This window comes from Oryctolagus cuniculus, chromosome 10, assembly GCF_964237555.1.
Source record: "Oryctolagus cuniculus chromosome 10, mOryCun1.1, whole genome shotgun sequence".
Lineage (NCBI taxonomy): Eukaryota > Metazoa > Chordata > Mammalia > Lagomorpha > Leporidae > Oryctolagus > Oryctolagus cuniculus.
Genome location: NC_091441.1, coordinates 16,597,903 through 16,825,761, shown reverse-complemented (window position 1 = coordinate 16,825,761; position 227,859 = coordinate 16,597,903). Strand labels below are relative to the sequence as shown.

The following is a 227,859-nucleotide window of genomic DNA, read 5'->3' as shown; positions in this document are numbered from 1 at the left end:
CCCATCTGCTTCTACTCTTGATTAAACGGCCAGGGGAAGATTCTCACGACAAGCAAATATTTTCTGGCTGTTGCCTAAAAGCAACAATTTTTTTATTATCACTGCTTCCCTTCCAATTGCTAGTGCTTTTAATGGAATTGCAGTAGTAATGTTGTCCCAAGGTGATGGGCTACTACGACTGAGTCATATCCTCGGATTCTGTTTCTTTTATTAAACAACAAGTGGGACACAGGCTCATCTCATGAATGCTAATGGGATCGAGATCGTTGCCCACTGGAAAAACGCGTTCTAATTGAGTGGCGAGAAAGCGCGCCTTGCCACACTGAACAAAAGGAAATCAATAGACTTCAAAGGATTAGAGTTCCCAGAGGCGGGAGGCGTAAGAGAAGTAATGCTGGGTTATCAACCTAGTGGTTTTGAAAACTATTTCAAAAACTCTCCTTCCATATATATACATATATAGATATATAGCTAGAGATACACACACACACACACACACACACACACGAGGGGCTCATGTAAGCATCGTATTTTTCTTGTCAATGAAATGTCAAAGCAACTTGACCAAGTGTTCGGGTGAGCACGTGGTTGCAGCCTCATTATGCACACTCTGCAAGCTTGCTTAACGATCAGCTACTTATTTTCCTCAAAGACCTGGCATCTTCCTAAATGGGAATCAGGCCAGGGTATTTATTTAAGCTTTTCAGGCTTAGTTATCCCTCCTGTCCAAACCCTCCTCCCTCCCAACATCGCCAACTGCCTGTGACATGCTTGGGTGCCCCATGGCCTTTGTCATGTGTCCCTCCCAAAGGAAAGACAGATTCCAGCCCCCTTTCTCTGTCTCTCCACCTCTACATCAAGAAGAGATCCCTGCAATTTACCTTGATTATTTGTGCAAAATGAAAACAGCCACGGGCAAGGTGAGTTAGCAACTGCTTCCCATGTAAGAGGCACAACACAGTGATACGGGCAGCTGGGCAGGCATCTGAAGCACGGCTCTTACACTGAGGCTATTGATAGGCACATCTTGCCTTCCAAAGGAATCCAAGCAGTAGCACTGCAGCTTGCAGAATCTTCATGCAATATGCTAGAGGGTAATGTTGTATGCAAGTGGGTTGCTTTATTAGCCTTGGCCTTGTGGCCGTGAGAGAGAAGCACAGCCAGAGAGGAGAGGGCTGTGCACTTGCTGAATCAGGTATCGATCGAGCACTGCCATGTGCCAGCTAGCAAGCACTAGCTTTTCTAAAAGACTAAAGCAAGCCACCACCTCCTCTCTGCAAGGACAGGCTTTTGTGGACAAGGCAATATTTATGTTCATTCCTCTTGACCATAGACAGTAAGGCACAATTTACTGCAAGTTGTATTGTTCAAATGACTACACTAGGGTTATAGGCAGGAATTCTTCTGCGGCTGTTGGGAGGGCTGTGACCAGACGTGAAGTCTTTCTTTATATACGTGGTTCAGCCAATTACCAGCATTTAGCTACTGAATTCTCAGGGAGGGTATTTGGTTCAGCGGCTAAGTCAGTGCTGGCACTCACATCCTGCATCAGAGTGCGCGGCTGGAGCACTGGCTCCTCCGCTTTCGATCCAGCTTCCTGTTCATGCATCCTGGGAGGCAGATGATGGCTCAAGTACTTGGATCACTGCCACCCACATGCGAGACCAGGATGGAGTTCCTGTCTCCTGATGCCAGCCTGACACAGCCCTAGCTGTTGCAGGCATTTGGAGAATAAACCAATGGATAAAAGATCTCTGTCTCTCTGAAAATAAATAATTTTTAAAAGAATTTCCAGAATTCTGACACCCCCCCCCACCCCGCCGCCTTAAAAACATTTCTAACCATCTCGCCACTCACAGACAAAGGAGACAGTATAAAAACAGCCAGACATGTGTTAGGCAGAGTGACACGGGGCACCTGCAGCTCCAGGTGCTCTGGGGATCAGAAATCCAAAGATATCCAAAAGCTCTCCCCTTGCCGTCGTCTACTATGAAGGCTGTAGGTGGGTGTTTATTTCCTTGTGGCTAGAAGTGTCTGAGTCACATGGTTCTAGCCAATGTGATAAAGGGAAAGTCATGAGCGGAGCTCTCAGGGAAGTCTGCTGAGGGGATGGGTTGCAAGGCACAGCTCCTTACCCAGCGTCCTTTGGCCCTCTCCTTCCCCCCTTGTCTCCTAGGAACCCCTGGGGATACAGCAGCCATTGAGACATGAAAATTAAAGCCACCCTTAAGGAGAACAAGGAGGATAACAAGGAGGACTTGTCCTCATTGGCATTTGGAAGTGTGATACTTGTCCAGGGGCATTTGCCTCCAGAACGTTCCGTTGCCTATAACAAATTGACCCATCATTAGATGAAATCTTGTCTGTTAAGTGTTCTGTTGCTTGCAGCTCTGTGCCGCCCTGATGGGTGCATTTACTCTGTGCGTTCAACATCTGCCAGCTCTGCTCTGTCCTGCCACTTATCCCAGGGACAGGTGTTTGGATCCATCTCTGCACGCCTCTCTGGGCTTGTACTGCTGCTACCATTCTCAGCCAAATCTGTCCTTTGCCAAAGTTTGAGAACTGCAATGATTAATTCTTTTTTTAAAAAAAATATTTATTTATTTATCTGAAAGACAGAGTTACAGAGAGAGAAAGGGAGAGAGAAAGAGAGAGCGAGAGATGTCCTCCATCTGCTGGTTCATTCCCCAAATGGCCACAACAGCAAGAGCTGGGCCAATCTAAAGCCAGGAGCCAGGAGCTTCCTCTGGGTTTTCCACATGGGTTCAGGGGCCCAAAGACTTGGGCCATCTTCCACTGCTTTCCCAGGCCACAGCAGAGAGCTGGATGGGAAGTGGAGCAGTCAGGCCTCAAACCAGTGCCCATGTGGGATGCCAACACTGCAGGCCAGGGCTTTAACCTGCTGTGCCACAGCACTGGCCCTGCAGTGATTAATTCTAGTTTTGCTTGCAATTTAAATTCTGAAATCTTCATTAACATTGCATGTGTTTTTACTTGGTGAGATATTGTTACTAGGAATGGGGGGGAAAGAAAATGTTTTCCTTACTCCCACACAGCACTGCTGACACTTCTAGCCAGCAACTCCCCAACACACACAAACTGAGTACTCTTAGTTCTGACTCTATCTACCTGGAGATTAACAGAAACCACAGGTTAGGGGCTCAGTCCTACTGAATAGAGTTCAAGTTCAAGCCTCAGGTTGTGACTTGTACTTCTGACCAACCAGCTATAAATTGAGGTTCCCATGATCGTTTTCTTGGATTCACTGAATTTGCTGAGCAGTGCACAGACCTCAGGGAAACACTTCACTTAACATTTACCCATTTCCTCTAAAAGAGGTTACAAAGGATATAATGAACAGCCAGTTGGAGGAGACGCAAGAGGATGAGCGAGCAGGGAGAAAGCTTCCAGGCCCTCTCTAGAGCGCCGTGCTCCAGGAACTTCCACGTGTTCAGCCACCCGGAAGCTCTGAATACTGTCCTTTAGGGTTCTTATGGATGCTCCATTATGTAACGCAGTTGATTGACTCATTGGCTACTGGAGATCAACTTAACCTTCAGTTCCTCTCCCCTCCTGGAGATTTGCAGTGGATCAGGAAATCTCAACCCTCTAATCACGACTTGGTTTTCCAGGGACCAGCCCCCATCCTAAAGCTATTTAGGGATCCCCAGCTACCCGTCATCTCTGTATACAAAAGATATCTATTACTCTGGAAAGTCCAAACTTGTTGGAATTGTAGCTTAGGAAACAGGACAAATATCAAATATATATTTCACAATATCACAATAGTGCATGATTTTTCTAGGTTTATTTTTAAATCTACCTTTCTTTCTAGTATTCTACCTTACTTTTGTAAACAAAGATCTTATGATTTCCACCCAGAGATTGCCATAGGGGCCAATTCCATCTATTCTTTCAACCACTAGGTGAAAATGTCTTTGAAGACCATCCTCTACACACAACTCTTTCCAAAAGCCCCCCTGTAGACAACAGTTTTCATTCGGAACTCTTGTAACAGACTCCACAAGCTAGTTGAAAGACAACAGCTCCTGCTTGCTAAAGCCCCATAAATATTTGATGACCCAATCTTAGTTCCTAGGGATGAAACCACTTTGTACAATATCAAATTGTCCCCAAAGACTCTTCTGTCTGAGCGATTGGCTCCAGTCATTTTACTTATCATTTGAGGCATCACATCTGCCCCTTGGGACATCTGGCATAAATCGATAAGAAGCAATTTGTCAATTGTATAACATGTGGTTTATTTGTAATTATCTTAAAACCACTGTGTGCACATGATCTGTATGTGGAAATGACTGAGAAGTACCATTGCTTGACATTGTAAAGTATTCCTAGAGAGAAGCTAAATACTGCCCAAGAGCCACATCTAGAGAAAACAGCAAAGAGAAGGAGTAAAAGCTACAGTTACATGGCGCTTGCTATATGCCAGGCTGTCCTGCATGCTTAAATGCAACAATTCACTTAATCTTCACAATAATACTATCAGGTAGGTACTAGCATTATCTTTTAATACAAATGAAGATATCAAGACACAGAAAAGAACAGATACCAAATGATAGTGAAATTGGAAGGCAGACAACTCCAAAGTCAATGTCTTTCCCACTGTATTTTGCCACACATGATGGATACGCTCTTTGACGGTCCCGCATGATCCACTCTCCCTGTACTCACGCCAGTTGTGATCTCCTCCCCTCAGTTGTGGTTAGGATCTGTGACTTGCTTTTAATCAATGGAACATGACAAAGACGATAGGACTTACTTCCACAGTTACATCACATGCAGAACAAGAGGTGACATCTGGTCAAGGACCAGCAAGGAACAGAAGCCCTCAGTCCAACAACACTCCAGGACCTGAATTCTGTGAGCAACCAGCAGCAGAGCTCGGGAGGAGATCCTTCCTCAGCTGAGTCTTTGAATAGGCTGCAGCTCCATCCCACACATTATTACAGCCCTGTGAGAGTCCATGAGGAAGAGGACCCTCACGACCCACAGGAACTGAGCTAATCAGCGTATGTTGTTGTATGCTGCTGTGTCTGTGTCGACTTCTTGTGCAGCCATAAATAACTCACACGCTGCCTCTTGTCATAACGCTTACTTTGGAGTATAGAATTGGCCAATCAAGTTCATTGTTTATCATTGTTTTTGGTTAAAAGCCTAAGAAAAATGCACCAAATGGAGTCTAGGTGCAGGTGCAGGATGAAATCAACGCTGTGATGTCTGTGAGAAGAAGACAGCTGACTGTCTACCACGGCAGCCCCTCCCATGGTTGTTAACACCTGCCCTTGAGGCTATGGGGGAAAAGCACTGGAAAAGAGCAGGCTCCAAAGAGATGCATCTTACATGTTTTCGAGGCAATTGTCAACAGCCCAAAGTTTCCAAAGTCTTACTTGTGAGAACGACATAGTTTTTGCTGTCATGCTGCATTATGCACAGTGAGTGAGCAATTGGGAGCGAAGAAAGGGCTGGTGGCCTAGGATACAGAAGAGCAGAGGCATAACCCAGACCCAGGGAGGTGTCCACTGGTGCAGAAGCAAGCATCTGGAAGTGGGGCATCAGCACAAAAGAGCAGGATCTGAGTGGGTTCGAGAGATCAGGCGGGTACCCAAGGTCGGGTAAATCATGGGCTGAGGAAAAAGTTGATAAGCAGAAGCAGAAAGGCAGTAAGAGTGTGCAACAGCAGAATGAACTGACAGGAAATAGAGTCAGTCCTTTGCACCTGTGGGTTCTGTATCCAAGGATTCAATCAACCAGAGATGGAAAACACTGGGGAAAGAAGTAGTACATTGTTGTTCATGTGTACCGTGTAGCTAAGCCTACAATGGTTGCTTCAGTACCAAACATGTACAGATCTTTTTTCTTGATCTTATTCCCTAAACAATATGGTATACCAACTATTTACATTGCATTTCAGTGACTATACCGAATTTCCATTGTATTAGATATTATAAGCAATCTAGAGCTGATGTGAAGTACACAGAGGGTGTGTGTAGCTTAAATGCTAATACTACTCCATTTTATATAAGGGGCTGAGCATCCATGGATTTGTGTTTCCTCCAGGGGCCTTGAGGCCAATCCCCAGGGACAGCGAGTGAGCCCAGCACACAGCAGAAGGAAAGGCCTTGGTGACTCAGTGCTCCATTCAGCCTCAACCCAGTCAAAGGCAGGCACTTCAGAGCGTCTCAGGAACCAGTCCTGAAGCAAGGCTGACCAAGAGCCTTGTGGGGGAGAGAAATGAGACACCCCCGCCCCCAGGCTGGAGAAGAAGTGAGGGGCCAGAGAAAAGGTATGGCTATTGACCTAGTGACTTCGCCTGTTGGCTGTAGCATATCATTGATTCTCCATTTCAGCATTCTAGACCATTCTTTTCCAGGACTTTCAGGAAAGAAGAATGAACCTGCTATCCTTGGTGCTGGAATGGCTCTTCACAGACATCTCCCCTTATCCTCTCAGTTTGCTAAAAGAAAATGGAAATCGAGAGTGGCCAGCCATGTGACCAAGTTCACAAAGCTGGTGGGTGGCGGTGTTAGAAGCAGGGTGTCAGCTGGGCATGGCTGCTGATTAATCGGTGGGAGTTTGAGAGCCTGAGTGGCCAGCATATCGCATAGCTGAGTGCTAAATGGCACCGTCATGCCATTTATATGCTAGAGGACTTGCAAAGATCCATGAAAGAGTGCAGGGGTAATTAGAGAAGACTCAAAAAGATTCAATCCAATCCAGGCCCCAAGGAATAAGGAACTCTGTCTTTTTCTAATCAAGCCTAAATTTAATCAGAATCTCTAACCTCTTCCTCATCAGCGCGAGAACCTTAAACACTTGAACATCTCTCAGGACTTCCCCTACTACCTGTCTTCCAAAATGTTTGTCTATTATGTTGTATGTAGGAGTTTTAAATAGGCATCTTATTTTCAGCAAGCAAACCAACATGTATCAACAATGTCTTTGCTCCCCACTGCTCCATTCCAGGCTCCTGGGTGTCTTCCCTTCTGCGGGAAGCATGCACACCTCGCAGCTCTTCCAGCGAGAGTCTCTGACAGCCGACACGTGCAGCCTTGGCGTCCAGCAATGCCTTCTCTCCCCTCCCTCACGACCAATAGACCGATACTTTCCTTAAGGAAACAATTCTTGTAGCATGCACTCTTAGTGCTGAAGAGGCTGCTGCCAATCTGACGGCCATTCCTTTGTAGCTATTGGAACTTTTCCCACTACTCGTAAGATTTTCCTCTTTATTCCCCACGTTTGGTCATTACACTCCGCTTGCTCCTGACATCATTCCACCTCTGTTTAAAGGCCACCTCTTAGGCAAAGTTGTCCTCAACTGTCCCAGCTAAAACAGGAAAGTCTTTCACTCTCATTTACTTTTCCTTCATGGAACTACGTACGCATGGATGTATACCGTATATACCTAGAATGTATGCGTGTGTTCCATATCACGTGTCTTAGAGATGTGTGTGCTCTCCCACTGACTCCTGCATTCCCAGAACAACACCTGGCAATAAATAGCTCCTGACAAATGAACAACGTTACCTGGATGTGGGGTTTCCTTGTAGTTGTTGAATTCACCCAGTGTCAAGTGCTTTCAATCTTAATATCTCAGTCTGGAAACTGTGGCCATTTCATAGATTGAGTGGTTTAGGACTTTCATGTTAGTCACAGTTCTCCAGAGGAGCAGAACCAAAAGGGAATAAATGTGGACAGAGAGAGAAATTGACAGAGAGAGATTATTGTTAAGGAGTTGGTTCATGCAATTGTAGGGGTTTGGTAAGCCCTAAATCTGTGGGGGGCAGTAAGCGAAAGATGGAGAAGAGTCTTTTTTTTTTTTTTTTTTTTTTTGACAGGTAGAGTTATAGACAGTGAGAGAGAGACAGAGAAAGGTCTTCCTTCCATTGGTTCACTCCCCAAATGGTCTCTACAGCCGACGCTGCACCGATCTGAAGCCAGGAGCCAGGTGCCTCCTCCTGGTCTCCCACGTGGGTGCAGGGGCCCAAGCACCCAGGCCATCCTCCACTGCCCTCCCGGGCCACATCAGAGAACTGGACTGGAAGAGGGCAGCTGGGACTAGAACCCGGCGCCCATATGGGATGCCGGTGCCGCAGGCGGAGGATTAACCAAGTGAGCCATGGTGTCGGCCCCAAGAAGAGTCCTTTTAATCTAGGGTAATCTGCTGGCAGAATTCTCTTCTTTTCCAGGGGCCCCAGTCTTTCTTAAAATTAATTAATTGGGCCAGAGCTGTGACGTACTGGGTAAAGCCGCCACCTGCAGTGCCAGCATCCCATATGGACACCAGTTTGAGTCCCAGCTGCTCCACTTCCAATCCAGCTCTCTGCTATGGCCTGGGAAAGCAATAGAAGATGGCCCAAGTCCTTGGGTACCTGCACCCATGTGGGAGACCCAGAAGAAGCTCCTGGCTCCTGGCTTCAGATCGGCGCAGCTCCAACCATTGTGGCCATTTGGGGAGTGAACCAGCAGATGGAGGACCTCTCTCTCTCTGCCTCTGCCTCTCTGTAACTCTGCTTTTCAAATAAATAAATACATCTTGAAATAAAAAAGTCCACTGATCTAAATGTTAATCTCATCTGAAAAATGTCTTCATGGAAACATTCAGAATAATGCCCGACTAATATTTGGGTGCCACGGAGTGGCCATGTTGACATGCAGAATTAACTGTCACAGGCTGCTGCCACGTGGAAAGCGCTGTTGTGCCACCGGCTTGCTCCTGCTCGCACGGCACCTCTCTTCCCTCCTGGAGTTACCATGCATCCAGCACTCCTCTTTCCAGTGGAGTTGTTGCAAGACCACGTCTCTGGCTTCATGCAGAGACTCCTGCGCCCACTAGAGGCAGGCCAGGCCTTGCAGACTGTCCAATGTCCCCCTCCCCTTATCCGGTCGTGAGTACCTCGCGCCACCCCCACCTCCATCACTGAGTCTTTCTGCAGTCAAGTTCACGGAGGTTTTCCCCTTGTTTCAGAGTGGCACTGAGTATTTTTTGTTTCAAGCCACATTTCCTCTTGTGCAGCTGACATAGAAGGTGAGAGTGAACACGCTGTTGTGGCATCACGATGGGACGAGAACCGGTGAGAATTAACTCCTACATGAGAAATGCTAAGGCGACATAGGGGGAAGAAGCCAGGGTACAGATGGGAGGAGCCTGTTCCATGCTGAAGGAAGCCAAGAGCCCTTCCTGAACATTCTCACACGTGAGCACCTGCTACAGGCTGGGAGCTGTGCAGCGCTGGAGATGGTGACTCCAAGATATACAGGCTCGTGTGCTGAGCGAGCCAAGCTGAAGGGAGTGTGCTTCACTCCATAGTGACACATGGGGTTTCATAAGGAAAGGCCAGATTTCAAAGTGCATTTAAATCTAGTAAGAGTTTTTGACTCCGCTTCCTAAAACGGACAGCTGCAGGTTTGGGGCGCATGGGGGATTATATGCTGACCATGGAAACCAGAATTAGAGGATCAGGTAGGTGTAGATGGTGCAATTCATGGTGAGTCTCAGAAAATATCAATTTACATCCCTAGAGTAATTTTTTTCACTTTCTTTTTTTTTAAGTCTGAAAAACCTTGGTATTATCTCCTTTTTAAGATTTTATTTATTTCTTTCAGAGATAGGGTTATATAGAGAGAGGTAGAGGCAGAGAGAGAAGTCTTCCACCTGCTGGTTCACTTCCCAAATGGCCACAACAGTCGGAGCTGGAACGATCCAAAAACAGGAGTTTCTTCTGGATTTCCTACGTGGTGCAGGGGCCCAAGCACTTGGGCCATCTTCTACTACTTTCCCAGGCCTGGACTGGAACTGGCGCCCATATCGGGTACCAACACTGCACCAACACTGCAGACAGAAGCTTAGCCCACTATTCACAGTACTGGCCAGCTCCCTCCTCTCACTTTCAAAGTGTCCTATTTGAATACCAAATTACAAGATCCCCTAGCTAGACATTCAAAGTAGAAGACTTCTCGGTGTTCATGCTTAGAGTACATGGTGCCAGACACATGTAAAATGCAATTCACCATCTGTCAAAAAAAAAATGAGTGGCTTGGTGCCAGCACTGTGGTGCAACAGGTTATGTCGCCACTTTTGAATCCAGCATCTCATAGCAAAGTGCCAGTTTGAACCCTGACTGCTCTGCTTCCAACACAGCTTTCGGATGATGAACCTGGAAAGGTAACAGATGATGGCTCAAGTACCTGGCCTCTGCCACCCATGTGGGAGACCCAGATGGAGCTCCTGGCTCCTGGCTTCAGTCTGGCCCAGCCCTGGCTGTTGCAGGCATGTGGGGAGTCAACCAATAGATGGAACATATCTCTCTCTCTCTCTCTGTCACTCTATCTTTAAAATAAATAAGTAAATATTTTCAAAAATTAAAAAAAATAATAACTTGAACAAAGGAATCAGAAAGAGCAGTTTTGGGGGCTGGCACTGTGTGTGGTGCATAGAGCCACCACCTGCAGTGCCGGCATCCCATGTGGGCGCAAGTTTGAGTCCTGGCTGCTCCCCTTCCAATCCAGCTCTCTGCTATGGCCTGGGAAAGTAGTGGGAAATGGCCCAAGTCCTTGGGCTCCTGCACCCAGTGGGAATCCTGGAAGAAGCTCCTGGCTTCTGGCTTTGGATCGGCACAGCTCTGGCCATTGTGGCCTTCTGGAGAGTGAACCAGAGGATGAAAGACCTCTCTCTCTCTCTCTCTGCCTCTCAGTAACTCTGCCTTTTGAAGAAACAGATGAATCTGAGAAAGAAAGAAAGAAAGAAAGAAAGAAAGAAAGAAAGAAAGAAAGAAAGAAAGAAAGAAAGAAAGAAAGAAAGAAAGAAACGAAGGAAAGAAAAGAAAGAAAGAAATTAAGAGCAGTTTTGAAGGCAATAAGAGATCAAAGGCCGTGGAGTATTGTGAAACAGCTTCAAGGAGGAGGCTGGGCAAATAGAGTCTGGCGTTCCAGGGAACGCGGGTACACTGGAAGAACTGAAGGGAACACAGGTTCACGGGAACACAGATAATTCTAGGTCTGGGGCAGGGCAAGTACAAGGCAAGGCCAGAACAACTGGGGCCAATAAGTCAGAAAGTCTGAAAGACTCCTGGATATATTTCAAAAGCACCCAGGAGGCTGGCACTGTGGTGCAGCAGGTTAAAGTCCCGGCCTACAGCGCCAGCATCCCGTATGGGCACTGGTTCGAATCCCGGCTGCTCCAAGTCCAGCTCCCTGCTAATTTTCCTGGGATAGCAGTAGAAGATGGCCCAAGTCCTTGGGCCTCTGCACCCACGAGGGAGATCTGGAAGAAGCTCCTGACTCCTGACTCCTGGCTCCTGGCTCCTGGCTCCTGGCTCCTGGCTCTGGATCAACTCAGCTCCAGCTGTTTTGGCCATGTGGGGAGTGAACCAGTGATGGAAGACCTCTCTGTCTCTACCTTGCTCTATAACTGTCTTTCAAATAAATAAAATAAATCTTTAAAAAAAGAAAGCACCAAGAAGCTGAGTAAAAGCCCCCGATCCCACCACTGGCCACATGTGTGTTGATTTTACCATCACAAAGAATAATGATGGCTTCAGGTTGTAAAAGAGAAGAAAAGGGAATAAATCTGTAGTCCATTCTGGTATTAATACGGACAAAGAGCAAGAAAATTAATCTCTTTTCTACATAAGAAAGCTGGCTAATAAGTGTAGCAGGAACTTAAAAATTTCCACTTCACAATCATCACTTCAGTAATTCGTTGAGGCAAGGATAATCACTGCAGATTAAAACTACTGAATGAAAAGCTTGGGAGCAGGATGCTTGCATGTTCTCAAAACCCAACTTGTTAATCATAAATGGGAAAAGATGCTTTTACAAAAACATTGGCAAGCAACATAGGAACGAAAATCAACCTCACAAATAATGGGACAAATCTGACATCATGGTGTGATGCAACTGGAAGTACACAGCATTATTTATGCAGTATTCCTGCCAGAATTCAAAACAAAGCTGCAATGTTTAACCTGAAGCAAGAGGGAACCTTCAGGAAAGTCCAGTATGAGACATTCTCCCAGACAATCAGCCTGAAAGCTGCAGAAATGTCAACTGTTAGGGAATTTAAGAGGCTAGAACATCCTAAGATGTAGATTAGGAGACCAAAGAAAAGTAAAAGCAATGACAATGCAAGAAACTTATGTGGATCCTAAGTTAAAAAAAAATATGGGGGCTGGTGCTGTGGCGCAGTGGGTAAAGCTGCCGCCTGCAGTGCCAGCATCCCATATGGGCACCAGTTCAAGTCCCAGCTGGTCCACTTCTGATCCAGCTCTCCTTTATGGCCTGGGAAAGCAGTAGAGGATGGCCCAAGTCCTTGGGCCCTGCACCCACATGGGAGACCCAGAAAAAGCTCCTGGCTCCTGACTTCAGATCAGCTCAGCTCCAGTTGTTGTGGCCAATTGGGGAGTGAACCAGTGGATGGAAGACCTTTCTCTCTCTCTCTCTCTCTCTCTCTCTCTCTCTCTGCCTCTCCTTCTCTCTCTGTGTAACACTGCCTTTCAAATAAATAAATAAATAAATACGAACAACAAAACTTCAAAGACTGTTGGAGGAGCAAATTCAGGGTTTTGAATATGGACTGTTTAGTGATCTTATTGAATCCATGTTAAATTCCTTAAGATCCACAAAATATTGCAGTGAATGGTATTTTTTAGGAGATACATGCTTAAGTATCATAGTGGAGTATTTGGAATGAAGCATTTAAATGAAATATCATGACAATTACAAATTTCTTTCAAAATGTTTTGCCCAAATGTATGTACACACACATGTGCACACACACAGCACACACATGTGTGCACATGCAGCCAGACAGGAGGTGGTAGACAGCAAACATGGCAAAATCTTAACAGTTGGGTGAACTAAGCTGAAAGATTCATTGTTCTGTTCTTTCAGCTTTTCTTTTCCAGGCTAAAACATGTAGGTAAAAGCCATGTGGTGACAATGAAGAGGGCAGCTGTAGGTTTTACTGATGCAGCTAATTTGGAAGGCAGAGAGAAATCAATTGCCACAGGTCAAGAAGGTAACAGAGAGAAAAATGGTAAAAGTACAGACTGTCAATAAGAATGAGGTTGGAGAAATAAGACAGTCACCAAAGAAATAAATAGGATCAAATGGAAGTTTCTTGACTAATTCTTTTTAAGTAGAATTGTGTAAGGGTTTGACAGTAGAGGAAGAGGAATGAAGTGGCTGATGACAGTGAGAGGGAAGGATGAACCAACCTGGGAGAGCAATGTCTTGCCTACATGTTGGGAACCTTGTCTTGGATACCCTGAGTCACTTGTACCCTAGGATAGAGGGTAAAAGCCTGTCCTCATTCCCCAACCTCAAAAAGCTATTCTGGGATTTCTTCCATGTACTGGAATTTTCTCCTGCAGCCATTCCAGCCCAGCATGTGCTACAGATTTCTGCACCATGGATCAGAGAGACATCTACATGAAAGGGTTGGAGAGACATCTCCAGGAATGGGTCATAGACATGTACATGAGTGAGTCAGAGGGACATCTACAGTCACGAATTGGAGAAACTTCTACAATGATTTTACCTAAAGTTCATTTATTAATAACTCCCTGAAGAGACTATTAACATTATATTCATACACAGTTCATTCTTACATTAAGAATTCTTACTTAATTTTACTTAGCATCTGTTCATTTAGTATTTAATGATCTTACCACCACCACTCCCTTCATATAAACACAAATATGCACATCAATTTTTCTGCTCATTCTCCCAACATAGCCGAATCACAATTTCTGTTTAAATCAATATTCTTTTTCTTTTAAATTTTTTTATTTGACAGGTAGAGTTATAGACAGTGAGAGAGAGAGAGAGAGAGAGACAGAGAAAGGTCTTCCTTCCATTGATTCACTCCCCAAATGGCCGCCACAGTCAGCGCTGCACCCATCTGAAGCCAGGAGCCAGGAGCTTCCTCCTGGTCTCCCATGTGGGTGCAGGGGCCCAAGCACCTGGGCCATCCTCCACTGCCCTCCTGGGCCACAGCAGAGAGCTGGACTGGAAGAGGAGCAACCGGAACTAGAACCCGGCACCCATATGGGATGCCGGTGCCACAGGCGGAGGATTAACCAAGTGAGCCACAGTGCCAGCCTAAATCAATATTCATCACTTACATTTTTATTTATCACATTACTTTAGTAAGCACTTATATAAAATTCAGTATGTGCTAGGCACCTAAGTGCTCTATAAACATCAACTTCAGTCCTTATTAGAATATATAAGCATTATTTACAACTAAGTTATGAAGCTTATGGAGATGGAATTTAATTTCCTGTCCAGTGTTTTATTTCATAATTAAAAAAAAATCTTTCCTCCTCCCATTTTGAACTCTTTGTCTTTCTGTTCTACTTTCTGAGAGAATTTCTTGGCTTATCTTTTCAACTTTCTGTTGATTAAGTTCCTGCTATTATACTTTGGATTTCCAAATTGTTCTCTGTTCTTTGTTATAGCATCCTGATCTTGTTTCATAAATTCAGTATCTTCTCAAGCATCTCTGAAAGTTTTAGGGTTTTGATGTTGCTTTAAAGTTTTCTTTGTTCCTTGTATTGCATATGGGGTGTATGTGTGAGTGTATGTGTTCCTAGATTGATTACTTTAGACTCTATGTTAGAAGCTTTCCTCAAATATATGGTGGTCCCCACCCTCCGTTAATGTTTAGGAGTAAAACTCCACCAAGTTGATTGGAAGTCTGTGTACATGGGGAGATCCTGACTAATCATGGGCCTCACCCAGTCATTTTCTTGCTCACCCCTCCAATATTAGTAGAAGATATCTTCTCTTGGGCCAGTTCATTTCCTTAAAGATGGTTCTTCCAGTCTCCTACATGGGCAGGGTAAGTCTGCCTGCCTGGGGACCAAGCAGGGGTAGGGACTGCAGATAACAACAGGGAGTGTGGAGTTTTCCATTAAAAGCTCCCTGTTCTCTGCAATTCAGTTTCTGCTGGCAAGAAGACCTCCTGTCTTCTGCCAGAGGGAGAAGGAGAGCAGCTTTCTGATGGAGCGAGGGGCTGGAAGCCTCGACTAGGTTGGAGTGGGAGTCTCAATATGCCTTATAAAGACTTTCAGCCAATACTCGGCTCACCCTGAACCTCAGGATTTAGAGACACCTTGGATAGGTATAAAATCAGCTTTCTTCCTTCAGTCATCAGAGTAGCAGATCTCAATGAGTGACTTTTAACTCCTTGAGAGTCTAGAAGCAACAGAATTCCAGAAGTAGGGGATTGTGGGAGTGAGCAGAGTTTCACACATTGGTTAATTTGGGAATAAACTCGAGGTGCCTTAGAGCCCAGTACAAGGACTCTCCTGGTACCTTCATCTCAATGCCTTCACTTACTGTAGATCAGGGTTACTAATGCAAAAATCCAAGGTCGCTTATTTGCATATCTAAAAGCTGTTTATAATGGCTACACAACAACAGTGAGAATGGAAGGGGCCTACATATGGCCCTAAGTAAGTCATGGTATAATAGCACACTGGCCTCCACATATAGTGAAACACTAGGCGACTTCAACAGGGTATGCAAAAATGGAATTAAAACCCAGGCACATTTTCCATGAACTTTTTGAAGCCCCTCATAAAGTCAAAAATCGAAACAGCTCTCTCTCTCAGTCTCTCTACCTTTCAAATAAAATGAGAATTAATGAATTTATTAAGAAATCAAAACAGTATAATTCTAAAGTCAACACACACATACTCCCTGTATATACACAGAAAAGTTTTCAAAATACACAGTGAGAAACTTAACAGTTTTATCCCTGAGACAGTCAGGTCAGGAAGATACAGCCAGAAGGAAGATGTGCCTTTTATTTTACAAAGTTTGAAACTTTGTTTCCATGAACACATCACTTTTTAATCATTTTAAAATATTTTTCATTTTTTAAAATTGTAGTAAAATACATACAACATAAAACTTACTATCTTAACCTTTAAAAATTTATTTGTTTATGTATTCCAAAGAAAGAGAGACTGAGAGAGAGCTGCCATGAGTGTTTTACTCCCTAAATGCCCCCAAGAGCCAGGATTAGGCAGGAGCTGAGAATTCAATCCAGGCCTCCCATGTGGATATCAGAACCCATTTACTTAGGTCACCAGCACTGCCTGCCGGGGTCCACATCAGTAGGAAGCTATGGTCAAGAGCCGGAGCTGGACATCAAGCCCAAGTACTCTGATATGTCTACAGTTTCTGTACACCCAGAACCCTATGGCAGAGGCACGTGGTATAAGACATGGATCTGTACCTATACTGTAAACTGTTTTTGCAGATCTTGATCTATTAATGCTCAGGTACCTGTATCTACCAGAGAGCAGTGCTGTCCTTTAGCTATTGCTTTATTACACCGAAGTCCGTGTTGCCTGGGGTATCTCCTGTGTGTCCCATCGTCTTTGGCTTTATCTTCACTTTTTCCCCTACCCACCACCTCCAAAGACCTTTCCTATGTTTGTTTTCTGTATAAAATGTATTCTATTGTAGAATAAATAGTTACCAAAAATAGATAAACGCCTCTAGTGGCTACTGAACAACTATTTGGAAGAATTTCAATGTTTTAGCAACTTGGTGATTGTTCCATGCATATAAACAGTATAATGGCTTGCAATTTGTTCTACCCAACTGTCAACCAAGACCCAACAGTCCACTCCTTAGAGGAAACTCTGTGTTTGCCCTTTGGATGACTGTTTAACCTTGTTGTATAAATATATCTAACATTGGTCCTTTATTTTATTTATTTATTTTTTGACAGGCAGAGTGGACAGTGAGAGAGAGAGACAGACAAAGAGAAAGGTCTTCCTTTTCCGTTGGTTCACCACCACCACCCCCCCCCCCAATGACCTGCTGTGGCCTGCGCACCACGCTGTTCCAAAGCCAGGAGCCAGGTGCTTCTCCCCGTCTCCCATGCAAGTGCAGGGCCCAAGGACTTGGGCCATCCTCCACTGCACTCCCGGGCCACAGCAGAGAGCTATGGTCCTTTATTTTGAAACAACTCCAGTAAAACCAGGGCTCCCCATAGATCCTATAACACAGAGCCCACAGCTTTGGGGCAGGTAGAAAGATGTCATTTGTGTTTGTTCTGTGCCAGTGCCTATCTCCGCATTGGTGCATGAAGCAGATGAATTGCAGTGTGCATCTGTTCCAGGGAGCTACTGGGAACTGCTCTGAGAATGTCAACCCCACCTGACCCTTACTTGTTCCTTCCTCAAGCAGTACCCAGTGGGACAGCAACTAAGTCATCGCAGTCTGTCACCCAATTTTGAGGGGGGTATATGAGTCACTTTCCCAGCACTTGGGGGACCTCAAATCCTTCTGCTAATGCTGTAGTATACACAGATGTTACAAACTGGCTGTGCTGGATTGAATAATGTCCCTCCCTAAATGCATGTTTCTTATCCCTTCTAAACAGGTAGTCCAGCTGATGTGTGACTTCATAGAGCTCCAGGTAGATAGTAAGAGGGAAACAGTCACAGTGTGAAACGCCAAACAGACCAGGTCAAGAATACGTGGTAAAGGTCATATTGTCCTCGCACACAGCAACTGCCAAGACCTTTCACACACCACCAGAGCTGCAGATAAATTTCAATTTTAGACACTCAGCGTCAACAGCCTGGAACGATTGTCCATGTTGCTGGCAACCATTAACAATTAAAAATACTTCAGTTTGCCATGGAAACAGAACCAACATACCAGTTATTATCAATAGCTTCTCATCCTGAAACCCAAATCCAACTCTGATTTCCATAATTATCTAGAATTGATTCTAAAAAGTCCTCAGAAGATCCAACATTTTTTTTAAACCAAAGGCAAATTGAAGTAATCCTTCTCCATACCTGCCTGCCAACACTGCCTCAGCTTGTTCTCAGGACTCCCATCCAGGAGAGGAAAATGCAGTCATTGTGCAGTAGGCTATGCCCAGGAACAGAAAGTAAGGATTACATCATGTGCACAGGGCCAGGAGCCTTACACTCCCAGACAAATCTAGCCTTGTGTAACAGCAGGTTCTTAAAGGGCACGAGTGAAAAGCTAGGAACATTTTGCCTTTCAGAGCAAGGCCCCTACGTCACCCAGTCCTGGGCTCTGGTACTGAATATTGGCCTGAATGACAGAAGGAAAACATGCCTCAAGACTTTCTTTCCTCCAGACAGATAGGTTCTGCCTGCAGGATTCAGCATCTCCCTTAATTCCTGCCGTGAGCAGAATTACCTGTGGCTATGGATCAGACTGTGGTGCAAGTCCAGGCCTGAAGCACTGCCCTCGGTCACAGCGTTCACGGCCTGCCCTGAGCCACTTTCCTAGGGGCTCTATTCTGACTCCCTTTCTCCTGCTGATAGCCAACCTCGGGTCTTTGCCACTAATATCAACAGCAACCCTCCCGCGGCCTCATGTCTTCATTTAGCTCTCCCTTTCTCCTGTCTTCACAGTCAAGCCTTGGAAATGGTGCTCAGGGTTTGCCATGGACTTCAGCTCCTGGTCAATCCCTAGACCACAGCATCCGTCTGTCATTCCCCAGCACTGCACTTACACTGCCTGGGATAACATGACCACAACTTAGGAACTATCAAGTACAGCAGCTCCTTCCCAGGCCTCATTATTTTTTCACATTATGTCATAATTCAGATTATTCATCACTGTTTGCTTTGACATCTCTTTCCATTTAGCTTTCACACTACCATGCCCCATATCTCTGGCCACTCATGGTGTTTCATCTGCTGATTCTTTTTCTTCCATTTGCCTCCCACATTTTCAGGTGCCCTTAGATCACATCTTTGTTCTTCCTGGCCATGTCCTCCATTTACAATTGGATCATTATTATCCACAGTCAAGGTTTTCTCACCACAGGATGGGTTTGCCAACTACAGACAAATCTCCATCTACAGCCATCATTTCCAGGCCCCGCCTTCATTTGGTCATCTGCCTACTGATATTATTTGTTGGGTTTTACATATACCCAATAAAAACAATTTGTTGGTTGTATACCCAATAAAAACAATTTGTTCAGGGCCAGATATTTTCTTTACTCCAATATTGATTTCTCTTCTAATATTTCATTTCCTTGGTTTTGGTGAATATTAGTGAAGCCATAACACTGAATGTCTGTTTTGACCTCTCCAACTTTATCTACCTCTCGCCTACCCCAAACTGTTTGCCAAATTCTACATTCCAAAGCAGTAAACTCATCTCTCTGTAGTTGCTTTCAGCTCTAGCCATCATAATTTGTCACCAGTCATTGCATTACTTCCAATGGCTTTCCCTACTTGCAATTTTATTTTTTCTAATTGATATTGCAACTGGAATTTGATTTCTAAAGAGGTTGATTGCTGGCTTTAAATTACTCACCTCTCTATTCAAAGTACAATTCAAATCTTTATTATAACTGTCATGACCTTCATAAGTCTACCCTTATCGCTTCTCTGATCTCAAATGTCAATATCCTCTAACACATCCATCCAAACAAGATGTACTTGTTGTCCATGTCTTTGTCTTTCAAATACCCTCTACCTGCAACACCTTTGACCACTTCCCCCTGGCCAATGGCTACCACCTTTCAGGACCCAGCTCACTCATCTCCTCCTCCAGGAAGTCTTTCCTCTGACCAACCCCCAGAATAAAATAGGAGCCTTTTCATGAGCTACCAAGCGTCCTGTCCTCGCTGGTATTATAAGCACTTGCCCAACATTGTGGTCATTGTTTGCGACTTCTTCCCTACCAGGTTATGAGCAGCTTCAGGGCAGAAATCACGTTTTGTTCACTTCTGTCTGCAGAGCCTAGCCCAATGCTTGGCAAAGGTTTTTTTTTAATCCATGAACAGAATAAACAAAGTAAGATGGAGATGTGCCCATGGCTAAGAATACAAAGAACCATAGTCTTGGAGACCACAAAGAAAAAAACAGTAGACTCTACAAAGTTGGTTTAGAGAGGAGTTTAAAGCTCAAGCTATTACACACGGTAATGGGGCTCTTTATATAAATGGGCTATGTTAGGACTGTAGTAATATGTACATTCATTGAGCACTCGTTCTGTACATCATTACACCTTAATCTAAAAATCTGGCAGCACCATTGTGCATGGTGAACAAAACAGATAACTCCGCCCTTCTTCCTACTGCTCTGTCCATATGATTTAAAGTTGATGATTGCAATGTCTTTTCTCTGTACACCACTCACCATCTTAGGTGATTTATTTGTATTTCCACTGAGTCTTCATATCAACCCCATTGCACAAACAGAAAGAGAACTCAAGCAGCTGTGGTATTTTTGCTCTAAGTCATATATACAGTGTGTGACTAAGCAAAGGATTTAGTCCAAAGCCCCTGATTACTCTTCCTGCTCTGGATCATCAGACTCTAACAATACAAATTCAACTTGAAAATCATTTGTATTCTACCTAGATATTTGGTTATTGGAGCCTCCAGATAATTCCAAAAGTTATAAAGGATTATTTCAGCTATTCTTGCATAGGTAGTACTGTTAGTCTAGGGAGGAGGACTCAGAACAAAAATCGATCCCCAAAAACATGGAAGTTTTTCAAGTGAGCATTTATGTACCGAGAAAGTGTGGATATTAAGGTGATTTATCTCCCTCTTCTGGCCTTTGGAGCCTGGAGAATGGAGGATTAAATGGGTTTGAGAGGTAAGAACCTTACCTTGAGCAAGTGCTGTGCTTCAGGTAGCTTGCCTAGTCATTCGCAAAAGGCAATGATCTTCCGAAGTGGCATGAGTGTGATTGGTATACAAGAGGCCACTTGCTACTTGGAGCAGCAAAGTTATTCAAGGTGTTCAGAAAAATAAATCTGTATCCCATGGAAGTGTTCTTTAATGAATGAATTATGCAGAGGGAAGGGGAATTTTATTGCAATATTCACTTTGAGAGAAGAGAGAGAGCCTGAGAAAGACATAAATGGAAGCGGTCAAATCTCCAGCAAAAAGGGCAACTGCTTTTTCATTGTGATCCCACAAGGCCTTCCAGATTCCCTAGGAAGAAAAAGATTTGCTTCAGTGGAAAACTAGACATTGTCTACAGTATACCCTTCCCTGTGATCAGTTCCTGATTCTATAGGAAATATTTTACATCCCTGTGAAGTGTAGCTAATGGACAGCGATGCAAAATAATCTCACCTATAGACATGCAAATGAGCTCTTTCTGGCAGAGAGATCACACTTCCTTATAGGAAAACCAATTTTTCCTCCATTTGCACATTCATTTCAATGTTCCTTTACTTAAAAAAAAAATTCTATTCCTTGCTGGTTATAACATCTGCCTAGATCTCTAATGATGAGTAAAGTAAAATGAGTTCGATATTATATCCTTATGGGAGTTAGGAATTTACCTTTTTAGAAACTTACCTTTTCACACTTTGTGACGGAGAACTGCCCAGTGCCCATTACTCCTTGATCCAGCTCTGAACTGCGCCTCAAGTTTTGAGATGCCCAAGTGCCAAGCTTCAGATTATGGCTCTTGTGTTGGGAGAAGATTGTGTTCACACTCGGAAGACTGGAGGGTCCCCCGGCCATGCCCTTGGGTTAACGGACAGCTCCTTTGGTGCTCTGCTCAAAAGTTGAGCTTTCCAATAATGTGAAAAAGGGCATAAGGGTTTTCACTGGCTTTATTGAAATTTAATTTATTTATATTTAAAATGCATCCTTTTTAGTGTGGTATGTGATGAGCTTCAACAAATGTATACAGTTGTCTACCATCACTACAATCAAGATGTCAAACTTTTTTTTTAAGATTTTATTTATTTATTTGAGAGGTAAAGTTATAGACAGTGAGAGGGATAAACAGAGAGAAAGGTCTCCCATCTGCTGGCTCACTCCCCAAATGGCTGCAACATTTGGAGCTGAGCCGATCCGAAGCCAGGAGCTTCTTTGGGTCTCCATGTGAGTGCAGGGGCCCAAGGACTTGGGCCATCTTCTACTGCTTTCCCAGGCCACAGCAGAGAGCTGGATCAGAAGAGGAGCAGCCGGGACTAGAACCAGCACCCATATGGGATGCTGGCGCTTCAGGCCAGGGCATTAACCCACTGTGCCACAGCACCAGCTAGATACATAAATTTACAAGAACAAAAGAAATCTAGCCCTAACCATGTACTCCCCTTGCACCAGGTCGGACAGACGCTAACCACTGAAGACACCTCTGAGGCCCATGGGTCTGGAGATGGCATGGGCAGAATCCACACGAACAAGTTCACCGCCGAGAATTCCTCCGTCGTTGATCTGCCTTCCTACAAGTTGCCACCCTCAGAAACGAATTCCTTTGCCTTTGCCTTTGCCTTGCCATATCTCTAAAAATGCATCATTGTTGAAGATGCGCTCGAGGAGTACCCATTCCTTGTGTGTCTGTCAGGTATGTACACAATACCCAGGTTAACAGGCACCTGTTTGCTTTTCCCTCGTTAATCTATTTTCTGTTACAGGAGTCTGCTCCAGCTCCCACTGAACCGATTACCGTACCAGCAGATGGAGGTCCCTTGCTGTTCTGAGGACAACTTCCTCAGGCTTCCAGGAGAGTCCCAATTTCCAGTATATGTTTCCCAGACCTACAACGCCAGTCGCAGAATAAACCTGCTGTCTCTAACTGCATGTGCCCCGGTCAACCTCGTGCTGGGCTGGTCTCCTGCTCATGACGGCCCCGCTCGGCTCCACCCTAAAGCCCAGACCGCCCCTGACCGTCTTCTCTGTCGAGCCCTATTAAAGGAGTGCATTAGGCTGTCACCCACAGCAGCATTGCTGTAGCCTGCTCTCGGCCTCCCCTGCTCCAGCCATTGCTATGGTGACCAGGTGTGCGCAGGCTCTGCCAGCTTCCTGCAGCCACAGAGTGTCTCCTGTCAGTCTTCTCCCTCAGCTCCTGCTGCCCAGCCTTCTCCAGCTCAGCGTTTGTCTATTTCTCTCAAAAACAACTGGCAAGTGCCTGTCCACTCTTGCCCTATCCTGGAGATTTCTTACACCAAGTCTTCTCCCTCGGCTCCTGCTGCCAGCCCTGAGCATCTCTGACAAGGAACTGCTTTGCACTCACAGGAACCACCTGGAAGCGGGTGTAAGAGGTATGAGGGGGCCAGGAGCCTAGAACTCCGCCTGGATTTCCCACATGGGTGGCAGGGACCCAAGTACTTGGGTCACCTTCTGCTGCTTTCCAGGCATGTTAGGGAACTGGGTTGGAAGTGGAGCAGCAGGTCTCAAACTGGCACTCATATGGAATACTGGCATTGCAGGTAGTAGTTTAACCCACTGTGCCATAACGCCAGCCCCGTATAAGAGCACTTGAAACAATTTATAGAAAATGAAATTAAGAGATAAGTTTATTTGCATGGAAAAAATTTGAAATCCATTTATGCAGGAGGTCCTGAAAAAGTTCATGGAAAATGCGCATTATAAAAAAAACTGCATGGATTTCAAAAAAATTTTTTGCATCCAAATAGCGTTATTTGCTTTCATTTCTCCGTAAGAAGTATCTTGATATTGGATGTGTGTATGTATGTGTACAGTGCTTTTTCCCAGCTTTTCTAATTTTGGATTTAGTCATTGATACACTGATTCATTCAACCCCACTCAACCAGCCAGTAATTGAACCTTGTTTCCTCCCAGCTTATGCAATTGTTGCACAATTCAGATTTTGCCTATATAAAAATCACTGCTAGGTTATCACCCTGTATTTCAAAGGTGTAGAACCTGCAACACAAACATTTATGCACATAATCTCATTTAAAAGAGTTCTCACTCTTGAAACCCCCAAGGTGTTTTCATATGCAATAGCTTTTTTTTTCTACTCCAAATCAGTTGTCTTGGGTTTACAAATGCCTTCCACTCTTGCTATATCTTGGTGGCTTTTTGTATAAGACTGAAAAACACAACGATAAAGATACAGGGGCTGATGTTGTGGCATAGCAGGTTAAGCCTCTACCTGCTATACTCACATCCCAAATGAATGCAGGTTTGAGTCCCAGCTGCTCCACTTCCAATACAGCTCCCTTCTGATGCACCTGAGAAAGCAGCAGAAGAGGGTCCAAGTGCTTGGGCCCCTGCAGCAATGTGGGAGAACCAGAAGAAGCTCCTGGCTCCTGACTTCACCCTGGCCCAGCGTTTGTGGCCACGTGGGTAGTGAAACAGCAAGAGGAATATCTCTTTATATCTCTGTAATTTTGCCTTTTAAATAAATAAATTAAATAAGTCTTTTTTAAAAAAAAAAAAAGGATAAAGACACAAAAACCCTGGAAATAACATGAATTGGTGCAATGGAAAACCCCACAGGAGTGCCAAGAACCTGAAGGCAAAAAGCTGTTGGGGGCTGCTGCCTCCCCAAGCCCTGGCTTCCTGGCACTAGTCTGCCTTCCAGCTCAGTGTGTGTTTTATGCAGAACACAGTCTTCTCCACGTCTCTCACATGCTATCAGCACCTTCTGGAACAACAGGTAAAGGTCAGGTTTGCATGCGTCACAGCTTACAGTACCTGCCTGGGAAGTCTAAAGTTTCCATCTCTCCCAAGACACCAGCAGGGCTGTCAGTTGTTTGTTCCTAGGAGTCTCTGGTACTGATGAGTGGCCTTGTGAAAAAGTCTCCTCCATCCTGTTGATTCTTCTAAAAATCATTTATTTATTTATTTGAGAGGGAGAGAGACAGAGTGCTACCATCTGCTGATTCACTTCCCAAATGCCCACAATGCTGGGAGCCTGGAGCTCAACCCAGGTCTCCCATGTGGCTGGCAGGAATCCATCTCCCTGAGCCATCACCTGCTGCCTCCCAGGGTGCACTTTAGAAAGAACGCAACAATCAGGAGCCAGAGCTGGGGCTCGAACCCAGGCAGTCCAGTGTGGGACAGAGGCGTCTTCACTGGTGTCTTAATCACGAGGCCAAGCACCCACATCTATTCTGTTTAGCTTATCCTGTTACATAATCCTGCAGAAAATGCAAGATCAAAGACCCCGGAGGCCTTAGCTGCAGTCAGAGCACAGAAGCACAGAGCAGCAGTGACTCCCTGGGGAAGAGTGGTGAGCACGGGTCCCGCGGGGGCCTCCCCTGGATTCGAAGGCATTTTGTACTCTATCACACGAAAGGAAGCACACATTGCCCACAGCCAGACAACTCCAGGGGCGCCCCTCCCAGCTTTTCTGGCTGATCAGCAACTGCAGGGTTCTGCCCCAGCACACTGCACTGGAAGCCGTAGTGTTCAGACATGGCTAGCAGCTCGCCTGAATAAGGGCAAACCACACAGACCTCTCCTGAAGCCAGGACAGGTGGAGGAGTGTGAGCTTGACTGACCGGTCTTCCGGCTGGGCAGGGGGGTCAGGGATGGTTTAAGAATGGAGGGAGGGCCGGCGCTGTGGTGTAGCGGGTAAAGCTACCACCTGCAGTGCTAGCATCCCATGTGGGCGCTGGTTTGAGTCCCAGCTGCTCCACTTCCCATCCAGCTCTCTGCTATGGCCTGGGAAAACAGTAGAACATGGCCCAAGTCCTTGGGTCCCTGCACCCATGTGGGAGACCTGGAGGAGGCTCCTGGCTCCTGGTTTTGGATTGGCTCAGCTCTGGACATTAAGGCCATTTGGGGAGTGAACCAGCGGACAGAAGATCTCTCTCTCTCTCTCTCTCTCTCTCTCCCCCATTCTCTTTCTGTAATTCTGACTTTCAAATAAATAAATAAAATCTTTTAAAAAAATAGAGGGGCTCACTTCCCAGAGTGGACACCCCCTCTTCTACAGCCCTGTGCCATTCCTGACACTGTCTACACATCTGGAGCCTAAAGTTAAGCGAACAATCAGCACTGAACAAAAAGGGTGAGATTTTGTCTGTGTGCCTGGAAAAGTCATCATTGGCCTTTAGACCAGCAGGGGGACACGGAGTGTCCATTCCTTCCAGTCCTCTGTGTGTGTGGCACACGTCCTTGATTCATAAAGCTCTTAACATGAAGTGGTGTCTGGGCCCACAGGTGCGCTGGAGGTGAGGAAGGAGAGGGCCTGGAATAGACCTAGAGATGGCCCCCAACACGGCTCCCCTTCCCATTCCCCTGCTCCAGGTCAGGATGGGCAAGTGTGAGCAGTTCCTCAGCTCCTCTCCCCTAAGGGACTTCAGACGGGAGCAGGGACTTCGGACGATTGTTAGAGGCACAAGGCTGGGAAATGACCAAGTCAGGTATTTGCTAAGCTATTTAATGAGGCTGCATAAGCAATAAGAAGAGGTTGATAGGGTTTTAGGGCCTTGGAGGTTTCCAGGGTGAATTAAAGAAAGCAGTGGAGTAAGAAGAGGGTGGATTTAAAAATTAACCTGTGTGTGAATGTACTATGTTCGGAACAGGAATTAAAAAGCAAACAAGGATTAATTGATCCCTCCTCCTTCCAAACCAGGACGCTGGCATTTCAGGAGCAAAATTGATTGGTTGAGAATACACTCTGCTGAGTAATTAAACAAGGAGGCCAATCAATTCTGCATAGCTGGGAGTTAGACACCCACTGACGAGCTAACACAGGAACCCAGGAGGGGACTGAGTTGCTGGTGGACTCACGCGAGACTGGATCTTAAGGTTTCTGCATCAAAAAAGATGAAGCAACACTTTGCTCTGCTCACCTTTCTTGCTTTAAAAACTTCTGTGATTCAGTATTAGCTCTGGCAAAAAGAAGGATCTCCACTTGGAGCATTTCTCCTGTTGACAGGTGACAGATGTAAAGGACCCAATTTGTGATTACATGGTTCGCTTACGTAACTGCAATTAAGCTGCCTGTCAAGTTCACGTCGCCAAATAAAAAATTACAACCAAGTTACTTATTAGCTACCTTGAACCTGTCTCCCTAAGAGCTAGAAAGCTAGCCAGAGAGCTTGTTTACAACACAGCTAGAGCGATCTGCCTTGCTGTTTGTTGTGGTTTTAAAAATCCCCGGGTCATCCCGTGTATGTGTGTGTGTGTGTGTGTGTGTGTGTGTGTGTATACCAACACCTGCAGCTGCCCAGGGATGTGTAGGGACTAAACAGACCAACAGGCCCAGCAGCCACCTGCAGGGACACACAGCTCCGCACGGGAGGACCTTGTTCCAACTCTCCCACAAACCAAAGCCCTGGCCTTGGTTTTAGTACCCAGCAGGTGGAGGTAGGGAATGATAAGGCTCAGGTCCAAGGTAGAGGCAGAAAGGGCTCTCCTTAAGAGCTCTTGAAGAGGCTGGCATTGTGGCACAATAGAGTAAGTCTCCGCCTGCAGTGCCGGCATCCCATATGGGCACTGGTTCCAGTCCCGGCTGTTCCACTTCGATCCAGCTCTCTGCTATGGCCTGGGAAAGCCATAGAAGATGGCCCACCTGAACCCATGGGGGAGACCTGGAAGAAGCTCCTGGCTCCTGGTTTCAGGTTGGCACAACTCTGGCCTTTGCGGCCAGTTGAGGAGTGAACCAGCAGACCGAAGACCTCGCTCTCTGCCTCTCCCTCTCTCTCTCATTCTGTAACTCTGCCCCTCAAATAAATAAACAAATTTTGTTTTAAAACGTATAATAAATCTTGAGAAGAACTCATCAGGGGAAAGCCCTGTTATGAAGGGGGGCAGGAGGGCTTAGGGCAGGGAGATGACCGAGGCTCATTCGGGTGCTGCTGCTGTGTTTTGGTCTCGGATTTCCCGAGGAGGAGGTGGAGAAGGAGACTCCGGGGAACAGGTCATCACTGGCCCAGTGACTAAGGGGCTCATGCAGGATTTCCTGAACTCCTGGGCTCTTCTAGCAAAAACTCATTTCTTCTATTCCTTGCTATCCACTCGTGGATTATAAGCTTTCTGTTGGGGAGAATGAGGAAGAAGCTGACCCTGCAGCAAAGTGCTCCTGGAGACACAATCAGCGAAAACATAGCAGAGGGGGACGTCAAGTGTATCCAAGGAGGGATGGGTTAGGGGACTTACGGGGGTGGGCAGGTGCTCTGTATCTTGGGAGATCCGTATTATCAAATCTGGAGTCATCCACCAACACAGTGATTACCAGGGCTGGGGTGGGAGGCGGGGGATGCTCGCGGTGGATGCAGGACTAGCGACTGTTCTTCACGCTACTAGAGTATGTGCTTACATGTCAAAATGGCAAATTTTATGCTTTTCTCACATAATTCCTGTGAACACACGGCCTACTACTGTGGCTTCTCCACATTTGAAAAAAAAAAAAATGTTAAGGAGGATGCCAAAAAGATAAAGACTTCAAGGAATTGGAGATGTGCCTGTATGCACTCTGCTCAAAGAACATGTCAGCCCAGGTCCCTGTGCCGCCAGCCTGCTGTGTGTGCATCTGCCTCGGGGCCGTGGCCCCAAATCCAGGCAAAGGTGCTGAGAGGCCTGAGGGTCGCTTCCTGGCCTCCAACCACTTTCCCTTCTGCTTCTCCTGTCCCCCACCCCTCCAGCCCCCCACATCCTTCCTTCTTTCTTTCCTGATTCCAGGAGAGGAGCTAATACACTCATTCACATGGAGGTGTGAGGGTCTGAGAGGTCCTGGGCAGCACACCCAGGGACATTTACATGTTACCTGGTGGCTAAGCCGTCAGCAGAAGAAATAAACCGATGGAAGTGGGGCACAGTTCGCAACCTCACCCGTTCTTTTCCCCAGGCTGTGACTTTGATGCTCAAAAGCAGATGAGGCTTCTAATCAGATTCTCCCTGCACCTCTCAGACTCTCTCAACTTGAGAAAATTATTTCCCAAAGTCTCTGTCCCTGGTCAGTCCCTGGGTCAGGCACTACTTTCAAAAGCCCAGATCATAGTCACACCCATCAGAGCTCCATGCCAAGTGAAGTTGCTCATTAGAAATTGCCCCAAGGCACCGTCTAGATCTGTCAAGGTCTACTTAGAAACAAAAGGCTGAGGCCAAAGGAAAGGTTGGGGCTTCGCTTATGGAGAACAGAGCCAGCCTAGGCCTGAGGGCAATTTATTACTAATCCTGAGTGGCTCCAACCACATGGAGACCACATGGACATTGGCAAAGAGCACAAGGAAAGTTCTATCTTCACTCATGCCTGCAGCCTGCCCTGGAACAAAAGAGCAGTTTCCTTAAACACAAACATGGGCGGTGGTGACTCTGGGAGGGAAACAGCCTCTCTTCCATATCGAATCTGAGCCAGCAGGGGCCAGGCCCGGGAATCTGTGCTTCTCAAACACTCCTTAGGAGACTTGGAAACCACCAGACAATACTAAAGGGACAGCAAATTAAAAGCCAAAGCCAAGGGCTCTGTGTTAGCTTCCCCAATGTGGTATCATCAACAATAGAGAATGTGCTATTTATCTAATGTATTGACTGCTTTTTCAAAACAGCAGGAAAACGCTGAGATAGGAGACCAGTGTCCAACAAAATGGCTCTAAATGACCATAAAGGGTCTATTGTATGGTGCTCCAAAGAGTCACCAAGTGTCAGCATTGACACATCCAGAGAAAATTGATTCTACGGCTCAGAGCTTCCTCCTCTCCTTGGGGCACAGGAATCTCCTTACTCAAGCTAACTGACCAGCAGGAGGCCCTTCTTGTCTCTGAGTAGGGGATTTTGAGAGGTGAAACGGGAGCCCCCAATGAGAAGGGAAGGCCCAAGAAGTCTGCAACCAGAGTGAGGACCCACGTGCCTAGCTATCTGGCCAGGATGGCTCTTGGTGGACAGGGAGCTACATCTCTCCCAGGTAAGGAGTCAACATTAGCACCCACCAGGACAAGAGGCCTACCTGGGAGGGAGAGACCAGCTCCCTCCACCTGAGGACCTACCTGCTGTCTCCTGAGCCTGCCTCTCATTGCTGTTGGCCCTCTTGGACGGCTCCCCCAGCCTCTCTCTTTTTTCCCAGCTTCCCAGCCTTCCAGTCTTTGCATCTAAGAGGTTCATGAAAAAAGAAATCACTTGGGGTCTGAAAATCTGAGTCCATGACTCGTGGCCGTGGGACTCTGCACACATCACTGATGCTTTCTCATAGCTCTGAACCCACTCCCGTGCTGGGCTGTTGTGAGGGTCAGACGCACTCTGGCAGATGCACTTTGCAAATTTATTGATGTCTACATACGGTGGTTGTATTTCTCACATACCCTTTTGCTGCCCTATTCCATCAGCCACCGACTCTTAGGTCCCTCCCACATTCTTGCTCTCCTGCCTTTGTTGCTACCACTGTCCACCACGCCTCCTCCTTCCAGCTGAGCTGCACACCACTGGCTCACTGCATAGCAATGGGTGCTTTGTCTCCAGGGGGTGAAGGGGGTGAGGGCCATCATTACCTCCAGCCCCACTACCTCCCAGTCAGGTGACCTGTTACAAAAGCAAGCCCCAGACCAAATTCTGACACACGGTGATGTTTCTCAGCTACAGGAACTGAAACAGCAGCCCTGCCTGGTGTGTGAACTCAGCAACCATCAGGTCACTTGGTTTGCCCAGCTCTGTCCTTTCACTAGAAGCAGACGTGACAAGGAGCAGCAGGATTGTGTTAATTGTAGGGATGACAGAATTCTCCCGAAGCAAATGGACACTGCGTTTAGTGGAAGTCTTGGACCTGGGGGCCACTTATTTTCTCCTGCACAGCAAGGCAGGATGCCTGGATGACTTTCTAACCAGTCCAACAGACATTTATCCCACCAATGAAAAAAAAAAAAGTCCTCACTGCTATGCTAATTAGCAAAACTTCCAGGGTTCATTGGAAATAATTGTAACCGAAGCACTGGAATACAACAGAACTACCCCTAAATGCCCCAGAGCCTTCAGAAATGTCACGTGTAAAATAACTGTTCTTAGAGTATCAGTCAAATTCAAGCATATGTCTTTAACATATTGTTTAAGTGGAATTGCTTTAAAATAAACTGTACAAGAAGGATGTACTTTTCTCTGAAGGGAGAAGAGAACTTCCACTTTGCTTATGGCCAAGTCCAAATACTGATGGAGTCTGTAGTCACAAAAGGCTTCCATAGCCTTGGCAGTCCATGGCAAGAGCCTTGGATGATCACTGACATCATAAATAAGAGTGTTAATTGTTAAAGGAGCAACAGACATCACTGTGCACTTACTCCCCATGTAGGACCTCCATTCTTAATGAGTTGTACTATGAGAATTAACTGCAAAACTTGTTCTCAAATTGTACTCTATATGTTGTGTGGGGGGGGTGCAAACTGTTGAAATCTGTACTTAACATAGAGTTGGTCCTCTGTATACAAAATTAAATTAAAATGAGCTATAATGAAGAAGGGGATGGGAGAGGGAGAAGGGGGTGGGACAGGAGTCAGGGTGGGACGGTGGTATGGGAGAAAGAACCACTATATTCCTAAAATTGCACCTATGAAAAATGCATTCATTAAATAAAAGCCTTAAAAATAAACTGTATATAATATAATAATGTTCTCTTAGTCCATTTGGGCTACTGTAATGAAATACCATAAACTGCACAGCCTATAAACAGCAGAATTCTGTTTCTCTTGGTTCTGCAAGTTCAAGATCAAGATTCCTGGCTCAAACCTGGAAACTTCACATTGTGAGCTCACACGGTGGAAGGGGCCAGCTAGCTCTCTGGGAACTCTCTTACTAGGGCACTAACCCCACTCATGAAGGCTCCACCCCAGGGACCTATCACTCACAGAGGCCCCACCTCCTGATGTATCTCCTTGGGGGTCAGGGTTTAAACACGTGATTTTGGGTGGACATAAATATCCAGACTTCCATGAATGTCAAATGTAGACTTTCACTTCTCCTTTCTCCTGTAAACATATGCCACAGATTTTAACCCATTATTCTTCTTCCTCCGACCTCAAGTAAAGCCAGTCACCTGTGACAGTATCCCATCCTGAACTGGTGCCATGTTACTTTTCCCTTCAGCGACTCAGCAAACACTTGATGTCCTAGCAATCAAAACTTGTGTGAGCTGGGAGGGCAGGTGGTGTGACTTCAAGGGACTCCCAGTCTGGAGAGGAGGCAGAAGCTGAGACTGAGAATGAGGCAGTGACACCAAGGGATGTACAGGTTACCATGGAAACCCCAAAGAGGCTCTTCTGGGACAGAAAATGTCCAGGGATACTGCATTCTAGAGCATGGGGTGAGAGCTGGACTGAGCCGTGCAGAATGAGTGAGAGTTAGGCTACGGTACAGCGAGCACTCTTGGTGAAGAAGACAAAATAATAAAATGCTATTAAGCCCACACTCTGCCTCAGGCCGTCCTGTAGGAGGGCCATGAACACGATGAATGAAATCTGAAATTGTGTACATCAATTCGCTTTTTCCTCATAACCACACCCTGAGAGATACTATTATTCTCTCCGTTTTACAGATAAGAAACTAACGCTGAGAGCATTGAAGTAGCTTGTCTAAGTCGTATGGTTGAGAAATGGCAAGGGCAGGATTTGAACCCCGGCCTTTCTGACTCCTGAGAGATTATACTACAGCCTATTAAGCATTGACACACAGCAACTCGCTGCAGCTGAAACCGATCAAGACAGAACAGCGTGCAGTCAAGTTGGAGAGGGACGGCAGCCAGACAGGGTTCATGATCCATTTTCTGGTCCAGAGTTAGCCACCTCCATCTATCACCGTTCTGTTTCAGGGTTAAATGCTCAACAGGGGCTTGATAGAGTTGAGCGACTGAATTTAGAGGAAATGGATTTCCAGTACAAGTTGTTGAACCCCACTGCCTGGATAGTGAGCGAATCATCCTGTCTTTATAAAAAGAGCAGATGGGGCCGGCGCTGTGGTGTAGTGGGTAAAGCCACTGCCCGCAGCTCTGGCATCTCATATGGGCAACTTAGACAAGCTACTTCCTGGCTGCTCCACGTCTGACCCAGCTCTCTGCTATGGCCTGAGAAAGCAGTAGAGGATGGCCCAGGTCCTTGGGCTCCTCTCCTGGCTCCTGGCTTCGGATCAGCACAGCTCCAGCAGTGTGGTCATCTAGGGAGTGAACCAGTGGATGGAAGACCTCTCTCTCTCTCTCTCTCTCTCTCTCTCTCCCTCTGCCTCTGCCTCTCTGTAACTCTGCCTTTCAAATAAAATAAATAAATCTTTAAAAAGAAATAAAATAAAATGAGATTTCCTTTTAAAAATAGGACTTCCAGCACATCCAACATCAACAGATATTTGAGTGTCCTCCATGAGAACACACACTGGTGCAGGCAGTGGTAATTCAGCCGGGAATAAAATAGACAAGGTCCCTCTGTTAGAAAGCTTAAATCTTCTCCTAACTTGACCTCTCTTGTTAAGAAAAATGCCAGGGAAATAACAGCCAACTGTCCACCAACCCTGGTAGTTGGGCCTGGGACCCGCCTCTGCTTGATCCCAGTGTACCAGGCTCAGGCCCAAGGCCCCTAGCCTCTCTGCCAGACCCCCACACCTACAGGGCCCAAGCTGGTCATTCACCTGGCCAGCAAGTGCTTGTGATTTCTCTGAAGTGCCCTAAGCAGGGAAGGGTAGCACCTGCTGCGTCATCACTGTGCCCAGAGCCCTGTATGCTTTGGCCTAAGAGCTCAGCTGTGAGCCAGGCAGTGGGGTGTTTCCCCTAAGAAGAATGCACCTCTATTCAAACTCACTCTGCAGGAGTGCCCACAGCGCCAAAAAGGAACAAGGGAAAAGAACCCAAAACACAGCAGTGGGTGTGGAGGCTAGTGTTCAGACCTCCTGCTCTGTCCTAATCTGAACCCAAACGCACTGAACATGGCCACTGGAAATACCCCCAGGCTGTGTCTGAGCAGAGGTGGCGGGGGAGGAAGCACCCGGAAGGCAGGGGCTCTTTCCTCCCAGATCCAGGCTGGGTAGAGTGAGGACAAAGCAAGTGCTCCACTGGAGGGCAGGGAGTGTCTCGCTCGCTAGTGTGGGGCCTTGTATGGCCTCCAGCGGGGTCTTCCGACCAGCAGCCCGGGTTCCCTGAGTAGACTCTTTGCACGGCCCACCCTGGGTGATCAGTTTGCTGAACTGCGTGCGGCCTCAGACCCACCATCAGCCTTTCCTTAGAGCCCTCCCCAGCCTCAGGCCTGCACCTCCCTTCCCCTCCCTTATAGACCATGACCTTGTCCCCAAGTTGCTCCACTCCTCCCCCAGCCCAAGCTGAGCCAACGGTGCCTGCCAGGGGCTGCCTCCTGGGGCTTCCAGGGGGCAGAGGAGGTCAGATGTCCACAGTGCCAAGGTCTCCTGGCCTCAGCGTTGAGACCTGGGCTCCTTTCTCCTCCTCCTTGGGTCCTGCTCTGTGAGACCACAATGATGAGAGACCTTTATTTCCTGGAATGGAACACATTGCCTGCTCCAAACATAAGGTGCTTCCCCGGACTGAGGCTGCCCAAGGTGCTTGTGCCCTACCCGGTCCTCTTGTCTGACTGCCACCGTGACCTAAGCCTGGATTTGGCACATTTTCTGTAAAGGGTCAAGCAGTAAATGTTTCAGGCTTTGCTGGCCACGTGTGATCTCTGTTGCAAGTCAGGAGATTTCAGACAGGCTGCTCCACGGTGAGCGTCCCTGTCGGGGTCATGACAATGTCACCATCCAAGGAGCCGACACCTAGGAGCCTAATTCACTGAAAGAGGTACTTCACCAAGAGGGAGCAGGCTTTCTCATCAAACTTGTGCTTTTAAAAAGTAGATTTCCTTGTCAAAACAAACTTGACAATTTATTAAATACCATTCTAGAATGACCACTGCACTGGTCGTGTTACCAAATCATTGAGGATCTCCTAGGTGCTACATGCTATGTGTCGCAATCCACGTGTTCTCTACTTTGATTCCTGCAGCTGCCCCCATTGGAGACACCAAAGCAATCCAGGACCAGCTGAGGTCATGCTGTCCCTTGATAGTGAAATAAAACTGGCTTCATCTCTGTCAAATCCACTGGGAAAGCCAGGATCTGGCAAGTTCCCAGAAGCTGAAATGTACAAGGCAGGTCTGGCTCTGCATTTCCTCTGTCTACCTACCTGTCACCTATTTGTCTCCACACCCCGACATAGCGCTCCTGTTTGTGGCCCAAGACCTGGAACATGGCTCTTCTCTGTGATTGCATTCCAAATGCATTCACGCGGTAGCTTTGAGTGGAAGCCAACTTCACTGAAGACTGAACACAATGGAGAGACTTGGCTTTGAAGTGGCACAATGCCACATCTACCAGTTTCTATGAACTTGGGCCCTAGCCACCCATTTTCTGAGGATTTGGCCACCCTACCAACTCCTGAGAGTTGCTCACATTCCGAGAGCCTCCCTCCCTCACGAGGAGTTCTTTGCTTTCTCTGTCTCTGGACTCATCCTCTCCCCTTCTTCCAAACCTGATTTAGCCCCTCACCGTGCACCAGGCACTTCCTGTCCCTCTGTGAGTGTCCCAGGGGGCATCACTCCGCTCTTCATCTCCTGTCCGCTTGCCACAGTCAGCACAATGAAGAGGCCCAGAGACTGTATTTCTCTCTGATAGTAGTATATCTACTGCAAAAAGCAGAAGTCGCAACCGGCAGCTTCTAAGCACCCCTTTCTGTCTCTGTGAAATCCACAGTCCTACTCGGAGTCGCCCAGCGGAAAAGGGTCAGAGGTCAGTTGATTTAGGAGCCTGAGTCACTGTGCCGGCCCCTACGTTAGCGGTTCTCAAATTTGAATGCTGCTGAGAATTACCCAATAATATACAATAAAATAATATATAATAATAAAATAATAGACAATAAAAATACGAGTCACTGTGTCCCTACCCATCAAGGTTGCTGATTCAGGAGGTCAGGATGGAGGCTGAGAACACATATTTCTTTCTTTTTTTAAAAAAACAATTTATTTAATCTGAAAGGCAGAGTTACAGAGAAGCAGAGGCAGAGAGAAAGAGAGCTTCCATATGCTGGTTTACTCCCTAGACGGCCGCAACAGCTGGAGCTGAGCTAATCGGAAGCCAGGAGCCAGGAGCTTCTTCTGCATCTTCCATGCTGTTGCAGGGGCTCAAGCACTTGGGCCGTCTTCCACTACTTTCCCAGGCCATAGCAGAGAGCTGGATCAGAAGAAAAGCGCCGGCGCTGCGGCTCATTAGGCTAATCTTCCGCCTTATGGTGCCGGCACACAGGGTTCTAGTCCCGGTCGGGGCGCCGGATTCTGTCCCGGTTGCCCCTCTTCCAGGCCAGCTCTCTGCTGGGGCCCAGGAAGGCAGTGGAGGATGGCCCAAGTCCTTGGGCCCTGCACCCCATGGGAGACCAGGAGAAGCACCTGGCTCCTGCCATCCAATCAGCGCGGTGCACTGGCCGCAGCGCGCTGGCCGTGGCGGCCATTGGAGGGTGAACCAACGGCAAAGGAAGACCTTTCTCTCTGTCTCTCTCTCTCTCACTGTCCACTCTGCCTGTCAAAAAAAAAAAAAAAAAAAAAAAAAAAAGAAGAAGAAGAGCAGCTGGGACACGAACCAGCCCCCATATGGGATGCCAACACTGCAGGCGGAGGCTTTACCTACTACGCCACAGCATGGGCCCAAGAACACACATTTCTAACAAGCTCTTGGGGTTGTTGGTCCAGGCACCACACTCTGAGAAGCAGGATACTAGACCAGGTATGGTCTTAAGCCAGGGTGTGTGTGAGGCAGAGGGAATGGGAGTCGGGGAACGGAAGTGGATATAAGTGGTACCCTTCGACCGCTTCTTCACAGTCCTGAAATGCTGCATCTATTATTTCATACCGTGCAAGCTTTACATGTAGTCTTGACCACAACACACTTTTTAAAGCATTTTTTAATTTGTTTTCATCTTATTTAGAAGGCAGAGAGAGAGAGGGATGGAAAGACATCTTCCATCCGCTGGTTCACTCCCCAAATGCCTGCAACAGCCAGGGCTGGGCCAGGAGGAAGCCAGCAGCCTGGAGCTCTGTGTCTTTCACATGGGTGGCAGGGGCAGCCATCTGCTACCTCCCAGGGTGCACATTATCAGGAAGCTGAACAGGAGGCGGAAGATCCAGGATTCAAACCAGAAACTGAGATGGGACGCAGGTGTCCCAAACAGTGACTAAATCATTGTGCCACACGCCTGCCCTGGGCTGAACACTATCTAATTATATTTGCATACCACATTTCTTTATAGGCACACAGGTTGTCTCCATTTCTTAGCTATTGTGAGTTATGCTGCAATCATAACACACTTTTTTAAAGAATTCCCACCCTGGGGCTTTGTGTTCTGGTGACTGGTGTTGCTTTATACCATTTTATTGCCCTTCAAGAGCTGACAAACTACCGCCCCGTGCAGCCCTCACCTGTCTGTACACAGTTAAACAGACTAACAGGAATCTCATTTTGTGCTATATGAAAATTATATAAAATTCCAATTTCAGGTCCATAAATAAAGTTTTACTGGGACACGGTCATGCCCATTCTCTGACATCGTCTGTGGCTGAGCTCCTATTACACTAAGATATTTAGAGTCATCTCATGGCCTCTTACAGAAAAGTCACAGAACTCTGGGTTGCACTTGTGCTAGGATTTCCCCTGGGAAGATAAGTCTAAATCTCCATATTTCTGACAGCATGCTTCTGTATTTTTCCAGCTAATGTCCACTTGGTAGCAGTTACGTGATTGCGGTCTAAGCACTGGGAGAGGTGGTAACTCATCCTGGAATGTTTCCCATAGGCATTAGCGTCCACTTACCTCCCTCGTCCTCAGTCAGAAGCTGCTTGCGGGGTCAGAACTGTGGTGCAGCAGGTGAAGCTGCCATCCGCAGTGCCGGCCTCCCACAGGGTGCCAATTCGAGTTGCAGCTACTCCACTTCTGATCCAGCTCCCTGTTAATGCACCTGGGAAAGCAGTGGAAGATGACCCAAGTGCTTGGGCTCCTGCAACAGGCTTGACAGACCCGGATGAAGCTGGATCCTGGCTCCAGCCTGGCCCATCCCTGGCCATTGCAACCCCTTTAGGAGTGAACCAGCAGATGGAAGATCTCTCTCTCTCTCCTCTCTCTCTCTCTCTCTGTGTCCCTTCCACTCTCTCGCTATAATTCTGACTTTCAAATAAAATAAATAAATCTTAAAAAAATGTTGCTTGCCTGTGTATGCATTTGAGTGGCCTGCCCCTCAGTTCCTTCAGGAAGTTCTTGTATAAACTGAACTTGAACCCAACCCTTCCTTTGGCAGCCGGACGCGTAGTACAGAGCCTGGAATGAAGAATCTCCAGCTTTTCCTGGGAACGATCTCCTCCAAGCACCTGTCTCTCTTCCTGGGTAAAAAATCCCAACACCGACATTCAAACATATGCACCCAGACGATCCGCGTCTCCCAACAGGCATTGAAAACGCTCTTCAGAGAGGCTGTACCACGCAGTGCTGAGCAGAATTTCAACATGAGACCTCCCAGGAAGCGAGGGATAGATGCAGGAACTGTCCAGGGCTCGTGTTCTAGCTTCTCCCCGAGAAAGCGTGCCCACCAGGGTGTTTCCTTACCCAAGAATATGCTGGGGTCCACCTGGAACTCGGATCGCTTCTTCGGCCTTCTGGGCAGACTTAGCAGTTGGCCTTTTCCTAAGGTCACTCGACAGCCCCCAAGACAACCAGTGATTCTTTCTGAATAATTTTCCAGCATCCGGGTAAAAGTCTTACATTCAGACAAACGCCACAGCTTTGGCACCAGCAACAGAAAGAGCCATCTGGTTCCTCTTGGGCTTCTTGGCTTGAATGCCTGGGGCCGCTGTCACTGTGTGTTGGGATGCAAAGGCATCCCCTGGCGCAGTGAGAACAATAGGAGGCAGGTAGGAAGTTGGCGTCTGTACAGGGGAAATGAGTGGGTGTTGCCACACTCCCTGTGCCTGAACCCTCCGCAGCTGCACACCGCCAGCGCCAGGATTCGTGCAGGGCAGGGTGTAGGAAATCAGCTCATTGTCTGGTGCGAGGGGCCCTGCAGTGTTTACAGAAAGAGTTCCCTGATTCTGTGCACTCCTCACGGATGGTGCTTGGCCCATGCAGAAGTTCTATGAGCTATATTTAAAGGGGCAACTGTTTTGTCAGTAGCAAAGCAGAGAATAAATTTCTGTGAGAAAGCTGGAGACAGAAAGGACAACTTTGGAATGAACACTTGGTAGAAGGCAGGTCCTCGGGGGGCAGGGTGTCTACAAAGAATTGGAATTAGCCACACTAGGAAGCACGGATATAGCAGATGGCATTCTACAGCAACCCGAAGTGGTGTAGTTTTTAGGAGACAACTCTGTTTTCCTTGAGCCCTGTAAATCCACCATCTTCCGTGACAGCCAGGGTCCCACGTAGATGGAGCAACTCCTTCCAGTAGCTCCTGGAATGCCCAGAAGCCTGTGTGGACTCCCCACCCCCCCTTTCTTTGATGAGGCTCGTCTGTGCGCGTTCCAACCCTGCCACGCTTGGGTCTGCTATGAACTCAGCAGCTACCGGCAAAAGTAATAACAAGCACGACCTGTGTCCGTGACCTGGAGCCAGCAGCCGCAGGATCAAAAGGAGGCTGCCGGTTCAAACACCGGCCGGGGTATCGGGCACCGCTACGAGGCGCCACCCCTGCCGCCTGCTGCCGCGGTGGCTTGGATGGAAGATCTGGCACAGGGTCCTGCAACGTGGGAGCACACACTCGGCATTTCCCAAGTGTGGTGGTCTGGGTTTATTTGTGAGATCGTAGCGTGCACGCTTCCTTCCTCCTTGTTCATTGATTGGCTTTGTAAAACAACAGTCTCCCTGTGCTTGCCAGCATGGAGGAGGCCTGGCCCCGGCTGCAGCACTGACCAGGGCTGGGAAACAGGTCTGAAGAGCAGACATGGCTCACCCAGGAGGTGCCGGGCTGGTGCTGTAGGAGCAGGATAGCATGCAATCATGGACTCCTTGGCACAACCCAGACACAAGTTCAAGGACACCCAAGAATAAGGGCTGGGGATGCAGACACCCATTCCCCATTTTGAACGGGTAGAAAAGACAAACTGTGCCCAAAGCAGCCACAAACTGTCCAAGCAGCCCCCAGTGCCTGCCTTCTCAGAGTGTCTACCAGGGAGCAGAGGCACTTGAAAGCAAGAACACAAATGTTGCTGACAGTCACGGAAAGACTGTCCCTAAGCATTAGCAGGTGTGGGAGGTGGGGGCCGCAGACCAAACCTTAGTTTGCCACTGTAACAATGGTCCCTGCTCCTGCTGCCTGCTGATAGCAACTTTAAATGTACAAAGTACAGGAAAGTCCCGTCTTGAAGGGGCTGCTGTGTCCAACACAAGTCCACGCAGCTTCACAACCATCCCGTCAGGGAGGACCCAGGTGTGGTCCTACTTCATAAATGGGGAAACTGAGGCACCGAGCAGATTCACCAGCTGCCAAAGCTCATGAGGCCAGTGAGTGGCAGAGCCAGGATTCAAAATGCCTCCGGCTCTGGGGTTTGCTCTCTTCATAACTACACCGTCTTCTCCTCTAATAGAGGACTGACTAATTACCCCGTGAAGAACTACAAAGCTCACACACAGGCCAAACGGACGGAAGGAGAGGAGCCGCTCTCTCTCCCTCTCGTGCCTTGGCCAAGAGAACCTACAGTGAGTGCTGTCAGCACCAAGTGACGTGTGACACGCGTCTGTCTAATTAAAACAACAACAACATATCTTCTAAGCCCAGTACATGATTCTCTTCGCACCAGTCTAAATACAGGTGGGCCAGGCCTCAGCTTTTAGTTAGAAACAGCCAGAGGCAGAGCAACCGTTGAAAGGGGCAAGCCACTGTCCCGCTTTCCATTTCCGTGGGATTTCTTGTTAAGGAGCACAGGGGATGCTCCGGAGGCCATGTGTTTAGATAAAGAGCGGTGCTGTTCACCCAGCCTCCTTCGTCCACAGCATCTTCAGGAGGACACTGCGCCCCCAGCAGCACCCAGGGGAGAGTGCTCAGGAAGCCATCCAGGGAGGGAGTCTCACTCCCCACTCACAGTGTCCCCTGGGCCAGAATATGCAAGGGTGACTGACAGCGTCTATGCACCCAGAGCCATTCTGATGCATCTCCCTGGAAGAGGGTTTGGGTGAGTGGCAGCAGGTGCTGCATGAGACACACTTGGAGAGGTGGGTGGGCAGAGTCAGGGTTTTCAGTCTTTTGTGTTTTTTCTCCCGCTCTGGGGGCAGCACCAGCTTCCGACACAGAAAGCAATGTCTCCTTGCTCCAGACAACACAGTGGCACCACTGTGCTGCCGGGTGACTCCCTACGTGCCAGGTAGGAAGGTGCCGCCCAGAACAGTGACCCAGGAGCTGTGGACGGGGGTGCCCAGCTGGCCAGCAGGGCTGTCGGCCTACAGAGCCCAACCCCTACCCTCCTCTCTGCTGGTCCCTTCTTCCTCCCTCTTTCCCTGCTGTCTCCCACAGAGACCTTCTGGAATAGCCCAGCTATTTAACTTTTTGGGAAAATTATGTATGTATGTATTTATAAAGGAAAGTGACAGGGAGAGAAGGAAGGAGAGAGGGAGAGAGAGAGAGGGAGAGAGAGAGAGAGAGGTCTTTCATCTGCTGGTTCACTCCCCAAATGGCCACAACAGCTAGAGCTGGGCAAGACCGGAGCCAGGAGCAGGAGCTGCCTCCACGTCTTCCATGGGCTTGCAGGGGCCCAAGCACTTCCCTGCTCAAGCTAGAACACTGGGATGACCAAGGAGGGGATCCAGCGTGGATTCTGCAGACTCTGACTTCCTGGGGCGTCTTTGAACTTTTCTGGGTTACAGCTTCCTCATTTGCAAAGGAAGGTGTTAAATTATATAATCTCTACTAAATACGGTGATTTTTTTTTTTCTATTCAAGAGGCAGAGAGACAGACCGAGCGCCCGTCTGCTGGTTCATTCCGCAAATACCTGCAACATCTGGGTCTGGGCCAGGTCCAAGCCAGGAATGCAATGCAGGTCTTCCATGTCCATGGCAGGAACCCAACTCTTCAAGCCATCACCTGCTCCCTCCCGGGGTGTGCATTGGCAGGAAGCCAGAGCCAGGTATCGAACCCGGATCCTCCAAACTGGAACACAGGCATCTTCACTGCTGGACCAAATGCCAGCTCCCAATTCCCTTGCCTTCGAATTTGCTTTCTCCTCTGGTGTTTACTCTACTTCCACCTCTGGTTAGAAACCCACCACCCGCCCTCCTTTCAGCTCAGTCTGGCTCGTGAGGCTCAGAGATGGCAAAGATTTTTGCCCCGTATTCCAGTTCCACACTCAGTTTCCCGTGGATCAACAGAGAAAGCAGTCTCTGTGGAGTCCACGCCCGGGCCTCGTCAGCGGCTCCTCTCCTGAGCACCTGGGCCCTCTGTCCTTTGAATTGTGTGGACCCCCCAGTCTCTCCTCCCTTCTCTACACAGCCAGGTTTCTCCTTCCACCTTTTGTTTTGCTGCCAGTCAGCCTAAGCACTCTATTTTCTGCCTTTCTCCCCACGAGCACCTTTGTTTATATAGAACACACAGAGTTTGGCATCTTGTCTACAGACAAGCTGTCCACAGGCTGCAGGTGGAGTGTAGCCAGCTCCAGGCTGAGCCAGGAGGCCCGTGTTCTTGCCGAGCCATGCGGCTGTGACTGCCCCTCCCCCTCCCCCGTGTGCCAGTGTTTCCCATGGATAAGGAAGGAGTGGGACTTGAAGGGGGTAACAAACTCCAAGTCTGAGCAAGGTGAAGAGAGGACACCCTCGGTCAACCTCAGGTTTCACCTACCCACCCCCGAAATAGCAGGCACAATTTCACCAAATATGTGGCTCCTCCAGTGGCCAGGATGTAGCCAGGGCCTGCTTCTGCTTTGTACAGCACGTTGTCCAAGCAATGAGAGGAAAGCTGCTCAGTAAGCCCCCCTAAAGCGAGGTTCTCTGAGTTCTAGGAATTCAAATCCTAGGCCGCAGGGGCTCTGAGAGAGCCCAGATTGCTGCCCTGAAGGCAGAGCCATCTCTGACCTCTGAATTTTAGGTGGCAATCTGTGAGCTGCTTTGTGAACCGCGCCGAGGCAGTGCTGCGTCATGCAAAGCTGTGCAGGGAAGATGTCTGAAGACGGCAGTGCTTACCCTTGTGACCGGGACTGGAAGGGCAGCACACATGGCAGCCCCTCGAGAACGAGAGCAGCGAGTGGAGACGCAAGGAGGGGAACAGCACAGTCCAGCCACTTCCCAACACATCCGGCAGTGCAAGGAGGTTGCCCTGCTGCTCCCGTGTTCCAGGGCCTTGGCTGGGCCCTCTCGGGATCTTATTTCAGCTTCAGGACTCTTGCAGGCATCATTATCACTGTTTGTGTTGTTGTAACTGACAGGAGAGAGGGGAAATCGCCTCCCTAGACACACACAGCTGAAAAGAAAGCAGAGAGTCCAGGCTTTTGTAGGCTTTTCTCGATGCATCTTGCTCTCTGTGCAACGTGAAGGGAAGAACAAATGTCTTGAAGGGGTAACCATATCAGCGGGTGTTTATGTTTTTATGTTAGGAGAGGGCTGTGCATGTTTGTCAAAGGGTGAAAGTGTCCTGGGAAAGGGAAGGAGGAAGGAATACAAGACCAAGAGGAGGGCAGGACCAAGAGGAAGGGCAGGATCAAGATGAAGGTCAAGACCAAGAGGAGGGCAGGACCAAGAGGAGGGCAGGACCAAGAGGAAGGGCAGGACTGAGAGGAAGGTCAAGACCAAGAGGAGGGCAGGACCAAGAGGAAGGTCAAGACCAAGACGAAGGTCAAGACCAAGAGGAGGGCAGTACTAAGAGGAAGGTCAAGACCAAGATGAAGGTCAAGACCAAGAGGAGGGCAGGACCAAGACGAAGGTCAAGACCAAGAGGAGGGCAGGACCAAGAGGAAGGGCAGGACTGAGAGGAGGGCAGGACCAAGATGAAGGTCAAGACCAAGACGAAGGTCAAGACCAAGAGAAGGTCAAGACCAAGACGAAGGTCAAGACCAAGACGAAAGTCAAGACCAAGAGGAGGACAGGACCAAGAGGAAGGGCAGGACGAGGAAGATGGTGAAGACGGAGAGGTGTGAAGATGGTGAAGACTAGGAGGAGTGTGAAGACCAAGAGGAAGTCAAACCCAGGGAGAGGCTCTCCTTCCTCCAAGCTGAGACAGGGCAGCTTTTTCGATTTGGACTGGTTTGCAACCCCTCACACTGGGACCCTTCCTCTGGCCTCTTCTCTAGGAGGGGAAACCAGTGAGGTTTTCTTGAGGCTTCTCTCCTGAGTCACGGCCACGTCTGCCTAGCGAGGCTCAGATACCACCGATCCAGTGCCCGTTCCTCTCTCCTTCTTCCCATTGGCCTTCAATACCCCAGACGAAGTCCTTAGTAAGAGGAGGGAGATGAGCAGCACAGAAACAACAGAGGGACGGCATGTAGCGCCTGAGCCATGGGTATAAAAATCGGAAAAAAAGTTCCATTTTTGCTTTCAATTTCTCTGCCATCACAGGGAATCTTGGTCGTTGTTATAGAACTGTAGAGCTCTAAGATGCAACCTGTGATTAAGACTCCTGTATGCAATGCAAGAACTTGGTGGATGTTGCTGGCTCCACTTCAGTCCTGGAGAGAGGGCACCAGACCTGCCTGAGCTTTAAGGAGACAGATTGTCAGAGGCTCAATTGAACAACAGCCTCAGAGAAAGGCTGAAGTTCAGTCTTCCAGCAATGAGCTGAGCTGTCTTATTTGTTCTGAAGTAATAAAAATCAGAATTTTAAAATATATTCCCTTATTTGCCCTGAAGGGCTCAGGAACTCTTTCTTTTTGTTTTTTTATGACTCTGGTTTTACCCATAGAAGTAAGTGGCACTATAAATCCCAAATAGCTTCCTACCTGCTGTTCTCCCCTTGTGGGACTTGCAGTGATTGCTAGCTATGGTTTCAGGCTCTGCGGAAACAATAGGAAACAGAGAGTTTGCTTTCTGCTCAGATGTACTAGGGATAGAAGGGAATTTAAATGACATTTCATGCTCTCAAAAGAGTTGGCAGCAAATATGCGATATTACTGAGAATAGGCACTTAACTAATTTCTATTATTGGAGGTCATTCCATTGGAATTAGAGTAAAACTTCCAAGTTCAAACTCTTCACTTTACCTTATCAGACAGTCTTGTACTAAACTGTCACTCTGTAAGACCAGTCGCAGCTGGAACTCGTCACTCCTTTCAACAATGGGTAGAGGTAAAGCAGAGAGGGACTCAGCACCTTACCTGCCAGGATTCTGCCCATGCTGGACCATTTTATAGGCTTCTTCCCCACTTCCAGAGGGGGAGACATTGGTTGACAGTGCGCAAGTTGTCTTTTAAAGAGGACAACACCTGCTCTAAGCCCCAAGTCATTGAGAAGTACACATTAAACCAGAATCTCATTACAGTTGTCAGAATTACAATGATTGACAGCTAAGGAATCTCATTATGCATTTCCGCAGGATTGCAGTAAAGCTTTGACTAGTGTTTAGATATTCACATTTGCAGAAGTAGTATTTCTACTTGCTCTCACAGAACTTCCAGTAACACCCAGCCCCAGCATTGCAACTCGACCACATGCTGGTGGTGAGGCTGGTGCCCACAAACACCACGATGTGCTTTGTTTCATTTCTCCTCAATTTACTTTACTTTTAAATGATATGTACAGGCCGGCGCCGCGGCTCACTAGGCTAATCCTCCGCCTAGCGGCGCCGGCACACCGGGTTCTAGTCCCGGTCGGGGCGCCGGATTCTGTCCCGGTTGCCCCTCTTCCAGGCCAGCCCTCTGCTGTGGCCAGGGAGTGCAGTGGAGGATGGCCCAGGTGCTTGGGCCCTGCACCCCATGGGAGACCAGGAAAAGCACCTGGCTCCTGGCTCCTGCCATCGGATCAGCGCGGTGCGCCGGCCGCAGCGCGCCGGCCGCGGCGGCCATTGGAGGGTGAACCAACGGCAAAGGAAGACCTTTCTCTCTGTCTCTCTCTCTCACTGTCCACTCTGCCTGTCAAAAAAAAAAAAAAAAAAAAAAAATGATATGTACAAATCGTTTCCCTCAATTTCATCCAGGCTAGCTCAACTCTGGTTTTCCTCCTCTAGGACAAGAAAGCAGCAGAAGAGAAGTTACCCAGCCTGTGATTCATGCTCTTGACCTCTGAGAAGCACTTCCAGTTTTACGTCTCATAGGGATGAATGGCAAAGCAGATGGCTTTAAGAAATAAATCAAAAAGTCATCTTTATTTGCAACCAAGAAGGGCCACATCTATACATTTGGTTAAATCTCATAGCTGCAAGAAAACTAGCATATGGTAGGAATGAGATTTTCGTAGAATTTTTGACTTATTATTTAAAGTCATTGGTGACCAATGGTGGAAAACTAAGCTTTTTTCCCCCAAAATTACTCCTTTTGGTAGAGGGTATGGTACTAAGGCCACGAGTGCCGCTCACTGGAGTAGTTTGGGAAGTAGTTATTGTGCCGGTTACTGAGCTGTTGCGTCTCAGCTTTAAATCCAATATTCCACACTCTGTGATTCTGGAGCTGGGATTCTGCAGAATCCTCCTTTTTTTTCCTCCTTCCCTAAAATAGCCTCTAACTGACACAGAAAATTTTGTTTTACTTCTGTGTACCCCAAATAGAAAGAGATCTTTGAAATTCAGCATTGGGAGTGCTTCATTCCCATCAGGATCCTTCCAGTGGGACGTTTCAGGAAAGGGGACGCGGGACGAGGTCTCTGGGGTCAGGTCTGCCCTCCGGGTTAGACCCCCAGCAGCAGTTGGGAGAACAGAGTGAACGGAAGCACAGCAAGTCTGTCCGAGAAAGGCACGCTCACTCCTAAGCTCGTGAGAGACAATTCCGGAAAACCATGACAACTTTCCCAGGCCCTGCGATATCCCCTCCCTTTTCCCAGCTACCCTTTCCCACTGAGGACAAAGTGACCACTGGGAGCTGTGCAGCTGCAGGGCCCTGAGGCCACTCCCTGAAGATGTACAAAACAGAGTGTGAGTCCTCTGGTTCCTATCATCAGCAACTCCAACCTACGCCCTACGTCGAAGCCCTGTGTGACTCACAGAGTCAGCAGTGAAGGGGGCGCTAGTGAGTCACCTGGCTATGGACTAGCAACTCCCTAGGAGTTTCAAATCCCATCTCCAAATCCCCAGACTGAACCTGATCCTTCCCATGTTAGCTGTGTTTACTATATTAGCTTTCATGATGGACAGCTCCTAGGATGCTCTCTCTTGAGATTCCAATGTGCATAAATACCATTGAGAGTGAGCAGGTCCCTGAAGCATTTCCTCTGTAAACCACAGAAAGGAGACCACTGGGAAACAGAGCCACACTCAGATGCAAATGCTGAGATGTGAGCTACAGATGCCCCTCCCTGAGGACGAGCGATTCTGATCATGTCTCAGGAAATTAAATTCCTCAGTCATGGCTCTTCCAGGTCATTTTCTTTTTCTTTCTTTCTTTCTTCCTTCCTTCCTTCCTTCCTTCCTTCCTTCCTTCCTTCCTTCCTTCCTTCCTTCCTTCCTTCCTTTTTTTTAAGATTTATTTATTTATATGAAGGCAGAGTTACAGAGAGAGAGGGAGAGACAGAGAGAATCTTCCACCTGTTGGCTCAATCCCCAGATAGCCCCTGCGGCCAGTGCTAGGCAAGGCTGATGCCAGGAGTCAGAAGCTTCTTCCCACATGGGTAGCAGGGGACCCAGGACTTGGGCCATCTTCTGATGCATCTCCCAGGCCATTAGCAGGGAGCTGGCATGGAAGTGGAGCAGCTGGGACACAAACAGGTGCCCATACGGGATGCCGGCATCACAGGCCACAGTGATCTCCTGATCATTTCTAATGGTGTCTAGGAATAGTCTAGCAAATAGCCAAAGGCAAGGAAGTTAAGTCCACAAATGCCAAGGGTCTAGCCTGGACGTTTATGTTGCTTGATCTGTTAGGATTAAGATCTGATAACCAACATTCGTACCAAGTGAGAATGCGGCAGGAAATATCGGAAATAGAATGCAGCGTGGAAATGGGCTTCACGTACAAGTCCTTGGGCGGGGCATTTGTCCTCTCTGATAGAACCAGTAAGGATATTGTCTTCATGTTGTTGTGGGGATGGATGCAATTTTTTTTTTTTTTTTTCTGAAAACGCCACCAGCAGGAGAACTTCTGAGCACAGGAGACACTTCAGAGCTCTTGCTAATCCCCCCGGCAAATCCAGGTATTCGATGTTTGTTGAGTGACTGACTGATTTATTGAAGTATCCTGACAGCCTTGTTGTGCAATGAAGGAGTTTATGTAGCTACTAAAGGAACCTATGTGGGAGAGAAGAAATCTAGACACACGAAGGATTTGAACCATTGAAAATCTTAGATTATGTGTAATTCATGTAAACAAAATAATTCTCCTAAGAAGTTTCCAGGAATTATGTTGTTAGTCATCGCTCCTTCTGACAAACAAAAGGAAGAGAAAAAAGCCTGCCAGCTACAGCAGCTGCGCATCGGCTAAGGAAACCGAGGCACACTCTGCTACTTTGGTCGGCTACCCTGGGCCCTGGGCCTTCAAAAGATGGGCCGTTTCCAGAAATTGCGGATAAAGAACAACAAAACCGTCATTTGCCTCTTACATATCCTGAACGCCTCTCTGCTGAGAGGCCACATTCTCATTTCTTCTTCTCAATCCCCGAAAGGAGAAAGGGAAGGATGCGCTCCACTGGCGCTTCGTACAAGAGAGCCCGAGAGTGGAGACTGCCTGGTGACTGCTGTCACAGCTTCTGGCTTCTCTGTAGAACAGCCTCCATATTGAGATAGATCGGAGGTCATTTGGCCAACACCTCTCAGTCTTTAGCATCCCCTGGCCTCAGCTCTGTGCTTCTGATGGAAACCAGGCCCCACAGCTTAGCGGGCTGCCAGGGAACGTGCTGAACCTCCCGAGTCCCCAGTATGTTTCCTGACACTCACAAATCCATTATAAGCCAGATGAGTCGCTCAAGCACTGTCAGGGAAAATGCTTCCAGGGGTCCAAGCATGCTTTTTATGTTGTTGAAGTGCTGGACATTATGCTTAAATGTTAGGCAGAGCTATAATTAAAACTCAATCCTATTTATATGTGGCATTGTTTCTTCTGAATCTCCCCACCAACGCACCAGGAATGGCAGCTCCATCAAGACCCTACCACACGAAAAGATGATCCAATACCACCACCACCACCACCACTAGCCACTCAGGAAACGAAATGGCATATCAAAATGATTTCCTTATATATTTTTATAAGTTATTTCTTTGAAAGGCACACTGAGGGAGAGACACAGAGAGAAAGATCTTCCATCCACTGGTTCACTCTCCAAACAGTTGCAATGGCCATAGCTGGGCCAGACTGAAGCCAGGAGCCAGGAGCTAGGAGCCTCTTCCTGTTCTCTACGGTGGGTGCAGCGACCCAAGCACTTGGGCCATCTTCCACTGCTTTCCCAGGCCATCAGCAGGGAGCTGGATCGGAAGTGGAGCAGCTGGGACTCAGACCAGTGCCCATATGGGATGCCGACATCTCAAGCAGCAGCTTTTCCTACTATACCATCCCCAAGATGATTTCTTATTAGATATAAAAAGTAGTAAGTAACTTGTGATAAATTTTAGAAAACATTTTCCCAAACCAGCCAGGATGAAATCAATGATGTAAAAAAGAATCAGTTTTGGGATTGTGTCCTAAGAGATTCCACTAGCACACAGTGGTTCCTAACAGTGGCCAGAGTCTGTGGCTGAATGTTCCTGTGTGAGACACACTACAGAGAATCGTCTAGATGTCTGATCTTCCCATTTAGCCATGAGTTCCTGGAGGACCTCACATATTGTGGATGCAGGAAAAATGGAAGGAAGGAAAGAGAATTTTAAGTTCCTGCTATAAGGGCATAGAAGGGAAAATTCTGGAAATATTCATAGGAGCACCTCTTCTGAGGACACAAATGGTCACCTGACACATGGGAAGAGAGGACCTGGGAGGGGCAGGTCATCAAGCGTGACCTTTGGGGAAGGAAGTCACAGTCCACTCAAACAGGCACGATGAGTGACAGGAAAAGTGTGCTCAGCTAACCCCTGCTCCGCCATCTTCTCAGGATTTGCCCATAGGCAGCCACGTGCCTTGGACTTTCTGAAACTTGAGGCTTCTTGCGACCCTTCTCAGGCACAGTAGCGACTGGAACTGCCCTGGGGGGCGGGGGGGGGGGGGGGCTGTGGAATCCCAGATCTGCTCTTGGCTAACTGTGCGCATTCCTTGTACCTCATTTCCTTTGCTGGAAATAAAAGATTATAATCATTGTGAAAACTAAGTACCTAAGGAAACAGCTATCCTAGTCTGTGGCATGCAGGCACTCAATGAAATATATACGTATATGTATATGTATATGTATATGTATATGTATATGTATATGTATAGCATGTGCTGTGTTCTAGCAACTTCCACTGCTATGGGGCTGACAGCTGTTAGATTCCGTAACACTTGCGATGACTGGGAAGATGGGTAGCCAGATGTGTTCAAAGATAGGGATCGTTACATTTGAGTACGAATCATGTAAACACCCACACAGCACCGCAGCTCTCGCTCAGTATTGGTTGTTCCTTCCTTCCCCAATTCCAAGCAGTGATTACTGTCAGCTCCGGAGTCTCAGGGTCACAGAGAGGTAATTCAAGGAAGAAAAAGACTCAGAGGCATGCAGAAGCGCTATCTTTCCTGTGATAATCCAGACCAAAGCATTCCCAATTCCACGCGAGATAGGCAAAAATGAAAAGAAAGCAATATGCCAAAGAAGCCTCCCTCGTGGAGCTGTCCAGCGGGTGAGATGACCTGAGCGACCTGTTCAGATGCACAGCGAGGATTTGACGCATTCACGGCCGAATTCTTGTGCTGAAGCAGTTGTGTGCCTGGTACCACACAGTCAGACCCTTGGGGACTCCGGGGATGCAGAGCCGTGGGCTCCTAGGGCAGCCCTCCTCTTCTTGCACGTGTGGCTGGGGGAGTTCCTTAGCCTCTCCGGGTCTTGGCTGCTATCTCCGCAAAATGGAGCCAGTAGCACATACTTTGCAAAATTGCAGGGAGAATGAAAAGAAATGAGGCCCATCAAGCCCTTGTTTCTCCTCCCCTTGACTTCCTCTTATGTTGGTATATCAGGTTTGCACCATATCATCATGATTCGCTTATTGCATTCGTTATAACACGTATTATATGATTCTACCTATATGAAGTACCCAGAATATGCAAATTCTCACACAGAAGGGAGAACTGTGTTGCCAGGGTCTAAGAGGAATGAGAATGGAGAGTCACTGGAATGAGTACAGAGTTTCTGTTTAAGAGGAGGAAAAAGTTCTGGAAATAAATGGTGGTGATGGTTCCAAACGTTGTAAAGGTACCTACTGCCATTGAATTGTGCACTTTAAAATAGTTTAAAATTGCGTATCACATGTTAAGCATATTTTACCACTAAAAAAAAAAAGAAAAAAAATTAAGAGCTTGGCCTGAGAAACCTCTGAGCTTCCAAGGACTTCTGTCTAAATTCTCCAAGTATGGAAATTGCTTCTGTGAGGAAATTATTTGTGGTTGATTGATCGTGATGATTAATTTTCAAATTCTAATAAGAAAGCAGAAAAAAGAAACTGAATTCACCCACCAAGTCTACCTCAAACTTCACAGAGAAGGGTGGGAACATGCAGTCAGGTGACCAAAGCAAAACGACGCTGATTCTCAGATGCCGCAGCTGGCAGAGGGCTCCTTAATTTATTCATTTATTGGCTGTGAAAACCACAGCTGAAGATGTGAGGTGCACCTCCTCATCCAGAAAGTTCAATTATATAGTGTGAAGCAAAGTGAAGCGATGTTTTCCATTGGGGGAACGTTGGTGAAAGGAACCAGGTTTTAAATAGATTTTCGGAAGCAAACAGAGCATGAGAAGGGGAGACGTACAGACTGAAAAGCCGAGACTGGAAATGGGTGAGGTTCTCTTTTGAAGGAAAGTTCAGGCGCGATTTCAATAAAAACGTGAGCTAACTAACCACAGAACCTGGGCTTTCATTGCCTGCCTAACGTAGGCCTCCGGCTGCTAGGAAGACTTAACACTGAATATTTCACAAATCTCGTTCCAAAACCCAAGTGTGTTAAGGCCACAGGGCTGTGAGATGTCACACTCTCACTCCTTGGCGCTGGGTTTAGAAGAGGTGGCTTTTGGAAGGGAGGTGGGCTGCAGAAGGAAAGAAAGTGCAAATAAACAATAAGGCCGGCTCCGAGGAGCCAGAGTGGCAGTGTTTCCGGTAAACATGCGCTTCCAGAAAGCTCAGCTTCTTGCTGAATCCTGATGCCCTCAGTCACTTCTGCATCCTGATGCCCTCAGTCACTTCTGCTGAGCGGTCAGCGCTGACGCCCTGAGTCGCCTCTGCTAAGCTCACTGCGGCAACAGCCAAGGACAAGAAGAGGTTTTCTTCTCATTGAGTGATGTTAATTGGCCCCCGGGAAGCCAAAGGGGAAGCCTGCATTGATTACCAGTCTTATCTGCGCAGAGCAGCCCCTGCAGCAGCAGCTCAACGCCTAGGCTGCACGTCCCTCCGCAGTGGCAGCCGGGCTCCCCTGGGACTGGCTCGGCCACCCTCCGCCCGGTCACTCACTCCGGAAGTCGACCGCCGCCCTTCCCACCTCGGCTCGCAGCCCACGCTGGGTTCCGTTCCTTTCCCAACTGTCTCCCTTCTTGGGACTGCACAGATCTTTTCGGACTGACGTGGCCTCCAATTCTCTTAACCCCTGTTTCTCTCTCCCTTGGCCCCTTGTCATTTGGGGTGGCTGTCGTGACCATATGCAACGTCTGGCTTCTCTTTTGATCAAAAAGAGGCTCCGGGGGCCAGCACTGGGGCATAATGGGTTAAGCCACCGCCTGAAATGCAGATATCTCATAAGGGTGCCAGTTTGAGAGCCAGCTGCTTTGCTTCCAATCCAGCTCCCTGCTAATGCACCTGGGAAAGCAGCCAAAGATGACCCAAGTAATTGAGCCCCTGCACCCACGTGGAGGCCCAGGTGACGCTCCTGGCTCCTGGCTTGGGCCTGATCTAGCCCCAGTCATTGTGACCATTTGGGGAGTGAACCAGCAGATGGAATATCTCTAACTCTGCCCTTCAAATAAATAAAATAAATGTTTAAAAATCAATAAATAAAATAAAAAAGACGTCCAAGCTCTTGGCTGCGGTAAGGAGAACCACATCTGAATCTTCCCTACCCCATGTGGCCATTAGCAAGAACACAAATCTGGAATTGGAGACAGAGTTGAATCCCATCCTTGACTATTTATCTCATCACCAAGTCATTTAACCTCACTAGCCTCACGTCCCTAGGAGGAATGTTGTAAGAAGTTAATAAAATGACGTGTGTCAAAATGCCAGGTGCAGCTTAACAGGGAAACAGGAGGTCAGCCTGCTGATCCATCGCGGCCTGGAGGGATATTGCCTGCCTTGGCGATTATTTGAGAGATTTTGCTTTTGATGTCTGTCGTTTGCTTTTTGGGGTTTGTTTGTTCATTGGTTGTCTAACTGAATACCTTACAAATACTTCTGTGTGTGTGTGTGTGTGTGTGTGTACAAAGAATAGCAACACAATAACCCATGAGCCACTCTAAGGAAAAGATTGTTGCCATTACCTCTGAAGAACTCCCATTGCATCCCCTCCCCCAGATACAGGTTTATTTTAATTTTAATTTAGTTATTTTCATTTTATTTGAAAGGCAGAGAGACAGAAGTCCGAAATTTTCCATCCACTGCTTTGCTCCCCAAAAGCCTGCAATGGCCGGGTCTGGACCAGGCTGACGACAGGAGACTGGAACTCAGTCCTCATCTTGGATGTGTGGCAGGGATGCAAGTAGTTGAGCCATCACCTGCTGCCTCCCAGGTCACATTAGCAGGAAGCTGGATCAGAAGTGGAGTTGCCGGGACTTGAACCAGGCATTCCAATACCAGATGCATGTATTTCAAGCAATGTTTCAGTTGCTGCAATGTTTTGTTGTCTGTCCCAAAGAATAATTTTTAATTTGGGAATCATTCCCTTGCTTTTTTGCTTATTGTTTTGACTTTGTTTTTGTAACCCTATGCAATATATCTAAATTAGCTCTAAAATGTTTAATATATATATAAAACATACTGCAAATATTTTTCTGAGATTTTTTCATTCAATGTTAGGTGTCATCCATATGGTTGTGCATAACTATATAATTCATCCACTGTCACTTCTTTGTGGTATTCTAATGCATGATGTACTACAATTTGTTTATTGAATCACTATGCTATTAACAGAAATGTCTGTTGCTTCTAGGTTTGGGTTACTTCAGGGCTACTGTGAGCAATGTCATGTAAGTCTCCTGTTACACATATGAAAAATTTCTCTAAGGGATATATCAGATTATTATATATGTACTTTTCAATATTAAATATTGCTAATTATTTTCTGGCATCATTGTAAGAATTTATATACCCCCAAGCAATATTTTCACATTGTTCCCTATCCTTATCAAAATTTGACCTTTGTCTTTTCTAAGAAATCTTTCCTCATAACCAGTTCATGAAAACAGTCCCCTGCTTTGTCCTCTAGAAGCATCAGAGCTTTGTCTTTCAGATCCAGTGTATAATTCACCTGGAATGCACTGCTATGCGGTGTGAGACAGGAATTCAGTCTGATGCAGTCTGGCACTACTTTTTAGAAAGGTTTATTTATTCTTTTTTTTTTTTTTTTTTTTTTTTTGACAGGCAGAGTGGACAGTGAGAGAGAGAGAGACAAAGAGAAAGGTCTTCCTTTGCCATTGGTTCACCCTTTAATGGCCGCCGCGGCCAGCACGCTGCGGCCAGTGTGCAGCGCGCTGATCCAAAGCCAGGAGCCAGGTGCTTCTCCTGGTCTCCCATGGGGTGCAGGGCCCAAGCACTTGGGCCATCCTCCACTGCACTCCCTGGCCACAGCAGAGAGCTGGCCTGGAAGAGGGGCAACCGGGACAGAATCCGGCGCCCCGACTGGGACTAGAACCCGGTGTGCCGGCGCCACTAGGTGGAGGATTAGCCTACTGAGCCGCGGCGCTGGCCTATTTATTCATTTTTGAGAGAATTACAAGGGGTGTGTGTGTGGGAGAGCGAGCTAGAGAGAGAGAGAGAAAATCTTCCCCTCACTGGTTATCTCCCCTAATGTGTACAGCAAGCCAATTCTGGGAGCCTGGAACTCCACCCAGGCCTCCCCTATGAGTGGCAGGGACCCAAGTACTTGGTTCATCATCTGCTGCCTTCCCCAGCATATTAGCAGGGAGCTGGATCAGAAGCTGGGTAACTGGAACTCCAACTGGCACTCCAGTACGGGATGTGGGCATCCCAAGCAGTGGCTTAACCTGCTGTGCCACAAGGCCCAGCCCAATCTGACACCATTTTCAATAGTCCATTCTGTCCCCAGTAACCAGCAGGGCCTAAGTTTCTCTATATAGCTGGGTCTGATTCAGGTCCACTGTTTAATTTTCCCTCCCAAATTTTCTTAGCAAGTCTTGATATATTTCTGGCAAAGCAGGACACTCTCTTCAGCAGAGTTGGATATTCTTGGTCCTTTCCTCTTTGATAAAAATTTTCAAATCAGCTCATCAAGTTCAACAAAACAAAACCACCTAACAAAATTTATTAGTGTTTCTCGGAGAATTGCACATAAATTCGGGGAAAACTGACTTCTTTGTTAAGTTTTCTTCCATATCCATTAACACCAAATAGTCTTCATTTACTGGCGCCTTCTTAAATATGTTTCAATAAAGTTTAATAATTTTCCCCATGCTCTTCCTTTCAGATTTTTCCTCCTAGGTACTTTATTATCATTTATTAAAATTTATTAATTTTTGTACATTGATGTTATATCAGGCAATTTTTCTAAATTTCAATTAACTATAATAACATTATACTATCCTTTGGTTTTCTATGTACATAATCATATCATCTGCAGAAAAATAAAATCATACCTTTTCTAAATCTCACTGGCCTGCTTAAGGCTTCACTAATATCTATCTGCCTGCTGATTGATATTAGAGGCAATCAATACAATTGATTCTCATTATTCACAGATCCCATGTTTGCAAATTCACCTACTTGCTAAAACTTAATTATAACCCCCAAATCAATACTCCTAATAAGGACCAGCTTTGTGGTGTAGCGGGTTGAGCCACCACCTGCGCCAATGGCATCCCATATGAGAGCAGGTTCAAGCCCTGGCTGCTCTACTTCTGATCCAGGACCCTGCTCATGTGTCTGAGAAAGCAACAGAGGATGAACCAAGTCCTTGGGCCCAAGCTCTTAGCTTTTTTTTTTTTTTTTAAGATTTATTTGAAAGACAGAGTTACAGAGGGAGGTAGAGCTAGAGCTGAGCTGATCTGAAGCCAGGAGTCAGGAGTTTCTTCTGGGTCTCCCCTGCAGGTGCAGGGGCCCAAGCACTTGGGCCATCCTCTACTGCTTTCCCAGGCCATAGCAGAGAGCTGGATTGGAAGTAGAGCAGCCAGGACTCAAACTGTCACCCATATGGGGTGCCGGCACTGCAGGCCAGGGCTTTAACTTGCTGCCAACCCCACCAAGCTCCTAGCTTTGATGTGGACCAGCCCTGGCTGTTGCAGCCATTTGGGGCATGAACTGAGGGATGGAAGATCTCCTCTGCGCTCTGTAACTCTGCTTTTCAAATACATAGATAAAAGCCTTTTTAAAATGTGGGTTGTTTGACATACAGGTGCGCAGCCAAGGACAAGCCAAGCCTTCCTCTTGCTTCCTGTTTCAGTTCTCAGTTGCAAACAAGTGTCCTTTTCAAGGTCTACAGAATGTCACATTTTCCCACTTTTGTGCTTTTTATTAATGATTCTGCTGTTTAAAAAGGTCCCCCAGTGCAGTGCTCAAGCACTGTCTGGCGTTCCTGAGCCCAAGAAGTCTGTGATGTGTCTTTGCAAGAAGACTTGCATATGTTAGCTAAGCTTTGCTCGTTTATTTGCTATTTTTATTTCTGTGTAAGTTATATTTTCTGAGAAACATGTCCATTTTATTTGTTTTCAACTACAGTAGAAGCAAGTGTTTCATTCTTTTTTCTTGTATTCTGAACCACTGAAGCACTCACAGCCATGGCCCCTTTCATGCCCTGATACTGTACTTGTGCCTTTCATCTTATGCCTGATGGGTGTGCAGCAGGACACCTTGGCTTACACAATCCAGGTAGGACCCAGGGGCTCTGGTTACCTGGCAGTGGATGCCAGAGAAAGAGCTCCGACCTCCTCTGTGAAAATCTCGACTTCCCAAGAAATCTAGAGCCTCCTTCTCCAGAGGTCCAAATGCAACTTGGCACAAGTTCACGGTGCTAACTGCCGGTTCTCAGATGACTCCCCATGCACACTATCTGCCTCTGAGTCACCTGTTTCCTGCCCACCCAATACTTTTATCACTCTAGCAGCTACAAGGCTGTAGAGCAGCTGGGGAACAGTGTCCCCTGCTGAAGCAGCAGGTGACACGGGGCGACTGCCTTCATTCGCCCTGCCATAATCAATCCATCCAGTAGGCTTTCAATTCCATTGCTCTTTTATCATCCTCTCTAGTTGAAGCATTCTACTGTCCTCTACTTTTTCCTGTCCTCTGTTTTCTTTGGATTTATTCTGGCAATCTTTCTCAGTTCTTGCATTAGACACCTAGCTTATTAATTTTAGGTCTTCCATCTACTATAAGCATTTAAAGCTAAAAATTTCCCCTCTGAGTAAATAATATGTCAAATGTATGACACAAGTTTCGATGTTTGATATAAGTATCATTCAATGCTATGTATTTCTATTATTTCTTACCTGATCCAATTGATTTCGTAAGTATGTATAATTATTTTCATTTTGAAAATTTTCAAAAATATTCCAAAGAGATAAATGTATATAATAAACCCTCATAGATTCATCACTAGCCTTCAACAAACATCAAAATTAAACCATTTTTGTAAGAAGTATGTTTCAAATACATGACATTTTTCTAGTCTTTTTGTTGTTACTTTTAATTTATAATGTAATCATAGACGTGTGAAGATCTTCCATTTACTGATTCACCCCCTCAAATACCCACAACAGCCAGGGCTCGGCCAAGATGAAGCCAGGAACACAGAACACCACCCAGGTCTCCCACGTGGATGACAAAGACGATGATACTTGGGCCATCATCCACTGCCTACAGGATGAGCATCTGCAGAAAGCTAGACCAGTAGTGGAGCTGGACTTGAACCTGGCACTCGCTTATGGGCTGCAGGCGTCTCAAGCAGTGGCTTAACTGCCCAGGCAAAGCCTGCCTCCCCATTCTCCTTCTCCCCTACCTCCTCTTTCTAGCTGCTGGGGAAAATTCTCAGATATCATTTCACGTATTCCTTTTGTTCTTTTTTTTTTTTTTCACTTCCTTTTCAGGTAGCTGAATAAGAAAGATGTCAGGTGTAACATTTACTCCTGCTACCTGTATCTTGACTTCCTTTACATATTTTCAATCTCTTGATTTCTCTGTGCTGCATTCTAGGTATTTCTTCCAGTTCCTTCTTCCAGTTCACAATTCTCTCTTCAGCTGTGTTACTCTGCTTTTGGTGTCTGAGTATTCCTCTTTTCTTGCATTTGGAAAATAATTTTTTAAAGATTTTATTTATTTATTTGAGAGGTAAAGTTATAGAGACAGGGAGAGACAGAGGGAGAGGTCTTCCATCCACTGGTTCACTCCCCAAATGGCTGCAATGGCTGGAACTGGGCCAGGCAGATGCCAGCAGCGGGGAGCTTCATCTGGGTCTCCCATGTGGGTGCAGAGGCCCAAACACTTGGGCCACCTTCCACTGCTTTCCCAGGCCAGAGCAAAGAGCTGGATCAGAAGAGGAGCAGCTGCCCATATGGGATGCCAGCGCCACAGGTAGAAGCTAGCCCACTACGCCTCAGCAGTGACTCCTGGAAATGATTTTTAAATTGGTTCAGAGGCAGAGTCAGCATGGTGCCAAGTCCAGCGTGCTGACGGAAATGGAAAGGTTCCTTTAAGTTTTGCAGGTTTCTAACGAAGCATGAGTTGATTTGACAATGCTCAACCACATTTCCAGCAAAATAATTTAGAGGGCTTATTGTGTCCTGGTGACCTCAGTGTGGTTGATCTCACACAACTGCCTACAGAGATTTAAATCTAGGGGTGTGAAAGGTAAAAGTGGGGTCAATGGCATGTTCTTGTCATCTGAAGTAAACTTTTGGGCAAGACACAAGTCCTGCTCCTCAGCCTCATCCTGTGTCTATCCCCACACAGGGAGACTCTTCATTTTCAGGCATCCCCAATGTGATTACCATTGAACCTATCTGCTGTGCCAAACCTGAATTATCTAGGAAAAAGTAAAAGATACCATCCTCTGTCGCTCCCCGTCTTCGTGGAGGAACGACACAGGACCCTGCGCTGTTCTTCTATCTGCTCGGCCCTTCCCGGGTTTGCTGCTGGTTCTTCCCGGGTTGGCTACCGTCCCTCCACCTCCGTGGAGGGGCGGGCCCCCTGCCACTTTCCCCACTTCCGCAGGGGAGCGGCACACCGCCGGCCAGCTCTCTCGGGGGCTGCACAGGTGTTATTCGGATAGATGTTCCTTGGTGCATGTTGTCTCTCTCCTCCTTTATAGTCCTCTTCCACCAATCCCAACTCTGCTACCCACACGCTGAGTACGCTGCTCTCCTCCAATCAGGAGCAGGTCCTGCTGTTTATTGGTTGAACTGGAGGCAGCTGTGTAGAAGCTGTTTCCTCCTCTCCCAGCGCCATATTGTGGGAGAGCAGATGCATAGAATAAGTCTTAATTCCAGTAACTTAGTCTAGTCCGAGTTGCTCCCAGTTGCTCCCCACAATCCTCAACATCTTTAGACAGCTCTTCAACAAACCCGGCTATTCACATCTGCCAACAGAGCTCTTCGAGGTTATAGAACCACAGAGGCTTACAGTTCGAGGTCAGTGCTACAACACCGCACTCAAAAGCTAAGGTGTGGTGGGGCGGGCACCTGGCATAGCAGTTGACACTGCTGGAGACACCTGCATCCCATATCAAAGTGCCTGGGTTCAAGTCAGAGTTCTGTTCCCTATTCCACCACGCTTGCTAATGTGCACATTGGGAGGCAGTAGCGATGGCTCAAGTAACTGGATCCTTGCCACCCACATGAGAGACCTGGCTTCTGGCTTCCACCTGGCCCTGCCTGGCTGTTGTGGGCATTTGGGAAAGAAATCAACAGGTGGAAGATCTTTGTCTCTGTTTCTATACCTTTCAAATAAAATAAAAATAAGGGGCCGGTGCCATGGCTCACTTGGTTAATCCTCTGCCCGCAGCGCCAGCATCCCATATGGGCCCCAGGTTCTAGTCCCAGTTGCTCCTCTTCCAGTCCAGCTCTCTGCTGTGGCCTGGGAAGGCAGTGGAGGATGGCCCAAGTGCTTGGGCCCTGCACCTGCATGGGAGACCAGGAGGAGGCACCTGGCTCCTGGCTTCGGATCGGCGCAGCTCTGGCTGTGGCAGCCGTTTGGAGAGTGAACCAACGGAAGGAAGACCTTTCTCTCTGTCTATAACTCGACCTATCAAATAAATAAATTAAAAAAATTTAAACATAAAAATAATATAGGTAGATTAATAGATACATATTAAAAAAAAAAAAAAAGCTAAGGAAGTTGAGGTCCAAAGGTGTCAGCTAGGACTAAATCTGTGCCTTGTGCATTGCCCAGCTCTTAGGAAACAAATGGATTTAACTCAGGTGACCTCCCAGTTCAGGCCTTTTCCCACCAGGTACCATTGCTAACAGCACTGTTCATATCACCCAAGTCTAATTCTCTGAAACGGTCTTAAGAGGGTTCTAGTGCAAACATTCCCCAAGAGAGACACTTTTTCCTCAGCCTAAGAAAACACGCAGAGTGCCTGCCACCCACGTGGGAGACCTGGATTGACTTCCCAGCCCAGTCCCAGCACTGTAGGCATTTCAGAGTGAACCAGTAGGTGGACGCTCTCTCTCTTTCTCTCCCTCTCAGATAAATAAATCAGAAACAGACCAAAAAAGATGCACAAGGCTATTGCTAACGCATGATGTAAAGTGAATTTCAGGTCTTCTTTTTAGGTCACATCTGCGATTTGGCCACTCATAATTTTTTACGTGCTACTTGTGTAATTTAATAGCCCATGAGACCCTTTTGTATAATGCACATTGGGCCTTTATACCCAATTTATAGGCATAACTGTTTCAATTAATTGAAGAGGTTAATAGTTTTGTGTACTCAGTTTTATGGCACATCTTTCACATCTCCATTATTTATTTGATATTGCATTCTGGACCAGACATGCAGCTCCCAATTACGGCACAGTTCCCATGGGAAAACACAGCTTGCTTTATGACAGTCACTTTACGACAACAATTTCTAGAATGAATTATTGTCTACATATAACTTGCAGCATCAAATTTATTGGTGATGGGATTAGAAGGTGTGGCTTATGTGTTATAATTTTAAGGGTCAGTGTCAAAAGCAGTAGAATTTTAACAATTTTCCATGGGAAAACTATGATTTTATGATAATGAAAAAGAAGGGATTGGAAATGAAGCATTTAAGGAGAGTTTGCACATTTATTAACTAATGTGATATACAGGAATCTCATCCAGCCAGTAAAGAATGCTGAATTTGTTATTTCATAGCAGGCTGTATGTCTCCCAGGGAATAGTAATATTGATAATATATTTTTCATGGGATGACTGGAGAATTTTGCTTACTTACAGAATTTGCAGAGTTATTTTAGAAAAGAATTATAATGATTCATGTGCGGGTCTGTTTTAAAGTAGAGAAGATACACTGGAGACTTAGAACGCTGGAAAATGCAGCACATGAGTGGTCACGGGATACGAGGATGAAGATAATGAGAATCATCACTTGTTCAAAGGAACCAAGTCAAATGTTGACTGAGCATTAAATACTTCCAGAGGTTTGTACTTGATTATGTGCCTTTTGTTGTAACCACAATGGAAACTTTTGTCACCCTTTAACGTTAACAAACCATTGAGCAAACATAGTGACCTATCATGGTATTCCAGGTTTGCTTAGTCAGCTGCAAACTTACCACGCAGCGTCTCCCAGGGCAGGTGGTTGTGGATGAGCTACGCTCTATCTACGAGAAACAGCCAGGTTCCAAATAGTGATAAGCTTAATCTGGCAACATTAGCAGCTGGTATTCATCGCAACATGTGATTAAAACAAGTTGTGATTAGCTAATGATGATTTACTTCTATTATCACTGCTCACCATGCTCCTATAACAGGTTGCATAACGGTTTCTAATTTAAAACCAGTTGATCAGTCAGCATGATTATAAGGTACCCATGTAGGTTTATCTGCCTGTTTGAGATCACAAGCTGCCCAGTAGTAGAGATATTCAAGGAGATGAGAGTGTCCAGGATCACCTTCTGAGCTATGCCTCTCCTTCCTTGAAGGAAGGTATCCATGACAACAAGGTAGGATTGGGGAGGTTCAAATGGCTGGAGAACACAGGACACAAAGAGCGATCAAAGTTGTGAACTGCCACTTCAAGTTAAAGCAAATTCACCCCAAACTTGCTAACTTCAACAGCAAAACAGTCATCCATGTGGTATAAGGAGAGAAGTATGGGTCCAAAACTCAGGAGTTCTGAGTCCAAGTCGCAGCCCTGCCACTAATAACTGTAAGATCTAAAGCAAGTTCATTCACCTTTCAGCATTGACACAGGACTGAATAACCCTTCCCAGCCTCAATCTTTCGCCTATTTTATGCCTGTCTAGACTAAACCAACATGTTTCCATTTCTCCAGGAATCATCTCTTGCATCAGGGTTCACCACTCCCTCAGCTATTCTAGGTATGAATACAGGGAAGTCATTAGCTGTTCTAGGCTAAGAATACAAGGAAGGTCTCAAGAGACACGGCATTTGCCTTCCAGGACCCCACGATCTAGCCCACAGATGAGAGGCGTCTCACCCACAGGAAATCAAGAATGCACCTGTACAGTGCTAAGTAGAACAGATGGGCAGAGAGCAGACAGTGGTGCAATGAGGGAGGACCACTTCATCAAAACCCAGAAGAAACAGGGCTCAGAGGACGTCTCGGTCAGTCCCCCTAGGAAGAGCAGGATTTGTTCAGGCTGGAGGCACAGGCAGGGTACTTCAATGTGTGAGCGCAGCACAAGAGGACTTGGCAGGTAAGGATGAGTGTGGCTTCTGGAGAGAACATTACTCACACAGAAAGAAAGGGAAACACCAGGGTTTAAGACTGGCTGGAGGCCGGCGCCGCGGCTCAATAGGCTAATCCTCTGCCTAGCGGCGCCAGCACACCAGGTTCTAGTCCTGGTCGGGGCGCCGGATTCTGTCCTGGTTGCCCCTCTTCCAGGCCAGCTCTCTGCTGTGGCCAGGGAGTGCAGTGGAGGATGGCCCAAGTGTTTGGGCCCTGCACCCCATAGGAGACCAGGAGAAGCACCTGGCTCCTGCCTTCAGATCAGCATGGTGCGCTGGTTACAGCGCGCCAGCCATGACGGCCATTGGAGGGTGAACCAACAGCAAAGGAAGACCTTTCTCTCTGTCTCTCTCACTATGCACTCTGCCTGTCAAAAAAAAAAAAAAAAAGACTGGCTGGAAAGGTAATAATGAACTTCATCACAAGGACAAGAAAATAACCTGCTGAGCTCACACTTGATGCGGCGAAGCCGATGGATAAAGGGAACTTTGAGCAGGGGAGGTGTTCAGTGAAGGACTCTGGGAGAGGCTTACCCAGGTATCCCTTTGTAAACTGGGGTTATCTGTGGATGGGAGGGAAAGCCATAGACTGAAACAGGTTCAGGAGAGCAGAGTGGAGGAGCGAGGAGAGGCGGGGGAAGGAGGAGGCCTCTTGACAGACACCTCGGTGTGGAGGCAGTGAGGCTTGTGCACAGGAGGGCGCGCAGGCTGTCTGCACAGGAAATGCCTTTTTATAAAAGCAGGGAGTGACCTTCCTTAGTGCACTGCTCTGCTCCCATCATCTCCATCTTGCCAGGGACTGCACTCCATTTATCATTCTGCCTCTCTCTCCCCTCCTTTGAGCCCTCCTTCCCGCCCGTCTGCACAAGAAGTTTTCTGCCATCTGCACAAGAAAATGCATAAGCTTCATCCATAAGAGAGAAAAGAAAATCCCACATCCTCTTCCAGCTACCTCTCTCTCTCTCTCTCTCTCTCTCTGCCTCTGCCTCTCCGTAGTTCTGCCTTTCAGATAAATACATAAACCTTAAAAAAAATCAAGGGGTGCAATGGAGACCTCATCTGGCTGGACAACTGGGCGGTAGTTTATCCTGCTGAGCACCATCTCTGTCCCTCTCTCTACCTCTCAGTAGACTCCTGGTCTGGTTCCCACCTGCTCATCTCATCCTCCCTTCCAGGCTTCACGGCTGCTCATCTTCTGTGAATGAGCGCTCATGTGCACCCTCAGCCCCTAGTTCCATCCTGGGCTCAATTTCATTCTCACTCCGCACGCTTCCTGAGTGACCACATCCACTCTTCGGCTTCAGGTACCACCATGTGCTGGTGGTGCCTAAGTCAGCATCTACAGGAGAGCTCTCACTCAGGAACGTTAGACCCTCGTCACTGGCCTCCTGCACGCCTCCACGTGCATGTGTTCACAGTACCACACCGCGGCATCCCGTCCTCCAATATGGCCTGGTTGAAATGGCAGAAATGCCGTCAAACACCCAAACCAGAAAGTTCACATCTCCTCTCTCACGTGCACTTCCCATCAGTTATAATCAAGTGGATTATATCTTCCTCGGGGCATTGGAAAACTTTATAATGTGCTGCCTGTCTGGAAGGCCATTGATAAACTTCACAATTTACCAGAAAGGAAATGGTTTAATGATGATCTCATCTGTGTATGAGGAAAAAGTATTTGAATATTCAAATGAATTGATATTCATGGGTGATAAAGAAATGCTTTGGGAGAATGTAGCAACCTCATCTTGAGTACGCTTTTGCCAGTCTGCTTTGGAAGCATTTGAATTGTGTTTGTTGTAACAGTGTCTATTTAACATCAGCCAGCCTGGTAAGTTACTTCCAGAAGCCCCAGGAACAGCGGCTGTTGTTAAGTGATAAGGCATCCGATTTAATGCCCCCAAAGCTCTAGAAGAAGCAGGGAGGCAGTCAGCCAGGCCGGCCTGTAAGGGCTAATTATGGAGGTCTCCTGTTGCTTGCCCAGAGCCTGTTACATGCTGAGCCAGGCTTTCAGAGCCCTTCCTATGCACAAACACTCGGCTTCCCCAGAGCACACAGATGAAAGTTACATCAGGCCTCCCAGCCAACCTGCAGGTGACGGCAATAAAATTCCTGAAAGCAAAACCGCAAGGCTGGCCACTAGATCATCTCTGCTGTGACTGAAGGCTCTTAAAGGGCACTAGAGGTTGAACTGGGTTCCTCCAAAATAATGTTCAAATCCAAATCCCTGAGTCCCGGTGAAGGTGAACTGACTTGGAAAGAGTCTCTGTGGTTGTAACAAGTTAAGATGGGGTCAGATCGGAGTGAGGGAGTTTCCTAATGCAATGACTGGTGACTTTATAAGAAGAGAGAAATGTGGATCCATGTGAAGATGGCAGCAGAGCAGCAGGCATTGTCCCAGTGGTTGAGGTGTGTGCATCCCTAAATGGAGTACCTGGGTTCAATACCCAGCTCTGACTCCTGACTCCAGCTTCTCGCTAATGCAGACCCTGGGAGGCAGCGGCAATGCCTCAAGCAGTTGGGCTCCTGATCCCCATTTGGGAGATCTGGATGGAGTTCCTGGCTCCTGCTTTGGTTCAGGCACAGGCCCAGCCAGTGCACATATTTGGGGAGTGAACCAGTAGATGGGAATACAAACACACACTCTCTCTCTCTCTCTGCTTCTCAAATAAATAAATTTTAAAAATTTCAAAAGGAGGAGGGAGAGATTGGAGTAACGCATCTATAAACCAAAGGAAATGATGGATTTCCAGACGCTCCCAGAAGCTGGGAGAGAAGCATAGAACGGATTCTTGCGTGGAACATCAGAGAAAGACCTGATTTTTGACCTCCAGTACTGTGGGACAAGAAACTTCTGTTGCTAGAAGTGGCTCCAATCAATCTGTTACTTTGTTACAGTGGCCCCTAGGAGACTAAGACAATAAGGAATCCCTAGGTGGGACAGAACTAGGATGCAAAGAGGGGATGGTGCCCAACACCTCCACCCCACCACAGCTTAAATGGCAGATGAGCCCACATTGCATCTCGAAGGCTCTCAGACCCACCTGCTTCTCCAAGCTGGACCCCCATGCCATCTTGCCTGGCTTCTGTAACGGCCTCCTAACTGGTCTGCCTGCTCCAGTCTTGTATCACAGGAAAGGGGAAGATCCCAATCCTCCTTTACCTTAAGCCTTGCTGGGGCCCTGTGTGATCAGCAGGGTGATAAAGCCTGGAGTGGGGGCCTGGGGAAACTGCAGTAAGGAAGCTGAGTCACCAGCCCGAGGCCGCAGGGACTGCACAGCTGGAACTGAAGCCCAGGTGCGGCGACGCCCACAGCTGAAACTCCTGGAACAGGGTTGCCTGGGGAAAACCGCAGTTCCGGGCTTGAAGGAGCAAGCAGAGCCCCTAAAAGGAACCCAGCAGCCGGCCTGAAACTGGAACCCAGGGGAGCCTGGAAGCCTCGTCCTGATTCTCAGCAAAGACTCTAGAATCTGCGATTCACCGCCGGTCCCAGTGTGGTCACAAAGCAGACCAGAAACACCACTTGCCACACACTTTCTCTTCCCCTGCTAACCACTGCCTCCTCCAGCCCGTGCCGAGCAGAGCCTGATGGAACCGGAGCTCCTTCCAGCTGTGGCTGAGCCGGGTCCCCTGGGGCGATCCAAGGCTAACGCTGGCTCACTTGCCAGCCAGCCTGTTATCAGGAACTTTTCCAAGAGTGCAGTGAGAGTTAATGTTTATAAAGTGCTCTGAGAGCCACTGATAAAAGACCTTAAATGGCATAAATGGAACACATTGTGCAGGCCCCACATCTCGCTGGGGCTTGATGGAGACGCGTCCATCTCCCGCAGTAGGTGGACGCTTTGCTGGAGATGAATTGAGCTCATTAATTAGGATCCTGCCTGTAGTTTATTGTGAAGGATGTTCAGTTATTACCGTAATTAGGACCCTGAGCCAAGCCCTTCCCTATCTCACTGTAAACATATTGGGGTAGGGGGCCTGCTCCTTGAACCCGCTGCGCTTACAGTTGCTGAATTCAAGCCCATTATCTTGCACAGACAGGCAGCCCGGGCTCTAATAAAATAAGGAAGCGGCTGATTTCAATGGTGCTCTTTCTTCGAATACTCCCATGTAACGGTGATGAATGCATTGCTTAATAGTGCTTCCCTATTTCCAGATATTAGCACAATTTTGGACTCGGGACACGTCTATACATCAACTCCGCTCAGCATCTAATAGACAGTTCAAAGCAAAATCAAGCTCCTTTACGCATTGGTCACCCAGAGGCTACTTCAGTTAGCCACAGAAGCTGCAGTGCCTTCAAAGCAATCCTTCTCAAGCCTGGTTGCACCCTCAAAGCCTGTAGGGAGCATTAAAATAATCTGATGCTCGGGCCTCAGCTTCGGAAATTCTGATTAGTTTGAGGACCAGGCATCAGTGTGTGTGTGTGTGTGTGTGTGTGTAGACATGTTGACATATTTTTTTTTTAATCAGTAGACTTTATTCTTTAGAGTAATTAAAAAGAATTGAACAGAGGTTAGAGATACCCCTTCCCATAAACCATGCAAAATATTTTTTGTAATATCTAGAGTGATTAAATGTTAGCAGGCAAGGCTAAGAACTGTTTTACTGCAAGTGCTACCCAACACAGCTGGAATCCGCAGCCTTTTTTTTTTTTTTTTAAGATTTATTTGAAAGGCATAGTTACAGAGTCAAAGACAGGTTTTCTATCTGCTGGTTCACTCCCCAAATGGCCACAATAGCTGGAACTGGGCCAGGCAGAAGCCAGGAGCCAGGAGCTTCTTCCGGGTCTCCCATATGGGTGAGGGGGCCCAAGGGCTTGGGCCATCTACCACTGGTCTCCCAGGCCCATTAGCAGGGAGCTGGGTCGGAAGAGGAGCAGCCAGGACATGAAAGGAGGCTCATATGGGATGCCTGCATTGCAGGCAGCGACTTAACCCACTACTCCATGACACTTGCCCCTCCAGGAGCCTTTTTAAAAATCCCTTCTGATTAAGTCACAGCCCTAATTCTTCTAGATTTTCCTCAATACTTTTCTTTAGTGTCACAGTCTATGCTTGAGAACATGAGTGGTATTCACTCATTCATTCAAAGATGACTGCTCACTGCCATGGTTTGTGCCTTCAGATTGCTTAATGAACCTTCTTATCAGCTGTCCCAGGTTTTGGAGTGCGCTCTTCCTTGTTAGATTAAAACGAGTATAAATAGAACACAAGGAAGGGCAGTCTATAGCTCTTGTGTATTGGCTGAAAGTTTGCAGAACTTAAGGAAAATTAGCATAGTATTTCAAAAAAGGAGTCATTGAATATTTTTTAACATTAGCAATCATGCTGGAAAGACAATCAAATAGAGTGGAGGGAGCAATCCATTTGAAAAGGAATAGAAAATATGTAAAAAAAATTTTCAGTATCTTAAAGGAAGCTACACACTTAACTGGGTTTTGGGGATCCATATCATTCATTTATTCACTGAACAAATATCTAAGCCGCTATTCTGTTCTAACTTCTAAGTGCTATGGATGAACCAGGAACCAAAATAGTCAACAGAGTTGCTCCTACAGAGCTTATATCCTGAGCATATTAGAATATATACACGTTCACATAAAATACATTGGAATTGTGTTACAACAGTTGCTTATTTTTAGAAATTTGCAATATTGGGGCCAGTGTTGTGGTGCAGTGTGGCGAGCTGCTACTCATGATGTTGGCATCCCGATTCAGAGTGCCAATTCCAGTCCCAGCTGCTCTGCTTCCAATCCAGTTCTCTGCTAATGCACCTGGGAAGGCAGTGGAAGATGGTGCAAGTACCAAGATGGGCCCCTGCCATCCACATGGGAGACCCGGATGGAGCTCCAGGCTCCAGCCAAGTTGTTGGAGCTATCTGGGAAGGTAACCAGAGGATGGAAGATTTCATTCGCTCTGTCTCACTCTCTTTCTCTCTCCTCTATCACTCTGCCTTTCAAGTAAATAAAATAAATCCTATAAAATAAAAAATCTTGTTAAAAAAGAAATGTGAAATATTATGTAAAGTGTTAAGATTGACATCCTGATGGCCTTTCATCAGCATTACGATGGAAAAAACCTCAAAATTCACTATGAAATGCCTTTAATTGTTGGATTTTGACTGCAGAGAAAGTGTGCATGCTTTGATATTGATGGGCTGTAACAAATGAATTGTTGAAGTGTAGGTTATAAATCCTATGAAGTACAGGAAAGAAATGGATGCAGGTTCCTTTCATAAGGTTAGTGGGCACGTTGGTCTGTTCAAGTCCATAGTCATCTGTTTTGGAAACTTGCTGGGGGAAAGTGGCTCCTTTATACAGTGAAGGGCACTGGGATCCAGCAGTTAGCTTTTACTGCATAAAAAACTTCTCTAAATGAAGTAGCTTAAAACAACAGCCACTTTCTTTAGCCCTCAATTCTGTGGGTCAGCCGGGAGTTTCTTCTGGAATGCTCAGCTAATTTTTGTCAAGCTCTGGTCAGCTGGTGGGAGAGCCTCCATGGCCGGCAGCTGCCAGGCTGCTGGGTCTGGAGCCCTCCATGGGGAAAGACCACCTCTGCTCCACGTGGCCTCTCATCCTCCAGCAGGCCTGGGTTTCTTCAAGAGGGGGCCCAATGCTCAACTATTGTTCAAGTCTTTGATTGTGTCACATTTGCTTATTGTCCTGTTGACCAAAGCAATGCATGGGGCCAAGCCCAGAGCCAATGTGCAAGAGAATGCCGGAGGGGTAGAGAGAAAAATCACTGTGGCCATTTGTAGAAAGAACCAGCCCTGGTGTTCCACTGCTAGAGTACAGTTTTCTCGGGAAGGAACCTCCTGAAATTTGCTACTGCATGTGAGGGTCCCACTCTGGTCCTGGGCGCCATACACACTCAGGATTGATTGTTCTAGTGAATACTGCCATGACTCTCCCCTACATGCAATTCTGAGAGAAGGGAAACATCTCCCGCAACCCTGAGACCATACTGGTTCCATCTCAGAGGGCTACACTTTCCTCTCTTAAAGCAGCCTCATAAATGTCATTTACACTTCTGATCTCCAAGAGGACCAAGCTCCTGTGTCTTTAAAAGAAGAGAAAGATGTTTATGATACTGTTGTAAACCTCTTTCTCCCAGGTCTCAGACCCAAACTATCTTCTTACTTGAGCCAAAAATGGAAGTGAGTCACTATTTGCGTCACTTACAGGTGAAGTGGGTGTTCTGCCCAGTGGTTAAGACACAGGCAAAGATGCCCCTGTCCCATATCAGAATACTTGGTTTGAGTCCTGGCTCTGGCTCCTGACTCCAGCTCTCTGCTAATGCAGAGACCTGGGAGGCCGCAGCGATGGCTCCAGTAGCTGGGTTCCCGCCACTTACCTGGGATACCTGGGGTGAATTCCTGACTCCCTCTTGGACTGAACAGACTGGAGCTCTCTCCTTCAGAGCCAAGAGAAACTATCAAATAAGAAAACCAGGAAATCTCATCTAGTACCTACATCTCCGTGTCTGTAATTTAATAAACTCCATGTAAAATTGTGCTGATGGCGTTGGCTATCAAGTTTGAATATAATTGTCATGAGTCACTCCCTGTCCTTGCGCAAGAGGTGATACTGTGTTGCAGCTAAAACAAGCTCTCAGGAGCAGGCATTTGGCCCAGAAGATACACATCTCCCATGTCTAGGCATCTGGATTTGATCCCTGGTTCGTGCCCCTGCTAATGCAGCCCCTGGAAGGCAGCAGGTAACGGCTCAAGGACTGGGTCCCAGCCACCCATCTGAAGACCTGGATGGAGTTCAGGGCTATTGGTCTTGTCCTGACCCAGCCCTGGACGTTGTGGGCATCTGGGGAGTAAATCAGCAGGCAGGAGATCTGTCTGTCTGCCTGTTGGTTTCTTTCACATTTTCTCTGACTTTCAAATCAATAAAATAAATTTAAAATTTTTCATTAAATTGATATTCCAAAAGAAGGAATGTTGGAAGAGCTCCGATCCTTTAAGACTGAACTACTGGGACCAGCGTCGTGGTGTAGCAGATTAAGCCGCCACCTGTGATGCGGGTATACCTTCCAGTCAACGGTTCAAGTCCCAGCTGCTCCATTTTCTATCCAGCTCCCTGCCAATGTGCCTGAGATAGCAGTGAAAAGTGGCCAAAGCACTTGAGTCCCTGCACCCACGTGGGAAACACAGATGATACTCCTGGATCTTGGCCCAGCCTGTGGGGGAGTGAACCAGCAGATGGAAAATCTCTCTATGTGTGTCTCTCCCTCTCTCGCTGTAACTTTACCTTTCAAATAAATAAATAAATCTTAGAGAAAAAAAAAAGATAGAATGATTGCTTTAGGGGCCCATCACCTAGCAACAAGAAGCTTATTTACCTGCTCTCCTCCAACAGGTAAACCTCAGGCGTTTCTAATTGCAATTTCAGGCTTCCTGCCACACTCCTGAGAAACCACCATCTTAAAGGGGTCAAAGCGAACAAGTCAAAGTCATATGTGAATGCGCCACTTTCCAAATGGTCGGCTAACGCGATTTTCCCTGGGAGCTGAGTTCTGAAGCTTCACATTGTGTCGGTTAAGTAGCTTTCTTGCACTACAGTTCTCGCAGTCTCACAAAAGGAGTCTGTAATAAAATTCCTGTTTGACTCCTGTCTGGGGATCAAAGACAAATGCTGAAGTGAAACAAGGTGTTAAATTGGTAGCAACTTGTCACCAGGTTGACTTATCTTGTACTCCTCCCTCCCTCCACTGGATCCTCCCATCCCAAGTCCATTGTAAAGGCCATTCGTTCTGTTCGCTCCTTGCTTCTCCTTTCACTGTCACCCTTAGGGGGCTCTTCTGACTGGCTCGGACCCACCCTTCCCCCAGTTATTTATTCCTGGTGAGACACGGCTGTGGGGAGCAACTGGGAGCAACTCGGACTAGACTAAGTTACTGGAATTAAGACTTATTCTATGCATCTGCTCTCCCACAATATGGCGCTGAGAAGAAAAACAGCTTCTACACAGCTGCCTCCAGTTCAACCAATAAACTGTAGAACCTGCTCCTGATTGGAGGAGAGCAGCGTACTCGGCGTGTGGGTAGCAGAGTTGGGATTGGTGGAAGAGGACTATAAAAGAGGAGAGAGACACCATGCACCAGGAACATCTAGAGGGAACATCTATCTGAGGGAACACCTGAGGAACATCTGAGCAGCCCCCGAGAGAGCCGGCCAGCGGTGTGCCGCTCCCCCGCGGAAGTGGGGAAAGTGGCAGGGGGAACCGCCCTTCCACGGAGGTGGAAGGGTCGGTAGCCAACCCGGGAAGAACCAGCAGCAAACCCGGGGAGGGCCGAGCAGACAGAAGAACAGCGCAGGGTCCTGTGTCGTTCCTCCATGAAGAGGGGGAGCGACACACGGCCTGTCCTGAGTCTTCCCTGTGCACAAGTTTCAGCAGCCATGGTCACTCCTTTCAACAATGGGCAAACTCCCTTGCTTCTCTACCCATCAATTGCAGTCAAACACAAATTTCTTGTCTCCCCCAAACATACTCTAAGGCTTTTTGCATTCTATGCCTCTATTTATACTTGAACCTCCATGAATGCCCTCTTCTGAAGTCCTAGGCCAAGGTCAAGCACCTGCTTCTGCAGGAAGCCTCCCTTGGTTTCCCTTCTTAGCAGGAGGCTTCATCTTTCAACGAAACCCTTTGTGTCACACACATCAACAGGCCACAGCGGTTAGGAGCACAGCTTTGGAGGCAGAGAACCGGGTTTTAGCCCCAGCTCTAGTGTTGTCTTAGCTGTGTTTCCTTGGACAAATCACTTACCCTTTCTGGGTCACAGCTTGCACTGGTCTGCTTTGAAAAAGAAGGTATAAGGTACTCAGTGGTTGTGAAAGTTAAGTCATGGAAAGTCTTTAGCGCAGAGCCTGGCATGTAGCATTTTTTTTATTCATGCTTATCTTGTAGTGTAGGTCCTTCTATATTTTGTCCATCTCCTTTCTTCATTGTAAAATCTTCGTGAGCAGAATCCTTATCATAATCGCACCTGGTCCCACTTGTCACTTCCATGCATGAGTACTCAAGAATAATTTGCATGAAAAAAACCTTTTATTCAAAATCACACTCATCATGGCCTTCATTGAGTAATCTATCTAAAAAGGTCCCATGCCACCTGGTCCCCCTAAATCTCATCATTGAGCTGTATTTTTATGATACTTAATTATCATCTGAAGTGGCAATATACACTTATTGTTTTAACAATTTGTTTTATTGCATATCTTTCCCACTAAATATACACTTACAAGACAGGGACTCGTGTGTGTGTGTGTGTGTGTGTATGTGTTTAAGATTTATTTATTTATTTATTTGAAAGTCTGAGTTAAATAGAGAGAGGAGAGGCAGAGGGAGAGAGAGGTCTTCCATCCGCTGGTTCACTCCCCAATTGGCCACAACAGCCGGAGCTGTGCCAATCCAAAGCCAGGAGCCAGGAGCTTCTTCGAGGTCTCCCAAGCTGGGTGCAGGGGTCCAAGCACTTGGGCCATCTTCTACTGCTTTCCCAGGCCATAGCAGAGAGCTGGATCTGAAGAGGAGCAGCCGGGAATCAAAACATCACCCATATGGGATGCCGGCACAGCAGGCAATTGCTTTACCTGCTACACCACAACGCCAGCCCCAATGCCAGATTTCTGCACTTAGGTCAATGCCTTGCACAGAGGGGCCCTCAACAAATATTGGATGAACGAATGAAGATCTCCAGTTTTTGCTTTTTTCTGAGTTGTATCTCTGTGTTACTCAGTCCAGGCTGCTATGAAAAAATAGCACAGGTACTTTACAAATAATAGAAAATTCTTTCTCATTTTTCTGGAGGCCAGGAAGCCCAAGATCAAAGCACTGGCAAGTCTGTGTCTGATGAAGCCTCACTCTCTCCCAAGGAGGCGCTTCGTTGTTGTATTTCACTGTTGTTGCATCACATGGAGGAAGGCGGAAGGGCAACAGTGACTGTTTTTATTTTTTTCAAAGATTTATTTATTTATTTGAAAGTCAGAGTTACACAGAGAGAAGAGAGGCAGAGGCAGAGAGAGAGAGAGAGAAAGAAAGAGGTCTTCCATCCGATGGTTCACTCCCCAATTGGCTGCAACGGCTGGAGCTGCACCAATCCGAAGCCAGGAGCTTCCTCTGGGTCTTCACTCCCCAATTGGCTGCAACGGCTGGAGCTGCACCAATCCGAAGCCAGGAGCCAGGAGCTTCCTCTGGGTCTCCCACGTGGGTGCAGGAGCCCAAGGACTTGGGCCATGTTACACTGCTTTCCCAGGCCACAGCAGAGAGCTGGATCGGAAGTAGAGCAGCTGGGACTAGAACCGGCACCCATAAGGAATGCTGGTACCTCAGGCCAGGGCGTTAACGCACTGCGCCACAGCACCGGCCCCAACAGCAATGGTTGCTTTGTGAAGCCCCTTTCACAAGGGCCCTCATCCCCTTCACAAGGCCAGGGCCCTCATGACTTAATCACTATCTAAAGGCCCTGCCCTTAATATACACATTGGTGATTATGTATCAACATATTTGGGTGGGGACACACGCAGACCTCAGAGCTAGGTGTAGAGAAAACAATTCGAATATTGACCAATTTGTCTGTTACCAGTTGAAGAAACTCAGAATGTGGTTGGAAATGCACAGTGCCGCCTTCCAGGGTTACCCTTGACTGGCGCGCCTCAATGTTGGGGCACCTAAGAGGGTGGAGGCCTCATTTCTCCTTGCAGTTAGGCAGAGATGGAAAAGAAAAGTAAGGCTTCTACCTAACACAGGGAACTCAAATGCCCACAGGGGCCAAGCAGAGAACGCAAACAAGAGAGACAACAGGTAGGACAGAACTACCAATGTAGGTGGGGCATCCACCACCCACTACCCACCTACTGCTTTGGAGTGAGGGGTCCATGTTTCCGGTAACACCGATATTCCGATTTTTCAAGAAAAGTCAGAAATCCGTAAGAAACAGCCAGATTGGCAGCACTGGCAACTAAGATGAAAGTTGGTGCAGGTCCGACACAGCCAGTTTGTGGCTGGATTGGATTACATCCTTGCACCCAGTGGCCTACGTCAGCTGGGCGGGCAGCTTGGGAGAAGTCCCCTGTTTGCATTTCAAATGACGCTGGGTTTCCTGCATGCAGGACATCCTGAACTCCGCTGACACTGATGAGAGGGTCATGCGCTGACCACATAATCCCCTACTTTTGAAGAGAAAGTTTCACCTGATCTCCCCGTCTGCAGTAATTGTGCTGAGCCTCTGGCGCGCTGCCGAGCGCTGTCCAAGAGAGTTCGGCCCTGATTAATTACACTGTGTTTGCCGAGAGCAAATGGCACAGCCGTCAATCACATTACACGGCTCTTCAGGAGGAAGCCCTGGTCTAGGACTTCAAAACTGCTACTGGGAAAAAGTAGTCCTCCCCATCCAGTTTCCATTTTGTTTCTACGGTGGAGAAACAGACATGATAGCTTGCAGTTCAGCCGTGTTTGAATGTACAGTTCAGGCACACTAAACACACTCACCGTGTTCTACAGCCAGCACCAGCGCTTCTTCATCCTCCCCAAGGGAGGTGGAACACATCACGGAAGTGCCCTCCCAGCCCCCACTCTGCCGGTACCCTCTGTCCGGCTTCCCCCGTCCGAGGATTCGCCCACCCCAGCTGCCGTGTGCACTGGCGTCCTTCTGTGTCAGCCTGTTCATGCCACGCGTGTTTCCAACACCACCCAGGGCACAACACGCATCCCTTTTATTGTTTATTGTGTTCCCTTCCCCTCCTGCCTCCTTAACTCTCTTGTCTATTGTAGTTGTAAATGTATACAAAAAGGATAGCACTTCTAGCGCCAACATCACTTGAGGTTTTCATTTTCTTAAAAGGATCCTGATTTATCTGAAACTATGGTTTTCAGATCACTTATATCTGAACCCTGCCATCATTAACCACTTGCTGGCCCTAGGAAAGCTATGTAACTTTCTTTGCCTTAGCACCTCATCTGAAAATCCAGGCCAACCATAATCTTATGCATACTAGTATATATCTAATATACGATGCTGTATCTATTATTTTATCTAATATATGATGTTATATCTATTATTTTTGTAAAAAATATTTATTTATTTGTTTGAAAGGCAGAGTTACAGAGAGGCAGAGGCAGAGAGAGAGGGTTCTTCCATCCACTGGTTCACTCCCCAAATGGCCACAAAGGACAGAGCTGTGCTAATTCAAAACTTGGAGCCAGGAGCTTCTTCCAGGTCTCCCAAGCTGGTGCAGGGGTCCAAGGACTTGGGCCATCTTCTACTGCTTCCCCAGGCCATAGCAGAGAGCTGGATCAGAAGTGGAGCAGCCAGGTCTCTAACCAGCGCCCATATGGGATGCTGGTACTGCAGGCAGTCGCCTTACCCACTACGCCACAGCGCTGGCCCCTGTTATATCTATTTTTAATGTAACAAAAATCTGAGGTGTATCCATGTGCAACGTTTGCTGATAACAACCTGAGGTATACCCGCGTACAACACTATGTGTAATATGCACGGACATAAACACAACAGCCCCCATTTAGTCAGACAACTTTTGGTCTTTGCGTTTCAGAGACTAGTTATGTATGTGATAAAGGACCAATTCTCTTTTTCACTATATAAATTTAATACAAGCGATATATCCAAATGGGTCCTTGTTATTAAATATAGACCATTTGTTCATCAGGGGCCGATCTGCGACAGTGGTCAGCAGAGCTGTCACAAGCCCCCGCACATTTCCCTGTTAGATGCTCAGTAGCCCCAACCTCTGCCTTCCCGGAAGCAGAGGACACATTGCACAGATCACAGGGACAAGTCTCAGGCGGGAAGTTGGCTGAAAGCTTTTGAAGCAAAGGAGGGAGGAAGAAACGGAGGGAAAGACAGGAAGAAGAGGAGGACTCCGAGCAGAACCACGTGGGCCATTCCATGTGGGTGCAGAACCCTGACCTGGACCCTGACCTCCCATAGGCAAGCACGGCTGAGGGTGCGGCAGGTGAGAGAAAGCGCAAGCTGAGCCTCCACACCGCCCCCCCCCCCCCCCCCCGCAGATCACACAGTCCTCAGGGACAGAAGTCCTTAAGGAGCAGGGGTCCCAGGGGAGGGATGGTGGAGCCCTCTCTCCAGGATCAGAGAAGCCTCCTGCTGGGGACATCATCTGCAATGCATTTTGAAAATCGCGTAGGAGGTTCCCATTCCGACCAGACCAGCAGGGGGAAGAGGGAACTATATGGACAAATCACCAGGGGAACATCGAAAATTGTTCAACACTGCTGGAGCTTAAAACAGACTGCAGGGGGAGGTAGGGGTGTGTGGCTCAGCTACCTGAGCCCTGGCCGCACTGAGAAGATGGAACCAGGAGGATGCGGTGTGAGCAGCAGGTGGCCCACTCAAAGCCCTGTGGGTTTTAAAAGAATACACTGGCTGTGGCGTGGCGGGTGAGGCCACTGCCTGCAGTGCCGGCATCCCATGTGGGCACTGGTTCGTGTCCCAGCCGCTCCTCTTCCAGTCCAGCTCTCTGCTGTGGCCTGGGAAGGCAGTGGAGGATGGCCCAAGTGCTTAGGCCCCTACACCTTTGTGGGAGACCCGGAAGAGACTCCTGGCTCCTGGCTTCGGATTGGCGCAGCTCCGGCCATTGCAGCCAATTGGGGAGTAAACCAGCAGATGGAAGATCTCTCTCTCTCTCTCTCTCTCTCTCTCTCTCTGCCTCTCCTTCCTCTCTGTGCAACTCTTTCAAATAAAATAAAATTAATTAAATAAATAAAAATAAAAGAATACACTGGTTTTGGTGAAAAGTGGGCAGGAGGCAGAGGCATCAGTCAGGAGGTGACTGGAGCATCTAAACCAGGGTGATGACCACAAGGCCATGGAAGGGAAAAAGCACATAAGACGTGTATTAGCCTTCTCAATCATTTGTTTAACGGGCACGTAAGAGCGTTCATGGGTAACTAAAGCATTCCAGCAGTGTGTGTTATACTCTTAAGCTTTGAAGCATCTGATTCCCAGAGTAGCTAAGTGAGGCCCATTTTACAGATGCAAAACTGAAGTGGAGAGGGACGTTCATTTTTCCCGAGGTTAACAAGAAGCAAGCTGCAAAGCCCGAGTTAAACCCAAATCCTTCCATCCAGGTGCACTTCCACCTCCATCTCATGATGGAACCAGCTCAAGACCACTCCCCTATTTAGGCATCTCCAGGAAATGAAAATTGGCTCAACAACAGGCCGTCAGTCATGAGAATGAAAAATTCCAAAAGTAGTGGAAACGCTCAGTGGATTACAGAATTCCCAGTTATTGCTTTGGGCGCAAGTGGCCTGGCAGATAGGAGGAATGCAGCGCTGTTTCTGGTTTGTCCTGCAGTAGGCAGTGACCCCCCTTGCACATGCACGTGGTGGTGAAAGAGTGAACCAGGAGGACTTACAGGGCTCTCACAGGATGCCTTCCTCTGCTCCCTGCTGCCTGGTGCAATCCCTCCACGAAGCAGAAGGGCCATCCTGCCATGACGGACAGTCTCGCTCCATCACCAGGAAAACCAGAAAGCATCTGCTGACCCGCGTAGGCTTCATGTGCTTCGAGACTTCTCTGCCGCCCATAATTGCACACTAATTTTGTTTGGTGTCTCCATTCTCCAGCCTCCCAAACACAAGTGCCTTCTAAAAAGCCAAGGTCACATCTGCCACCTCCTGCTAAGTACATCACTTACTCGGTTTTCTCAGATCCACTCGGTGAAAAAACCATTTTCTGTTCAGAGATAAATACGGTTGATCCTGCCAATGTATTTACGTGACTGGGCCTGCCTTTTATGGCTGTAAACAGAGGAGTCCCTGCTAGAATAGTATTTTGCTTTCAGAAAGCACTTCGGGCCGAGAGGCCCCTTTGAGCCCACTTTGGCTTGAAACTGCCTTTTAGAAATCGGCCACTTTATGCCACTGAACTTGACTGTGACCACAAAGAACAGCTCCAGGTCAAAGGCACAGCCTTAAAGAGGCCAGGTTGGTCACTTGTTTCCTGACCTGCCATGAGAGGGGCCTCCACACTCTACAACCTCACGGTGAGACCCCAATTAGAGTCAACCGAATCAGGGAGAGAGACTGGCTGGGACAAGAGGAGAGTGGAGCCAGAGGCTATCTTGAAAATACCCAGAGAAGTGGCGTTCGCTTTTCTCTCCATCAGAGCTCCGTGTGCACCAGCATAACAAACGTCAGCTGGGTCGGAGTGGCCACAGCCTTCCCCTTGTGCTCCCCTTCCAGAACATTCTCTGGAAACTATCACTTCCTACCAACTTCTTCACTTTTCAGCTAAGGAAACGGAGGACCAGAGTTGTTCGGTGACTTGGTCCGAGGCCTGTGGCAAGGACAGGGGCAGTGTGATGGCCTACGCGGGGCTCCTCACCAGAGCGGGGTTGGGGAGGGGGGCTGGAAAGAAAGAAGAAACAGCGGCGGCACACTGGCTCTCCCTTGGACAGTGTCCACGTGATGGCTCTTCTAAGTGTGAACCTTCAGATCGTCCCTCAGCTCCCCTCCGATCTGTCTCTCCCTGCCCTCCCCCAACCAGAGACAGGCATTTTGCTCTTTTTTCCTCCTTGACCAGGCTGGAAACCTTTCCGGGACACACAATCATAGGCCCCCGGGCCTTCCTATCATGAGTCACCACTTAATGGGCTCCAGGGGAAACAGCTCACGTCTCAGCGCAGTGGGAGCAGCGACCCTCTCCACTTCCCACCACACTGCCCTGCAAGGGGCCTGCTCCCCTCTCCCTGCTTAGCCACACTTCTCTTTCTGTACAGAGAAATTTTTAAAAATATTTATTTTACTTATTTGAAAGGCAGAGTTACAGCAAGGGGGAAAGAGAGAGAGAGAGAGAGAGAAATCTTCCATCCACTGGTTCACTCCCAAATGGCTGCAACGGCCAGGGAGGGCTGGGCCAGACTGAAGCCACGGGTCTCCCACGTGGTTGCAGGGGGCAAGCACTTGGGCCATCTTCTGCTGCTCTCCCAGGAGCATTAGCAGGGAGCTGGACCGGAAGTGGAGCAGCTGGGACTCGAACCAGCACCCATTTGGGATGCCTGCATCACAGGCAGAGGCTTTACCAGTTCAGCCCCAATGCCAGGCCCTGTACAGAGTAATTTCAAAAACTTCTTGGGAAAATGGAATTAAAATATAAGTTTATTTGGTGCAAAGATTTTTGAAATCTATGCATGGTTTTTTCATAATATGCATTTTGAAGACTGCTTATATGCACAGATTTCAAAATTTTCAAAATTTTTGCACCAAAATAAATCTTTTAATTCCATTTTCCACGAACTTTTTGAAGTGCTCTCATATATGTCAATAAGTAATGTCAATAACCAGTAGGAGCCGAAATGCCAAGATCCAAGAAAACTGCAAGACCAACTTGCTTAACCAAGCTTTTCTAGAAGGGAAGTCTGTTTTGACTAATGTTTGCAGACTGTTTGCTTACTATTCATCTATCAGCAGTTCTGTTTGCCGATCCTAAGCAGATCATTTATCTGTGCCCAGAATCCCTGGATAACGGGCATGCTGTAAAAATAAATGGAATAGATAAATTAGTTCCTGAGCTTCTCAAATAAATCCAGGGGAATTGGACATATCTCAAGTCATTCGGTCTTGAAGAGGAAAATGGAGATGGCAATGAAATGAGAAACAGGCTTTTTATTTGAGGAAAAGCAAGAAGAGGGGGAAAGACTCACTCAACTCACGAAACATTCAGGAAAGAGCGTCCTATTTGCAGAGAAAACTGGTCATTGTTATTCTTGAGAATTTGTTTCCCAACTGCCTTTTTCCATAGCCTCGATTCAGCTGAAATCTTTAGAAATCTACGTGGAGACTGGAATACAGGTTTTGGCATAGTGCACTCAGTGAGTTTGTGACTTGACCAGTACCGCACTGCACATGGCCAGCAGGAAGGGGCGGGGTTTCTCTCTCAAAAGACAAGCACCTTCCCCATCAGACAGAGAAAATAGCCCTAATCCCCAGCATCTTTCCTGTTACAAGGCTTGTATTCTTTAAACAAAGTTCTATGCGAGTTAGACATGTGGGCTAGAAACACACACACACACACACACACACAAATACACACATTAGTATACACATAGCATGTTATTGAGACCTCACCATGTACCAGGCACTGTCCCTGCTTTCACGGCTTGAATCCTCACAACAACCCTACACACTGGGTACTATTATCCCCAGCGTAATATGAAGAAACTGCTAGTGTTAGCGTCTCCTATAGGTCATGTGATCGAATCAGGTTTTTTTTTTTAAAGATGCAAATAGAAAAACATAAGATTTAAAACGTGGTACAATGAAAGTACATTATATTTAAAGTAGACATGTGATATCCATGTCTGCAACAGTTTGTATTCCACGTTAGCCTAAACGGTAGTTTCTTTTTCAGATCTTGCCACTGGAAAGTTGAGGCAGGTACCCCGCTGTGATTTGGATCATTTTACACTGTGCCACTTGCAGTATCCACTGAGCACCTACTATGGAAGACTGCTTTGGCAGCCTCTGGGGAAGCCAGCATCTGATCCTACCTTCGCTCCAGCTCCAGTCAAGACTAACCCACTTGTACCCTCCACCGCCCTCCCGGATCTGGGACTACGGTGAAGGGGGATTCTCAGATGATTGTCCCATAATGTTCCGTTGCAGGTGCCTTACCTGTCACCTTGACCAGCCCTGCCCCTCCTGCCTAAACCTATACTGTGTACTGTAATAATTATTACTGTTTTTAAGATTTATTTAACTTATTTGAAAGGCAGAGTTACAAAGAGAGAGGGAGAGGCAGAGAGACAGCTTCCATCCTCTGGTTCACTCCCCAAATGGCTGCAACAGCCAGAGCTGGGCCAGACCAAAGTCAGGAGCCACAGGCTTCTCTCACATGGGCACAGGGGCCCCAAGCACTTGGGCTATCTTCTGCTGCTTTTCCAGGCGCATTAGCAGGTAGCTGGATTGGAAGTGGAGCAGCTGGGAATCGAACCACATACCATAATTAAATACGCAAAAATAAAGTGTGATGATGGATTCAAATTAATGGACTATGGGAAAAATACACAACGTGTGCAGGTAGTCCAAGTGAGAGGGTACGTGGCTCTTGCCATCAGTTAATTCTGAATAACAGGTGAAGCTGCTAAGCCGGTCAGCCTTCGGCAGGGACCTTTTCAGAAAGAGGAAATGACTTTATTGCAGGAAGAGAGCTGAACAGGAACAACTCATTAAAAGGGGTTTGATGGGCAGGAAGGAGAAAGGGAACTCTTCCCCAAAGCAAAAGAAAGAATCTAAGTGCAGAAAATGATGAGATCTGCAAAGAGCATCCCAACCTTCCGCGTATTGCAAAGCTGTCAGCGCGCCTGCAGCCTAACCGCCTGTATTATCTCAGCAGACAAGATGACTCATACACTCACTCATTCGGCAAATATTTACTGAGCTCCGATTCCTCTCCTTCATGCTGGGATTCAGTGGCGGGTGCAAAGCATGGACGAACATGGTCTCTCTGGGACAGACCCCCGGCGGGGGTCACAGGCTCTCCTGTGATAGTGGGACCTACTTCAAATCTCTAGTAAAATCTTCCCCCCTCAACACTGCATTCACTAATCTGCATCTTGTCACTAGTCTATTCTACTTTTTTTTTTTTTAAAGCAAAACACCATGTCCTCGTTTATGTAAATGGAAGTCATTTTGAAATTAATAGCTAAATCAGAATCACCAACTGTTTTCTTTGTAAAAGGCTAGAGGATCTTGGATGACACTTAAGGAGGTGTAAACATTTTACCTTCCCAAAGATTGTGAGATGAGGAAGAAGAGTACGAGACAGAACCTGGGCTATGTCTTGATTGTCTGACCTACAGCTAGGGAGCAGGTGTGATTACGTGGGAGGGAACTCACCAGGGAACTTCCAGTGCACACTCACGTGTTAAAGTACGGGCAGCCCCCTCTCCCTGGCTGAGCCACATTCCCGGATTCGACCAACCGAAGATCCAAAATATTTGGAAATCGAAAATGTGTCTGTACTGAACATTTTCAGAACCTCTTCTTGCTGTTATTCCCTACAAAACATAACAACTATTTACACGGCACTTACATTGCATTAGGCATTCTATATAATCTAGAGGTGATTTTAAGTACACAAGAGGGTATGGGTAGGTGATATACAGATAGAACCCCATTTCATATAGGGCATTCAGGAGTCTGCTGGAAATGATCTCCCAAGGATACCAGAGGCCAGGTGTGCACAAAAATAGACAGAAACTGAGAGAAGCACAGATAGTTCTCTATTGCCTATATCTTGAGCATACTAGAAAGTAAGCATTACAACTGACTTCACTCCATGAAGCTGATGGTCTATGAAATGGAAAATTACTTTAATTTTAACTTACATGTCTTGCCCATGCTCATAAACTCCTCTCCTTGCCTCTCTTCCAGGCAGTGGTTCCCCAAAATCACAGCTTTCTGATGGGGGCCGGCAGGGCTTCAGGCTGCCCACCAATTCCAAAACCTTTTTTTCAGTGCATCAGTGGATCAACTTACGAGTGGCCATCTTCATAAGTTTTGCTTAAGCTGGTATTTTAAAACTAAAACACGTGCTTTTTTTTAGCTTAAGAGAGTTTAGAGATGGCGCCAATTGGGTATTTTACTAATTCAGTATTTTGCTGACACTGCAAAGCTTCCAGTCTACCAGTGCATGTGCAAACAGTTCAAATTCCTACAATTTGGGAAAAGGATCCTTATTAGTACTGACTTGAAATGATCATGCTTTTTTAATTGCTGCTCTTCTTGTTCTTAATAGCAAATTATTGTGAGTCTTGCTCATCATTATCAATTTAGAATGTTGTGGGTTGTTTTTAACCCCACAATATGCAGTAATGAATATTTATGACTTTTAGACTATAATTTACTCAAATTAGACTCTGATATGTATGCAAGTATGAATCAGCCATACCCTTGCCAGAGCAGATGTATACACATTTCCCCCCATAATTTGTTCATGCGAGAACATTTCATTGGTAATGTGGGTAGCACATGACTTCAGTGGGCAAATGACTCACATGACACCATCAAGGTAAATCTCATACAATGATTGGATTATTTTGTATTTGCATGATATTATCTCAAAGTAAAAAGGAAACAGAAGCCAAAGGCTTAATCTTGTTACATAAATAATAAATGCTTAATGTAGTTGTCTGTTTGGGGTCAGACTTTGATTATCATTTCAACACAGATCTGAATGAATCAAGTTGAGATGGTGAATCATTATTCAAGGTCATTATTCCTCTGTGTTCTACCAGAGTAGATGTTCAATAAATGATGGGTTTTTCATTTAAATGAATTAGGAGAGAAGCAGGCCCTTTAGCACTACAAGATGCTTATTCATATGAGATGCTTATTTTAACATGTGTTTCCATGTAGGTAGGCCACGACACCCAAATGCTGGGTCACACACCGGCCTGAATGTGGCTGTGGAAGTATGTTTCAGAGGACATTAACAGTTAAATCAGTAGAGTTTGGGGAAAAGAGATCACGTTCCAGAATGGGAGTGGGCCACACCCAATCAGCTGAAGGCCTGCAGGGAGCAACACTTGACCTCGCCAAGGAAAAGCGAGTTCTCAAGGATGCACGCAGGCCACACCTCCACCTCTCCCTCGGGTCTCCAGCCAGCCCTGCAGGCTGGCTGAACCTGCACAGTATCAGCTGAGATAACGTCTTACTACCTCTTGTTTGTCTTCTCTCCTCCCCTCCCCCACAGGAACACACACACACACACACACACACACACACGCACATGTACATCCCTCACTGTTCCATTTCTCGGGAGAACCCTAGTACACATACTAACAACCGTGAGAAGTTCTACAATTTAATAAAATTGCTCAGTCCAGCCTTTCCCCTATTTGTTTAAGCACGAAACATTTTTTCATGAGCTACGAATATCTCAAAACAAGACTGCACCTTCGACAGAGGCTCCTCTGCAGCCAGTGTGGGCACACTGGACCCTGAATGGATCGGACTCAGAAACCAACAGCACCAGGACTGGGGCACAAGACCGCGAAGTTTCCTTCTGCAGCCGGCATGAGCACAGGGCGGCCAACTCCCATACAGGGCTACGTCTCAGGGGAAGATGCCCACCTGTGAAATAAGCCCCTCTCCACGCTTTCCTTGAAAAGCCCTCCCTCCGGCGTGAATGTTTTCGCTTGGGCTACATCTCAAAATACCATAAACTCGGTGGCTGCTGAACAATCAGCTGTAGCCCAAAGCCTTCGGCTCCCACGCCTCGCCAGCACCCATGTGTTGGTTCACGGATGACGTCTTCATGCTGTGTCCCCACATGGTGGAAAGGACGAAGCAGTCTCCTTAGGCCTGTTTCATAAGGACACTAATCCCATTCACCAGCCAAAAGCCTCAGCTTCTTCTTCCATAGCCTGGGGGGCTGGGATCTCAGGGCACACTGGGGTGAGGGGGCGGGGATCACAGGGAAATGTCAAGTGCAGCAGACGGATGTACCAATGGCAGGGGCCAAGGCAGAAGAGCAAGCAGATGTCTCCACAGGCCACACTTCTTTCACTCATCGGCCTTCTCAAAGGCTTCCACAGTCGCTCCTCACCAACCCCAAGGCAGCCCTCAGCTCTGACCCTAGAAGCCGCTGCTTGCAGAAAGCCCCCTTTACTGTAGCCCAACCCTGCACCCTCCCAGCAAGCCAGCCCTCCTTCCCACTCCCTGCATTCCAACACCTTGCACCCTGCTTGGAGTCAATGCTTGCCTTTCCAAAGACACCCAGAGGTCTGGGTGAACGACCCGGCTCAGAACACAGTGCTCCCAAAAGCCGCACCCCGGCAGGCTGTTATTGTAAGCTGAAGGGAACTGTGAAAACCCAGAAGCAGGAAGATCTCTTTGACCTCCTCGCACCCTCTGACCTTGTCTCTCCTTGTCCGAACACCCTCACGTGCCAGGTGGGGGCCATGTCCCACCAGGACTCCGAGAAGAACCCGAACACACAGGCCCAGCCGAGTTCCTCCATTTATCCCCATTCATCACCTGCCTACCCTCCATTCATACTTCTGCACAACTGATTACTACAAGATTTCCCTGGGTTGGGTGGGGGGGTTCTTCATTTTTTTGAAAGTTCCCATGTCACATACGACTTGCAGTAAATCAATTTGTTAAATTTTTCTTCCATCAATCTGCTTTTCGTTATGGAACCTTGGGAGGGCAAAGCAAAGTTGCCCCTTTTTCTCCTCTGCTTGGAGTGGCCATTTCCTTTTTTTTTTTTTTTAATTTTTTTTTTTGACAGGCAGAGTAGACAGTGAGAGAGAGAGAGACAGAGAGAAAGGTCTTCCCTTGCCGTTGGTTCACCCTCCAATGGCCGCCACGGCTGGCGCGCTGCAGCCAGCGCACCGCGCTGATCCGAAGGCAGGAGCCAGGTGCTTCTCCTGGTCTCCCATGGGGTGCAGGGCCCAAGCACTTGGGCCATCCTCCACTGCACTCCCTGGCCACAGCAGAGAGCTGGCCTGGAAGAGGGGCAACCGGGACAGAATCTGGCGCCCCTACCAGGACTAGAACCCGGTGTGCCGGCGCCGCAAGGCGGAGGATTACCCTAGTGAGCCGCGGCACCGGCCTGGAGTGGCCATTTCCATCTTGTTCCTGTCCGCAGACCTGGTGCCTGGTGCGCAGTGAGCATGCTGTCTTGGGGGACAGGGGAGTTTCCTCCTCTATTCTCATGACTCCTACAGTGTTTTCTCTACTCTGATCTCTTTAACGATCCTCATCCTTTTATCTGCCACGAGTTCATGAAACGGGTGCTGGTGCTGTGGCACGGCAGGTTCAGCTGCCGCCTGTGACGCCTGCATCCCATGTGGGTGCTGATTTGAGTCCCAGCTGCTCCATTTCTGATCCAGAGTCCTGCTAATGTGCCTAGGAAAGCAGCGGAAGATGGCCTGAGTGCTTGGGCCCAGCACCCACGTAGCAGACCTGGATGGAGTTCCAGGCTCTTGGCATCAGCCTGGCCTGGGAAGCGGTTGTTGTGGCCACTTAGTGAATGAAACAGTGTTTGCAATCTCTCTGTTTCTCTCTATATATATCCCCTCTCTCTCTAACCCTGCCTTTCAAGTGAACAATTTTTAAAAAATGTTCATGAATTGTTTGTGCATACATATACATGCATATGTGGATACACACACAAGGGGACTTCAAAAACTCATGGAAGGCCGGCGCCGCGGCTCACTAGGCTAATCCTCTGCCTTGCAGCGCCGGCACACCGGGTTCTAGTCCCGGTCAGGGCACCGGATTCTGTCCCGGTTGCCCCTCTTCCAGGCCAGCTCTCTGCTGTGGCCAGGGAGTGCAGTGGAGGATGGCCCAAGTGCTTGGGCCCTGCACCCCATGGGAGACCAGGAGAAGCACCTGGCTCCTGCCATCGGATCAGCGCGGTGCGCTGACTGCAGCGCGCTGGCCGCGGCGGCCATTGGAGGGTGAACCAACGGCAAAGGAAGACCTTTCTCTCTGTCTCTCTCTCTCACTGTCCACTCTGCCTGTCAAAAAAAAAAAAAAAAAAAAAAAACTCATGGAAATGTGCATTCTATTTCAAACATCATTTTCCATCAACTTCTCAAAGAACTTTCCTACACCTGAACATTCAGTTACTGCAGCAAAAAAATGCTAACAAATAGGCAGCAAGCATGACAGTGTGGAGAAAGATGGGGACACAAGGAGCAGCAGGTGTGGGGACTCAATCACAGCCGTGGCATTTTCTGGGTCAAGCAGAATTGTGCAAATTTTCACAAAATTTGCCTCCAAAAAGAGAAGCCGAGGCTCAGTCTTCATTCTAGAATTAGTTCCTTTCCCCGCATTTGCCATTCACCCAGCCCGGGGCAGCATGGGGTTTCTCTTGCAAGGCTTCGCACTGGAAACAGAAGCATCAGGGAAAACAATGCATTGGCAGACAGACAGGCTTTGGGTCCAGAACATGTGGCTGTTTGGAAGGAAGTATGTGTGTGTGTGTGTGTGTGAGAGAGAGAGAGAGAGAGGGAGAGAGAGAAAGGACTGCACGCAGAGAAGGCTGAGCTGGTGACTCCCTGCACCTCTCCTGGACTTTCAGTGTGGGTATCCCCAGGCGACATGTACCTGGAGGACTCTCCTGACTCCCTCTCCCTCCCCTGCCCCCATCAAGTAAGTCTCCAGGTAAGACCAGAGACACCACCAATTCCCGGCAGAGGAGCTCGGCCTGGAAAAGCCAAGGCACTTTGATACCTCTCTGCCTCCATTTGGTTGACAGAGAAGTTCGAGCACAAGCCTGTGGCTCTCACAAGGGAAAAATGTTACCCAGCCCCGTCCCTCACCTCTGCAATCAGGGAAACGCATGAGAAACTCTAAGTCATGCTAAATAAACTTACTGCCCAGAGGGTGCTAGTGCACATTTAACATCACAACCCATACATCCCAGTCTCTGATAACCCCTTCATTAGGATGCAGCCATCTGCTAAGCAGAATGAAAATTCTTTGGGTGATCCAGCTGATGGAAGATAGGATGCTTTTGGTCAAAAAGGTGCTGCCCAAATGCCCTCTGGCCTACTGACGCAACAGTTCTAAAGTTTTCTTTTCCAGCCTTGGCCAAGAGGCCAGGTCCCTCTGCCTCTTGACTACACAACGGCTGCATGACATTGTCCTACACGTTTCACCTGGGGCAGGAGGCATGCAACGTCATTTCTGGACAGTAGAGGACACAGGGAGAGCCACAAAAGCATGCAAATTCCAGTTGCAAAAGCAAAGACTTACCCATCAGCCATGAGCACCGGCTTCCTGGAGAAACCACTTCAGTCACCTCCACTTAGCATCCTTGGTTCAGGATCACCTGGTGGCTTTATTACCCAAGCCTATGATAATTCTTAAAGTAACTGAGGAGTAGATTCCCAAATAGCTTTTTTTTTTTTTAACTTCATGAGGCAGGGGCGATAAAAGGAATACATGAGTCTGTTTGAAATCATTTTATGAATTTTAATCATAGCAAATGTGTTTTTACAGTAGTCATAAAATCAACATTACCACATATACAAAGGACAAGACACCAGTTTGGCATACAAAAATACCATATATTAAAATTGGGTTCATTGGAAAAACTCAGGATGGGCTAAGACACCATCGATAACAGAGAGAGCAAGCAAGAATGCTTTTAAGACATTCAGATTTATAAACAGCAGCTTGATGTCCCCTTGACAAAGTCAATATTTGGCAACATTTGGACAATATTTTCTGCACGGCCCAGAAGCTCATTCATCTGTGGGGCTTTCTGGCCCTTTAAAAGAAAAGCTCGTAAATAAATAATCCACATAATTGTAAATGAAACATGTCAAGGACAGAGAACAGCCCCTGAGCAGCATTAATCTAGCCTCTGCCTGGAGTACTTGTGACCAGGAGGGCCAGGGAACCCGCCAGGGGAGCTGTGAGAATGGAGGGAACCCTGGGCAGCAGCGACACGGCTCAGGTTGGGAGTCTGTGACGGCCCCCAGCTGAAACGCTTCCACACTAGACCCGTCAAGTGAGGCAAATATGAACCAGTGGTGCAATAAAAAAATACATAATAAATGACAACCACCCGTTATAAACCAAAATATTCATGAACTAGTTTCGCCATCAATATGAAGGTACGCGAGTCAGGACAGACCCAGAATAGGCATCGGATCCCACAGTTGCCAGGATGCCCGAGCTTCTGCTGAGTCAGCAAAGAGCGCTAGAGCAGGCTCTGGACTCACCCGAGGCCTGACAACCCGGAGTAAAAGCACAGAACAGATGATGGGGGATGGAGCCTCCTTGGACCCCTCATCGGCTGAGCACATTCCCTGCATCTGGGGTGGAAGGTGGTGGTCCCCACTGGAATGACAGATTGTGCTTGACTAACTCACTCCTGCTTCTCCTGTGCTTTCTTTGGCTGGTTCATCAGCTTCTGCTGTCTTGCTTTGCAGCTATAATCTCATGAGGGATTTTCCTGCATTGTAAAGTATTTCTCTCTCTCTCTCTCCCTCTCTCTGGGCGCCCCTGCCTAACTGCTGACATAGGCCCAAGGCCTGTCCCTATTTCTCCCGTAGGCCTACCCACTTAATAGTTGGGTTATCTCCCAGCCAAGCCAGAAGCACATACCATACTACTATATAAGATACTCCCACGATTTAAAAAGAAATCCAACCAATATCAACTTGTTCTCTTTAAAGGCGTCTGCCGTTATCTCTTTCCTTCTCACAACCTACGATCCCTAACCACTGTCACAGCCAACAGGATCCTTCTAGATTCTCCAAAAGCAAATCTCAACTAAAAGCTGATCATCCATTAGAATAAGAAGACCATATTCTTAGAGCAAACCAATCCCAGTGCAGAGAGATTGCAAGATTTTCACATGGGCTACAAGCCCCATATCCCAAGGTTTTGAATTCGGAGCTATGTTCTAGAAGCACAGGGACAGCCATAGACCATCCCTGCAGAAACAAAGAAAGCATGCTGTTGCAGATCAAGAGGTCCCTCAAAACTCTGTTCAATATTCCTGATTGTCTTCTAAAAATTTCATAATATGTAGAGTATCAAAAATCTTGGATCAGAATAATAAAAAACAGCTAACGAGATGAGTGTTTCCAAGCACCACTACATCAGAAGTGAGATATACATAATAGGATACCCCAGGCAGTGAATCCTAAAAAAACAAAAGGTCACTGGCCAGACTGAGCAAGGGAACTTGTGCAGGAAACAGTACGAGCAACATTGTACGCGTTCTGGAGTGGTGGTGTGCTATGCACCCCCAACCCCTTGGGCAGAGCCAAAAGTAAGCTATTTAGAAGACAGAAAATAAACACCCCACCTGCCCATGTTCCTCAGTGATCAACGGCTTGCCAATCAAATCCATACAGTGGAACCTGCCACTTACCATGTATCTGCAGAGTCTCACAAGTTTAGCTGTGTAGAAGTTGGTTTGACACAACCTATGCTGCTCATAGCAACTGTTAGGAAATTAACAACCAAATTCGATGCTGCATAACCCACAAAATGAAAAACACGACAAACATGATTTCTAATTCTAATTATAGCTAAGTAGTGTGTGTGTGTGTGTGTGTGTGTGTGTAAGTCAATGTGTCAGAAACGACATTGGTTTGAGTTTCTACTTATTTTTTAAAGTGTTTCATGTTAAACAGAATTTAGCAACCAACCATCACGGCTACTGGAAAAGATCGCTACTTTTCTACACAGTTATGGAATTGTCTCGACTCTCTCACTCTTCTCTGGAGCTCCAGTTCTGGTAAAATGTACCTTGTGGGCAATGTTTCACTGAGAATGATGGAAATACCAAGGAGTGGCTTCTCCATCTAGGTCAAGGATGACAGATCAACTGACTGACACCTCTGCGTGAAATAAAATGCTGACTGGTGGGTAGCATCATCTTGCTAAGAGAAGATAGAAAGTGAAGTCTTCTGCATGCATCACTCTTCTCACACCAATAAACTTCGGACTCTAAACTTCCTCCTAGGGAGAAAAAGCTACTCTCATTTTGGCAAAAATTTAAAAATAATTTTTGAGGACAAGCTAAACAGAACAGTTTTCCCACTGAAGAGCTCTAAGAAAAAAAAAAAAAGCAACCCAATTCTGCTCAATCAGAGCAAATGCATTTGGTTTATATTACATTTGATAAGCAATGAAAAGCAAGCTAATCAATCTCGACATAGTATAGATTTTCAAATAAGGAGATGGGAACGTCTCCAATCAAAAACTGGACTGGCGTAAACACCACACCGTCAGTAAGAGTCTGATATTTAGCTTCCCTTATTCTCGTAACAAGAAATTCCAGTAGTTTTAATAACCCTCAAGTTTTTAAACTTCATGGGCATTTTTTTTTAAAAGGTGTCTTTGGGCAAAGCACCAAATCTTTACTTTTGTTTTTTTGGTGATAACTAAAATAAAACAAAAAACAAGCAAAACTAAAACAATGTCAAATCTCCCTCTAAAAATAGTACCTACATTTTGGTCTGGCATCTGAAAAATGATGCTACATATGCCCACACCAAATACAATGACAAGCTGTCAGACTTCAAGGGCAAACTATAACACTCTAACACCACAAAACATGCTTGCTCTTTTATTTCACACCTTACTAATGCAGCAATGAAGTTTGGGTAAGATATTAGACGTGTAGAAGGATTTCATTAGGCTTTTTTTTTTTTTCCTGTAACATTTACTTTTTTGGTCACTAGACCCTAAACACAATTTCACAGTACAGGTCATGCATAGTTTGCAAGTCAAACATTTTACAGCTACTTTCTAGCTACTATTTTTGGACAATAGATTCACATGCAGCTAATGATCCCAAAAAAGAGGGGCTTAATAAAGCACTCTTGAAACTTCACTGATCATTCCTTGACTCAAAGTACCTACGTAATAATCCCAAAGAGCAATCAGTGGATTTTTACTGTCATACTTGAGATCACCTACTTTTTAAGCCCAGAAAGGAATTTTTTTTTTCTTTTTGTCAACTGCATGTTACTGGCCCACAAACTTTCTTAGCTTTCCCATTACTCTATTAACACCTTGATGCCAGATTCCCATGCCTAGCTATCCAGAACCGGACTATGCCATATGGTAGCCACTAGCTCCATGAGGCCATCTAAGTTCCTCAAGACTAAATGAAACTAAAAATCCAGTTCCTTAGTCATACTCACCCCATCTTAATCCCCCACCAGTCAGTGTGGCCAGTGGCTACCATTCGGGACAGCACAGGCCTTAGACCATTTCTATGATCCCAGAAATTTCTACTTAACAGCACTTGATTGAGAAGCTCCCAAGGGCTGCACTAGCACGAAGCTAAGCCTCCAAGGGACTTGCTGTGTAAGTCAAGCACAAGATTAAACATAACTACATTTTTAAAGAAAATACCTCAAAGCTTTCTGATCATAAAGTATGACTGCAACTGAGAACTGATTTGCCTTCTTATCATAACTTATGCCCCAGGTCATTGCTAGAAAAGTTTCCAAAGTCAACGCTTTAAGGTAGCATATTTGGCTCTACTTAACGTAGTAAGCACTCTCTTGCTTAAGTCAAGATCATTAATAAAGACGAAAATTCATGCTTATAGTTTACTATTTACACAACTCATTGTCCTTTACATATGATGAGGGTGGGAGAGGGCAATATTCTGCAATTTAAAAATTTCAAATCCCATGACTTGATAGGTGTCTTTAAATGTTGACACTCCTCTTGTTCCCCAGAGAGGTAGATGTTAACTAAAACTGAAGATACAAATCTACAAAGAAACAAAAACAAAGCCTGAATGCAGCAGATGAGCTAGCAAAGGGTATTCAGTCACCCTAAAAAGGATCGTAGCCAGTAGAGATAGCAGACCTAGGACAGAGCAAGAGGCCAGTGCAATGCAAAGCTCTTGTCCCCCACCCCTGAGGGCCTCAACGAACTCACTTGCAAACCGCAGCCACCAGAAGCCGCTCTCCGCTCTAACGCTCAGTGCTTCTGATTGTGACTTTTCATCGATGCGCCATTATGGATTCTGGCTGCTTGTGTCACTGGACTTTTGTCACATGGGGTAGCTGGGTTGTTAATGTTGTGAGTGAAGGCCAAGAGGCCAGAGCAATGGAATGCCAAATAACATTAAAGTGTCATTAAGCCTATAAAAATTCTACCTGGCAGGTTGAGATCTCTCTCTCTCTCTCTCTCTCTCACACACACACACACACACAAATGCACATCCCAACAGGCAGCTGCATAAGTGCAGGAAGAATCCACTCTTACGTCAGTAAGATTTTCATACACACACACACAACTTCTGATTTTGCTTGTTACTGTTAAGTTGTAAGGTTAAGAATTTACCATAGAGCCACTGAATTTTACACTGCTCAATTGCAGAAAGGTCTGTGGACATTTTTACTCTACAGCTTTGCACTAGGAAAACACAGGACACTGTGTCAGCACACACATTAGTATCTACAGATAGCCTACTTAGCAGCAGAAGTCTAGTACATACTACTCTACAGGCTCGGTCACATCACACTGTACATAAACATATGCAGATATCACTCACAAAATTAATCTGATTACAGCATGACTTCAAACTACAAGAGTAAAGTTCATCTGAAATGTAGCATTCTTAATCCAACATTTCTGGGTCTGGGTTTTTTTTTCCCCTCCAAGAGAAACAAAAATTAGGTCAGACATGCATTACAGCAGCCTGGGAGAGTTTGAGAAATTGACACTAACCCAACAGTGTACTGTGTTATATAAGAGAGAATAGTAGTCAGCTAATATAATACCTAAATTATTAATACCAAATAAATCCTAGATTATTTGTTGTATAATGCCCAATAGCTTACACAATAAAATGGCATTTTAACCTAATTTCTAGTTTGAGCTTCCAAATACATTTCCTAAAGGCCTTACAACAAATTGGAAAGATTTGAAAAAAAAATCAGAGTTCATAATTTTATATAGAATTCTCATGTCAATTAAGTGTCAGCTTTGTATTCTAGTCAATGTATTTGTTTTTTATTTGATGCTAATCCCATCACTTTAGTATGCATGTTTTAGGCTGTTTGAAGAGAGCAGTTAGCATATAAAGAAAGCGTCTCCATGTTACAGGGCTATTATCTAGCTTTGCTTTTTCACAACCAACCACTGCTTTACCTTGATTTCCCTCACAACCCCACCATTTTCAGGGATTTAATGGAACCTTAAAACAGATCTGTTTATGACTGCAGTTCCTGTCACATACCACTTGATTCCCGAATTCCAAAAAGGAGATCAGAAGAGAACTCCAAAGCCCAGAGCGATTTCTGAACACACGCATTTACAACCAGCAGCACCTAGAGACCTGCATCCATGTAGGGGTACCTGAACTGGTGCACTTACACTGGGCATGTGAATTGCGAGTTTACCTTGCTGCTTCTCAAGAAAAACCTATCTTGAAACACAAAAGCTTTTCCTGCAAACATCAACAAGAGAAAATTGGGATTCTAAATGGTTTCACTCTCATGGAACAACACCTTTCCAAAAATAAGCACAGACTGTGTTTTCAAATGCCATCACGGCTGTTAACACACCCGAAACTGGGAGAAAAGAGAGATTCCTCTGTTACTCTCCCCTTGCACCTTACACAATGCAGGACTTCAATACACAGATGAGAGGTGAAGTGAGAGCTGGAGGTGACGTGTAGGAGACCCCGCACGGGCAGGGTCCAGGTGCCCGTGTGATGCCTGTGAGGTGCCTTCGTCCCAGACAGCTGACGCGTTCCTACCCAAGGTCTTCCTCCCGGGACTCTTTTGAAAAGACGCAAACACCTGAGGTAAATCAAATCACACACACACACACACACACACACACAGATGCGCAATATTTACATTTTAAATTCTGGTTTCGTGAGATGGCTTGAGAAAAATCGGCATCCAGGTTTCCTGTGGGATGAGGCATTTCTCATGATTTCTCGGTTTATTGCTCCCCTGTTGGGCTTGCAGTTTAATAAACACGTAGCGAGCTCTAATTACAAGTGAAGAAAAATGAAGGTACAAGACAAAACACGACACAGTGGAGACACTTGTTCCAATATGTCTCCAAAACAGGATGGTCCGTTCAACTTGCTTCAACTTGGGTGCCATTCAAAATGTATAAAAAGCCTCAGCAACTGAAATGAAGACTGGCTTTCCTTTGGAAAAAAAGAAGGGGAAAAAAAATGCGAAGCAGCCAGCACTGTGTCTTCACCGAGTTTTTACATGGATTCGCAGGTTCAATTCTACTTGTGCACGTGGCATCTCTGTTTAAATCTACTGCACACAGAGAAGCCCACATTGTACGCTTAGTGTCTAAGTAGGATACGTCTATTTTGTAACATGAGCTTGAAAATCATAAATTACAGTCCATTTAATACGTGATTACGAGGATGCATGCAGTCGTCCCCAGGGCTGTCGCCACCCACACTCAGAACAATCCACCTGGAATCCTACAGAGACCTCACCTTCCGCCCGCTGCGGTGTCGGGGTTCGGGTGAATCAAGTGGCAACCCAGAGGCCAGCGCTCGGCACCAAATGGTCAGTGTCGCCCCCTCTTCTCACGGGATCCCATCCCCTGCTCAACCCCGAAGTCGGCACCCACCAGAGCCGCCCTTCAGCCGCAGGAGATCACGGTGAAGCGCTTAGAAATACAAGACATGTTGTGCAGTACGATGCCCAGGAGGAAGACCAGGACGCAGGCCACCAGGATGACAGTGCACACTCCCGACCACGTGGAGCTCTTCACCACGCCCCGCCGGTCCGGCTCCTCCTCGGCCGCCTCCGGGGCGGCGGCCGCCTGCAGGGGCTGCTGCTCAGCGGGGATGGTCACCACGGTGACGGACTTCTGCTGGCCGCCGGGCAGCAGGCGGCAGCCCATGTCTCCGGGCAGCAGAGCGCGCTCCTTGGAGATGGGCAGCGGCAGCATGTAGCACCCATTGCTGGGAAGTTTGATGAAGACCGGGGTGTGCTCCGAAGTGTGCGGGATGGCGATGACGGCCAGCACCTCGGGGTCATCGGGGAGCTGCGACACGGAGAAGCCCGGGGGCAGCTTGGTGATGCCCCGGCACCAGGGGCACCTCACATCCTTCTGGCTCGTCCTCATCTGCTGGAGGCACACCGAGCAGCACGTGTGCTTGCAGTCCAGCAGCTTGGGCCGCCGCCGCGGGCTGTAGTAGTTGAAGCAGATCTGACATTCCAGCAAGGAGTCCTGCGACAGCGTCTCCATGGCCGGCAGACAGCGCCCCGCGCACAGAAAGGAGCTGGGTCTCAGAGGCCACCGCCCTGCGTCGTCCCAGTGCCCGGCGAGGTGGCCAGGGAGCTCACAGGCAGCCAGCATGCGCAGGTGTGTTCATTGCTGAGGGAGACAGAACGCGCAGAGTTAATGATGGCAAAGGAGCTCAGGCGTGAACCAAGGTAAGGGGTTTACCCCGGGGCTCTGAAGTCTGCACTCTGGGCCAAACCCCAAACTTTCCCGCTCAGGATTCCCGTAAGGCCAGCGGAGGTGCAGGCGGGTCGCCGGGAGGACTTGGCAGGGGCACACGTGGCTCTTTTCCACGGAGATGAAAACCCCCATGATGCCACTGTCCATCTCAGAGGATGCTAGGGTGTCCTTCTACAGTACGCTGGGGAAGCCCCCTTGCTTCAGGAAGCTTGTGGCATCTCCTAGAAGTAAAGTTCGTTCCTTGGATCCACTTGACCTTGTCCTGACTCTGCTTTTCCCTCTGCTAAGTATTTATTGCCAGATTTAGACAACTTCACAAACCCAGGGGCTTCATGCAGCTAACTCGCTTATTTCACAGGGGTTAGGATCCTGGCTTTTGGGGCCGGCGCTGTGGCATAGCGGGTAAAGTCACCGCCTGCAGTGCCAGCATTCCATTTGGGCATCAGTTCGAGTCCCAGCTGCTCCTCTTCCAATCCAGCTCTATGGCCTAGGAAAGCAGTAGAAGATGGCCCAAGTCTTTGGTCCCCTGCACCTGAAGTAGGCAGGCATACAGGCTAAAATCGATTAGGTTTGTGAACTGGAAGACCACGCATTTGCCACGCCCCTTTGCCTTTATTTATTTATTTATTTATTTATTTTTTGATAGGCCAAGTGGTCAGTGAGAGAGAGAGACAGAGAGAAAGGTCTTCCTTTTCCATTGGTTCACCCCCCAATGGCCGCCGTGGCCAGCACGCTGCGGCCAGCGCACTGTGCTGATCCGAAGGCAGGAGCCAGGTGCTTCTCCTGGTCTCCCAGCAGGTGCAGGGCCCAACCACTTGGGCCATCCTCCACTGCCTTCCCGGGCCACAGCAGAGAGCTGGACTGGAAGAGGAGCAACCGGGACAGAATCCGGCGCCCTGAGCGGGACTAGAACCCGGTGTGCCAGCACCGCAGGCGGAGGATTAGCCTATTGAGCTGCGGCGCCGGCCTCGCCACGCTCCTTTGTGACCTCATGTCCCTACCTGGCTACACCTGAGTGCCCAACCAGGCAATCAGGTTAATTAACCACTCCCCTTTGGAAGTGGGTTAAAAGCCTGGGACACTGTGTGTCCCAGGCCTTCTCTTCTTTCCCTGGTCTCTTGCCAGGAGGGGGCTTGCTGTAGCCCTGTGCCTCCAGGGCGTATGACCTTCAGGCCACCTGCCCTAGGCTTCCTGGCCTAGATGCTCCTCCATGTGGCTGGTTCCTGGTGCTCGGTATTAACCCAGATTTACCTCTCTCTCTCTCTCTCTCTCTCTCAGATAAAGCTCTCACTCTTCTATGCATCTTTCTCACTAAATAAAGGCTTAAAATGTACCATGCTGCCTTGTTTATCTGTGCCGGTATTTAGAATTCTCTAAATATTAGGCAAGAACCCTCCCGGGCTTATTAATATTGGGGATTTATTAATAAGCATATGGTGATATCATATGGCACCCCAAATTCTGGTAACATGTGGCAGCCCAGATGGCGCTACTGGGGAATTTTAAGGGCCACATTTTTTTTTTTTTTTTTTTTTTTGACAGGCAGAGTGGATAGTGAGAGAGAGAGAGACAGAGAGAAAGGTCTTCCTTTTGCTGTTGGTTCACCCTCCAATGGCCACCGCGGCCGGCACATTGCGGCCGGCGCACCATGCCGATCCGAAGCCAGGAGCCAGGTGCTTATCCTGGTCTCCCATGGGGTGCAGGGCCCAAGCACTTGGGCCATCCTCCACTGCACACCCGGTTAAGGGCCACATTTTTGTATAGACTTTAGGGGGTCATTTCTGATATCACACCCACATGGGAGACCCGGAGGAAGCTGTTGGCTTCTGGCTTTAGACTGGCGCAGCTCTGGCTGTTGCAGCCATCTGGGGAGCGAACCAGCAGATGGAAGACTCTCTCTCTCTCTCTCTCTGTCTCTCTGTAACTCTGCCTTCAAATAAATAAACAAATCTTTAAAAAACAAACAAACAAAACTGATCCTGGCTTTCCCATTAAAATAATTAAAATATGGCCACAGAAAGAAGCATGAAGATCTCTTTTTAGCATTTCTACCACATCATTTGAACCCAAATATTTCTGATCAATTAAAGAGATAAAAACGGAACAAAACACAAAACCCAAAAAAACAATCACAAAACTGGAAGCAGCCAGGAGCTGTGCAGGGATCACAAAGACATGCTAATCACAATGATATCACTAATACTTTCCCAGTCAGTTCTTTCAATTTCATTTCTATTTCATTTTGCACCGAGTAATAGAACTAAAAGCAAATACCACCAATTCACTCCTTGTCATCAACTAACAATAGTGAAAGACTGTCAGGGGAAGATTGGCAGGCATACCCCTGCCCAAGAGAAGAATGTGCTAACCTCCTGGCAGGGAGGTTTGGAGAGAGACTTAGTGCAACTCAACTGAAATTTAGGGGCCCCACCCTCACACCCCCAGTGCTCCAGTGTGGTTCCAACAAAGGCTTCCCAATTCTGTTTCCCACTGAAAGCATCCAAATTATGTGTCTTCGAATGGAGTCACAATGATTCTGGAAAGAACTATTCAACCTCTATTGTAAGAACAACTGTTAGTCCCAGAATCCCACCTACACCCAGAGGCAGCAGGAGCCCCTAGCAGAAAAGCTCTTACATGGTTTTTCTCTTTTCTTTCTAAAATCCTTTGTGAAAGAAAACAAGCTCCCAATACATGAAATGTGTTAAAATTAAGAATGCAGGGGGAAAAGCAGGCTAGTTTAAAGGGGAAAAGACAGTGGACAATCAAAAGAGTATCCTAAAATATCTAGCTGCGTTAAGAGCACCTACATTATTTAAAGTAAAACATACCAACATAGCGTTCAGAAAGTTCATATTAGAATAAAATATATAATCCACTTACTAATCCAAAAACATATCTGAGTATCTATTGTATACAAGCACAGTGCTGGGCGCTGAGTTAGAGCCATAGACTGCCCATGAACTAACTGAAGCTTAGGTAAGAATGAACAAATGAATTTATTTTTCTCTTTCATTCACTTATTCATTCACATTCTCATTGAACATCTGGCATGTGTCAAGCACTGTGGTATGTATGTACTTCTGTCCCTGGTAACTAACCTTGCCACTTTCTGTAAGACCATCCCAGACTAGAGGTGAGAGCTGGGATTGTAAACACAAAGTACCACAAAGGAGCTGGCACCATCAGGGACAGCTGAGCAGAAAATCCGCACGAGGACATGTAAGCCATGGATGCAGACGTGTACAATCAGAGGACAGGCTGTCTTTAGGTTAAGACATCAGCAGGGGCTGGCACTGTGGCATGGCGGGTAAAGCTGCCGCCTGCAGTGCTAGCATCCCATATGGGTGCCAGTTTGAGTCCTGGCTGCTCCACTTCAGATCCAGCTCTCTGTGATGGCCTAGGAAAGCACAGAGGATGGCCCAAGTCCCTGTGCACATGTGGCAGACCCGGAAGAAGCTCATGGCTTTGGATCAGCTCAGCTCCAGCCATTGCAGCCATTTGGGAAGTGAACCAGTGGATGGAAGACCTCTCTCTCTCTCTGCCTTTCAAATAAATAAATCTTAGAAAAAAAAAAAAAAGACATCAGCAAAGGACGACAACAATCACAGAATTACTGCTCTCTCTCTCTCTTTTTTTTTAGATTTGTTTATTTATTTGAAAGGCAGAGTTACAGGGAGGCAAAGGCAGAGAGAGAGAGAGAGAGTCTTCCATCCGCTGGTTCACTCCCCAGATGGCCACAATGGCTAGAGCTGGGCCGATCTGAAGCCAGGAGCCAGGAGCTTCTTCCAGGTCTTCCACGTGGGTGTAGGGGCCCAAGGACTTGGGCCATCTACTGCTTTCCCAGGCCATAGCAGAGAGCTGGATCGGATACTGGCACTGCAGACGGCGGCTTTACAGCTACGCCGTAGCACCAGCCCCAGCATTACTGCTCCGTTCCAGCTGTGACATTGATTGGCTAGAGGATTTTTTCGCATAATCCCAGGATAACTTAGAAGTGTTCTCTAGGAGCTCCATAGTTTTAGCTCTTCCGTTTAAGGTGTTTGACACAGATGTCTTTTACAGAGATCAAATTTTCAAGAGACCCTTTAAAGCATTCGCCCCAGCCCACAGAGGGGACAAAGGAGCTGAGTCAGGCACACGTGGACCACACACAGCCTGGAGCACCAGGCCCAGGGGTTTGGAGAAAGATTGAGTCCCGGCAGACTGGGAGGAGGAACCGAGCAGCTGATGGAAGCAGGAGGCGGAGATGCAGTGACAGAGTAGGTTCAGTGTATCACAAGGAGGCCAGGAGGGGAGGAAGTGGAAACGGCTCAGGAGAAATCAAAACCACAGAAAGGAAGAAGCACAATGACTTCTGTTTCGGCCAACCCCCATGAAGGTGCTGGGAGGATACACAACTTACTCAGGGGACAATGAAGACCACAAAAGAAGCTGAAAAGGGGGCCTGACAGAGAAAAGTCAAGAGGGAAGTTAAAAGAGATCAGGCAGCATCCACTCAGAGGAGACATCAGCAACAGACACACACAAGAGAGCAGAGAGTGGGGCTGGTGCTGCGGCACAGCGGTTCCAGTCCCGGTGCTCCACTTCCAATCCAGCTCTCTGCTGTGGCCTGGGAAAGCAGTAGAAGATGGCCCAGGTTCTTGGGCCCCTGCACCCACATGGGAGACCCAGAAGAAGCTCCTGGTTCCAGATCAGCTCAACTCTGGTCGTTGTGGCCAACTGGGGAGTGCACCATCAGATGGAAGACCTACCTATCTCTCTCTCTGCCTCTCTGTAACTCTGCCTTTCAAATAAATAAATAAATCTTTAAAAGAGAGAGAGACCTTCAGGGGCATAAGCAGGAAGAGACCCGCCTAAGTAACAAGGCCTCCAGACAGAAGTGTTCTAAGCAGCACAAAGCTGTGGGTAACAGACATTGAGGAAAGATCTTGGTACCTAGGAGGTCGCCAGCACTTTCTAGAGGGGGTTCAGCAGAGGACCAGGGGTATAACGGGGACTTGATAATTGGTGTGACATCAAGAAGTAGGGTGGCACACTCAAAGAACACCTCTTTTATTTTTAGAACACAGAAATTTGGGCAGGTGAGACAGATGAGGCAAGTTAAGTTGCTCAAAGCCAGATAATCTGGTCTGTGCTATCCAATAGGGTGACCACCAGCCACAGGTACAACCAGCAGTTCATGTGCAGAGCTTGGACAGGGGAAAATGCACGCTTTGCTGCAGCGGAATTTATAATGGAATCAGAAATCCCCAGTGTGTTAGAGGATAGGGTAGAATTCTTCTAATTTTAAACCCAAGGCAATGAAGATTTGTTGGTGAATCTCCCACTCATCTGTCCTTATGTTAAAACCCACTGACAGTATTAAATCAAACTACAATTTGGCCTGAGGGAGCCTCCCTAGGAGTTCTTACATAACAAACTGCAACCTAACTTAGTATGTAAACAAACTGAAAGCCTCACTTAGGAATATGCCTTTGTAACATATAGCGGAGTCTCAGCCAATCACAGGAGGTCAACTGCTCAAACCAAGTTCAAATAAGGCAACAGCCCAGCTACAGCCAATCCAGCTGTCCTTGTACCTCTCTTCTGTTATGTCACTTCTTTTCTCTATAAATATAACCTGCACATGGGCTAGGGCACAGCATTCGGAACCACCTTTGATCCAGACTGCTGTCTGATTGTGGAAACCCAGATAAAAGCCAATTACGATCTACAAAACAAGATTTGTTGTAACTCTGTCTTTTAACAACATTGATCAGCCCTTAACATCATAGACTCTAGGGAGATGTGGCTGTGCCAGTGAGGAAGGACTGATGACTTTGAGCTATGGTGGCAGAAATAACAAAACTGGGAAGAAGTACAAAAAATGTTACAGATTCCTGCAATTTTATGAATTTGAAGAGATCTTTCCTTAACAATGAGGCCCAGGACAATGACACTCAAGGCAAATGCAGTTGGAGACAAAAATGTTTCATGATAGCAGTATTAAAACAATGACCACGGGAGTAGACTCTGGACGCAGTCTCCATCCCACATCTAGCAGACTGCCAGCGTTGAGTCCTGGCTCCACTTCTGATTCCAGCTTCCTGTCTATGCACACCCTGGGAGGCAGCAGGTGCTGGCTAAAGTAGTTGGATCTCTGCCACCCATGTGTAAGACCTGGATTGAGTACTGGGCTTCTGGCTTTGACCTGGCCTAGCCCCAGTTATTGAGTTATTGTGGGCATTTGGGGAGTGAACAAGGAGATGAAAGAGTTCTCTGTTTCTGCCTCTCTGCCTTTCAAATAATTTTTTTTAAAAGAAAACTATGCTTGAAAACAGTGACCAGCAATTTACTTTTTTTTTTTTTTTTTTTTTTTTTTTTTTTTTTTTTGACAGGCAGAGTAGACAGTAAGAGAGAGAGAGACAGAGAGAAAGGTCTTCCTTTGCCGTTGGTTCACCCTCCAATGGCCGCCGTGGCCGGCGTGCTGCGGCCGGCGCACCGCGCTGATCGAAGGCAGGAGCCAGGTGCTTCTCCTGGTCTCCCATGGGGTGCAGGGCCCAAGCACACTTGGGCCATCCTCCACTGCACTCCTGGGCCACAGCAGAGAGCTGGACTGGAAGAGGGGCAACCAGGACAGAATCCGGTGCCCCGACCAGGACCGCAGGCGGAGGATTAGCCTATTGAGCCGCGGCGCCAGCCAAAAACAGTGACCAGCAATTTACTTATTATTATTTACGAATATGGCTTCCTTCCATATTATTTTCCTTACCTTCTATGAAACCATGTGGGAAGTAGAATAGAGGCTTTGCCTTTGAAGAATCTGGCTCTGTCGCTTAACATCTCTGAGCCTGTTTCCTTACTGGTCAAGCAGTGATGGTGGAATTGTAGTTGAAGATCAAGTAAGCTTAAATGCTCTGCCTTAGAGTGAAAGGTCTCGGAGAGTGCTAGTTCTCTCCTTCCTCTCCACCCAGTCCGCCGCTGAGTGTGGTCTATCCAGAGGCGCTTCCTGGCTAACAAGGAGCTGCCATTTTGAATAGCTCAGGAAGAGAATCCAAGTGTTCTTGGCCTCGCCCCAAACCTGCCACATCATCATTTTCCAACAAAACCAACATGCAATTTTATTCATGAATTTATGTTCCAAGTAATGTTCACTTAATTTGTGTTAAGCTCCCTTAAAATTAGATTACACTTCTCAATTTCCAACTCCATACAAATAAGTCCTAGGTCTTATAATACCAGTTGAACACAAAAGCAGAAGTGGAAAACAGTTTCTATTTTCAACGCTCAGCCACTTAAACCATTTTGACCGCAGCCCCTCTGATTTACACATTGATTGGTTCTGTATTAAGCCAGCCTGTACTGCATTCCAGTTTATTTTCTGGGGCATAATTAGCAATGATGATGATTAGTTAGGTAAAGAGAAGAAAATTTATGAGGCTGTGGACTGAAGCTAATGATGAATCATTCTTCCCTCCTTTCATCATAAAGTCAAAGACGCAGTCAACTACCGAAGAAAGGGGGGGGGGGGGATGGAGCTAGGTCTACAGAGGCCGGACAGAGACTCTGAGCTCTTTGTCACGTGTGTTATACGTCAACACGAACTGACGATTTCTTCAGGAAGCCGTGCTTGGCATCGTTTTGCTTACAGGAAGAGCAAGATGTGATGCTCAAATAAAATACTCATTAAATTTTAAAAGGAAAGAGTACTTTGGTAGAATGCGTAAGAACAAGAATACGCTGAAATATATTGGAACAATTTTTAAATGTCACTACAATTTATTGTAAAAGTACCTAAAGTAAAGCTCAAAGAGGAAAAACAGACCACAAAAAGAGGAATAGTGGCCAAGGAAGGGCATGCTCACAAAAAATTATGGCTTATAAGACAGAATTTAATTTCAAACAAAGCTTTATAAAATAGTACTTAGTTACATAAATACTAGCAATTGTACAATAGATAAATAAACCAAAGGGGATGTGTATGTGTCGTTTCTGTGTGTCCTTTGTTTTTCTAGGGCTCTGAAAGTACTTTACAATGGAGATGTATTTCATAAAATAAACAATTTTAACCAATAAGCATGCATCTTTATAAAAGTGTTCAAGAGGTAAAATGTGCCAATTGGTGAGTCTCCAACATTGAACTTTAATAATTTCAGTTGTTGTTAGAAGTCTAGGCACATGAGCCTGAGGATTAGAGAGCTGATGAAATAACTAATCCAGATAGTTTAACTCTGTCTATACTTACAACAATCTTCATACATTCTGTGACAGTGGATTAATTAATTATAAAGCCACTCCATAAAACTGGCAATGGTCTGACACTGATTACACCTGACTGCTCCTAAATTGTTCCACTTCATCATCTTTGTGAGAACCTTAGATTCAACGGTTGTGTTGAGGAAAACCTCAAAAAAAAAAAAAAAAAAAAAAGATTAAACCAGCCACAGTACTATTTTTCTACTGCAATAGTATGACTTTCTGATATAAGTCATCGACTTAATTCTTCAAGAAAATATAAACACGTGAAATGAGATTAAACAACATAGTTACAACTCCATTTCATCTCATATTTCAGCTGGTAAGAGCACTTGGCTATACTGAATCCTGGCAAACACTCCAGGAATGGGAACGGCCTATGACAGGTAAGTCACCGACATTCGCTTCTCTGGTAGCAGAGAGCAACCTTTCGGTGGTAAACCTGCTGCTTACACGTGCAGTCCAATTGGTGTAACTGCTGCTGCTTTAATGCAACAGGGCAGTGGATCCCAGGACCCTGAGAAATCCCAGCTGAGAAACCCATAGGCCGACGCTCTAACATCTGTGCCATTTCCTCCCCCAAACACCCTGGGCTGCCGGGAAAACCACCATTCAATGTCGTGAATGACCAAGGAGAGTAAGGTGGGGGGTGCTGATGGTGCTGCAGGCCTAGGGAGATGGGGCAGGAATGGTGGGCCAGGGAGGGCAACAGGGGGTGAGCAGGAAGAAAGCAGCAAACCATCCAGAATGCCAAGGTCACACCCAGAAACTCACCACACAACTAAGGGCTGGCCCTGCCAGCACTGTCCACAGGGACAAGGACAGGCCCGACAAGCTCTAGGTGCCATACCTGCCTGTGTGCACTGTGGATTCAAGGACACACTGCACCAAGAAATGGTGCTGCGGCGCATACCAACTTTATGGTCTTGAAATACAACCAATCAAGTAGTCACCACCACCGGGGGTGGTCCTCAGCCTTCACTTAAATCAAGTTCACAGGAGAAGAATGAATCTGACCCATATACATTTTGGTGATGCATATTTAAAATCAGAAGTGTATAGGAATCAAGACTTTTTTATTTAAGGAATTAAAGCCACATTTCAATACTTCCCTGAGGTTGAGAACCACTGGTTTTTGCTTATTTGACTATCTACCAAGCATTATTAGTAGGCATTGAGAGAAAAGGATTTTCGCTCCAATTCTGTCCCTAAGTAGGTGGGTAATCTGAAGCAAACCAGATCCACATCATTTCCCAGTAGTCCTCTTCTTACCCCTTAAAGTCCATATATTTCTCGGGAGAATGCAAAATATTTCATCATTTCCAAACAAGAAAGCCTATGAGAGAACATTAACAGCAACGAGTGTTTGCCTGCCCACGGTATGGAGTTCCCTAGAGACTCAGAACCACTTAGACGTGTATGCAGCTGGACGGCAGGGAGTTCAGGAAGGGAACTGGCTCGCACAGGCATGCGCTGAGAAGGCCCACACAGGTCCTCAGCAGGCGGCAGGCCCCAGCGAGCTTCAGGTCCATCCGAAGGCTCCCAACCAGGGAAGCTGCTGGGCTAAGTCTTGGAGTCCACAGGCTGGGGAGGCTGGACTTCCGGTGTCCATGGAGGAGAAAGGTGCGTCCCAGTTCCCGGGCAAGCGTGCCAATCACTTTCTACACTTGCCTTCTCCAGCCCCCAACTGGCTGAACGGTGCCACCGACACTGAGGGCAGGGTCCCCGCCTCATCCACTAAGATTCACGTCCTAACCTCCTCTGAAAACACCTCACAGAAACAGCCAAAATAACACTTTACAGATTTCTAGCTGTTCCTCAATCCAGTCACGATGACACTTAAAACATGGATCCAGACCTTGAACAAAATGAACCATGATACCAGAGGTCTTGATCCTAACTCCAGATTAAAAGCAACTCCTTATTGGATAGATGGTCACAAAGACATTCTGGTAAATTCCTCCTGATGGTGTGAACTCTGCACAGGGTGGCTGTATTCATTTGCATAGTTTAGCAAGCCACAAAGTGGCAGAACAAATCTAGAATTGGCAGGGTCAATGTCAGCCCTTTCACAGTGGCATCTTACAGTGGCTCACTCTGACCATCAACAAGTTCTTCTAAGTACTGAGAACACGGATGACTGGGGATGAGTAGAGTTCCAGCCATTTGAAGGAGATACAGGGAGGCAAAGTCTTGGCTCAATTACAACCCAAACGACAACCAACACCGCCCCCCTCATTGTTAATAAGTCTCATTTATTTTCACGCATTAAAAACCAGATATTTCTGAAAATGTCTTTAAATTATCCAGAGAATAGTCTATATTAAACACTGGAAAGCAAATGACAAATTAAAAACCCAGTGAGGTTTACAGATATCTCTTTAGCTAAGTCTATTCAAAAGCCATTCACAAGATTCTTTTCTTTGAGCAGAGAGTATTTATTGCTGCAATTTCCCTACCTGCCCTCAATACCGATGATTCATTGCACGAGTTAGGCCTCCAACTGAAGTTACAAAGAATTCCTAAAGGCACTGGTACTAAAATTAAGCACCGCGGGGAGTCAGCTGTCAGTCTGCTCATGACTTCTGCTTTTTCTTACTTCCAGCTGCAGTAACTCAATGAAGGATGATTTTCCATTTAGGAAAAGTAAGAACGAATGAAAAAGGCACACACCCTGAAACTAGATATCGGACAGTGGCACAGCCAAATGCTATCCATCATCAATCCATCTTTCCTCACCTAACAATAAATCAAAAAAATTTCTCTTCGCTCTTTCTTAAATGTATTTTTAAGTCAACTTCGAGGCAAGGCTTATCAATAAAATACACATATTTTAGCGTACAGTTCAATGAATTTTGACAAATGTACTCTCCCTTGCAACCACGACACCAGTCAAGATATTTCTACCTCTCTAAAAGGTCCCTTGGGCGCCTTACCCAGTTCACCCACTGCTCCTGCCCTGGGGGCGACTGCTCCCCACCTTTCAATGTGTGTAGTTAAAAATCCAAGTCATGAGGTACTGGTTTGTGTACGGGTGGAGAACTTCCAGCCTGTGGTCTGTACAAAACCCACAAAATCATTTGGTCTGGCCCTGCCAAGGCAACTGCAGGCCAGACTCCAAATTCAATAAATCTATGGCCGACTAATTTTTACGTTGATAATTTTGTATGGCCCGTGAATGATGTCATAAATATCCCAATGGCCCTTGGCAGAAAGAAAGGTTCCCCACCTCTGGCAGGGGAAAGTGACACTATTCGGAGTGTAGCTTTTATGCTTTTGGAAATACATCTTCATTCAACTCCATGTACCTATTTCTCAGAAGAAACCTGCGAGTAACAAGTACTGCCATTAACTAATTCAAATATGTACTGAGTACAAGGCACTATTCTAGGCTTTGGGAGGAGCTCTAAAGAGAAAAATAAGGGGCCCTCCTCTGCTCAGGCCCATGGGAAACCTGGGCAAACATGCTAGACGTGCAAACAACCGCGCACAGTGTGATCCGGGTTGCACATGGGGGTGTCAGGTGGAACTGGGAGAAGGAGAACTTGACTCTGGCTGGGGAAGCCAAGGGAGAGTTTTCAAGAAAAGCCATCACTTAAACTTCAAAGATGAGGATTTGGCATGTGCCAAGAAACAGAGACAGAGATAAGGGAAGACAGCAAGATAAGTGGTTAGGAGCAGAGACTAGTACCTGGGGGCAGTCACAGCGGCGACCCCATCAAGTGGTGAAAATAGACCTGAGAAGCATGAGAAGGGTGCCGGGCCCATGGGGAGCCCCTCCTGGAGACAGTACTACCAGGGGAGGTGGGAAAGGGGCGGAGCCTGAAGGCCCAGCCTGGAGCAGGGAGCTGGGGTTTGTGCAGTCCTGACAAGGCACAGCCCAGTGAAGGAGGAGGCATAAGAACAGACAGGGGCTAAGGCTGACCTTGCTGTATTCCTGGAAAGCAGGACTGGAGGATGGGGCTGGGCCCCAGGACCCAGTGGCACTTCCTCCTTCCCCTTCCCACCCCAGGGAACAGAGCAGCTTTGCCTGCAGGCTGGGAAGGGTGAGGTCACCAGATGGCAGCAGGAGCAGGGTGCAAAACAAGGCCCAAAGCGGGGAACGAGGGCTGAGAGAGGGGAGGGAGGAAGCCCAAGTTCTGTCTTGGAAGAGACTCCGTGGGAAGGAAGGAAACAGTCTCACTCTCCCCGTGATGCAGTTTGGATTCCAGCCTACAGGCCTTGGGCTAATGAAGACACCAGAGGGGAGAAGTGTAACAGTGACAATATTATTATTATAATTCTAAACACTTGGTACAATTCAGTGCCTGAGTACATTAATAATGGGTAACCACCACCACTATTCATTCCCAGAATGTTTTCATCATCCCAGACAGAACTCTGTACCCACTCAATAATAATTCCTTATCTCCCCCACCTCCCAGCCCCTGGCAACCTCTGCTCCACTTTGTGTCTTTGAATCTGTCTATTCTAGGTAGCTCAGGAGTGGAATCATACAACATATATTTTTTAAAGATTTACTTATTCATTCGAAAGACAGAGTGATGGACATGCTGGGGGTTGGGGGGCGGGGTGGTCTCACATCGACTGGTTCACTCCTCAAATGCCCTCAACAGCCAAGGGTAGGTCACGCCAAAGTCAGCAGTCAGGAACTCCTTCAGGGCTCCCATGCAGGTGGCAGGGACCTAAATACTTGGGCCATCACCCACTGCCTCACAAGTGCATTAAGAGGAAGTTGAGGCCGGCGCCGTGGCTCACTAGGCTAATCCTCCACCTAGCGGAGCCGGCACACTGGGTTCTAGTCCCAGTCGGGTCGCCGGATTCTGTCCCAGTTGCCCCCCTTCCAGGCCAGCTCTCTGCTATGGCCCAGGAATGAGTAGAGGATGGCCCAAGTGCTTGGGCCCTGCACCCCATGGGAGACCAGGAGAAGCACCTGGCTCCTGCCTTCAGATCAGCACGGTGCGCCAGCCGCAGCGCGCCGGCTGCGGCGGCCGTTGGAGGGTGAACCAACGGCAAAGGAAGACCTTTCTCTCTGTCTCTCTCACTGTCCACTCTGCCTATCAAAAAAAAAAAAAAAAAAAAAAAAAAAGAAGAAGAAGAAGAAGAAGAAGAAGTTGATGGGAATCAGGGAGGAGCAAACCAGGCACCCCGAGATGGGATGCAGGCGTCTCCAGCAGCGGCATCACCCACTGTGCTACCATGCCCAGGCTTTCATCATTGTCCTAAGATCTGCCTGACTTACTTCCCTAAGCATGCCTAAGGTCCACCCATGTCTCCTGACAGTGTCCTTCCTTCCTATGTCTGAGTAATACTCAATTGTGCGTTGCCTTTTTAAAGCTCCTCTGGCAGTAGAGTGGGGACATGAATTGGCAGGAGCTCAACCCAAGGAGAGAGACGGGGAGGGCTGGGATGAGGGTGTGGGCAGCAGGAGATGGGAAGAAGCAGAGCAGATCAAGAGGGCTCGGGGACTGGCTGGCAGCAGAGGGACGGCAGAGCAGTGTTGCAATGTGGATGACGAAGACTCTTGGCTTAGCCAAACTTCAGTCAACCCTGAGTCTTCTGCTAGGCTCATCTGTGCTCTTCCTTGTAAAATCCAGTTTTAGCAAAGAACTTTGCCAAGTCAACTCAGCAAGAGGCCCCACCTCAATATCTGAACACCCTTGATACCTGAGCAGGTCCCCCACCCTCAAGTCTGATCACCTTGGCCTGTCTTCAGCAAGAATCTGGTTGAGCCAGAACATTCCAGATCCTTGATGTTTTCTCTTGGCAACTTTCCACCCTCCTCCTTGGGTATAAAATTCCCATGTGCCCAGGCTGTAATTGGAGCTAAACACGATCTCTCTCCCACATGGTAAGACCCCTTGCAGTGGTCCCTATGCCTATATCTTGACTGATGGTCCCCAGCAAGTCTTCCTTACTGGGCTTCAACAAGTACAACTGAGTACGTTTTTGTTTAACAGGCAAAGAGCCTCAGGTTTCTCACTGAGCCAGATGATGGAGGTAGCACTTGGGGGCAGGGATGGTGTGGCTCTGGGGAAACACAGTAAGGATGAGTGGACGGCCAGTACTCAGGGGATCTTGACGGCTTCTACCAACGTCCTGCCTTCTACCTGGAACTATGGGAAACTAACTTTCCAGCATCATTTTATTTATATGAAGCTACCTTTCCCCCTGTGGAGAGATGACGAGACAACGAAGAAAACCCTATTTCATGAACAGAAGAAGAGACCATGAATCACATGTGTAACTTTACAGAGATTAAATTTTAACAGTGTCCACATTCTTCCCACTTCTGAAAACCTATGGTGAAATTCTTGGAGGAGGATCGGAGGCGTTGATACCTGGGATTGCCAGCTGACGGTTACCTCCAGGCCAAGGCTGTAGCCTTCTACATCCCTTTCTCACTAAATACGGGGCTGTGATTTCAGAGGAGAAACACTAGGGCTCTGACTCATCCCGGCTGCTCTTCCACAGACGCATCCTGACAGAGGAAGGAAGTTTGCAGACACAGAGGACGGCACCCAGAGGCACTCACTGACTAAACACACCCCGATGAAAGGGCACGAGTGGCGCTCCCTCACGGCCTCTCTGGCTGCATAGTGAGAGTATCCCGCTTTCCAAGGAACCAGAAACTGAAATGTGAGGTTATGGACCATTCTGGTTTTTAGATCCAAGAACCACACACGAGATATGTAAGCTACAAGGAAAAAAAAAAAGAAGAATAAAAAAAGAGCAACTTAGGACATAATGCTCACCCCTACTGTCACCAACTACCATCAAAGCAAAACAGCACAATTGTTATGTCAAATAAAAAGTAACAATTCATTTTATTTAAAAACTTGACATGTAAATGATTTTTATTAAAAAGTCCTATTAAATGGTAAATCTTAATATCTCATCAAATAAAAAACAAAGGGGGACAGCGCTGTGGCGTAGTAGGTTAATCTTCCACCTGCAGTGCCGGCATCCCATATGGATGGATGCAGGTTCTAGTCCCGGCTGCTCCTCTTCTTATCTAGCTCTCTGCAATGGCCTGGGAAAGCAGTAGAAGATGGCCCAAGTGCTTGGGCCTCTGCACTTGTGTGGGAGACCTGTTAGAAGCTCCTGGCTCCTGGCTTCGGATCAGCTCAGCTCCAGCCATTGCAGTCACCTAGGGAGTGAACCAACGCATGGAAGACCTTTCTCACTGTTTCTCCCTCTCACTGTCTATAACTCTACCTCTCAAATAAATAAAAAATTTTTTTAAAAAATGGAATTCCAAAAGCTTTTTAAAAACTACATAAGCTTACAGCATCCATAGTATTCCAAATACAGTATGCTTATGTGGGTATGGTGCATCATGATCCATGCATACATTCATATAACATGCCATGTAGAATCCCATTTATTTTCTTGAAACTCACAGTTACTAAGCCTGAAACTGGTTTTATTACAGTCATTGCAATTCTTCTTCTTAACATCAAACGTACTCAATGCTAGTGGAAGTAAAATATTCAAGTAATATATATTTCATTCAACTAGCAAGTCACTTAAACACCTGATTTAGTCAGCAGTGAACAACACCTGATAGTACTCTAAAGCATTTTTGGTATGTAAAAGTAGCAAAGTCTATATTGTTATTCACATATGTGGGTATTTCCTTTTTGTTTTAAGTACACATAGATGCACCAACTATTTAAGCAAAGTTACTAAAAACATTATTTTTAAAGTACAGAATATTTATTTGTTTTAAACTGGTAATTTCAGTTAAAGAAATTAAGTCTTATTTGGTGAAAACTGTTATCCCAATTCAGCAAGACAAAAACATTTCTCAAATAGACATGGATACCTCATTGAATTAATCCTGCATAATCTGTAATAATTTATTGAGTTCCAGCTTTCATTTCCTTTGAGGACAAAATGCTCACTAACTTACCTTTCTCTCAGCTGTCACAACATGTGCCTAAAAACAGTGTGCTAGTATTTTTGATACTACCCAAATTCCACCAATAAATTTTAAAAACAGCAGATTAAACAAACATGCATTTTGTTCAGTTGAGAATCAAATAAAGTCTTTCAGGCCAGTAAACAAAATTGGTAGGATTTTTAAAGCTGTCCACAGCCCACCTGTGTTAAGTCTCACCAGCTCCTAAGAATGTGTGTTCAGTCACCAAATAGCAATTTGGTGAAAATACACCTTGCACACCATGATCTTCACACTCCACCTGGAGACATGGCGGTAGCTTTTGTCAGTCTGTTCTCATTTTAGGAGTACCTATAACTGCATGGTAAATCTATCTGCTTCGTTCCAGATATTCTGCAAAACCGACGGAAGAGGAAGGCACGTATTAAGCCACCGCCAGCTCAGCCATGGCAGTGTGCTTCTACTGAAATTCACCCACTCCTACATGCAGAGTTATTTCCTTGCTTCATGCATTTTCTGACAAACACGGATTTACATGAAAATAGATTTCTCACAAACCATTAGCTGATGCAGGTCACAAGAATCAGATTAAATTGGTTTATTGAGACAGCTGTGTATTCCACAAAACAATTCTCTGATGCTCTTGAGTTTGTGAGTAGCTTAAAAATAAAACAAGGTCAGATTTAACCTCCAGGAGGGAGCAAGAAATTCCAACCTAAGGTGCACCCCACTGCTGAACTTCTGTCCCTCAAGCGACCGTTTTAATTGTGGTCCCCCTTCTGGGTTTCTGGCCAAAGGACTGTCAACAAGACCACAGCGCCTCAGCCACACACACAAGCGTGATTTCTGCAGGAAGTGATTCCAGGACTGCAGAAGCCAACGTGTGGCGGGGATGGGGATGGGGGTGGGTGGGCAGAGCATGTGGGTGTTAGCCTGGTCTGTGTGCTTTCCTGTAGCTGAAGGGAAACATGTCAAGGGCTCTCAGGGCCACAGACTGTGCATTTTAAAAATGCCATCTATCCCTGAAGCTGGATTATAATAATCAGATAAACAGACAAAAACATTATGACAACAATTTGAGGAGATCTTTCTTTCTGCCCGTAAATCTAGGATGGAGCAGGAGATGCCTCCAGGTGACCTCTCAATTACACCTACTCTCACATTCTGATTGCTATTCGTGTAAACAGCAACAACAACAACCAAGTCAGTTTTACCCACAAGATCCAATACCCGACCCACTGGGAACACCAACTCACGTGTGTGATTGGCAAAAAGCTAACGCAAACTGTTCTTCCCCACAAAACAGCAAATCATCATCCATTGTTCAAGCATCCAATGACTTATTCAGCACCTACTATGCACCGGGCACTTCTCTCAAAGCAATCTGCCTCTCTTGTACGTAACTTTCACCCTCAACAGGGAATGCTGTCCTTCCCTTCAAAGGCCTGGGAAAATTCCGCCCCAGTGCCCATCACCTTCTTCAAGGAGCTTTCCCTCGCCCGCCAGCTGGCTTAGATGCTGCTTTCTGGTCTCCCGGGAGCCCCTTCTATAAGGAGCACAGACTGTTTACCTGTGTCTCTTCCACTGGGAAGCGGGCTCCTTCAGGGCAAGAACCTACACACCCACAGTCAGGATGGTGAAAGAAAGGCCCTAAGGACAGTGATCTGGTCTGACCTTAATTTTGAGAAACTAAGGCGTACAGTCACCAGTATTTGTAAGCGGTTGAGAAATCATAAATACAGTAAGATTCATGCACTAACCATGTGCTTTTGATTTACTTCCTCCTAGTATGAGTAGTTAAAGGAAAGAGTTACTGGGGAAGTATCTGAGATGTTAAACTAACAACATTTAAGCATCAAATGGTGCTATATACTGATGTGTCCCCCAAGTTCGTAGGTTGAACTCTTAACCCCTCCGGGATGGTATCTGGAGGTGCTTTGTGGAAGTAACGAAACTTACATGAGACAATGAGGGTGGTGGGACTCCCATGAGAGGATGAGTGTCCTTCTAGGAAGAGGGAAATATTCTAGCCCTCTCTCTCCCATCAAATGAGGACACAGCAAGAAGGCTGCCATCTGTCAACCAGGAAGAAGGCCCGCACCAGAACCTAACTATGCCAAGCACCTCGCCCTTAGAGAAATAAACGCCATTGTTTAAGCCATCCAGTCTACGGCATTTTGCTAGGGCAACCCAAGCTGGCTAAGGCAAGGCAGATGGTGATGTTTTATCAGACGAAGAACTAAAAAAGAATCCATGACCCCATGTTAACAATTAAAGGGAAAGAAAAAATGGGGGGGGGGGAAGAGGAGGGGAAAAAGGAGGGGGAATTTTCTTTTTAAATTGACTAATATTAGTTTATATATGAACAATGATTAATTTTTTGAAGATTTATTTATTTATTTATTTGAAATGCAGAGGGAGAACGAGATCTTCCACTTGCTGGTTCACTCCCCAAATCGCTGCAATGGCTAGGATTGAGCCAGTCTGAAGACAGAAGCCAAGAACTCCATCCGGGTCTCTCAGGTGGCTGGCAAGAACCCAACCACTTGAGCCATTTTCTGCTGCCTTCCCAGGTGCATATAGCAGGGAGCTGGATAGGAAGTGGAGTAGCTGGGACTCGAACCACTACTCCAATATGGGATGCCAGCATTACAAGTAGCTGCTTAACCCTCTGCGCCACAACACCAGCCCCATGATTGATTAATTTTTTTTAAACTACCATTTTGTGATGTTCAGTGCACTGACTTATTTAGGCAAAGATCATCAACAGATGCTAAACTCCCTGGTGAGCAGTTGTGGAGAGACAGGATATTTGCACATCTCAGAGCATCGGCTCACAGTCTGCTTACTAACTGATAAACAGCAAAGCCATCTTTACAGAGGAGGGACTTGGCAGATATCACTTTGCCCAAAGAGCAAATGAATCCAGCACATCCGGGGATGGAAGAGGCTGACATCATGCTGCCTGCTGGGGAAGAACACAGCATTGCTCACCAGGGACCTTGCACCTACGCCTGGAGGAAGGAGACAGGTGGCACCACCACTGGCGTCTCAAAATGGCCAATGTCATGGAAAGGAAAACAAAGAGCAAGGAGACAGCTACAAGGGACTAAGGAGACCAGGACAGTAAATCTAACGTGCAAAGCACAGTGGCATACAGGACTGGGGGCGGGGGGAGGCTGCAGCAATGAGAGATACTTGTTTCACAGGAACTGTGCATTAACGATATTGCTGGATTCATGGTGAATTTCGTGGGTGTGACAGTGGCGCTGTGATTAGGTAGGAGAACGTGTTTGTCCTCACAAGATCCGAGCTCAAGGCACTAAGGGCCTGAAGACTGCTGACTACATTCTCTCCATGTTTCGGTAAATATGAAGTTTTCCCAGAGACAAAGTCACAAAGCAAATTGACTCCAGGCTCATCTATGTCCCCACAGGACAAATACTTCATTAAGCTCTCCATTCCGCGGGGCACAGTCACTCTTTGTATCTCCAGGCTGCTAGGCAGGGGAAAGCCTGCGTGCAGGGCTAGCAAACCTCTCAGCCTTCTAGAAAATCCCCTTAAACATCCTGGGTGCTGACCCACACACTGAAGCTCCCTGGCTGTGTTTTTCTTGACTAGACTTCTGTGTCGCACAGGCAGAGCATCCTGGCTACGACACCCACAGGCTCCCCTTTCTGCAGAATCCGTTCATTACGACTTGCATGGGGCACACAGGATCCTTCAGGATCCAACTCAGGCAGCACCCGGACCCCAGGCCCCTGGCCCTGCCCCAGGCTCTACTTACCCTCCAAGACCTGGTTTCCCACCTCTGTGCCTTTTTTTTTTTTTTTTAAGCAAACACAAGTATCCTTCCTGTCACTCTGCAAAGCCGCAGGCAGCCTCCTCCCCAGATCCTTGGTGAGCACCTTGGTGAGCACCATTCCCACGCTGCGTTATGACTACTGCTCCTCTGCAGCCCTCTCCCCAGCCTTGGCTTCCTCCAGAGCAGGAAACATGGTCTTTATCTTCCCAAACAGCAGCATCTCAGCACACGGCAGACAGCCTCATCTTCGGCGAATTCAATTAGCATGGACCACAAACAATCCTCTAATGCAATCTCAGGCTGCTCTTTGAGCTTTCCCCTTGCTCTGGCACGATCAAGGGACCACAGCAGCCGGCACAAAAGGCTCCAGCTCAGCCCTGTAACGGAAGATGGGAGGACACCACCGAAATCCCCCCGTTCTGGGCCTGAGCTTGGAGCCAGCCAGACTTTCGTCGGCATGAGCAGAAATAAGTCTCAGAGAAGCAAGAGGAAACGCAATGGACCTCAGTGTGAGCCGAAAGCAGCCTTCCCTTCCAGAATGAACCATCTGAATCCTTCTGACGGCCCTGGCTGCTCTCCCAGGCTCCCCAGCGTGGCCCCAGAGCATCTTTACATAGACCCTGAGTGTCCCCCGATGGCGCTGGGAAGCAGTGGAGGAGCAGCAGAGGGTCCGGCCAAGGGCAGCACACACACATCCATGCACCGCTGCTGCTCAAAGCTCACAAAGTCCTGAGTTCAACTCCACGGTCAGACCTGCCAACGTCTTCACGCAGCCTGCTCTCCTTGACTTCCGTCGACTCCCCCTTGGAAGCCTGATGCTCCTTTATCCAAATCTGACTACTTCCCACGTGCTCTCCCAGCCTCCTGTCCCTGCTGGAACCCACTGCCAACAGCATTCGAAATGACCAGTGCACTCTCCCCTTCCTCGCACTTCTGCAACCCCAATGGAACTCTGCCATCATCTCCTACCCCAGGAAACACAGCGCTCACCCCAGCTTGCTGCACAGAACCAGTAACCACTCCCCAACAACCCCTCTGATAGCTGCAGACCTGGGGTCCCCAAACCCCTGTGTGCTCAAAATATTTCCCACACAATGGCAATCCAATCGCCAAGTCAGGAACACAGCCTTGGCACACTTCCACAGACCCACACAAATCCCCAAGTGTTATTTAGGAACCAAGACCCAGGGGATAGATGTGTTCATTGTCACCATTAACCCAGGCCTGTTGGAGGACACAGCTGGGAAATATGGAGCTCACGAGCTCCTCTGAGCTCCTCTGGCAATGTCTGCACTCAGCTACTGTTCACATCCCATCTCCCAAGGTGAAGGTGGTGGGACCCGGAAGGCGGGTTTTGAGTGATTAGCTCCTGAGGTCAACGAATCAGAACACAGACCCTCAGCAGACACTGAATCTGCCGGCACCTTGATCCTGAACTTCCTAGCCTTCAGAAATGCAAGCGTTGATAAGCCACACACAGTCTACAGCAGCCCAGAGTAAGACAACGCCCCAAGCCTTGCTCCTGGAAAGCAGGCAAACCGCAACACCAAGAGACCCTCCTGGGACCCGGGCCTTTCTCTTCTTCATAAGCCACAACCCCAAGGCTGAGACTCCAGAGCAGGGGGTGGAGAATGGTGCCCCTGCTCTAGTCTGGAAGCTCCCACTGTCATCACCCATGCTGCACTACTCCATGTGTAGGCGTCTAACTCCTGGCTTCACGGGTGGATGTCCAGAGTCCGACTCTCGGGAGTCTGCGACCCAGCGCTGTCTGCCCGGTGCATGACTACAGCCCAGCTCCCAGGACTCAGGCCGATGCAGGCCCAGCTTCCTAGGGGTTTCTTTGTTCCACGCGGAGAAATCTTCATTGAAAAACAGCCCCAAAGGACTACAACTTTAGTGGTAATAGTCCACTTCCCCTTCGTTACTCTCTAATGGAGACTTAAGACGGTGTAGCGAACTGATATGCAGCTTTTAGGGTTTGGGGGAGGTGATGTTTTGATTCCCGGGTCCACGCTCATCAGCTAGTCCAGGATCTCTGAGCTTCCTCCCCCTCTCTGCTTTTGAAGCTGGTTTCTCGCAGCACCACCGTTATCCCCTCCCTACCATTCTGCCCGACTTGCATTTCTGGAAGCTTGTGTCATGCTGGCAACACCACCACACGCAACTCTTCAGTGCCTGCTGCAGGAGCCTAGAATGGGGCGAGACCCACAGGTTACATCTGGCCACTCCTGGGAAAGGCATCCAAAGTTAGGCTCAGCCCATTGTAAATTCCATCTCCTGCTTTTTTTTTTTTTTTTTAAGATTTATTTATTTATTTGAAACTCAGAGTTACACACAGATAGAAGGAGAGACAGAGAGAGTGAGAGAGGTCGTCCATCCGCTGGTTCGTTCCCTAAATGGCTGCAACAGCCAGAGCTGTGCCAATCCAAAGCCAGGAGTCAGGAGCTTCTTCCAGGTCTCCCACATGGGTGCAGGGGCCCAAGGACTTGGGCCATCTTGGACTGCTTTCCCAGGCCACAGCAGAGAGCTGGATTGGAAGTGGAGCAGCTGGGTCTCGAGCTGGCGCCTGTACAGGATGCCGGCACTGCAGGCAGCAGCTTTACCCGCTATGCCACAGTGCCAGCCCCCTCTATCTCCTGCTTTTCAGAAATTCCTACAGGGTTCCTAGCATAATGGATGTTTAATAACATTGTCAGGCTAACTAGCGGTGATTTCTAGTGGGTACCCATAAAAAGTCACTACAAGGGCCTCAAATTTTGGACATTAGAGTTTTCATTTTTCCAAGATGAGAGAGGCATATAATAAATTACCTCCAGACCCACAATGTGATATGACACCAGCTATTATGGCTCATGGAACCAATATTCATGAAACAGTCCCTTCTCCATTAATAATAGTTACAAAATGACACGTCCCACCACTGAGCTGGGCTGCAAATCTATATTCTTTGTTTAAGAATAATAAATAAACGAGCATAGCTGAGTCTGACTATTTTGGGGGCACCCTAGTGAGATCTTTGTGACCGTCCTTTCAAACAGGAGCGTCTCCCTTTCCAAACCTGGTGATTCTTAACTCTTTGGGTTAGAAGCCAGGCTCAGAAGGCAATGAGGGGTATGTTCCAAGGGGGTAAAGATGCAAAAATATATATATTTGTACATAATGAAAATTATGCACATAACTTTCTGGAATCCAATCACTCAACCTCTCCAGGAAGTCTCAGGTAGAGAACTGGCCCATGGAGCAGGAGTCTGATGCAGTGGCTACATAACCACTTGGGGGTCCCACATCCCATGTCAGAGCGCCTGGTTCAAGACCTAGCTACCCTACACTTCCAACCAAGCTTCCTGCTAATAATGCAAGTGGCAAGTGGGAGGCAGTGGATGGTGTCCCAACTGCCTGGGTCCCTACCACCCACATGAGCGACCTCGATGGAGTTCCTGGCTCCTGGCTTCAGCCTGGCCCAGCCTTGGCCATTGTGGGCATTTGAGAAGTGAACTAGCAAAGCAAGGATCTCTCTTTGTCTGTGTCTCTGCCTTTCAAATACAAAATGAAAACAAAGAACTGGTCCCAGACTAGAGCTTCTCTATCATTAATGTACCAGGAATCATCATGACTACTTTGAGTGGGAAGGTTCTAGAACGTGGGTCAACATGCTTTTTCATTTAGGGGATGCTCTTTTGGAGTTTGTAGGCCCTATAGCATCTGTTATAACTACTCAACCATGCCATTACAGCAGGCAGTAGCCATAATGAGTGGATATGCCTGCATTCTAATAAAACTTTATTTGCAAAGACAGGAGTTGGGCCAGATTTGACCCCAGGGTTTTACTAAAAGGTATCACTCTAATGCTGGCATAAGGACTATAACAGCAAATCACAAATCCAAACTCAGTTTATTTTTACAATAAGTTTATCCTGTTCACTTTGTTATTTTCATAACCAACAATTCTGCTTGCATTTTCCCTCGGTGAGCAATTTGTTCCGAAGAGGCCATTGTTCCATTTTGCAGCCGACACAATGAGGGTCAGAATAATTCCACATTATGAACGTTTCCTGAAAGACCCTTTGTCGCTGTGCTTTCTAAGTCACAGCACAGTTCTGTTGATTGACAGCTGACCACACACCAAAAAGCAGAACACATTTTTCGGGTTCCCAGGGGCTCCTTTCACGTCTGCAGGCTGCTGTCGCTGTTCCAACAAGCCTGGCAGCTGTCACACTCAAGCCAGGAGTCACAAGGACTTTGTTGCCCTGCAGACTTGTTTTCATAACCCTTAGGGCCCACACGAGGCTCTTCCCTGGCCTCTCTCCTCCTTCGCGGCAGAAGGTTGAACGCTTGACTAGCCTGAGAGATTCACTGAGTGTCCCCTGTTACACGGCGGGCGCTGGCAACCCCCCTTCAACCACAGAGAGTGGAAGTGGCTTGGATGGTCTCCTCCCAAGTGTCCTGCAGTCCAACATCCAGGGCTGGCCAGGTGCCCGCCGACCTGCTCCGTGAGAAGGGTGGTGGAGCGTCCCACGAGGGCAGGTGCCAGGAGCACCAACTGCTGCACACCCTGCAGAAAAGCCAGCGCTCTCTAGTAGTGACCAAAGTCGTTGGGGCGTTTCTAGCCATTTTCCTTGTACTCTTAACTCAAGCCTCACCAAAGTAGATGTTTATATTTTTCAGGATGGTTGGCTATGTGGAAAAATGGCTCCTCAGAAATCTAAAGAGAAGTGCCATGTGATCCGGTAATTCCACTTCTAGATTCCTGGTTAAGCAAAACGTGGTCCCTCCATACGTGGCAAGAATGTTTAGCCTTAAGAAGGCAGGAGGGGGCCAGCACTGTGGCATAGTAGGTAAAGCCACCGCCTGCAGTGCCAGCATCCCATATGGGCACCGGTTCGAGTCCTGGCTGCTCCACTTCCAATCCTGCTCTCTGCTATGGCCTGGGAAAGCAGTAGAAGATGGCCCAGGTCCTTGGGCCCTTGCACCCATGTGGGAGACCTGGAAAAAGCTCCTGGCTCCTGGCTTCAGATTGGCGTGGCTCCAGCTGTTCCAGCCATCTGGGGCGTGAACCAGCGGATGGAAGACCTCTCTCTCTCTCTCTCTCTCTGTGTAACTCTGACTTTCAAATAAATTAATTAATTAAAAAAAAAGAAGAAGAAGAAGGCAGGAGGTTCTGACAAGTGCTGAAACATGGATACATCCAGAGGGCCTTATGCTAAGTGAAACAAGTTTATCAGCAAAGGACAAATACCCATTCATGAGGATTTCACTGACACAAGGTGCTTAGTCAAAATTATTCAAACAGAAAGGCAAAAGGTGGTTGCCATGGGCTGGGTAAAGGGCAGAACGAGGAGTCATTTAATGGGGACAGAATTGGAGATTTATAAGCTACAAAGAGTATGGAGGTGGGTGACAGCGATGGTTGTACAATATCATGAATGTAGCTAACACCACTGAGCTGTACACTGAAGACAGCTGAAATGCCAAATTCCATGTGTATTTTACCACAATAAAAACAAGCAAATAAAAAAAATAATAAAGGCAGCGGCACGGGGCACAGGGATAATCCTGCACTAACCAGGTTGCTAAAGAACACAATCTAAAACTCTGGAAAGCACCCAGATGCTTATCATTTCATACACAAGTCAAAGTTAAATTTATGTGCAAATATCTTCTAAAAAAATCTCACACAACGAACCTGAGAGGAACCATGAGTAATGGAATATTAGAGACTCACAAAAAACAATTCTCTCCCACCATTCTTCACAAGGCAAAAGGAAACCATTCATTACTTTGATCCGGAGGAGTGAGCCGCAGTGGCCCGTGTTTCTGTGTGCTTGTTATTGTTGCCTTTTGTGCGAGAAATAGATTTGGGGCTGTAGTATTAATCACAGTAGCTCTTTGGAGCTAAAAGGTGAGCTTCCTTTTTGAAGTCACAGGCACAAAGAGGCCCACAAATTATTCATCTTGGTCTACCCAGGAAGAGAATTTAGAAAAGCAATGATCGGTGGGCCTGCAGGTCACACACTTGCTTGAAGACCTGCGTCTCCAACGAGGGCCACGGGAGGCCATGAAATTTGATTTCTCACGGGAACGTGCAAAACACAACTTAACCTCATTTGTAAAGCTCTGATGACCTTTAGATATTCACGATGGCCCTGCCAAAAAAGCATTTATTCACATATTCAGCCTAGTGACGGACAATTTATGGAGGGCACGAAAACGCTGGCGACACAATGAGGTCTGCGGGGGTTTTTGTCCCAGCTGGGAGATTGGGGTTAAGAGAAGTTCCGTACTCACTTGCAGAGGTGACAGTGTGGGCTGCGCTGTGTAAGAAGGGCAATGCTGAGGACCTCAGACAAAACCTCCTTAGCCCGAGAAGTCTGCTCAGAGGGCCCGCCTCTCACTGCACCCAGGCACTAGCCCTGCCAGTTGGGTACCAAAGGCACACCCTCCAGTCGCTTCTAACCCTAACCTAGCCACGTGGGAGCTTCCGTGCCGGAAAACACCAGACTCTTCCAGATAGGTGCTGACACTTGAAGGGTACAGCAAAAAGGCTGCTCCCCTGAACGCAGGCTTCAGAAGTTTTTCTACCATTTCATTTTTTTTTAAAGATTTATTTGTGTATTTGAAAGGCAGAGTTACAGATGAAGAGGGAGAGATAGAGAGAAAGGTCATCCACCTGCTGGTTCACTCCCCAAATGGCCACAATGGTCAGAGCTAGGCCCATCCAAAGCCAGAAGCCAGGAGCTTCTTCCAAGTCTCCCATGTGGGTGCAGGGGCTCAAGGACTTGGGCCATCTTCCACTGCATTCCCAGGCCATAGCAGAGAGCTGGATTGGAAGAGAAGCAGCCAGGACTCAAACAGGTGCCCATATGGGATTCCAATACCATAGGCAGATGCTTAGCCTATTATGTTACAGCGCCTGCCCTTACCATTTCATTTTAAATAGGTAGCTATATTTGTACCTCAAGACACAGCTGACATTATGTGATGTCAGTCTTCCACCAAAACAAGGCTGCAGATTACTACCCCCTAAGGCACTCATGGTCCCCACTCTTCAAGGGACTGACTGCTCACAGGAGAGGATGCCCAAAAGCTGGTGCTCCCACCTACGTCCTTCCTCTCTGGAATCACTTTCATCTGATGAACCTGACCATGAGCCCATTCAAAATCTGACCCAGTGCACACTGCTGTGGCCTCAATACTCGGCCCCCTAAAATGCATAAGGTAAAACCTAATCACCAAGGTATCAGGAGATGGGGCTCCGAGGGATGGGATTGGTGCCCCTATAAAATAGAGCCGATGGAATTTCTCCCCTTCTAGCACGTGAGGACACAGCTAGAAACCACGTATCAAGCAGGACACAGGACCTCACTAGAGGTTTGCCTTGCTTGATCTTGGATTCTGCAGCCTGCACAACCATGAGCCATAACCTTCTGTTGTTTCAAGGCCTCTAGGCTATGGTGCTATGTAATGGAAGCCCACAAGGACTACGAGAAACACACTGTATAATTCTCAATCCAACCACGCTCTCACTTGTTCTTGCCATTTTTTTTTAAATCCCCAAAAGCCTATCCTTGGGAGGCGCTACTGAAGCATGAAATAAAAAGCCAAAGATCCAACAGTCACTTATTGCCAAACAGTACATCCCCTTCTCACTTCCCTCTATCCGCTCGTGCAGCTAATTCAATCTCGTGGCTACCTTGGGCTTCTGTCCACCTGGACAATCTTTTGGCTCAGAGGCCGAGTAGGGGGACAGGTGCTCCCCAAGCACCTGCTCCTGTTTTCCTCACACCCTTCTCCCACGTAAAGCCTTAAAGGTACATTTGCTGAAGTGTCAGCCCCATCAGCATTGCGGCTGCCTACCCAACACTGAGCAAATACCTACATGCAATGGTGTTTCCATCCACCCCAGAAAACTAGCAGAAACTTTATGATCAAGAAGCACCAGGCACAGGCACGTTAATACTGCTCTCCCCTCCTTCAGTGGTAAGAAAGCCAGGGAGTACAGCGCACGGCCACGTAGAAGCCCTGAACTGCCGGAAGAACTTTGCTTGAGCAGTACTGAGGCCCTAGGCACTCAGCAATTCACTGGATTTGAGTCCAACCCGTCACCAATTACACATTACAATTACATGCACCCTTACATGACTCCCTCACACTTACTGAACATTAATTTCCTCACCTGTGACCTAGAGACAGTCACACCTATCTTCAAACACTGTTTCGAGGATTAAGTTGGGGCAACTAGCAAGTGCATCCAGTTAGCAGCACAGGGAACACCTGCTCAGCAATCACTAGTGTTCTTCCCCCAGCAACTGCAACAGTGCCAAGGAGAAAACAGAATATTCAGAAACAAACCAAAGGAAAGAAGTGCAGAGAAAAGCACAAGAAAGAGGATCCAGAGTAATACTGTAAAGCCAAATCATATCGTAAAAGGGCAGAAAAGCTTTAAAACACCAGTGGATCAGAGCTTTGCCAAGTGAGCTATTTTCCATTTGCATGGGCTCTGCTTATGCCACAGCACTGCTCTGCTCCCAAACGTTTTGGTGTAGTTACACTCAGAGCTGGTAAAACCATGGCCAAAGTCTCTCGGCTCAGAGAAAATCCCCACGAGTGTTCTTGAATCTATGAACCACGCAGAGGCACTCCTGAATCAAAAAGAAAACACAGGCATTGCCTATTCCGCCCCGAACCTTGCTTGCAAATCCACTGCCACAAGCATGATGTAAACATTGACTTTCCTTAACACGCCTCGGAGAATGCAAAGCACCAAGGGTGATGGAGTTTGGAACTCAAAAAACTACCACTCAGGGGCCGGCGCTGTGGTAAAGCCTCCGCCTGCAGTGCTAGCATCCCATATGGGCGCCAGTTCGTGTCCTGGCTGCTCCACTTCCAATCCAGATCCCTGCTAATGGCCTGGGAAAGCAGTGGAGGATGGCCCAAGTGCTTGGGCCCCTGCACCTGCATGGGAGACCTGGAGGAAGCTACTTGCTCCTGGCTTCGGTTTGGCGTGGCTCTGGCTGTCGCAGGCATTGGGGGCATGAACCAGAGGATGGAAGACCTTTCTCTTGCCTCTCCCTCTCTCTGTAACTCTACCTCTCAAATGAGTAAATAAATAAAATCTTAAAAAAAAAACCCTACCATTCAGCCACAGACAAAAGCCACACCTTTGAGATACCACTCAGGTTTCTCAGAGACCTCCAAGTCACAATGTCTGAAATGGAGGAATTCTCCGTTTCCCCTCTCCACCCCCAACCTGCCCTCTGCATGGTCCTGCCCCTCAGTTCATGGCCAGGCCACCCTTCCAGAGGCTCGGGATCTTGCCCACGGCTCCTCCTCCTCCCTACTCCCCAGCCCCACTTAAACATGTCTGCGCCCCAGCCACTCCTCTCTCAGAGCCACCGTCCCACTCACTAGGCTTCCTGGGATCCCTGGGCAGGCTCCCGGTCACCCTCTGTTGTTCCCCTCCAGCCTCCACAACTGGTCAGAGCCTGCAACCCCTGTCTCTGGGCCTGTAACCACCACCCATCCTGGCCCCACCTGCTGGGTCCCACCCCTATGCCTCCCTGGCATGTTCCCAAGGCCTGACCTTCACCCTGGCTCTCCCCGCTGCCTGGGCTCTCTGCTCTCAGATACTGACACGCCTTCCTCTTCACCACCTTCCGGTCGGCGCTCCGATGTCAATTTCAGAAGAAGTCCCTCCCTGGCTGCCTTCTGACAAGCAGCGAGGTCTCCCAACATGCCCTGCCCCTTCTCCTTGCTGACTGCTCTCCAGACACGGGCATTTTCTGACATCTTCTGTCATCTATTTCATTTTGCTTGGTGTCTTCCCTGGACATCAGCCCCACCCGCACTTCACTTACCGCTGTGTCCCCAGCACCTAAAACTATGCCTGACCCATTGTAGACACTTGACTTAACAACTACCTCTGGGCTTCTCTTCCATCAGCTAACTAAACACCCCTGTGAGGTGCCAGGACGTGTGGCCTCTTCCTAACTCCATCCTGTCTCTCTCTATCCCACATCAGTTCAAGTTTCCTAAGGTTCTTGGTATTTTTGCAGGTGATGTCGGTCAGTGCTTCTACACTTTTTCTAGCCATTAATAATTATCGTACAGTTGAACAATTCCATATACTGAGAGAAGCCCTAAGCTCCTAAGTCAGAAAGGGTCAAAGGAAAAACACTGATCTCACTCTGCTACTTCCACCTGCCCCAGACACAACCGCAAGTCGCTAACAGAAAAGCAAACAACACCCACACACTTGGCACGCGCAGGGACAGTCTCTGTAACATGGCCTGGGCTGGGAGTCACATTCCTAGGGAGCACTGGGAGAGAGGCCACAGAAGGAACTCCTGTCCCCCTGTGCAGCCCAGAGGGTGCTTCCCATCAAGGCACCCAGGGATCACCAACAGCGGCAAGCCAGGACCTGTCACTGAAGGGCCTGCCCGGCAGGAGCGAATGTCTAGATGGCAAATGAGGTTCACTGGGATGGGGAGGAAGGAGTCCTCTGACCTCTCTCCCCTTGTCTGTCATCCTCCCGCCAGTGGCCAAGCCCAACCTGCAGCCAGAGGGCCGGGGAGACCTGGGGAGCCTGGAGCACGATCTGCAGGGCGGAGAACACCAGCCACAGCTCTCTTGGCCCAACAGGCACCTGGAGGGCCTGGGCCAGCCCGGAGAAGAGCACAGAAGGGAGCAGCACGAGCTCTCTCCCTTTCCTTCTCCTCCCTGTTAACCGTTGATTCCCTGGGATGAAGGAGCCGGGTGCACGTAAACTTGAGCTAGGGCTGCCTCACTCCATCGAGGGGAGACAGACGGACTTCAAGGAGCTCAGCTCTGGAGGGTTACAGCTCACAGCACCAAGTCCCTTGGCCAAGGCACATGGTTTCCAGTACCCAGCACTTAAGAACCAAGCCCCTCTGGCTGGCGCCGCGGCTCACTAGGCTAATCCTCCACCTTGCGGCGCCGGCACACCGGGTTCTAGTCCCGGTCGGGGCGCTGGATTCTGTCTCGGTTGCCCCTCTTCCAGGCCAGCTCTCTGCTGTGGCCAGGGAGTGCAGTGGAGGATGGCCCAAATGCTTGGGCCCTGCACCCCATGGGAGACCAGGAGAAGTACCTGGCTCCTGCCATCGGATCAGCACGGTGTGCCAGCCACTAGAGGGTGAACCAACTTTGCAAAGGAAGACCTTTCTCTCTGTCTCTCTCTCACTGTCCACTCTGCCTGTCAAAACAAACAAACAAACAAACAAACAACAAAAAAAAAAAAACAAGCCCCAGTTGCCACATGGCATGGCCACAGTTTCTTTTTTCTAGAAAATCTCCATTTTTTTTTTTTTTTTTTTTTGCTACCTTGAGACTGACCCTGATGGAACTTCCTCGGACCCACAATTACAGGTTGGAGAACGTGACTCTTCTAAAGCCATGTCAAATGTGTCCTAAGTGACTCATCACGAGGGATTGTGGTAAACACCTACATCAAAGTTCTAGGTGCCATCTGCACCTATTCCAACAGCCACACAAAGGAGCCATTCATTGCCCAGCTGGAGTATCCTGCCCAAGTGACCACCAGGCTAACACCAAACCTGTGCAAGTTTCTGGAATCAGTAGAAAGAAGTTTCAGAATTTAATCTTAATGGAAAATTCCCAAACGGATGGTGTCAGATTACTCCCAAACAGCAGTGATTGCTCCTCCAACTGAGTAATTTCAAAGGATGCAACTGTGTGGGTTAAATCCTTGTCCAGTGAGTTTGAGGGGCACCTGGCTCCTGGCCTCCGTTCCATCAGGCACTTTGTCACCAGAGGCAAGTCTCGCCTTCTCAGCACTCAGTGCCCTCATCTCTGCAATCCCTAAATAAGTTGTTCCTCAGGACATACCGGGAGAGTCAGCTGCGATGTTCTTCCCGTCTCGGTTAGAGACTTCTCTCCTAACTGTGGATTTTGTCCAAGTTAACACAGTAGAACTGAAAGCACGCATGCGTCAGACCCATCTGGAATCGAGAGGTGGACCTTCCGCTGACAAACCCTGTGAATTTGGACCAGTCTTCTACCCCTGTTGTACCTGACCACGTGCAGTGGCTGGGTGACAAAATGCACAGAATGGCAGAGTGCCACCATTACCACCATCATTTTTCAAATGTGCTTTCAAGTCGAATTGGTGAAGGAACAAAATTTCTTTGAGTGCTCTCTAGAATTATTCTCTATCCTACAAATAATTCTTTTCGAAAAGTTGAGTTAAAAATAACACAAATGACTACCATGATCACTATCAACTCTGGATAATAGCTCTAATCGCTAAAAAAAAAAAAAAAAAAAAGGCAGACTCAAGTACGTGTACTTGGTCGGAGCACAAGAAATTTGTACTAAGGGAATCTTGGAAAACTATTTCAGTTTGGACCCTTTTCTATGAAAAAGAACAGCAAAGTAGACCTGTTTGTGAATGCTGCCTTGAAAACAGGGAGGTAGAGGCCGGCGCCGCGGCTCACTAGGCTAATCCTTGCGGCCCCGGCACACCAGGTTTTCGTCCCGGTCGGGGCACCAGATTCTGTCCCGGTTGCCCCTCTTCCAGGCCAGCTCTCTGCTATGGCCCAGGAGTGCAGTGGAGGATGGCCCAAGTCCTTGGGCCCTATACCCCATGGGAGACCAGGAGAAGCACCTGGCTCCTGCCATCGGATCAGCGTGGTGCGCCGGCCGCAGCACGCAGGCCGCAGCAGCCATTGGAGGGTGAACCAACGGTAAGGGAAGACCTTTCTCTCTGTCTCTCTCTCACTGTCCACTCTGCCTGTCACAAAAATTAAAAAAAAAAAAAAAAAAACCAGGGAGGTGGGAAGATACTGCATGCAATTATTTTTAAGATTTATTTATTTATTTGAAAGACAGAGTTACAGAGAGGCAGAGGGAGAGAGAGAGAGAGAGAGAGAGAGAGAGAGAGAGAGAAAGGTCTTCCATCTGCTGGTTCACTCCCCAGATGGCCACAATGGCCAGAACTGTGCCTATCCAAAGCCAGGAGCCAGGAACTTTTTCCAGGTCTTCCACAGGGGTGCGGGGGCCCAAGGACTTGGGCCATCTTGTACTGCTTTCCTAGGCCATAGCAGAGAGCTGGATCAGAAATGGAGCAGCTGGAACTCGAACCGGTGCCCATATGGGATGCTGGCACTGCAGACCGGGGATTTAACCCACTGCACCACAGAGCTGACACCTGCAAGCAATTTTATATATGGCTTTACCTAAAGTGCTCCTCTGAGCTAGGGAATCTGATGCAGGCTTTTTCGGGCTCTCGCCAGCACCCGACCTGTGAAGAGCTAGCTCACCCTGGGCTCGGAGGCCTCCAGACACTCAGGAAGTGGCCGTCCGGACAGGACTAAGCACCCCCATAGAAAGGGGAAACACCCAGTCACATGTTTGCTTTGATGCATGATTGATTGTGCTACCAATCAAACCAGAGAACCATGGCCACGTCCAGGAAACTCCTTGGTGCATAAGTGACTGCAAATGACCTTTCTCTGCCTGGGTCCCAAGACATTGCTGATAGGCACAATGAGAAGAAATTGCTTCAGTTCTGTCTCTGGTTGCTGCAAATGAACCACCTGAGGTCTTCTATTTCTGACCTGTCACAAACAAAAAACATCAATCATCCAGTCTCTCTCTTGCATCACCATTTTGTATTAGGGTTTTAAATTCAACTTTAAACCATCGAGGTCCTTGACAACAGTATCTACTTTGCATAAACATTTCATTGACAGCTTTTCCAATAAATATTTACTGAAAGAAGGAAGAAGGAAAGGGAGAGAAAACACTCACCCAAGACCTCAGGCGCCCCCAGTTTCAAGGGTAAGGAAGTAGCAATGCAGGGCCATGGCGAGACACCCAGGGAGTATGCCCCGTGTTCCAGGTGCCTTACCAGCTGCTCACATTCGCCCCCTGGGGGTATCTTATTTGACCATTTTACAGATGTGAAAACTTCCTGAGTGTCCCCCCAGACAGTAAGTTTCAGAGTCAAGACAGAAACAGAGTCGACAGAATCCAGACTGGCTGTACGCCCAAGTTCACCTAATACAACCTTAAAAGGCAAGCAGTGATGTTTCCATTTGTAGAAGAGAAAATCAAACCCAATTGGTTAAATGATCAGGAAGAAGCCACATGGTCACAACCAGTGCCTCTACTTGTTCACGACCATAGAATCTTAGAAAGTAAGACTCCGGCCTGTTCTTCCACATGGATGTGTAATAAGCTCATCCGACGGGCAGACGCCTGTCATCTCTCTGAACCTCGACCCAGAAGTCCCACTGAAAATACAACAGCAGCAGCAGTGCAGCACCTTGTGATTTATAAGGACAACTGTATCTCTAACAGTCTCCCCGTGACATGCAGAAGGCAGATAACGTCAGGCCAGGGCACACTCAGTGACAGGCGGCACATCACGTCACTGATCAAGACACCAGGGACACGAGGCGACAGCAGTGACGAGTCCCAAAGATCACGGCTTCAGGAAACTGTGGTTCCCAAGGAATACGCTGCGAAATGACCATGTTCTCTTCCAAAGTGACACATAAGGACACACAGGCCATGAATACAAGAGGTCTTTCCCAATGCTCCAGGAATCCACGCATTTGAGGAGAAAGCCTTCATATTTTCCTTTTCTCCCCCCTCCCAACTCTGGATCTTTAAAAACCTCTGCGCACTAAAAGGAGGAGAGAGTTCACTGAAGGAGACGCTGTTTGCCATCCGGGCACGCCAGTCTGTTTGTTAAACACGCTCAGGAGTGCTGGGTGACTGCCACTTTTGTACTTCTTGCTAGAATTGCACCCTGACTCAGAAGCTGACCTGTGTGTGTCACTGAATGAGACAAGACAGAGCCAACCAAGAGTTTTCTCCAAACTCAAAAGAAGATCTAGATCATCAGCCTTCAAGGCAAACTGATAATCACACTCAGCAAACCCTCGGCAGGGGTCTCAGCCTCAGTTTCCACCCACTGCCACCGTAAGAAATCTCAAGCTCTGCTTCCACCTCCTCTGGCTTAACCTGCCAGGGCGCAATCTGGACTTGGGGACTTTTCAACATTCCCCAGGTGGCTCTAGTGGGCATCCAAGGTTAGACCCACAAGTACAGAAAGTAAGGCACACACCTGCCTACTTGCCCAAAGAGTGCCACGCAGGTGCTAATGACCATGAAGAATTTCACAGTTCAAAGGCAGTCTGCTCACTGCATAATTGAGAAGCCTTTTATGATTGCTCTCCTGCCTCAATCTAGATGAATATGTTAAAAAATCCATTTAAAGAGTCCTACGTGGCTCTTTGAGAGTCACAATCATAGCGGCACATTTAAGCATTATAAGAACTGAGGGTAGGCAAGGACAAATGACCACAAAGTCCACGCCTCAAACAATTTACATCTTACAGGTCTGAGGGCAGATGCCGGAGATGAGGCTCCCTGGGCGGATGTCAGCGTGCTGGCAGGGCTGGTTCCTTCTGGAACCTGTTGTGGCTTTCGATGGCTGCTGGCATTCCTTGGCTCAGGGCCCCTTCCTCACACCACTTCCCCTCTTACTTCACTGGAATATCACTTCTCCCACTATGAACACTGATCTCCTGCCACCCTTGCGAAAGCACTGGGCCCAGCCAGATAATCCAAGATCAACTCAACACTCCAAGATATCTAACCCAATCATGCCTGCAAAGTCCTCTTTGCCACGGAAGGTGACATGTTCACAGATTCCAGGAATCAGGACAAAGACATCTTTGAGGAGTCATTATTCAGCCTACCACCAATCGAGGTGGGCATCACCACCTCTATCTTGTCATCCACCCCGCCTGCACACCAGGGGGTTTGTCTGCAGTTCCTGGTTCACTATCTAAGAGGTTAGAACAGCATACAGGGTGCTATGGGCCACAGGAGGCAAACTCCTTTCAACTGCTAATTTCCCTTCCCAAGGGCAGGTCATAGTACCTCCTCTGATAGAGGCCTGGGCCTCCCAGGCCCTGGAGGACAGGGACAGAATCTGGGCAGATGGGCCTTGCTGGGTTTCCCTGCCCCAGGCTGTCTGTCATTATCCCCTTCTGGTCAAATCCATCCCAATTCTGTTGTCTCTGCTTCAGTGGTGCCTGTGGAATGAAGTCTCCATAAAAAAAACCACAAAGGACAGGGTTCTGAGACCTTCTAGGTAGAAGGAAAGTCAACAAGAACTCACCCTCATGCTGGGAGCGGGGAGCACCCCAACTCCGCAGGGGCAGAAGCTCCTGTGCTAGGAATTCTTCCAGCCCCTGCCCTAAATACTTCACCTGGATGCCTCTCTGTATCCTTTAAATATCCTGTTTGATAAACAGGTGAATGTCAGTGTGGTGTTGTCCTGGGTTCTTTGAGAACGCCCAATTTGTAGCCCATCGGTCAGACTCACGGAGGCCCAGACTTGCAACTGGGTGTGAAGTGAGGGTGGTCTTGGGGATGACCCCCTCCATCTGAGGGCTCTCACACTATTCTCTATGCAGGTTTCAGAACAGCATAGCCAGTATCCACTGCAGAACTGACAACTCGCCTGTTGGTAGTCTTTCATGTTGATGTTACGTGGCTTGGGAGCAAAGTCTGTGGTTCCGACACACTGTTAATGAAACCCTGGCCAACAAAGAATCCTCTCCTGTTAACAGCCTCCTGCACTGCCAGACACGCTTACAGCCCATGACAGCTTGCCTGCTGCACAGTGACTTACTGTCCCGTAATAGTTTTCTTTACTAAAAATCTGCTGAGCTGTCTTTTTAGGGTCCCTAATACAACCAGACGGAGCTGGCTGCAGCCAAAATTGTGACATGAGCCTACACAGATCAGCTCAGACCGACCCTGACCATGGTCACCTTGCAGTTGGCTGTAATGTTGAATGATACACCTCATCTTTCTTTCTTTGTCTCTTTAACATTTATATATGAAAGGCAGAGTTAGAGAGAGAGAGAGAGAGAGAGAGAGAAAGATCTTCCATCTGCTGGTTCACTGCCCCCCCCCCCACTCCCCCGCCCCGGCTGCAAGGGCTGGGACTGGACCAATCCAAAGCGAGGAGCCAGGAGCTTCTTCCATGTCTCTCACTTGGGAGAGAGCAGGGCCAAAGCACCTGAGCCATCTTCTGCTGCTGCTTCCCAGGCACATTAGTAGGGAGGTGGATTAGAAGTGGAGCAGCTGGCACTTGAACTGGTATCCACATGGGATGCCAGCCCTGTAAGCAGCAGCTTTACCCCTACACCATAGTGCCGCCCCATCTCATGTGTCAGGGCCATCGCTGAACATACAATGCGTGGAAAGGCATGATTCGCTCAGGCACAGCTCAGGACTTTCCACGTCCCTGTCCTGTGTATCTACTGTGTTCCGTCATTTTTTTTTTTTTTGTCCAATTATGCCTCATTTACCCTAACTCCATAATTTCCCAACCCCTTTTGGAATGGGGAGATAGATTTGGGCTTTGTTGGCTTTCCTCCTCCCATCTCCTTACAGGCCTGGAACACAGCTTCTCCTTCTCCCAGGATGCATCTGGGGTCTTGTGAACTGGCACGCCCGAGGGAGGGCTGGGACGGCCGGCTGCTCCACAAGGCCCACAAGCAGTGTTTTCGCCTGGCCTCAGTTATGGTCATTGCTCCTTGGCCCATACGTGCCAAACGGAAACCTGTGGCTCCAGGCACCACCACTGGTAGGACCCCTTCTCTTCCCCAGGCCACAGAGCAGCAAGCCCAGGGCGTCAGCAGGTCATGACGACACAACCATCTGAGACTGCTTAGGCAAGAAAAGAAAGTGGGAAGAAAAGCAGGCTCTCAGATTTAAGAATGTAAAACAACGCGCACCAGCTAAGTGCTAAGATGCACACAGCCACTGCACGAGTCTCCAGGAAAATGTTCAATAGGTGGCACCACGTCCCCCACACCCACCGCACTCTCAGAATGACAGGAGAAATGGTCTTTCGGAGATGTGTCCCTGGCTCTTTTCCTTCTTCCTTTCAAATCTAGGGAACTGCAGGGTGGTACTTAGAGTCTCAGCCGCCTTCTGGAATGGGGCATTATTTTAGTTGGGGTAATGAGGAGATAGTGAACATTCTATTATGTGGTTATACTTCTCTTGATAACTCGGAATTCCATTTCTCTCTCCTTTTACGAGCACATCAGAGGGAAAAGATCCCAGTGCTGAATCATAGCCACTTTAACAATGGGAGCAAGTAAACAAGCCAAGCAAAGCTCACTGCCAAGTTTATACTCTGCCTATGTCTGTGTTCAATCTGATGTGAAAATAGTGGGGAAGGAAAAAAAAAATCAATGCCGTATCAGAATGCAACTGGTGTAACAGCAGCCAGTTACATGATTTCCCTGGACCACAGACAACCCAGCGACGAAGCCACAAAAGATAGAAGAGCAAATAAGAGTTCTTAAATGTCATTTGGAAGAATTCAAACTACCAGAATATTATATTTTAAACAAGCTAATAGCGACACGGAAAAAGAAGAGCTGATAGAACTCCCTGTGTGGTTTGTGCTCATGCCAAAGCCATCCCTGAAGCCAGCACCTTATTCAAATTACACGCAATGCATGGACCGACCCGAATGGGCAGTTATGGATTACCAATTTAAAGACACAGCCAATGTATTTCATAAAATATTAGGGTAGTACCCAAAGAGAATTCTAGCTTACCAGTAGTCAACCACAAAAATATAATAAAATTAGGATGTTTTAGTCCATATAATTCATTGCTTTGGCAATATCATAACTTCAAAAACAAACTGGCTAAACTAAAAGAGACTGTGCACTTGCTAGCACACACCACAACATGGCCACTCGATATGTTCTTCTATCCAGGTACTGAAGGAGCCCTGGGCCTCGTCCTGGTTCTGCCACTAACTTGCTGTGCAACACTGGCCCTGCCACTCAACTTCTCTGAGTGCCAGGATTCTCATCTGTACAGGGAGAGGGCCGGACACCCTGACCTTATGACGTCTTTTCCAATTCTGACTCTAAAAGCTTCCAAAAGATGCATTAACAAAATTCACTGGCTGCTATCTGTCTGAAATGAGATTCTAATTGGGTGGATGAGCAAAGTGACGCCAGTGAAGCCAATGATCAAGACTCTTGAGAACTAAATGCTGGAAAAGAACACAGTCCCAGGTAAGCCTCAAAGCGTATGGGCTCCCAGGAGTTCATTGCAAAGATCCTTTATCAGCGGGGTTCTTTGTAAGAGAGGCCTCTTCATTCCAGCCACCTCCAGCAGTCTTGGGACACGTGGGGCCACTGCGGGTCCAGCATGGCCTCCCAGGTGTGTGACTGAGGCCTGGCTGCTCCCTGGAGTTGGACAGAAGAGAATTCAGAACATGCGCTTCCCTCCTCCTGCTGCCCCTCACTCTGGGGCCGGTACAACCACCTCGGTACTCCTGAGGGGCCACGGAGGCAGCCACCAAAAATGAAAAGTGGGCTCACCAAGCTGTTGACTTCTGCCAGATTCAGCTCCCCGAACAGCTAGCTCCAAGTAACAAATGTGCTTGCTTGAGTGGAAGAGCTCAGGAAAAAAGTGACAGGAAAATTGAGGACTGGCTATAAAACTCATCTTCAAAAAGCCATAATTATCACAATAGTGTCACCTAAGTATTATTTACAAACTTCCTTACACACAATCCTTCCTCTCCTAACAGCCCTCATCTAGATACAGTGCCATTACTCAGGGACAACATTTTAAATTAATTAAGTTGTAAAACAAGGAGAAACCAGCGTTTTTCAATCAAAACTCTTTCGTGACTATCCTTAAAATAGACGCAGGAAACAAGAATAAAAGAGAAGCTGACTGTTTACCTCTCTGCTGACAATTTGTATTTACCAGTTTTATCATATGCCATTTTCCTTTTTTTTTTTATTTGTTTATTTATTTGACAGGCAGAGTGACACAGAGAAGGAGAGAGAGAGAAACATTCCAACCGCTGGCCCATTCCCCAAACGGCCGCAATAGCCCGGAACTCCATCCTGGTCTCCTGTGTGGAGACAGGGCCCCAAGTACTTGGGCCATCATCCATCTGCTGCTTTCTCAGGCACATTAGCAAGGCATTGGATCAAAAGCAGAGCCGGGGCTCAGATATAAGATCTGCCATCCCAAACAGCAGCTTCATCCACTGTGCCCCAAAGCTGGCCCCCGTATGCCAGTTTTCAGACTCCATCTCCTTGCAAGAGGAAGGACGAAGTACAGAAATGACTTGTCCCAAGGCAGGTCACACCAAAAACCCCCATCGCTAAATTCCTAATTCCAGTGCCTACTCTAGATCACCACATACCATGTCCACGTGGTTTCAGTCTCACAGCAAGACCTAGAATAATTTTTATATTAAAAAGCTGTCAAAGATTTCACCCAGGACTTGCTTCTAAACCACCAGATCTCCAGACTACTTTGGTTTGAATTCCAGTAAGATGAAGCAAATTTTCAATAGGAAAAAAAATGGCATTTTCTCTGCAAGCAGCAACAGGCAAGAGAATGTCTCCCGTCGTCTGCTGCTATCGCTGCAATTCCTCTCTTAACCTCCTGCGACCTCCTTTAAATGACCAACCGTTCTGTTTCATGGTCATGTTCTGCCCAGACAGCCGCACAAGAGCAGCAAGAGTTTCGAGTCTTCCAGGGCCTGCCTGGCAATCAAAAGTGTTATGCTTTTTCCATTCTATTTTGGGGTGACAGGCCATCACAAAACATCCCAGCCTCAGCCTTATGAATCAGAAGTCATTTAAAGTAAATTTGTCATGGAAGTGTGTAAGCAGCTATATTCTGAAGAATCTTTCAAAATAGTGCCTTTGCCCTGTGATTATAAATAATCAGACAATGAAAACAACAGCAGCAGGAAAAATAAAATAAAAACAACCCTCTGGTCACTGTTGAGGCGGCAGGGATGAGCTTAGCTTTAATGTTGGATCTTCTGTGCCACTCAATCTATTGAAATCGATGCGGCGGGCTACCTCTGACAGGGGCTGTCCCACCCTGGAATCCACAGGCCACAGCTCTCTTCACACAATCAGAATCCCCCTCCCCAGCCACCAGCAGTTCCCCCCACCCCAGGTCCCAGCATTCGTCCCAACCTCAGCAGAGACATGGGTAGGCCCGGTGCCTCCTGGGACTCCATCCGGGTTCCACCGATGCTGTGCTCTCCCACCTGGGGTCCGCTCCCCCCCCCCACGCTCCGACGCCGGGGTCCTTTATTGGTTTCCTAGCTCTCCACAGGTGAAGGCCCTCAGACCTTAAGACTCCTCCTACCCCTAAGCCACCTGAATCCGTCTCCCCCACGACTCTGTCCCCCGAGATGTGGCCACCTCTGGAAATCCTGAGGTCAGCTCCAGACGTGCCATCACAACCTGTCACCCCAAAGGACCCCTGCGCCCCAAACTCTGCTGCAGCCCCTCCCGCTCACCGGTTGCTGACTTCCCCAGCCCCTCCTAGGCCTGGCCAGGCCCTGAGAGTGAGACGAGCAGCATCAGTGACCTCACTTTGCTGGTAGCCCTCGGTGCTAGCCCCAAACCTCTTCATGCCAGGGCACTACCGCTGGAGAGAGGCTGCCCTCATTATCACCCTCACTATTTACTTGAGGCCTGCCAGCGGCTTGCACAGAGCAACCTATTAATTGCCTTGCAGACATCATGATGCAGCAAATTTCACAATTTTCACAGAGGTGAGAAAACCAAGATCCCATTTTAATAAGAAGTGTGCTTAAGCTCAGTCAGTAAGACTAGGGCAAAAACCAGGACTCAATTCGGGGCCGCCTGGTTTTGTTCTTACTGAAGGAATCTTATTTGGGGAAACTCCATGTTTCTTATGTACCAGCTGATGTAGGTACTGACTATGGGGGTGGGGTGGGGGGCCGAAGAGGCATTTTTCTAACCCATATGTGTCCATCTAAAGTCCTGCCGCCATGTCCTCCTATCGTGGGCAAGTGTTGGAGGCTCCCCCCGGCCACCTACCAGTCATTGCCACCACCACAGCCACACATTCACTCAAATTCCCATCTCAGTGCTTCCGATAACACCAACTGTTGCAACTCAAACGGGCAGGCCTTTGGAACTTCCCACTGGTACCACTGGAGCTTCGTGGTTTCCGGCTTAGCTGACTTAAGTGAAACAGCAATGGAGCACGAGTGAGCTGTTGTACAAATTCAAACTCGAAGCTGCTTCGAAGCGTGGCATCACTTTGACATGTGGGGCTCCCGGGGTGCCATGACACGTGCACTGGGGATGTAGGGGCACAGCGTGGCAGTCTGGGGGCACCCAGGGCTGCCCCCTATCCAGGTGCCATAATCTGCCCTCTGAGAATGAGCTTGAAGCTGCGACTTGGATGAGAAGCAAACCCTCAGGGCAGAAGGTGGCACAGGCAGGGGCTGAACTACGTCCTTCCCAAAAGCTACGTTGAAATCCGACCCTCAGAACCCCAGAATATGACAGATTTGGAAACAGCTTGCAAGGATTTAGCAAGAGGTGCTCCTGGAGTGGAATGGCTGGTATCCTCAAGGCAGGAGAGGCAGACAGAGGCAAAGCAGAGTAACGTAGCCACAGCCAAGGAACACCCAAGAACACCACAAGAAGGGATGGAAGGAAAGATTCTCCTTACCAGCTTCAGAGGGGCTGGATCCCCAAGTGCTTGGGTCCCTGCACCCACGTGGGAGACCCGGACAGAGTTCCTGGCTCTGGGCTTCAGCCTGGCCTATCCCTGGTCATTACAGCCATTTGGAGAGTGAACCAGCCAATGGAATATCTCCCTCTCTCTATAACTCTGCCTTTCAAATAAGTCTTTAAAAAAAAAATCTGCAGTTGGAAAACACTCCTTTAACTTTTTTGGCTGCCCAGGTGATACAGCCGGTCTCCTACCCACTCTTGACAACGAAGTATCTCTGGAGGAAGATCTGAGCAGCTTCTCCGGGCTTCAGACTCCAGCACTCTGGCCCTTGCACTCTTATCTCCTTTTGCACTTCAGATCATCATGCACTCCCGTGTGTGCTACAACTGGCACACCACCCAAGGGTGTCTCTTCCTGCAGCTGGAATGGGGGTAGTGTCTGAGAGGCTGGTGCACAGGCAGACATCTGATGACCTGATGAGCCTCCTCTCCAAGACAACAAGTGACAAGGAGGGCAAAGGCAGGGCCAGAGCCAGGCAGCAGGTATCCCAGGAGAGGGCAGCACACGAAGGGTTAAGATGAAAAAGCCCTGGAGATAAACTTGGGTGGAGGCTGTGGCTCTAATCGGCTGCCTTTCCCACATTGCTAATCTTGCCCTTTCTGAGCAACGCCCAGCCATGGGTCACCAAGAGAACTGGACTTGACCTTGCAGGCCTCTGCCCAGTATGGGGGGTTCCTAGCAGAGACCAGTTCTGACACCAAGAATGTGGACTTTTCTCAAGTCAACAAGCCAGCTCTCCAACTGGGTCCATCCAACTGCAACAGCAATTACCCAGGATTAGCACAGACCCACCCCCAGCCCCCAGGTCCGTGGCTCAGTCCCCCAAGACCAGCCCCATTTGGGCTGCAAGCCTCTTACCTCCCACACTTGATCCACCACCCAGAAATTGGCGGCTCCCATGCGCCCTACTATTATAGCCAGCACAACTCAAAACAGCCAAACCAAAGAGGCGCACAGGGCAAGTTTCGGGGGATGAGAGCGCGTGGGCTCCATGTGTTCACCAACCCGGAAGCGCTCTAAGCTGTGTCCTGCAGAGGTCTCGTGAAGGTTCCGCGATGCTGAAGACAAGGCTGACCCAAAGGCTCCCCTGCCAACTGAGCTGATCTCCAGCCCCGCTGCCCTCCCAGGCGGTCTCGGGGTGGAGCTGAGTCCCAACCCTCTAATCACAAGCGTTGTCCACGGGAGAGCCCACCGGGAGCCGCCTCCTCAGCAGGAACTCAAGTACAGCTGAAAGAAGTTCATTGTGAAAAACAAAAGACAGAACATTCCAAGGGTTTTACAAGTTCTTATGTCAGGAACCTGGAACAAAGACCAAATAGCCCCACAACTCAGGGCCTTTCAAGGGGTTTAGATGCTGGGTGCCAGGACCCGGGCAATGAAAATACCTAATTCTTGTTCCATCACAGCACCACACCCTACGATCATCCCCCAAGCCATTCAGCACTTAGACCTGGAGACCTAGCAGCAGGCTTTCGGCACCTTGCGTCCACAAAATGCCATCCCCGGAAATATTAAAGACCATGGAAAAAATGTAGGGTTTCTTTTTCGGATTGAAATGTCTACTTATTTCAAAATGAATTAGTAGTTCTCTGGATTTCGTGATGTTTAATTCATTAATGATAACCACAGCTCGAGAACTGGAAGGGAAATTGCTTCCAGGATAAAATTAAATGCGCAACTCTAAGCAGTGATTCATGGCTTTTCCTATCTAAATTACTAATCCACGTGACAAACCTGGTTGGCAGCACAAAAAAGCAATACGGTTTCCCCCCATTGCCTTTATATTCTTTGCAGAATTGTTTTGCAAACTGTCCTAAACCCAAGTCTGGGATAATCCCCCAGCTAGCAGCCCCCACTCCGCTGTGGAATTTAGTACTTAGACTCTCTATTGGCGCAAAGAGACTCAGAATGGATTAACACTTTTGTGTCTCGGAAGAGTTTCTCCACATTCGGTTTAGACGTCCATTCCAAGTTGAAGGTAAAGCTTCCCATGATACCTGTTCCGACCCTCAGAGAAGCCTAAGTAAAATCCGTGTGAAACTCGGAAAATGGGGCATTGTCTTTACATTTGCAAGGAAGGCAAGCCAGCTGAGGTTCAATTACAGATCCCCGATGGAACAACCTGGCACTTAGAGTAACTGCGTTGTCTAAAAGACAGCATAACATTTCCTAAATTTCCCCAAACCCAGGCTGTTCTGCCTCCAAAATTCACTCTCAGGTCTGCCCCTACCACTGGGGGCTAAGGGACACACAGCAATATTCAGGCCACAGACCACGCCCTTCCCCCACCTCCCAAGGTGTCTTTCAGACCAGCCGCTCTCTGTCCCCACCTCTTAGTGGGGCGCCAAGGCCCACCCGGGCACAAGAATGCACTGTGTCATATCATCAGTGAAACTTTTTTTAAGAAGATTTATTTATTTATGTATTTATTTGAAAGGCGGAGTGACACAAGAAGAGGAGAGAGACAGAGATCCATCTTCCACCTGCTAGTTCACTCCTCAAATGCCTACAACTATGAGGAGTCAGACGGGTTAATAAGCAGTCAGGTAGGCCTCTGTGGAAATTGGGGGTGCAAAATGCTTGCTCCCCTCAAAAGCTATCTTTAGCAAACCTTTAGCAAAACAAAAGTGCCTGCCCACTCCTAGGGAGCTTCCAATGTTATCTTGAGGACAGCATGAGCTTTACTGTGAAATGAGGTACCTATCCCTCCCTCCCCGGGTGGCTGTTTTATTTTATCATGAGCAAGCCAGACAGGACAAATAAGAGTACAAATCAGGTCTTTTGATGGGTTTTATCCCCGCCTTGTAGCTGATTGTCAGTTGATTTCTTTCTTCCCCAAAACAGTGCTTATAAACTCCACTGCCATCAGCCCTTCGGGTCTCCCTCTCTTGGAAGCCCTCACTCATGGTCACTTTGGCGGGAGCTTTCCGATTTAATACATCCTGCTTGTCTCTCTTCCTTGTCCACATGAAAATTTCTTTCACATGAGACAAAGAACTGAAGTTGCGGCTTCACCATCACGGTGTAACATAACCACCAGGAACCAGGAACTCCTCACATGGCTGGCAGGAACTCAAGTAGAAAAGGGACTCAATCCCAAGCACTCTAATATGCGTAACCAGCTGCACCCCAACACCCACCACAATGTGAAACTTTAAAAAATGAAAATAGGGGCTGGCAAGTAAAGGCCCTGCCTGTGATGTCAGCACCCAATATGAGTCCCGGCTGCTCCACTTCCAATCCAGCTCCCTGCTAATGCACCAGGAAAAGCAGCAGAGGATGGCCCAAGTGCTTGGGCCCCTGCACCCGCATGGGAGACCTGGAAGAAGCTCCTGGCTCCTGGCTTCAGGCTGGTCCAGCCCCAGCCGCTGCAGCCATCTGAGAAGTGAACCAGTGGATGAAAGACCTCTTTCTCTGTCTCCCCCTCTGTCTCTGTAACTGACTTTCAAATACACAAATAGATCTTTAAAAAAATTAAATAAAAATCAGACTCAGAGGTTTGTTCCAAAATGGCTCAGTAAAGTCCCTAATGAGTTGGGGGGGGTGTTGCGGGGGGGACACAACATGGGGAGATTTGTGGGGACTTTTCACAGGCTCTGTCAGAGAATTTTTTCCACCATCATCAAATGTTACTGAAGTAGGCAGGCATATAGGTTAAAATTGATCAGATTTGTGAACTGGAAGACCACGCCTTTGCCATGCCCCTGTGTGGCCTCATGCCCCTACCTGGCCACACCTGGGTGCCCAGCAGCCAATCAGGTTAATTAACCCCTCCCCTTTGGAAGTGGGTTAAAAGCTGGGCCATGTGGCCTGGCCGGCTCTTTTTCCCTGGCCTCTTGCTAGGAAGGGGCTTGCTGTAGCCCCGCGCCTCCAGGGCGCATGGCCTTTAGGCCATGTGCTCTAGGCTTCCTGGTGCTCTGTATGAACCCCCATTCACTTCTCTCTCCTAAATAAAGCTCTCACTCTCCTATGCATCTTTCTCACTAAATAAAAGCTTAAAACGTACCATGCTGCCTCGTTTATCTGTGCCGGTATTTAGAATTCTTCTCTAAATGTTAGGCAAGAACCCTCTTGGGCTTATTAATATCGGGGATTTAGTAATAAGCCTGTGGTGAAAGCGTAAGGCACCCCAAATTCCAGTAGCACATGTGGCACCCCGGATAGCATTTCTAGGGAACTTTAAGGGGCCACATTTCAGGGCAAATTTTAGGGGGTCTTCTCCGATTTCATTACGATGCTTGCTGGCTCCCAAAATTTTGACACAAGCCTTTTTGAAGTTTAAATGTGTTCAAGAATTGATAATTCACAGAGAAGGAATCCAAGTGTCACCAACAGCTGACCAATGCCGAGAGATGACAAATTCTTTAATGGTGACTGCTTTTCACTGTTGGAGGGAATGGGGAAGAGTAAAGAGCCATTTGAAGGAAGCACAGTCTTTTTCACTCTAAGGAGGGAGTGCACTCCTACAGCTGCACCATTCCCGTGATCTCTTTGTGACAGGCGGGTAAGCTGTACATAAACCAGGCTGGACTCTCCAGAGCTCCCATCCTACCAGCCAGGTGCATATTATGACCATGAACTCGGCATCAAGCAAAGGCAGATATCATTGGCAATGCAGCAGGAAAAGCAGATAGCAACTGAGTCCACAGTAATCACTCAAAATGTACAGCACTGCTCCTAAATCCCATAAAGTAGCCACCAACGTCCTGGCCACCCAATTCCATGAGGAACCCCACTGTATTGTAAACATACACAACACACACACATAAATATAGCTCTACTGTTAGATGCGTTTAGCCTTAAACCAGTTATGCTAGCTTAAGTAAACATTAAGTCCATCTGCTCACCTTTTGAGAACTGAACAAGCCTCCCAGGGCCCATCTGGATACCCCGGCTCCTCTTCTGTAAAACTCTCCAAGGAGATTCATGGGAACAGGTGGAGCTGGGTGTCCCATGTCTCCCAGTCTGCTCACGGCCAGCACAAGTATGCACAACAAATGGAGGTTGGCCTTCAGATGTTGCTGCAGGCTTCCAGTATGTGTCTGTCTTTGGTTCAGGTTGTTTCTTCCAGGGAAAATCACGTTTAAAATATTGCCCAATATTTCTCTTTTCTTGGCAGTTAATTCAAAGTCTCCAGAACAGCTACACTTGCTCAAGATGGGCTCAGACCGAGACAAGGAGATGGAAGTGAGTCCAGCCCACCTGCCCCTTAATGACCCTGTAGGGCGCTCACCCTGAACTGGAGCATCCAAAATGGCCAGGACTTCAGAGGGGACTTCAAACTGTCCCAGGGAATGAATGCAAAGTTTAAATTAGTACTTTGCCTTGTAATCTGTGAATGGAAGGTGCTGTAGGAGTGCAGATGTCAGCAACCGTCATCCCAAAGACAACGACACAACAGAATGACAACATGTACAACTTCACACGTGACTTCACAGCAGATTGATAATCAATTGCCTGTGCTTGAGGCTCTGATGGTTCCCACTTCAGTGATTAGACGGAAGAACTTTTAAAACACTCATTTGTAGGAACACTGTTTTATACACATTTGAGATTCTTCAAAAAGATTTTTAGAATGCTCTAACATCTTGCAAGTCATCTTGTTTGTTCTATGAATTTCCCAATTTCATCATTCCTTTTTAAGCAGGACAAGCTAAAGCAAAGCTTAGTCTTGACCATTTCAATGACCACAAAATGCTACATAGCAAACTCTAGGGAAATGGAATTTCTGGATTTTCAGCTGCTGACTCTACAAGCAATTTCTTGGTGGGGCCCAAAGGTGTCGCAGAGACCTTCCGTTCTTATTTCCAAGCAACTCAGGTGTTGGAAGAAACGGGTCTGCGGTAAAGATCCATCTTTTGGGAACACAGGAAACACAGCCCTACTTCTAAACAAATGGGGCACAGGGAGCTACTGTCGCCTCATTCAGAGATTCCACTGCTGAAGTTGCCAGATGTAGGATGCCCATCACCCCACAGCAGACAGCATTAGAGGGGAACACCCAGGGACCCTCTTTATGAAGTAAAACAACACAAACACCAACTGTACTCCATGTGTTCTCCTCACCCTTCCACAAGGCTACAGCGAAGTTTAGCACCAAGAACTCTGGTAAGAAGAAAACCTATGTGTGTGTGAATGTGAGCATGTATGCACACAGGCAAGACACACCACTACATGCCCACTCACACAGACACCTGGAAGCGTATTGTCTTCCTGTCTTCAGACGAGCCACTTAACCACCAGCCACCTCACTTCCATGCATCATGAACTTGGCACAACAATGATAAAGACAAAATGAGACTGTTTATAAGCAGGTGGATAGGACACCAGGAGAGAGATGGTGCAATTAGGGCTTATATCAGAAGCACTGGCATTTTCTGATGTAGGCTTATACATTAGACTTGTTCTTTCTGAATGGCACCTATGGAGGAAGAGGGTCAAGTCCACCAGCTCAGGTTAGACATCACCACATAGTTTGTCATATCCAGGGAGATATTTCCAGTTCTTCCAAACCTCACCCTCTTTTGGAAAAAAATAATTTGAAAATATAGAAATATTATTTTCCTGCACCCACATTTATCACTAATCCCCACGCAGCTTTTAGGATTATAAAGAGGCTGAAGAGGGGGTAGGGGTGTGGAAAATACTGCAGAACGCCTCCGCATGCCAGTGAGGATCTGGCTATACTGACTATGGGGTTTGTCTTGTAAAGCCACAAAAACGCAGCATCGTTGTAGGTCTTCGCGTCTGACACATTTCTCATCCTTCCCTCGCACGTGGCTCTGGGCTCTCACCTGCTCCAGTTTTCTTGCACCTCCAAGAAGAGAGGGAGGCACCATGCCTGTCACCTCACCACCTGGCTTGCTGTGGCTCAAGAAAAGACTTCAAATGCCAGGCAACTCAGTGGCTCAGTATTCGAGTCTTGGCCAAGAATGAGGCCTAAGCTCCTGCTCCCATCGGCCGGTGCAGGTCAGAGTGTTACCCTTCACAAGGACACACGTCTCCCGGACACAACTCCCAACAGGAAACAAGAAGGAAAAGGATTCACGCCGAAGTGGCCACACATCAGCTTCAGGCTCGGGTCCATCAATCATGTAGTCCTCGGGGCCTGCCTCCCGTCCCAACCTCAGATGATTGTCCGAGGATTAAGTGAGACAACACACACACACACACACACACACGACACCGTGCAAGTGCCCCCGGACATAAGCTATCGGTATCAACCTCCCCATGACACCAGGCTGGGCAATGCAGAGACATTTGCTCAGGATCACAAGGCTGATAAGCTGCAAAGAAAGCGCATCTCCCCCCAGCCCCACCTGTCATGTGCTCAAAACTCATGCTGTTGACACCACACTGCAGACATGACTTGCTAAGGGTAAAACTAGGAGTGTTCTGCAGGCTGACATTGCTCTGCAGGGCTACCATGTGAGCCCTGGGAAGGTAAGCTGGATTCTAGAAGCTCAACAGGATGGCCTGTTCTGTCGGGGACAACTCTGTGGGACACAGAGGCTTGGTCCATCAAGTCACCTCTTTTTGACTTGGTTTCCCCAATTCTAACCTGGGAACAATTGCCTTGGGAGGAGCTAAGCTCCTGACATCTGGACACATTCGTGACAAAAGCTAAACCTCCCTCAGGGAGACTCCAAGAAAGAGCGTGTATAGGAAGGTGGCAAACCCAATGCCAGGTTCCTCCCTAGACTGGAAGTGGGCACTCACACAGCAACAGGCATGTGTACTTTCAAAATACTGCAAATGACCTCGATAATGTTCTGTTGAAAACTGCGCATTGGGGTGGGCATGTCTGCAGTTGGGATGCCTACATCCCTATTGGAGTGCCTGGCCTCAAGCCTGGGCTCTGCTTCTGATTCCAGCATCCTGCTAACCAGAGGCAGCAGGTGATGGCTCAAGTACTTGGGTCCCTGCCACCCACATGGGAGACTCGGACTGAGTTTCCAGCCTCCTGGCTTTGGCTTGGCCCAGCCCTGGCTGGTGCAGGCATTTGGGGAGTGAACTAGAGGATGAAAGATTTCTCTCTCTCTCTCTCTTTCTGCCTCTCAAATAAAGTAAAAAAAAAATAGTAACTTTGAGTTAACTCTGGGGAGTCCAATTTTTAATCTCCAAAAATATTCCTGAAAACTCACCTATTTCCATAATCTACAGCATCTGTAAGTAGGCCTCTTTCTTTTCTGGCTTGACCTACATTTGAGAAGCATTCACTATTCTATTGAAGCAGACTTCCCTCAAAATAACCTCATTATTCTTGACTTCCACAATTATGTCATTGATAGAATTACCACTATCATGCCTTTAGCAGCTATTTGTGGCACTATAATTTCCAGATGAATGTCTGGTGTAGAGACAAGATAGCCACAATAACATTATTCACGACAAGTCAATCATGACTCGAGCAGACAGCACCACGGAATAGTAACGGCTGTGTACCAGCACTATTGCCGATCAGATTCAGGGCTTCCCTCTCGCACACAACACCACCAGCTCAAGCCTGAGCAAGCTACTAGATTTCACCATGCCTTCTGTCTGCTCATCTGCAAAAAGAGGGCAGAAACAGAACTTACTCCCGAATTACTGAACACGTTAAACTGGGTAATCTCTGGAGAGCATCACAGAATACATGGCATTTATTTACTCAATGCCATGTACGTGTTAACGATTTTTTTAAACTTACAGAAGCACAAATAAAGATAACTAATACTTAAAATTTGACACAACATTTTGTAATTTCCAGACTTACAAACCAGTAGTTCACGGTGACAAGGCTTCCATTTTCTGCTGACAAATTAAACTCCTGATTATTCAAAGTCAGACAGACTAGTAGCGTAAGTTCACCCAACACATTCTCGGATGGACTAAAACTTCCTCCTCTATAAACCAAGGAAACGGAACAGGCCCAGTCCAGGATCCTGACTAATTGGTGCTCGTTACTGGGAGGTTTTAGAGGCTGATCGGGCTGAGACCTTATTAGTAAACAAGCCTTTTAAAGGAAAATGAAAACCCTTGCACCCCCCAACTATTTTCCTAATCTATGCTAATAAACCCCCAACTATTTTCCTAATCTATGTTAATAAGCATTCGTTCTATTTATTCCTGAGTACTCCTCATACCACATGGAGTGAATGTTGTCTAATTAATTTGATTTTAGAAATATCAAAGCTACTTCAGATTTCCACCATTGTTTTACCCATCTGGACCTGAAAATCTACCCTAACATCTGAGATGGAATCAAAGGCCAAACCTCGCAGACATTAGCCCCAGTACAACTCTCACGGACCAAGCAGAAGAACCAGTCAACACAGTCACTCTGTCTTTGGACTCAACAGCTAAGAATAAGCCAGTGGTGAGAACCAACACATTATACTGCTCGTTACGCATATAGGATGCGGCTACCAAGAGGAAGTCAGTCCAGGCATGAGAAACATTTTCATTTGCCAAGGGCCATTTGGATATTTATAACATCATTTGCAGGCCATACAAAATGGTCAACTTAAAAAGTAGCCCGCTATAGATTTCTTGAGTTTTGAGTCCCACCTGCAGCTGCCTGGGCAGGGCAGACCAGACGATTCTGCAGGCTGTATACGGTCTGTGGGCTGGCGTTCCTTAACCCTGGTGTACACAGGAAAGCATGAGCTCACTGGCATCCTCAAGGAGACTATGGACCGATGGAGACAAAGGTAGCACTTCACACATTCACCGGTGAAGGAAAACAAGCGAGGTGCCTGGGATGCAGAGACGAATCAGACAAGACGCTGGGGGCGGTACAGGGCATTTCCAGCTGGAAGCAGCCAGGGGTGGGAGTTGCACAGGGAAGTAAAGGAAGAGTCAGGACCTGACCAGATGGACAGAGGAAGAAATGAGCATCGTAAGAGGCCACAGCATGGGCAGAGAGGCCAGCGCAGATCATGCCTGCGGAGTCAGCGGACCGGTTTGGATGAGGGTGAGAGCAGGCTTCCAACCAGCCTCCTAGGCAGGGTCCTACATGGCACAGTCCTTATACAATATTTATAATATTTATATTATAAAAATTATATATTATATTATAATGTAAATAGTATAAATCCAAGAGAAACCATAACCAACCTGGGAATTGTAAATATCAATGAGGCTGTGCTCTGTCACCTGTCCTTTCGCAGGCAGCTCACTCGAGTCTCTCCCTCCCTCTGCTCAGCCTCAGACGCATGAGGGCCATCGGGCATGGTTTTCTCAAGTCACAGCTCCGACTCCTCTATGCAACACTGTTTCCAAAGTGAAGTCTTAAGTTCTCCCAAATTTGGCCCTTTTTTATTACTCACGCAGTAGCTAAGACTAGAAAATCTGTTTGTCTCCTGCCTCCTATTCAGTTGGTCTGCAAAATTCTACGAATTTTGGCTCTGAAATGTCTCCTGCGTTCATTCACCCTTCCATTCCTGACACCGTGCCCTGGGGTCAGGGCTTCAGTGCATCTCCTCTGGAGCCCCAGGGATTTCCCCGCGTCTTTCCTGGTCCCGAAGCCACCAGTGGCTTCCTGCCAAATGAACCCAACCAAGGCCTCTTTCCTACCAGCCTTGCCCACCCTTTCCCCTATTATCTCCACTCCCATGTGCCACACTCCAGCCACAAGGCACTATTTTTGTCTGGAAGACGAGAGCCTCCCTCCCCCACCACCTTCCTCTTGTTAGTTGGGTTCCTGCATTGGAAATGCTCCCCTACCCCCCCGCACCCACATGTCCAGATAATCACTACCCACTCAGCAAGGACACTGTCACATGCTACTTTTTCTGCAAGACCATTCCAAATCCCCCAGCAGGAAGTGCTTCTCCTGCCTCTGAACTCCATCATCCTCTCATCCAGTACCACCTGCGTGGCACCCCCGCGTATGGTGATCTGACTCCACAGGGTCCTGCCTACAGGACCATCTCTGTATAAAAATAATCAAATCAGCATGCTACTTTATTATCTTCTAACATGAAAGCATCATCCATGAATTATGGAAGATATAAGAGCGTCAGCTGACAGCTCAGATAGGAAATCATGTTTGACCCATACAAAAAGAAAGCAGTGGTAATAATTCTTTCTAATCATCACATACAGATGTGAGCTGAAGTGATGAAATACAGACCTCATAGAAAGTACGTCTCCTGAGCAGAATGAGAAGGCCAAGGCACGGGGCCAGCTCGGTGGTGCAGTGGGTTAAGCCGCTGCCTGCAGCACCAGCATCCCATATGGACACCGGTTCAAGTCCCTGCTGCTCCACTTCTGATCCAGCTCCCTGCTTAAGCACCTGGGAAGGCAGCGGAAGATGACCCAAGTCCTTGGGGACCTGCCACCCACATAACAGACCCAGATGAAACTCCTGGCTCCCAGCTTCAACCTAGCCCAGCCCTGGCCATTGCAGCCATTTGGGGAATGAACCAGTGGATGCAAGACCTCTCTTTCTGTGTCCGTCTCTCCCTCTCTCTCTTTAACTCCTTCAAATAAATAAATGAAATAAATCTAAAAAAGAAAGAAAGAAAGGCAAGGCCAAGGCAGTGTGTCCCAATGGGCTGCAGCATCAACCTGGAGCCATCAGCTCAGGGTGCTCAAGCCATCTCCAGTCTTCGCGAACTCTGAGTTTGATTTAAATCATCATTTAGCGTCTGTGCTTCCACCCCCTACCTGTATAACAGCTATCGACAGTATCTTCCACTGACTCCACAGCACTGCTGAAGCTGACAGCGCTGTACCCAAACACTCAGGGCCTTCCGTGGCACCACTGTCACGGCGTCAGCCGTCCTGACTTTCATTCCGGCCAAAGAACCCCTACACTCATGTATTTGGCAATTAAGAGACCAAGCAGGAGTTTTATTAGAAAAAAAAAGAGACTTTACAATTGCGTCTTTGTGAAGCCGGATTCGCTGTACTTCCTGACAGGGATCCTGACTGACAGGTGCCCCTCGGTACAACCCCGTGCAAACAGAGCAGGCCCCAAGACCACTAAGCCAAACACACAGCTTTCAGCCGGTGAAAGGCTCAGCCACAAACAGCCACGGTCTCCCATCTGACTTGGGCATTTCGGTCCATGGTTCTGCGTAGACAGAATCACAAATACAATTAATTGCTGCAAAAAGAAACATAAAACTGTGCACTGAATTTAGTCCGATAAATAAACAAGCTTTTGGCTTCGGCGATCTACAGGACACTAATCCATGGTGTTCGGCAGCACTGAGCATCTAAAAGTCCATTTCAGAGACTGTCATGTCATGCCGTGATTTACTTATTAATGGTGCGGGGAACAGCTGTGACCGCAGGGCATCAACATCTGTCATTTTCCCCCCAAAAGGTTAAAATGCACTAAGCAGAAATTGCCACAAATCTCAGCCCAAACTTCTGCGGCACACACATACACACAGTGGAAAGAAAGCTGCTAGGACATTAGATGTTTGATTGCTTTCTACTCAATGTGTTCACAGCGTAAAGTTGCATCTTGGAGGCCAGCGCCACGGCTCACTAGGCTAATCCTCCGCCTTGCGGCACCGGCACACCAGGTTCTAGTCCCGGTCGGGGCGCCGGATTCTGTCCCGGTTGCCCCTCTTCCAGGCCAGCTCTTTGCTGTGGCCAGGGAGTGCAGTGGAGGATGGCCCAAGTGCTTGGGCCCTGCACCCCATGGGAGACCAGGAGAAGCACCTGGCTCCTGCCTTCAGATCAGCGTGGTGGGCGGGCCGCAGCGGCCATTGGAGGGTGAACCAACGGCAAAGGAAGACCTTTCTCTCTGTTTCTCTCTCTCACTGTCCACTCTGCCTGTCAAAAAATAAAAAAATTTAAAAAAAAAAGTTGCATCTTGGGCACATGTCAAAAGTATTAGCAGTAGGAATCAGACATTCATATTTTATCATCATTTCTGAGAATATACAGAAATTAGAAGAATTACAGTAATAAAGCTAATGTGACATAAGAACAAACACATCTCACCCTTCCCCATGGTTGGAATCTACTTTTCCCAGCTACCTACAGTGCTGGCCTGGTGCCTTAGGCAAGAACCCTGCATCCCAAGTGTCAGCGAGATGGACAGGAATACCTTAAAGTCTCAGGGGCCTACTGCAATGAAGGTTTATCTCTCTGATGCCTTTATCACACTGCACTGTAATGCCACTTGGCAAGGCACTTTCTGCCCCACCGGTTACTCAGGGCCCCAGGCTCCTTCCACCTGGTGGTCCCAGAAGCTTCTGCATTCTCCCTGAGCCCCCCGCAACCCACCAGCACATCAGCAGGTGAGTGAGTGTGCATAAGGCACCCCCCTCAGAACTGCTGCTCACTTCACCCACCTCCCACTGGTGAGAACCAGTCCTATGCCCACCTAGAAGCAGGGGCCTCCCAGGGCACATTTCCAGTGTCTGGAGTCACCTTTAATGACCACAACCGGGGCGACATCTGGCATCTAGCGGGTAGAGTCCAGGGATCCCACCCAATATGTCCACAGTGCACAGGCAGTCTCCCTACAACAAAGAATGATCAAGCCCCAGATGTCAACAAGCTGGGATTCTGGTAGGCGGTCGCCCAGTCTCGGCCACAACCACACAGCACATCTACCCTCCGCTCTACCAGCACTTCCCACTGACACACACTACTCAAGCCCATCAAGGCCTCGGGCCCTCATTATTCATTCATGGGCTTGTTCATTCCTCCATCCATCCGTCGGTCCAAACTCCTTAACAAGACAAGGTCCCAGCAGTCAAAATGCTCCTAATGGGGCAGGGGCCGCAACCACACGCAGGGGCAAGTGGGATCAGAACAAACCAGTGGGAGGGAAATGGATTCTGCCTGCAGAAGCTGCAGCGAAACCTTCCAGGCTGCACCTGTTACAGCTTTCCACGAAGGTGCTGTGTTCTGTGGGGGGAGAGAGCAGGTGCAGGGGAAAGGTGTCCCAGGAAAAGCGAACTGCATGACCAACGGATGGGAAAATGATTTATTCCCCCTTTCTGGTATAGGGAGACATAATAACTAAGGCAGCAGAGCTGTAAAAAAATGTCTTTTGGTTCTGTTTGGTAGGACGAGGGTACTTCAAAAAGCTCACAGAAGCGTTGAGTTAAAAGATGTTTACTTTGATGAAGACACTTCTGAAATTCTTCAAAATATACATTTTCCGTGAACTTGCTGAAGCCCTCTCACGTAGTCACGTCAGCGTCTGCTCGAGTCTCCCACCCAATGACCTACACTGGCTTTCCCTCAAGTGGCCCACCTAGAAACACTCCACACCGCCGCACTTCACAGACACCTGCATTAGCACAGGGCAAAGCTCAGGCAGCAGCTGCAAAGCTCGCTGCAGATGTCCAGAAAGAACCTGCTGCCAGTGTCTTCAAACAAGGCTGCCTCCAAGTCAGCCTTACACTGACTCAGGCACACAGGAGACCAAAACACACAGCCCTCTTCCCAAAGACAGGCCAGCGGGAGAGTCAGATCTCTCCCTAGAGTGATGCTACCCTGAACCAGATGTGAGCAAAGACTTTTCATTTCTTTGGATCCCTGGTCCCAGTGGTGAGCGTGCAAGAAGACACACTACATTTCCCAGTGTTCTATCCCAACCAGCAGGAACGGGCCATGGGGCCTTGGACAACTCACCTGCCTTGCAGACAGTGCGTTTAAAGCCCTTTAACCCACCAGCTATTTTATTTGGGTTCTCCTTATCTCCCTGCCACCCAAAATCGTCTTTCAGCTGTCATGAAATACATCGTGGAATCCAACACGGTTTGGGATGCAAAATATCTGCTAAACATCCATGTCATGTGGTGGAACATTATCAGTAACAACTTCAATTTGCTTCGGGCAAGATGCTTTTAATTATGAAGCCAGCGTTATCATGCAAACAGCAGTCCCGGATTCTGAAGCTAAAAACTGAATGTAAAAAGACCCTACCCCTATACTCCTACACCGGGTTTCACCCCCATTCTTTTCTTTACTCATTCTTCCTCCCTCCAACTGCTGTCTCTCACTGCTTTCCTGATTCCACTGTGCTCAGCTTTGGGAAAACAAAGTGTATTTAGCCGTTAAGTACTATAGATTATATCAAACGACACCAGTCACCTGGCACTAAAATGCCTCATAAAGGAAGGAATTTGTTTCTTGACAAGCCAAAATCTCAAGAGAGAAGTAAAAATGAGGGGAGCAGACTTCAGAACCCAAAGGACCCGGAGCTGTTCAGATGCGCTCCCTCGCAGGGTGAGCTGAGAATTCCAGACCGCAGGCAGACAACAGGCAGACAACCTGCAATGGGGTCCTACTCCCTGGGTAACCACATTCCCCTTTATGCAATCTCCCAGGGCTGTGCTTTGCAACAAAGATGTGGACTCACAGGAAGGCAGAGGCAACCAGAGAAAGAGGAGGGGCTGAATCAGCTTCTCCGCACTGCCTTCCGAATTTACAAGGAATTTTAAATCGTCTGGATGGTGGCTCTTTGTCGATCTCCATTGCAGGCTGGACTTGACCACAACGAATGTGATTTTATGAAACACAATAGAGAGGGTTTGGCACCTCTATGGACAGGCTCCACACACAAGGTGAAACCAGTCTGGGGAGAAATGCACTCTTTTTCCTTCTTAGTGAAGACATTTTTCCCTGGGAACAAACAAACGTCTTGTAGGGCAGTGTGACTGCCTTGAGATGCAATTCTCAAAGACCTGATTTATTATTTTGTTATAAACCCAAGGGTATACGAACGATTAATTTTTAATAGATCTGACTTCACTGCTGGGGAGAAAGAAGTAAACTACTGACTGCAGAGAAACGCTAACTCTTTGAACTAATATTGAGCATTTGGTGTGCAGAAATAAAAGCAATTTATTAAATGCATTCCGTGTGCCTACATTATTCCCTGCCATAGACAAGCCATTTAACTTTTTCTTGGGTGAAGTCATAGACAGTGAAGAAATCTGGCTCACGGGGAACAGTGAACGCGGTATCTCAGGGTGCAGAATGATGACCCGGCAAAGGGTGACATAAACACCTGACACCTGCTCTCAGGTGCTGCGCGCGTGAGGTGAACAGAACTGGCAGCCAACACACGAATTGCTCTTCCTGGCAATCTGCTCTGGATCCTGCCTGCAAAGACCCTGTAGCCCAGATGGACAGCTACACTTCCCAAGGAGAGAAAGAACACGAAGGGTTACGAGCCGAAGGCCAGAAGAAGCCTGTGCCTTCTCTAAAGGCCTTATCGGTTTCCATCAATCCCATTTCAGGTCCCTCTGCTGTGCCTGGAGTCAGGCCTAGTGCCCTCCCCAGTGCCCATTTGGCACTACAGACTCATCATGAAATGTCTAATCTTTGGGACGAAACACTAGATGCTGTGGACACAGGGCCCCGGGCCCAGCCCATGCTACCATCATGTTCACAACATGGGCTCTTTCCAGCAGCACCGTAACTGGGAACAGATGACAAGAGAACTCCCCTGCTGGCAGTGTGTGGTCCCAACAAGGAAAACAAAGACAGAAAGAGAGCAAGTTCCTACATACTTACACTCCATATATCGGTGCGAGCAGAAACCCAGGGCATATTGACGGGCGTGCATTTTCCAGTCAGCCCCCGGGGACCCAGAGAGACACTGGCACAGACCTACTCAAATCCTATTAGCAGCCACCCAGGCTCGATGGGAACGTGGCTCTCAGAGACCCCTTCCACTTCTCTTCGCAGCCCTCAAAGGTATTCCTGAAGAATAAACTGATTCCACCCTTCCTTCTACAAGTCGTCATTGAGTGCCTACTGCATACCAAGCCCTGTGGAACAATCCTGCTAAGCACAGCAACTTGCCACTGCTTACGGGGGATTTCTGAAGCATCTCATTAACTGTAAATCTGCATTGTTGAAATATACATCGAGTTTGTGTATTTAGATTATACAGTCTAGTCTCCCCACCTCATCAAAGAGTTCTCTTCTTGGGGCGGGTACTGTGGCGCAGCAGGTTAAGCCACTGCTTGGGGCACCCACATCCCATATCAGAGTGCCTGTCTGGTTCAAGTCCCAGCTACTCCATCTCCGATCCAACTTCCCAACCCATGCCTAGGAGACTGAGGTGATGGCCCGAGTACTTGGGCCCCTGCCACACCTATGGGAGACCTGGATGATGGAGTTCCTGGTTTCTGGCTTTGCCTGGCCCAACCATGGCTGCGGTAGGCATTTGGGGAGTAAACCAGTGGTTGGACTCTCTCTCTCTCTCTCTCTGTCACTTTATTCTTCATATAAATAAAGAAAAACTTAAAAAAAAAATGAAGAGTTTTCTTCCTTAAAGTAATAATCGTGAAAAAGATCCCATTTCACAAAGCAGATTCCCAGACAGCTGCCGAAGCCACACTGCCTTCTCCTCCTCTCGTGGTCTTCCCTGCTCTCTCCTGCCTCTGCTCAGCGTGCCTGGGTATCTTGAAACATGTTCACTCTCCATGAAGTCTTCTTTAAGATGCCAAGAAAGGCTCACAGAACAAGACAGGACCCCTAAATGAGGCACCAACTCCTCCCAGCGTACCTGGAAGTGCTCCAGTTTTCCAGTGGAAATTTCCACAAGCCAGGGGTGCTCTTTGTCAGGAGCAAACTTGAGGGGAGTCACCCAACCCCCAGAAGCTGGACCCTAGGTAGGAGCGAGTCCAGCAGAAGGGCTCCTCACTTCCCCCGGGATGAGAGGCCCAAGGGGAGGATTCAGAACCCTTTAAGGAAGGCTCAGGTGGCCTGCAGGCTACCTCAAGACCTCTTGTCAGACTTGCTTCCTACAGCACCTTCCAGTGCCTTCCAGCTTCTTCCTAAGACCTACGCAAGGCTTCCCAGTGGCCAGGTTCACAACGAATGAAGGCTAGAATTGTCTTGGATGCGCTTATCTCCTTGGCCAGCTTAAGGGCTACTTCAGGCTAGGCCTTGCCTGTCCATCTTACACTTCCGGTGAGCACAATGCCTGGTGCATGGTGGGTGCTGACCACAATGGGCGTTAACAATAGCTGCCATTAATTCAGTGCCTGCAAAGTGTGAAGCAACAGAATATAAATCATCCTATTCCCCCAGGAGCCACGAGACTGACTCACCCCCATTTTGCGGATGAAGAAGCCAAGGCTCCACTGGAACTTAAGGGCAAGTGACAGAGCTGAGACTGAAACCCAAACTCATCTCACTTCTGGAATCCTCTTTTCTAACTACTCAACTGCATTAAGACTAAGTAAGGAGGGCGTGTATGGGGAGAGATCAAGAACTGAGAGAAGAGCATCAGATATATTTATTTTATTCTCTCCCATCTTTTAACTTGGCCATTATCAAAAAAAAAGGAGAAAACCAAATTAATTATGAGTTAAGCAGGCACATTAAGCAAGGTGGGGATTTTTATTAGAATTATGCCTGGCCCAGAGAAGTCATTCAATATTTCAATTAATAAATACAATTTTTACCCTAAATGTGATTTAAATAATTGACATTAACGTTTCAAATGCTTTTTATCTCACCACCGTAGGCAGACAGATGGATCCCTACATCCAGTTTCTGAAGTGCTGGATGGACAGAGCAGGAATGCGTGCAAGGGTATTTATCCTACTCAGGGATGCCTCTTCATCTGCATGATTCAATTAGCTCCCACTAACAGGGGGCTCGGAAGTCAAGATTTCAATCCAGGAGCCCTCCAACCACTTCAGATTTCTTATTATTCACCTGCAGACGCAGCTAGTTTGCAAAGTTACCCCAGAGCACACAACTGCAGGACAGTATCCACCAAAAACTTTGTTTTGAAGATGTTTATCTCAGCTCAGCTCACCAACCTTCCAGCGGAGAACGTTGTGTTGGTGTTAATGAATTCCTGGCCATCTTCTCCAAGCAGCTGAACATATTTCCCTCTTTCATAATAACACTCTCCATAATGATCAAGCATTTCAAGGCTCAAAGAAGTTTCTATCTTGTGAATGAGTATTCCAAAATCAAAAGAGGTGAGGTAAAACAGATGTTTATCACAAAGGTATTTATGCCCACGAGTTAATTACAAAGGGAGATGTAATAGTCAGTTACAGCAACCATCCCCCAATCCTGCCAAACAGACATCACAGCCTGGGCCTCCAGATACAAGGGTGGCCTGCTGGGCGGGAAGTCCTAATGCTGCTAAGGTCACCAAGGAAAACTTTTTTTCTTTTTCTTATTAGTTTTTTTGTTTGTTTGTTTTTTGTTTTTGCGGAGGGGACTAGCAGACAAATAGCAGTTGAAAAACAGATATCAGTGACAACTAATTTTATTAGAATGATGACTTCAGTAAAAATATCCACCTCCCAATCATTGGTATGCACACGGCACTCTGTTTAATTCAGCATCTAATCATTAGGAACGCAAAGGGGGACATTCTTAAGTTTCTGTTTTTTTCTTAACTTCTTTTAATACCCCAAGCCAAAAGTGTAATTCGAAGGTCACTCTCTGTGTTGTCAAGACTCACCAACGATTATTTATGCTGGTAAACACAAAATGGGATCAAATCCCAGCCAGTCCTCATCTCGAAGGAGCTTGCAAAAGAGCTGAGATGCTGCCGGATTCAAATGCTCTATCTGCGAGTCTGCAGGACCCCTTGAAGGCGACTGCACCCTGCAGGGCCAGGGTGAGCAATGGCTGGAATGGTCCCATTGACTGAGACTCTTGGGATAGGTGCTTTGATGACAAAAGACATCATAGGACATCTTTTCAATACAGCTCCACTTCTGCAAACTCACTGGGGTTCTGTTCTTAGCAATTAAACAGAAAGAAAAAGATGTTTCAATCTTGGGCAATAATACATGACAAGTGCCCTTTGTAGAATGAATGAACCAATGTTGAATGAAATGAGAGATGAAGGCAATCTGGCCAGAGAACTTTGGAGTAATAAAGGATGGCTAAGGGCTAAAGTGATCGACTCAAAATTTTTATTAGAGTTACTGCTGAGTTGAGCCTTTAACAATAAAATGTAGGAAAAGAGAACATTTTTGGCTGTAGAAAGTGCTAGAAGAAAGAGGCTAAAAAAAGCATTTTGGGGGGAAAGAGTAGTTTAACTGTCCTAGCTAATGTGGAGTTTTAAGCCGAGGTTGCAAAGGAAATTTGGGTTCAAGCCGGGGAAAATTCCATGAAAAACACTGTAGAATATGAACTTCCTGCCTCACTCCAGGAGGCTGGTAAGTGGGGGCACGAATGACCAAACGGCTCACTGCTCTTGTAATATGGACTGGGTGGGAAAGTTAGGAGGTGGGCTGACCTGAGAGGGACCCACAGGGGTTCTCAGCTAGGATGCGGCAGTGGAGATGGAAATTAAGGGATATGTGGGAACCGTCACTAAGTTTTTCTGTTAATAACAGAATAGCAATAGAGTATAAGCAATCCTGCTCCCCACGTCCATGGTATCTGCCAAAGCTTTTACCAAACTCTCATTGGTCCTTGTCGAACAGCAATGGGGCAATGCAGTAAGAGTGTGATCGTCTGGATATATAAATAGAAAAGGTGCATTTCCTTGGGAGGGGGGAACGACATGGTGAGAGTGGGGAGAAGCAGACAATACTTGGTCAGCAGGTGTGCTTTCCTCTTCACCACCACCTTACCACTGCCAGTGGGACGTGTTCGCTTGATCAGTCCCTTCTGGTATGACGGTCTGCTAGAAGCCCGGATGATGCCAGAATAAATTGTATTATGCAGGATCTTTGCGAGGAGTCTTATTAATGCAGGAATTAATCCATCAAGTAGTAAATAAGGCGTCTTTTCTGACTCATTCTGTCCACTTCCCGTAGATCACAAGAAGCTCTGCACAACTCAAAGAGAAAGAACAGAGCCCAGGCTTCAGCGGCAGTGACGATACACATCGTCTAAGCCAGGGACCCACGGCCTCCAAAACCCCCCAAGGAAATGCGGCTCATGTATGTTCCATGTAAGGAACAACCAGAAAACAAAAAATCCTCAAGCCTCTAACAAGGATATATTCTCTTCAAACTGTAACTTCCACCCAGATGCTGAATGTTGGGATACACAGTGTAACAGCCCAGGTGTGGGGAAGACACAAGAAAACCAACGACTGACTTCCTCCTTCCCGAATCACAGTGAGTGAACCACGCCCGTGCACACACAGCACCTAAACACCGGAGCAGCCGGCTTTGGTTATGAAATTAAAGCGGTAACAACTCAGAAGCCACGTAAGATACAGAAATGCATGTTGGAGCTTCCCAAATATTTTCACTACTAACCCCTCAAGGCTGAATTTTCATCTCAATCAGTCTGTACCTGCCTCTCCATTCTACCCCAGCCACCCCGAGTGTTCTTGAATGGTCCACTTCTAGGACTGGTTTTCCAGCTGCTTGTCTCCCAACTCAGAAGCCCTCTGGGTGTAAGAGCGTGCCCTTGAGTGAAGCTGGACCAGAGGGACCCCTTCAGTTGATCCCCATGTTCTCCAGCGTCACTGGCTCAGGGACTAATGCAGTTTTCCATGTCACTTCTATATCTGAAGGGCTGTGTTTCTAAAGATGACTTTGTCAAGAGGATGACTGGGCCAGAAGCAATACTGTTTTGCTAAGCTGCATGCTTATGTTGAAAGTACTTACCGAATCTTAAAAATCTGAATCCACGCATGCTGTTATCACAGCGTAAACAAAGATCTCTGAGTGACCAGCTCTTCACGAAGCAAAAGCTCTCTACAGCCGCCGACTGCTGAACACAGCCCCTTACAATGCTTATTCCAACAGCACACAAGTCTTCTGGTGGAACACGCAACAAGGAAGGCTTTAAAATTTAGCACCTGCACCATCACCACAGTGGCTGATGTCCCAGAACCCTCTGGGTATCCCGAAAGTCCCGGTGACCAAGCCTCTTGCCCTAATCGCTTTCGCTCAACATCAGACTAACAAGAAGGTGACCTAAGGTTACCTTAAACCCATTCCTGCCCCTCTCTGTCTTATCTGCTGCCCTTTAGTCTTCGCTGCAAAAGGTCACCTCTCAGGTGACACCAGGCCCACCTGCCTCTTCTGGGCTGTTACAGACAAGCTCAGGAAGTCTAGACAACAGGCAGGTGGAAGGGAGAAAAAGTCTGTAAGCATCACCTATTACATAACACTAAGCTCACAACCTCCTAGCACCAGCCTTGGAAACGCCTCCATGGCCTATTACTGTAGAATAATCAAGCACTCAAAACAGGCAAAAAGAGAAAGGCTTGCTTGCATTGTTATTTGATGGCCAGTGTGCAGTCCTGTTAATAGACATTGTATTGACACATTAGTAGGTAACAGGTTGGGATAGCACCAGATTCTTTTAAGATATTTATCGTTCATTGATCCAATGTTCTGGAAACACCCAATACACACCAAGCCCTAAGCTGGGCCCAGTAAGACATACTTAGTAACCTCATCTGGGCCAGGTCACTGTGGAAGGCATTTGTGATGTTCCCCTGTATCCAGGTCTCCCTTTTCAGCACAAGAAATGTTCAACTGTGGTTAAATAGGGTCTTATGCCTAACTCTGGCCCAAGCAAACTGACTTGTGGTTCTGGCTTGCAGGAAGCCTGCAAGTCCAAGTCCAGATCAGGCCTCTGTCAACCTGGGTCCCTGGGGGACTATAAGGAGCAGGGCCCACCTGCCAACCACGCTGGACACATAGCACGGGAAAAGGAGAGGCTGTATCTAGCCACCGAGAAGCGGAGGTATTTGTTGCCGCAGCAAAACCCAAGCTATCTTGCTGATCCGTCACTGTTTAAAGAGAGGGAAACTCTAGTGAAAGCCCCCCCTACCACCACTGCCCAATCTGCCCATGAGCCAGATAACACAGAGGAGCAGAAATCTCGTCAAAATCCAAGTGCGACAGGGTCAGAACGCCATCCTGGAAAGCAGGAAGTGTGGACAGGACACACGGCTTCAGGTGCTTCTGAGAGAATAAGGAATGAAAACAGAAACGCCTTTTGGCACCGGCGGTTCTAATCACCCCTCTGGAAGTCAGCGACCCAGAGTGGAAAAAGGCCACCATCCAACAAACAGGCCAGGCCCCTCCCAAAGCAGTGAGCTCCCCAAACAAAGAGGCACTCAAGGAGAGGCTGGATGCGATCAGCATATTCTCCCTGGGTTCAGCTCTCTCTAGCTTCGGCCCGCCTCTCCCCTATAAGCTCTGTGAAGGTTCACTCCTGTGTCTCTGGTCCCGGACCCCTACCCCTTGGCACCTAACCCCAGAGCCCATTATCTATCAGGTGCCTGCAAAACAACCGCTGAATGAATGCACATCTCTGTAGAAAGGCCCTGGAGCCAAGGGCCTAATCACCTCCAGCGCAGAGCTAAACCCAGACAGACCACAGCCATCTGGGGGTGGAGAGCCTCCTTCCAAAACCAACACAAAAAATTAACCATCAGTGCAGCACTTCATTATGATTTATTACTTTACACAACTGGAAACCACAGTGAAATCGAACCCTGTTCTGTGGCTATATTGGTTCTTGGGCGTGCACTGACACGTGCAGGCGGCTGCTTTCCCATGTGGAATTTTGTGTGCGAGGTATTTATTTTTTCTATTTTTTTTAAAGCCACACCTTTTTTCGATCGCATTATTACAATCTCTATTATCTCACCACGTGGTCTTTCTTCTGGCAGCGTGGAGTACACACCCTGCATTATTGCTGACATGAAAATTACTTGTCAAAATGCCTCCATCCCGGCACCACGCTACACCCGCACCCTCGCAGAGCGTGGGCCCAGGTAACTCCTCTGCCTCTCCACGGGACTTTCAGACGCTCCTCGGCACCCGTAAATGCCAGCGTCGCCTTTCAAAACAAAACATCCTCAGAAGTGAATGACACATCTTGCAAGTTTTTTGACTTTATTTTTCAAGAGTTTGGAGGAAGGGGGAAACAGACCCCATGATGCCCCTGCTGCAGTGCAAAGCAGAGCACCGGTGCCTCTAACCCCCCGCAGCCTCTGTCCTCCTGTAGGGGAAACCTGGAGCCCTTCTCCATCACCACTCTGATTCTCTGCTACTTGTGCAGGACGCGAAAGACACTGCCCCCTAGGAGAAAGCGCCAGCGCCAAGGTGTCCTGCTAAGCCTGAAGGTTATGTTTTCATTGCACTCTATCAAGATAACCCCAGCGCTGGGTAGGCTGACATCAAAACAGAACTCTCCTTGGAAAGAAAAGAATAAGCCCCAGTTTTTGGAAAAGAACCAACAACCTAAAGATAAAATAGAGAATGAGAATCTAATGGTTCATGGCTATATAAATGGAAACTTAACTAAAGCTCCATTTGTCTGTTCTCTGTCTGCTCCTCCGACCACCTCCCCCTTCCACCTCCCAGGAACTTACTGCCAGCTTGTCTCTCTCGATATGGCAAACACTATTAGAACGGAGGGAAGAGACGCGAATTCCTAAGAAGGTCACAGCATTTAACCAATGCCCTAGTTGAGCGCTGGTCAAATTCACAATCAGCCTTGCCATGACATCAGCCTTGCAGTGACTGCTTTTCAACAAAGGACTCCCCACCTATAGAGCGAAGCCAAAATGCATTACTGAAAGGTGCTACCAATGCAAAGCCCACCTCCAGACACAACCGCCTATGCATGTGTCTGATGCGCCCCAAATCCCTCACCAAAGGAATCCCAACCCCGCAGGGCACCCTGCCCCCCGGGGGCCTTCCTCAAAAGGAAGGGATAAAGTCATTTGCCATCTCTTCCTCTGACCCAGGGGTGTCAGCAGCCCCCACTCTTTCACACAGACGGCAATGGGTGTTGATGCAGTAGCCACCCAAACAGCCCTGGGCCAGCGCTGTCCGCCCCAGCGACCCAGGGACACCCAGGCGGCTACCCAGCGTAGCGGGGGTTACCTGAATCTGTCACCGAGTCCCTCTCACCCCTTCTGCGTGATGACATCAAGTGGAAACGGTAGGCGTTTGGGGAGGCAAGAGGCTGACAGGGAGAAAGCGCAATCGAGCCAGAGCTTTGTTCCGCCTGCAGTGGAACACATGCAGTCAGGGTTAGAGACGCGCAGCAGAGAAAGAAACGCACGCACCCTGCCGGGCCGGCGGCGCGGGAGTGGAGCAGGAGCACTGGGCGCGGCGGAGGCCGGCGGCGAGGTGCGCGGGGCCGGCGGGCGGGGAGGGGGCGCACCGGCCGTAATGATCTCCCGGGGGGAACAGCCGCCTCCCGGACCTCCGCAGTCCTCCCCGCCCCCAAGTTCTCGGCCAGCAGAGCCTCCACGAGCAACAGGGATTCCCGAGAAAGAAAGCAGGTTCGGCGGAGAAGAGCACGGCGGGGCGAAACGCACTGGGTACGCCCGCTCAGAGGGGAATGCGGGCGCCTCGCCGCCCGTGCACACACCGGCGCTGCATTCGCCAGCATCCTCGCGGCGAGGGCCCCCGTCCGCCGGCTCAGCGAGTCACTGTCGCTCCGCTTTGCCCATTTCTCCACTCCTTCCACCGCCGTGCGGCGCCCCCACCCCGAGCGGGCTCGGGGGCCGGTGCTGGCCGAGTCCGCTTTGTCCTGCCGCCGTCCTCCCCGGAGCAAGCGCCCCAGGCGCCAGTGTCCGCACAAAAGACCCCCAACATCTGGCCCACCGCTGCGCCCTCTGCCTCCCGGGAGGCGCCCAGGGGCAACTTCCTAGGGGGTGGAACTGCACCCCACGAGGGGGCTGGGAGACAACGATCCGAGGGGTTCGCGGGCTGGACGGGGTGGGGGGGGCGCAGCTCTGGGGCGCGCGCACACGCACGTGCACCCCCTCCAGAGGCGCGCGCGGCGCGGGCACGAGGCGGGCTCCCTCGGACCGGAGCTCCAGGGGGCATCCGAGGACTCGGTGGAGCCGCGCGACCGCGCCGCTCCCTAGCCCCAGCTGCACGCCCAACTCCGCCAGCGCTCGGGGGAAACGCAACTCCGGGGACCACCACCTCCCCGGTGTCCCGGGGCCGCCCTGCAGCGCTGACCCCGCAGCTCCGCTCCCCGAGACCCGTGGGGGGGCCCTGCCACTGTCCCAGAGATGCCCCCCAAATACCGCCGGCGGCAGCTGCCCTTTCCCGCTTCCCTGGTTCGGGGCGCAGACATCCCTTCGCGCCTCGCTCTGCGCCCCGACCCAGGAGCGGGCAGAGCGGAGAAACAAACCGAAACTCACTGACCTTCCTCCGAGGGCTGGGGCACCGGCTACAGGGGCGGTGGCGGCGGCAGCAGCATCGCTGGGTGGTCCCGGCGCGCCCGCCGGGCTCCACAAGACGCGCGCCGCGGGCCGCCGACTCCTCCCGCCGCGGGCTGCGGGGCGGGCGCGGGCAGAGCGGCGGCGGCGGCGGCGCCTGCAGCCCCAGCTCCCGGCCCGGCCCCTCGGGCGGCGCCCCCACCTGCTCCGCCACCCTCGGCTCCTGGCTCGGACGCCGCGGCCGGGCGCTCGGAAGCGAGCGGGGGCTTTGTGTGTCGCGGCCGGGGCTGAGACACCGGAGGGGGCGGGAGGCCGGGCTCTGCTCCCCGCGGCACCGCCCCTCCCGGCGGCTCCACCTCCTCCCCTCCCCGCCCGTCCGGGACGTCGGTCTGTCGGTCCCGAGTCGCCAGCCTCCCCCGGGAGGAGCGGCTCTGCGCGCGCGCCCTCGCACTTCCCCGGCCTCGTAGTCCGGGTGCCCACCCTCGACGTGGTCTTGAGCCCCACGCGGGAGGCGGCCGACCAGGAGTCAGGTGTAAGAGGAGGCCGCGCCGGAGCGGGGGAGGCGGCCGGCGGAGGGGGAGAGGCCGTTGCGAGAACCCTGTCCGCAGCTCGGGACCCGGGACCGCGTCAGGGTGCAGGCTACACCGTCGTGGTTCCGGGAGCTGCCCTGGATCCGCGTCAGCGCCCGTACTTTTTGGCTGTCCCCAAAGTTCACACAGTCCAGCCGGGGCGGTGCCCTGCTTTCATGGAGAGGAGGATGCATCCCAAGGGGCCTGGATGGACACTGCACCCCCGAGATCCCTCGGATGGGGCACAGAAATGGGGGAGCAGCCAGGTGCACGTCCTGGTGGTCCTAGGGAGAAAGGCACCCTGTCCCCCCCCACCCCCCGCCTTAACGCCTAACTCAGGGCCCACCCCAAAGCCTAACTCCTACTTTAGGGACACGCTTTGAAGGACTTACTGCCCCCAGGTGGTCTCCTGCCCCTTGAGTTACTGCCAGTCAGGAGCATGGAGGAGGAAAGGCGTCCATCAAGGGTGATGTGCACACTCACCGGTGCCTTCTTAAAGGAGCTCTGTGCCCAGTGATAGCCTCGAACTCTGTGGCTCTGGTTACGCCCACCATCCAAGGCTCTTGTTAAGCCCACCATCCAGGCTCTGGTTAAGCCCACCATCCAAGGCTCTGGTTACGCCCACCATCCAAGGCTCTGGTTACGCCCACCATCCAAGGCTCTGGTTACGCCCACCCTCTAAGACTCTGGTTAAGCCCACCATCCAGGCTCTGGTTAAGCCCACCAGCTTTCCCAGGTCTCCAGCACCAGGCTTCAGCGGAAAGACTCCCAGGCTGTCTGGATGCCCTGAAGGCTCATCCACAAGCAAAGAAGAACTCCCATTCTCTCTCCGAGATAAGAAAAGGAAAAGGAAGCCGACTGAAATTCCTAACAGACTGGACCCAGCCTTCTCGTCCTGTCCCACAAATACTACCTGTTGGTGGTGTTTCCAGATGCACTGTCATTAAGCACAGGCAGAAAATAGGTCAGTTGGAGACACTAAAGCAGATGGGGACCAGTGTCACCGGGGGCCAGGCGTTGCTTCCTCCAGTCACCTGGCCGGTCCTTGCCCCACTATAAAGTCCACGTGCACCTGAGAGAACTGACAGCCACCTGTGCATTTCAGAAGCTGACGGTAATATTGCTGAAGACCTTAAGAAGCTAAGCCTCACCTTCAGGGCAGAAAAGACTTATTTAAAAAAAAACTCTTAATAAGAATCTAATGAGAGTATCAAAAACTCTGATGTTGGCCAGGAGTTTTCAATAAGGAAGGTCTGTTATAATATCCCCAAGATTTTTCTAGGCAATGTTAGTCTAGAAATATTATTATACAAGAGTGACTTTAAAGACTACTTTTAAGAAGCTAATTTCAGGGTTCAGTAATTCAAAATGCTTCGACTCCTTTTTAAGCTGCATTTCAAGTCAATTCTTTGGGAGGATTCAAGTATCCAGCATGGTGTGGGGTCCACACAGCCACCCTTCGTCATTCATTTCTCCTGCTGATATTTTGCTTCTCAGAGCATCATGGGTGTTCTGCCCTCTGTCCAGTCTTGTAAAGTTGTCACACCGAGCAGGTTAATTAACTGGGGCAGACTGGGATAGGCCAGTTCCTAAGGTCTGCTGGGGGTCAGGGCAGGCAGGCGGCAATAGTTTGAGTCAGGGGAGGAACAGGTAACAACATGTCAGAACTGATTCTTCAGCGCAGAAGTCCCAGGAACAAAGCAGCCAGGAGCAGGCTGTGTTCAGAGAGAGCCGAGAGGAGTCAGGAAACCGACATCATATTCGGGGCAGGGCCACTCCCACTGTGTCTTCTCTGTCTGGAAGAATTAGGGTTCGCAGGATGGGGCCTGGGAACCAAGATCAAGATCCAGAAATTCATGAATTCACAGAGCAAATAGATTCCTTGATCCTGGGCTATGGACGGGCAGCCTGGTCCTAGGGTTTTCCGTCTTACAGAAAAAGCAGCAGCCCAACCCCTTACTCTTGAATGGAGGAAGCACGCGACCCACAGCACGTCAGGCCACAAGGTCGATTGCTGGAGCATGAGAAGTGTAAGGAAGGGGGTGGGAAACAAACAAACGGCTGGAAGGGCTCCGGCAGCTGTGTGTTGGGGTCTCGCTGAGAAGGTTCCTTTTGGAAGCTGAGACCTTAAAGAAAACTGGGAAATAGGGACAGACTGTTCCTGATAGCCGAGAGCGTCCAGCGGGGGGTCTGCCCTTTGCCAAGGCAAAGGTTGAGATCCTGGAACTGGTCCCAAGGTCAGTCAGACCTGTAACCTTGACCCTCACTGAGTCACCTGAGCTGGAATCAGAGCTGCTTCCTCGGGGCAAGGATGAGGCCCTCTTCATCTTTGCACCCGCAGCCGGCAGGGAGCACAAAAGCCCAATAAATGTTTATTGAGCCCAGCTCTTAAATCTCCCAGGAGCTGGGGTGGGGCTGAGATAAATGCGACCCAGGGCAGCCCTCCCATCAGGATGACACTTTGACAGAAGAATGTGATAATCCCCACATTGCTTTGGGTGACTATCTTCCTGATCTCTGAGGGCAAGGATCACTCATATCCTCCGCACCTGTCAGTCACACGGAGGAGGAGGGAGGGGTGGGCAGGTCAGGAGGAGCACAGGGGAGAGGGGTCTGGCCGAAGACAGAGACAAACGCTGTTCTGTGCTCGCTGCCCCTGCAGATTCGGAGCCAGCATGGTACTGAGAGCGAGTGTTCTGCTCAACATGTTTGAATTTTACGTGCTAACGCTGCAACTCAAAATCGAATTACGGTGACAGTTGCACAAGCTCGTAAATCTACCAAAAATCATTGAATTCTGCACTTACAGCAAGAGGCTCTTAAGAGAAGTAAATTATACTTCTATAAAGTTTGACAACATTGAAGTGCTGCTTTCACAGGCTGTCAATGATCAGCCAAAGAGGCACCTTTAACCAAACACATTATCACCCCGCCTAATAGATGTTTAAACCAGATTGATCTGCAAATTTACTTTTCCCTGACGTGATATTAGCCATCTGAAGTGTAGATAGTCATGGGGCTGGCACTGTGGCACAGCAGGTTAAGCCACAGCCAGCAATGCTGGCATCCCATTTGAGTGCCAGTTCAAGTCCCAGCTGCTCCACTTCTGATCCAGCTTCCTGCTAATACATGTGGGAAAGCAGCAGAAGATGGCCCAAATGCCTTGGTCCCTCCCACCCATTTGGGACACCCAGACAGCGTTCCCAGGCTCCCGGCTTTAGCCTGGCCCAGCCCTGGCCATTGCAGCCATTTGAGAAATAAACCAGGAGATGTTAGATCCCACCCTCTCTCTTTGTTACTCTTCCTTTCAAATAAATAAAATAAATAGAAAAAAAGCCTCTGAAAACATATATAGTCTATAATGGTTTACTAATAACGCTTACTAAAGATACTGCATATTTCAAAACTGATTTGTATCTTGGAGTCAACCCCAACAGACTTACTATACTGAGTGAGAGAGATATTGTATCTGCCATATTGTCTAATCTCTTACATAGTTAGAAGCCAGTGCTGTCTGTGGACAATGAAGTACATATACTTCAAAGTACTCTACCGAAGTACTTTGGAAACCTTGGAGGATTTTAATAGGAACTGTATCCAGATTGCTTTTCCAAAAGCACTGATGGGTTGAACAAAGCCATCTGCTTATTTTAACCTCATATACATCACACATATTCAAAAACAGCCAGCTAGAATTACATGGCAGCAGTCAGGAGTGATAGTGAACACGTTTAATCACGTGCAGACACAGGCCTGCCCTGATCAGTTTGGATGGTGAGCATAAAAAATCAGGGTGGACATTATGGTGTGTCCTGGCTGGTGTCCACTCAAACTATGATGCAAGATCCTCTGGACAGTCGACAGCAAGCAACAGCTCTTTTCTCATCACGTTTGTATGGTTTGGGATTAAGTACAATCCTCACGTGAACCAGGAAATTGATGGCGTCTTTGCTACATGTATCATAGAAGGAAATCATTAGGAACTGAATTCTACTCAATACATCGTCTAATCAATGCAAAACATTCTCACCGCCTGATGGATGGGAGTGACCACACGAGAGCAGCCAGGGCCCCCACCTCTGTCATCTTGCCTCCCCTTTGCTCCAAAGGTACCTGCCCTAGTGACCCATACGGTTCCCATGTCCTCCTTCCCGTCAGCTGTCATGTTCACACAGTTCCTCCCCTCATTTGACCCCTGCTCAGCTGCCAGACAGTGGAATGGTGCTGCTTTGAGAGAGACAAAAGAACCAGAAGGTTCTATCGCCATTTTCCAAGACCCAGTCTGAATCCAGTGCTTTGCCTGACTGCTCACAGAAGCTGATCCCAGACCCTCAGTCCCAGGCACTCCATCGACAGCCAGCCTCGGCCTCAGGGCACCTGCCACCCTACACCTGCTTCTGGTCCAGTGTGGCTTCACTCAGCCCATTCTCCCCACCGCTTCTGCTCTCAGTCAATAACTGCCCTCATTCAAGGGAACCTGGGTTTAGAGAATCAAGTCAGTGCACCCTCTAGTGGTTGGGAGGAAAAGTGGCAGCCTCTGGACCTCGCCCAGAGGTCAGACCTTTGTAGAGGCCAGCACAGGGCAATGCCCAATAGGACATTCTCCACCTACTTTACCCTTGTTGCTTTACATCTTTCCTCTCGCTTCTCAGAAGGTAAAGTATGCTGGGAGAGAGGCTAAAGGTTCCCTCCTTCAGTTCTCAACCCTTTTCCTTCTATCTCTTCCTAACTCTTCAGCAATGTGTGCAACAGTTTGGTATTCACATATTTCATTGTTTTAAAGGACACAAAGTATTCTGTCACAGGACCAGGGGACTTAGGATGTCAATCATGTCCAAAGTCGATTCCGATACAGTAATTCCTCTTTCACTGGTGAACATCTATTGAGTCTGTGAATCACATTATACCCGTAATCTGCAGAGCTGCCAATCCCGCCTTACCAAAGCCCGAGAAGTAGCATGATCATCCCCTCTTTACAGAAAAGGAGACTCATACCTAGAGAACTGGAGCAATTTGCCTAAGGTACTATGATCAGTAAATGGTGAATGTGAACCTGACCCAGGTCTGCTGGATCCAAAGTACTTCCCCTAAATTGCTGCCCTGAGATGCCTCCTCTAGACCACAGTGTCCAGGCAATTCTGCCTCATTGGGCTTAAAACGCATCTCAGTCTCTTCTAAGACATTCTTATTATAGCTAAGGGTCAGCAAGGGGCTCCTAAACCTGACCCTGTGGCTTACAGTCCTGAAGGGCCCAAGACTGCGTGTGGATCTGCTGTCCCCTAGCCTCCTGCTCCGTTTCTCTGCACCTCTCCTTATGCAGCTCTACAACCTGTGGTTCTCAGAGAGTCAGCAGCTTCAGGGCTCCAAGGGCACGCACATCCTGCCTCTCACCCTGACCTTCTCTGTCTTCACAGCTCACTCAGACTTCTCCAGCCAGAATCATTTCTCACCTTCTTTGCACACTTATGACCCATTGGTTGTTCTTTGGGTTTGCGCTTGCTGTATTCTGCTTCACATCAGAGTTGGCTGTTCACTCATCTGTAACATCAGTAGATCCCCAAAGACTGGAGCTGTTGTTTATTCAACTCTTCTGCCCACAAACATTCACACCCATTCAGCACCATGCAGAATAAGGTGTTCATGCCCTGCACACAGTCAGCGCTTAACAAATGACGGATCTAGGCTTTCTGTTCTCCCTTCCAGGGTCATGCTTCATACAATCCTGCTCAGGGAATTATCTCTAAGATGTTTCCTGACAAATCTGTTACAGCCCAGTTACTCTAGCCCAGCCATCATGGGATTTAGGATTATTTCTAAATCCATTTAAAATAAAAAGGCTGGGGAGAGAAGTGGGAGCAGGTAGGGGAAAGGGTTAGGACATGACATGAGAATTCTCACTCTGGGTTCTACAGGCATCTCAACACCAACTCTTACCCCTTACTTCATGTTACAGGTTGACTTGGATCTGCCAAGATCTTGAGTCCTAACCCCTAATACTTAAGGATGTGACCATATTTGGAGGGAGGGTTTTTTAGTTGATTTTCTGTTGCTATAACAAAACACATGTATAAAGAAAAGAGGTTGACTTAACTTACAGTTTTGGAGGCTGAAAGTTCAAGATCAGGCAGCCGCATGGGTTTGACCTCTGGTGAGGGCCTTCTGGCTACATCACGATGTGGAGGGTGCCTGGTGAGAGAGGGAGCGAGCACTTCATTGCAAAGCAGAAGCAAGAAAGATTTGAAGGCCAGGCTTGTTTTTTGTTGTTTGGTATTTTGTGGCTCCTGGGAACTAACTGGAGTCTCAAAAGCAGTCCATTGATCCTTTTCAATGCCGTGCCTCCAGTGACCTAATTACCTTGCACTGGGCTCCTCCTCCTACAGATCCTATCACCCCAATACCACCGCACCGTGGACCAAGCTTCCAGCACACAAATCTCTGGGGGAAACACATGCAAACCATAGCACAGGGTCTTTACACAGGTGATCAAGCTAAAATGAGGGCATTGTGGTGAGCCCTAGCCTGGCATGACTGGTGTCCAGACAAGAAGGAGAAATGCTGACATAGACAAGTACAGAGGGAAGGCAGCGTGAAGACGCAGGGAGCAGACAGACATGTATATGCGGGTGAGAAAGTCTTAGGACACAGTCCTCCCTCATGGCCCTTAGAAGGAATGGAGCCTCCTGAGACCGCCATCTCAGACGTCCGGCCTCCAGGACGTGAGACCACACCCACTGTTTGGCACTTTGCTATGGCAACCTTAGCAAATCAATACATCCCGGAACTGGATTTCACAGCCTGTAGCAGTCTATTGTCTAGGTGGTGTTTATTCCTTGAATGTTTATCCACATAGGTAAGCAAAAAAGATAATGAAGCAATCGTGCAGTCACACGTTTGGGGGAAGAAAAATGGTAATGGTAGCTACGTTTATGAGACACTGTGTATGTGAGTAGTGAAATAATTTTAATATAGGAATGTGGGTAATTCACCATATGAGGGGCTTCGTAAACATTATCCCACTTCATCCTCCCAACCACCCTTCGGAGGGGGCCGTCGTTACTGCCAGCTCACAGTGGAAACTGTGACATTCAGGCAAGTTCCACAGGGTCATAGCTTGAACAAGAGGGCCCAGCTTGCTCTTCTCCCGTGAGGCACATCCCTCCTTTTGTTCCAGCATGCACTCCTGCCTGCATGCCGGAGACAATCCTAACTTGTAAGGAGTCATGCAGACACTGCTGGTGGTTCCAGTTCTCTTGCCTGTTGTTGGTTCAGGGATAAGGATGTGACTCCGTTCTGGACCATGGAAGGAAGTTGACTGGAAAGCTTCTAGAAAAGCTTTCTTAACCATCAAAAATAAATGCACAAAGTGGCAGCTCCCTTTTTGCTGCTGAGTGGTACCTAATCTGTATATGATGGCAAGCTGGCAGCAACCATTTTGACACACTGAGGAGCAGGCTCTCTAAAATTGGGAGAGAGGAATTGTAAAGGCAGCAGGGCTGTTGACATCATTATACTTGAGCTAAGCATCTCTGCAAATGCCCTCCCTCTGTATTTCCCATTTCATGTGACAACTCCTGTTCTTCTTTAAGCCATATTGTGTTGCTTTCTGCTCTGTGCACTTGAAATCATCTCAGTATGAAAGTTCTGCAAATGTGCTCTGGTTTACCACAGTGAGAGTAGCTTTTATCTCTTTTTAAAGACTTATTTTATATATTTGAAAGACAGAATTAGAGAGAGAGGTAGAGACAGAGAGAGAGGTCTTCCATCCGCTGGTTCACCCCCCAGATGGCCACAATGGCCAGAGCTGAGCCGATCCAAAGTCAGGAGCCAGGAGCTTCCTCTGGGTCTCCCACGAGGGTTCAGGGACCCAAGGACTTGGGCCATCCTCTACTGCCTTCCCAGGCCATAGCAGAGAGATAGGTCAGAAGAGGAGCAGCTGGGACTACAACCAGTGCTTCAGGCCAGGGCCTTAACCCACTGTGCCACAGCACCGGCCCCTAGAGTAGCTTTTAGATATAGCAACTAATCACCTAAATTCACTATTGGGCAGAATTTCAAAGGCCAGAGAGAAACAGCTTCTTTTTGTTTTGTTTTAAGTAATTATAGGGGCCGGTGTTGTGGTGCAGTGGGTTAAGCCACTGCCTGCAAAGCAGGCCTCCCATATGAGCACCGGGTCAACTCCTGGCTGCTCCACTTCCAATCCAGCTCCTTATTAACGCACCTGAGGAATCAATGGAAGATAGTCCAAGTACTTGGGCCCCTGCCACCCATGTGGGAGACCTGAATGAAGCTCCTGGTTTCAGAATAGCCCAGTCTCAGCTGTTGAGGCCATCTGGTGAGTGAACCAGTAGAAAGACGATCTCTCGCCCTCTCTCTGTAACTCTGCCTGTCAAACAATAAATAAATCCTTCTTTTAATTAAGTAAGAAAAATGCGAAATCCACCATTTAAAGCATGTCTGAGGACACTGTGCAATGGCATTAAGCATATTCCTCTTTCTGCATAACCATTGCAGCCTTCATGTCCAGAATTTTATTATCCTACACTGAAACTGTGCCAGCTGCACAATGTCTCCCCATTCTGTCTCCGCAGCTCCTAGCAACCAACTGGACTTCTCTCTGTACCTCATTTGAGTAGAATCATACAATATTTCTCATTTTGTATCTGGCTCACCTCACTTAGTCTAATGCCTGCAAGATCCATCCATGTTGAAGCATACAAAATAATTCCCTTCCTTTTAGGACTGAATGATATTCCATTGTGTATGTACACCACATTTTGTTTATCCATTCATCCATTGATGGACATTTAGCTTGTTTCCACCTTTTGCCTACTGTGAATAAGGCTGCTTTGAACATAGATGTAGAGTATCTGTTCAAATTCCTGCTTTCGATTCTTTTGGGTGTACCCCCAGAAGTGGGAATTCTACTTTTAAATCTTTGAGGACCTGGCGTACTGCTTTCTACAGCAGTGAGACCATTTTGCATTCCTACCAAGAGTGCACAAGCCCTCCTGTTCTCCACATGCTGGCAAACACTGGTTGTTTTCTGGTTTCTTAAAATAAAAATCACCCAAATGGATGTGCAGTGGCGTCTCATTGTATTTTTGATTTGCATTTCACTATTGATTGATGATATTGAACATCTTTTCATATATTTTGGTCATTTATATATCTTCTTTGGAGAAATGTTCCTTCGAGTCCCTTGCCCATTTTTGAATTGAGTTGTTTGATTTAAGTTGTTGAGTTTTTGTCAATCTTCATATATTCTGAATTTTCATCTCTCATCAGATTTGCAAGTATTTTCTCCTGTCCTATGGGGTGCCCATGAAGTCAGCCCTGCCAACTACTGTAGTCTTCAGAAGCCTGGGACACCAGTCAGTGATGATGTTATGTTCATTCATCTCTTAAAGTTTTTCAAGAACCATTTAAGGACCAATGTGCATTGTGCACACCTTTGCATTAGAAAATCCAGAGAGAGAGATGGGAAAAGTACAGACAATATCAGGAGTTAGATTCAACTAAAACTAATCATTTCTGTGAGCTTCCAAGCTGTCAGCCTCTTGGTTCTTGCACCTCTAATTCACCCCCCCCCACACACACACACAGTTCTAGCATGCTGTAGTTGTCTGGTAGGAACTCAGATGTTTGCTGGCTAGCTGGCTGGTGGTTGGATGCATGTGGGTCATATTTAGGAAAGAGAGGATAGATTGGACAAGTAGCTCAGGTTTTGATTTGCGAATAATGGCCTTAGTTTGGGGGTAGTGGACTTAATTTGGGAGAAATGAAAAACAGGAATGTTTCTGAGCCAAAGGGTTCTTCCGAAAAGCGGATGCAGGATAAACTGGTGAGCAGAGAAGTCAGAAGTGAGGAGTGCAAGGAGAAAGCCGTTGCTCTGGTCCCCGGAAAGGGGATTAGGACTAGAGTTAGAATGGTGGCCTTACTGTAGCAGAGTGCGACCAGTTCCGCAATAGCACCTACTTCTTTATGTTTATCATGCCTTTTCAATTGTTCCTGCTTGGAAAGTCTCACACTTTATAGAATTGCAAATTGATTCGCAGAAAGTGTGAATGGTTCCCCAGGCGGGAGTAATTAAAGAGCCTGGCTAGCCAGGTCAGCACAAGCAAAGCTTTCCCTCCTCACCCTGAAGACATGTGTGTGCTGCTGGATGAACTTTCAAACAATGAGGTGTCCAGGCTCCACCCCAGATAGTCTGATTTAATTGGTCATGGGCGAGGCTCAGGCAAGGGAGTTTTTCAAAGCTCCCTGGGAATTCTAATTTGCAACCTGGTTGGGCACTTCTGGACTGCAGCATGGCCTGGCCATAAGGCAGGGCCTGAAGACAAGAGACAAAGGGGAGGCAGAGTTGATGAGACTTGACAAGGAGTTGCAGAGAGATGCCAAAGTGATGACAAGTGTTTAGCCCGAGGGACTAACCTTCTCTCCAAGCTCATCTCACCAGGCCAGAACGGATGCACACCCACCTAGGAACAGACGCATTCAGGGTTGGAAGAAAAGGAAAGTTTCCGGGCCAGCGCTGTGGCGTAAGCGGCTCAGCCTCCGCCTGCAGCACCAGCATCCCCTATCATGGCTGGTTCGTGTCCCGGCTGCTCCTCTTCTGATCCAGCTCTCCTCTGTGGCCTGGGAAAGCAGTGGAAGAAGGGCCAAAGTGCTTTGGCCTCTGCACCTGCATGGGAGGGAGCCTGGAAGAAGCTCCCAGCTCCTGGCTTTGGATTGGCTCAGCTCCAGCTGTTGCATCCATTTGGGAAGTGAACCAATGGATGGAAGACCTTTCTGTCTGTCTCTTTCTCTCTGTCTGTAACTCTACCTCTCAAATAAATAAATAAATCTTAAAAAAAAAAAAAAAAGGAAAGTTGCTGCTTTAACCCACAGACGCCAAGCAGTGTGCATATGTGGACGAGGAACATGTATTCTTGGTTGGAGGTCAGGGAATGGCTAACTCTAAAGATTGCCATATGGACAATGCTTCCTCTGCATTGTTCCAGCAACTTCCTAAATTGTGTCCTTGGAAACAGTCCATGAGATTGTTTATACCTCTTGGATTCCCACAACCATACCCAGATTAGTGACCCATAGGAAAACCAGTGAGGTGGTGAGTGGGTAGCAGGCCTGCCCTTGAGATTGAAGGCAGGATGGGTGGAGGGAAGGATGAGTACAGGAGGCGAAGTACTGGAGGTGCTGGTGGCGTGTCTAGGGAGAGAAGATCCACAGCAATCGGAGATGTGAGAGTGGATCACTGGAGTTGGGTCTGCCTTGGATCTTAAACGATCCAGTAGAAATTGCTTCAAATCCTGGATGTCGATGAATTCACCAAGGAGTTTAATAAAAGAAGTGCGGCGGTCCAGGGAGCAGAAGCTAAGGAAAGCCGTCCTTAGGGGGTTGGGCGAGAAACAGGAAGCACACAGGCACCTGACTTCCGAGTGCCACCCACCTTTCCTTTCTCATCTGCCCCTGGCTTCTCACTTCCAGAGACTGGTTCTACGTCCCTGAATGAGGCCTTGACTTTTCCATCCCCTCACTCCTCTTCCTGAAAGAGTCCTCTTCTCCCTGCGTCCTCTGAATGAGCCCTGTCCAGTGTCCCCTGTGCCTCCACCTGTTCCGCCTGCCCATGCGTAGTGGCCTCCTTCCTGTAACCCTCTTTGCACTTCTTTGTAAAGCCTTCAGGCTTTGTGCTTTCTATTGCTGTGCAACAAATTCCCCTTGCATTTATCAGATGAGGGGCAACCAACATTTGTCTCTCACAGTTCCAGACGGGGAGGAATCCAGGAGTGGCTCGGCTTGGTGATTCTGGTCAGAGCCTCTGCTGAGGTTGACAGAGGTGAGGGGAAGCATGGTGGTCTGAGGACTCCACTGGGAGCCCATGCTCTGTTTTCAAGTTCACTCCCTGGCAGGATGTCTGTCCCTCAGTGGCTCTGAGCAGGAGACTGTCCGTTCCTAGCTCCTCCCCAGGGCTGCTTACATCCTTGGAATGTGGCAGCTGCATTCTCTCACAACATGTGACTGAGAGATAGTGAGACAGACAGACAGACAGTCAGACAACAGCAGAAAGCTATGTGCCTTTGAAGTCCCAGACTCCAGACTTGTATCTCATTATTTCCTCTTTGCTCTGTTTGTTAAAAGTGTGTCACTACGAGTAGCATAGTGGAGTTAGTCTCCAACTTTTGAAGGGAAAACTGTTACAGAATTCGTGTGCATATTTAAAACTACCACATGGGCCTGGCACTGTGCCGTAGTGGGTAAAGTTGCCACCTGCAGTGCTAGCATCCCATGTGGGCACTGGTTCGTGTCCCAGCTACTCCACTTCTGATCCAGCTCTCTGCTATGGCCTGGGAAAGCAGTGGAAGATGACCCAAGTCCCAGCTCTGGCCATTGCAGCAGATTGCGGAGTGAACCAGCAGGTGGAAGACCTCTCCTTTCTCTCTCTCTCTCTCTCTCTTCCTCTCCTCTTCTCTCTGTACTCTGACTTTCAAGTAAATAAATCTTTTTTTTTTTTTTAAAAAAAAGGATTTATTTATTTATTTGAAAGTCAGAGTTACATGCACAGAGAGAGAGAGTGGTCTTCCATCCACTCGTTCACTCCCCAATTGGCCGCAATGGCCAGAGCTGCACCAATCCGAAGCCAGGAGCCAGGAGCTTCTTCTGGGTCTCCCACATGGGTGCAGGGGCCCAAGTGCTTGGGCCATCTTCTACTGCTTTCCCAGGCCACAGCAGAGAGCTGGATCAGAAGTGGAGCAGTCAGGACTCGAACCAGCACCCATGTGGGATGCTGGTACTTCAGGCCAAGGCGTTAACCTGCTGTGCCACAGTGCTGGCTCCTAAGTAAATAAATCTTAAAAAATAAAAATAAAAATAAAACCACCGCGTGTACTGACCATCATCTTCCCTACATTCAAACTCATCTTTTCATTCAGTTGCTTATTTACTTGGCAAGGCTTTCATGGGAACACCTATCATGTGCATTACACTGCGCTACGCAAATAGAGGACAGGGAACCTGCGCGTCATCCCACAAGTAGCACAGAAAACAGCAAGTGAAGAGGAGCGGCTGTGCAGTGCAGGAAGGGCTACGGAGCGAAGTGAAGAAAACACGGGAGCACAGAGTCGGAAGTAGCTCCACTTAAAGGAATTTGGGAAGACCGCAGGGAAACATTTCCCCTCGGCGGCGTCTGCCTACCAGCACCTTTCTCCTCTCCTGTCGTAACACATCTCCTCCTTCATGCCGTGGGGTGGATGTGAGTCCTTCCCACCAACACAGAATTGAGCACACCCTGGACACTGTGTCTCTCTGGCCAAGCAACTGGCTCAAGGATGATATGGGGCATGATTTGGGACAATGCAAGTCATTTCTAGATTTTTTGGGGGAATCGATAGATCAGAGCGGCTCTTTTCTCTGAGGTCATGGTCATGGCAGCCTGGAGGGAGCTGCCGGCAGCCATCTTCACTGTGATACCAGAGACCAAGGACGTCCACAGGCACAAGGGCATCTCAAGAAGGTTATGGAAAAATCTTATTTTGGTGCAAAATAATTTTGAAATCTATGCATAGCTTTTTCATAATATGCATTTTCTTAAAGACTCCTCTGCAACACACACATACATACATACACATCCAACTGTATTTCTAAAAACTCATGGAAAATCAAAAAAAATTATGCATAGATTTCAAAATTTTTTGCACGAACATAAACTTATCTTTTAATTCCATTTTTCATGAGCTTTTGGAGAATCCTTGCACATGCATATGTATATACTTTATAAAATATATCCTATTTTGCATGTATGTACAGTATAATATATATCCCATTTTGCTAGCATAAAAATTCAAACCATTTAAAAGAAACTGAAATTAGAACTACATATGCTAAAACTTAAGGAATTTGGCCAAAATTGTACCCAAAAACAAATTCAAAGTTTTAAAAGTTTTAACTGTAATTCAAGAAAGGTGGAAAAAAGAAAAAGTAACTATTTGACTCTAGAAGCCATAAAGAGACCATAAGATATCTAATATAAAGAGAAAGAAGAAACTAATAAAGTTAAAATCCCAAAATAATAAGTTTAAGGATTGGCCAACAAATTTGACAGCTTTATATTGGAGGAAAAACAAAGTAGATCATATCTGAAAAATTGAATGCAGGAAAACAGTAGCAGTAACACACATATAGGAAAAGCCAGGCTTGCAGGACTATCAGTGAAGGAAATTAAATAGATTAGCATAGATTTGTACATGAATTGTGGTTCACTCTACGCTAAGAATCATCAGAATGTGGGAATTTTCTGAGAAAGGCAAATTTCCAGAATTGAAACCAAAAGGAGTAAAGTATGCCAAAACACTAATAATAAAATAAACCACAAAAAACATCAGAGAGCTCCTTGCACAAAAGGGTTCCAGACCAGTTTTGAAATTCTCAGAGAATGAGGATTCACAACCTCAAAGATTTGTTTCAGAGCAGGTTAAAAAAAATGAGATTATTCCATTCACTTTCTTTTTTTTTTAAAGTATTTATTAATTTAGAGGTAGAGTTATAGACAGTGAGAGGGAGAGACAGGGAGAAAGGTCTTCCATCTGTTGGTTCACTCCCCAGTGGGCTACACCAGCTGGAGCTGTGCAGATCTGAAGCCAGAAGCCAGGAGCTTCTTCCAAGTCTGCCACACGGGTGCAGGGGCCAAGGACTTGGGCCATCTTCTACTGCTTTCCCAGGCCATAGCAGAGCTGGATTGGAAGAGGAGCAGCCGGGACTAGAACTGGCAGCCATATAGGATGCCGCCGCCACAAGCAGAGGATTAACCTACTATGCCACAGCGCCAGCCCCTCTATTCCCTTTCTAATCCTGCTGTTCACTTGTATGTGTCCCTGCCTGTCATGATTGATTTTATTGGTCTTTTATTCTTACTTAGCCCCATATTCTACCCAACTTGCTGCCTTTCTACAACGGTTCAAAAAGCGTTTCTGCTTCTGAGGAGTTGCTCCTAGGCTAGGAAACATGCTCATGGGTAAGAAGTAAATAGTAAGTTGTTTTTCTCATTCTTTTCAGAATCCAAAATTTCAATAATATATGTGTATGCTGTGGATGACCCCGTGTTGCATTCCTAACAAAGACGAATGCTTTGTGATTATCATCTTGCCTTTCCGTCTGTTAATTTTAATATAAAGCTTTTATAATTCATTTTGGTTTGGTTTTGTTTGTGTAATATCATTCCCCTTTAAACTTCCTGCTGGTACCTACCCCAGAGGTGGAGGTCAAAATCTCGCCTGTCAGGCCTTCCATCTGCGTTGGCTTTATATTCATAAGTGCTCTGCCTTACAGATTTTTCTTCTCGAATACCAACTGTTTAATATTCAAGATCAACTCCTCAGTAAACAAGCCAGAGTTCTGAGCAAGTGCAGAAGAGAACTTGCCGACAGGAGGAAGCTTGCCATCCTGCTTGGTCCACTTGCTGGAAACCTGAACAACCTGGAATCCTAAAAAAAAAAAAAAAAAAAAAAAATCCAAGTGGCAGAGCTGTGTTCACCAAATTCAAGGACAAAACTAGCCAAAGGAAAGTTTTGCTGCCACCAGCAAAATTCTTCCTGGGCGGTGAGCAGGAGGAACACTTTGTCCATCAATCCATAAAGATTCAAATCCTTCCAAAAAGGGAAGCCCACAGTTTTGCTGACCGTTTTCATAGTTAATTCAGTGCAACTGACGTCATCTTCTTTAAACTCTCTCGCACAGGCAGCCGTGCTAGGTGTTCCGTCCCTTCTTGCTCCTTGCAATTTTGTTCTTATCTTGGAAGCAACTGCATTAGAGCGAATGCACACAGGCAACGCACACACACGCACGCCAGCTCATGCGGGGAAGGTGTGATTCAAGTTTTCGCTCCTCAGCACCGACATGGTACCTACACATAGTTTACACCTAGTAAGTGTTATCTGAAACCAAATCAAATCAGATTGAACCTAACTAGCACAATGGAATAAGGAAAAAGCTATGGGAACAACAGAGGAGAGCAGTTTCTAATTCTGCCTGGGGGAATTAGAGAAGGATCAAACAAAAACTGCACCGAATGGGTTTTGAGGAATGACACAAACCTTTTTGACGATTCAATTTAATTGCATGGAGCAAACATGCGTTTAATTTTAATAGTAAATACTTACACATTTTTACACAGCATTTTAATCTTCAATACCCTGGCAGGCACTAAATAATTGAATTTTCGAGATTAGAGTCTTCAAAAATCATCCACATTGACTTAATGTTCCCATCGAGTAGCTACATGAAAAGATAAACACCAAATTAGAACCGAGACGGCACAAAGCTAGGATTCCTCTGCCCCTGATTCAGAATCCCCACCCCTCCAGGGAGAAGAGTGATGGCCCCAACTCTGTCTCTGACAAATGGAAACCACCTGTGCCAATGCAGGCATCAGCGGCACCCCCACCATGGGTAAGAAGACACTCAGCTCCCCCAGGCACAAAATGAAAGGCGGCCATATTTAAGGACTGACATTGGCTTGTTGTTCCTACTCGCTTCCTCATACACTAAGAAAACGATGGGAATGCTTTGTGTCTGAGAAGCCCTCTCATCACAGAAGTGGTGTTTCTGCACCTGTGATGCATGCATTTCCCAGTGGAACGTTCCTTGTTGTCACGTGCCTTGCGTGTGAACCAGCACTGAAAACAGAGAAAACTCCGGCTTGCAAAGTGGGAGCCAGGAGAAGCTTATCACAAGGCAGTGCTGGAGCTTCCTAAGCCAGAAGTGGAGACCACTGGCTGACCACTGTCCAAGGCTGGTGGTATCTCCAGGAACACACTGGAAGGCAAGGAAATGGAATAAGAGTGCAGGAACTGGGCCTCTCCTCTATGCCTCTAAGCCAAGGGCAAGACCAGAGGCAAGGAGGGAATTCACTCCGGATGGACTGAGAAATTGAAGGTTTGATTTAGAATAAAGGAGACGTTTTTACTCCTGAAAGTGAGTCACAGCCGCCTAAATAAAATTGTTCTTGCAGTGAGACCTGCCCTAGGTGCTATCATGAATCAGGGAACAGAGATCAGACCACACTGTTCAACTCCAAGTACCATTTGTATCCATTGTGATAATCCGTTGAGGAAATGGGTTACGCATCCTTAAGACACAGCCTCATTTGTCCTAACATGGCCAAAACAAACACGCGCTACATAATCTATTCTGTTAGCAGTCATCATGACTGAATTGGTTTAACCACATGGCAACCCAAATAATTGTGCAAAAATCAACCATAATTGCTGTTGAAAGTCTAAACAGCCAGGCAGAGGTTGACCGAACAGCCTTGTGTAGCTGCAGCCTGAAACTTGTCTATTTTTTCTATAACTCCCAATAAAACTAAAAAATGAAATTTACATCCTGCAGTCATTAACATGACATTAAAATTTGTTTGGATAATCAGAACCTGGCAGACATTCAGTGTCATTGTTGTTTTAAACAAACACTTTCAGTTTTCCACTCGGAAACAGGCCAAGGGACTAACCTCTAAGATTAATAAGGACACAGTTTAGCTAGAGAAACAAATTTCAGCCAACACTTCCAAGGAGAGGACACGCTGCTTCCGTGACGTGCTCCAGCCCCTTGGATTAGCGTGGAAATGGCCTCCTGACCTTGAAGCTGGAGACACCATGCATCCATCACTTGCAAGACCCTGGAAGGAGTTTCTTTCAAGACAAGCTGTTTCATTTCTTCCTATTGGAAGGGTCAGAAATCCTGACCAAAAGAAGAAATCAATTGATCCGGAGGTGGTTGAATAGATTCACTAATAAAACTTACAATGTTTTCTAATTGTATGATAATGACAGTACCCGCAATGATAAAATGGCTCACAATTTGGAAAAATGAAAATAATACAAAATTTAAAAATCCCTAGTTACTCCATAAAGCACTAGTATTTTCAAGGCAAGATTATCTACTCAAAAGCTTCTGCCTGACTCATGTAAGAGGATTCTATTATGGGTAAACTGGAGATAAAATGGGAGTTTTAATATGATTATAGGTCAGTGGTTTTTGAATTGTTAATGTATAAAAGACCCAGAGGCATATGCTGAATACAGAGTCCATGAAAGACACAATTAAATAAACAAAAAGCAATTTACAAGCTGGAAAACATTTTGAGTTTTCATGCAATGTTCTAACACATGTCCTCTAGCATCCAACTTAACAGAGCTGAGCCGAGACCACAGAAAACAGGCAAGTAAATTAATTTTGCTTCATGGGCCCCAAACCTTAAAGAAAATGGATTGTGGGAAAGCATTTCAGAATTGAAAGTATGAACCACAGGAGTAGACACATGATTTTTGGGGGCATAGACACTGTTTGGAACGGGACACACCCTACTGATGCTGTACAATAATGAAGATGAGATGTACTTACTCATGTGTTTGTTTAGTTGTTCTACCAATCTCACTTCCAGAAAGGATTTGTTGTAAGTGAGAAATTCCAGGGGGTAATCAGAATACAAGGCGAAGTTCAAAAATGACACGAGAGTGTATATTACGAGGAAGTTACGTATGGATTTCAAACTTTTTGCACCAAAACAAATCTACCTTTCAATTTCCTTCTCTCCATGAACTTCTGCATGTGATGGGAGGTGTCTTACAGCTTCCCTTTGGCATTTCAAGGATGCCCTTGGTAATGGTATTCAACCTCCCTCTTTTCTTGACCCTTGGGCCTGTGGTTACTCATGTGGGCACCAATGTCCCACCTTGAAATGCCCACCTGGGCACAGCAATCCAGAGAAGAAGGGTGGCTGCCCTCTCTGGGCCACTGCACACACAGTGGAGACCCTGGAAGAAACACACCTCCCTCTGACATCAGCCCTGACGTGATGAGTTGCAAAACTTATCAGAAATAAACATTATGGTCTTGCCAATTCTCTGATTCCCCAACACCAATTGAGTGTCCAACAACTCAATTCAATTCTGACCCTAACTGCCCAGAGTTAACATTAGACTCCTCAAGTTTAGGGATTTAGTCACAAAAGATCACCCTCACTTCAAACACCAATTCTAAGTGGGTTACCCAGGCTGCTCTCATTTCTGTCCAACTTGGCTACAAATTTGGGTGATTTTCAGATACACCTGCTTCAGGTTCAATACATTTTCTAGACTGATCCATCCAGAACTCAGGAGAATACTACCTACACAATTACAGTTCTTTATAAAGGATGCAAAGGAACAGCAAGAAGAGGAACATGGTGTGAGATCTGAAAGAACCCAAGTGCAGGAGCCTTTGTCCCCGTGGAACTGGAACAGCCCAGCCCTCCACCTCTGGTTGTATTTCCCTACCTGGAGCCTCCTTGAACTCTGTTGTTGGGGAGTTTTATGGGGGGTCTCATTACAGGGGCATGATTGATTAAATAACTGGCCTGGAAGTTTGAACTCAAACTCCAGGCCCTCTGCCTCCCTTGTTGGTGGGGGGGATGAAACTGAAAGTCCCAGCCTTCTTATCAAGGCTTGGTTTCTCTGGTGGCCAGCTCCATCCCTACGCTATCTAGTGGCTGGTCATGAGTAGCCTCAATAGCATAAATTCAGGTATGGTTGGAAGAAGCTCATGTGAGTAGCAAAAGATGCTCCTAACACCCTTATCATTCAGAACGTTCTGAGAGTTTTAGGAGTTCTGAGGCAAAGACCAAATATACGCATTTGTATTACATGAGTTTGTCTAGCTTTAAACCTTAAAAGGCCCTGTGATATCAGCTAGCTAATTCAAACAACTTTTCCACAATAATGTAAAATGCCCATTTCTTTCTTACACCCATGAACTCCTACCACATCTGGTGAGGATTTAAATTTCATTCAATATACATTTCCTATAAGCCAATTATGAATGCTGGACACTTCCAGGGCTCGCAGAGTAAGGCCTACAAGTAGCTAAACCCACTGGCTAACATTTTTACATACTTTAAAGAATGCTGCCCTCACTTTATCTCAGGCAGCTGTGTTAACTCCCCAATGAAGTTGGATCCACCTTACAAAGGAGGAAACTGAAGGTGGAGGAAGTGCGGGAAGACCAAGGTTATGCACGAGTAAGCTGTGGAAATGGCATTGGCTGGCATTCAGCCTAATGGGAGTTCTTGACCTTGCACCACTAAACCTCCCAGCCAATGTGAAGAAGCAGACTGCTGAGGACCCAGCCAATGACTCAGGATTGAAATAACCCACACCTATCACAGATAATATAAAGTGAGGCATGTCTTTGAATATTACACCTCTACTATTATGATCATTGGAGTTCTATCTTTCAAGGTGTGGTTTTTCCACCACCAGCCTCATCCCAAAGCTATCTAGGGACTCTGTGACAAGTTGCCTCATCAGCATAAATAAAATGCTTCTAAACATAAAGTTTCACTCAAAGTAAAACCTCATAAATTCATATGCCACTAACAATCTGTTTTTAAAGTTTATTTCTTTATTTTTATTTGAAAGATAGAGTGATGGAGAAAGAGGGAGAGATAGAAGGAGAGATCTTCCATCTGCTGGTTCGCTCCCCAAATGCCTGCAACATGGCATTGTTGGGCCAGGCTGAAGACAGGAACCAGAAATTCCATACAAGTTTCCCATGTGGTGGCAGGTACCACGTGTCTGAGCTATCAGGTGATGCCTCCCAGTCATCTGATTCATCAGTAGGAAGCTGGATTGGAAGTGGAGGTGGGACATGATCTCAGGTACTGCAGCTGGGATGTGGGTGTTCCAAGCTGCAGCTTAACCTCCTGTACTGCAATGCCTGCCCCCATAATCAGTTTTAAATTAATAGGTACCATTTTACCTTCCCAAATGTTTTCTTACTAAATCATGAAATCAACTGCATAGTTGCGAGATTTACTAATTATTGGGTTCCAGAACACTTCATTACTCTCAAATAAAAATCTGCATTTCTCTTTTGATTATTATTAAGCCATATTTTTAAAAACTTAATAGAAAGGTAAAATGGGCCGGCGCCGCGGCTCTCTAGGCTAATCCTCCGCCTGTGGCGCCGGCACACCAGGTTCTAGTCCCGGTCAGGGCGCTGGATTCTGTCCCGGTTGTCCCTCTTCCAGTCCAGCTCTCTGCTGTAGCGCAGGAGTGCAGTGGAGGATGGCCAAAGTGCTTGGGCCCTGCACCCCATGGGAGACCAGGAGGAAGCACCTGGCTCCTGCTTTCGGATCAGCGCAGTGCACTGGCCGCAGTGCGCCAGTCGCGGCGGCCATTGGAGGGTGAACCAACGGTAAAGCAAGACCTTTCTCTCTGTCTGTCTCTCTCACTGTCCACTCTGCCTGTCAAAAAAAAAAAAAAAAAGGTAAAATGTAGTCCTTGGTGTATGAAATATAGAATATAAATATTAGAAATATTTATACAGCAAAGTCCTTTGATTTGGTTATTTATCAAACTACACATAATCAATTTGGTAATTGTAGGTTATTTAACACACATATACAGAAAAATCTACACTTCCAAGTTGTATTCAATATAATCCTTAAAAAGAGCATGATTTTGGTGGTTATTTCCTAGTTAATGACATCATTCATAACAAAAACTGCAACTTCTCAGGCCCCAGTAGCACTGGGATTTAAAAGTTATTTAACAATAAAACTCTGGGGAGACCCTAGTGTTCTTCAGTCTTAAAATATGTTCAACTGCTTTATAATTAGGAAACAGATATTTTTCTGTTTGGATATCTGCTAGACTAAACTCTTTTTCTCCTTACTTCAAGTTCACACGAGAGACGCATCTCCAGGTCCATTTTTAGTCAATGAACCACATGGACGGACATCTGTGGTCCCACAGGAAGAGCCGAGCTTCCAAAGCTCGGTTGAAAAACAAATCTATCCCCAGCCCCCTGTGTGGGCTTTCCAATTAAAAAAAGGAACAACAACAACAACAAAGCTGTATTTTCCCCTAGCTCTTAACAGTGTTCACAGGCAATCCAGTAAAATGGAGCAAATTTTGTACAAATAGAAATACATGTTGATGTCAGTGGTTTAGAATGAAAGGGAAAAAAAAAAATAGAGAACAAACCCCGGTGTGAAAAGGGCCCCCACCATGTGAAGACTGTTGTCCGGTGACTGTCCCTGGGACGCCAGGAGGTGAGCATGGCAGGGGGACCCACCCTGACCAATTCACCGCTGGAGGCTGGGTGCTGTACTGCCTTCACTTACGTCCGGCGCCAGTTACAGAACACCCCTTGAATGCAGGCTCAGCCAATCTGGAATTTGAGACACCAATAAAACCACCAAACGTTGAGGCCGAGGGATCTGGGCAAGCGTGTGATCCAATCTCCTCACCTCACAGATGGGACAGATGACGGAAATGAGGGCACGAGATGTGCAGTGTTTGTGTACGGTCACAGGGCAGTTTCCTGGAGAGAACTGTCTCCTCCCAGCCGCCACCACTAACTCCGCGCGTGGTCACCGCTGGGCTTCGCAAAGCCACGTGGTCAAGTTCTAACCCTCAAGGGTGTGCAGAGGTAGTGGAGTTAAGATGAGGTCACACCGCATAGCTTGGGCCCTCAGCCAATGGCTGGTGTCCTTACAACAGGAGGGAAACGTAGACCGAGAAGAAAGAAGGCCATGTGAGGGTGGAGACAGAGACAGGAGAGGTCCAGCTACGAGTCAGGGACTGTGGCAACACCAGGAGCTAAGGGAGACGTGGAAGGGACTTCTCCTGGAACTTTAGAGGGAGGACAGCCTGGCCAACACCTTGATTTTGCATTTGTAGCCTCCAGAACTGTGACAATCTTTTCTGCTGCTTAAAGCATCCAGTTTGTGGGAATTTGTTACTGCAGCCCTAGGAAACTAACACAGTGACGATCAGAAATAACAGCATCAAAACGCATCCCATTGTAAGCTGGCTTACAGAGGCATAAATCACCAGTTAAGAGTCACAGCTAGTTGCAGGCATATACCCTAAAACCCCTGGTAATTAGGCATTTGCCATTTTCTTTGCTTTAAAGAGTATATTTATTTTTATTTATTTGAAAGGCAGAGAGAGAGAGAGAGAGAGGGAGAGAGAGAGAGAGAAAGAGAGAGGGGGGTGGAGAGAGAGAGATCTCGAATATGCTGGTTAACTCTAAATACTCTCAGCACTCAGGGCTGGTCCAGGCTGAAGCCGGGAGCCCGGAGCTCCATCTGGGTTTCCCACAGGGGTGACAGGGACGCAGGTGCTTGAGCATCCTCTGCTGCCTCCCCAGGTGGGCACTAACAGGAAGCTGGACACAAAGTGACAGCCCAAACTTGGAGTGGCACTCCAACACAGGTGTCCAATGCTGGAGTCCCACGGGGCAACTTAACCCACTCTGCCGCGAATGACCGCCCCCATCATTTTCCTAATGGGCATGCCTTACTTCATTTAATCCACACAGCAACACAATGGTGTAGAATTCTCCCCATTTTAAGGATTAAAAAATAGAGGTCTGAAGAACTTCAAGGGACTTTAGCAAAGCCAATAAAGTAGATGCTAAAGTTGGCACTCAGATCTGAGCATGGGGACCTCAAAACCTGTTCTCCTGGCTGCAAGGGTGGTCAGCCTGTGTCCCGAAATGGCTTGGGCCGCACAGCACAGCAGGTCTGGACTGGATGTCGGGAACGCAATAGCTGCGAACGAGTTGTCTAAGAGAAATTGTCAAAAAAAAAAAAAAAAAAAAGGTGAAAGGTGGACTCATTTACTATGCCACTCAAACGTCAGGGAGCGATCAGAATGGAACAGGCCAGCTTCCCAGGAAGCAGTCCTCCATACCCATGCTGCCTCTTCCTCCCTCCCTCTCTCCCTTCCTTCCTACCTGTCTACCTTCAGGAAACCCACACTGCACACCTTCATGTGAAGTAGGCAGCCCGTTTCCCAACATGGCTCCAAGGAGAGACAATGAACTTCGTTTATTCTTCACATCCAGACTGTTTCGGGCACATGAGCGGGGTTCCACCAGGTACGAGAGGCGTAGAAACAGCCAAGGCAAGGACACAGACATGAAAGACCACGGCGCAGGCAGAGCTCTGAGGTGCACCGGAGCCCAGTGTGCGTGTGTGCGCGCGTGTGTGCTCACAGACATGCGCGGGTGTGCACACACGCAGGGGCTCGAGGGAGGAGCTGGCTGCGGCAGCTGGAAAGGTGCAAGGGAGAAGTGGGCTCAGGTTTCCCCACAAAGCCCCCCCCCCCCCCCACCGAGCTGGAGAGGAGCCTCAGGCGTCCCCGGGCCTGCACCTTGATGGCCCCAGGCCTGGTGACCACAACTTGCTGTTTCTGCCTTAACAGCAGTGTCCGAGAAGAGACTTCAATTAACCCGAGGACCTCGCCTTGTTTCCCGCCTCCTGCTGCAGTCAGTGCAAACAGCCCAGCCTGAACACGGAGGAGCTTCACGTCTGTCAGTGAAAAAAAAAAATAACTTTTTAAAATCCCTCTACCTGGAGCGTCTGAGTCTCCTCGTGCTCCACGGAGAATGAAGAGCCCTGGGAGCTGTTTCTGAACTTGTTGCCAACTTCCACGGAGACCAGCCCAGCAACCGCCTCCAGACTAGGTGCTGGCAAGCTTTTCCTGTAGAGGACCGGAGAGGAGACAATTCAGACTGCGCAGCCCGTACGGCCTGTCATTCAGCTCTGCAGGGGAGCATGAAGCAGCCACAGGCGACATCTGAGCAAGGGAGCTGGGCTGTGCTGGAGGAGCACCGTTTTACAGCACAAGGCAGGAACAGCTTTGGCCCCTGGGGACCGCAGTTTGCTGACTGCTCCTCTAGACCAGCAGAACCGCATCCTTACGCCATCAGGGAATGTTTAAGCCACTCTTGTAGCTGCTGAATTTTAATTTTGTTTTGTTGTGCAGTTTCCTCCTCCTCCTAGTCATTCTAATCAATATTATCCCATGTATTTCGGTAATCATTAATATAAACTAGAAAGCACTCCAAGGAATAGTTTCACTAGTTTAATTTCATTATTATTAACACACCCATAGAGTCTCTTTCATTTATAAAATTCTTCGTAGAAAACATGGAGAGGCCTCCAAAATGCTTGCCCCAACCCCAGTGCGGGGACAGGAGATTGAAAATGGAAGGGAGAAGCTCTCTGCTGTGGCCAGGGAGTGCAGTGGAGGATGGCCCAGGTGCTTGGGCCCTGCACCCCATGGGAGACCAGGAAAAGCACCTGGCTCCTGGCTCCTGCCGTGGGATCAGCGCGGTGCGCCGGCCGCAGCGCACCGGCTGCGGCGGCCATTGGAGGGTGAACCAACAGCAAAAGGAAGACCTTTCTCTCTGTCTCTCTCTCACTGTCCACTCTGCCTGTCAAAAAATAAATAAATAAATAAATAAAAAAAAAAGAAAATGGAAGGGAGGCCAGCGCCGTGGCTCACTAGGTTAATCCTCCGCCTGTGGTGCCGGCACCCCGGGTTCTAGTCCTGGTTGGGGCGCCAGTTCTGTCCCGGTTTCTCCTCTTCCAGGCCAGCTCTCTGCTGTGGCCCAGGAAGGCAGTGGAGGATGGCCCAGGTGCTTGGGCCCCTGCACCCACATGGGAGACCAAGAAGAAGCTCCTGGCTTCGGATCAGTGCAGCGCCGGCCGTAGCGGCCATTTGGGGGGTGAACCAATGGAAAGAAGACCTTTCTCTCTGTCTCTCTCTCTCTCTCACTGTCTAACTCTGCCTGTCAAAAAAAGAAAAAAAAGAAAAAAAGAAAATGGAAGGGAGAGTTGTGTATTTTAGGGTTGTGTGAAAGGCACGACCGGGAGTTTTCTTCGCATTTTCGAGTTAGCAGGTCACACGTGTCATTTTTCCACTCTACAAAGCATCCTAATGAGATGCACCAAAAACATGGTTACCTGCAGCTCCGAGAAGGAGAGGATTCATGGCTCAGAGTCTCACTCAAAAAGTAGTTCAGGCAGAGCCGGGTCCCAATTATATGTGGGTCCCTTGAAATAAAAGAAACAGAGAGTGCATTAGGAATGCAAAGATGTGAATTCAAAATCTGGAGGAAAAATGAATATTTGTAATGAAAAGAGAAATCTCAATAAATTATAAACTTTTAAAAAGCTGATACATACCCCTACCACTTTCTTTCTGGTTATGTTTTGGGTTTCCACTCCGATATTTACTTCCTGTCATATTTAAATTTCTGCTCAGTTCCTAATTACAAAAAACATTGAGATCCATATAAGATGTTAAAATGCACAAAAGTAATAAGAAGACTTTTATATCTGCTATTGTATCACATACAGCAATACAACTGTGTTATCAAATTACTCTTAGGGTCTGAGTTTTGTTACTGAAACTTCTTTTTTGTGATTTGTCAGCTGCTTTTTCAGGCCATCCAGCTGTGTTGGTGGCCATGTTGTATGCTGTTTCATCTGGAACCACCCTGCTTTGTCAGGACAAGATGTGTCAGATAGGCTAAAATTCAATCTGATATGTCAGGATGCATAAAAACACAGCCTCACACAGGGGTGTACTCATGGGTTACCTGCAAACCCCAGAATTAGGATAAATCTATTACTAAAGGGCCACAGAATGCGTGGACGTTGGAGTGCAAGCCAACGATGATTTTGATAAATTCTGGTTCAAAGACCTGCTAATTTCTGAGAAGTTTGACTGTCCTGGCAAAGCCATTGCTGGGGACGTAAAAGTGTAAGAGAGGATCTGAAGGTTTCAGCTTTCCCAGCTTGATGGTGGCTATGGTTTGGGTGCAGTTTGTCCCCTAAGTTTCACGTGTGGGACTTGGACTTGAATGTGGTTGTCAGACCTTTAAGAGGTGGAGCCTGATGAGAAGCTCTTCGGTCAGGCAGGGCCCTGCCCATGGATGCCCCGGTCCCTCTGTGACTTCCTGCTTGGCATGTGCTCTCTTCCTCCCACATGTGCTCCCAGCATTGCCATCCACCATGTGGTACTGCAGCTAGGAAAGGCCCTTACCAGAGCCTGTGTAATGCTGTTTAGACTCAGCCTACAAAACTGCGGGATAGTGGAACCTCTTTTCTCTATAAATTTAGCCTGTCCTGTGGGGAGCAACTGGGAGCAACTCGGACTAGACTAAGTTACTGGAATTAAGACTTATTCTATGCATCTGCTCTCCCACAATATGGCACTGGGAGAGGAGGAAACAGCTTCTACACAGCTGCCTCCAGTTCAACCAATAAACAGCAGGACCTGCTCCTGATTGGAGGAGAGCAGTGTACTCGGCGTGTGGGCAGCCGAGTTGGGATTGGTGGAAGAGGACTATAAAGGAGGAGAGAGACAACATGCACCAGGAACATCTATCTGAAGGAACACCTGTGCAGCCCCCGAGAGAGCCGGCCGGCGGTGTGCCACTCCCCCACGGAAGTGGGGAAAGTGGCTAGGGGGAACTGCCCTTCCACGGAGGTGGAGGGACGGTAGCCAACCCGGGAAGAACCAGCAGCAAACCCGGGGAGGGCCGAGCAGACAAAAGAACAGCGCAGGGTCCTGTGTCGTTCCTCCACGAAGACGGGGAGTGACATATGGTGCCGTGACTCGGATATGAAGCCTAGGCAGGGTTTAGTGTCGTTCCTCCATGAAGAGGGGGAGCGACACTGTCCCAAGTATTTTGTTATAGTAAAAATACAGAAACACTTTGGTAAACCCACCTCTGGCCTTGTAAGTCATCTAGTTTAGGCCCTTTATCAGCCTGATCCCTGGTGATTAACCAGCATCTGAATAAATATACCCCATGACACTGTGTTTATTACCTCCAAAGGTAAGCCATTCCATCGTTAGTCTTCTAGAGTTGTTAAAGAATGCTCCCTTATGCTAAACAAAAATCCTCCTCCTAGTAACCTTATCCGATGGTCCTAAGGTCCCTGTTGAGAAATAAACACAATCACTCTTCCACAAGACAGTCAATCAAACATGTCAGCCCCACCTTCATTTCTTTAGAGCAGACTCAGTCTTGAGGATTTGCTCAAACGTGGCAGTTTCTTTGAGAGGTGGTTCTAGGAAGCGCCAGTAAGCATACAGCAGAGAACTGAACAGAAGGGAAGACATTGCCAATCCAGTTACTACTGTGAGCAATCCGAGCTGGATCCCGAGAAGCCAGGGTAAAATACACGCCTTGGAATTCCTACCTGAGGGCTGAGGGAGCTGGGGTCTTAACCACCAGCTGCCAACCATTGTTAGTTGAAGGCTGCTCTGCTGTGTGCTGGCTGGTAGGGTTCCAGCTTCTAGGCTAAAGCCCTCCAACAAATGGAGGCAGAGGCCAGCCCGAGCTACTGGAGGAAGCTCTGAGGGGGTACAGCCAGCCCACCCTCTACTTCAAACTGCCCTGGGTCTTTGAGCCTTCTGCACACAGTCCGGCCACACATCTCTGGACTCACCCATCCGATGACCTTGTCTTTGCTTATTTTTGTTTTGCTTGGTGCTGAAATGAGCTCCACGTGTGGTCAAGCCTTCTCAACCGTCTGGTCTCAGAAAACACACACACAACACAGGATAGGCACTGTCATCGACCAAGGGTAGATGAAAACACAATCAAGTTCAGCCAGGAAAGCAGCTAGAATATTTCGGTAAACGTGGTGGACATGGTGTGGCTGACATAACACACCTTCTGGGGCTTCCGCATTGCTTTTGCTAGAACCATGCCCAACTCAGTCAACTGGGAAATTCAACTTCTTTTAAAACATAGTCACCTCTTACCTAAAAGAAGGTCCTTCTTTAGCCCTCTGGTATATAAGCCAAAGGAAATCAGCCTAAGGTTAAATTATGGAAACTAATTGAATAAACTTCATGTTAAATCATCAAAACAGAGGGTTTTTGTGAATTTTTTTTCTGTGATTCATTACTCACAGTAGTTTTAAAATCTGTTCAGGCCGGCGCCGCAGCTCCCTAGGCTAATCCTCCGCCTTGTGGCACCGGCACACCGGGTTCTAGTCCCTGTTGGGGCACCGGATTCTGTCCCGGTTGCCCCTCTTCCAGGCCAGCTCTCTGCTGTGGCCTGGGAGTGCACTGGAGGATGGCCCAAGTGCTTGGGCCCTGCACCCCATGGGACACCAGGATAAGTACCTGGCTCCTCCCATCGGATCAGCGCGGTGCGCCGGTTGCAGCGCGTCGGCCGCGGTGGCCATTGGAGGGTGAACCAATGGCAAAAGGAAGACCTTTCTCTCTGTCTCTCTCTCTCACTGTCCACTCTGCCTGTCAAAAAAAAAAAATCTGTTCACAAAGTCCTCACTACTCTTTTTAAAAAAATGTATTTATTTTCATTTTATTTGAAAGGTAGGGAGAGACACAGAGACAGATAGAGATTTTCCATCTGCTGGTTCACTCCCCCAAATGCCTGTAACAGCCAAGGCTGTGACAGGCTGAAGCTGGGCGCCGGCACTCAGTCCACACATCCCATGTAGCAGAAGGACCCAATTGTAGCCATCAGTTGCTGCCTCCAGGGCATGCGTTAGTAGGAAGCTGGAATCAGAAGCAGAGCTAGGACTCCACACAGACATCTGAACATGGAATGTGTGTATACCAAGTACCATCTTTTTTTTTTTTTTTAAAGATTTGTTTATTTATTTGAAAGGCAGAGTTACAGAGAGAGAGGGAGAAAGAATCTTCCATCCACTGGCTCACTAACCAAATGGCTACATTGGCCTGGGACTGGGCCAGGCTGAAACCAGGAGCCAAGAGCTTCATCTAGGTCTCCCACATGGATGCAGGGACCTAAGGAGTTGGACCATCTTCTGCTGCTTTCTCATATGAATTATCAGGGAGCTGGACTGGAAGTGGAGCACCTGGTGCTCGAACCGGCACCCATATGGGATACCAGGGCAGCAGGCAGCTACTTAACCTGCTGCACCACAGCGCTGGTCTCCCACGTAACATCTTAACTACCTCTCTTTACTACTTTGACCTTGAGAAGGTGGAACCCATTTCCTTCCCCGTCAGGGTGGGTTATCCTTGGACAGAAGCAACCAGATGAGATTTCTGAGTAGGTGATAAAGGGCAAATGATTCCCCCTTCACTGATTCTCTTGATGACTCTCGGCAGAGCTGGCTGTCGTGCTGAGACACTCCTCAGCCCCATGGAGAAGTCCACGTGGCGAGAAGCCAAGGCCTCCACCCCAGAGCAGAATGAGTGAGTCATCGAGAAAGCAGATCCCCCTGCTCCGGTCGAGCCTGCAGATGAGGGCAGCCCCGGCCAGCCGCTCAGCCTCCTGAAAGCCACATCAGGAGGCTTGACATTCAAAGCCTAGGTGAGATACCAGGCATTGGAGATTTTCTGAAAGTTCTGTGATAATTTATCTCCTAGAAACAGATAACTAACACATCAAGAATGGCCAACTGGTCTCATGAGGTCATCAAAGTTAGCAGGGGGCAGATGTTTGTTGTAATAGTTAAGATACAGCTTGGGGCCGGCGCCACGGCTCACTAGGCTAATCCTCCGCCTTGCGGCACCGGCACACCGGGTTCTAGTCCCCATTGGGGCGCCGGATTCTGTCCCGGTTGCCCCTCTTCCAGGCCAGCTCTCTGCTGTGGCCAGGGAGTGCAGTGGAGGATGGCCCAAGTGCTTGGGCCCTGTACCCCAGGGGAGACCAGGATAAGCACCTGGCTCCTGCCATCGGATCAGCGCGGTGCGCCAGCCGCAGTGCGCTGGCCGCAGCAGCCATTGGAGGGTGAACCAACGGCAAAGGAAGACCTTTCTCTCTGTCTCTCTCTCTCACTGTCCACTCTGCCTGTCAAAAAATAAAAATGAAAAAAAAAAATGAAAAAAAAAGATACAGCTTGCGATGCTCGCTTCCCACACTGGAGTACCTGGGTTCCATTCAAGTTCAATTCCACTTCAATTCCAGCTTCCTGTAAACACGCACCATGGGAAGCAGCAGGGATGGCTCAAGGACTTGGCTCCCTGCCACCTACATGGCAGACCAAGACTGAGCTCCCAGCTCCTGGCTTTGGACTGGCTCAGTCCCCACCATTACATGCATTTGGGGCCTGAACAAGCAGTTGGAGATTTCTCTCTGTGTGTCTTTCTCTATGTCTCTGTATCTCTGGCTCTGGCTCTTTCTACCTTTCAAGTAAATAAACAATCAAGACTTTATAAAAGTAACAGCTTTTACCTGAAAGTGACAGAATTCTGTCTCATGATTCTTTGTTCTGAATCCTATTTTCTTGTAGCTCTTAATGAAATTCTAAATTATTTATGGAGAACTTCCCATTAGCATTGCTTGCATTGCACATGTTTCCACCTACGTCACCCCACCCAAAACCTCAGCCACGTCATTGCCATCTCAGTCTGCGCACAGCTGTGCCACCAGGCCTTAAATCCCAACACCGATGGCTCAGCCACCCTGCCAGGAGCTGCAGAAGGAACCGCTTCCTTGAGGTGGGGCTGGAGGCGACGGGGACCAGGGAAAGGCTTTATTTTGGTGAGGTTTTTTCCCATTAATCGTCCTTTTTAAATTTTTCTTTGCCCAGCTCTTTTCCCAAAGGATGTCATAATCACACAGTGTGGGAAACCTACCTGACTTGGCTCCCCGCCATGAGAATGCCTTCCCATCTTTCAGTGCCTTAGAGCCAACACCACACTGCTGTGGGGAAGTCCAGAAAACAGGCCGCCGGGCCGGGTGCAGAGCCAGCCTTCGCTCCTCCATCCTGCTTTCCTGACAAAAGGCCAAGAGGCTTCTCCTGGCGGCGGACTGGACTGACGCTGTTTTCCTTTATCCCCAAACAGCGGAAACAGCTGCAGATGCAAGGTATCGCTTGCCAGAACTTATTCCTCTCGTACCTGTTCAAACATCGATGAGCCGAGCCAAAGCTGATGGAAGGGAAAGGATATGTTCCTGTCCTCGAGTGACAGGTGACTAAGGAACTGAACTCACAGGACGCCGCGGGGCAGAATCGAGGATATCTGTTCCTACAGCTGCGTCATCGCTAGAGAGGGAAATCGAACGCTGGCAGCGAGAGGAAACAGGTCGGCTCCGTGTGCTTGTGTGATCAGAGTGAGGGTTCATCACAGCCACCGCGGTGCAGACTTCTTTCAAAGGAAATGCAGGCTCCACCTGGCAATAAAAATCCTCAGGTGAGTCAGTGAGTTCGTGAGCATCTCAGGTGGTGCGTCTGCACCTCTGACGCCAGCAGCGTAGATGTGCAGAGGTTGACGAATCCCAAGGCTTCCAAGACAGCCCGACACCAATGCCGGATTTGATACCCTTCCACCTGCATGAGTCTCTCTCGCCTTCCCAATCCACACTTTTAATTGGTATTTTATAAGCCAAGCAAAACTGACACTGTCCTGGCGTTTAAGGTCTTGCATTGTTCTGTCATTATGAGTCGGGCTTGAAATCTTGTGCCAATTCTGAAGTTATTCCAAATTGCTTATTTTGGAGATGAGTATTAGAAAGTCTGGCACACAGTAGGCACTCAGTAGATGTTTATGGGATCCTGGTACAAGTACACAATATATAAATATCTATTTTTACTGAGGTAATTTCAATTTTCAATAGAAAGAAGCAAAATGTTCCTGGCATGTGACACACTGACTCAGGAGCTCTTTGATAACAAGGGGCACCAAAGAGAATTCTAGAACTAGAGCTCTCCTTCCTTCCTTATTATGGTGTCATCTCCTATTCTTAATCAGTTTCTCAAAGATCCACAGATAATAGAATAAACACACATGAGCCTACAGTTATTTAGTCCATGAGGACAGAATTCGGTAATCTATCCAAGATTTGTCACTCCCAGAGCTAAGAAGGCCTTTCTAACACACTATTTATGGACTCAGTCCTAGCTTGATAGCCAAGTCTTAGGGGTTTCTTTTATATGAAAGAAAAAGAAGGAGATAAGAGGGAGCATTTTGACCCCCTGACTCAGCATGTTGAAAAGAATATGTAAGAACAAAAAGATGCAGGGCCAGTGCTGTGGTGTAGTGGGTAAAGCCACCACCTGTAGTGCCAGCATCCCATATGGGCGCTGGTTCAAGTCCCGGCTGCTCCACTTCCCATCCAGCTCTCTGCTGTGGCCAGGGAAAGCAGTAGAAAGTGGCCCAAGTGCTTGGGCCCCTGCACCTGCATGGGAGACCTGGAAGAAGCTCCTGGCTCCTGGCTTTAGACTGGCGCAGCTGCAGCCTTTGTGGCTATCTGGGGGAGTGAACGAGTGAATGGAAGACCTCTCTCCCTCCCTCTCTCTCTCTCTCTCTTTCTCTCTACCTCTGCCTCTCTGTAACTCTGCATTTCAAATAAATAAATAAATATTTAAAAAAAAGAACAAAAATATGCTGTGCCAAGACTAAACTTTGGAAAATTCCATCCTGGGAAAGGTCTTTTTTTTTTTTAAGATTTATTTTATTTATTTAAAAGACAGAGTTACAAGAAAGGTAGAGTGAGAGAGAGAGAAAGAGAGAGAGAGAGAGTCTTCCATCCGCTGGTTCACTCCCCCAGATAGCTGCAATGGCCAAAGCTGAGCTGATCCAAAGCCAGGATCCAGGAGCTTCTTCTGGATCTCCCAGATGGGTGAAGAGGACCAAAGACTTGGGCCATCTTCCAGTGCTTTCCCAGGTCATAGCAGAGAGCTGGATCGGAAGTGGAGCTGCCGTGACTTGATGCTGGCACTGCAAGCTGGGGCTTTAACCAGCAGCGCCACAGTGCTGGCCCCATCTTTGTGTGTGTGTGTGTGTGTGTGTGTGTGTGTGTGTGTGTTTTCCTGGGAAATGAATCCTTCCCATTTCCTATTCTGGAAGAGAACTGAGAAAGACTGATGAAAGCACCTTTCTTCTGAAAGTCCCCCCTGTCAGTTCAGAGCAACGAAAATTAAAATACCAAACAAATGCATCCCTCATAAGAGGCCTCTTGTCTCTTCATCTTTCTTCTACTTTCTAGATTACTAATCTCTCAGTCATTTCCTCGTCACTCCCTAAATGATGGTGAGAATTTTTTAAAAATATTTATTTTGGCCAGCGCTGCGGCTCACTAGGCTAATCCTCTGCCTTGCGGCGCCGGCACACCAGGTTCTAGTCCTGGTCGGGGCGCCAGATTCTGTCCCAGTTGCCCCTCTTCCAGGCCAGCTCTCTGCTGTGGCCTGGGAGTGCAGTGGAGGATGGCCCAAGTGCTTGGGCCCTGCACCCCATGGGAGACCAGGAGAAGCACCTGGCTCCTGGCTTCGGATCAGTGCGGTGCGCCGGCCGCAGTGCGCCAGCCACAGCGGCCATTGGAGGGTGAACCAATGGCAAAGGAAGACCTTTCTCTCTGTCTCTCTCTCACTGTCCACTCTGCCTGTCAAAAAATAAAAAATAAATAAAAAGAGAGAAAGAGAGAGAGAGAGAGATCTTCCATCTACTGGTTCACTCCCCAAATGGCCACAAAGGCCAGTGCTGGTCCAGGCTGAAGCCAGGAGCCAGGAGCACATGGGTCATCCTCCACTGCTTTCCCAGGTGCATTAGCAGGGAGCTGGATCAGACGTGGAGCAGCCGGGACTCAAACAGGTGCCCATATAGGATGCTGGTGTTACAGGCATCAGCTTTACCCACTCTACCACAAGGCCACCCTGGAGAATATTTATAGCACTTAAAATTTGCTATATATAATGATATTGATGCTTTAGAACTTAATATTTGTCATATATATGGGATTGCAAATAATTTTATAAATATTAATTAGGTGTCCCAAGTGACTTAAAAAATTAGAATAGGTAAGGAATGCAAGCTGTAAGAAATTAAAAAGGATAATTGTCAGCTTTCAGTGAAAAATTGGAGTCATCTGGACACTAGGTATCCTCTGCCATCTAACACGGCCCCAGCAAGGGCATCCGTCGTACGAGTTAGGTTATGCTGCAGTAGCAAATAACCTCCAACCCCAGTGGTTTGGAGTCACCCATGCCACACGTCCATCACTGTGGCTGAGGCTTCGTGCCACACCACCCTCATTGTCAGACTCGGGCTGATGGAGACGTTTCTGTCTTGGACGTGGGGAGCCCTAGGGCAGAGGGGAAAGAGAGCACACGGCAAACAGTGTGCTGACTCCTCGGGCTTCCCCCCAGAAGTGGCCCACGGCGTGTCCACTCCCAGTGTTGGCCACAGCAAGCCCAGTGGCTCTGCCAGTGGCACCTGGCACATGATCCTCTCACAGGAAAACGTAATAAACATAGCGAACCTTCAAGCGTGGGGCATTCATTCAATCTACCACAGGAAGAGGACTCCGTTTTCTCACTGGTGAAAAGTTTGGCCTCAGTCACCTCCCCAATAAAGCTTATGATGTAATGTGTCTGGAAAGTGGTTGGCAGTAAAATAGAGCAGTATTATAATTATAGTTCACCCCTGCCTGCTATCAGCACCATAAACACATGGTTCTCAGCAAAGCCACAGGAAGGTTAGGGAAGGCTGCTTGTTCTAGTCGTGGTGAGTCTAGATTTTTCTGGAAGACGCTTACCAGCAATGATGCCCTTTCCACATCCAAATTGGATGATGCTGTACCATAGAAGGGGGCAGCAGGGTCTGGGAATCCTGTGAAAATACTCTAGCTGGGTTTTCCACTCCATGTATCTGCTTCGTGCCTGCCTTAAGATTTCAAAACACTGATACAGGTCTTCTAAAGCTCTAAGCAGAAACTGTCGTCCTAAAGTTGCTTCACGAAGGAAGAGGTCCTGGAAGCCCAGCCGCCATTGGCTCGTGAGAGGAAAACCTGGGAGTTTCTGGTTCTCATCCAAATCATTGCAAGAATCATATCTTTTACCTAGTTACACCAAAAAGGGAGATTTCTAAAGCTTTATACACAGAAATGGGAGCATTCGAGTCAAAATCCTTTTTTTAAAGATTTATTTTATTTATTTGAAAGATAGAGTTACAGAGAGAGGTAGAGACAGAGAGAGAGAGGTCTTCCATCCACCAGTTCACTCCCCAGATGGCCGCAACGGCCAGAGCTGTGCTGATCTGAAGCCAGGAGCCAGGAGCTTCTTCCAGGTCTCCCACGTGGGTGCAGGGGCCCAAGTACCTGAACCATCTTCTACTGCTATCCCAGGCCATAGCAGAGAGTTGGATCTGAAGAAGAGTAGCCAGGACTAGAACCAGCGCCCATATGGGATGCCGACGCTTCAGGCAAGGGCTTTGACCGCTGCGCCACAGCACCGGCCCCAAGTCAAAATCCTTTTTAAAAAGCTAAAACAATTGTTGGAGAAGGAAGGTGACTAAAACTTACTAATAAATGATTTATACACTACAGGTTCAGATGCCTGCTTTGAAATCCTTGGAGCCAGATATGTCTCAGAATTTATCATTTCCAGGTTTCTGGAAGGTAATGCAGTGCACATATCATATATTATTTAGCACCTGCACTGAGGTCTGAAGCTGGATCCATAATCAAATATATTAAACATCCCAGCATCAGACACATATTGATATGCACTTAAGTACTTGTATAAAAAATAGATAACAAATAAGCTTATGTGTGTTCAGATTTGATTTTTCCTTTCTAAATAAGTTTGCTGCAAGCTTATAATGACATTCTAGATTTTCAGAGCTTTGAAGATTTGGGAATTGTGAATAAAAGACTGTGGAGTTATATTTTATTTCGTATTTAAAACATTCCTACAATGTGTTATTCAGGATATATTGAGAGAAAAAAAGCAAGGTAGAGAAAGCATTGTAGAGCATGCTACCTTTATCTTAGAAGGAGAGGGGTAATGAATATTTGCATTTTCAAAGTTTTCTTATACTAAAAAAAGGAGATGGGGGAGCTTGGTCCAGTGGTTAATACACATTATAAGATGCCAGCCTCATACACTGGAGTGCCTCGGTTCCAGCTCTGGTGACTGACTGCAGCTTCCTGCTAATGCAGACCCTGGGACACAACGGAGATGGCTCAAGTAAACCTCCTGCCACCCAATAGGAAGACCTGGATTGAGTTCTTGGCTCCCAGCTTCAGCCCACACCAGCCCTGGCCATTGTGGGCAATGGGGGCGTGAAATAGCAAATGAGAGCTCTCTCTCTCTCTCTCTCTGTCTCTCTCTGCCTTTCAGATACATAATTTTTAAAGATTTAATTATTTATTAGAAAATCAGTTACAGAAAGAGAGGGAGGGACAGAGACAGATAACTTCCATTCCACTGAGTCACTCCCCAAATGGCTGTAACAGCCAAGGCTGGGCCAGGCCAAAACCAGGACCCAGGAGCCTCCTCTGAGTCTCCCACGTGGGTGCAGAGACCCAGGCACTTGAGCCATCCTCTACCGCTTTCTCAGGCACATTAGCAGGGAACTGGATCAGAAGTGGAGCAGCCAGACTTGAATCGGCACCCATATAGGATGCCAGTGTTGCAGGTGGAGGCCTAACGCACTATGCCACAATGCCAGCCTCCATGATTTTTTTATTTTAAAAGGGAAAGCTAAACCAAAAACTAAACCAATAGGAAGAGAAGGAACAGGGTAGAAAAGACTGGAATAAAACTAACCTTCTCTGAATATAGCTTGACTATACATTAAGTATAAATTTTTAAATAAGCAATCCTTAAAAAACTAAAGCAAATAGATGGGCTACTGGAAATCAAGTTGCCAGCACAACCATGCAAGAGATATGTTTCAGTGAATTAAAACACAACATTTAGTTCACATCCTTTGTGAACTATAACCTCAGGACAAATTAAATGACTTTCAGTTCTCACAGTCTTGGCAGTAGTGCTGCAATTATTATTCCAGACTGATGTCTGTATGCTTTGAGATAAAGCAAATGAGTAAATATCTTGGTTTGAGTTGAGAACCAGGATTTTCAGCACTAAAACAAGCATTTAGAGAAGCAGCTGAAACATCCCTTGGGTGCTCACATCTGATACTGCAGTAACTGGGTTCTAGTCCTGACTGCTCCTGATTCTAGCTTATGCTAATGTGCACCCTAGGAGGCACCAGGTAAGGCTCAAGTAGGACCTCTGAAACTCACATGGGAGATTCAGATTGCGTTCCCAGCTCCTGGCTTCAGTCTGTCCCAGTCCTCGCTGTTTGAGGACAGTGAACCACCATTTAGGAGATCTCTCTCTCTCTCTCTTGCTCTCACTTCTGCTTTCGCTTTCTCTCGCCCCTGTCTTTCAAATAAATAAAATAAATTAAAAATCGTATTTTAAAATGATGCAAAAGTATTATTGGAAAAGTTAAGAAAAAACCCTGAAACCCTGAATTTGTGTTGGAAGTATTGGTATGAACTAAACAGTCAAATTGAAAGGAGGGTATACACAAGTAAAGAAGAAAAAAGCAAGAGGGAAAACTTGTACTTAAACATTCACCAGTTGTTTTTACGTGTTTCCTTGCTTGGTACCTGGGGGAGACTTAGAAACGATGATCAACTCAGAAGCAAAGAGCGCTGAAAAGCAGTGAGCTGTGGTCTCTAAGTACCCTCCATTAAAAGGAACTGGGCCTCTCAGAGACACGGCTGACCTCAGGGTTTGGGTGATAAGGTAACCTAAAACTCTTCTATCCTAGCAGACAGGCAACTACCAAAGATCACCAGTATATGTCAAAATCAGTCAAGAGCCAACTTAAATAAGCTCCCAGTGACCAAAAAAGGGACAATTTCAGCACCAATAAGAATAATTACTATGATAGATTCAAACAGCTAAAAAAAGAGCGGTCTTCAAAATGTTCACGGAAAGTGCATATTACAAAAAAAATCTATGCACGGATTTCTTTGTTTTTTTTTTTTTTTTAAAGATTTATTTTATTTATTTGAAAGTCAGAGTTACAGAGAGAGGTAGAGACAGAGAGAGAGGTCTTCCATTGGCCGGTTCACTCCCCAGATGGCTGCAACAGCTGGAGCTGCACTAATCCGAAGCCAGGAGCCAGGAGTTTTTTCTGGGTTTTCCATGTGGGTGCAGGGGCCCAAGGACTTAGGTCATCTTCTACTGCCCTCCCAGGCCATAGCAGAGAGCTGGATTGGAAGTGGAGCAGCCAGGACTAGAACCGGCGCCCACATGGGATGCTGGCACTTCAGGCCAGGGTTTTAACTCAATGCCCCCACAGCACCAGCCCAGTGCATGGATTTTAAAAATGTTTTGCACCAGATTAAATGTATCTTTTAGTTCCATTTTGCTGTGGACTTTCTGGAGTACCCTTACATGTTTAAACCTGTCTAAAAACTCACTGATCACTGTCAGAGAAAGGAGATTTTTTTAATACACTATTTTTGAAAACAGGTAAATAAATGGAAAGAATCAAACATTTAACCTACTTTCCTGTACAGATCATCTCTCTGGATCAACAAATAGTAGATAAGGAGATATTTCTCTTTAAAGAAAAAAATTATCAAGCCAACAAAAAAGGAAGGAATGGTTTGGTTAGACTGCCACTCCTTGGTTCTAGCGCTGTGTGGCTCAGTGTGTTAAGCCACAACACTAACCTCCTATATCGTAGTGCTGTTTCCAGTACCTGCCACCCCACTTCCAATCCAGTTCCCTGCTGATGTGCCTAAGAAGGCAGTGGAAGATGGAGTTCCTGGCTCTTGGCTTCAGACTGGCACAGGCCTGGCTCTGGTGGGCATTTGGGAAGTGACTCAGCGGATGGAAGATCTCTCTGGTCCCACCCCCACCCCCATCACTTTGTCTTTCAAATAAATGCACCCACACACAAAAACAGAATCTAAATCCAATCAAGCCTTTATATTTTATTACCAATTTATAAGCAATACAGAGGAAGGAGAAAGATCTAAAAATGACAGCACGAGGCTGCAATAGGTAAAATCTGTGCATTAAGCATGTAATTTTATTCTGGTGTTTTGACATCTGGAGCCTTTGGACCACAGGAGCCTGGCTGTCCCGGAGTTCCTGGAGACAGCGAACGGCAGGCCTTTGGGATGCCTCCCCCATGCAAAGAGGTCTCTGTCGGCAGAGCCTCGGTGAGCCTTCCCACCCCCCAGCATCCTCCTTTGGGCTTTTTCACTGCAGGACAATGGTTTCCTGCCCGAATCACTCAGGAGTCAGGTACCACATCGCAATGGACAGCCCTTCTGCCTCAGAGCCCAGGGAAAGTATTCAGACTAGCCCCCACAGCCTATGGAAACCACAACAAAGGCGCTTAGCCACGCCCTCCTCGGGCTCCTTCTGCCTCCTGTCTGACCCTGTCCTTCCCTGTTGCCCTGCGCTGTCTGCTGTCTCCCTTCCCTGCTACACACACTCGGCTCCATTCTTTTGGGAGCTGTGAGTGACAAACTTGTCAGGAGACCTGCTAGCCGCACTGCACGTGAACGACAACAAAGGCTGTATTTTAAAACCTCTCGACTGTGGGGAAACTCTGTGAGACAAATGGCAAATTGCAAAGGGATTTATCCCAACAGGAAAGAAGAAATAGCGAGGAGATAAATGAGAGGGAGAGAGATCCTTTGGGGAGAAGAAACACAAGAAATATTTCAACCAATTGCCATGTATGGACCTGACTTTGTTCCTAATTGGAGCCAACTGTTAAAAATGTTATAAGGCCGCTGGAGAAACGTGCACACCAACTGGGTAGCTGATATTTGACATCATGGAGCTACTCAGCAATTTTTTTGATGTGATAATAGAATTGTGGTTATTGTTTTTAAAAGCTTTTTCCTTTTAGAGATTTATTCGGAAACATTTGTGGAACAGATGACACGATACCTGTGCTTTGCTTTACAACAACCTGGAGTGGGGATTGATGGGTAAAAGGAGAGAAAAAATAAGGTTGGCTTAGGGAACAGGTGTTAAAGCAGAGTCATGGGTAACATGAGGACTAGATGTATTTATATATCCATAGCTATCTATATTTTATATAGACATATATATATATATATATGAGGGGACTTCAAAACGTTTATGGAAAATGGAATTAAAAGATGGTTATTTTGGTATAAAATACATATACAGGTTTTTTTATAATATGCATTTTTCCATGAAATTTTTGAAGCCCCCTTATATTATGCTGTTTAATTTTAAAATGTTTGAAATTTTCATGATAAAAAATAAACAAAATCAGAAGCACCTTTGAAGGGTATGTTAATTGGCACAATTTTTCAGAAAAGATAAGTGGACTTACAAGGACTGACTACTCCGTCCACTCACTAGAACATGGTAGAACCAGAATCCAAGCATGTCCAGCTACCCTAACGTGTATCTCCCCACGCCCAAGGTCGAAATGAAGGCTGCCTCCGGAGCTTGTCCCGCTGGGCTCGTCCATGCAAAGGACCTGTGCTTGCATCTTCGCTCTTGGAAGGCTCAGCCAGGAGCAAAGGAGACCATTGAACTTGTTGCAGCAGCAGCCCCAGAACGTCAGCCTCGTCCTGTGAGCCGACTGCTTGGGGTCTCTGGGTTGCAACCTTCATCCCCACCCCTAACTCTTCTGCCAACAGAGACCTCCCCAGCTTTCTTTGGATTCCCCTTTCAACACCCATGGTGCCCTGTAGAGAGTACACTGGAATGGATACATACAGATGAATCCAGTTACTTGGAGCGTGCAGGAACTACTCTCCAGGTAATTTTTTTTTTTTTTTTTTGACAGGCAGAGTGGACAGTGAGAGAGAGAGACAGAGAGAAAGGTCTTCCTTTGCCGTTGGTTCACCCTCCAATGGCCGCCGCTGCAGCCGGCGCACCGCGCTGATCCAATGGCAGGAGCCAGGATCCAGGTGCTTTTCCTGGTCTCCAATGGGGTGCAGGGCCCAAGCACCTGGGCCATCCTCCACTGCACTCCCTGGCCACAGCAGAGAGCTGGCCTGGAAGAGGGGCAACCGGGACAGAATCCGGCGCCCCGACCGGGACTAGAACCCCGTGTGCCGGCGCCGCAAGGTGGAGGATTAGCCTATTGAGCCACGGCGCCGGCCTTCTCCAGGTAATTTTGAAACTCTTCTCCAACAGCCTTTAGAGAAATATAAAGTTTTGCTTTCAGCTTAGGAACCACACAAAACAATCTCCCCATTTCTGTCTGCCTTTGGGATTCCAACTGCCTGTCTTGGCTTGCCCCCCTTCCTTATTCATCAGACTCCCCTCCAAATTACTTTTTAAAAATTTATTTATTTATTTGAAAGGCAGAGTTACCAGAAAGGCAGAGAGAGAGAGAGAGAAAGATCTCCCATCTGCTGGTTCATTCCCCAAATGGCCACAATGGCCGGAGCCTCTTGGGGGTCTCCCATGTGGGTGCAGGGGCCCAAGGACCTGGGTCATCTTCTGCTGCTTTCTCAGGCACATCAGCATGGAGCTGGGTCAGAAGTGGAAAAGCCAGGACTCGAACTTGTGCCCTTATGAAATGCTAGCACTGCAGGCAGTGTCTCCACCTGCTACACCACAACACTAGCCCCCAAATTATTTTTCATGACTTGCAAAAATTCAAACCAATATTTATCATTGTCAAATTAAAAAACTACAGGGGCCAGCGTTGTGGCTCGGCAGGTTAAAGCTATGCCTGCAGCACCAGCATCCCATATGGGCGCCAGTGTGAGTCCTGGCTGTTCCACTTCTGATCCAGCTCTCTGCTGATGCACCTGGGAAAGCAGTGGAGGATGGCCTCGGTGCTTAGGCCGTTGCATCCACATGGGAGACCTGGAGTAAGCTTCTGGCTCCTGGCTTCAGTCTGGCTCAGCACTGGCCATTGTGGCCACTTGGGGAGTGAACCAGCAGATAGAAGATCTCTCTGTCTCTCCTTCTCTCTGTAATTCTGCCTTTCAAATAGATAAATAAATCCTTAAAAAATAAAAAAAAACATAATTCCTTGCACTTATTTAAGGCTAAAAATTTTGGGGGCTTTTGGGGGCTGGCACTATGGCATAGAGAATAAAGCCACTGCTTACGGCACTGGCATTCTATATGGGTGGCGGTTCAAGTCTTGCTGCTCCACTACTAATCCAGCTCCCTGCTAATGTACCTGGTAAAATATTGAAAGATGGCCCAAGTGCTTGGGCTCCTGCACCTACGTGGGAGACCCAGAAGAACCTCCTGGCTTCTGGCTTCAGATCAGTCCAGCTTTAGTATTGCAGCCATTTGGGGACTCAACCAGCAGATAGAAAATCTCTCTAACTCTGATTTCAAATGAATAAATACATCTTTAAAAAAAAAAAGCAGAGTTCCCAAAGGTACCATGACCTTAAAAATATTAAGAAATATCCTTTTTCATGCTCACAATAACTTTTCAAAGGAGGAAGACTGACCAGCATTGAGGCTGTTCAAAAAGACGACTCTGGGAAAGTGATTAAGTTGGTCCCAAGATTTGAACTAATCTTAGCCTTGACAAAGGATTTAGGCACCTGGACACTGTTGGGAGTCCTGGGCTGATTTCCTAGTTGGTTCTTTCAAGACCACTTTATCCTGTCTGCTGTGACCTTTGAGATCATCCACAAAAAAAAAAAAAAAAAAAAAAAAAAGACAAAAGACTGGCACATCAGTAATCTGCTCTCTCCAACCTCCTCCCCAGAAGAAATGACAACAGCCAGTAATTCTTTCCTTTTTCTGAATCCAACACGCAATGTGAGGACTACATACAGCTTGTTTTATCATTTCACAATACATACATACATACATACATACAATAAAACTGGGAAAAACCCAACATCTGAGCTCCCAAGCCCTTCCTGAGCTTGCCTTTTGAGTTTCTGCATGAGACAGAATTGGGAAGACAAAGATGCAGCTAGGAAGACTTTTCACTTCCTCTCTCCTAATTCTTCTTGTCCGCCACCCAATGGCAGGCTCACCTTTGTGGTGTTTGCCCCACTATCTCTCTTCCCTCCAACATCCAATTTCCAGCTGAACACATCAGCTGTAAGCATCTTGGCAGCCACAGGGCAGAGTGAGTGCTGCTCTGCCCTACAGGACTCTCACCTTCCACAGACTAAATTTAGAAAGGGTTAGGAGCGCTCAGATTCAATTTCTTCGTTATAGTCATTAAACTGCTTCCCAGTTCTGGTGCATTAAATCCTGGGCCTGGAGAAAAATATTTGTCTCCCATGTGAGTCTCAGAAAGAAGTGCAGGTTTGGGTTGCATGCTTCTGTTTAGGAGCCAAGAGAGTGTTTATTCTTCTTTACCCAACAGGACAGAAACTACAATCTTACCTGAGTTAATCCTTCCAGTGAGGCAGACTTCATTCCTCATCCAACAGCAATGATGACAACACCATGTGTCACATCCATAAGACTTTAATCATCTACATTTATATTTTACTTCGAAATTAAAAGCATGAGCAAATCTTTGAAAAATAACATTTTTCCTTATTTGACATATAAATGCTATTGTAAGTAATTTGTTCCATAGCTGGGTTATTCCTTTATGGATTTGGCCCCTATTCCTATGACGTTTATTTCCCTTATCTGCAATGCCACGAGTCTTCCTCTAAGACCCATCTTCTCAAGGGCAGGTGTTTGGCGTCCCACTCAGGATGCCTGGTTCAAATCTCAGCTCTTCTATTTCCAGTCTAGCCTCCTCCTAACACGCATCTGAGGGGGCAGCAGGTGAGGGCTCAAGTACTTGGACGCCTGCCGCCTATGTTGGAGACCCAGATGGAGTTCCAGGCTCTCCACTTTGGCTTGGCCTAGCCCCACCCTGACTGTCGCAGGCATTTGGGGAGTGAACCAGTAGATGGAAGATATCTCTCCTCTCTGTCACTCCCTTCCAAATAGAATGAAAATAAATACATAAATAAATCTTCTCCACTATTCCTAATTAACTTAGCACCTCCTGACCCCTTAAGCACAGAGCACCATGCCTCAGTCTCCGAGGACCAGGCTGCTTTTGCATCTACTTATTGCTTTTGTTTATATGCATCCTTTGTTGAGTATATTGAGAACTCTCCAAGCACACAAACTCTTTTGCCTATTATTTTATCCTCCCGTGGACAGCTTGACTCTCAAGAGGCGTGCAGTCAATGCCTAGTGACCAGTTAAGTCACCGCAGTTAATTATTTGGGCAAGATCAAAAGTGTCAAGATGGTGGTTTAACAATAACCACCTGCAGTAATGACAATAGCCATAGCAGAATTTCTTCATGTCCTCGTCTCTGCCGGCTAACTTGTGTCAGACATTACTTATGAATTTTGTATAAGATTGCTGTTGTCTTGACATTCCTGTTTCCCAAGATTTATAATCTTGTAAACTGTTTGTCACTGAAACAACATGGAAGATAAAAGTAATTTCAGTAATATGCTGACAGTGTTATGCTGGCGACACGTGAATACAAACATCCTATAGAATGAGGAGAGACAGTTTCAGAAATAGTGTAGGTTGGTGACGAGGTTTGATATAGAAAGAAGCAACTCCAGGCCCTGTTCAAGGTTGTGTCTAATTTGCAGTGAGACAATTTCAGCTAAGGCACAGAGAGGACAGGCCCCAGCCAGCATCTCCCTCTCAGATACCCCAGCAGGGACCGGGCTGTGGCTTGTCACCAGCAAAGAATAACTCCTTTTCTTTGTTTTTATTAATTTTTTATTAAATTAAAAATTTTTTTATTTATTTGACAGGTAGAGTTATAGACAGTGAAAGAGAGAGACAGAGAGAAAGGTCTTCCTTCCATTGGTTCACCCCCCAAAATGGCCGCTACGGCCGGTGCTGTGCCCATCCAAAGCCAGGAGCCAGGTGCTTCCTCCTGGTCTCCCATGTGGGTGCAGGTGCCCAAGCACTTGGGCCATCTTCCACTGCCCTCCCAGGGCCACAGCAGAGAGCTGGACTGGAAGAGGAGCAACTGGGACTAGAACCCGGCACCCATGTGAGATGCCGGCACCGCAGGCAGAGGATTAACCAAGTGAGCCACAGCGCCAGCCCCAGAATAAATCCTTTTCAACCAGGCATCTTGCTGTGTGATGATCTGTCAGATCAAGTGACCACATTCATTTCCTGGGCATAGAGTTGTACGATGGTGGAGGGGAACATGGTACTGCTACAAGAGCTGACCACAGCAGAAACATGACTCATTCATTCAGTCATTCATTCAACAAACTGTCACTGTGTGTCTACTATCTACCACATGGCAGGCACCTGCCACGCCCTTCAGTATTACAGTCTCATGGCAGAGATGCCATCAAACGGATCTCAATGCATGACATGTGCACCCAGATAGAGGCTCCAGACAAAGCATAAGGGCAGGCACCTCCTGCCCCAGCCCGGGCTGTGTGCCCTAGGTCAAACTTGTAAGCTCTGAAAATGTTTTAGCATAACACTTTGTTTCCAAATTCATCAGTCTTTTTTTTCCCCATCTACCCCCCCAAAATTGAAGATACAACCCTGTATATAGCATTTCTCCAAGTGTAGTCCCTGGACCACCAGATATTCAGGATGAAAACTGTTGTTACCTGAAAGGGGAAAAATTAGGGGGAGGGGAAATCTTGGAACTGCAGATTTAATTATTGTTGGATTTCCCAGACCCCTTAAAATGTTAATGTGCATTATGAATCACTAGGATAGGAACAGTAGTGGTATCTCCCAGAGTCTGCTTAATGCAGTTCCTTTGTGCAGCAGGCATTGATGTCACTGTGCACACTCTGAGAAACACAGCGCTCCAGCTTCCCAACACCTGCTCCTCTCTGGAGGAGAGGCATAAGATAAGCACAGTGCACAGTGGATCACCACAATGTTGGTTGATCTTGATGAAATATAAAGGTCCCATAGGAGGGTATAAATCTATTTCAAAGATCAAGAAACTATGGTGGACGTGTGCTTCTAAATGGTATCTTCTTAATTCTCACACAGGCGACCAAATTCCCAGCCTCCAGCTCCTCTGTCTACTGTCCTTAGGAAACCCTACTTTAGGTTACAAATTTAGCCACAAGCTTAGGTTCCTTTCCCTCTAGCAGAATTTGGAAAACATATTGATGCAGCTTTAAAAGCATGTAACTCAGAAAATCAGGTAAGCTGGCTGGGGGTAGATTGAAACAGTCTCTACAACATTTAGGGTGAGAGATGTTGGTGTTCAGCCCCGCATACACACACACACAGAGCCAAGGACAGGCATTTGATACAGCAACTAAGATGCCATGTGGTGGACAAGTGCTGTGGCAAAGCAGGTTAAGCTGCCACCTGCAAGCTGGCAACCCATATGGGCACCAGTTCGTGTCCCAGCTGCTCCACTTCTGATCCAGCTCCCTGCTAATGTACCTGGGAAAACAACAGAAGATGGCCTAAGTGTTTGGGCCCCTGCACTCGTGTCGGAGACCAGAATGAAGCTCTTGGCTCCTGGCTTCAGCCTGTTCCAGCCCGTCATTGCAGCCATTTGGGGAATAAACCAACAGATAGAAGATCTCTCTCTCTCTCTAAACCAACAGATAGAAGATCTCTCTCTCTTCCTCTCTCTCTCTCTCACACACACACTCTTTCCTTCTCTCTCTCTCTCTCTCTCTCTCTCTCTACCTTTCAAAAAAAAAAAAAAAAGACACTACATGGGATGCCTGGGTCTCATCTTGGCGTGCCGGGGTTCAAGTCCTGGCTATGTTCCTGCTTACAGCTTCTAGCTAATGTGGACTTGGAGATGCAGGTGAGGGTTCAGGGATTTGGGTCCCTGTCACTCACATGGGAGACCAGCATTGAGTTCCTGGCTCCTGCATTTGGCTTGGCCCAACCCCCTCTATTGTGGGCATTTAGGGGAGTGAACCCAGTAGATTGAGGATCTCCTTCTATCCATCTCTGTCTCTCTTTCAAATTAAATAAATAATTAAAAAACTTTGAAAGCACACACACACACATCAGTATCAAAGTCCCGTGGCACAGGAGTGAAGTAAGGCTCTCTGGCTCCTTTTCAAAGCCCCCTGGTCATTGGTGATGGACACCTAGGGCTGGGAAGAGCGCTGCAGCAGGTGCAGCTCCACCTGCCTCGATTTCAGGGCTTCTTGGTCTTTGGAGGACTTACAAGACATGCCTGTTGAGACCCCAAAGTCTCTAGGAAACACTGCATTTCCATAAGACTGATGCTCTCCTGCCTCCAACTTGGTTGAATAGATGACATAAAATAGGAAAGAAACACAACAAACTTTGCACCTTGATGTAAACCAAAATAATGAAATCATCCCGCCTAGTTATGGTCCCCAAGATAATCAAAATTGAAGCATGTCCTGCAAACCTAAATTTTCTTTAGAAAAATAATAATTTAACTCTCACCCTCACCTGCTGGAGCTAACCAAACTACTTGAGCTGAGGACTGCCCTCTCCTCACCTGCGTGTAAACCCAGAAACACCTGTTTGGTTTCCCAAATGAAACTCAGGCAGTACCAGAGGTTTAGCATCGCTGCCTTTTTCCTTCTTCCTTTTCTTCCTAATTCTTTAGTTTCCTGGCTTTGTTTCTGTTTGTGTCCCTGGTCAAGTCTGACACTGGCAATCATTTATCACCTATTGATGGCTGACGGACAGACAGACAGATGGCTTTCTGATCTCTATCACGAAGCACACAACAGAATCTGCTTGATCTTTCTTATCTGCCTGTTTGTGTGATTTGGGGATTCTGACATCTTCTGTAGTTGAGATGTTAGTACAAACGTTCTATCAGATGGAGACCCGTCTTAGAAATAGTCCAATCGGGCAACAAGATCTGACATTGAAACAAGCACCGGCCCCTCTATAGGGGTGTAACTGTACAAGGGCGTACTTAACTTGCAATGAGTTAATTTTCTTGAGCCTCCATTGCTGATTAAGTGGGGGTGAAGCCCTGCCTGACCTGCCCCCTCTAGTTCGCTGGGGGAGTTGGGCTGATGGCTTAGTCACCCTCTGATAGGAGCACCTGTCATTGGAGAAAGTTCTCTGTGCCTTCTTTCACCTGCAAAGTTCTACATTCTGTGTTTACTTTTGACCTCTAGCTGGAGTTGACAGAAGCTGTGCAAGTTGTGTGTGTGTGTGTGTGCACACACGTGTGCATGTGCCTATGTGGGAGGAGGTGAATTACTTTCCTCTTCTTGCAAGACAAAGATAATTAATCTGCTTATGTGGTTTAGTATGCTCCATATTTATGGTTACCCCCACACTTCTCCCATCTCTCCTTTTCTGTTCCTCCTTCTTCATCTCGCAGGAACACTTTGAGAGATGCATTTGTTATTAAGATCTTTCACTTTGTGTGCCCTCTATGGATAACTAGCTCAATCAGATCTAACATAAGGAGTAAATTAGTGACTTACATTAAAATTACTTAGACTTAGCAGAGCATTTGCCTTGACTGGCATATAGAGATTGATACCCTTATATATACATTTTTAAAAATCATACTTTTAAAGGTTTGAAATAAATGATAAGGTAATTACAGAAGGAAAGTGAAAAACACTTTAATACTTTCAGTATGTTGATTTCTTAAGAAAAAACCTTGAAAAGCTTGCTGAATCTACACCTCAGATGATCATAAAATGTTAACTCTGAAATAAATGAATGGTCTTAGTTATAGGTTACAAGACAAAAAGCAAAGGGATATAATGAGACTTAAAGCACAATTTAAAGAATTTTTAATATTCAGTTTCTAAATACAGGGGTTTATAAAGTATATTTAAAAGTTTAAGATATAGTCTTATTCAAGGTACAAGACGAAAATTTTAATTCTTTTTTTTTTAGGATTTATTTTTTTATTTGGAAGGCAGAGTTACAGAGAGAGAAGGAAATAGATAGAAAGAGAAAGAGATCTTCATCCACTGGTTCCCTCCCCAGATGGCTACAACAACTGGGGCTAGGCTAGACCTAAGTCAGGAGCCTGGAATTCCATCTGGGTCTGCCTTGTGCACGGTAGAGCCCCAAGCACTTGGGCCATCTTCCACTGCTTTCACGGGCACCAGCAGGGTCAGAAGTGGAGCAGCCGGGACTCAAACCTGAGCTCAGATTACAGGCTGTGGCTTACTCTGCTGTGCCATATGCTGGCCCTGAAAATTTTAATTTTAAACACCTCTATTTCTTCCTGATTTTATCAAAATACAAATATAGGATTCTAATTTATGCAAAACTTGGCCTTATTTTTTCATGGAAATCCTAATTAACCTGAATGCTTTAAAGTTATATATAGTCAAGCAAGTTATCGTTATTACCAAAAAATGTAAAATTATTTCTCCAATTAAAGAAATTATAATAACTAAGTCATTTAAAAGGGTTTACTCTCTTTAAAAGTTTATAATGGGGATGGGTGTTGTGCACAGTGGGTTAACTGCTGTTTGGCATACTTGCTTTTTTTTTTTTTTCTTTAAGACAGAGTTACAGAGAGGTAGAGACAGAGAAAGAGAGAGAGAGAGAGGCCTTCCATCCACTGGTTCACTCCCCAGATAGCCGCAACGGCCAGAGCTGCACCCATCCAAAGCCAGGAGCCAGGAGCTTCTCTTACGGGTCTTCCACGCGGGTGCAGGGCCCAAGCACTTGGGCCATCTTCTACTGCTTTTCCAGGCCATAGCAGAGAGCTGGATCAGAAGTGGAGCAGCCGGGACTAGAACCAGTACCTATATGGGATGCCAGCACTTCAGTCAGTGCTTTAACCCACTGCACCACAGCACTGGCCGCTGTTTGACACATGTTGGAATGCCTGGCTCAAGTCCTGGCTACCTTGTGCTTCCAATCCAGGTTCTTGCTAATACTCCTGGGAGGCAGTAGACGATGGCTCAAGTATTTGAGTTCCTGGTACCCACAAGAGAGGCCAGGATGGAGTTTCTAGCTCTAGGCTTTGGCATGGTCCACATCCCACTGTTGGAGGCATTATGGGAGCAAACCAATGAACTGAAGATCTCTCTTGCTCACTCTCTCTCTCTCTCTGTTACTCTGCCTTTCAAATAAATAAAATGTTAACTCAAATGATAATTGGAGCCATTTTAGTGAATAGTTAGAAAGTGGGGGCTTGCGTTATGATGTTATCGGTTAAGCCTGCAACATCAGCATCCCATATGGGTGACATTTCAAGTCCCGCGTGCTCCAGTTCCGATCCAGTTCCCTGCTTATTTGCCTGGGAAAACAGTGGAAGATGGCCCAAGCGCTTGAGCCCCTGCAGCAACATGGGAGATCCGGATGAAAATTTTGGCTCCTGGCTTTGGCCTGGCCCACCCTCAGTTGTTGCAGCCATTTGGGGAGTGAACCAGAGGATGAAAGATCTTTCTCCCTGTGTAACTCTGTCTTTCAAATAAATAAAAATAAATCTTTTTAAAAAACTAATGCTTTGCCTCTCTCTAATTGCCTTTCAAATGAATGAAAATAAATCTTTTTTAAAAAATAAGACTTTGAACTGATAGTAAATCTATTGGTACCTATCTTGTACACTTGAAAACACCAGTTTTATATTTATTCCTACCATCAGTTAGCCACAGATGTATAAATTTACTTCCTCAAGAATTTTTTATAAGATGTATTTATATTCGTATGCCAGATGATGGATGAATATTATTTTATTTTATATAAAGTGTCAGTTGTGACAGAACATGAGAGAAGGTAATAGAAGAAATTGGAAAGCATACTGAAAGTGTGAAAAGAAAGGAAAAGCAAGCTTATTAGTCTGGTCTGACATAGTGAGATTGAAAGAGGCAGAGAAATATGTTAATTTTTTTTTTCAAAATTAGCCCAGAAAATAATTGGTTTATTCATAAGGTAAGAAAGCCTTCTGCATTGTTCATTGCATATGCTGCCTGGGTGGTAACTGAAAAGACTAAAATAAGAATTTGGGTCTCCTGCAAAAATGATAAATTAATCCTTGAGTGTATAGAATGTTCCTACCAAAACCAAAGAGTTAAAAAGTGTTGTGTCCTTGAGGAACAGCAGTTTTCATTTTTATTAAAATGTTCCATAACTTCTATTTGTCCTACTTTTTCGTTCATTTTAACAGATCTTCAGTCTTGAAAGAGTTAGAATTCCTAATAATCGCTTTTACTTAGTGCTGTGTTTTCTTTACATATTACCTGAAACCTATTGAAAGTACCTGAAATCTATTGGATATTAGCTGTCTTTGGGCTGTCCCAAGTCTCCCTTGGGTATCACAAAGATTGATCTCAGGCTGGCGTTGTGGCGTGATGGGCTAAGTTGCTGCCTGCAATGCTGGCATCCCTAGTGGGTGCTGGTTCATGTACCTTGCTGTTCTAATCCAGTCCCTGCTAGTGAGCCTGGGAAAGCAGTGGAAGATAGCCCAAGTGCTTGGGCCCCTGTGGCCACATGGGAGACCACAAAGAGGCTTCTGGCTTCTGGCTTCAACCTGGCCCAGCCCTGGCCATTGCAGCCATCTGGGGGGTAAACCACTGGGTGGAAGACCTCTTTCTCTCTGTCTCTCCCTCTCTCTCTGTAACTGCCTTTCAAATAAATCTTAAAAAAAAAAAAAAAAAAAAAAAAAAAAAAAAAAAAAAGATCTGGTCTCTTATCTTAATAAAAGAGAGAGATAACAGGAATAATCTCTCATTCTCTGGTTTTAATACACTCAATACAAGTATGTCCACAACATGAAAAAGCAGCAAGTCAAAAATAAACTAAACCCTTCATATTTATTATATATAAATAAAATATTATTAATATAAATGTTTTAGTAATTACCAGAAACACATTTGACTTGCAAAGATGGGCACAACTATCAATAAATAGATAATTTTAAAGATGTATTTAGATATTTGAAAGGCATAGTAACAGAGAGAGAAGGAGAAACAGAGAGAGGTCTTCCAGGACCTGGTTCACTCCTCACATGACTACAATGGCCAGAACTGGGCCAGACCCAAAGCCAGGAGCAAGGAGCTTCTTCTGGCTTTGTCACGTGGGTGCAGGGGCCCAAGCTCTTGGGCCATCCTCCGCTGCTTCTGCAGGCTCATTAGCAGAAAGCTGGATGAGAAGTGGAGCAGCCGGGACTTGAACCGGTGCCCACAGGGGATGTCAGTGTCCCAGGTGGAGGCTTATCCTGCTACACCACAATGCCAGCCCCAATAAATAGATAAGTTTTAAAGAGGGACTTTGATTTTCTATAGAACACTCTCGTCAATCAATTACCATAAGAATAAACGGGGAGGACAGCGCTGTGGTGTAGTGGGTAAAGCCACAGCCTGCAGTACTGACGTCCCATATGAGCGCCAGTTTGAGTCCCAGCTGCTCCATTTCCCATCCAGCTCCCTGCCGTGGCCTGGGAGAGCAGTAGAAGTTGGCCCGGGTCCTTGGGCCCCTGCACCCACGTGGGAGACCTGGAAGAAGCTCCTGGCTCCTGGCTTCGGATTGGCCCAGCTCCGGCCATTGCAGCCATCTGGGGAGTGAACCAGAGGATGGAAGATTCTCTCTCTCTCTCTTTTATATCTCTCTCTCTCTCTCTGCCTCTGCCTCTCTGTAACTCTGTCTTTCAAATAAATAAAAAAATCTTTAAAGAAAAAGAATAAATAGGGATAAATTGCAGACCCTGGGGATCTGACAGTGCCCTCACTGCTCAGAACGTGTTCCACTCTCAGGATAAGCATCTGCAAAGTTCTTACAGGCCGACCATTTACGGCAGCTCAATGCAGGGTTTTTACTTTGCTGTGTTATGTGTATCATGATAAATCAACCGGAGCCTCTGAGGCTCATCGCCCACTGTATTCCCTGTCTTTCCTATGCTCACCTAAAGGTCCCTGTTGCAGGACCAGATCAGAAAGTGAGGCTGAAAGATCTCAAGAGAGCCTCAGTGAGGGGCTGAGCAGGATCCCCGGGCCAGCTGGAAGCGGAGGGAGTGGACTCTCGGGTCCAGGCTTCCCTCCCACAGCCCAGACTCCGAGGCTCTACCGAGAGAGTGAAGCAGGATCCCAGACTTGGCCCCCCAGAAGCAGGCAACCTCACGCAAGCATAGCATTCAGTCTAGGATCAACAAGAAGCAATCAGTCCTCTAGGACCACGTGCGTGAAATGAACTGATTCAATCGTTCGTGCTCAGTGTTCTGTTTTACACAGACGTGTGAGGGGGAACCCTTGTCTCTTTTCTTAAGTTGGGAGTGGCCCTCAATCTAACAGGTTGCTCTTGTTCAACCTGTATGAAATCCTCTTTAAATGTTTTCTTGTTCCCAGTAAGCTCCCAGGATTCATAGAGAGAGAGTCCTAGGAAAGATCTTCATATAGATTACAAATTAATAAACCTTGAGGGAAACCCACAACGTGGAACAGGCAGAAACTCTGGCTCTCACTGTCCTCGTATGAAACTGTTACAACCTGCTCCATAGCTTGTGGATCTCAAAAGCAGGCCAGACAGCTCTCTGCCGTGGCCAGGGAGTGCAGTGGAGGATGGCCCAAGTGCTTGGGCCCTGCACCCCATGGGAGACCAGGAGAAGCACCTGGCTCCTGCCTTTGGATCAGCGTGGCGCGCCGGCCACAGCAGCCATTGGAGGGTGAACCAACGGCAAAGGAGAGACTTGGGTGCATCCAAACATCAGGGGTACTCCGGGCAAAGCTGGAAGGAATCAGTTGGATGATTCAGGGTTCCTGATTTCACCGGACCAACTGACAAGGACAATAAAGTCCTTTTGTGACTTGAGAGTCAGTTATACACTTAGGGGCTGAGCAAGGCCTCCACATAGCACTAACTCAAGTCTTAATATGGCTGTAGCTTTATTGAATGTACAAAACGGGGGTCTTCGTGTATTGTATACGTATTGCTCCAATGAAGATCAAAGTCATCAAACGAAACGAAGCGTCCTCTCAATGACACTGAGTCTGAAACTTGCTGAGCGCCTGATGTGGTCAAACCTGCATCGTAAGGGCTGGAATCTGAACGCAGGAGGAGCTTCCAAGACAATGCTCTTAGCTCTCTCTGCTTCCGTTCTGATTGAGGATATGAAACAGCACAGTCAAGAAAATGGAGAAAAAGAGTTTCACCCTCAGATAAACCAAAAATACTGCGATCATCCTGTCTAGCTTTGGGCCTGAAGATAACAAAATCTTGGGTAGTTTTTAGAATGCTCTGTGACTCCTTAAACAAAAAATGGCCCCATGCCCGATGTTCTCAACCCCTGGATGTGTGGCAATGGTGACCGTGCGAAGAGGCTACTGCTTTCTACAGGAATGGACAATACGACTTGGCCAGTTTGTAATCTTGTGGTTTTCTGTGGTTGGTTCTTAAATGAAAGGTCAGCCCTTCGGAAGTTTGATTCCCATAACCTCTTTGCAAGTTAACTCTTTCTTCTTTCTCAATGCTTCTGTTTGCTTCTCAAAATTTGCAGAAAATCACACCACACTTTAATAACCAGACACTGCCAAGGGTGAGGGTTCCTTGCTTTTGCAGGTCACTGCTTTCAAGTGCATTGAAGGGAATACGGAGAGGCTGTCGCCTCCCGGGTGGGGGTGGGGGTGGGGGTGGGGGTTGGTCAGCAAGGCAGGGCTATGCGAAAGGAGATTTCAATTGTGTTGATTTGTTTGATTTATCTGAAAGGCAGAGAGACAGACAACAGCTAGAGAGCTCCCGTGTGCTGGCTCACCTTCCAGAATGCCCCCAACAGGTTGGGTCTGGCCAGGCCAAAGCCAAGAGCTAGGCACTCTGTCTGGATCTCCCAGGGTGTGGCAGAGACCCTAGTGCCTGAGCTGTCACTTGCTGCCTCCCAAGGTGTGTATTAGCCAGAAGCTGGGATCTGTAGTGGAGCCATGACTCAAACCTGGGCACTCCAAAATGGGATGCGAGTGTCCTCCATGTCCTGTTAACTCCCAGACCCAACGCCCTCGCTTGCTTATTTGACCGTCACACATGCAGAGGGACCCTTGGGATAACTTGCCTGGGGACACAGCCTTTCTCCTGTGCAGAGCCTGTGTGCCCTTCTTCTCATGGCATTGCCATAAGCTCATGTCCTGGTTCTGTTCAGCAAGCAAGCCCCTGGTCCCCAGGAATGTGCTAACACAGAGAAGGGAAAAAAAATCGCGCTGCTATTCTTGGTCCGCTTAATGACGAGGAGCTGCAGATTCTCTCTACAATGAAAGAGATCCAATTGTGTGAGGTCACCGGGTCACAGCCTCCCCAAGAACACTGCTATTCTGAGCAAAACAGCCTCCTCAGAGGGGTCCTTAAAGTTTAATAACATCAGTCGACTGCAGCAGGGCCCCGGAGAACACAGTCCCCAAACGAGCCCGCGTGCTGTCTGTTCTGGAGGCGCTCTGGTTTACCTTGTGTGCAATTTTAGATCATCAAAGGTGACATTGAATGCTGTCTCCTAAGATTCAGTCACAGCCTTAGCCACCCTGTGACTGCACCAACAGCAGCTCTGTGGCTCTTTGAGAGCAAAAGGCAAAGCTCACACCACAGGGTGAAGCCCAGGAGCACCCACGGTGGAAACCATGCCACAGACAGCCGCTTGCGTGGTTGCTGTGGCAACATGGGATTGACATGTGGCAACACGGGATGACATGGATTGGCATGTCCCCAGCAGCATACTGTTAGGTATTTTTATATGGAACTTCGTGTTGTTTGGTTCCGAATTCACAGATTATGACATTTGTCCTTTTAATGGCTAACGACAACCTTGGTCCATGTGAAGTAAGCGGCAAGGGAAGGGAACAGCGGCTTCTTTACATCGCTGCCAGCTGATGTATCCAGAAAGGACGGATCTCGGCGCTGAGTGAGAAGGGCAAGCGCAGGGCATGCACATTGCTAGATGCCATTGATATGAAACTCAAGAACAGGTGAAATTAGTCTGCGGTGACAGACATCAGGGAGAGGTTTCCTCCGAGCGGTGTTATTGATGGGGGAGGGTGATGACGGAGCCCAGGGTCAAAGAGACGATTGTTTCATGGGTGTAGGTACGTGCAAAATTCATCAAGTCCTACTGTGCAGATCTTTACTGTATGTAAGTGTCGCCATAACCCCTGTGCCAAACGCCCACTGCCCATTTATTTGATCATCACAAATGCAAAGGGAACCTGGGTATAACTTGGCGGATCTTTACTGTATGTATGTTACACCTTGACTTTGAAAAGCATTTTAGGGGACAGGCAGTAAGTGCAGTGGTTAAGCTGCAGCTTGGGATACCTGCATCCCGTATCAGCGTGCCTGGGTTTGAATCCTGGCTCCACTTCCAACCCAATTCCAACTTCTTCCTGATGCACTCCCTGGGGTGCAGCATGTGATGGTTCATGACGTTTGGTCCCTGTCACCCACACCCACATGAGATACTCTGATTCAGTTCCTGGCTGCTGGCTGCTGGCCTTAGCCTGGCCCCATCCTGGCTGTTTGTGGGAATTTGGGAGTGAACAAGCAGATAAGAAATCTCTCTCTCTCTCTCTCTCTCTCTCACTCGCTCGCTCACTCCTTCCCTCTTTCCCTTTCAAATAAATTGAAAAAATTTTCTTTTAAGATTTTATGATCATATTAGCTATACATATTAGTCCTAAAGTTGGCCTTAGAGGATGACTGTCTAAGAGCAGTTGGGGGAAGTCCTTCTCTGCCCTGCCCTGAGCCCCTCCTCTCACTGAGTAGGCCCTAGATGGCCCCATGTGGCTGTTGTTCCTCCCAGATGGGTGTCTGTCCCACTGTCCATTTGCTCCTGTATGGGAATGCTGGGACACAGCCAAGGTGCCTGCTTCTCCCTGTGCCCACCCAGCTGGTCTGTGTGTTTTCCTGTGACCCTGCAGCACTGCAGCAGGGGGTGGGGGGAGGGTTTGTGTTGTGACTCAGAGGGTTGGGCTGCTGTTTGCACACTGGCAGTCCATATTGGAGTACCAGTTCAAGTCCCGGCTGCTCCACTTCTGATCCAGCTCCCTGCTAATGTGCCTGGAAAGCAGTGGAAGATGGCCCAAGGGCTTGGGCTCCTGTCACCAGGTAGAACAGGATGCGGTTCCTGGCTCCTAATTCCAACCTGGCCTGGACCTGGCTTTTGTAGGCATTTGGAGGGGTGAACCAACAGGTGGAAAATCTCTGTGTCTCCCCCCTGCCCCGTCCCTCTGCCTTTCAAATAAATAAATAAATCTTTTGTAAAAATCAAGAAGACATTGCAACATGATTGAAATCAACATGATGGCCATGGTCTGGCACCTCCCTGACACCTCGGTCCCTCTCACCATCCCCTGGGGAAATCGCGGCCCAGGCCAATGCCATCTGACTTGCAGAGCCTCCTTGCTCTGTCTTAGGGGTGGTCTCTGGTCTCTGGAACCTGCCCCACCCACTTTGCTGTCTGCTTTTTTCCGTCCCCTTTCCTTGGTTAATGACAATCTCCATGTGCTCATTTGCACACCGTCCGTGAGTCACTGAGCATGATGGAACCTGAATTGGAGCAGGAATGCGAAACCCTCGAGCCAAATCACAAGCAGCGTCCGACTCTGCTCTCGGAGCTCTGGCCTGGAACTCGGGGCTGGCGCACGCGCCTCTGGGAAGGGCGCTGACTCGGGCTGGCCAGTCCGATTTGCGATTTCTGTTACTGAGTTTCATCTGTGTACCCATAACAGCCCAGATGTCATCAGTCCATTAAGGCCTGGGAACTGGGATGCTGAAGCAGAAAAGAGGGAAATGTGAAGACTTCCGTCAAGCTCAGGTGCACAGCCGTCCGGAAGCACTGGGAAAGATGCTCACTTCTGTGGGACAGCGTTTTAAGTAGGAGCAGAGGAATTTTTTTCTACTGGTCTCCGTCTGTTGGCAAGATCTCCGCGATAAGAGGGAAGCAGTCACCTATGCTTTGTTTCTGCCTCATACTACGGATCAGTAGCAAAGGAAGTCTCTGAATTTACACTCCCTGGAGACCAGACAATGTTCTCTGAAACCTGATGTGTGTCCTCGAGTCACGGCTGCTGGGCATGCCTCTCCCAACCACTTTTTTCTCTCTAAATAATTATCCTCGCTCATGCTCAGTCAGGTGTTTTCTCTCATAAATCCCTAGCTTTAAATTAAAACCCAAGCAAAAGGAAGTGCTACTCATCTTTAACTATTTCAGTACACCAGCCTCCTACAGCCACATGAATTCCGCTCACAGGCAGGCAGTGGTAAGCATAGATTGTGATTTATATCAGTTTTATTTTTCAAAAAGTGGTTTACATTATTTTACTTTATCAGAACTCATGGCGTTTTTGAAACAGCAGAGTTATATCCCATCTCACAAGTGCAAAAATCCAAAGTGAAGTTCACCCCTGAGAAAGCACCTAGGGACCCAGAGTTCGAGTTTCCAAATCCTGACATCTTTGCTAAGTGTTACCAAATCTTTCGGTTTCACATCCACTGTGCCCATCAGTCACCCCACAATCTCCTCAAGACTCACTCACTGTGACTCCCTGGACACTGGAAGGGGCTGTGCTCCCAGCAGAAGCCCAGATCCCTTCTGTGGGCCTCACAGGGCCCAGGCGGGTTCATCCTCATTCGTTCCTCGGTGATTGGCTCCATCACCTATGAAAATAAAAGGAAGATTCCAATCAAAGCGACACCGAGAGAGTGTCTCGAGATGGAGTTGGAAGCCCACTAGGGAAGTGGGACTATGCAGGTTTCCAGCTGCAGCCAGGAATGTGAACTTGGGTCACCGCCAGCCTTCGGCCACAGGCATCTGAATGACCCACATGACCAGAGACTTACGTTATGCCTGGAGGCTCAGGATGCAGACCAAGAGGCACTCTCAGCGGCATGTCCACTGTGTTTATGCATTCCTTTCTTTATTTCCTACTGGTCACACAGCCCTCGTGAGCTCCCACTCTTCCTGCCTTCCTTGGAACACTGGCTCAGAGCTCTCAGAACTCGGGTCTCTCAAACTGCACTTCCAAAGACCCCAGATAAAGTCCTTTTTACTTTTGCAGTTGGCTGAGTTTGAATTGACAGAGACACTGGCATTCCACAGACTCAGCAAGCTGTGATGGGGTTCTACTGCCATGCCACACGCCGGTTCTTTTTGCTATTTACCTATTACTCAAGCTAACGTGGGAATTCCCATTTCTGTTTCTTCTGTGTACGGTTCACTGCGATAGATGGGGGGCGTGTGCTGGGAGGTCCTCATACACGGGTATTTATTTCAACCAGAAGATGCCTGCGGGCTGGTTCCCTGCAAAACCGCCTTCTCACAGTGAAGGTTCCACAAACCCCTCCAGGTTTGTTGATAACATTACTAATGGCTTTCAGCATGAAGCAGGTCCCTTGATGAAAGAGGAATGTACTCTGGAGATGGCGTCGCCTTGAACAGCCGTCACCTTACTTCTTGATTAGATAAGGACACACACACTGTTCTGTGAAGAGAGGCCAAAATCCTACCAGCTGGAAAGTAGGCCAGAGAACCAGCGAGTTTCCCAACCCTTTTTTTTTTTTTTTTAACCTTGTCAGTAGTTTCCCAGGCATTCCCCACCGCGATTTTGAACACGAATCGGGGTGCTTTCTGCTATGGAATGAGTGAACTAAAACTCTGGAGCTGGCTTCCTTTCTTTTAAAGTCTGCTCATTACTAAGAGTGCCAAGTCTCAAGCTTATTGAAATCAGGGTCGGGGCCACGGCTGTGGCACAGAGGGTTAACGCCCTGGCCTGAAGCGCCAGCATCCCACATGGGCGCTGGTTCGAGACCCGGCTGCTCCACTTCCAATCCAGCTCTCTGCTATGGCCTGGGAAAGCAGTAGAAGATGGCCCAAGTCCTTGGGCCCCTGCACCCATGTGGGAGACCCAGAAGAAGCTCCTGGCTCCAGATTGGCACAACTCCGGCTGTTGCAGCCAATTGGGGAATGAACCATCGGATGGAAAACCTCTGTCTCTCTCTCTCTCTCTCTCTCTCTGCCTCTCCTCTTTCTGTGTAACTCTGATTTTCAAATAAATAAATAAATCTTTAAGAAAAAAAAAAGAAATCAGTGTGGGCCACTTACAACCTGGGGCTAAGCCCATTCACTGTCAGAGAACGCAATTTGAAACTTCTCCAAGACTCCTGGGGTTTTTCCCTCTCCTTGGAGGAGAGGAGCAGAAGTCTGCAGGCTTCCCCAGGAGGCTCATTAGCAGGAGCTCACCAGAGACAGGAAGGGCCTGGAATTTCACCCACAAGACCCACGAACAGGGGAATCATCGCCACCTCCCCCTCCCGGCAGCAAAGCTCAGCCTCTCGCACCACCGCAAGGCTGTCTCCACTCTTGGAAAGTTCATTTTAGAGCAATTGTTGGAAACGTAGAATGGAGCCCTATAGCCCTCCTCCCTACAACCCCAGCCCCAGATTTAGGAAAATTGTGTTCTTATAACAAGACAGCTTGGACCCACCGCTGCTGATCTGGGTACCATCACGGGGCAGAAGAGGTAAGCGAGCAGTTGAGGTTTTAGGGACTCTAAGTGTTTAAAGGAATGAGAAGCCTGGAGACCTACCGGTCCATAGCACCCACGGAGGCTGGCGAGGCTGCTCTGGGTCCCAGCAGATCCCCAGCGACTCCCCCCAAGGAGGCCCCTCCCACTCACCTGCCCGTCTCCCCAGGTGGCTGTTAGGAGGCCATTCCTCACCATCTCCCAGCCGCTGAAGAGCTGCGGGCTTCCCCTGGCCGGAGCAGCTACCCTTGCAACGATTGGGTCCCTGGCCACAGGGCATCTCGCAGCTCGCCTGGGTGCATCGTCCCTTTTGTTTTGATGAAATCCTCTTTTGTGTGCGAGACAATGAATGACCCTGGGGAATCTCCCTTTCTCTCTCCTTGTAACTGATACAGTGAGAGCGACTCTAAGACTCTAATCACGGAGACATTGGCCTTGGCCTGGCTTTGCCTTGTGTGTGCTTGGCATCTATTAACTACCATGTGCTGTTGCAGATTCACCTGGGGAAGAAGGCTTCCAAATCTCTCTAGGAGCACCATTTCGGAGGAAGAGGAGAAGGCCACAGCCTCTCTGAGAATTTGCCAAAGACGTTTTCTCTCAGGTAACCGGAACTGTATAAAACTTTGTCTACATTTTCTAGCACTGCGTGGACCTCAGACAGAAACCTGCTGTGAGGAAACTGGGGTCCTATCACTCACTCATACCGCAGAACAAAATAATAGTACCCTATCGCTTCCTCATATTCGTTAAGAATTTCAGGCGCTGAGGCAAACACCATGCTAAGCAGCTGGGGCAC

The 227,859-nt window shown here is 47.6% G+C and overlaps 1 protein-coding gene and 1 long non-coding RNA gene across 17 annotated transcripts; one reads left to right on the top strand and one right to left on the bottom strand.

Annotated features, from left to right (window-relative positions):
- Nucleotides 1-88,935: 88,935 nt before the first annotated feature.
- On the bottom strand, nt 88,936-227,382 carry RNF152 (ring finger protein 152). 16 transcript variants are annotated; one of them, XR_011379305.1, is made up of 10 exons: nt 194,428-196,817; nt 193,804-193,914; nt 192,151-192,232; nt 191,929-192,018; nt 190,331-190,488; nt 189,944-190,229; nt 182,288-189,741; nt 181,377-181,612; nt 172,235-172,325; nt 166,461-170,090 (listed from the first exon to the last, which is right to left on the bottom strand). XR_011379305.1 is itself a non-coding variant. In XM_051851159.2 (9 exons), the coding sequence occupies exon 9, from the start codon at nt 96,817-96,819 to the stop codon at nt 96,097-96,099; it is 723 nt and encodes a 240-aa protein (XP_051707119.1). In that variant the 5' UTR covers nt 96,820-96,837; nt 172,235-172,325; nt 181,377-181,612; nt 182,288-182,402; nt 190,531-190,660; nt 191,929-192,018; nt 192,151-192,232; nt 193,804-193,914; nt 194,428-196,399; the 3' UTR covers nt 88,936-96,096. The 16 variants fall into 16 exon arrangements, 12 of the variants coding, with proteins under 12 accessions (XP_051707119.1, XP_069906180.1, XP_069906181.1 ...); XM_051851159.2 differs by lacking the exons at nt 166,461-170,090; nt 189,944-190,229; nt 190,331-190,488 and adding exons at nt 88,936-96,837; nt 190,531-190,660 and having other exon boundaries at nt 182,288-182,402; nt 194,428-196,399; XR_011379306.1 differs by lacking the exons at nt 166,461-170,090; nt 172,235-172,325 and adding an exon at nt 180,632-180,862.
- LOC127492271 (uncharacterized) lies at nt 198,005-215,102 on the top strand. Its single transcript, XR_007921419.2, has 3 exons — nt 198,005-198,118; nt 207,149-207,490; nt 210,035-215,102. It is a non-coding gene; the product is annotated as an uncharacterized lncRNA (long non-coding RNA).
- Nucleotides 227,383-227,859: the final 477 nt, after the last annotated feature.

Coding starts and splice junctions, on each gene's coding strand:
- RNF152 (XM_051851159.2), bottom strand. CDS start 96,819: ATGCTGGCTGCCTGTGAGCTCCCTGGCCACCTCGCCGGGCACTGGGAC.